The sequence below is a fragment of the Xenopus tropicalis genome, chromosome 9, assembly GCF_000004195.4.
Source record: "Xenopus tropicalis strain Nigerian chromosome 9, UCB_Xtro_10.0, whole genome shotgun sequence".
Lineage (NCBI taxonomy): Eukaryota > Metazoa > Chordata > Amphibia > Anura > Pipidae > Xenopus > Xenopus tropicalis.
The window spans coordinates 62535551-62817838 of NC_030685.2; the positions used below are offsets into that span (position 1 = coordinate 62535551).

General features: G+C 39.4%; 2 protein-coding genes across 2 annotated transcripts; one reads left to right on the forward strand and one right to left on the reverse strand.

The window, feature by feature from the left end:
- The first annotated feature begins 36180 nt into the window (after window positions 1-36180).
- Window positions 36181-96445, forward strand: cerkl (ceramide kinase like). The gene is made up of 13 exons (XM_002932015.4): window positions 36181-36685; window positions 62749-62988; window positions 76041-76172; window positions 81127-81190; window positions 86833-86975; window positions 88851-88925; window positions 90489-90666; window positions 90942-91010; window positions 91393-91421; window positions 91500-91608; window positions 93238-93334; window positions 94080-94249; window positions 96241-96445. The coding sequence occupies exons 1-13, from the start codon at window positions 36211-36213 to the stop codon at window positions 96320-96322; spliced, it is 1863 nt and encodes a 620-aa protein (XP_002932061.3). The 5' UTR covers window positions 36181-36210; the 3' UTR covers window positions 96323-96445.
- Window positions 96446-100359: 3914 nt separating this feature from the next.
- itga4 (integrin subunit alpha 4) lies at window positions 100360-166463 on the reverse strand. The gene is made up of 28 exons (XM_002932016.5): window positions 165928-166463; window positions 165442-165560; window positions 142591-142697; window positions 138630-138759; window positions 136884-136951; window positions 135925-136054; window positions 132779-132864; window positions 132088-132150; window positions 131866-132003; window positions 126930-127038; window positions 124600-124694; window positions 124004-124094; window positions 121742-121787; window positions 120376-120530; window positions 119735-119889; window positions 117675-117827; window positions 116320-116396; window positions 112904-113054; window positions 111707-111805; window positions 110299-110378; window positions 109255-109344; window positions 108492-108582; window positions 107087-107194; window positions 105510-105629; window positions 104916-105035; window positions 104561-104656; window positions 103700-103819; window positions 100360-102985 (listed from the first exon to the last, which is right to left on the reverse strand). The coding sequence occupies exons 1-28, from the start codon at window positions 166119-166121 to the stop codon at window positions 102884-102886; spliced, it is 3093 nt and encodes a 1030-aa protein (XP_002932062.3). The 5' UTR covers window positions 166122-166463; the 3' UTR covers window positions 100360-102883.
- Window positions 166464-282288: the final 115825 nt, after the last annotated feature.

Here is a 282288-nt window from a genome sequence, read left to right on the forward strand (position 1 = left end):
CCCCCTCACTTCCACACACACACACACTTAGACAGGGTGAAGGGGGAGGGGAGTACATTGCTAGTGCAGAAAGTGAAATTGTGCTCTTTGCATTCAGAGTCGAATTTCCAGTTTAAAATACAAATTTGTCTCTTAAATTGACATAGGGACGCTATTTGTCTTTCCTTGGTAAAGTGCTACCTGAGGCAATGTTCTAAGTTAACCTTCTGATAACCTTGACACCATTGTGGTTTACTATACACACACACACTGTCCCACAGTTACAACTCTACATCTCTTGGCCTGGCCATGGGGCTCACTTAATTCAGCGCTGTGTGTAAATTGTACAACTCAGCACAAACAGACATTTTTTAACCCACAATGCAGCATTTTTCCCAGAATTAAATTGTAATAGTGACTGCATGCAAGTAACATCTGCCAATACTAGTGTGTAATGCAACAATATAGACCCAAATTAGCATCTGCTTTGGCAAATCCCATGCACACATTTTTCTTACCGCAGGTATGATGTGTTAGTAATGGTATTATTACTGTTCAAATTTACTTGTTGAAAATCAGTTGTAGGTATAGACACTACGGGAGCCCTGAAAATGCAACAGGTACCATAATGACAGTAATTCCAGGGTCCCGTGTGTCCATGGATGCCAGGGGCAGACTAATCTCCCAGAGGGCTCTGGGCAAAGCCCTGCCACCTTCCCCATCTCTGTCCCTCATCCATCTATGCTTTGTCTGGAGCCTGTCTAAAGCTCCACCTCCTTCAGACTGACACAATGGTAATATATCACTGATGCACACAAGCAGACAAAATTTATCAGAGCAAGTTGGGTGGGTGCATTTGCACTCACTTCAGGTTGCTAAGACAGCTGTATGGGCACAAGTACCTATGTCAAATGGAGTTTCTTTACTAGATCAGTTTTGACACATCTGCCATTATCTTGGGCCCAGCAAAGGCCGTGGACCCAGAGTAGTCACCTCTGTTTGCACCTTGCTATCGACAGTTCTACAAATGATTCAGAAGATATAAATTCAAAGAGCCAACTGGTTTTTGTGCTGGAGCCAGTATGACACCAACCTGCAGCTTCATTAAAAAATCAAAACCAAAACTCAATGATATCAGGGTGTTCTCTTTGTACTGTTCATTTTGTACATGCTTGTTTAATATTAAAATTGGGGTTTTTTTTTTGTTAGTAGGGGGCAACAAACATGCCACCATCTTTTATTCAAAGTGGGTTAGGCACAGATGTTCCTTCTGCAGGGGAGGTTTTAATTTATGAAAATGATATTGTTTATGCATGGCTTCCTTTGCACAACACACGCTTGCCTGTGAGAGAAGAGATTCCACAGAACTGGCCCATTGTCACGTCTGCAGATTTCCTAGAGCCAACACTGTCTGTGGGCTACTGTATTTATATATATACCAGCTAACTCATAGGAAAATTAAAGGTTCATTATTATATGTAACGTACAACATTGAAGGCTTATAATTCTCTCTCATTCATGGCCTCATTTATTAAAAAGGGGAGAGGGGGGAGCTTCTTTTTGCAGCTCAATAAACCCACTGAACAGAGGGGCAGTCTTTGAGCTCCCAGAGTAAAGTACAAATACTAGTGATTCTCTGTATTCTCTACTGTCTGCATTTGACTGCATACAATGGATGCTGGAGGTGGTCAGCCCAAGGACCACCTCCAGCATCCATTCTCTTGCACAACAGAAGTTTGAAAAACAATTAGTTGCAGGGCACTAGGGAACATATACTAGGTCCCACCTTCTAATGGCACCTGTCAGTGGTTCACTTTTCTGTTGGCGCCAGATTCTTGGCAAGAAGAGCAGATCCAACTCCTGAAAGATCATGGTGCAATCATTTTGTGCACAGGGTTCTATGGGATGTCATTTTGCACAAAGAGAAATACTCCCAATAGAAATAATGGCTATTGAAAATATGGGTTGTGAACACAAATATACTATACCCATAGAGCAGTGCTGTTTAACGTATTACATGTAGCGGGCTGATTAATTCTCATACAGCATGTTTGAGGTGCAGATTACATTTAAATGATGATCATACAATGTCAATGTCATACAATAAGGTCAATGGAGACCTAGAGCAAACAGGGGGCCATAAAGATCTATTTCATTCTGTGCACCTTTGGCTGTTCCATTCACTGACTTCTCTCATTGCACCAATCTCTTCCAACGCTGCCAAAAAGGTGTCCAAATTTATCATGCATTTAGTGCCGTGTTCTTTACCTACTGTATCCCCACCCCCACCTCTTTCTCTCCTTTCAGCACTCTTTCCGGGAGCAGTTCTTTTCTCTCTTCTCCATGTGCCAGTCTACCCTTCTTTCACCTCTGCCCTAAGTAATGTCTGCACTTTTCACAAAATGATTGTGAATTTCAAACTTTTTTTGCTTAAATCTTATGTTCCTTTCTTTCTCTATTTTCCACCCCATTTTAGACATCATTTTCTTTTTACACACTGTCCCCTCAGGGCTTTCTTCAGTCTGACAGTTTTGTTCCACTGTTTGCCTTCCTTTCCTCTCTCAGACTCACTGCATGTTTTACTTTACCATCTGCTTCTAAACTCTGCATATTTCAGCCAGTCCCAGAGCAAACAGCACTGCCCAATTCAGACAGGTGCTTCAGAAGCTTATAGTTGGCTGGCATACAACTTTTTTACTGGGAGTTGGTGGAAGAGGTTTAGAAGAATGGAGGGCACTCCGGGCTAAGTCATACTTGCCCTTTAAAACTATTTAATAAATAGCATATTCATTTAGGTGCTAAGGTTTCCAAAATCCCCCCAATAGAGGATTATATATACAATATAAACCCACAACAGTTTTACATTTATAGAATGTATCCACAATATCCAGCAAAAAAAAAAAAAAAATATACCAGCAAAAAGGAATAAAGGCAGATACCCCAGGGGTATTCTCTCATCCAGAGTATCTGCCTTTATTCCTTTTTGCCTTTTTGCTGGGTGGTATGTATTGATTTGTGTGCAGGGTTTATATGTGGGTTTCAGTTGGAAGAGGCCCAGAATTTAAGTGGTCTTCCCCTTCAGTTAAAAGCCAGAAATCCTGGTGTAAATCCAATAAAACTTTTAGATAGATAGATAGATAGATAGATAGATATGTAATAATGTATGATAATGGATGATCATTCATGAAAAAACATTACTTACTTTACATCCAGTTTCAGGGTTATGTCCACTGAGTTATTTCACAGCTTTTTGTTTGACAAATATATTACACCAGGAAATAAAAGTGATCCTTAGTTATTCAAAGACTTAGGGGCTGTCATAACATTTATGCTTGTTTTTTTGGCTTTTTGGTAGGTTTTAGGTGCCCAATTATTTTTTCATTTACTTATTTTAATGATTTTCTTTAGTAAAGATGCAATAGAAAAAACACAATCTAGAAAAAAAGTGATCACAATTTTTTGCTACAAATCGCAGCAATACTTGAGCTTGAACATTGAGAAAAAAGCCCCTTTGCTTCCTGCAGCTATGGACTGGGTCTCTAGAGAGTTTGGATAGAGGCGTTTTCCATGCCTTGCTTAAGCATGCCTTGGGTGAAGATAAGAGTTTCCTATAGATAAGGTGTGTTAGATAAGTTAACTAGTCCATAAAGGGGGGGGGGGGGGGTGACCCAAAGTCCTTTAACAGAGGTTTCCAAATTTTTGGTTTAATCTTTTTCACCATTTCTTTAGTTTCTTTTAGCTCCTGCCAAGTAGAGAACATCCCCCCCATGTTATTAGAATAACATGCAGGTGTCCCCAAAGAGAACCCAGTTCTGCAGTTTGGGAGAATCTGGATAATGTTCTCTGCCTCTAACTCTAGCTGTGAAGTAAAGAACCATCAGTTATGACCCAGAACAAGGGAGTTATGGGAGTTCTGAGTAATGTAATAAAAGCCGCAACCTTTGCACCCAAAGCAAGCATGCAGTAAGTAATGTGTACCTGGTCACCTATTTGAAACCAAGCACCTGATTGGTTACTATGGGTTATATTATACTCGATGCAAATCTCTGGTTTTTATTATCCCTGTCTTTAGGTTTCTTCAAGTAGATTTTTGGGTAAGGGGGAGTGGCCACAATATCATGCTTGCCCTAAAAATTTACTTACATGCGGCCTGAACCCTGCCTATTGATACAGGCACAATTAGAATTGCCAATTTGTCTGACCAATTATCAACACCATTTTCATTCCAGATAGAAAAGTGTCAGCAATGTTTCGAAAAGATGACTAAAATGGGAAAATATAAAATCCCAACTATCTACATGTAATTTATCTGTGTAATATTGATCGTATGTAGGTTTGTTTGGTTTTTATTAATGTTACACTTTAATTGATGTGTGTAATTTCATCAATTCTAATAGAAATCACATTTAATTAAAATGTAAAGTTTAATTTTTAGCAACATCTGCTTTAGTTTATAGTCATTTAAACTAATTTGTTAAATATTCATATACCCCTGGAGGCTTATTTCCATACAACAAATTAATAAGATTCTAAATACTATACACTGAGACGATACAGGACTGGGATGTACAGTAATAAGTAATGCAATTTAACAATACTCCTCACCAAGAAGAGGTAATTATATAAGAGCTATTCACTACCCAGTATTATGTAGTATGATATTAGTAAAACAGTAGTGATAATCAAGGCCCAAGTTCAAGTGGCATATGCTATTGCACATAATGAATAAAACAAATGCTGCCATATGTAATAAAAGGAACAAAGTTTAACATTTGTAATAAGAATTCTTTTAAGCAGGTCATTAATAAATGCTACCTGCTGATTGGCTGATATAAGTGATCAGACCAGTAGCAAACTTTGTACATTTTATTACATAATCCCCCTGCTGATTAATTGAATTGGTTTGCAGTTAGTTTTGTATTAATGAAGGGAGTCACAGGTCTATGTGCTCTGTCTCTGCCTGTAGATAGTTGCACAATGCACCAAAAAATTGTCACCTTTTTGCACATTGTAAATGATCCCCATTATATTACATTTTTGTCTTAAGCCTGTGAGCGTTGTCCTAAGTCAGAATGCAGTCTTCACCACATAGAGAATACCATTATTGTGTTTTCTTATAGGGCCAACACATTTAATCGGTGCTTGCAAAGACTGTACATCATTCACTCCTGCTCTGCGGAGCTTACAATCTATCACATTCACACACACAGGTCGATTTAATCAGGAAACAGTTTACTTGTCTCTATATTTCTGGATTGTGGGGGGAAACGGTAGCACCCAGAGGAAGACATGAGGAGAACATACAAACTTCTTGCAGATAGTTCCCAAGCCAGAAGAAACTTAGGACAAGTATTGAGCCATACTGGATTGGCAAAAATCTTGAAAAATATCATGGCATCAGAAGGAGGGTTAAACTACACTGAAATTACATTACAAGGCATTTTTATATCAGCAGTACCATATACAGTAGCATATACATTGGCCTAATGTATACATCATACAAAAATTTAATTTTAAGGTGACCAACCCCTTTAAATGATTTTTTAGCAGGTTTAAGGCATGGTGATCTGAATTGCAGAAAGACCTTTTATCTGGAAAACTCCAGGTCCCAAGCATTCTGGATAACAGGTCCCATACCTGTAATAATAACTAATATTAATAATAAGTAACTTGAATCTGGTTTTCTTCTTTATCGGATACCAATTAGGACTGAAATAAATTGTAATAAGGCTTCTTGCTCGCAAGGGTTAAATACTAAAGGAAATCACTTTTCCACATTTCTAAATTCACATGCCAATTAATCATTTCTCACAGAATAATTATCACCTTTTACTCCTACTGAGTTTTTTTTTCTCTCCCATTTGTTAATTTTTCCATTACCCACACTCTCCACCTTTTGCCAGTCAAAAAAGCTTTCCAGTTTAATGCAATGTTAATCTCTGTCACCTTTGAAGCAGCTTGACTGGCAGGCCCTTTATGCCTCACAGTTAAGACGTATTCAGGAAAAGCGTTGTTAGCGCAGATCTAAAAAAAGAAACTGCAAAAATTTGAGTTCCCTTCGAGCCAATAAAATAGACCGCGACTGCGACGCTCATGTCAAAGCCGCAGCCCTGATTTATGATTGAAGTTGTGAAAAAATAGTTCAGAAAGAAAAAAGAAAAGTTCAGAGCTAATTAAAATATATTCTGAATTATGTCTGCAACAACTTTTGATTTTTAACAATACCTATTGTTTATGTTATAAAGTTTAGAAACCATTTAAAAAAATGTTGCTGTGTTTTATACAAAAAAGAGGTGATTGCAAATGTGTATTATAGGCACATTCACAATATCAGGTGTGCATTCGTAATGGTACCAAACTAAATGGGTTTCTGCTTTGACATCAGAATGGGCCATTAGAACAGCCCACCAATCAGTCAGTGGCGTAACTAGCGTGCACCGGTTCCCCCCGCGAAAAATTCATACCTGACCTCCCACCTGCTGACTCTGCGCCCCCCGCTGGCATCTTCTACCTGCCCCCCCCACCCAGCATCTTCTGCCTGAGTCTTTTCTCCCCAGCTGCTCTAATACATGCGAGTGGGGAGGGAAGACTTTACCTGGATCCCCGGTGACCATGAGGTTCTCTTTAGTTATGCCATTGCAATCAATATAATGCAATGGCCACAATACATTCTTGCTTAATGTGTCTCTGTACATACTGTATTAACCTGCTCAAGCAGAGCAAATGGTTCTGCATTTCCTTTCAATAGTAAGACACTGCATAAGGGTCATTTACTACTACTGTCATTTATTTCTGGTGCAAAGTTGCATCACTTAGTGCTCATTTACAATGGACTTGCAGCGGGGGCATTGGACCAGATTAGAGACCCATTTTCAAGGTGCAGGGCAGGGGGCAAAGTGTAAAAAATGGTGTTCTTTTGCAACCTGCCCTGCTCTCAAAAGGGGAACACAGAGATCTGTGTCAGCCCCATAAAGAGAGCTCTGTCAAATGAGGGATGGGCTGGTGGGGGAGGCATGTAGGTGTTGATAAGAAATACTGAGCATGCTACCTGAGTAATGAGCAAGGACATTTATAGGTCCCTACCTCACTATTGTTTGTAGATTCATAAGTACTTGTTAAAAATTAAAAACACATTATATACTGTAAAAGGGAGAGTAATTATAAGGTGAATAGAGACAGATTGTCGCAGGAACATTGCAGATGAAAAGGGAAACATATTTAAGCAATTAAAACAAATAATGCCTGGTCTTGTTAGGTGTGTTCACAAAATGAATTGTGCTCTATATGTTGAATATAATGGCCAAAATATGCTCAGTTGCTCAGCCAGAGCTGTTCCCCTTCTTGGTGCTTAGTGTTTAATGTCTATTTAGTGCTTAGTGTTTTGCGTCTATTTTCTCTTTAATGATTTACATTTATATGTAATACAAAGGCTTTCAATATTGGTGGCTGCTAAACATACAAAGGTCTAACCCTTGGGTGTAGATCCATTGGGCCTCACAGAAGTAAAAGGAAGGGTAAAAGAGCCAGCTAGAAATGTTATAGTCAGAGGTCATATGATGGAATAGCAAAGGTCAGGGCTTGTAACAGATGGAGGTCAAAAGCAGGCAAAGGTCAAGTCGGTAATGGACATGAAACAGACAATGAGACAGATACCTATTAATGGACAATATCTGTACAGACATAGAAATATAAGAGGCCATTTTATATGCACGGTCAGGGTACCAAGTGCAAAAAAAAGGAAGTCACCATGTTTTTCAGACTTTGCACGCTGCCCCGCTGGTGAGCGACTAAAGGAGTAGGCCTTTGTGCTTTAAAATGTTGAAGAACCTGTGCTTGCCCCATGAATACAGTGCTGCCTATGTTTAACAGGGCTGTATCCATGAGGGGCAGACTAAGGGAGGCACGTAGGTGTCCCAACACCCTTCCCCTAACTTGTGTAATGTAATGTTAGGAATTTAAATGTGGGTTAAATGTTATGTATGTTCCACACAGTGATTTATATAAGTGTATATGTGTGTCATATAAGGGGTGGGCTTATGGGCACTTCTGTTCACACCTGGCTACAATTTATTTTTTTTCTTTAGAGGACTTAATTTGTTGTTAATTTACTGCTTTAAGTCCCTTTCTTTTTTTTCCCTCTAGTTGCTTTTTATCAGAAAATGGAGAAAGACCGTTGACTGAACAATTTTGGCTTATTTCCTATTTGTCAACCCTTTTCACACACAGCACAGAGCTGTTCTGGTTTATGTTGTCCAGTGATCCAATGCAGGCAAGTAGGCTTTTATCAGACTGTGCAAGTTAGAGAGCATGCAAGTTATGGAGCGCTGGTGAGCCCAGGGTGCTCTTGTGCATACCACCTGCCCTGTGGCAGACAAGATGGGCTGCCTTGTGGCCAGCAGTGCTACAATCTGGTGCAAGGCAGAGAGCCCCGGGTCACAGGCATAAGCAGACCCCGCTGTCCTGGGGAGGCCTGGGGGGCAGGATGGGCTAGATCTCAGGGTCATCTTCCTCTATAGCATAAAAATGTCCCCTCCCCTCAAAATACAGCTCCAGCCCAACTTGATCATCAGGTGCTAACTGACTCCACTTACCTTTTCCTGTAGGTGGTTATTTATATAGGCTACATTCAAGTCTGCAGTTGATAACTATAAGCAATAAGCATGAATAGGGAGTCAGTGACTCACTAAATATACAACAGAATCCTCTTTTATTTAAGCAGAAGAACATTCACAGTGATTGACTTAACACCATCTAAACACCAGTTGCCAGAAATCCCACTCACACCCCAAAATGCTCTTAATTTTCTCAAGTCATACTCATGTCCTACTCTAAGGGGCCTATTTATTATTCTCTGTAAAATAAATTCACCAAAAATCCATTGTAAAAAGCTGTGTAAAATAAATGGTCAAATTTGCTGTTTTTTCACGCGGCGAAGACTGATGATGTGTGGCGAATTTAGTCCCCGCTTTTTACACAGCATAATAAATCTGCCCCTTCTGAAATGGAGAAAAGGCCTACCTTATTCTGTAAGACGTCACTAGGGAAGCTGATTACAGAGGACTTTCCTCTTATCCCTCACACTCTTATAATGCTTGTTAGAAATCTTCTTAGTACAGCCTCTGCCGTTAACTAATAATGTCCCAGTTTGCTGAAACCTGACCTGCTGCAAGAGAAAACTGTTATATCAGTTAAATATTCAAGGAATTAATATCAATTTTCCCAAATACTTTTTATTATATAAAATGATATAAATATAATCAGCATGTTTATAGGTAAAAATGAACACTTTTTTTTATAAAATAAAAATAATCTAATAAATTCACTACAACTTTTCAGATTATTTTCCTTAAATTTGCTGCCTTCAAGCCAAAGCCCATTGCCTCATGGCTAACTAGTGCCATAATGTCACCCAGTCTAATATAGCCAGCTCTACCCTCTGCGCTCTACACCAGATGGAGAATAAAGATGCCTGTGATACTGGATTTTTCATTCCAACAAAATCTGGCCAGATTATAGTGCCCTTGTAAAGGAAGACTATTGGTCTGTCTTTTGTTGAGCTTGCCACCTGTAAATAACCTAATTGATCCACTTATGCTTGTCAAGAAAGGCCTCAGGCAGATTACAGACCAAACAACATGGAATTCCCAGCATCAGTCCAAATGTGAGTCGTGTATAGAATTAATAGGTTTGATTCTGACCCAAGCCAGCTGTCAAGTCCAATATAGGTTGAAATAGCTTGGATCAGGATTGTACCCATGGCCTCTATTACAGCCACTTTTTAAAGTGGTAAAGTGATGAACGTATCTATCCTTTTTCTCTTTGCCACAAAATTTGTGAGTGTGGGGGGGGGGCAGGTAAGAGTATTGTGGGGGGACTAGGGGTGCAGCATCTTTAAATCCAGCCCTGTTATCACTTGCAATTTCTATACATATCAGGTAGAAACAGAGATGAGGGAAGATGCAGTTGGCTTCTTGGATATGATAAGAATATCAGTATACGGCACATTGTAAGTTCTAATGAGCAGGGCTTTCTTTACCTCCTGTATTGGTCAGTATGAGTATGTGATCTGTATGTTTGATGTATACACCCTTCTATCGCATAGCTCAGCAGAATATGTTAGCACTTTATAAATACATAAAATGATGCAGTCAGTGCTACATTTCATTTTAATACATGCCACAAATAAAGAGGTCTAAAGTGGAAAGTGAAAATGTAAACAAGCAGGAGTCTTACAGAATTTAATTCATTTAAAGTTCAGTTCCCACAATGGCAATGACAGAAGGCAAAGTAATGCAGGCTTCCCACAAAGCACAGGTCCTTCAGAGGTATACATTTCAAAACACTGACTAGACTTTAGCATCAAAGGGAGATAACGCTATTACAATCGTTTGTGTTCATTAAAGGGAAACTGAAGCATGTCAAAAAATGTTATTTTATAAAATGTTAAACCCTATTTATGAATCTACAGGTACAGCAGTCACATGACCAGAAAGGGAGCATTCATTTGCCCCTTATGTGCTGATGCCAGTGTCAGATTTGCAAGGTGCCCTAACATTTGCACTATATCAAGAACTATATAAAAAACACACACTTTTTAAGACCTTATTGGTTCAAACATTAGGCCTGGCAAGGTTGTAGATACAAAAAATATAACTGTAGCAGTTACTAAACTATTCAGATTCAGAACAACAAAATGTAAACCCCAAATCTCACCTTGAGTGGCTTTTAGGTCCTCTTCTCTTTGATATTTTGCCCCAATAATGTTTGTAGGATTCAGGAACCAACCATTGTGTTTTTCTGATTAAGTATGTATAATCCTTGAGAGTACATTAAACTGGGATTTGTAGTCCAGTAAAGTGTGGGTGAGCAATAGTATATAAAAGCACCGTGTGAATACCCATGAGTACATGGATTAGAGAATATTGCTTTGCCTTAATTTCTTCTCCCACCCAAAGCAGTGTCACATTGGAACAGTAAGTAGTTTTGTGCATAATCCATATAAAAACAGGAACCTAAATATTGTTTTTCTAAATATTAATAAATAATTAATGTCAGTTTTTGGAGATTCAAATTGTGTTTGTTTGCATATAATCATAAAAGATAAACATTCCTAACAGTAAATGAGGGACTCACCACAGTCCAGAAGATGCCAAGTGGCCTTTGGCTAGGGGAGCTGAGCCAACCGTATGGATAGAGAGCAGGCATTCAATATGAATTTATTTATGTACACACAAAGGTAGCCTGATATATATATATATATATTCCTGATCATTTTTATTAATGTGATATTTAATCGATGCAAGCTGAGCAGCCGTGGAATTGTTATTACCAGGGGTAATTGTACTGCATGTTACTCTAATGAGAATGCTCCAGAAAGCTGAGTCAATTTCCCATCCCTGGGATTTAAGGCATTAAAAGGCTACAAATAAAGGACAAAGCCATGCAGTGCCTTTGTATTAAATGTTTTACTATTATTGATATTGGACTACCCATATTTCTAGGTTAGACTTTTTGTAAGATTTATTGTGAGCGTTAATCATTGAACCTGAGTTAATTTGCAGAGTCTTCCTTGTTTTACCAGTGCTTTTAATGGTAATACATGTGATTAAATTCCAGCTTGGGGAAAATACCATCCCATGTGAATATCTTAAGGAAGCTATTATCACGCACATAATTGCCCACAGTGGTAAACAGACCTAGTTGTCATGGATTGTCGGGAAGTTCAGGGCAGCAAATACAATAATACAGATAGGGGGCTATCCACCCTTACCTTGTTGTTTGTGCGAATGTTATTGTTCTCCAGATTAACTAATTAGATGACATTAATCGAAGGTGCTAAGAACAAAGCTGGTCTTGATAGGTATGAGGGCAAAAAAGAGTTGTCATTTAACTCTAGAATGATGGAAAGCAGGAATAAGGATCAATGAAAAATTCTATTTTGAGCACATAAAATGTATTGGAGCTCCTAGATTCCCATTTCCTTAAAAATAAATAAATTAATAAGAAGTTGCACTGCTAAAAAATGATCAAACATATGCAAGTAAACTATGGCTTAACAGTGCATTTATTTGAGCCAGTCGAACTAAGGGGACTAATGCAATATAAAGTGCAATATTTTCTCCCATAGTGATTCACAACCAGTTGCTTGTAAGCAACATGTTGATTGCAACTCCTTTGATGTTGCTCCCAGTGGCCTCAAAGTAGGTGCCCATTTTTACATTTCTGGCTTGGAGGCAAGTTTTTGAATCATAGAAACAGAGATTTACTCCAAGCAGATCCTCCTGCAGGATAACAGCCCACATGGGGCTTCCACATGAACTACCAAATAGGCAAGTACAGTCCTTATTTGACATCCCCAAAGAACTTTTATCATGCTTGTGTGGCTCACCAACACATTTTACCTCTGAGTGTGGCTCACCAACACATTTTACCTCTGAGTGTGGCTCACCAACACATTTTACCTTTGAGTGTGGCTCACAAGTAAAAAAGGATGGATGCTCAGCATCAGTATGAATATTTTGGCATTGCTTTCTTTTTTCTGTGACTTTGGACTGCTTTGCAAAGTGAAACCTGAACCTCATACCCTCTGGTTTATAGTTGATAAGTTGCATTTATTTTTTGGATAGAAATTACAGGAAGCAGCTCCAGACTCCAGTGTGTGCTATATTTGAAGATAGGGTGTCATATTGTTAGCAAATATAATCATTCTGCAGGTACGCCATAAATTATATTTACTACTGTCTCCTGTACCTACCATTCCTGTTTGCCCTTGCTTCCATATCCAATTAACATAAATTCTCTGGATTTAATTATAAAAAGCACACACGCAACTTTTGCATTTGAATTGTTCTCATTATTTATATTTCCTTCAAATACAAAAAGCATATTTCTCTTTTCATGTAAAAATAAATACTATACATGTAAAAACTAAGCTATATATGTATATATAGAACATATTTATACATATTGATTTTTACCTCAACATCAAATAAATGATGCTCACTGCATCTCATTTAATTACATTTAGATCAAACTACTAATATCATCTATTGGGGTATTGTGACTCTAGCTTTGTGGTCTATAAGAGTAAAGACTGGGAGCCCCTAGAGCTATATTTACTAAGCATTAATCGGCCATGAAACACAGTTTGGAGCTTAAGGACACTTCTCCGCCTATTCAGGTTAATAGTCTCTAATGTGTCATCCAATATTAGAAGGTATCTTATGTCAGAAGACTATTTATACCATTATGTCTCTTCGTCTACAGGACAGGGGAAAAATGCAACAACTAAAGTGACCTATACTAATCCAGGGTCATCATTAAAAGCTTTGTGAACAGATGGAGAGGTTTGAGAAACATGGACATATACTCACACTGTTATTTTACATTCACAGATGGTTTCACTTTTTCAGACTAAGAGGAAAACTCAAGACAAGATCAAAGCTTTTCCTTCATCCCTAAAACCCATAATTTCATTATAATTTCTTATAAAACTACTGTTTATTATACCATGTATTTTGGGTTTTCCAAAAACATGTTGAAAATGCAATGTTACTAACTTGATTTGATTCTTTTTTTTTTTTAACAAAATCAGAAAAATCCACCCATCTTGACATATGATCACATTGTCCAGAGATTTTGGTTCTTCCAGCTCTTTTTAGTTGCCATAGAGGAAGGTAGCAGATCACAGGGGAAAAGAGAATTCAAGAAAATCGGAAAGCAGTTACAGGCATCACAGTCAGATTGTATTACTCTCCTAAATGGCTAGTTCAGTAGTACTCTGACTTGACTACTACAACACTAAGAGGCTAACTTAATTAAAAAAAAAAAGATTTGATATTTTGATTTGATATTCTGATTTTGAAGTGGATCGGATATTTTTCACAATCATTTTTTTCCTTCTTGATAAAAAAAAACTTAACACACACCTTAAACACAATTTCACTGATGCCAAAAAATTTGCTTGTGACAAAGCACATGCTGTATGTTTTCGTACATCAATATACCCAAATCCTTCTTCGTTTATTGACTTACCAACACAGGGCACCAGATTGATGAGTTATGTGACTACAATATGTGTACCCACTAAGTAAACTTAAAGACAACTTAATGATTCACTTATTAATTACTTTACCTATAACTTCCTCTGTCCCCAAAAGGCTACCTTCCTTTCCATACAGTCAACCCACTTAATTCTAATAGCTGATTGTTGTTTTATATTGCCCAGTTGGAATATTTTATCACAAAAAAATAATAAAAAATATACAGTAAAACCTTATATATAATACATAAAGTAATTCCCTGATTTTATATTTTCCTGGAATTTGCACAATTTTTTTCTGGTCCTATAAAAAAATGTAAAATAGAGGGTTTACTGTAAATAAACTGCTCTTCATCACAATGATCTCCTTTAGCCGAAATATGAGTCCCTGGCCCCATGTGGTATGTAAAGCATGGGACCTCATCAGTCAATCTACCTTCATCTACTCAGCTAACTTATTTTTTAGCAGGTTCCCATTTGCTAAGATGCTGCCACCTTATAATAAATCAAGTTGAAAATGAACTGCTTATTTATTAGCAGTAAGGGAGACATCTAATGAAGCATAGGGTGGCAAGATTAAATAAGTGTCCTGTGTATTGTTCTCTTTTATTTATCCATGGGCAGCTGGACTAGTCGCTTGATGGGACAATCAGGGTATTGGGCCTCTTTGGAGATTTAACCCCAATGGAACCTCACCATCAATTCTGCATTATCAACTGTACTGCAGTATTCAATATGATGTTAACAGCTCTATTGTCTGGTGCCATACTTCACAATATAAAAAAGGTTATAAAGGTGTTTTAGACTATGCGCATACTGGGTAAAAGACAAGTAGGTTAATAGGCTCATGAACTCATGAAGAAAAAAGCAGAGAATAGGCTAACACTCGTATACATAGAAATACAAATCAGTTTCAGGCAGGGAGGAAAGGGAGACCTAAAAGGAAGGCAGAGCAGGGATATCATTAGTTATGAGGCAGGCAGGCAGGCTTGTAATTACATACATTATTAATTGGAAATAGCCAGTGTCTAGTGTAAACCACCAGAGACAGAAGCAACTTTGAAACATAATAGCACTAAAACAAATTATTTTTAATAATAATACAAAGAAGAAGAATCTTACATTCTTAAATGATCAAGCATTAAAAACACCCCAATATGCCTGTTCTTTTGTGATGAAGAAAAATTCAGTACTTAGCAATATTTTATTTTAGTTTTTTTTTTTATTTGGGTTCACTGTTTTAGTGCCTCTGTTTTAGTCTTTGGTCCTTATTTTATAACATTTGCATCTCAAAGAACTTCAGGTACTAATCAAACAAGGTTGTCTGCCTACAGAAGGGCACCCCTGTCCTACTCCGGTTCCTAAGCCTTCTCTAAATGAGATTTTTATTCTAGTGCTTTACTAATGACCCCCCCACTTGGATAGCTGGCTTTCTTGTTTTAGGACCTCTGGCTACTGAGCCAGTTCTGCCCCTCTGCCCTATAGTCTGTAGGGACCAAGCTTTCCCTTTCCAACACCAATGACATACTACCCACCCACTACTACCCACTCTCTTCAGTTTCTATATAAGACCCCCTCCAGATCTGTCCTTATGCCTTCTGCAGCAGTACAAGAATTATTATTAACATCTATTTATAAAGCGCCAACATATTCTGCAGTGCTGTACAATATGCATATTTCACTGTATTCCAAAATCCTACTCTACAGCAGACTCACAAGCAATAACTGACCCTCCCTTACGGTCCTCTTACGGTCCTATTAAAGCCTTTGCCACTTTTCGGCATGTGTTAAGTATTGTTTGTTTTTGTTATGCATATTATAAAAGCATATTACAAATGCAAGTGTTTGCAAGACAATTTTGTTTGTGATAAAACCAGTGTATCACAATTAATGTAAAACCATTGCTGTTATGTTCCTTATAGCATATACTGATGTACGACAATTGGGTCTTGAAACATCATGTGCAATTTCGACACTGAAAGAAGCATAAAAAAATACACATTTCAAATTTGTTTTGGCTGACAGCGTTGTGCTTTTAATTAGACAGGATGTTCGAAGGAATGTATATTCTTTAATAATATAATTAAGTACACAGCTGCTATGTAAAAATTAACAATCTTGAGGGAGTAAGGAAATTAATTTTCACTGCTTCTTAATTAGCAACCAAAAGCATAAAATTAAGAACTAAACTGGGATAGAAAATATAAGATGCTTTATTAATTCTTTAACATATCTTAAGTCTACAGTGGCCTGTTCTATTGGGTTTAAGTCAACAGTCAACAACTATTCATTACTTTGTCAGAGTTCTGCAGAAAAAATCCGTTGTGCTGCTACAAAAAACAGCAGTACAACATCTGTCCTGGAGTTTGTTTGCCACTAATGCATAAATTTAAGTGTCACAAAAGATATGATTTATTTCTTCTTACATGGATTCAACATTTTTGTACTGGTTGAAAAGAAAAATGTGGTTGTCACAGCAGTGTAAATAGATGTCAATTTATGGCCCCTAAATATTGGTAAGTTGACCTATTTTATCAAGATATATTAACTAGGACCCCAATAGCACCGAAACCCTGGAATAGTAATGTTATTTACTATAGTGTGCTACTGGAGTAGAACTAGGGGTAGACAGAAGAGGCAGAAGAGGATGGTGGACTGTTGCAATGGTGATTGGGTCAGGAGTTGGAAAGTGGGAATAAGTACCTTGGGTGCAAGTACCTCTTGGCACTGGTGTGCAATTGCTCATTCACTTGAATGGGAAATGTTCAACAGTGTTGGCACTGGTGCCATCAGTCCTAAAAAATGATCTATTGAGAGTTTAAGGCCTAAAAAGCACCAGCGCCCTAGCTGTTATATGTCTACCATTCAAGAGAGTAAAATGTGGCAGGGGGGATTTTGAGTGCTTGCCAGGCAGCGAGGTTAAGTGACTTCCCTAAGACTGCAAGGAGTTCAATTACTTAACCACAAAACCATTCTATTTCAGTGTCTTTCATAAATGACCTCAAAATGTGATTGTCAAATAAATAGGCCCTCCTTCAATTTTTATTACTATCTGACACATTATCAGTATCCAATTGCTTGGAAAACAATAGCACTTGTTCACAATATGCTTTACTTAGTAATACAAGGACACTACCATGTAACAGTGTGATAGTTTTTCCAAAATCAAATACTCTACCATGATTTATGATGGGGGCTATTTTATTGCAGTGTTTTAAAGACATTGTTGTTTCCCATGGCATGGTAAGTAGCTTGGGAGCCAATGAACAGATGTGAACAATTACAAATATGCCCATAAATATGGCTCTCCAAGTCTCCATACAGAAGAAACTTTGCCAACCAGGGCCATGTAATAAGTAGACAAAGAGGGAACTTGTCCAAAGCTTGCCAGACAAGAGGGGCCCACCATCAGATGTTTCATCTGCAAAACCGTTTGCATGAAGAAGCCCCTCACCCATTCCGTTATTTGTTGGTATTTTGTTTTTTAACTTTTTTCTACTGGAACATTATTATTTTCTCCACAATAGAGACCTATTTTTCCTGAGGTTTCCCTGGGTGAAATATGTTGTAAAGCTTCCACTTATCTTCCAGCACTAAGATCTGTGAGTTGTTTTCTCTCATGTAGGAATTACAGTTCTAGGTGGCTATTTAAATATGTGGTATAATGTTGCCCCCATTTCTGACTTGGCCTTGGGCCAAGGCAATGCATGGCACAAAAGCCACTCTCTATGCAGATCAAATTACATATGTTTTTTAAAAAGGGTTTTTTGAATGTGCTACAGGTATGGGACCTGTTATCCACAACACTCAGGACTTAGGGGTTTTCTGGATAAGAAGTCTTTCTGTACTTTTGATCATCATACCTAGAAAAACTACAAAAAATCAAATAAAAATAATTTAAACATTAAACCCAATAGGATTGTTTTGCCTCCAATAAGGATCCATTATATCTTAAAGCGGTGGTTCATCTTTAAGTTAACTTTTAGTATATTATAGAATGGCCAATTCTAATTGGTCTTTATTATTTATTTGTTATATTTTTTGAATGATTTGCCTTCTTCTTCCAACTCTTTGCAGTTTTTAAATGGGGGTCACTGACCCCAGCAGCAAAAAACTATTGCTCTGTGAGGCTACAGTTTTATTGTTATTGTTACTTTTTGTAATTTTCTTTTCTATTCAGGCCCTCTCCTATTCATATACCAGTCTTTAATCCAAACCACTCTATGGCTGCTAGGGTAACTTGGACCCTAGCAACCAAATAGCTGGCAAACCCCAAACTGGAAAGTTCCTGAACTGAAAATGAAATAACTAAAAAACTACAAATAATACATCATACTAAAATTTAATTGAAAGGTGAACAATCCCTTTAATTGGCATTGAGTACAAGGTACTTTTTTTTAATTACAGAGAAAAAGGAATTTTTTAAAACAATTAATACATTAAAATGGGGTCTATGGGAGATGGCCTTCCCATAATGCAGAGCTTCCTGGATAACATGTTTTAAGATAATAGATCCCTTATCAGTATTTATTTTACTACAAACATAAGGAGGATCTGGGATGTGGTCCTTCAAGATATTTTTATATCTAGCATGTCCAGGTTCTTCATAGACATCTTTATATGACTTGTTTTATCATAATCCAGCCCCCGAAAATGTGAAATAGTTGATAATGGGTCAAAAATCCTGGACAGCACTACTCTATGTGAAATAAAAAATGGAGGACAGTTCAAATAAAGTAGAGAAAAAATGATGGCCTAGTTTTATTGGATTTGGGCATAGGGCAGCTGTGGTACTTACCACGGCCAGCAACATTTTCTCCTTTACATTAGAGACACTTACTGGACTCCTTTGAAAAGCAGGTTCCTTGCTCCCAGTTTGCCTATATGTTGCCTGCTCCCAGTTTGCCTGGATGTTGTGTATTATTCATTTAAAGCTCTAACCCCCTCCTTCCCCACTACTGCACATTCTTCACGCTTTTCTTGTTTATTCCTCTGGCTTTACCAGGCTTTTTAAAGAACCTCTCACCCTAGGGTACACCTACAGGTCTTGCATGTAATTATCTCCATCTGCTTGGCTTTATTAAGCCCGTTTATGTATTGAGCTTAGCTTGGGAATCTACCTGTTGCATATTCATACTTGATGTTGACACGGTAGAGCTAATCTCATCTAGTATTCCATGTGTCCTGTGTTGTTCTCCCCTCGCGTGGGAATATCACCTTTTCATATTGGTTCTATTTTCTTGTTTTTATATAAAGTTATAAAATCATAATTTTATATACAACATTTTTAAAAATATTATTAACATTTCTTTCATATGTATAATTCTTGAGTCCCAGATTTCTCCCAGTTTCCTGCGGCGCAGATCTTGGTTTTGGATTTTATATGCATTCCTTTGGTTAAAAATTTAGAATACAAAATATGTTGCAGTTTATAAGTGAATTAGTACTGCTAAAAAAATTATATAATTAATCTCATGACTCTTGCTTTTAAAATATAGGCCTGTTTACCTAATCTTGAAACCATGCACTTAGCACCCAACTATGATTTAAAATAATGCAAAAAGCTGTCTTATTTTCCTGGAAATATATCATCCCATATTGGCATGTTAATGTATTATTAGGATTATGGGTATAATATATGACCTTTAAAGCCTGACCTCTGAGCACTTGAGAGCTGCAGAACTGCAAATAGTATAAAGGAAAGCACTTTGTCATTCCACATTAGGAGCAGGACACTAAAGGGGAAATTTACTAATGCCTGTATTTTATTTTTTTTATAATTCATATTTTGCGTAAAAATACATTTTTCCGTGAAAAAACATGATATTTGTGCCCATTTACTATGCGACAATACAGCGGCAAATGCGAAACTAAAAATACTTCATCAAAATGCTGTTGAGGTTGAGCTGTTGTCAATTGACTAATCGTTCTTTTCTTAGAATGTTAATAAATGGGCCGCTTAAGGGGCCGCTTACTAACGTTTCTTTTTTTCACAATTTTTTTTTTTGCTTGATTTCCCCATGTAAAAAAGAAAACACAATTTTTTCACCATTTATTAAGCATTGAAACCACAAAACATGGAAGTCAACGGGAGCTGTCCTAGGCAAATTATAATGATCTTTGTCTGTCAAGGTTCTCATTTATCCAGGTAATGATATATCTGTAGTAACAAGTCAAATCAACTAAACAGCAAGTCCAGATGTAAAGATCTTTATTTAATTTGTGGTTTTAGAGGTTTTTGGTTTGTAAGTCCATGAAAACTTGTAGTAAAATGTACAAACCACAAAAATGTGTGGTTTATGCCTTCGTTTCATTTTAATTAGTTTGTGCTTTTTCAGTTCAGATCTTTTAATAAATGACGAGACATTCATGGTTTTAGTAGAATGAGTTTATTTGTGGTTTCTAAAAACTCTAAAACCACTAAAATCCGAATGTTGATAGATCTGCCTCTACAGGTGTATATGTAAAGAAATTTTAAAACATTCCAATACAGAAAACCCAAGTTTAAGGTATCAGGTTCACAGATTTGTATTAATAGTAAAGTAGCCACAGCACTTGTTTTACATGTTACCCTTGTACAAGTGGATACAAACACAGGGCATGATTTAGATCCCACTACTATGACTTCAACTTGAGGAACGTTCTTTTGTTTTACATTCATATTAGCTGAGCTCTCTTGACTTTAACATCTCTCTCTTTTGAAAGTTTTCTGAACTGGGCATTATTTGACAGAGGTGTACAGCCTGGATAAAGCTTTGTTTACTGAAGGATTATCTTGCTGGTGTACTTCATTGTGGAGGAAGGAGGGATGGCTTAGTGGTAGGTTGTGACACCAATGTTTAGTTCCAGTGTCCACTTCTGCAGCCATTGTTAGGACTCTGCTCAGGTGAATGACAGCAGCGTAACAATGGCCCCCCTGCAAATAAAACTTCAGAGGGCACAGTGTGCACCTACCCAGCCCTCCCTCCACCTGCTCTCCCACCCATGTCCCTTGCTTCCTAGCTCCGAGTTGATGGAGAGCAGCTGGGAAGTGGATTCCAGCTATAGAGGAAGCAGACCCTGATGTTCAGGCCTTCATGTCCCCCTGGCCCCCCATGACTGTGGGGTTGACTGCAGGGTCTGCTTCCTCTATAGTTACACCACTGGTTAATGAGTCTTGATTTTCCACTGGTACATAATGTAAATGGTAATTTATACTTTAATGGCACTTGGGCTCAGACTTGCTCAAACCTCTGCACACAGTATTGCTTATAAATACATAATACTGCATATAACCAGTAGCATTATACAGGAATAATCAGCGCCGGGCCATGCCACCTGTGCGGCCTATACAACTCCACCAGACATGGAGTCATGAGTCACGTTCGGCTGTGCTGAAGATGGGGGGAGGGAAGTAACAAGCAAGCTGGCGGTGGAGGACAAGGGCATGGTGCATGGACTAGGAGAAGGTGCAAGAGGTACATGCCTAGCGCCATTGCACCCTAGGTATGTGCCTCTTCTGCCTACCCCTAGTTTCAGCCCTGGGAGTAATGTAACCCCAATTGTAGAATATACAGAGAGATCTTGCAAGTTAATCCAAGTGTTGAAAAACTTAATGGAGCCCCTTGTACTTGATCCCAACTAAGATATAATTAATCCTTATTGAAGGCAACACAAGCCTATTGGGTTTATTCAATATTTAAATGATTTTAAGCAGACTTAAGTTATGGAGATCCAAATTACAAAAAGATCCCTTATCCGGAAAACCCCAGGTCCCAAGCATTCTGGATAATAGGTCCCATACCTCTAGTTTGTATGGAACTCTCTCAGATCTCACCATTATAGATAATGGTAATGATCATTGTGCTTTTTAGTTTACATATAACCAACCATCACCTAAAAACTGTGCAAAACAATTTTCCGGTTTCCTAGTGTTGTCACTTTTGTCATTTTTTTTGTTGCCATAAATCCATAAAATACAAGACAAACATGGCCGAAGGTTGTGAAAGATTGCTGGGACACCAATTAAAAAAATGCTTGCTGGGCATGTCAGTCACAGACAGAAGATATTGGTTGAAGAATAATCTATGAGGTGATCGGATTTTTCCACCATGTTTCCGAAATGTACTATGCTTAAATTTTAACATTCAGTGCAAAGTTACATGCAGTTTGCTATCACAAAGTTCTAGTCTGTCTAATTAGCTGCTTAAATCATTGGCTGAAATGGCAACATCTATGTTGGAACCAGAGGCTGAACAGTGGGTTTGATAGCTATGAAATAATGGCAGCTGACAGGGCAGAGGCAATAGGTTTGAAACAGTTAATTCAAATTTGCAGCATTTCTGAAGCAAGGGAAAATCAAGGTTCCATCATACCAAATTCTGCATCAAACTGAAAAGCAAATCTTATTTTATATATTCGTTCTAACTTCCTAATTCCGACAACATCCTTTGTTCTTAGAACATGAATTCATTATTTGAATCTAAATAAAAATTCATTAAAATACAAGAATGAGAATTTAAAGATGACGTAAATCTTCTGTTTCAGTTTTTGGGTTTTATCACAGTAACACAGGCACAATCAGGAATTCTTTGTTCCAAAGCATGACACTAAAAGAGACGCTGTTGTGCTGTTATAAAAAAAAAAGACAGAAAATAAAAATAAAACAATAATCCCCTTCAAGCAAATTTCCACTGGATTAAGCACGGTTTAGCACTGGCAATGTTCCTGCAGATTCTGGTTATGGAGGCTGGCTGTCTACCCAGACAAAAGCCGGGATTAAGTGCAGTGAGGAACCACAAATCACCAGCTGGGTCCCTGTTTAATACTAGCAGAGGAAAGCCTGCTCTTCTAATGCCTGACATTTGCAATTACACATACACATAGAATTTGTTTTCTAAACATACACAAAAAAGAACTAGGACTAAGAAGTATTTTGTGGAAGAGAGAGGGTTGTGTTTTCACAAAGTTTGTATTTAACTGCTTCTAAACAGAGCAGTAAAGGAAAACTCCCCACATGGTTTTGAGCTTAGGAGTAATGTAAAATTGTAAAGTTTGCCCCAGCGAACCATAGCAAGCTTTCAAATAGAATTTATAGATACCTGCTTTAGAATGTAAGCTCTTGCAAACATGGCCCTTCCTCTATTTTCTCCTAACAGTATCTCATTGTAACTGTGAATCATTTTTGGTTGAAAAGTTTGTCTGTATGCGTGAACTGTTTGGTCATTCATTTGCATCCCTTTACTGCAGGGTAAGATGTTTTTATATAAATTATATACTGGTTGCTCTAAGTTATTAGACCTGGCGCAAACTCTGGGGATCATTTACTAAAACCTGGGCAGTAACGCATGCCAACCAAATGGTAGCTTAGCTTAAAGCCTGCTTGAGATAAAAAGTGATTGGTTGCCACAAGTTACTGCAGATTTGCCCATTGTTCATAAATGCTCAATTGATATGTAAATAGTTACATAAAGTATATATAGGGGCAGATTTATCAAAGTCCGATTTTGGGATTGTTAAAAGTACGATTGGAAAAAATTCAGAGCAACTACAATAATTTCTGATGTGCGTTAATTGCACGAAAAATTGTATCGTGGTTGTATGAAAATTTTGTGGTTGTGAACCGAAGGCTACGAAATTTTCATATCCGAATGATAGTAAACAGTATGAAACCTTTCTGACTTTGAAACTTCAATGCATGTATTTGGAAGCCTCCCATAGAACTCAATAGCACTCTGCAGCTCCAACCTGGCCCAAGGAAAGTCTCCCATAGGGCTCAATGGCACTCTGCAGCTCCAACCTGGCCCAAGGAAAGTCTCCCATAGGGCTCAATGGCACTCTGCAGCTCCAACCCGGCCCAAGGAAAGTCTCCCATAGGGCTCAATGGCACTCTGCAGCTCCAACCTGGCCCAAGGAAAGTCTCCCATAGGGCTCAATGGCACTCTGCAGCTCCAACCTGGCCCAAGGAAAGTCTCCCATGGGGCTCAATGGCACTCTGCAGCTCCAACCTGGCCAGAAGAAAGTCACAATACCAAAGCTTGAATGAATTCGAAACTTTCGTAGTCATTGCGATAAATACGATTTTGTCGCACAAATTGTTGCAAAGCACAAAAAAGTTGAGTAATTTAACGAAAATATCGTAGAAATTACGCAAAGTTCTAAAAGTTATAAAAAATACGATTTTTTTCCATTCGTACTAATTCGTACTTTGATAAATGTGCCCCATAGTGTTACAATCAGAGAATATTACAATTAACATACCTACAACCTGGTATTAATATTACAATAGTATTGATATATATATATATCACCTGGTGTTAATAATAACACTGCTATTAAGATGTAAGCTTAATATGGCTCGATCACTAATGCTTATGATCTAAACAAAGAGACAGTAGCCCAAATAAATAAGTGCACCAAGGGGAGCATGAGAGTGCCCCTTAGTGTTCGCTTACATAGCACTTGTGCACCTGGGGCTGCTGCTTTCTGCCAGATAAAAAATCCATTGCTTAGTACATAGAGCCACATCAGGAAGCGTTACATCAGGACATGTCAACCCCAAAAACATAATTCTAAGCAACTTTCCAATATGAATTTTGTACAAAATTTTTAGTGCTTTAAAAGTTATTTGTAAATGTAATTGCTACAGAAAGCAGCATTTGCTGAACTCCTGGTTGCTACTTTTTAAACAATGTTGCAAAGGTCAGTCTCCTCCAGCAGGACAGGTCTGTCAGTTTGCTGGCTTGTGTTACATTGTTTCAAGAGTCAGAGCCACCAGGGCAGAAAATAGAAAAGGACAAACACTGCTTAAAGGGGACCTGTCACCCAGACATGAAAATCTGTATAATAAAAATCCTGTTCAAATTAAACATGAAACCCAAATTCATTTTTATATTAACACATCCATACCCATTATAAAGGCATTTAAAAATCACAGCTGTCAATCATATATTGCTTGCCCCGCCTCTATGCCTTAGGCATAGAGGCGGGGCAGACAATAACTTTAGCTTTCCATTCAGCACTTCCTAGATGTCACTGCACATCTAAGGTTTCCCCTCCCTCCTCCTCATCTGATTGTGTAGCCAGTGCATGGGCATGGGTATCAGGTCCCCCATTCTGGCACAGAAACAAGATTTTGGCATGATACAAAGCTTGCCTTAATAACAGTGACCACAAAATGGTGCCTGCCTGCTTGCTTTGATTGAGTAATTCCAAGACGGAAGGAAACAAGGTTTATATTATTTATATAGAGTAAGTAAAGTTTATTTTGCTCAATTAACAATATAGAAAATAATTTGGACTTATTTCTTAGGGTGACAGGTCCGCTGTCATACTCTGTCATACGCTGTCAACATATACTGTTATACAGTATATACAAATAACTCAAAAACCATTACAAATTTGTAATGAATGTATATTGTGAAGTTGCTTCGAATTTCGTTTTCTATATATCAGGCTGTGCCTGCTGCCACTTCCTACCTTGTTCCTCTGAATGATACCCGCCTGCCTCTTTTGGGGTGTCCCCTTACTAATACATCACTGCCTAAAACATGGAGTGCAGGTCTTTCCAAAATGGAGCACAGAGGCCTGCGGCTACCACACAGTGTGCAAAGTGCAAAACAAAAAACCCCAGCCAATTGTACACTAACTTATGGAGGAAGCAGGGAGTGCAGGTCTCTTTAAATCAGAGATCAGAGGCCTGTGGCTATTTTTTGCCCTTTGCACATTGTGTGGTGTACTGTAAATGGTTCTCTAGAAAAAGGGTGTAAGGGTACAAAAAAAAAGAATTGGGTACAGTTATGACCCTAAAATCAAAGCAAATTACAAATTTAACAACCACAAGAGCGGATGAAAATAATAGGAGCACCAAGAATTGTTGGTGCAAGTGAAATTGCTAAAAAAGAGGTAGGAATTTATATAAGAATTTTGGTAGGTCTGTACCTTCTAGATCAAATGAGTTTGAATGGGAAAGGGTTGAAGGATTTCATTAAAGGCACAGAAAACCTCAAGTTAAACTAGTAGCCAGAAGATCATTGGCCAATTAATTAAATAGTGGTTTCAGTGGAATGTAAAAGGCCATGTACTCAGGGTAATCCTGCAGAGCGAATAGTGGGAAATAAGCCAGATGGGTAATCATTAGATATTCAAGAGGATTTCAGGATGTTAGCTATTACTGTGGGTTAGAAAGGTTACAATGTAAAGAGTAGAACAGTGGGGCAAAATTATGATTTCAAAAAGGTATGTAAATACAACATAGAAATATGCAAATTAAAATAGCAACAATAAAGGGTCTGCTCTTTCCAGTAAATAGCTACATCCAGATTCTAAATGATAAAATAATAGTGGTCAATATTTTAGCGGAAATGTTAGGTTCCTTTTCCTAAAACATAATTGCAGTGCTACAAAACAAAGGAAAAACAAATGAGGCAATTGTAAAATCACTGCAATTATTTGTGAACTCCGAGGCTTTGTAGCATTTGTAGCAGCCAAATCAGAAAATGAAGCATGCATGGCAAACACAAATCCACAAATAACCATGCATGATGGGCACATGGCTAGAGGCAGGCCATCCAGCTGGAAAATGTTACTGAAACGACTGTCTGCAACAAGACAAAAATGCAAATGAATATGCAAGGCATAAAAAAACATTGCCTGATTTGCATTACAATTACTTCGACTCTTCTAAATCATATGCTTCAGAGTAAAGACAGTACGACAGTACCATTGTGTAGTTTTTGCCCCAATAAAAAACCTCAGGCTGTTTCCCTTTAAATGAATTTTTACTATGATGTATGTAGAAAATGCAATTCTGAGACAATTTACAATTGGTCCTCATGTTTTGTTATTTACAGTTTTTAAATTATTAAGCTCTTTGTTCAGTAGCTCTCCCATTTGGAATTTCAGCAGGTATCTGGCTGCTAGAGTAAAGGCCCCCATACATGGGCCGATAGATGCTGCCGATATCGGTCCCTTGGACCGATTTGGCAGCTAATCGGCCCGTGTATGGGCAGAAATGAGCGGCCTGGCCGACCGATATCTGGCCTGAAATTGGCCAGATATCGATCGGCCAGTTTAGAAAATCCAGTCGGATCGGGGACCGCATTGGCTCGTTGATGCTGTCCCCGAACCGACTGCCCCATGACCGCAAATGTAATCCGATCGTTTGGCCCCAGGGCCAAACGATCGGATTATTTTTTTTTAAAGCCACTTGCTACCCGATATCGCCCACCCTAAGGTGGGGATATCGGGTGAAGATCCGCTCGCTTGGCGACATCGCCAAACGAGCGGATCTTATAGTGTATGGGGACCTTTACCTAAAAATAGGGCACTGGGTTGAAAGAGAAAGAGAGAATAACAATAGAGGAGGGTCTAACTAGAAGAATAAGTAATACAAAGTAAAAATAACAATAAAATTGTAGCCGCTCAGAGGAGTACAAGTGCTCAAACGGGACATCAACCTCTCTAATGCTTTATTTTCCAGTAGGTCCTTCCAATGGACACAAGGGCACCCACTCTGTTTAGAAGAAGGGAGGTTCCATTTAAATATTCAGGAAGGATTTTTTACTGTGAGAGCTGTGAAGTTGTGGAATTCCCTCCCCGAATCAGTCGTGCTGGCTGATATATTATATAACTTTAACAAGGGGCTGGATGGATTCTTAGCAAGTGAGGGAATACAGGGTTATGGGAGATAGCTCTCAGTACAAGTTGATCCAGGGACTGGTCCGATTGCCATCTTGGAGTCAGGAAGGAATTTTTTTCCCCTCTGCGGCAAATTAGAGAGGCTTCAGATGGGGTTTTTTTGCCTTCCTCAACTAGAAGTTAGGCAGGTTATATATAGGCATTATGGTTGAATGTGATGGACGTACATCTTTTTTTAACCTAACTTACTACGTTACTATGAAGTAAAGTGAATAATTCAAAAACTATAAACAAATAAAAAATGAAGACCGATTAAAAACTTGCTAAGAGTAGGTTATGCTATAACAAACGAAAAGCTAAATTGGAAGGTATTCACATGTTTCATGGTATATACATAGCATTAATGTAAAACCAAAAATGAGGGGCTTTAAAGCTGGAAGCACAGACTTGTCAAGAATGTCATTGTAAGCTGCATACTTACACCCATTCATTGAATTAGTCTTTCTTTGTCCTTTTATAAAGAATTGTATTTGTACCATAAAACAATTATGTTGTACAGGCATGCCATGAAAGACCAATTAAAGTTACTGAAGCTCTGGGTGGGCTGCTTTACTTCTAAGTCAGCATGAAATTTTACTGAAATAAAAACTATAGCAGTATATAACATAACAAAAAGGCAGTGAAGGGGGGGTGAAGGGAGTAGTGCACTTGGACTTTATTGGAACAGCACATTTTGTGTCTCATGGGACCTTCTATTAAGGGTAGATCAGAGAAATGGTAGGGCCACAAAGTAGGGAGTAAGAAGGCCCCAGAACAGTTTAAATGGCTTGGTATATCCAAAATGGGGCTTACTGCATATCTCTGCAATTGGACCATCCCTGTGTGTAACCACACCGCAGGATATCTCACATGTTCCAAGGAGTTGATAAGACGAAACAAGAGCAAATGTATAATCTACCTACCATAGGTTAAACACAATAGCAAATGTATAGATTTGTCACTCATGGGAGATTGTGACAAAGTATCTGAAAATACCTTTTAATGGCTGCACAGTGGAGCAATTGTTAGCATGGCATGCCTTGCCACTGGAGTCCTGGGTTTGTATCCAGCTAGGGAACTAACTGCAAGGAATGTTTTCCCTATGCTTGTGTGGGTTTTCTAAAGTGTTGCAGAATATGTTGGCACTATATAAATAAAGGCTAATAATAATACAGAAAAATTGGGATCAGTGCAGGTAAACCACTTTACTTAAAGTGATCCATCTTAATTGTGAAACAAGACATTACACCAACCTAATTATACATTATAAAGTATTTAGAAAAACAGCATTAACCTTTGGTATAAGGATTTTTTTACACTGTTTGGTATAAAAACATTACCTAGATCCCATAAAATGTAGTTTATATAAAGAAATTCCTTCAAATTAGACTTAGTAGAGCAGAGCTTTAAACAAGTAAAGGATGCACTTTACAGATATGCCCTTTTGCAGATGTTCGCTCACATTTATAAAATGTAAAATAAACAAATAAAGCATGTAGTCTGTGTTCCAGTCTACCCCCTAGCTCAAGCTTATTAAGGTTGTGTGTGGATTTGGTGCTAAGCTGCTTTACCTGGTTTAACTGTTCAATGAAGGGAGGATTATACCCCAACAGCCCTGTGCATTGTACACTTCTGCACCAATCAGCAAGTAAATGTAATTTTTTTCTAGTTGCTGGAGATTAGCATTTTTTCCATGCAAATCAGTAAAGGATGTCAAACGCTACTCATCATAAAAGTCCAAATAGACAGACCTAGAAATAGCCAGAGGCTGCATTATTCATATGGTTATGCCTTGCAGGGTAACTATTAAGCTAAGGGCCACATTAGCTGTTAGTACATATTTAGTCTTCAAGAGAAAATATATGGGTAGTGTAGGTACAGTCCCAGGCTTGATATCAAATGTTGTTTATTTACCTGAGATATGGCTGGTGTCACTGGCATATCATAGTGAACCTCTGATTAAGCACCCTGTAAGTGAACAGTGGGTTAAGGCCATTAAGACCATTATTTGTATCACTGGTATCTGCATGTATTTGTAGCTGCGTGACCAGAAGCACTGATACTACAGGTATAGGAGCTATCATATGGAAATTCATTAGTTCAAAAACTTAAAAATATGGAAAGTCCATGTCCACAATTAGCTATTTTTAATGAGCCATTCTTTCACTGACAGTGTAGGCTCCACCATTGAGTAAGGAACCGATATAAGCTGCTGTACTGCTTCTTTACTTAGTTATTATTGCTTTTCATAATATCAAATATTGGGCCATATTCACTAGATAAGAAAAACTTACAGTATATCAATACTTATCACAAGAAAACTCAGGTCTATGGAGAAACCTGAAATTTATTTACTGTAGAAGATATGTTTTTTCTTATTGAATTGAATCTGACATATTTTGTGCTATGGCTCTGTGAGTTTCAGTGACATAAGTTTAAATCATAACTAAAGCTGTCTATAAATATAGTTTTATAGACTTACTGTATATACTCGAGTATAATCCTAGTTTTTCAGCACCCAAAATGTGCTGAAAAAGTAACCCTCGGCTTATACTCGAGTCGGGTGCCATGGGTCCCTCCAGACTAGCACCCTGTCCTTTGTGTGCAAATCAGGCCACCCGCAACCAGACCCTCCAGTGCCCTGGCCTGCTCCCAAATTCATCTACCGTTCTCACCTGTCCCATTCTGCACTAGACATTGCACTTTATATTCTATATAATCTATATATAGTTTTGAATGATTTTAACTTTGTGTTTTAGCTGGGTTGCTGATTGAGCTAAGGGGGTAGTACTCTTAAGGTATCATTATTGATACCATATTGTTTTTGTTGACCCACTTCTCCACTTACAGAGCTAATTTACTGTTTTTCTTTGAAATAAATATTTAAAAACATATACCCCACTGATGCCTCATTTAATGTAATTGTATTGGTATTTATTTTGATTATTGAAACTTAGCAATAGCTGCTGCATTTCCCACCCTATAGGCTTATACTCGAGTCAATAAGTTTTTCCAGTTTTCTTAAAATTAGGTAAAATTAGGTACCTCGGCTTATATTCGGATCAACTTATACTCGAGTATATACGGTATGTTTCCTTGCACATGTATATGTCCCACCGAGGCCAACCGATATACATGTACCATAGATACTGGTTGTTTCCAGAATCAGACAGGCTGGAAAATTTCACCTGCTGATGCACCTAGGTTTTCTTCTCGGCCTGTATTTCACTGGCGCAGCTGGTAAAATACCAGCCACAGCCAGAATTACAAATTCACCGGTAATGCATTTGCATTTGCCTACTTAATCTGACACTGGCCAACCTCTGATGAGCCCTGGTCCTGTGTCCTCACTCCCTCTTCATTCTGTACATTTCCAATTCAACCTTGTTTCCTCATAGCTTGTGTTCAGCACCCCTCTCCTTATCATCATCCACTGGTTAGGCAGGTGGCAACCCTAGATGCACCATGCAGTTCAGGTTATTGTGTGTCAGATGAGGAAGTGAATAGCCGATGCCCTTGGCACTTTTGCCACTGGATGCTGACGCAGCTTCCTGCTCTCTTGAACAGGAAGTGAAAAAATGCAGTGGAATTTTACTTCCCTCATTAACATTCCTTTTCTTTAAAACATCCAGTTCTTAAGATTTCTCTTAATTTCTCAAAATGTGTGTATTATCTGAATAATAAACATTGTAAATACATCATAATTGTTAGAGATTCTATATTTCTTGTAGTTTCCTTATAAATATGGCGGGTGCCAGGCAGGTACCAATGCACAATGTCTAACTGTAATTATAATAGGATATCCAATTCTAATTGCAGAAATAAAAAGGTTCTGCCCACAATGTATCTAGGGTTACCACTTCTTGGAACCTATAACATGGTGTGAATTGGAAGGGAATTTAGTGAGTAGGGTGGGTGTAGGTAGGGTAGAGAGGGAGCTGGAAGAAAGGATTGGCGGAGTGTCAGGAACAGAGTACTAATCAATACAAATTTACCAGCAAGTAAATTGCTGATAAATTTGTAATCCTGTCCTTGCCTGGTTTTTATCACCTAGGCTGGTAAAATACCGGCCAGGGAGCAGCCCTAAGCAAAGTTAGCAACATCTGATTACATACATTAGCTTGTGAGTTCCACTGGAGCAGGAACTGTTATGCTTTGTAAATTATGCTGGTGCTATATACGTACATGCTATATACATATACAATAGGAGGGTTAGTCATTTTTCACAGAAAAGGTGCAGACCCAAAATAATGTAATATGTATAATTAAATAAAGTAAAAGTTCAGAAAGCAGCTCTGTAAAGAACAGGTGAATAACTTGACATTCTTGGACCCCTATCTGCAAAAGATTTTAGAGCCCCCTTCCTTTACAGTGTGTTTTTGTGAGCACATGGGTCTGACAGCTTGGATACAGGAAAGAGATAGTTACATAGTTACATAGTTACATAGTTACATAGTTACATAGGGTTGAAAAAAGACCTGTGTCCATCAAGTTCAACCCATCCAAGTAAACCCAGCACACCTAACCCACACCTACCAATCTATACTCACATACATAAACTATAAATACAACCACTAGTACTAACTGTAGATATTAGTATCACAATAGCCTTGGATATTCTGATTGATCAAGAACTCATCCAGGCCCCTCTTAAAGGCATTAACAGAATCTGCCATTACCACATCACTAGGAAGGGCATTCCATAACCTCACTGCCCTCACCGTGAAAAACCACCTACGCTGCTTCAAATGGAAGCTCCGTTCCTCTAATCTAAAGGGGTGACCTCTGGTGCGTTGATTGTTTTTATGGGAAAAAAGAACATCCCCCAACTGCCTATAATCCCCTCTAATGTACTTGTACAGAGTAATCATGTCCCCTCGCAAGCGCCTCTTTTCCAGAGAAAACAACCCCAACCTCGACAGTCTAACCTCATAGTTTAAATCTTCCATCCCCTTAACCAGTTTAGTTGCACGTCTCTGCACTCTCTCCAGCTCATTAATATCCTTCTTAAGGACTGGAGCCCAAAACTGCACTGCATACTCAAGGTGAGGCCTTACCAGGGACCTATAAAGGGGCAAAATTATGTTCTCATCCCTTGAGTCAATGCCCTTTTTTATACAAGACAGCACTTTATTTGCTTTAGTAGCCACAGAATGACACTGCCTGGAATTAGACAACTTGTTATCAACAAAAACCCCTAGATCCTTCTCCATTAAGGAAACCCCCAACACACTACCATTCAGTAGATAGTTTGCGTTTATATTATTTCTACCAAAGTGCATAACTTTGCACTTATCAACATTGAACCTCATTTTCCAGTTTGCTGCCCAGTTATCTAATTTTGTCAAATCGCTCTGCAAAGCGGCAGCATCCTGCATGGAACTTATAGTTTTGCACAATTTAGTGTCATCAGCAAAAATAGAAACAATACTGTCTATGCCCACCTCCAGGTCATTAATAAACAAGTTAAACAGCAAAGGCCCAAGGACTGACCCCTGCGGTACTCCACTAACCACACTGGTCCAATTAGAAAATGTTCCATTTACAACCACTCTTTGTACTCTATCCTTCAGCCAGTTCTCTATCCAATTACAAATATTATGTTCTAGGCCAATATTCCTTAATTTGATCATTAACCTTCTGTGAGGTACTGTATCAAACGCTTTAGCAAAGTCCAAGTAGATGACATCAACTGCCATTCCAGCATCAAGGTTCCTACTCACCTCCTCATAAAAGGCAACTAAATTAGTCTGGCAAGATCTGTTACGCATAAAACCATGCTGGCACAAACTAATAGTATTGTGAACTGCAATGTATTCAAGTACCCTATCCCTTATTACCCCTTCCAAAAGTTTTCCTACTACTGATGTCAGACTAACAGGCCTATAGTTTTCAGGCTGAGAACGGGATCCCTTTTTAAATAACGGCACCACATTAGCAATCCGCCAGTCTCTTGGCACCATGCCAGACCTCAATGAATCCTGAAAAATTAAGTGAAGAGGTTTGGCAATCACAGCGCTCAGCTCATTTAATACCCTGGGATGAATCCCATCCGGCCCTGGACCTTTGTTTACCTTTACATGTTCAAGTCTCTTTTGAATTTCCTCCCGAGTGACCCATGCGTCAGTAGCTAAATTACTAGAACTGGGCATATTACAAGGGAAGCCTTCATTATCTGGCTCCTCAGATGTATAGACAGATGAAAAATAAGAGTTCAAAATTTCAGCTTTTTCCCCGTTTTCATCAACCAACGTACCCCCCCGTGATAATAAAGTTCCCACCCCTTCTTGCTTCATTTTTTTACTATTCACATAATTAAAAAATAATTTTGGATTCTTTTTACTCCTAGCAGCAATATCCCTTTCCATCTCTATTTTAGCTTGCCTGATAGCTTTTTTGCATGCTTTATTTGCTTCCTTGTACCTGATGAAAGTTTCTGCTGTCCCAGCTAACTTGAATGCCCTAAAAGCACGTTTTTTCTTACCAACCTCGACAATAACACTTTTATTCAGCCATAAAGGTTTTGCTTTGCGATGCCTCTCCTTGCTTACTAGGGGGATATACTGTTGCGTATACCTACAAAGCAATGTTTTAAAGATGTTCCATTTTCCTTCTGTGTCTAACCCCATGAAAAGCCTTTCCCAGTTGACACATTGCAGAGATGCCCTTATACTGGCAAAGTCTGCACGTCTAAAATTGAGATAGGGTGTGGATGAGCAGAGCATTACTGGCCCCTCTCCTTGCACCTAGGTCCACCTGTAGTCACAGAGACTGCTTATATAGGTAATAATATTACCCCTGTTGTAAACTAATAATGTACTAAGAAAATTGTTCACCATGGAGTTCAGCCATCATGTAAAACAAGGGATACATTATAACTTAAACACACAAGTTTCAGAGAGTGATGTGACACAAGTTACATCAAGGCAATGACACACAAGATTAGTCGCCACACAATTAATCTACTCTAGCTTTGACGACTAATCTCTTCCAATGCTTTCTTACTGGCGAGAATGTAAATCACCAGTAGAAAAACATATGTGTTGCTTTGTCTTTCTAAAATCGCCCGAAGTTTCCTTGTGATGCAACTTTGGCAATTTAGGGCAGTGGCACACAGGTTGATTAGTCACCTTCGATAACTATTGCGGGCGACTAATTTCCCCTACATACCATCCCACCGGCAACAATGTAAAGCGTCAGTGGGATGGTAAACGCATCGATTCGGTCGCCCAAGTTGTCTCGCAAGGAAACTTTGGGCAACTTTGTTAAACCGAAGCAACGAGAATGCCACCCCACCGGTGATTTACATTCTTGCTGGTGGGATGGCATGTTGGGGAAATTTGTTGTCTGCAATAGTTAAGATTTATTGCGACGACTAATCTCCTCATGTGCCACTGCGTTTTCCTACTGGTGATTGACTTTTTTGCTGGCAGGAATACATTCGAGATTAGTTGCACAGGGAGACTAATCCCCTTGTGTGTCATTGACCTTAGCCCAAATTATAACTGATGTCCTCACAAACCAACATTTGAAAGAATATGCTATAACAGCTATTCAGAGAAATTAAGTCCTGCTCTTATCAGGAGTTGATGCTTGTATTTCAGAAATGTGGAATTCTTTGGCCCCATAGCATAATCATTTTAGTAGACAGATACTAATAGAGATTAATATATATTCCTAATACATATATATGGAGACTATGGGGCTGATTTACTAAGACACGAATTTGAATCCGAATTGGAAAAATTCAGATTGGAAAACGAACATTTTGCGACTTTTTCGTATTTTTTGCGATTTTTTCGGCGCCTTTACGACTTTTCGGAAATTGTCGCAACTTTTTCGTTACCATTACGATTTGCTCGTATCTTGTCGCGACTTTTTCGTATTGAGCGCTCGTAAGCGGCGGCCGAAACTTTCAGACTTAGCATGATTTTGGAAGCCTCCCATAGGACTCAATGGCACCCTGCAGCTCCAACCTGGCCCAAGAAAAGTCACCATACTGAAGCTTGAATGAATCCGATCGCTCCGAAAAAATCGCAACATTTTGCGCAACTTTCAGAATGGCTATGAAAAAGTCGCGATAATTTTCCGGAAAATCGCCAAATACCGATCATTACGAAAAAAACGCAATCGGACGCATTCGGCCTGTTCGTGGGTAAGTAAATGTGCCCCTATATGTACATCCCCACCCCCCCCCCCAGGGAGTTTCCAGGTTCTGCTTTGCCTTTTCCATTCTAGTTGGACGCCAGGCGAACAGGTTTTATTACCCCACATGAAGTGGACAACGCACATGCAGTTTAGGCTGAGAAGAAAAATTCGACCATGATAAAAAAAAAACACTTTATTTCAAAATATACACAGCTCCATGCTTTTCTGATCAGATTATTATGGCGAGGTATTAGGATGGCACGTAGCCTGGCAATGCCAACTATTAAGAAAGCAGCTGTCCCCATGGCGTCACTGGGATGTGCGGGACACACACTGGGAATGACCCGGGACGCGACCCAGACCCCGCCCCTTGCACTGGCAGCGAGATGGCGTCGCGCTTGCCGGACGGTTACCATGGAAACCAAGGCCTCGGCACGCTTAGTGCCCAAGCCCCTAAAGTGCGGAACTCCAAGAGCGATAGCATGGGCAAGACCCTACGCCTGCCCGGTGCCTCCCGTCGGGTGAGTGCTTGGAGCGGGGATTTGGAGGAACTTGAAGAGAGGAACAGGACAAGCCCCCGGCGCCACTTATTTGGGAAGCGGACAGTCTCCGTCCCACATCAACTTAGCGAGCGCTGCGATGTGTGGAGCTCGGGTAGCGACAGGTCTGGAGTCAGGGCTCACAGCGACACAGACGATCGCTCCTTCGAAGAATCCGGGAGCGGTCGCTCTTCCCGGGATCCCGGCGGCGGGCAGCCAGCTATTCTGCTGCGGGGCATATTTCACATAGAGAAAAGAAGTTGCGACGTGTCGCTAACATGCAACCAGTTGCAGTGGAGCCCCATTCAGCCTGAGAGTCCAGGTGAGTGTGACCGTGTGAGTGTCACGCCTACTTACAATACAAATCCCGACAATCTCCATTGCGCAACTGAGTGTTGTGGGAGTTGTAGTTGCGTTTTGGTGCCACAAGCTGTAAGTACATTGCAGGCCTAACGGAGATTTAGCTCTACAGCTGCCTATGGGTGAGCAATAAGAGGGGACATTAGGGTAAATCCTACAGTAGCTATTGGTTACAGGACCCTCATTAGGAATCATGGGGCCCCATACTAAATATTTAGCAGATCCCTCACCCCCAAGGGAACTGGGTATTAGCCCAGTGTTTGCATGAACCCCCTGGGGGGGGGGGGGACTGATAACTAAGTTAAAAAAAAATGTAAATACTTATTTAAATAGCACACCTGGCCATACCCAATCTATCTCAACCATTGGGATCCTGCAGCCTCTGACTTGGCCCTTGGGTTCTGCCCTGGCCCTTGACTGGCCCTGGAACTCAGCTGCATACGCTGATCCCCCCAGATAGGGCCCCAATCTTTCTGCATCTTCTCTTCTGCAATCTCCATGTGAAAAAGCCAACGTGCCAAGTTACAGTAAGTGATACCTTAGACTTAAGCTCTTGTTACAGCTCATCTCTAACCATAATGCTTCCACTGTTACTCCATGCACAGGCCCTGAACTGCATTCCACTGGGGTTGCTAGGGAATCCTGTTCCCTCACCATCTCTCAGCTTACACACACACACAGGTACCCGATTCATGCTGGTTCATCTGCTTATGTGATTGGGCAGAATCTCTGTCTCTCAGTAAGTGTGAGGAGGACATGGAAACCACAGGAAATTTTCCGAGTTGATATTGTGATAGAAGATAGTGTGATAGGGTCTCACATAAAAGTCAGCTGATCATGGGCTGATTTCCTTTGCTGTCTGATCTACTGGCCCATGGGCCAATGGCCCCATCTGTAGGCTAACGTCACACATGGTATTTTCTCATCTGGCAGAAAAACACTGACAGGAAGATTCTACTCACACAGGTCCATATCAGAGTTTTTCCCACTTGCATTTTTTCATCAAATGAGAAAACGGCCAGTGTGATACTAGTATTAGTTGGCGTGCATGTGTCGCTAGCACATCCTAGGATTTCAATGGAAATGTGTCACTTCGCATCAACAAGGACAAGGACTGTCATTATTAGAAAACCCAGTAAAATAAGAAGAAGGAAAGTTAAAAATCACTGGGGAGTGCTAAATGTTGACTCCCCCCCCAAGTGATTGTGTATTTAGGGTGTGCCTTTATGCTACTTGACCTCTATCAGCATTTTTCCTGCTACAGCAAGTTACAGAAACAGGATCGTTATCTAGTACCTACCTACCCAGAATGGGTAAAACTTCTCATCAGCGGGAAAGTACTGGGTAGCAAATTGGGTACACACAACTGAACTCAGGGCCTATTTTGAAACAATGGCCTTACTGATCAGTGTCTCATTGGAACTCTTGCAGTTATCAAGTGGGCAGGCTGGACATCCTGTTGGATGAGGACTCCATCATTCAGTGGATGGTTTCCTTGGCAGACAGGAAACCCATATGCTGACTCTAGATGATCTGATCAGCCCATTTTATTATATTGTGCATTTGCTGGCACAAAGGATATCTTGGAAAAACAGTTCAGATAGTGGAAGTTCGGTACCCCGAGCCAGTGCTCCTCTCCAGTAAATATGCCTTGGGTACTTTTCCTCTGCCACTGTAAGATCCACTGGGTCTGTGTACACTATAAGATCCACTCGCTTGGCGAGAGCGTTATGTGCATGAGAGTGCCACAGCATGGCTGCCTGAACTAGGAGCTCCCTCCTGGTGCGGGCAGCCTAGCACTGTAGGAGAATATTTTTTTTTTTTAAAAATATTGTTTCCCCCAACAGGAGTGCGGGCTCTATTAACCCGCACCACTGCTGACGGTAGAAATTTTAGGGTAATAGGTGCCCTTTAAGTAAATTCTGCTTTCAGTAGCAGTTAGATTTACAAATAACTTTTAAAGCAATAAAAATGTTCAAAGGGGTGGTTTAACTTTGAGTTAACCTTTATTATGATGTAGAGAGTAATATTCTGAGACAATTTACAATTGGTCTTCATTTTTTATTATTTGTAGTTTTTATTTTATTACTTGTAGTTTTTCAGTTATTTCACTGTTTGCTTCAGCAGCATTGCAGCTTGGAGTTTCAGCCACTGTCTGGTTGCTAGGGTCCAAATTACCTTAGCAACCAGGGAGTGGATTGACTGAGAGGCAGGAATATGAATAGGAGAGGACCTGAATAGAAAAATGCGTTATTAAAGCAACAATAAGAATACAAATGTAGCCTCACAGCCTCAGTGACCCCCCCATTTGAAAGCTTCAAAGAGTCAGAAGAAGAAGGCAAATAATTAAAAAACAATAAAAAATAAATAATGAAGACCAGTTGAAAAGGTGCTTATAACTGGCAATTCTATAACATACTAAAAGTACCTAAGGTCAACCACCCCTTTAATAAATTCACATTGGAAAGTTGCTTATAATTATGTTTTCTTTTATTAGGCAAAAACATTTATTGGGGTTGCCATGTCCTGCGACCCTTTATACTCTATTTTATCTTGTTTCAGTTTATCCGGTAAAATTGATTTAGGCGCTGTGTTTTAATTTTAATTCTCAATTTTTTCTTAATATAACTAAAGCCTAGTCTAGTTATAATGCAAACATAATATCACTGCATCAGTTAACACTGTATGAGTTGCAACTAACGAATCCAAGCTAGTGTTATGGATTAGTGTTATGGTACAGAAATCTTTGTTAAAATTTGTATTTTAATTGAAGAAGCAAAGTGTTCTCAGTAGAAAGGCAGCTTAACTGGGTTCAATCCTAAAAACATTATGACAAAGACATAAAGATCCTAAAACATAATTAATTCTGAGTGTGTATCCATGGCTCTCTGCGAACAGATGTGATTGAAATAGATACCCTTAGTCTGTTTTGGATACCTAAAGTAAGACATCTGTCGGTGCATGAAGCAGAGCTTTGTAATGATATAGTGAAGGCCTGTAGGACTCCTTTTCTCAATAATGGGACCAGACATTGCTTTGTATCTTACCCTTGTTAACCCTTTTACTGCACTCCTGCATTTAACAATAATAAATAGATGATTCTTTGTGGGGGTAATTTCTAAACTGTTCCTTAAAGGGGACCTGTCACCCAGACATAAAAAGTTCTATAATAAAAGTCCTTTTAGAAATAAACATGACACTGAAATTAATTTTCTTATTAACACATCCATACCGATTATAAAGGCATTTAAAAATCCCAGCTGTCAATCATATATTGCCTGAGGCATAGAGGCGGAGCAGAAAATAACTTTAACTTTCCATTCAGCACTTCCTAGATGTCACTGCACTCCTCACTTTTCCACTCCCACCTCACCGTCTAATTGTGTAGCCAGTGCATGGGCATCTGGTCCTCCAATTAATCAAATAAACAAGATGATACAAAGCTTGTCATACTAACAGTGTCCACAAAAATGGCAACTACCTGCTTGCTGTCATTGAGCTATTCCAAAACTGACAGAAACATGATTTATATTATTTAAATAGTGTAAGTGAAGTTTATTGTGCTCAATTAACATGACAAATAAATCTGGAATTGTTTCTTTGGGTGACAGGTCCCCTTTAAAACTAGTTCCTTTACCATCATGTCATTGTGATACAAGACTTTCAAGTTTAGTGTTATATTAGTGTGGTTGCTGTACCTGTTTGTAGATCAGCATAATAAATCTTAAGTTACAAAACTTGAGCTACCTATTTGCCATAGGTAACAAACTGGCTTCATTGGCAGCTTTGTCCATTTGTTAGATAACATGAATTAGATGTAAAGAATGAGTAGGTTAATTGCTCAGTGCAGCTGTTCAGATTCACTTTTCTGCCAGTGGGTGCATATAAGTTCTTTCCAATGACTTTCATTGTAGAGTACATTAGTGTTGTGTGGGTTTACCAAAAGCAATACATCAGGGTTGGGTTGACAAATGACTCGTTTAGTAGGTGATTGAAGGGTGCTGGGTCTATCTGTTCCCAGGGTTCTCCCCACTGTTTAAACTTACTCAGTTGGTGTGTGCTTTTACCACCTTGTAATGAACTTTTCAGTCAGGTGCTATGCAGTCAGGGAACCCGTTGCCAAGGGTTTAAACGAACATCACAGACAAAATAATGCACCCCACTGTTTAAGTCACCCCTTGGCCCAGCCCCTCTGCGCAATTATCTTCCAGTTTTTCATCCTGTCCCAAGCCTTCTGGCAACATTTCTTCCATTTGTGTCGCTATGATTTATAAATCCATGCCCTAGCTCAAGATCACATATTGCTGGGTCCAATGCGGGTTTATAAATCATGGTAGCATGTCGGGCCAGGTTAGGGTTTGCTCTGGGTTGAGAATTTTTGTTCCGCACATCAATAGAGTGTTTGGTGCAGTGGCAACTGTGGACTCAAAGAAGGATTCACAGTTCTTCTTCAATTCTTGCATCTCTGATGTTGATGTTGGCACACAAGGAAGCTGGGCATACACGTGTATTGCCACTTGTACAGGGTCTGACCATTCAGCCAACTGCACGGAAACCTGAGCCTGTAGAGAATCATTACTTGTGATTTATATTTACATTTATAAGCCTGGAGTCTACTGTGTCATCTGCTGGGAACTCAGCTTGTTACAGGTATGGGATTCCTTATCAGGAAACCTGATATCCAGAAAGCTCTGAATTACGGGAAGGCCATCTCCTATAGAGTCCATTTTCAGCAAATAATTACAATTTTTGTAAAATGATTTGCTTTTCCTCTATAATAAAAGTAGTATTATGTCATTCTAACAAAGCTGCATAAATCCATATTGGTGGCAGAGCACTCCAATTGGATGTATTTAATGTTTACTTAAGGTATGGCAATCCAAATTACAGCAAGCCCCCATTATCTAGAAAATCCCAGGTCCCAAGCATTCTGGATAATAGATTTCATACCTGTAAAATTATTTTCTGATTGGATTCTTATTTTCTGCTTTCCTATTTTTTGTAGCATCTTTCTGATAATCTTGCTTTCTGACAACCTCATTTGCTGTGTTATTAAGTAACAGACCTTTGGTTTCGACCGCTAATCCTGGGTCTGGTATTTTGTATTGCTCCCACCTGTTACGCTGCACCCGTCTACACCTTGATCAGTTTAGACGGGTGCAGCGCTCCAGTGCCCAAAGGCTATGGGATGTATGCAACACCATATATAAGAGATAGCGTAGCAGTCTTATCTCTATACCTTTGTGCAAAATGTGCCAAAAACAGAAAAATAATTTTTGACTTTATAGTGCCAGGGTTAAGTGAAATAAATATAGTATAGTATACACCGAATTACATCCATGTGATTAAGGCAAAAAGGGAGCACTGCTCTTGTTAGATTACAACTCCCATAAAGTTATAATTCTTTGGTATAGATGGGTACTCATAGACCCTATGTAGAGGGCTCAACACATTACCGACTTGCATCAGGGTTGTTAGTAAAGGTTCTTCACTAGTTGCTGTGGAGCAGATTTTACTATAAATATAAGAAGCAGGAAGAGTGCCCGATTGTGTACAACCTTCTTTTAATATAGTATAAAAACAAATATTGCACTTAATTAAAAACTATCTTTAGCATTCATGAATCCTATGCCCAAAGTTCTAGATCTGGAATCAAAGGGAATAAGTTTGTATTCTGTTCCCCCACAAGTTTCCAGTCCAGGCTGCTAGGAAGCACAAAGTATCTTGGTCTACTTTGGGGTTATTATTTCTGTGACCCAGTCACTTGCCTCTTGTTGTGCTCTACTTCTAGGGGCACATTTACTAATCCACGAATCCGAATCACGAATGGGAAAAAAACGTATTGGAAACAAAAATTTCGTAAGATCGCAAATATCACGAAAATGCTTACGAAAAAATCATATTAGTCACGATAATATCGTATTGGCGATCCGAAAGTCACGAAATTTTCGTACCGAACAATTGTAAACAGCGGTAAAACCTTTCCGATTTTTTCGTGCAAATGTCCGAAAAAGTCGTGCGCCATACGAAAAAGTCGTGCGCCGTACGAAAAAGTCGTGCACCGTACGAAAAAGTCGTGCGGATGCCCGAAAAAATCGGTGAAAATACGCTCGGAGCGTTTGCATGAACGCTCGCGCGTTCGTGCTTTTGTAAATGTGCCCCATAGAGTCTATCCATGACACATATAAATAAAATGTATATTTTGTCTGAACTGTGCAACAAGACTTCATCTTGCTTACCTGTATTAATTGTGGGGCAAAATATATCTTCAATTTGCAGTGAAAAAAAAGATAATCACAACTCAATGACAGTGACCATAACATCTTCCAACTTCTTGTACAGAAATTCTGAATTGGAACAGATTATCTGTTTTGATAGAACTAAAACAGAATGAAATCTTTATATAGGAAAATAAACATGCCTATTAAATGCTCTATGTTTCTGTTTAATATCATATTAGAAGGAGAATAATTATGTCCCTTAGAGTCCTTTGCCCTTATTATGTCTGTTTTATATGATTATATTTCATATAAAACAGACAGATCCTAACAAATATTTCTTTTTTTCATTGGAATGGAAAATTGGAAATAAATGGCTGCTACTATATGTAAGGGATAAGGATTAAGTGGAATTTTAGTTTTGCACTTCACATTTAATTCAGATTCACACATTACATTTGAACCTTTTCCCACAAAACTGGGGCATATGTAATAAGGTATGGTGTAGGACCCGGCGCTTCCTTTGTTGTTCATTCTTCTGAAATAGACTGTGTGTATCTGATCCACTCATGGCTCCGAGGAAATGCTATGATTTACACACCGACTGATTCCATGATAGACTCAGATTTCCAGCACATATGCTTCTGTTTTTTCACAGATGACCATTGGAACATCTGTTAGTGTTGTGGCGGCATCTGAGATTTCATTAGACTTTGCTGTTTGTTCTTTCACTGGCAATTTTAAAGTGGCTTTTACTACATAGCATTCAAACACTGCTAAATATCATACAGGTATAGGATCTATTATCTAGAAATCCATTATACAGAAAGCTCAGTAATACAGCAGGGCTATTTCTCATAGACCTCTGTTTAAACATTTATTTCTAAATTATAATTTAAATTTATTTCTAAATTATTTATGTTTTCTCTGTAATAACTATGCAATATTTTGTACTTAATGATAATGACAGCTTAGATCCGTATTCTGGGGTTCATTTTTAATAATGACATATATATAATAAAAATATTTATAATATAAATATTTTTTAGTAGCTTTAAGGCATGGTGGTCTTATCTAGAAAATGTAAGGTCCCAAGCATCCAGGAGTAAAATGATATGTTAGCATAGCAGGACATTTTCATTAGGAGCTTGTTCTTCATTACTACACATAGTTTAAAGCTTTTTTTATCAGTTTACCTGGTTTGAACAGGATTGAATAACAGAGATGTACTTTAAACCTTTTGCTTCCACTTCCAAATTTGAAATGAGTAGTGACTTTTTCTTGAAGATCGGGAAGGATTTATCACCTGTAAATGTAATTTATATTGAAATCATTATCTATGTGGCTGTTTATATTCTCTGGTCTGGTGTTTCTGACTTTTGAAGGAATGTATCAGAAACCAGCAAATTAACAGGCCTATGAATAAGGTCTGCATTTGAAACCAATCAGGTTACTGCCATGGCTGTGCTTTAAAATCCAGTGGATGAGGCTCAGTCTCTAGGGTATTCCATGAAAATGAAAATTTTAGCAGGGATTCTTGGCTTCCTTTCTAAAAATCCGTCTAAGAATCATGCAAGGTTAACTTCTGCTACCCACCCTCACTGCAAAACCCTTCCCTGCTGTGTACCTTTGCCCCTTACCCCCTTATTTCCCATGACGAACTGCACCCCCTCTCCGCAGATCCCGGATCAACAGCAAGACAGAAGCAGTGGGGCCCATTAGGATTTATCCTGGTGACTAAGTCTGACCCAGATCAAGTTTTTTTACCTCAGTATATCTGATTCCCTCAGCCCCTTAGAGTCCTTTGCCCTAATTGTAAGCCTAGCCCTGTAGTTTATAAATTTGCAAGTTTTAATAGGATTCTGTAACTGGAAAGCATGTTCTTTACAAAAGGCATTGGTTAATAGTGTTCTTCTAACAGAATCCTGCACTGAAATCCATTTTTCATAAGAGCAAACTTGTTTTTTTTTCTTTAATTTTAAAATTTTATGTTGGGCTAGACATATTCTTAGTTTCCCAGGTACCCTCAGCCATGTGACTTGGTAGTTGGAGTGATATCACCCCCTCTCTCCCCCCCAAGCAGCTGATCAGCAGAAAAATGGGAAGGTAGGAAGATAGAAACTACCTGGCACCTGTATTGTTTAAAATGCTCTCATGCAGTGTACACAGTGTAATTTAGTTACAATAACTACATCATACAATCATGACACAATCACTTTCAGATATTAACCTGATACCGGCATGAAAAAAGTACTGCTCAAAATATTATAGATCATGTTGATTGTTTTTCACTGAAAGGGCTGTTTTTGTAAGTAACTGTTTTGCCAACCTGTCCCATCTCAGCCTGTCAGTTATAGCTTCTAATGCTACTGCTGCTCAAATATGGCCGCCCCCTCATAGAGGAACATGGCGGATCAGAGAGATAATGTAAAAGCATCAGGCAAATATTTTTATGGCAAAATTATAAAGCTCATGCAAAGACATTGTTGTGATATATTTAAAAATAGTTTCATTTCAGGTGTCAGTATCTCTTTAAAACGTAATGTTTATAATCACATTCTAAAACTATCAAAATAAATAAAAGTGAGTATTTTGCTCATAAACCATTTCGCTGATATTTCTGTGTTCATATTCTACATGCAAATCCTTTTTTTCTATCTGTAATTTGCTGCATAAGGTTTTGAGTTTAGCTGATTAATTCAGGCTGTAAATAGATATGTTTGCATATGCTGAGCTTTCTGTATTTTATGTACACGGTTCTCACCACACACACAGGCTTTTTGTGAGGGTAGATGGAGCAACGCACATAGGCACAAGATTCTTGGCAGGGTGATATACCCAGTGGCAGATGTCTCACTCCTCACAGTTTTATGTCTCCTAGAAACAAATCTTTACAGGCTACGAGCTGATTCTTAGAAAAACAGAATTTGGCAAATTGCATAAAATCCCCAACATCAGCATTAAATACCTGTAATTGAAAGAAGGACTTATTTTGCAGCAAACAGAGTACTTTTTTAAAGGTGCAGATGATACGGGAAAATACATTAAAACATGCTATTTTGGTTATGTACCTGTTGATTTATTGATGTTGTGTTTCATGTCATCGATATATATTTCTTTATATTCTGATCTCCTAGTTTTCTCAGTGCGCACATGAAATTTATATACATTGGGAAGTAGGTTATTTAATACATTTATGATGTATTATTTAATGCTGGTGAATAGTTCGGCCGAACCCCCAAATCCATTGTAAGGGATTCAGCTGAATACCGAACCCAACCCTAATTAGCATATGCTAATTAGGATACAGAAGGGTTAAAATTTTCCACTTACGTTTCGGATTCGGTTTATCCGGCCGAATCCAAACCTTGCCGGAAAAGGCTGAATCCTGGCCGAATACCAAATCGAATCCTGAATTCAGTGCATCCCTAATTTATAGACCCACAGAAATCTTCGGTCCCACTAAATATTAACTGTTCCACACAACTTTGAGGTAGTTGGCCATTGTCAGTAGAAACTAGAGGTAAAAGTAGACACAAGCTCCCTGTAAGCTTAAGTAAACATAAGCTCCGCATCTTTATTTACAGGGGAGCAAGTGGTGAGTTGGATGTGGGAGGAGCAACAGGGGGCAGAAGCCAAAGGTGTGGCTATCCCACAACATTAAGTTAGTTGGCCATTGACAGTAAAAATCAGAGAAAAAAGTATACAAAATTTCACAACTGTCAGGTGCTGAAATAAGAGGGGTATTTACTCATAAGCCCCCTCCCCTCCCTGCTGATTTAGGTAACTAGATTGTAGAAAACTTTACACTTTTCATTACATTACCCCCACATGATATAAAACAAATGGTTTACAAAAACTTATTTATTTTCGGTTTTATATCTGTTTGAAACCTCAAAAAACTAGGGATGCGCCAAATCCAGGACTTGGTTCGGGTCTCAGAGAAGGATTCGGATTTGGCCGGTTTTTTCCCTTTTGCCAAGTGAAAAAAAAGTTTCCTGGTGAAAATTTTCACCACCTGTGAGTTTAGGCACAAATCTGTATGAGGCGAGAAAAGAAATCACTCATCTGTAGAAATAACTAGTTTTCCAGCATCTCTTCAAACAAACCTTAACGGCAAAGTAATGTATATTTATTTATTTCCGCTTGACATTTATTTCTCTGTAAGAAAGATGCTGTTCCTTTAAAAAGCAGCTGTGAAATCCTGTAAGCCAAAAGTATACAATATCCTGTTACTGAGGTGCCATCTGCTCTAGCAGAGGACTTTGCATTTGAGATATAATGCTATTTATTTAATTATGGAAAAAATAGCCGAATCTTCATTTAGGAAGTTGTCTAATTGCAAGACATATAGATAATTCCTTAGCGTAGGTCGTGCTCTGCAGCAACAATGGGTTTATTTATTAGGGAAAAAACAACACGGCTTCCGTTTTTGCACGATCGGACACCGGCAGAACTGTTTAGAGGAGGTTTAACAAAAATAGACTGGTGTTCAGCACTTAAAAAGAAATATTACTGTAAGCCGAAATCTTGTCTAAATCAATCTTGGCACATCTGTCTGATGCAGACCGTAAACAGGATTAGAGCAGGATTTATCTGCTTGACGCTAATTGTGCTTGCAGTTTTTAAACATGCCTGTTTTTTTTCTTTAATACTGAATGAAAAATAAGGCTCCCAGATAAATCTCCAGCAGAATATTTTATGTCGAGATTTCTACAGTGCTAGGTTTTCAAGCAATGGGGGTATCCAGCACCATTTAATGGAGAATAACATATCTAATCTCCTAATAATTAAGAATATTAAATTCTGTTTGAATGTGCCACACACTGTGACAAATCGGCGGGGTATAGGCATTAATAAATTTGAATACACACATCTGAAAATAGAAATCCATTGCTTGATTGTTAAAATATGCCTAGTACTCTGAGAACAAAATCTCCCCAGAAGGTTTATTAGCGCTAATAGAATAAAAGTTTATTGTAAAAAGCACTAGGCTTTATATCAACAGGATGTTAAACAGCTATTGTATTAAAAAGATCTGCTTAATATTTTCATTTTAATGCAACGTTCATAACTTGAAGAAAAAAAACTTTTTTTTTTTTTTTTGCTAAGGGCAGGCACACATTAGAGCTTTGCAGATGTTAAAGTAATACAGGTATAGGATCCCTTATCTGGAAACCCGTTATCTAGAAAGTTCCGAATTATGGAAAGGCCATCTCCCATAGACTCCATTTTAAACAAACCATTCTAATTTTTATAAATTATTTCCTTTTTCTCTGTAAGAATAAAACAGTAACTTGTACTTGATCCCAACTAAGATATAATTAACCTTATTGGGGGCAAAACAATCCTATTGGGTTTATTTAATGTTTAAATGATTTTTTAGTGAACGTAAATCCCCAAACTATGGAAAGATCCCTTATCCGGAAGACCCCAGGTCCCAAGCATTCTGGATTTGGGGTTCATATGCTTGTATGAGTAACTGTTCATTCAGTAAATGCTACCTGCTGATTGGTTGCTATGGGTTACTACCCAGAAGCAGTAACCCATAGCAACCAATTAGCAGGTATCATTTACGGGTCACCTGTTTAAAAGCAAACATTGGTTGCTATGGTTTACTGCACATGGGCAAACTTAGTTCCTTTTAACATATAGGGGTTAGTCTCTTCTAAAAAGGCACTGCCAAATGGATTTAAAAATTGTTTGGTGCACTCAAGGGACTTAATGTAGAAAAAATGAACATATTAGTCCCGTCTTGAACACACAAACAAACGTGAAAGTTTTAGTCCACCTAGGACCTTTTTTAAGACACAGGTCTAAGAAAGGTTCCAGGTAGGACTGAAATATTGACTAAATAAACATTTTTTTTGTGTACTTTAAAGGGAAACTATAGCACTTCATCTTTAAAACTCTTTTGCATACAAATAAAGCCTTTTTATAAAAAATGCATTTTTTCTAATAAGAGTTGACTAGAATATCTTAAAATAAAACACTGCTGAATATGATCTACTGTCTAAAAAATATAAATTGAGATATTTTACATATATCTCATAAGATTTGTGATTACTGCATCCAAAGGTGATGTGCCCAGGGGGATCAGGTGACTGGGTTAACTGGGCTGTGATCTCCAAATCATGATGCAGCCAAAAAGTCATGTTTTTGAACAGGGATTATGGGAAGTGTGTAACTTTAGGCAATTAGCAGTTTATATAGGTTCAGTAGACTTGCTTGTACATGATTAAACCATGCGCTCCCTATTTAAATGAAGATACTGGGGTTCATATGACAATACCCTAAATACTGCACAAATACTGCACAGAATAGAGAAAACATTTTTGGGCAAACTGACTTTTAGTGCCAAACCAAGATATACATTATCCATAATAGAACATTATCCAAAATTTCCATTATTCCTGCACTGTCAAAAAAGATGGAGGGAGTATTATGGTATGTGAACTCATCTTAGCAGAAGTGACTAGAGAACAATTCAAGATAAAAAAGGAAATTCAGTGAAGTAAACTGTCCTTAAAAGCAGGAAATGAAAAAATTCACCTTTCAGCATCGTACCAAGCCTTAGTACAGGGTTCCCCAACCTTTCTTACTTGGGAGCCACAGTCAAATGTAAAAAGACCTCAATGCACACTATCAGCTTTCAGGGGGCTTTATTTGGAAGTAAATCTTGTTTTATTCATCCAGAACTTGCCACCAGGTCAGGAATTCAAAAGTAACCACCTGGTTTGGGGGCACTGAGAGCAACATCCAAGGGGTTGGGGAGCAACATATTGCTCACAAGCCACTGGTTGGGGATGGCTGCCTTAGAACATCATCAAAGCTACACTGGAATAGCCTTAAATACCTATCTCTCCTGAACGTGACAGAACTAGAACTATTTGGTAATTACAAATACAATTGTACAAAGGCAATAAGGATCCATATCATCCGTTAAATTACTGCATGTTTGTATCTGTTTTTTTTTATATTTTCTGAAGACACTGGTTCTAACTACAGTGACATAGTTCTGGCTCGAAACTGGGTGGCATCTGTCTTACACGGTGGGGTACCATCAGATGCACAGCTTACAGGGTAAACAGATCATTGTCATTTACCAAGGACCCACTCACATTTTCATTAGTGGAAATAAACAGACAAACTACCTTTTATACCAAACTACAAGCATAATATTTTGCACATCCAATACTAAATTTTGGATTATGTGCATGTTGTAACCACTTACATAAATATTGATCAGGCTCCCACAGCTCTTTGTATCCTTTTATTTCAGTCTTTTTTCCTCCAGTTGTCTTCAAAACAGACATTTTGTATGGTTTGCACAATAACCATACATACAATATACAATACAATATACATACAATATACGGTAACCTTTATATTACCTTCTAAAATTGCATGGTGCTAGTTTTTCACCATGGACATCTCTTCCATATTATTTGGTCTTTATTTTACAAGGATGGTTCCATATTTCACTATAAACAGCTTAACAGATGGATACACCCAACAATTTATCGGTCAATAATAAAATTATTTGGTCTTTATTTTACAAGGATGGTTCCATATTTCACTATAAACAGCTTAACAGATGGATACACCCAACAATTTATCGGTCAATAATAAAATGTTTGCCGTTTCCTTACTTAGAAAACTACTTGTGCAACAGCTAGATGTGTGTGTGTATTTTGTACATGTTTATTTTGGCACTTCAAGGAAATGAAAACCCTTGAAATAAATGAATCTTCTTTCATTGTATACATTTATTATCTTTTTCTAGTGTTTAGTACAGATATGGAATCCATTATCAGGAACCCATTATTCAGAAAGCTCTGTTATGGGATGACCATCTCCCATTGACTCCATTTTAATGAAATAATTCTAATATTAAAAAATTATTCCCTTTTTTCCGTAATAATAAAACAGTACCTTTTACTTGATTCCAGCTAAGATACAATTAATCCTTATTGGAAGTAGAACAATTCTAAAGGGTTTCATTAATGTTGCTGTTTTATTTAAGGTATGGATTTCAAAAATACGGAAAGACCCCTTAATCGGAAAACCCCAGATCCCAACCATTCTGGATAAGAGTTCTTCTGCCTGTATTAGAGGTTTTTAAATTGCTAATATAATACATTTCAAATAACAGCGCCACCCACTGTTCCTTCCAGGCTGACAAGCTTCAGTCAACAGAAAATTAAGTTACCACGGAGCATTTATAAATACTGGGCAAATTTGCACCTGGGCAGTAACCCATAGCAACCAATCTGTGAAAGCTGCTATGATTTACTGCCAGGTGCAAATTTGCGCAGGGTTTATAAATAACCCCCAGTAAGTCTTTTCCTCTGTTTAGAACTGACCAGAGAAGCATCTGATGACTCTGTTCACTAACTTTATTTATGAGCAGAACAGTATCAAAAGATCTTATCTCTATTTCTTATCTTATATTTTATTACCTCTATTTTACTTCTGTAAACATATTTTTTAAAATATTTTTTTGTACCCCTGGCCACTTTTGATGATGTCACTTCCAGTTTTATTATTATTAACATTTATTTATAAAGCGCCAACATATTCCGCAGCGCTGTACAATAAGTGGGTTTTATACATTGGACATACAGAGTAACATATAAAGCAATCAATAACCAAAACAAGAGGTGAAGAGGGTTTTCAGCTAGTAGTTTTCAGCTACAACACTTCCTGTTTAATGGCGGTCAGCGGGTTGCCGATTAGGTTTGAGGATAAAGCAGGTAGCGGGTCAGAGGGAGTAAAAATGTGGGTTGCGGACCACGGGTCCAGGTCTCAAAAATTTGTTCTGTGCAGGACTCAATCAAAAAGTATTTTCCAAGTTGAGTGGAAATACACATTCCAGAAAGGTGCAAAAAGGAAAGTATTAGCTGAATGTTTAATTTGTATATTAAAACTGCAACAAAGAAATATTGTGTTTTTTTTTAAATTTTATCCTGTGATTACTGCCTTATGTGCTTATGTGCTTGCTTGCTTGCTGTTTATTAATTATAAACACCATCAGTGTTGCAAAATGATGTTATTTAAAGTAGCACCTAATCACATGTAGTTATTGCGTTTGATGGACCGCGAGGATTTGCCTACGTTAATTTAATAGCAATGTGATATGATAAAACAGTAGCAAAGCCCAATTTAAATCACAGTGAGAAATCACAGGATTAAATAACAGTGTTCAGTCTCTTAGAAAAGTTTATTGCTTCCAGATGGGAGAGGGATCCTTTCCAGTATTTGATTAGCTGAGAGCACATTGGGGGGCAAATAGATAATGTATATTAAATGGATAGTTCTAAGAAGTGTGCAAAGATCTTAATATACACTAGTTTTTTTTTAAATTACATTCAGACATAGCAATACATGTGGATATTTAAATTGTCTTCCCTTGTTTATAATGCACAGCTTAAATGTCAGATAATACTGAGGAAAAAGAGCAGGTACCGTGTATGTTTGTATTATGTCACTACTTTGTGACCCCATGTTGGGATATGCCATGTGTTGCACAGTATGGTGCTTTGCACTGCACTCTCCACCTGTGACTTACCTCACATGTTTCCTATTCGTGGAAATGTTAACACCTTGGCTGCCAGAGGGGCTGCAAAATATGGCAAACTAGTGAATTTGATAAACATTTAACCCCTTGTCTGATTCTGCTATATTCTGATTTTGATTGCTGTATTCTGTGCATTAACAATATTGGGAAACTTTAGAATTCATTATTTATATGAACTCCTCAAACTATATAGATATAGTATTTTTTATTTTTTACTTTATATGAGTTTGTATTTTCTCCATGTGTCTGTGTGGGTTTCCTCCAGGTATTCCGGTTTCCTCCCACAAGAACATACAGGCAAGTTAATTGGCCATAGTGTGTGAATGTGATAGGGATGTTAGATTGTAAGTTCCTCTGGGTCAGGGACTGAGGTGAATGATGTATAATTTCTGAATGGTATATAATCTCTGCAGAAATGTGTGGCGCTCTATAAATAACAGGTACTAAATACATGATATATAGCATTTCTATTGTGCTATAGTTTGTTGCATTATTTAATTTAAAAACCTTTGAAAGTTTTTGTTGATCAGATCATGGTCACACAACATGATGTATGAATCAAAATCAGGCTTGCAAATGTTCAATGGCACCCACTGTTGTCCCTTGTGTTCTACCCCAGGGCCACTGCTTGTCCCTAAAGCTGGCAGACAGGCCAGGTCTCATACATTGCCTCGTAGGCCACTCGTGGGCATGGACATTGGTTGTAAACAATTTCTAGCCAGAGTTATATACTGCAATACAAAAGGATTGCACGGTGATCAGTATTTTATTTTGCACTATAGATTAATTTTGTCTAACTATTATTTATAGAAGAGACCTCCATTTTAACCCTTTAAGTGCCAGCCGAATTCGTCATTTCGGTTCCCCCCAGTGCCAGACGTTTTTTAAGCATTTTGTACTCATTCACTTTAACAATGTTTTTTGGTAGGAAAACCTCCACGAAACTAGGGAAATTATATATCGTTTTTTTCGTCACTAATTGGGCTTCGACATACATACCAAATTTTATAACTTTTCTGGAGATATGATGTGTATTTTGGGTGAAATATGTAAAAAAAAAATAAAATTATGAAAAATTTCTGTATATTTTGAGGTTTTTTTCCATAGAAAAGTTAATTTTACTCACTTTTTTTTATTGTTTGTAAAAGCCCTGATACTCCCAATTCCAACGATACCAAATATGTGGTGGTACCCCACAGTTCCTGTCCAGAAGTAACCCCCAAACTAAAGCAATACTTAGTACAATATCACACCAGAACAAAGCAGAAAAGCGCTTGTAACAGTTAATGCAGCATAACTTATATGTAAATCTAAAATATCCCCTCATGTTTGGTATCTTTAGAAACTACAGACCTTCAGGTTTCTAGGTGCAATGTAGTTTTCACTCAAAAGCCAAATACCTTTTGTCAGTGCATTGTGAAATTTGGAACTTTTTATGACATTTTTTTTTTTTTCTAAAACGTAAACTTGGACGCATGATCAAATGTGGATTTGACAAAAAAAAATCTCATAAAAATTTTCTAACAAAGGCATATTTGAAAGACAAACTTCTCCTGAATAAAATGATGCCCCATATGTATGGGTGCACATAAAGACATGGGCACCAAACACTCCAAAGCAGGGGCAATGCACAAGGGCAATTACAGCTAAAAATGTGGGGGCTGCGCTCTATGTGCACTTCCTGCAGTTTTTCAGTGTTAACCCCCCCTACCTGTGAAATAACCCCCACAAACTATATATTTCTGAAAAGTGCACACCTTCAGCTATTCAGAGACACCACTCTTCTCTTTCTACATGGAAAATTGTGGCCGCAGTCCCTTGCAGAAGTAAGCGCTTTGGTCAGAAATCAAGGAAAAACCAGATAAAAAACCTAGATTTCTCCCCAAAATCTCCATGGCAACTACCAAAAACTTACTAAACATCGATCTGCAAGTTCCCCTGAATAAAACGATACCCCATATGTATGGGTGCACATAAAGACGTGGCCACCAAATGCCCCAAAACAGGGGCAATGCATAAGGGCAATTTCTGTTGAAATTTTGGGGGCTGCGCTCTATGTGCACTACCTGCAGTTTTTCAGTGTTAACCCCCCCTACCTGTGAGATAACCCCCACAATCTATATATTTCCGAAAAGTGCACACCTTCAGCTATTCAGAGACACCACTCTTCTCTTTCTACATGGAAAATTGTGGCCGCAGTCCCTTGCAGAAGTTAGCGCTTTGGTCAGAAATCAAGGAAAAACTAGATACAAACCTAGATTTCTCCCCAAAATCTCCATGGCAACTACCAAAAACTTACTAACCATCAATCTGCAAGTTCCCCTGAATAAAACGATACCCCATATGTATGGGTGCACATAAAGACGTGGCCACCAAATGCCCCAAAACAGGGGCAATGCATAAGGGCAATTTCAGTTGAAATTTTGGAGGCTGCGCTCTATGTGCACTACCTGCAGTTTTTCAGTGATAACCCCCCCTACCTGTGAGATAACCCCCACAATCTATATATTTACGAAAAGTGCACACCTTCAGCTATTCAGAGACACCATTCTTCTCTTTCTACATGGAAAATTGTGGCCGCAGTCCCTTGCAGAAGTCAGCGCTTTGGTCAGAAATCAAGGAAAAACCAGATACAACCCTAGATTTTGGTCAGAAATCAAGGAAAAACCAGATAAAAACCTAGGATTTCTCCCCAAAATCTCCATGGCAACTACCAAAAACTTACTAAACCTCAATCTGCAAGTTCCCCTGAATAAAACGATACCCCATATGTATGGGTGCACATAAAGACGTGGCCACCAAATGCCCCAAAACAGGGGCAATGCATAAGGGCAATTTCAGTTGAAATTTTGGGGGCTGCGCTCTATGTGCACTACCTGCAGTTTTTCAGTGTTAACCCCCCCTACCTGTGAGATAACCCCCACAATCTATATATTTCCGAAAAGTGCACACCTTCAGCTATTCAGAGACACCACTCTTCTCTTTCTACATGGACAATTGTGGCCGCAGTCCCTTGCAGAAGTTAGCGCTTTGGTCAGAAATCAAGGAAAAACCAGATAAAAACCTAGATTTCTCCCCAAAATCTCCATGGTAACTACCAAAAACTTACTAAACATCAATCTGCAAGTTCCCCTGAATAAAACGATACCCCATATGTATGGGTGCACATAAAGACGTGGCCACCAAATGCCCCAAAACAGGGGCAATGCATAAGGGCAATTTCAGTTGAAATTTTGGGGGCTGCGCTCTATGTGCACTACCTGCAGTTTTTCAGTGTTAACCCCCCCTACCTGTGAGATAACCCCCACAATCTATATATTTACGAAAAGTGCACACCTTCAGCTATTCAGAGACACCACTCTTCTCTTTCTACATGGAAAATTGTGGCCGCAGTCCCTTGCAGAAGTTAGCGCTTTGGTCAGAAATCAAGGAAAAACTAGATACAAACCTAGATTTCTCCCCAAAATCTCCATGGCAACTACCAAAAACTTACTAACCATCAATCTGCAAGTTCCCCTGAATAAAACGATACCCCATATGTATGGGTGCACATAAAGACGTGGCCACCAAATGCCCCAAAACAGGGGCAATGCATAAGGGCAATTTCAGTTGAAATTTTGGAGGCTGCGCTCTATGTGCACTACCTGCAGTTTTTCAGTGATAACCCCCCCTACCTGTGAGATAACCCCCACAATCTATATATTTACGAAAAGTGCACACCTTCAGCTATTCAGAGACACCATTCTTCTCTTTCTACATGGAAAATTGTGGCCGCAGTCCCTTGCAGAAGTCAGCGCTTTGGTCAGAAATCAAGGAAAAACCAGATACAACCCTAGATTTTGGTCAGAAATCAAGGAAAAACCAGATAAAAATCTAGATTTCTCCCCAAAATCTCCATGGCAACTACCAAAAACTTACTAAACCTCAATCTGTAAGTTCCCCTGAATAAAACGATACCCCATATGTATGGGTGCACATAAAGACGTGGCCACCAAATGCCCCAAAACAGGGGCAATGCATAAGGGCAATTTCAGTTGAAATTTTGGGGGCTGCGCTCTATGTGCACTACCTGCAGTTTTTCATTGATAACCCCCCCTACCTGTGAGATAACCCCCACAATCTATATATTTCCGAAAAGTGCACACCTTCAGCTATTCAGAGACACCACTCTTCTCTTTCTACATGGACAATTGTGGCCGCAGTCCCTTGCAGAAGTCAGCGCTTTGGTCAGAAATCAAGGAAAAACCAGATAAAAACCTAGATTTCTCCCCAAAATCTCCATGGCAACTACCAAAAACTTACTAAACCTCAATCTGCAAGTTCCCCTGAATAAAACGATACCCCATATGTATGGGTACACATAAAGACGTGGCCACCAAATGCCCCCAAACAGGGGCAATGCATAAGGGGGGGCTGTGCTCTACCTGCAGTTATTTAGTCTAAACACCCCCATACCTGTGAAATAACCCCCACAAACTATATATTTCTGAAAAGTGCACACCTTCAGCTATTCAGAGACGCCACTCTCCTCTTTCTACATGGAAAATTGTGGCCGCAGTGCCTTGCAGAAGGCAGCGCTTTGGTCAGAAATCAAGGAAAAACCAGATACAACCCTAGATTTTGGTCAGAAATCAAGGAAAAACCAGATAAAAACCTAGATTTCTCCCCAAAATCTCCATGGCAACTACCAAAAACTTACTAAACCTCAATCTGCAAGTTCCCCTGAATAAAACGATACCCCATATGTATGGGTACACATAAAGACGTGGCCACCAAATGCCCCCAAACAGGGGCAATGCATAAGGGGGGGCTGTGCTCTATGTGCTCTACCTGCAGTTATTTAGTCTAAACACCCCCATACCTGTGAAATAACCCCCGCAAACTATATATTTCTGAAAAGTGCACACCTTCAGCTATTCAGAGACGCCACTCTCCTCTTTCTACATGGAAAATTGTGGCCGCAGTGCCTTGCAGAAGTCAGCGCTTTAGTCAGAAATCAAGGAAAAACCAGATACAAACCTAGATTTCTCCCCAAAATCTCCATGGCAACTACCAAAAACTTACTAAACCTCAATCTGCAAGTTCCCCTGAATAAAACGATACCCCATATGCATGGGTACACATAAAGACGTGGCCACCAAATGCCCCCAAACCGGGGCAATGCATAAGGGGGGGCTGTGCTCTATGTGCTCTACCTGCAGTTATTTAGTCTAAACACCCCCATACCTGTGAAATAACCCCCGCAAACTATATATTTCTGAAAAGTGCACACCTTCAGCTATTCAGAGACGCCACTCTCCTCTTTCTACATGAAAAATTGTGGCCGCAGTCCCTTGCAGAAGTCAGCGCTTTGGTCAGAAATCAAGGAAAAACCAGATAAAAAAACCTAGATTTCTCCCCAAAATCTCCATGGCAACTACCAAAAACTTACTAAACCTCAATTTGCAAGTTCCCCTGAATAAAACGATACCCCATATGTATGGGTGCACGTAAAGACGTGGCCACCAAATGCCCCAAAACAGGGGCAATGCATAAGGGCAATTTCAGTTGAAATTTTGGGGGCTGCGCTCTATGTGCACTACCTGCAGTTTTTCAGTGTTAACCACCCCTACCTGTGAGATAACCCCCACAATCTATATATTTACGAAAAGTGCACACCTTCAGCTATTCAGAGACACCACTCTTCTCTTTCTACATGGAAAATTGTGGCCGCAGTCCCTTGCAGAAGTCAGCGCTTTGGTCAGAAATCAAGGAAAAACCAGATACAACCCTAGATTTTGGTCAGAAATCAAGGAAAAACCAGATAAAAACCTAGATTTCTCCCCAAAATCTCCATGGCAACTACCAAAAACTTACTAAACCTCAATCTGCAAGTTCCCCTGAATAAAACGATACCCCATATGTATGGGTACACATAAAGACGTGGCCACCAAATGCCCCCAAACAGGGGCAATGCATAAGGGGGGGCTGTGCTCTATGTGCTCTACCTGCAGTTATTTAGTCTAAACACCCCCATACCTGTGAAATAACCCCCGCAAACTATATATTTCTGAAAAGTGCACACCTTCAGCTATTCAGAGACGCCACTCTCCTCTTTCTACATGGAAAATTGTGGCCGCAGTCCCTTGCAGAAGTCAGCGCTTTGGTCAGAAATCAAGGAAAAACCAGATACAACCCTAGATTTTGGTCAGAAATCAAGGAAAAACCAGATACAAACCTAGATTTCTCCCCAAAATCTCCATGGCAACTACCAAAAACTTACTAAACCTCAATCTGCAAGTTCCCCTGAATAAAACGATACCCAATATGTATGGGTACACACAAAGACGTGGCCACCAAATGCCCCCAAACCGGGGCAATGCATAAGGGGGGGCTGTGCTCTATCTGCAGTTATTTAGTCTAAACACCCCCATACCTGTGAAATAACCCCCGCAAACTATATATTTCTGAAAAGTGCACACCTTCAGCTATTCAGAGACGCCACTCTCCTCTTTCTACATGAAAAATTGTGGCCGCAGTCCCTTGCAGAAGTCAGCGCTTTGGTCAGAAATCAAGGAAAAACCAGATAAAAAACCTAGATTTCTCCCCAAAATCTCCATGGCAACTACCAAAAACTTACTAAACCTCAATTTGCAAGTTCCCCTGAATAAAACGATACCCCATATGTATGGGTGCACATAAAGACGTGGCCACCAAATGCCCCAAAACAGGGGCAATGCATAAGGGCAATTTCAGTTGAAATTTTGGGGGCTGCGCTCTATGTGCACTACCTGCAGTTTTTCAGTGTTAACCCCCCCTACCTGTGAGATAACCCCCACAATCTATATATTTACGAAAAGTGCACACCTTCAGCTATTCAGAGACACCATTCTTCTCTTTCTACATGGAAAATTGTGGCCGCAGTCCCTTGCAGAAGTCAGCGCTTTGGTCAGAAATCAAGGAAAAACCAGATAAAAAACCTAGATTTCTCCCCAAAATCTCCATGGCAACTACCAAAAACTTACTAACCATCAATCTGCAAGTTCCCCTGAATAAAACGATACCTATGTCTGGTTGCGCATAAGTACATGGCCACCAAACCTGAAAATGCATAATATTGGGGCTGCACTCTATGCACCCCTTTTTTTTTGCCTGCACCCGAATGAATGGAATACGCTCGGGTGCAGGCACATGTAGCCGATATACGCATGAAAACGCGTGAGAATGCAAAGTCTCGCGTTTTCATGCGTATATCGGCTACATGTGCCTGCACCCGAGCGTATCCCATTCATTCGGGTGCAGGCACAAGTAGCAAGCGTAGGGCTGAATTTTCGGCAATCGTTTTTCCACTTGCTGAAAAAATCAGCCCTACGCCATGTGTGGCATCAGCCTAACCCTTGGCAATAGAAACTACCAGAACAATCTTAGCACCTCTGGACCTTTCTAGAACAACTGAAATCAAATGAAGTTAAAATGGAATAAAACCACTAAAAGCAATCAAAGAACAATAGTTGCAATGAAATCGGTGGTCAGAGCCCTGGATCCACCAATGTCACTGCAAAAGCAACCTTTTAGGGGCACTAAACACACAAAGAACAATGCAAAGATAAAACACCATAAAATCAGTAAAATCCAATAAAACCACCTAAACCAACAGAAGAACAATAATTGCAATGAAATCGGTGGTCAGAGCCCTGGATCCACCAACGTCACTGCAAATTCAGCACCCAATAGCAATAAAAAAGTTACAGTGCAATAGAATAATTCAAAAACAGAAATCAATTATGAAAATGCCAAAAAAACACTAAAATGCAACCAAATAAATCAGATAATTATAGAGCAAGATCAGAAATAAAGTTTTAGTAAAAAAAAAGACTGCCAAAGAAAGCAAAGAAAGAAAGAAAAGAAAAGAAAGAAAGAAAAAAAAAAAAAAAAAAAAAAAGTGTAAGTGTAAGTGTGTGTGTAAGTGTCTGTGTGTGCTTGGGAAAGTTGTAAATAAGTGTGTATGTGTACAAAAGTGTAATAATGACAAAGATAGAAGAAAAAATTGAAAAAAAAAAAAAAAAAAAATTTTTAGACAGTTGAGATAGAAATAAGCAAAATAAACAGTGGTAGAGAGTTGTAGTTCAGCTTACCCAAGGCAGGCAGGCGATCAGAGGCGATCAGGGTCGATAAATCCAGCAGGCAGGCAGCAGGGGAGCTCCATCCGGTCCAACGTGCGCAGCAGGAGTGAGGGAGCCGACAGTAGGCGGCGCTATTTAAAGGGACAGCAGTGGACACGTCATCAATGCGTGTCCACTGCTGTCATTGGCTGGAGCGACGATCGGTGCGGCTGGGCGACCGGATCGGTGAGTATGTCCTTATTCGCTCGTTGCCTAGGGGGTTGTGAAGGCTTTACAAGCGCTGCGCTGCTTTAAAAGCGAGCGCAGCGCTTGTAAACCCGACAGTGCCATTGGACGTAGATTCTACGTCCCATGGCACTTTGGTCCCTTGGTACCTGGGACGTAGAATCTACGTCCCTTGGCACTTAAAGGGTTAAAGGTTCTGTAGGGGCTTGGCACCAAAGAGTTTAGCTTTAAGCGGAGACGTAATTCTGGTAGGTTGCATCTGAATTGGTAGACTGAAAATGGACTGGAGAGAATGGTTGCTCTATAACAGAGAAACCTGCATTGACTGCTATTTTTAGAAAACGTAGATTACGTAGATAAAAAGTAGATTGCTTTAGAACTGCCCATCAAGCATTTAAGTGGTGCTCATGAACTGCTGAACATCTTATTCCCTTAGACAGGGAGGCCCATTTATCAACATTCTGATTTAAATAGTTTTGCAAAACCACAAAAAACACATTTTCACTAAAACCACAAACCATCTTATAATATAAAAAAAGCATGAACAAAAAAAATCCAAATAAAAATACAAAAACCTTGAAATCCTTGCTTCTGTAAGAATTTTTGCGAGCTTACAAATTAAAAAAAATCATTAAAAACTCTGCAACCACAAATTAAATAAAGATTGTTACAGTTTGCCAAGGATAGCTCCCATTGACTTCTACATGACCATGCTAGCTTTTAGATGGCACAGTGTTGTATTTGTGTGTTTTTTTTGTTTTTACAGTAATTTAATTAATTATTACTTTTTATAATTTACGATTTTTGGTGCTAAAAATATAATTCATGAAAACCAAAAAAATACGAACATTAGTAAATGGGGAAATATAATATATCGCTAATGGAAATTTTAGCTTTGAGACAGATAAATACAATTTGTAAACCATTTGCATGTTTTGCAACAGTAGGTTTGCGATTGGGAATTTTTTTGCGTGCGTTAATGTGCAGTGTTTGTAATAAAAGGTAACTTATTTTTGCATTACGACTTACGTCACCTTCAAGCGGGTAAAACCCCCCCCCCCAAAAAAAACTTGGTCACAAAACAAGCCCCCCATTGCATATGCACCACCATATCGTAAAGCAGGGTCAAGGACTAATGCTATCAATCTTAATTTTATTCCAACCAAATAAAATTGTGTAACTTAAAAAAAATAAGATGAGGCCCATCGCAAAATTTTCGTTTCCAATCCGATTTTTTCCCATTCGGGATTCGGATTCATGGATTAGTAAATGTGCCCCTTAGTGTTACATCAACAGGGGCGGTTGCTGTCCATGCCTTGGTAATGGATGCTCAATGCCTCACTATCCTATGTCTCCCTATGCACTCCCCTCTTTGTTTCTCCTAGTACAAGTCTCCTTTGTGGAGGGTTACTCATGTTTGACAACCTCCATTCCCTTGCCTCCTTGAGCTCTGCCAACTCAAGTATGTTACATATATGTTGACTAGTGGCTTGACGAATTTCATGGCCTACAAGCCAGCCCTCTGGCCTTTGTCCTCAACTAAAGTGGATATAGAAGGCTGTGTCTTGTGGCAACTTCATTGGACCGGTCAAAGACGTTGTCGGAACACCTTTGGCTCATATACAGTTCCTGTGTCTAGGTGGTGCAAGTTTGACATAAGTACAGTCAGTGACCATGAAAATTCATGCTGTGAGGTGAAAATGGGAAGGACATGAGCCCTAGTAGTCAGTCATTTGCATTGTAGATTCTTTTAGATATATAATGCTCTAGATTAGACCTTGATTTTACCTATTTTATTCTGGGGGCCCAGCCAATGCTGAAAACAAATAATGAATTAATTTTTAAGACATAAATCTATTCCATGGACTTATTCTAATCCCATTTTTGATGTTTCACCTAGGGAGCACAAGTCTGACACACCAACAGAAAGAAGAGATTCTAGACTTGAGAGATATATTCTCAGTGAAACTAAAGCGGCGACGTTCTGCTGGGCAGACAAAAGGTGGCACTCTCTTGGGCATCACAATATTTCTGTGCATCAGAAAAGGACGAAAACTAAAGGATCGCTCAGTTCATCTTCACAACCAAAGTGAGGATTATTGTGATATATGGTTCAAACAGCTAAAGGAGATCTTAAATGGTAAGTGATGTATCTATTGTGGCCTTCGGTGTTTATATAGAGGCCATTCTGGTTCCTGTTGTCAAGGTGAAATACTGCACTAAATGGGGTTAGTTTTCTATTCCCAGGCTCATATCCCTTAAGACACACATAATAAGACGCAATTTGTTTTATTTTAAATGGTAATTGTTACTTCTCCTAAATGAAAAAAAATATTTTTCAGAACACACTGCCCCCTTATTTTAAAACGCTATTGCTGTTTTCATACTGGAAGGCAAAAGGATTAGGAGGCTATATACACAAGAATAACGGCCACCTACCATCTTACTGCAGTGCCCATACTTTGGGTGTCCAATAGAGACAGAGAAATCTGAGGAAACACCTAACCGCCTAGCCAAGATACTTCATGGCTAACATTAAATTCCCACATATTAAAAATACGTATGGATAAAAGTGAGTACAGGTACGGGATTTGTTATCCAAAAAAAACATTATACAGAAAGCTTCAAATTACATGAGGGTCATCTCCCATAGACTCCATTTTAATCAAATAATTAACTTTACTGCCAATAGATTTGCCACACATTGCCATACCTGAGTAAAGAGCCCTAGAAGCTTTCTCCATTTGCTTAAGACAGTAGCTGCCATTTTAAATAGCTTCCTGTTTGCAGTCTAACCATTACAGCCCAGATCACACATTCCTATTGGTGGGGGGGAGGGAGTTCTTAGCATTCTTATGGGAGGGGGGATCAGGAGAGGAGAGAACTACACAGATTGGCCAGGGGAATTAAGGATTTTTCTGAGCGAGCAAAATGATGAAAACAGCAGCACTCAAGTGCCAAAGGCAACATTTCGGGCTTCAATCCAGCCCTTTATCAAGCTTGATTAAGGGCTGGATCGAAGCCCGAAACGTTGCCTTTGGCACTTGAGTAAAGATTCACATTTTTCAAAACAACCGGAGTGCTGCTGTTTTCATCATTTTTGTATTTATTTGCCCGGGCAGTGGGTACAGCGTGCACCTGGGGCTGCAAGAAGCTATTTTCACTGTGTAAGCACATGTTAACTGATTCTATTTCTGAGCGAGAAAGTCACCGGAACAACATGTTTACAAAAAAGGAGACAAGAAATCCTGTGTTTCGTTTAATAAAGGACTCATAATAAAGGTGCAGCGTTTCTGTGAGTGCTTATGGCTGTATTTACATAGACCTTTCTGATAAAGCTTACTTAGTTTTTACCTTTACTTCTCCTTTAAGTTTACTAAAGTCTATTAAAAAAAGGGTTGTTTTGCCTCCACTAAGGATTAATTACTGTATATCTTAGTTTGGATCAAGTTCTGTTTTATAATTACAGAGAAAAAGGAAATCATTTTTAAAAATTAGAATTTGCTTATAATGGAGTCTATGGAAGATGGTCGGCCCTAATTCGGAGCTTTCTGGATAATGGGTTTCAGATAACGGATCTCATGCCTGTATATTAATTCCAAACCCTCAGTTTTCACTCCTACAAATGTAGCAGTATATTTATTAAAACCTTAACCAGAGTATGGTCCAGCTCCATCTCAAACCTCATCCTAAGGGGACATCTTATCCTAACTATCTATTCCAACTTGAAGAAGACATAACCAGACAAAATCCCAGTCCCCTTAATCTTTTCAGGGCTGTTAAGATTGGGGAGACTTTATCCACACGTGGTAGACTTTACCTGGGCACTCAGAACTGTCTTTAGAATTTCCCTTTAAATAAGCTAGCATTTGAGAAGAAAAGTTGCACGAGTTTTGTTGTGGTTATTTTTTTTCATGTCCGCATTTTTTTTTCTCAACAAACTCAAATTTTGGTAAATCTGTCCCTTAGTCTCTACTGAGTTCTAATTTGTTTGCAATTGAAGAGAGCGTAAGCATGTGTAAGAAATGCACGCCTGGGGCCCTGTTTGTTGAAGAGTTGCATTGGTTTTTTACATGTTATAAAAGTAATACAAATGTAAATAACACAAAAGAAAGCTCAACAAAAAAAGCTCAGGAGGAAGTGATTGATTGTAAACAGAATATTGCTTGGGCAGGGTCTTCCGGATTCAAATATCAGGCCTTCTGGGCAGCACAGCATTCCGTCTATGACAGACATTCAGCTGGGATGTAATGTACCAGCGAGTGGCATTCTGGCAGCTGAGTGCATAGAGATGGCTGATACTGATAGCACCTAAACTATTAGTAGCCAGTTTTGTACAAGTTATAAGGAAATATATATATTTATATATATATATATATATACAGAAACAGAAATGAGCACACCCTTCAGGCAAACAAATGCCCTCGGTGCTGGTCAAAAAAAATTCAATAGGCAAACAGAGTACCGCACACATAGGGACTTTATGAAAAAACAAAAAAGGTTTATTGAAAGAGATCCGACGTTTCGAGCAGTTTGGTGCTCGAAACGTCGGATCTCTTTCAATAAACCTTTTTTGTTTTTTCATAAAGTCCCTATGTGTGCGGTACTCTGTTTGCCTATATATACATATACACATAAATATAATTTTTTAAATAACACTAAAATTACCACGGCGAAGGAAGGAGCAGCATCCACTATGCGACGATCGATTAATCGAGCCTAGCCTGACTCCTTCCTATACAGAAGGAAGGCTAGGCTCCATCAGTCGATCGTCGCATAGTGGATGCAGCTCCTTCCTTCGCCGTATCACCATATTTCAATTGACAGGAAGCCAAGTTTTAGCAGGTATTTTCTATTAAAGCATTTAAAATACTAAGTGGTTTGCAGGATAGGGCAGTTATTGGTGCAGAGTAGAATAGCTTTTTTACTTAAAAAATGTTAGTGTTACTTTTCCTTTAATAATCAATACTTACCATAATTAGTATTCAGGGGATTCAGTTAAGAACTATGACACACAGTGGCACTTGTAGCCCTGTTTATTAAAAAAAAACAGGGCTGATCATATAGTGAGGCTCACAGTGATTAGTTGGAAGAGGACCACATCAGCAAACCCATCCTCTCCTTGTTCAATGGGATTTCAATGACTGATGCCTAGCTGATTCTAAGCCAGATATCAGTAGGGCAGGCCACTGGTGGTCCCCATACAAGGGCAAATAAGCTGTCGTTTTTTTCAAAGGGACTAAGTTAGCAACTTTTATTGGTCTGTGTTTGCCCACCTTTACAGCAGCTGAAATCTGTCAGTGACTCAAAACATCAGTGTGTTGGTTTCGGCCTAGGGGAGAAATATTAGGTTAAAGGATTTACAAATAGACATGTAAACACCTGTAAGAAAAAAATAATAAAAACTCTTTGTAAAACAGATTTATTAAACATTCTCTAAAGTGAATTTGTATGAAAGCACCAGTGCCAAAACATCTTACTAATGCTTTCCTTTCTGACTCCATAACACAGTGGTATATTAATATCCACTCACAACAGGAAAGAAAAGTTGAAATAGTATTTAAAGGAGTCGTTAAATTCAATTTTAGTAAAACATTATATTTTGGGAAGTTTGCAATTGGTGTTATGGTTTTCAGTATTCAGTCATCAGCTCTCCAATGTGGTACTTCAGCAGTTATCTGGTTGCTAGGTACTTGTTTACCCTAGCAACCAGGCAGTGGTTTAAGCAAGCAATGGGAATATGAATAGGAGAGGCCTGCATAAAAAGATAAGTAATAAAAAGTAACATAAAGATAAGTAAAAAAAGTACCAATAACAATAAATGTAGAAGAGCAAATAATAAATAATGAAGACCAATTGCAATAGGAATAGGTAATTCTACGTTAATTCAAGGCTAAACCACTCTTTAAAAAAATTCCTATAGCTTGCTTAAATGCCATGTCCAGTTCATGTAATTTTCCTTGCCCATTTTATTTAGATGGTAACTATGTGCCAATATTTGGCATGGAACCTGATGATGAGAAACGGCGTGGCGTCTTTTTATTCCACGGTTCACAGTGGTGCGGTTTTTGTAGAGGCACAAGGGGCTGTGTGAATAAGGAATTGATCCGACCCCAGATCTTGTAGCTCTATGTCAACACAACTGCAGCCATCCATCACTTAACTGAATTAAGTCCTAAACATTGGGTGGGAAATATAGACAATTAAGACTGCGCTAAGTTCCAACACCTATGATAGCCTCCCCATCTGGGCCCCTGTTCACATATTAAGGATCAAAGGTTTGTGTAAGCTGAAGAGAGCGCTCCTCTGAGTGCCACATTGTGCTCTTCAGTTTTATTCACCGTTATGTCCTGCATAAATTACACTTGCACCCAAGGGAGCTCCTTTATACAATCTTGTATCTTTTCTTAATGTTGGTATTTAAAATTGCTTTTATATTAGTATAACATTTTATTTATATTAGAGGATTTTGTTTTTCCTACATAAAAGTACCTCCTCAAATAATGTGTATTTTAATAAGTCACACGTATTGTTATATTCTTTACCATATACATTTTAGTTATTTCTCTTAATTCTATTGTAGTGCTTAGTGTTTATTTTCTGCCAGGTGATCAGATTCTATTCTTGTGTTCTGTAGAAATAAAGGGTTAACGCCTTCCCCGTCCAGAAGCTTAAACATACCAATTACCTGATTCCTTTTATTGACAGTTAGATCTGATGTTACCATACCGCTGCTTTATGGCGTTATTAATGTTATTCATTAACCACAATAGTTTTCCATTAACTTTTACAGTTTATTTGTAGTTACTTTGGCAGAGAGAGAGAGCCTTGCTTTATTCCATGAGGTCGGACAAAAATCGTTCTTTTTTCCCCTTCAAATTTGAATTTCTAATGTATATGCCTGATGGTAATATTTCAGAGAACTGTTTTTTTTTAATAGAAGAACGGATTGCCATGAAAAGAGAAGTACTTAAAAACAGCACAGATGTGAGTCTGCTCATAGCGTCTCTTCAGCTTTTGTTTTCTGAACACCCTGATTAACCCCTACTTTTCATGGTTCACTGACTCACTGATAGATCAAGTTTAAACTAGCACATATTAGTTGGTTTGTTTCTATGAGAGGAACAGTTGGCCATTCTTTATCCGACTGCAGCTCCTCCATAGTGTTTGAATGCTGAAGAGAAAGTAATAGAATATGAATTGAAAACGTACAATAGGATTTAAATATTATACTCGTATTAGCGCTCAGTCGTGCATAATGGCTATAGGAAACCTTGATTATTCTCTTACTAGATCCTTTGGTAAATATACACTATTTTCTTTCTAGGGGAAACTAGTTAATGATACAAATCATACACTATTTTTCTTGCTGGTAACAGTGTATTTTGTATTATTTTACGCTTACATGTTATAGACACAAGCAATCATTTTCATCATTTTCATCTAGTTTATAGTACAAGTGTATATAATATATAGATATACATATATATACAGGTATCGGACCCCTTATCCGGAAACCCGTTATCCAGAAAGCTCCAAATTACGGAAAGCCCGTCTCCCATAGACTCCATTTTAATCAAATAATTCAGAATTTTAAAACTGATTTCCTTTTTCTCTGTAATAATAAAACAGGACCTTGTAATTGATCCCAACTAAGATATAAATAATCCTTATTGGCTGCAAAACAATCCTATTGGGGTTAATTAATGTTTTATTGATTTTTTAGCAGACTTAAGGTATGGAGATCCAAATTACGGAAAGACCCCTTATCCGGAATACCCTTGGTCCCGTGCATTCTGGATAACGGGTCCTATACCTGTATATGATATGGGGTATTGGGTTCATTATCAGTCAATTTTAATAAAATAATTTAAATTTTGAAGAATTAGTCATTTTTCTGTTTGTAGTACTAAGTCTATTCAACCGAACTTGTGTTTTTCTTGAAGACGTTTCTGAATTGAAAAAGCCAGTCAGATGACTGCCAAAACTCCCACATACTGCAACACGCATCCATGCATGGTCCAAAAATGCACCACCGATGCTATTAGTGGGCAAATAGTCATTCAGGACAGTCTAGTGATGCGGTTCCTCAGCTTGTATAAAGCAGTTATACAGTTAACAATACAATTTATGTACTGTACCACTTGGCTAATTGAGAACTGTGGTTATTTTGTTTGAATTTGTTATATTCTGCTCCAAGTGATTCAACTTTTATGATATTTGTATATGGTGTTTACTGCTGGGACACCATGAAATACTTTGTACATTAGCAATTAAACAAAATGAAATTGAGAAAAAAAGCAAATTGCAGTAGCCTAAAAAAGGTCATGCTCAGATCGGCATTCCATATGCAAGTTCAGTTGCAACAAAATCAGTTCCATCTTCTCACATTGGCATCTAGAAATGATGCCCACTACCTTCTGTTGAATTTAGATGAAGTCTCTACCAGCGCAGCTGGAACTCCTGCACCAGAGCTAAAGCATTTAGCAACTTTGGTACACTAGTGCAAGGAGAAGCTTGACCAGTCCCATAGCTGGCTTTTGTAGTAGTACAGAGGATCCCGTACAGAGGATCTCGAAACCTTATCCAGAAAGCTCCGATAGTGTCCATTTTAATAAAATATTTCATTTTTTTTCCTTCTTCTCTGTAATAATAATAAAACATTACCTTCTACTTGATCCTATGTAAAATATAATACATTCTTTTTGAAAGGCAAAACAATCCTTTTGGGTTTAATTAATATTTAAATTATTTTTTAGTAGTCTTAAGATCCAAATTACAGAAAGATCCCTTATCCAGAAAACCACAGATCCTGAACATTTAGGATAAATGGTCCCATACATGTAGTTGTATGTCTTAACATCTGCCTTCTAGTAATGCCTTCTATAATGTTTGACCAGGGGCATATCCCTGAAATCACTCACATTGGGGTTTGCTTTATGTAAAATGTAATATAGGAGTGAAATTGGAAATCATGTGACTTGTTCTCCATTTGTCAGTTAATTAAATAGACAATTCTTAATCTTGTTTATTTCAGTCTCACAGTTTCCTTCTTTACTAACAAATCCTTTTCTCACATATTGTAAATTTACTATTGGGAATTGAGTTTTTTTTTCTGTATTACCTTGGTGACGTCTCTGTATTCCTCTCATTTATACTTCCAGCAGGTTTTCTGGAACTGACAAATGTGCCGCTAAGGGACAGCAGCCAATCTAAAAACATCATGCCATTTTTACCCTGGGGATATGCACCAATCACTGCCATATTACAAGCATTTCAGTGATTAGACACTTACAGAAAATTGCTAATATTACCATGATTTTTTTTGATAAGGATTTGGCTACTTCAGACCAAGTTGGCAGCTTATCTGCCATTGTATGGGCCCTGCCTTAAAAATCAGACAGGTTTAAAAAATTGAATTGAATTAAAATCCAAGTGCTACTATCCAGCAAGCCATTCTTTACTGGTACTCCTAGAAATGTCTACAATTAAATGAGGCATAAGCAATATTCCACATTTGGCACACCTCTACAATGAGGACTCAAAGCTGGTGTAAGGTACAGCAAAAGGGGCAGCACTTGAAACAAAATACAGATATTGTCTTCTTCCCAATGGCATTCAGGACAGAAAGATACTTCAGCGAGGGTCCAGGTGGCATGAGTGTAGAGCAGCCTTGTTGATTGCATAGACATGTTAATAATGGAACTAATTCCTTTACATTTCATCTCTGGAGATGCAGTTAAGTAAACCAGTCATTCAGATAATTTGCCCATGTTGCTATGATACATGCAGATACCTAGGTACCCTACTATAATGAGCTGAGCTAGTGTTGAGTAAGTGCTTTAGATTTATATGCCAAAATGTATATCTTATGATTGTGTTTAGGTGATTTGAACTTCCCTAGAGCTGGTGCTGAATCACTTGCAGCATTGGTGTCCTGGGTTTGATTCTAGCCGGGGAACTTTGTATGTTCTCCCTGTTTCTGTGTGTGTTTCCCTCAGGTATTCTGGTTTTCTCCCACGCTTCAAAAAACTTACATTAAGGGGCCGATTCGCTAATGTACGAATCCGAATCACGAAATCCGATCATTTCTGATGATCGCAAATGTCACAAACATTCTTTTCGTTTGAATATGAAAATTTCGTACTTACAATCCGAAAGTTCCAAAATTTTCGTATTGAAATGATCGTTTGTGAATCCGATAGTCGATCTGATAGTCACAAAATTTCCGTATCCCAACAATCGTAAACGGCGTGAAAAAGAAAGTCACGATACTGAAGCTTGAATGAATTCTGAAACTTTCGTACTTGTTACGTCAAATATGATTTTGTCGCACAAAGTACGAAAAAGTTGCGCAAAATAACAAAAATACCGTAGAAAATACGCACAGTTCTAAAACTTAGAAAGAATACAAATTTTTTGTATTCGGACTGAATCGTACATTGATGAATGTGCCCCATAGGATTGGATCAAGTAAAAGAAAAGACAGACATTTTTTACGAAATGGTATTATTTGATTAAAATGGAGTATATATGTGATGCCCTTCCCGTAATTTAGAGCTTACTGTATAGCAGGTTTCTGGATAATGGATCACATTGCTGTACTATGACACTAAACGCATTTATTTATTTGGAAAGATTACCAGTTTGATATTTTTAAATGAAATTTATAAATAAAACATCCAGAAAGTTGTTATTATTTAATAACCTGAGTATTTTGCATGCCCAGTTTCATTAATCTCTGCATCGACTGTCAGTGTTATATAAATGAAGAAGGATATTAAACCAGATCAGAAAGCTGCAATGACAGCTGTATTGCTAGAAAAGGAATGTATGTAAAGAAAAAAAAAAGCTGTGTTACCGCAATGAAGCTTATTCTAAAAACAAAGTAATAATGGACAAAACTGTAAAAATAGCCAGTAATTACAGGGTTACAGTGCAACGACTGTTTTGTTTTAATGCTAATTTCATTGAAGCCATTTTTGCAAAGGGAACTATATTAAAATTAATAGGGCAAATGACAGTGGGTTGTTAAAATTAATTATGTTGCCATTTTATCTCCTTTGGTTTATGGGGCTGGGTGGTAGTAGTGAATTTCTTGCGCACCTGCTCCTGCTGCGGCCTAAGTGATACTGGCTCTAAAAATGCACAAAATTGTAGTATCAAATCTCCTCGCCAACTGTGCAGAAGCTCTCTCATCGGATCCCTACCGAGAGGCGTTTCCTATTCAGTCCCCCGAGGGCAGGTTTCTTCTCTTCATCCCACTGGTTTCTTGCTTGAACTCTGACCCAGACCTTCCTCTTAGTTACCATCACATTATGCTATGGGTGCTGCTGTAATGCTCACCATTGCTAAGTGTACCTACTCATAGGCTCATTAACCGGCCAGAAATGTACTAGCCTCGGGCCTGTTTGGGTGTCAGTTTCAGCTCTTCTGTTCAAATCGTTTCCCATCTTTTCTTTCTTCCTCTTTTTATTTAATGCTTTTCCCTAGTTCCCATAACCAATTAAAATGTCTAGCTGAACAGTCATCATTTATATTGTATCTTAGCACTAAGGAAGCCCTCTTTCTAAACAGACAACAGTTAAAGGTAAACTTAGCCTAGCGATGTGCATTGGAATTGCTGTTTTACATTCATATTGTTATGCTTATTTGCTTTTTAATATTTTTTGTTCTGATTTAAAGGGACATTATGTTTGCTGTATGACAAGTGTTTAAATGCATCCATTGTGTGTGAGTGTGTGTGCTGATGGAGTTATTTCTGTGTGTTTCATTGCCTCTTTGCAGATTTACATTACTTGCTACTGTTTTGCAACCTGTTTCTTAAACTTGTAGTCTAACAACATCTGAGTTCATGGAGGTGCCAAATAAGGGCTAAGATTGGCTATTAGGCAGCCTCTATGCACACTATCAGCTTACAGGGGGCTTTATTTGGTAGTACATTTTGTTTTTATTCAACCAAAACTTGCTGCCAAGTCAGGAATTCAAATATAACTCCCTGGTTTGGGGGCACCAGGAGCAACATCCAAGGGGTTGGTGAGCAACATGTTGGTTGGGGTCCACTAAAACATAATTTAAACATTGATTAAACCCAGTAGGATTGTTTTGCCTCCAATAAGGATTAATTATATCCTAGTTGGGATCAAGTACAAGGTACTGTTTTATTATTATAGAGATAAAGGAAATCATTTTTAAAAATGTGAATTATTTGATCAAAATGGCCTTTCTGTGTTTTGGAGCTTTCTGGATCTCGTACCTTTAGTGTGCCATAGCATACAGTAAAAATGCATTTTTAGGGCAAGATACAGCCTGACCGCCCACCTCCACTCCATTTTGTGTCTTCACCCATGGAATCTGAAGTACAGGTTACTGGGCACATGGACCCCAACTCTGAATAGAGAAATAGAGGTGGGGAGGGTACAACATTCTATAGTATACGGTATCTGTACATTAGAATGCATGCAGCTGCCCATGATTTCTATTCCAATTGTGTAAAATATCAGGTGAGCAGTGGCTAGCTCCAGAATTAAAGGGATACCTTTATCGTCCCTAAATGTAACTTGCTTACATTTTGCTGTTGATGTTTTTTGCACTTTTTATTATTGTTGGGCAAACACCTTTTACTATTCCGTTTTGAAAAAATGATATATTTGAAAAACAAGGAGCAGTTTTTTGCTGAGTCTTATCATTATAGGTACGATAACTATCAAAATCCTGCAGTGAAGGAAAAATAAGGTATCTAATAACTGTAATCTTAATGGCCTAGTTCTGATTTGCAATCACAAGTCACAGTATTAAGCACAAGTATCAAAACACAACTTTGTTAGTTGAAAAGCAATTCAATACAAGTACTTCGTCTATACTTGTGCCAAATGCCAGTATGCTGGTGGTGCCTTTGCAGAATAGTGCAGTATGGTGCAAGGTTTCCCTACACTTTGTATCTGCCTTAAGCCCACAGTAATTCCAGGTATCCCTTTTGTGTGATGCATCACTAAGCTCCCTTGCTTGTGTTAACTGCATTGCTTCCAAATGCCATATTCTCGGGCACACCACAACTATTTCCAGATTTACCAAATGTGTGCTATATTTGCATCAGTATTAATGAATCAAGTGCAAGTTACATTACGTGCAGTTTTTTTGACAAACACAGTAATGGTGCATAAAACCGCAGGTTTAGGTGGAAAAAACAAGACCATTTGTGCCTATATTCATTATTTTGCATGAAGTACTTCTTTAGTACATAAACCCTAGCTAGAATTGCAGCCATAAAGTAAGACATAACTAAAAACTTTTCGCAAGAAAGGAGAGAGATGTGACCATTTGGTTATACTTTGCTTCCCAAGCTCAATATGTAACTTAGTTATTGCCTGCAAAAATAACAGACTATTTTTTTCAATCAACTCAAATTCTTGAGTTTTTGAAGTTTCCTGTAAAACCAGTAGAACAGGAGTGAATGCTTGTGTTAAGCTCATACAATAAACCAACAAATCATGTTTTTTATTATCACGCAATAATATCATACAGTGGTTGTACCCTTGTACAGGTATGGGATCCCTTATCCGGAAACCCGTTATCCAGAAAGCTCCGAATAACGGAATGTCCGTCTCCCATAGACTCCATTTTAATCAAATAATTCAGAATTTTAAAACTGATTTCCTTTTTCTCTGTAGAAATAAAACAGAACCTTGTAATTGATCCCAACTAAGATATAATTAATCCTTATTGGATGCAAAACAATCTTATTGGGTTTAATTAATGTTTTATTGATTTTTTAGTAGACTTAAGGTATGGAGATCCAAATTACGGAAAGACCCCTTATCCGGAATACCCTTGGTCCCGAGCATTCTGGATAACGGGTCCTATACCTGTATTTATGTGCAAAGATCCCTGCTGCTACCATGGCAGCCATAGAGACTTCTGCAGCTGACGCTGCTCTCCAAGGTGCTGAACTACCACAAGATGATTCTCCTTTAAACTGATGTATGTATTAAAGGGGTAGTTTAGCCTAGCAACCATGTAACTGCTGAAATTCAAAATTGGAGAGTTGATACATTAATATGACAAATTGCACATTTTCTCAGAATATTACTGTCTACATCAGTGATCTCCAACCAGTGGCTCAGGGGCAACACCAACCCCTTGGATGTTGCTCTCAGTGCCCCCAAACCAGGGAGTTATTTTTAAATTCCTGACTTGGGGACAAGTTTTGGTTGGACAAAAACAAGATTTACTACCAAATAAAGCCTCCTGTAAGCTGATAGTGTGCATAGAGGCTGCCTAATAGCCAATCTTAGCCCTTATTGGGCACCTTCATGCCCAACTTTTATGGTGCTTGTGTTGCTCCCCAAGTCTTTTTACATTTGACTGTGGCTCACGAGTAAGAAAGGTTGGGGACCCCTGCTCTAAAAAGTTAACTCAAAACTGAACAGCGACTTTAGTTTCAGGTCAGGCCTCATTTAACATTAAGAGAAAAAATTATTTTTTTTTATTTGATAACACTGCTGTCAGGGGCCCAAGCATTCTCACCAGACACAGGAAAGACGCAGTAACTTGTACTTGACCCTAACTAAGCTGCCTGAATCCATATTGGTGGCAAAACTATTCAATTGGGTTTATTTAATGTCCATTTGGGACACAGACTTGCAAGCTCACATCATCCCTGAAGCTTATTAAATAAGGCAGGTTAGGTTCTTTTATCCAGAAACCCATTATTCATAATAATCAAATAATTCAGATTTTATAAATGATTTCCTTTTTTCTGTAATAATAAAACAGAACCTTGTACTCTATTCCAACTAAAATATAATTAGTCCTTACAACAGATAATCCTTAATGATTTTTAGTAGACGTATTATGGAGATAATACAGAATAATTACAGAAAGATCCCTTATCCAGAAAACCTGAATTCTAGAAAGTTCTAGATAAAAGGTCCCATACCTGTAATTTAGTGAATGGATGTACATGTGCTCCCGATGGTGCCATGATCATTTTGCTGGTATTTTTGATAATATGCGCAACACTCCAATGGAAACAACATGGAAAATAAACATTCTGTTAATTGTTACAGACATCCCTTGTTAAATCAGCACTTTTATTTAGAGGCGCTGGTGTGGCTCTGCTTCAGGTGGCACATTAGTATCTTTTGGTGCAATGCATGGAGACGCTAATGCTCTTTTCTATTTACTTTTTAGGGTTTCCAAATAGACCAAAGTCTCTGAAGATAATAATTAACCCACACAGCCATAAAGGAGAAGCTTCCAAACTCTATTATGAGCACGTTGCACCACTCTTCAAGCTTGCTGACATCCAAACAGATGTTACAGGTAAGTTTGTTTTAGTAAATAAATTAACTGAATAGAGGGAAAATGGATCACTAGGCAACAAAGACAACCTGAACTTTCAGCTAATCCCCACCGGCTTCCAGTGTCAGCGTAAAGTACAGTAAATCAGGTTACATACTGAATCTGTTTAGGTTGTTAGATTTGTTTTCCTTCAGCTCCTCTTTGCAATTAAGGGGAACTCAACCCAAAAACAGATTTTTTTTCTATAATCAAAGAAAATATATTTCTAAAAAAACTTTAAAACCATCACATATTTTATTTATGTATATTGTAAAGTTAAAGATGTATTTGGTAGGGAAAGCGGTGTTTGTCTGGCTGTTTATATTCTTTGCACTGCTTGTTCTGACTCATGAAGCTGTAACAAAAGTCAGCTTATTAAAAGACCTAGAGCAGGCAGGCAATAGGAATTAAAAGGATGGTTCACCTTTAAGTTAAATTTTAGTTTATTATAGCATGGCTAATTCTTAGCAACTTTTAATTTTAATATCTTTTTTTTTAATGATTTGTGTGGTTTAAGTGGGGGCACCAAAAAAAACTTACTCAACCTACAACTTATTTGTTATTGTTACTTTTTTTTAACTTATATTTCTATTCAGACCCTCTCCTGTTCATATTCCAGTTTTTTAATTTAAACAAGATAGCTACTAAAATAGTGGGGCTTGTTGATGTTTGCCACATCAGTAGTTTCATAAATTAAAAGCAAACCCATTGCTTATATTTAGTGCTGCCCCGTGCGTGGATCTGAATAACTGCTCCAAACCAAACCATTTCAGTCCAAAGATCGAAAGAGGATTTCTGTTGGCATGGATACAGTCAGCCTGAAGTGGAAGGTAGCTTCCTTTGAGATCTAATTGTTTGGTCCAGTAGTTCAGCAACCAGATTAGTCCAGTTCGTACCCAAATTACTACAGGTATAGAGTCTCTTCAGAATGCTTGGGACCTGAGATTTTCCAGATTAGGGGTCTTTCGATAATTTGGATTCCCATACCGTTAGTCTACCAAAAATTATTTCAATTTAATTTTAAATTAAATAAACCCAATAAGTTTGTTTTGCCACCAATGTAGATTCATACAGATTAAAGATCAAGTACTAGGTGCTGTTTTATTGTTGCAGAGAAAAGGAAAATTATATTGGAATTTTTTGCTTAAAAAGGACTATATGGTAAAAAAACCTTCCCATAATTTCCATAATGGTTTTTCGGATAAGGGATACCTGTTTTATTCTTTTTGGCACTTGATTGACTTATACAGTCATACAGACACATACATTATGGCACTTGTTAAGCCTAAAATAGTGATGTTCTGGTTGACCTGGATTGGGTCAGAGTGGGGAAGTACCCTCATCCTCTGGTCCTGAAGATCCCCAGTCTTGGAACCAGAGGCGAGGGTAGAAGTAGCACACAGAGCAGGAACGCACTGGCATGGGTTGGGTCCTTAAATAGCAACATTTTGTGGGTTACGGTTAAGGTTTTGCAGATTAGGGTTGGGTTTCGGTTAAGGTTTTTGCGGTTTAGGGTTGGGTTAAGGTTTTGTGGGTTATAGTAGGTTTAGGGTTAAGGTTTTGTGGGTTAGGGTTAAGGTTTTGCAGTTTAGGGTTGGGTTAGGGTTAATATTTTACAGGTTATGGTTGGGTTAGGGTTACGGTTTTGCGGCCTGGGTTAGGGTTAAGGTTTTGCAGGTTAGGGTTAAGGTTTTGCAGGTTGCGGTTGGGTTAGGGTTATGGTTTTGCGGGTTGGGTTAGGGTTAAGGTTTGCAGGTTAGGGTTAAGGTTTTGTGGGTTTATGGTAGGGTTACGGTTTTGCGGGTTGGGTTAGGGTTAAGGTTTGCAGGTTAGGGTTAAGGTTTTGTGGGTTTATGGTAGGGTTAGGGTTACGGTTTTGCGGGTTGGGTTAGGGTTAAGGTTTGCAGGTTAGGTTCGAGTGTGGGTTGAGTTTTTCGTGACCCACATATCAATGCCTCAAACTTTTCCACAGCTAATAGACTGTTACATTAATGCCCACAATAAATATTGTGACAAAGAATGTAGATGAGTAAAACTGTACCGTCCCAGAGACTGATACATTCTGTGAGTGCTGGGCATTAAGGCCAGATGAGCTCAAATCTCCGACTGGTTCATTTGCTGACCCTGACACCTGCTGGTGAAGCTGCTAAATAAGCACAATATTCATTTTTGTGGGTTTCTGATGCTGAAAGGTGTTGAAACAAAGTTTCTTGAAGGCTCCAAGCCATAATAATAATCATCCAGATATTGACTGGGCTTCTAATTAGTGCAGCAGCAAAAGGAGAATAAAAGCACCGGGCTCCCTTTCTAAGGTTCTATCTCATTCGCAAACTATAGTCATATGAACCAATTAAGCTGCCTGTATGCTTTTGAAGTTGAGGTGCAAGCTGGTGTGTATGAATTACAGAAACCTGCTAATAATAATGTCACGTCTCCCCTGGCAGAGCTGCAGTGTAAGATTGGGAATGTGATCTTAATGCTGCACTGTGACTGTCTGCTTGGGTCTGGCATTGTAACTACACACAGATCAGAGAATAGCAAAGACAGCAATGCAGAGTGACAGATTCTTTTCCTCTAAAGCATATATGTCAAACACAAGGCCTGGGGTCCAAATCCGGCCCCCCTTGTTGTTTTATGTGGCCCTTGGTGAGTGTGTCTGACCATCCAGCCTGATCAATTTCCATTTTCCTCACATAGTAACTAAGACTAAGGGGTATATTTATCATGCTGTGTAAAAAGTGGAGTGAAGCATTACCAGTAATGTTGCCCAAGGCATCCAATCAGTAATCAGATTTCAAGAGTAGCAAAGCATCTATTGGCTGCTATGAGCAACATCACCGGTAATGTCTTACTCCACTTTTTACGCATTGTGATAAATATACCCCTTAGTATCTTACTAAGTATATTAATAAAAAATTTGGCCCGCAACTTAGCCTGTGTTTTAGATTTCGACCCCCTTATGTGATGCTCGGAACCTGCAGTTTTTCAGATAAGGGATCTTACTGTAATTTGGATTTCCATAACTTAAGTCTGCTAAAAATCATTCAAATATTGAATAAACCCAATAGTCTTGTTTTGACGCCAATAAGGATTAATTACATCTTAGTTGGGATCAAGTACAAGGTACAGGTATGGGATCCCTTATCTGGAAACCTGTTATCCAGAAAGTTCCAAATTACGGAAAGGCCATCTCCCAAGACTGACGAAGGGGCGTGCCCCCAAAACGTTACATGGTTTGCTACTATTAAAATCAGCAGGGTTTATCCCGCTAAAATAAATCCTGTTGTGCCGGTATTTTGTGCTATTTGCATCTCCCATAGACTTCATTATTAGCAAATAATTCTCGTTTTTAAAATGATTTCCTTTTTCTCTGTAATAATAAAACAGTACCTATACTTGATCCTAACTAAGATACAATTAATCCTTATTGTATGCAAAACAAGCCTGTTGGGTTTATTTGATATTTCAATGATTTTAAGCAGACTTAAGGTATGGAGATCCAAATTTATCCGGAAAACCACAGGTCCCGGGCATTCTGGATAACAGGTCCCATACCTGTACTGTTTTATTATTAAAGAGAAAAAGGAAATAATTTTAAAAAATTTGAATTATTTGCTTATAATGGAATCTGGCCTTTCCGTAATTTGGAACTTTCTGGATAATGGTTTCCGGATAAGGGATTCCTGTACTATATATGCTTTTTATTTTCACAAAATACAAATATAGGTGTATCCACTTTTTGCAGTTTTAATTTTTTAATAGTACAGGTATGAGATCCATTATCTGGAAATCCGTTATCCTGAAAGCTCCAAAGGGCCATCTCCCATAGAATCAATTTAAATCAAATAATTCTGATTTCTACAAACAACTTACTTTTCTCTGTAGTAATAAAACAGTACTTTGTACTTGATCCTTGCCCTGGGGGCAAAACAATCCTACTTGATGTATTTAATATTGAAATGCTTTTTTAGTAGAGACTTAAGGTGTAGCGATCCAAATTACAGTAAGACCCATTATTTGGAAAACTCCAGGTCCCAGGTATTCTATATAATACCCATTACTGTATATATTATTGTAGAGTGATTGGATTTAATATTAAAAGGTGATAGTGCTTCTTATGGTAGAAGCCAAAGAAGGATTTTTATTAAACATAATTTTGTGGTTCTAATGTGTCATTTATCTATTATTTAGGAGACATAAGGGTTTATGTATTCTCTAGAAGCCTCTGCCTCTCAGCTTTACAGCCACAAACCTACCAAATACCCAGCCTTTGCAGCAGTGTCATTTTCCAAGGATTTTAGCAGAATTTTCTCTGCTGATAACATTCACTGTGTGCCACCTAGTGGAATAATGCAGAATCTGTTTTATAAGGCATGGTGATAGGTATATCAGTTCATAAATGTGACTATGTTACACAGCATAAAGAAAAATAGTCAATAACAAAACTCAAAAAGGGTGTTAGACACCTTAATAACAAATGAATGAAAGTAATAAGATTTGGTGAAAATCCATTATCAGGAAGCTCTAAATTATGGGAAGGCCACCCCCCACAGACTCCAGCTTCCCAGGGATATATGGGGCACTGTTTTCATGTATTCATTTTGTATTTACAAAAATGTTTACTATTAAGCACATTATATTTCTAGACATATATTATCTATTTTACAACTTTAGCTTTGTAATAAAAATCATATTTTTAAGGAAAGCTTTTTTTTCAGGAGTAGCAGGTTAGTTTCAGTCATAAATCATAAAAATGAGAAAATATGCAATGAAAGTAACACTTTTGTGTTTTTCCCATGAAAATGCGCATGCTCCAGCATAAATGGTTCTTTTATGGCCGCGCCATATGCTCACTGTGTGCATGCAAATCAAATAAATAAGTGCAAGAAATGTGTTGGAAGATATGTGAGTATCTGTGCTTCTTCTTTCATTACAGAAACAACGTATGCCGGGCATGCCCTCGCCTTACTCAGAGAATGTGAGCTCCAGGAATATGATGGGTAGGGAGCAAATGAACTGTTTATAATTCATGCTTTATTACTGCAGTTGTAATGACAACTAATTTAAAGGAGACATATTGTTTGAAAACCAAGAATGTGCCGGTGCATTATACTTCTCTGCATATAGAGAATGTGCTTTAAAGGCTACTGTTGTAAATTTCTCCAAAATCCCACCCATCTGTTTGACTTCCTGCTGCCTCCTTACCCAGGCTGTGCAGGGGGGCCCGCAGCACTCAGCACACTGTGACCGCAGGGCTGTGATTGGCTATCTCTCTCCTACTGTGCTTCTGGCACACCCCTCACCTAATTTGAGACAGGGACAGCAGCAGATCTAAAGGCAGCTCTAAAAATGTGGCCTTTTTTAAAAGGGAAAAGGAATGCCTAAATAACTGGGGGGTGCCAAATGTTAGGCGCACCCCAGTTATTGTATTCGCTTACCTGAAACCCCCGGCCGTTGCTCCTGCACCGACCTTGGGTAAATGCAGCCGAGCGATCCTCTTCCTTAATTCTCCTTTCACATCGATTTCGGCGACCGCGAGTGTTCGGTTGAGCCAATAAGCTGACTTTTTTGTTAAAGTTGGACTTTTGACTCTACTGCTCATGCAGGAAGGAGGAAGAGGAACGCGCGCTCACATACTGGCCAGTGCAGTTTTCTCCTAACAGAAGCACCGGCCGGGGGTTTCCTTCTTCTTCAAAGGTAAAATAAATTTTTACTCAAGCACCATATGTTATTCTTTATTGCCTATAAAATTGGAGGGATTATCCTATTTGTTTCCTTTAATAGTAACTGCAGTGTAAAGTGCACCAAAAGCATTCACACAGAGTCAATTTTTCGTGTCAACTGTGGCCTCTTTGTAGGCCCGGATTTTCAATCTGGGGATTCTGACAAATGCCACAGGGGCTGCTATAAGATGGCATAGACTGGATGGCATCCTTGGATGGCATGTTGTTTAAAATTTCAATAATGAGTCAGGTTGCTGCTTCTTATTCCCTGCTTGGCGCATCCCGACTTCTGGTGCATTGTGAGGAGCAGTACAGGCATCAGATGCAGTACAAGTATAGGATGGGTTACCTGGAAACCTGTTATCCAGAAAGTTCTGAATTACAGAATTAAAGGAGAAAGAAAGGTAAAGACTAAGTAAGCTTTATCAGAAAGGTCTATGTAAATACAGCCATAAGCACTCACAGAAACGCTGAGTCCTCTATCAAAAGAAACACGATTTCTTGTCTCTGTTTTTTGTAAACATGATGTTCCAGTGTCTGACTTCCTCTCTCAGAAACATCCTTAATTCCTGTGGCCAGAGTCTGTGCAGTTCTCTCCTCTCTCCCCTCTCCTGCTCCCCCCTCCCACCAGAATGCTATGTACTCCCTCCCCCCTCCCTTAGGGATGTGTGATCTCAGCTATAACGGCAAGAGCTGCAGGCAGAAAGTTACTTAAAATGGCAGCTGCTATCTTAAGCAAAAGGAGAAAGCTTCTAAAGCTGTTTACTCAGGTATGTTAATGGTTTCTGCAAAATAAATATAATGTTCTAGGTGGAACTAATGTGGCAAATCTATTGGCAGTAAAATGCCAAAATGACTTTCCTTCTCCTTTAAGGAAATCTCCCATAAGCTTTATTTTAATCAAATCATTCACATTTTCACTAATGATTACTTTTCATCTGTAATGAAACAGAACCATGTACTTGATCCCAGTAAAGATATGAGTCTTTATTGGAGGCAAAACACTCCTGTTGGGTTTAATTAATGTTTCAATGATTTTTAGTAGACTTAAGGTATGAGATCCAGATTACAGAAAAACCCGCTAAGCCGGAAATCCCCAAGTCCCAAGCATTCTGCATAATAGGTCCTTTACCTGGACTTGCAAATTTTAATCTGATTATCTGAGCTGATGAATCAGATTCAATTTATCACAATGTTTTGGGGCGCCTGCACCTTAATGAGTGATTTCTCAGCACATATTTTTTGCTCCCTTTTGTTTTGTTGCTTCAAGAGGTTGTGTAGTTCACGAATTTACCATTTGCTGGGCCAAGATCACCGAGCAATATCAGATGCACTGTACAGCTGCCTATCCATGCTGGTACTTTATGTATTCCAGACTGGCACTGTTTGTTCTGCAAGAAACCTCACAGCATCTTTATATTTATGAAGTTATTGTTCTGAACTCTCGCAAAATGTTCCTTTGTTTATGTGTCACTTGGCATTGCCCTAAACAGAACCGCGTTTGATCCAAAATGCTGAATACCTTTATATTTTCCTGTTTATACATACATGGTCATTATAAAAATGCTTATGAAAAATCGCACTGATACAGTAAATCAGAGCCGTGCGCATATGTTTATTGTGATTTCCTGCTAATTAGTTTTCTTATTTAACAAAGGAAGCATCACACAGATTCAGTATTGTGCCGCATTTGCACAAGCTAAATTTGTCTTCTCAGCTAAAAAAATACAATTTCCATGATTTCTTCTGCATTGTGCTGACTCTGTGCCTAGGCCTAAATTTATTTATAGCTAAGCTGGATAATTATACATATATATTTATGTGCATTAGATGATAAATTACAACTTACATTTATTAGTTAAGTGAAGAAGTAGTTAATTCAAATAATATCTTTTACTGAATTATAACATACAGTAAGAAAATGGCACCTCTGCTTTTTCTGATAGGGTTTGTTCACCTTTAAATTAACTTTTAATATGATGTAGAGCTCATTTGTCGTTGGTCTTCATTTTTATTATTTGTAGTTTTAAAATTATTTAGCTTTTTGTTCAGCACTCACCTAAAGGTTTATTAGGAACACCTGTTCAATTTCTCATTAATGCAATTATCTAATCAACCAATCACATGGCAGTTGCTTCAATGCATTTAGGGGTGTGGTCCTGGTCAAGACAATCTCCTGAACTCCAAACTGAATGTCAGAATGGGAAAGAAAGGTGATTTAAGCAATTTTGAGCGTGGCATGGTTGTTGGTGCCAGACGGGCCGGTCTGAGTATTTCACAATCTGCTCAGTTACTGGGATTTTCACTCACAACCATTTCTAGGGTTTACAAAGAATGGTGTGAAAAGGGAAAAACATCCAGTATGCGGCAGTCCTGTGGGCGAAAATGCCTTGTTGATGCTAGAGGTCAGAGAAGGGTATTAGTATGGTGTTCCTAATAATCCTTTAGGTGAGTGCATATCCGCTTAGTTAGGATCAGTAACAATGAACTGTTTTATTTCTAAGAGAAAAAAATTCTGAATTATTTGATTAAAATTGAGTCTATGGGAGACGGGCTTTCCGTAATTCGGAGCTTTCTGGATAATGGTTTTCCAGATAAGGGATCACATACCTGTACTACTGACTAGTTATTGGACTAGCAAGATCATTGGGCACAGGGACATTATTGAATGGAATTTTTTATATGAACGGCTTATTATAGAGTAACTTCAGCTGGATATTACACAAAAAAAGTTTTTAGTACTGAGTGAATGTGTTCATATAAATAACTTGAACGCGGTCCCAAAGTTTCTAATAGCGACATTGCTGACACTAAGGGCCAGATTTACTAATACACAAACGCTCCGAGCGTATTTTCCACGACTTTTTCAGCGTTTGTGCGACTTTTTTGTACCTTGCGCAAATTTTCGGCCCAAGGAAAGTCTCCCATAGGGCTTAATGGCACTCTGCAGCTCCAACCCGGCCCAAGGAAAGTCTCCCATAGGGCTCAATGGCACTCTGCAGCTCCAACCCGGCCCAAGGAAAGTCTCCCATAGGGCTCAATGGCACTCTGCAGCTCCAACCCGGCCCAAGGAAAGTCTCCCATAGGGCTCAATGGCACTCTGCAGCTCCAACCTGGCCCAAGGAAAGTCTCTGATAGGGCTCAATGGCCCTCTGCAGCTCCAACCCGGCCCAAGGAAAGTCTCCCATAGGGCTCAATGGCACTCTGCAGCTCCAACCCGGCCCAAGGAAAGTCTCCCATAGGGCTCAATGGCACTCTGCAGCTCCAACCTGGCCCAAGGAAAGTCTCTGATAGGGCTCAATGGCCCTCTGCAGCTCCAACCCGGCCCAAGGAAAGTCTCCCATAGGGCTCAATGGCACTCTGCAGCTCCAACCCGGCCCAAGGAAAGTCTCCCATAGGACTCAATGGCACACTGCAGCTCCAACCCGGCCCAAGGAAAGTCTCCCATAGGGCTCAATGGTTATCTGCAGCTCCAACCTGGCCCAAGGAAAGTCACGATACCGAAGCTTGAATGAATCCGAAACTTTCATACTCAGAGCGACAAATACGATTTTGTTGCACAAATTGATGCAACGCACAAAAAAGTTGCGGAAATTAACGAAAATATCGTAGAAAATACGCACAGTTCTAAAACTTAGAAAACATACAAATTTTTAGCATTCGGACTCAATCGTACTTTAATAAATAGGCCCATATGTGTTGGGCTTCTGTACCAGCCCAAGGCAACTATAGACGTTTAGCAGTGACAATTTGTGGCTCCAGAAATGCCCCCAGTAGCCCCCCATCTTTTCTGCTGATTCACTGCACATCATTGCTGCTATTGAGATACTGACATTTTAGGCTGGTGCGGTAAGTTCTTTCTCTCTTCATGCAGGAGTTGGAGTCAGATATTGATGGACAGCAAGGTCAAATACATTGTAGTAACTTCAGTGTCCCCCTCTCAGCAATCTGTCTCTGTTTATTTTCTCTTCATGCAAGAGTTGGAGTCAGAAATTGATGGCCAGCTAGGTCAAATACATTGGTGTGTGTACTCCATTTGCCTTGACAATGTATTAGTTAAATGTATTTTAGAATGACAAAAGTTGCTTGTAAAGAGACAAACTACTGAGAGGGAAATAGGAAGAATAACTTGAATTTCAGAATTTGTACAGAATTTGTAATTCATTTGCATTGTGTTAATGGTATTACAGTTGTTTGTTAAACCCTCAGTAATTGTGGGGGTTTAAAGAGCTTTAGCACCGAATGGAATTTTACTGGCCAAGGCAGTGGGGGCATATTTACTTTGTGACATATCATTCAAAGCAGTCAATGCTTTAATAAATGTATCAATTTCCAAATCTGCCCAATGTATTGCAGCTTGTTAATCAGTACGCAACACAGTGAAAATGAGCAGTATTTCACTCAAATACCAATCATTATTGTAAATACACCGCCTTTATAAATGCCATTATTTTCTTCTAAAATGTTTTCTTAACAGTGATTTGTTCATCGAATTTGCATTTCAAATAAATAACCTCCTACTAAAATGGCAAATGAAATAAATGATATATCCAAATGCAGGTCAGTAATCACTCCCTGTGCATATTAATGGCAATTAGCAAATTCTCAGAGTATGACTTTTTATTTATTTACCATTTTTATAGCTTTTCAGCAGCCCCATAAATTACAGAAAGGTAGCAGAATCGCATGAAGGGTTATGGAATGTGTTGCAGGTAATAAATTAGGGAAATGGAAAAAAATACATTAATTAGGTCTAGATTTTGGCTGCCAATGTCATACTGTGAATATGTGAAAGATACAGAATTAAATGTGCTGCTTATGCTCTAAAATCTACACACTGATGCCAGTATGTGGGCTAACTGCTAAATAAATGTAATTATATTGCACATAAAGATATATATATGATTTGTTGTTAACAGGGTAGTTTGTGTTGGCGGCGACGGATCAGCCAATGAAGTTGCTCATGGTCTTCTTCTCCGAGCCCAGATAGATGCGGGAAAGAATACAGACACGATTTTCACGCCAGTGAGAGCACCAATTCCTTTGGGCATAATACCAGCAGGTGAGGATTCAGAACTTAGAACTATAGTATATGCAGTATATGCACTAAAGCAGTAAATAATAGGACTTTTTAAAATAATATTTTATACCCTGGAAATATGTGCTAATAAATAAGCCAAAGAGTGATGTTTACTAGAGGTAACCATACAGATGCAGTCTATGAGTTCTCAGAGGGATAAACTCACTCTTAAGGTAAGTGTCTTTGCACAACTGTCCGGCTATTGCCTCACTGGGGATGTCAGCAAACATCTACCAATGTGGTCAGAATTGCCAGAAAAAAACATTTTGGAAATACATTCAGTAATAACTAGTTTCCATAACATGGGTAGTAAGCAAACAGAGCACTTATCTGATCGTCAGGCTCCGGCCATCCCTGAGAGCATGGACCCACTACACAGAGTTAGGAAATGGCAAGTCAGGAGCAGTGAGGGCAGCGTGGCTTTCAGCCCTACTGCATGTGTCCTGCCTTCTCCTCACTCCTTTGCATTGAATTGATAGTGTTGCAACCCATATAATTAAATATATGATAATAAGCGAAGGCAATGCATGTGTATTACCACATAAAGCCGACACGCACTGACTGCTTCTTGCTTTATGGTGCCAAACTCTGCATCAGTAGTAGAAATACTTGGCAGGCCTTTGGGGTGTTTGACTTGTGATACCTACTTGATTCACTTGTATGTAGACATATCATATGTAAGCAGGTCTATATGTATGTGGTGATTACAAGGTGGTGAAGAAATCCAGACAGCTTCACACAGACATTATTCCTTTAAATGTATTTAGAGGATAATAAAATCATTTCCGCTGGATTTTTCATTTCTACGACATTAACTATAAATCAGCAAAGAGTTAGTTGGCTTTTCTTGGGAATGTTAGACACACTCGAATGGCAGCTCATTACATCACATTTATCTCTTTGGTGTGGGAGACATTAACAGCCTTATGAATATTCATGTCATCTGCTTAATTAAGCTAATTGCACCGCTGTATTGCTTTCCCTTCCAAGGACACATTTTTTTCCGTGGAGTTTTCAGTTTGGATCATCTTCAGTGTGCCTTTCCGCCTTTCTCGTTGTTCACTGCTTCGCCCTTTTAAGGTGTGAACATTAGAGAGGCTGTCACTCCGCAATTCATTGTATTTGTCATCTTGTTTTTCCACACAGGTTTAAACAGTGCTGTGTCATTCATATTCTCATGGAATTAAAAAGATTGTAGATTTGTTTGTGATACATTACATATTCAGTTAGTGGATTACTGATATTGCAATAAGCTTTAACTAACTTAAAGGACAAGGATACAGTATGGGGGAGTATCATGTAGCTCAGCCAAATGCAATTCAGGTTGTTGAATATGTTCCTACAGTTTGCTGTCTTCACCCGTCCACCCACAAGATCCTAACAAAATCCTATTAATGTATTTATAAAAACAGTTAATTTGTGATGACAAAATCCCTTCAAGCTTAAGGCGGTCAGGTTGGACTTAGATGATTTCTAGGACCAGCACATTATCCAAATCAATTGTGATCTTAGTAAATATTGGTATATATATATTTTATATATGTGAATGTATAGATAGGTTGGTGTAAGTCTATATATATGCACTGGGGTTCGCTTTGAAGGGTTGAACTTGATAGACTTTGATCTTTTTTCAATCCAAATTAACCATATAACTATGTAAATTATTTCACTGCCTGGTTGCTTGGGTAATTTGGAACCTAGCAACATTATAGCTGTTAAAATTCCAAACTGGAGAGTTGCTGAATATAAACTATTTAATAAAAAATGAAGACCAGTTGCTAATTATCACTCTCTACAGCATATGGACAGTTAATTTAAAGGTAAACAACCCATTTAATATACCTTTTATTTTATTAGGCTCCACTAATGTACTGGCATACTCACTTCATGGAACTAAGCATACAGGAACCGCTGCATTACATATTATCATGGGTAAGTACTGGATCTCTTAATTGCTTATTAGTGATTGTTTATTAATTGTGATACCTTGATACGTTGTATATTCCCAAGTTACAAGCTGGTACCATTATTAAATGATTATTAAATGCAAATACAAGAAGCCGGGCTTGTAAAATGTCGGAGCTGGAGGTTGATGCCAATGGATGCCAGTGTTTATTGCCCAATGACTGGGCAATAAACATTGGGGGCTATACTTTGTTATGGAGAGACAGGGGAAGCTACAAAAAAAGATATTACTGCAAAACAATAAAGCAACTATCCAAGTATCGCAAAACTCAACAGTAGACCTAAAAAATGCAAGGCTCCACCAAAGGGCTAATCTCTTTACTGTACGCTAATCTGCATAGCAAAGTGTTTAACAAACCCCTAGAGAAACTAAGGGGAAAATGGGAAACAGACCTGGCCATGCTAGGTGATGATGGTTGGGATGAAGTCCTGGAATCTCCCCTCACAGCATCACTTTAACTATAGAGATAGGATGATACAACTGTATTTTGTACACAGAGCGTATTACATTCCAGCTAAGCTGCATGAAATATTCCCAAATACAATGTCGGAATGTCCTAGATGCCATATAGAGAAAGCCACACTAATGCATATGATGTGGGAATGCTCTGTCCTGGGTAAATACTGGACCAAGGTTTTAAATAAGCTAGACTTGATCCTAGAGGTGAAACTCCCAAGAACCCCCCAGGTGTGTCTGCTAGGCATAGGGCTCAAAGAACTACTCACTCAAAATCTTAGTGTATTCACCAGAGAATGTTTATTTTTAGCAAAAAAAGGAAATGGAAAGACTCAACACCCCCAAATATTCACATTGGCTCTCTGAAGTCGAACACCTATATACATTGGAAAGTCTAATATATAAAACTAGAGGAGCTCCCAAGAAACAAAAAAATATGCGGAAAATGGCTAGAAAAATCCACTTAGAGAGTTATAAGCGGTATTTTCTTAAAGCATTTTAAGATAATATGTTTGTAAACTGTAATATATACCAACATCCTGAGGGAAACGTTGGAAACAGAAGGGGAAAGGAAAATGCACACAAAAGAAAAGGTTACAATGTATTTTCAAATGCAACATAACTCGCAACTTTTGTTACTGTAAAACATGTTTTATACTAGAACCTTATTGCATTGTGTAACTCTGCCTCATAATGTGATGTATATATGCTGAAACTGCTGTAAAATCTTCTCAATAAACTTGCCTGAATTAAAAAAAAAAAAAACAAAGAAAAGAGACAGGGGAAGCAAAAAAAGAAGAAGGGTTTGTTTGTTTGTTTGTTTGTTAATCAAGATTTAAAAACCAGTATAAATGGAAGAAGTGATGGAAAATGAGATGGCTGAAGCCTCATGGGTCACAGTTTGTAAAGCATCAATCATATGACGCTCACATAAAGACGCACAACTCCTGTCAACAGAAAAGGCTACAAGTTTTTGTCTTTTTGATGATAGCAAAATAAGGGAGCACTGTACTGTATATTGCTAATGCACTTCAAACATAACAGTCCCAATTCATTGCAAATTGACTTTTCAGGAAACATCCAGCCAGTTGATACTTGTACATTTAGCAGTAGCAATAAGCTTCTTCGGTTCGGTTTCTCGGCCATGTTTGGATTCGGAGGAGCGACTCTTGCTCTGGCGGAGAAACATCGCTGGATGCCTTCGTCCCAAAGAAGGGAATTTGCATTTCTAAAGACCCTTGCCAATTTAAAGTAAGCAAATTCTAAGATTTTCTTTTGTATAGCTCGGAAAGTGTTGCAATAGGCCTCTTGTGTATTTACCATAGTGATAATATACTGCCTTGAGCAGTACTGCTGGTTCAACAAATTACTATTGGTAAACACTCAGTTCTATTAGAGAGGATGAATCATTTTTCATTTTACCTCATTTTTGAGCCAGGAGTTAATAAGGCATTGAATTGAATTAAATTGAATTAATATGCAAAATTTTATGTTTTTCCGAAATAAATACCTTTCATTTCTCACAGACCAGAAAGTTGCGAACTTACCTTTCTACCTATTAAAAATGAAGAAGTGAAATACCGTGGAGCCCAAAAGTAAGTGTTGTCTTTTCTAAAGGCTTTATTTCCTATGTTTTTGCAGAGATTATTTCCAGTACGGCTGGGATAGATTCTCATTTCCAGTTTTGTGCTATAAGGAGTCTTAAAGCTTTCTAAAATATGCACTATATAGGACTTTTGGTGAAACTTCAGAAAATCCAATTCCAAATGAAGAAGCACAATGGCTTCTAAAGAACATTCAGTCATTGTGGTTAGTAGACAGCTAGCAGAGTTTTATTGTCCTTTTAATATTTATCTAACAAAGAGAAAAAATAAACAAGGAAAAAAAAAGGAGTAACCATGACAGCATATATACAGGAACAGTATTTTTTCTTTTAAATGCAATAACTAATTAAATTAAATATCTGTTTAACCTTAGAAACAAAAGAGAGAAAGCTGCTCGATCCGGTAAGTATAAAATGATATAATTAAAGTTTTTTTTAGTATTAGATAAAAAGAGGCTAAAATATGTTTTATTCCTTACAGGCAGCAAGGATCCATGGCAACACATCCAAGGTCAGTTGCTAAATGTAAGCATTATGGCTATCCCCTGCCTTTGTTCCATGGCCCCCAGAGGATTGGCACCCAATACCAGGTCAGTAGGAGCTTCCGAGTATTAAACCACACTGACTGATTTGAAATCTTTTGCAAATTTGCTTTAAATAGCTCGTAGGCTCCCATTGTACACAGAATTGCAGTCACTCGTAAAGATTAAGACCACTTATTGGATCAGTAAAAAGAGGTCAAGTTGTCTAGTTTGAAGATTTCCTGTCTAATTACACTGTATTACTCTACAAGCAGCTCATATACAGATTTTTATTCTGAAAATGCATTCCATCTAAGGTTACCAGCCTGAACCATGACCCCCTTTATGAACCAATAAATAGTTTTGAAGTGAAATCAAAGTGGTTCATCAGCCAGGGCCAGGCAGTCTCATTGCAGCCTGCCAGAAAACAGTGTCTTACAAAACTAGAAATGCAGCCACCCATTGCTGGCCAAAGCTATTATGTTTAGATATTAACCATGTTGTAGTGGGCCTCTTTTGCCTTATAGACTTTGGGGCACATTTACTAATCCACGAATCCGAATCACGAATGGGAAAAAAACGTATTGGAAACGAAAATTTCGTAAGATTGCAAATATCACGAAAATGCTTACGAAAAAATCGTATTAGTCACGATAATATTGTATTGGTGATCCGAAAGTCACGAAATTTTCGTACTGAACAATTGTAAACATCGGTAAAATCTTTCCGATTTTTTCGTGCAAACGTCCGAAAAAGTTGTGCGCCATACGAAAAAGTTGTGCGGACGCCCGAAAAAATCGGCAAAAATACGCTCGGAGCGTTCGCATGAACGCTTGAGCGTTCGTGCTTTTGTAAATGTGCCCCTTTGGGTATATCAGTATCTTATTGCTTTTATAGTATAAAAAAGAATGATGTACAGAAGGTTTATTAATTAATCTAAGCTTTAGGTGATGTTTACACTCAAGCACCATGGCATATGGGTCATGTGAATGGTAAGTACCATTTGGGTTACCCTGCACAGCCAGTCAGGCACTTATTTGCCATATAGACACCTAAGGGGCCATGTCCAGGGTGGCCCTTGGGTAACTATATGCAGGGGCATATTTATATTTAGGCACCAGAGGGCCTGCACCTGGGGCGGCAACTTTAGGGGAGTGGCTCCCAGGTGCCTATATAATTGATAAAAAAATTAAAAACCTCCCCAGCCACCACCAGATAAAGCCTATGGGAATCCGGGAGGGGAGTGAGGTGTACAGGGTGAGCAAAGATGGGAAGTGACTTCTGGTGGAAGTGACTTCACATGTAGAGGAAGTGAAGTGACGTCACCGCTCAGCATGGACGTGTAGTCACTTATGCAACTTGACGGGCCCATTTAGGTCCGGTGCCTAGGGTGTCACAAGATATAACTACAGCCTTGCCTATATGTAAACATAAAAAAGGGCTTAAAAAAATAAATTCCTCCAGCCCAATGCCTAATACTTGTGGGGGGTACCCACCTTTGCTCTGGTCAGTGCATATGCAGGACAGCCAGACCATGCACCATGCCATTCTTCTCCATGCAATTTGGCACATGCGGCTATATGTACAGTATGTAGCATTGTGACATGCTTATCTACATGTGATACAAAGGATTCCATTTAGGATTTTATTTATTAGCTCTAATAAAGATTTGCTCCTTAAATGACTTTACTTTTCTAGGCTAAGCAACGGGACTATGGCTCTTAATATTGTGAGGAACACTACGAGACAAGAATTTGTGAAGCATTTAAAAAGATTTGCCACTTTGAAAAATCCGGTAAGATTCCAGAGACCAGGCTTGGGACTCCTGTACTGTCCTGATACATCCCAGTTCTGATTGTGTGCCAACAACCACTTAGATTCAATGGGAGAATTCATAAAAGTGGAGATAGCCCTTTGTTTGGAGTAAAATTGGTGTAAAATACTTTCTCCATATTCACCAACAGAAATCCGCTTAAATTCTGACTCAACCACCACTTTTCATTTTTTTAGGAAAGAAAGACAGTTCACAGACAAATTAGGCTTCATAAAGGGTTAGAGGTCGAAAAATTTTCAACTTCCGTGTTTACGTGACAAAAGGTCACATGATTTTAAGGAATCAGATTCGGTTCAGCCAAGAGTGTGGATTCAGCTGAATCTGAATCCTAACAAAAAAAGGCCAAATCTTGCCCGATTCCCAAACCGAATCCTGGATTCGGTGCATCCCTATATATTATATTGCAGTCCATACAGCTAAGATAAGAATTGTTACAGTAAATTAAGAATGTTTCATACATGTGCTTTAAGGAGCTGATTTATCAATGTTTGAATTCAAATTTTGCCCGCACCTTGTATTTTTGTGTGCTAAAATTGGTAACTTTCCTCTCTAGAGTTCCTAAATCAGCCCTTCTGTCTTCCCTTTTATGTTCATTTAGAAAACTGTGAGACGGTGTTCCTACACTCGCACTGTGTGTTATGTCTATGGCAAGCAGTTGGAACCATTTATATGACTTATATTTCAATATTCTGATCTTTATTCTCAGTTCAGTTTCCCATTTGTTGACACGTTCCTGGTTGAAGAAGTGAAGATATCACTAAGAAACTATGGCAGAAGCTCACAGGAACAAAATGGCAACAGAAATACGGCAGAAGACATTTGTCCATGGAATATCGATGGAGATTTAGTAGAAGTTTCCTCTGATATCCACGTTAGGTAATTCTGTGGTTCTTTTTGATTTCATCTTTACAGATCCTTGAAAGTGTATGAGCTCTGTGTCATTTCTTACCAAGGAAATCATATTAAAGGGAAAAGTCATTTTTCTTATTTGACAATCATTCCGTAATACCATAATGTGAGCGATTTTCTTTCCTGATAATTTCTAGTAAAATTGTATTATGTCATATAGTATTAAACTCTAGGGGTGATGTCAAATTTAAGAAATCTTAAAGCATTTAATCATAGATCATAATAACTGCAGGGCTGGCTCTTAGGTACCTACCTGACTGTCAGCACTGTGGATTCTGTGTTTTCTTTTCTCCTTTATTCTATGCCTTATAATAGGCCTAACATTGGCTACTCTCAGCCTAGTGTTTGTGTTATTCAACCAAAATTATACAGTTTGGCACAGGTATGGGATCTATCCGGAAACCCATTATCCAGAAATCTCTGAATTACAGGAAGCCCATTTAGATTTTAAGAAATGAATCTTATTATTCTGTAATAATAAAACAGTACTTTGTACTTGATCCCAACTAAGATGTAATTAATCCTTATTGGAGGCAAAACAATCCTATTGGGTTTCGTTAACGTTTTTAACTGACTTAAGCTGTGGAGATCCAGAGTATGGAAAGATCTGTTATCTAGAAAACCCCAGGTTTCTAGGTAAACCTAAAAACGCATTCTGGTTCCATACCTGTATTACAGTATTGCAGTTCTTGTGTATGAGCCATATCTCAGCCCATATCTGAGACCTTTGTGTTGCCATTAGGAAAGAGAGAATTTGTTTGTTGCAAATAAAGGAACAGCACTCACAACAAGTTCTATTCCCTTTAACAAAGGATAAATGAGTAAAAACACACAGGAGATAAGAGTCACAATCTTTTATTAATTCAATAAAAATCCCAAAAACCATAAATATAAAATAACATTAGCAGACAATTTCAATAAATGGACAAGCGGGTTTCAAATTCTTTTAGTATGAGCCCATAAATAAAATATTGCACAAGTTAAGTATTGCACAAGTTAAAAATAGCAAAGCATTCTGCCCCACGTACAGTGTCTTTCTTGTATTAGAGACAGGCAACTTTGCCTATTAAAATGTATACAAATAATATTTTTTACCTTGGCCAGGATAAGAAGCTCGCTCAAGAGCGTATGTTGCTTGTTGCCCATTCCTGTCGCTATTTCGTATATCCAGGATGATGCCCAAAGTACAGAAGAGGGACAAACCAGGAGAAAATCGCAATCTTCACAAGAACTCCTACGGGTTGCGTGCATCTGCACTTTTTCAAGGAAAATTAAAAAATTCTCCTTAAAAAAGCTCATAGGCGCAAAACACGCTTTTTTCTCCTGGTTTGTCCTTCTACGCAAACCATACTTTTGGGTGACAGTTTTTATTTAATGATTCCAGTGGACTTGGTGTAAGAAAACACCCATTGACTTCAGTGCATTTAGTTTGTAAAAAAAAAAAAACAAGAAAAAAATTATTAATATTTATTTATAAAGCGCCAACATATTCCGCAGCGCTGTACAATAAGTGGGTTACATACATAGGACATACAGAGTAACATATAAAGCAATCAATAACCGATACATGCAGACTTATTTTGTTTTTATATTACACACAGCTGAACTGCAGCTCTTTTACTGACTTCCTTGTTGAGCATGAAACTCTTTCCCCTTTTGCCTACTGGGCATGCTCACTGCCAATGCTTCAAATCAAAATCAGTCAGGCATTCGCAGTAGGCCTCTTTGAGGTCATTAGGAGGAGTGCTCAGAAAGCAAAAGGGGGCGGGGCTTCACACAAGGAAGTCAGTTAAAGAGCTGTAGTTGAATTATAATAGAGAACCAAAATAAATCAGCATGCAAAATGTAAAAAAAAAATGAAATAATTCCCCTGTGTATGGCTATTGAGTAATACAATGGCAAATCTATATGTTTGGTCGATTAAAACCTGCTTTACCAAAATAATCTTTATTTCACAGGTTGCACCCAGAGCTCATTAATATTTATGGAACGAACGTTGAAGAGCTGGACGGGTTCAACGCAAAATGCAGCTGTTTGTAGTTTCTCTTGCTCCAAACAAAAACACGCCGGGAGAACAACATTTTTTTGTTTTTTACCTTAAGTTTTTAGAACAAAAAAAAAACTATGAAATTAAAAATGACAAAGAGCTGTTAAATCACAAAATGGAACTGAAAGCCATGAGCAGTCGAGCCAATGGGGAGAGAGTTTTGGACTAAAACAAGGAATTTAGGGAATATTTCATAGGATGATTATACTCGTCTCTTAAAGATCACACAGGTCTCTTTTCTAATCCATTTTTTTTTATCAAAACTTGTTTTTTTATTTTATTTTCAATTGCACGTTGTGACTGTATTCATGTGATGGTTGTGGGACAGTAGAAATGAACGCCCCCTAGTTTTGCTATAAAAGTTGGAGAAAAACGTTGTTATAGATGCAAGAAAATTCACCACTGAGCATTCTACTGAGCAAAAAACTCATAAGTGCAAGAGAAGTGACCAATGAGAAAGCTGATTCCCAGCACTATGTCAGGCATCTTGTTGTTATTTTACATATATTTTTTCTTCATTATATGACACTGGAATCAGTGCTGGGAAACTGCTTAATGCTTCCAACTCCAATTGCAGGAACAAAGAACAGGGAGCCAGATTTACACAGATCAGCTGGGATTCTCATTGGAGGATTTTTTGCAGTTTAATGCAGTCGCTGTCTGTGGGGATTTGGAGAAAGTTAAGGAAAAGTTTTATTGTGCAATAAGAATACAACCCTGATGTTGCTGGACTACAGCTCCCAGCATGCCTCTACCTTCATTATATGTTAAATTATTCTGGGATTTGTAGTTCAGCAACAGCCAAGTAAAGTTTGGTTGAGCAGTGCTGTGCAGCAGGGTTTAGTACCCCATTAAACTCCAGTTTGACTGCACTGGCTGATCCATTGTTTAACAGCTTCACTCACTGCCAGCTTAGCACCTCCATGTCTTTTAGTCGACTGATTGAGGGAATGTGATTATGTCTGGCATTCCTTATGGCGGGCAGTGCAAGAGGGAAGGCATTAAGGCCATGTTGTGTGGCAGTCTCCCCCCCCCTTGCAGGCGTTTATTAAAGCAGCAGCAGGAAGATACCAGGATATCATGATCTTTATTATTAATCATTGGCACCATGCCTTTGTTTTTAAAGGAGATGGTGAAATCACCGGGCAGGTGCAAATGTTAGGCGCCCCCCAATGATTATAATTATTTACCTGATACCTCGGGTCGATGCACCACAGAGCAATCATCTTCATTCTTCAGTGGCCCCAGTAAAAAAGACAGATTATTGCTTAAAGTTCAGCAACTCACTCTAACACCCAACACAGAGAAGTAAGGAGATTGCCCCATGGTGCTCGCACAGTACCCCAGGCCGGGGCAGCTTTCTGCTAACAGGAACACTGGTCAAATAAGTGATTATAATCACCAGGATGCCTAACATTTCCCCCCGCCCCCATAGTGAATTCACCTTTCTTGCTCCTTAAAGTTTAGCAAATTAATTGAAATGAAGATATGAGTAACGCCTGAAGCTTTCGTTTTCTAAAAGGTGATGATAGTTTAAAAAACCCACTGCCTACCGCAATGCTGCATTTCCTTGGATAGTGGCCTTTATAGATAATATAAATAATTAAGTTTTACTTCCGTAAATAACCATCTGAAAGTTGTTGATTTTTTCCATTCTATGGTATATTTATTTTCTTTTTATAAATCATTCATATCAGTCCCTGCTCCAGTGGAGCTTAGACTCTAACAGCGGACAAACATGTTAAGATCTGCTCTTTTGGGTCAAGGCCCAAGGAAAAGCTTAGCAATCTGTTTCACTGGGGGGTACCTAACATTTTGTCCCAACCCCCCTTCCCCAGTGAAATAGACTTATTTCAGACTAAACAATCAAATTACAATGAAGGGTATAGGATCCTTCAGAGTGAGGGCTGCATCAATGAGACAGTATGGTCCCGGATCCAACAGAGATCCAATATTATACATTTTTAGAAAGTATGATGATTCATTTTATGAGGCACTGTGGGTGATCTAATATACTGTATGCAATAATAATGAATTTGAGTGGTTTTCTTTTTGGCAGAATACTGAGCCTCTAACCCCCATAGTATAATAAAAGGCACAAAGTTTGCCTAGTAGCAGTAACCCATAGCATCCAATAAGATGTATGCTTTTAAACAAGTAACCAGTAAATGCTACCTGCTGATTGGTTGCTATGGGTTACTGCTCCTGGGCAAACATAGTGCCTTTTATTGCACAACCCCCTAAGTCTCTCTATTTACTGTACAACCAAGTAGTTTTGCCCACGGTAACACAAAAAGTTTATGTTTGGAAATTTGTAATTTTTTATTACTGTGTGCAATTTTGTCTTTAACATCAAGCAACTCATTTAACTATTTCTTGCTAAATAAGCTGTATGTTTGCAAGCCTTCCCAGTGTCACCTTTTTTCCTGTTGTCAGATCGCTTGCATTTTAGCCCAGCACAGATAGAGGAACATAAATACAGGACTCTAACTTATGTCCACAAACGCAGTGGGCAACTTGCACTTATATATGTGTATGTATGTATGTATGTATATGTATGTATGTATGTATATGTATGTATGAAGTCCCAGGGTGCCAGCACTCAATCCATAAAACATTTGAGGTGCAAGATCAAAAGACACATTTATATAAATGAGATGGAGATATTTATAAATATATATGTATTCCAACTGAGCCGCACACCATATTGTCTAAAACTCACCATTTATTCCAATCCAATAAAAAACATGAAATCCCAGCATCACATAGCAAAATAGTACTCATCTGACTAGGAACATCAGTTTCTATGACAACTTTGAAACGCAGAAGTAAATGGGTGTCCCCACTTCTGTTATTTGTGTCGGGGGACCTTGGTAACCAGTGACGTTACTTCTGGTATAAACACTTGTAAATGGATTCACGTGGACTGTTAATTATGTCATTTTTGCTGATGCTAGAACGGGCTTGAAAAAAGGACATACAGGTACAGGACCTGTTATCCAGATTGCTTGGGACCTGGGGTTTTCCAGATAAGGGATCTTTCCCTAATCTGGTAATCATTTACATATTGAATAAACCCAATAGGATTGTTTTGCCTCCAATAAGGATTAATTACCGTATATCTTAGTTGGGATCAAGTACAAGGTACTGTTTTATTATTACAGAGAAAAAGGAAATCATTTTTAAAAATCAGATTTACTTATAATGGGGTCCTTGGGAGATGTCCTTTCCGTAATTCAGAACTTTCTGGATAACGGGTTTCCGGATACGGGATCCCATACCTGTAGTAAGCCCCTGAAACATCGCAACAATGTTCCTGATCAGATGAGTACTCTGTTTGCTATGTGACACTGGATTTCATGTTTTAAGTTTCAGACGATGTGGTGTGCGGCTCAGTTGGAATACATATAATTGCATGGGCTGTCTCACTATAGGAACAGCAAACGCACCAACTCGATTTTAATCGTATGGACTGCACATCTATCTAACTATCTAAAGGTAAGTATTGTCTTGTGAGTGGTTTTACTCATGTAAAAAGAAAACATTCAAAAAAAAGATTGTGTTTGTGGCAAAAAAAAAACAATTGCGTTTTTTCTAAATGAATGTCCTGATTCCTTTACTCAAATCAGTCCCTAAATGTTCATTTAACACAGATACTTGATGTACTTCCTTGGCAAAAGTTCCTTGTTCCCATAATATGGCGTGTGTAGGCCTTGGGCTTTAGAAATACTTACTGGAGACTCCTCTAATGTGTTTTTACACTATTGCCATGTATATTGAATTACATATGACAAACCAGCTCTTACTTTACTTATATATAATACAGGCAGGGGCGTAACTGCAGAGGAAGCAGACCCTGCGGTTGCAGAGGGGCCCAGGAGTGTAGGGGACCCAGTCAGTCTCTAGTTAATAAGCAACTGCAATATCTTAGTAGAATAGGTCAACTTGGGGCCCTAAACTGAATTGCTGTGGGGCCCAGTTACATCTAATTACACCACTGAACACACAATGCTACCAACATTAACAATAATGGTTTTACATCAAAATACAGCAAGTAGATAATTGGCTTTGAAATCCATAACACTTACTGGCATTCTGACATTCTTTATTTTTTTTATTATATTCTGATAATTCCAAATCTTTCATTGATTGATGTGCAATTTGGGATGTAACATTTCTTTACATACAGTATATCAAATACATTTACCCAGCGCCCCCCAACCTGCCCTGCGGCGCTGCTGCTGCCCTTGTGCAAACAGGCACACACCTCCTGTGCCCACAATACCACATTGTTTATAATGCAATACAAAGTGAAAGCCAAAATAAAACACATTTAGTGACCTTAAGGCACATTACAGTATAGAGACAGCAAAAATATAAACCTATGGAACTTTTTATACAATCTCTTAAAATTGCCTTATTACCCCAACTAATAATAAACTCCAATTATTTTCAGTAAAAGATGTGCTTTATCTGGAAAATCCCACAGGAGCTGCTTTGTTCGTTCTTTCCGTTCCTTTTTGAGGTATTATTTTACAAAAATAAAATAAATCAGCAGTTTCAATTATGTGGGATTAAAACAGTTTTTTTTTTTGTTCTCTGAAATAAATATTTTGGAGAGATTTTCTAAATTCTAGATTTGCTTTAAAAAAACCCAGAATATTCTCTGGTTCAGTGCTGTGCAATATCTTACAGGTAGTGGACTGATGGCCATACAGCATGTTAAACTGCCGGATATATGGAAAAACCATGACACCATACAGTCTAGGGAGACCTTGAGTTTGGGGCCATAATAAATCCACCAAAGGGACACATCTGGCCTGCAGAGCCCCAGTTGGACAGCCCTGGTCTAGCTGATGTTCACAAACCCCCAAACCAAATACCTTTTGAAGATGGAGAGCCATAAGGTAGAATGGTCACGCAAGACCTACCACTGACCTCCAGTCTTTTTGTGCCTCACACTCCATAAAGATCTCATTGTAGACTTTATAAATAATACTTTTATCATCTTTTTTGTCATTCGACCATACCATGGTTTTTGCTAGGTGTAACAAAATGATTATTGGCATTCACGTACATGTTTTGAGGATTCCCATGGATATTCCAGTGACCAAACATTGAGAATAAGGGGCAGCGACTCATTAGAGGAGATCTAATAAGGGCACAGACTAATTTAATGAGGTCCTAAAATTTGTCAAAGATGTAGAGTTAGGTACAGAGCTGAGTTCTTTTAGAACTATTTTTGTACCCAAGTTTGGATTTTTGTACCCTAATCTAAAGGTATGTAATGCCAACCAGGATCTATTAATGCTGTAATAATGCATTTTCATTAGTTACTGCTGTCAAGTTACAAATGTAATGCTCTGTTTTTCATTTTCCATTTCTACACGCAACAGTACAAGATAAAACCCACAAGCTGCCTGTACAATGAGTGCACTTATAATTCCTCATAATAATGGCTTGAGATAAAAAAGTCATAGATAAACCAAAGATAAACTGGCCATTTTGCATTGCTATTGGCAGCTGAATTTTTTTTTTCATCAAAAAGCGCACACACAAAACCTTATCATTGCCCAAAAGTGTTAACGACATAAAATATCTCAGTATGATATTAATGGGCTCATTTATCAGTTTTTGAGCTTGTGAATTCGAGTTCATTTTCGTGATTTTGCCTACTCCCACTGACTTCTATAGAAAGTTGCAAGCTTTTAGATGACACCGTTTCACCTTTGAGTTTTTGGGTTTTATTAGCACAAAAAAACTCAAATCATGAAAAAAATCAAACTTCAGCATTGATAAATCACCCCATTAATTCACCCCTGCCTGATCTTCATATGGCAATCTGTAAGACCGTATCATTACATAGTAACTGCTATATTTAGTTATTACAACCATCACTGGTATAAAGAAACCCCATAATCAAGTTGTAAATTCGTTCTGTAATGTAACCTTTATGGAGCAGACCTAGTAAACTGCGGCAAAAACCTATGTGGAAGGTGGCTTAAAGGCCCAGCAGGATATGAATTTGCAAAAGTAGTGTTTTCACCCTCCAAAAATCAAGCAGTTGGAGTGTTTGGTTTGTAAAGCGTGATATCCGAGTTGCGTTCATAATGCTCAATGCATTCATAACGTTCTTCATCTTTTGATCAGATTGTGCATAGCAAAGTTGAACTCAGAAGCCTGGTGTACGTCTGTGGCCTGTGCCGGTATAAAGTCAAGAACCAAACAATGATTGGACAATCCCATTTCAATGAGGATTTGCACTGGTAGATCACTTAGGAAGTAGCTGTCTTTATGTCTCTGTGGGTTCCACAGATTTTTTAAGTATTAACTTCTTCCAAGTATTTCTAGTCATTAAATTCCTGAGATCCCTGGTTCCATGTATACACGTATTATTTTAGAGGTAACGGTGCATTTTCATTTGAAAACAGAAACACATTCTTGAGAAGCTGGCCAGTCCTTCATAAATAACCTCTGAAATGGACAGTACTCTCTCGTAAATCCTCAATAATCCTCTTGATTCATCAGTCCACATTCCCATCGATAAATAGTCCTTATTTTTCCCTTTTTTCATCTTTGTTTACATAGTTCCAACTTTCTCTTCTGCTAGTCTCTTCTGTTCCAATGGGCTGATATTTTCTGTTGAAGAACCCAACCTGTAACACAAAATCATATGTTCAGAAATTTGTGGGAAAAAAGCACAAAGCCCGGTCCAGCAATCAAAAAGCACACACGTGATAAGATTATCCTAGAAAATAAAATCCTTATAAATGGTGACTGGGATGCTATTAGCTATAATTGGTCTTTAGTGATGTCATTTTTGTCACATGACTTACTGAAACTTATGTATTATAATAAATAAAGAACCCCCTGCTGTAATATATGATCATAATAGAAGCCACCTCAGAGTTCCATTGCCTGTATAAAACCACTTGTTCCTTCTATGGCCATGCAACATTTCAGTGACTTCCAGGGTCAGACTGAGGGGTACAGGGCCCACCGGAGATGCCGCCCCAGGGTCCCCGCAACCCCCAAGGTTCCCCGCTGGGCACAACCCCTTAGCGTAATTCGGATCTCCTACCTTAAGTCTGCTAATAAAATTATTTAAACAGTAATTAAACCCAGTAGAATTGTTTTGGCTCCAATAAGGATTAATTATATCTTAGCTACAAGCTACCGTTTTATTATTAGAAAGAAAAAGGAAATCATTTTTAAAAATGTGAATTATATGAAGTCTATGAGAGATGGTCTTTCCGTAATTCAGAATTTTCTGGATAATGGGTTTCCGGATAAGGGGTCCAATTTACTGTATATAGATATATATATATATATAGAGAGAGAGAGAGAGAGAGAAGAAAAACGTCTATTACCTTCCATAAAATATATGTCAGTAAGGAAAATAAAAGAATTCCTAATAGTAAACTAATCCCGATGATCAAGTAGATGACGTGTTTCTTGGGCTTGTGATTATGTAGTGCTTCCAACACAACCTGAAATATGAAAGAAAAAATGTAAGCACAATAAATATTAGTAATAAAAATAAATAGTGGCCTGTACTTTATACTTTATTTCCACATGAGAGGACAGACTATAGCTACTTAGCTAAACATTTTAAAGGTAAAATGCAAAGAAGATTGAATGAATATTCTTTGGGGCTGATTATAAAGGTCTGAGGTCCTTTCAGCACTTGAATTATTCTTTTGAGCACAGAAAAAACTTACCCCCCCAAACTATGGCAAGTTTAAGGGAATGCAACATAGCCAGGCCAAGTAGTATTGCTGCCCAGCGTCTCATTAGCCTCATGTCTGCTTGCACCAACCCCCCTGTGACATACACCTCCCAGAGGGGTAGCTTGGCCTCTTACTACCAAACCCTACCCATCACTTTCCTCCTCCAGCTGGTTATTTGCTATCTCTCACCTTCCTTTATCATCCTCGATTGGGAGGATGATCGATCCAAAAAATTGTGCCCCCCACAAGCTGTGCCTTTGTTTATCCTTACTGCCAGCCCTGGATTTAACTCGACACATTATCATATGTTCAAACCAAAAGTGCATTGTTTGCTCTTTGTAATTAGTACTTCTGACCACTCCAATGGTTATTTCCGAACACCCCCACCCCCGTCTGTTGGTTTATGTTGTGATACAGCAGAATTATGGGGCCAGAGGCTCCCAAGGCAGGATTTGTAAGCAATTATAACATCTTTAGAGAAGGCTGTTGATTTGTTCTTACATATGCATGATGATCCTGGTTAAGGTTGATGATCTTAGGGCTATCTTCAAAGCCTGCTTGAGCTGTTGTGAAAAACTGTATTAGCGTGGCTTCATCCTACAGTAACAACAAGAAGGCAATACAAATTGTATTAGTGAAAGCAAGAACAATATCTGGGAACAGGCTTGGCAAACAGAATGAGAAGAATAGTGTTGGGCTAAAGCTATATACTGTATGTATTAATGCTGACTTTAGGGATGCACCGAATCCAGGATTCATTTTGAGATTTAAAAGAATCCCAGTTATTTCTATAGGATTCAGATGTAGGGAATGTGAGTGCCTACATACAAGGAACTTTTGGTACATATATACTTACTGTTTCTAAATATGAATGACTGATCTCAAGCTGTACTTCCACAGTGGCTTTACTTTCCCGTTCCATGTCCCCAAACAGGCACAGAATTTGAATGCAAGAAGGATCATCTTTCATGCAGTACTGGGGAAACAAGCAGACATTCTGTTACATATCTGTAATGCTTCCCATTTTAGAATAGCAAAAGAACAAAAGTTTTTGTGTTTGTGCCTTTAAGAATTAACTTTTATTTCATACGATTAATTTAATCGTATGAAATAAATGTTAATTCTTAAAGGCACAAACACAAAAACTTTTGTTCTTTTGCTATTCTAGTTACTTTTTGGGTGGAAAACACCTTGTGTATGCCGCATTTTGTATATATATGCCAATGATCTAGCACACTTCTTTTTTCTTTTTGTTTGCTTCCCATTTTAGCCTTTATTCATGCGCTTGTACAGGCCTGGGCAGCAGTCTTACAATGTTAATATGCTTGAAAACACCAGAAAGAGAAAATGAATGTAAATTACAGTAAGTTCAAATTAATTTATTTTTTGGATTTAAATCCCTTTTTAAAAAAACAGGTAAATGTTCATAGAGTTGTGCTTTAATACTCACCAGCCATCTTTTGTCCGGCCTGGAAAAAAATGCAAATAGATCACCAACTTTTGAGCGAGTGTTTTTGGGTGTTTCGCAGCCCCTTGTGTAGTTGTCAAAATAGCATTCACCAACGGTTGTCTGCAAGGAATAAGTAGAATTTTAGATGAAACTACACTGCAGTTGGCAGCTAAACTGAATTATTTTCCCTATTTGCAAGAGCATTCATTCATTTTTTTAGTAAATGTAGTAAATGGACTAAGGGCCAGGTCACAAGCGTGGATCCCTTTCTCTTGGCCCTGGGTTTTACCGTCAGGCTGAGTGACACCCATGTTTCTGCACTGAAAAATAATGAATCCGCTTCAGTGCAGCCACACGCGGCAGAAGTCAGTGGGAGTTGTTTCTGGGCAAAATTTATGTGGTTCAATTCAAGTTTTTTCAGTTTGTAAAAAAAAAAAAACATTGAAAATTATGGGTAGAATTTGATGCCTTTGATTTATTTTTATGGTTAAATTCAACTAAGTTTATTATATTTGAAATTTTTAATAAATAAGCAAACATATAAGTTTAGCAAAATTGGAAAAAAGCCTCTAAATTTAGCAAATTTGAAAATGATAAATAAGCTTTTAAAGGGGAACTCTGGCTTCCGAACCAAAACTTATTAAAGAGCCCCAAACAACACAGAAACCCCTAGTGTAATCCGTTCCTTCTAAAAGTATGAATAAATACCATTTTTCTATGCTGAAATCCTGCTGCAAAACAGTTCTTCTCTTTCTGTATCATTTGAAATCCTGGCAGGGGAGGAGGGACTAAAACACTGATGTGCATGGAATTGTGGAATTGGGAGGATGCAGGCTGAAGGCAGACTGAGGACAGTTGACTACTGTTACATTTTATTTGAGTTTCAAAGTAGTCAGCCAGATCAGCAGTAGAACATCTACAGAGATGCCAGGACACACTTTGGTATGGGGTAAGAGGTAATGAATGAAGGGGAGGGTTTTTATTTACCACTGAAACCCAAACTGCTGTGTTGGGGGATAAATAAAGTGCACAACCCACTAACAGTCCTAGGGTGGGATTAATAACATTAGAGTTTGCACCATTCAAAGGGCATAAACACTTTTATATTTGTTTGTTGTTTTTTGTAGTGGACTCACATATTGAATGGTCGCTTATTTATTAATAAGAAAAACTCATTGGCACAAAAACCTTGAATATTTTGAGTTACAAGCTTTAAAAACTCCAAAAAATTAGAGTTAATAATATCTATAGAAGCTCGCAAGCTTTTACATGGCAAATTTTTACATTCAAGTTTTCTGGGTTTTTGTACTCAGGAAATACCTGACATTCCAGTTTTCCAACCATAACTCCAATTTGAGATTTTGAAGCGGAAAATAACTCGACCCGAGAAGAAAAATCAACCTCGACTGTAGATAAATCACCCCCTAACTATCCTTCTCTTGAGAACCCTTATTAACCCTTGTGTGTTGTACTAGCATTCATTGTAACACACAATTGGTTGAGTACCCACTGACATGACTAGATAGAAGAAGACAGAGTGGGTCAAGGAAACGTACCTACACATGCGCTTAACATACCTTTACAGCCAAAATATCTAACAGTTTCACGCCATTTGGTGAGAATGTGTTAGGCAACGATATCTGAAGCTTTGCAGCCGGAACCAGACTCGATCCAGCATTAATGACCTTAGAGGAAAGAAAGCAACACAGTTACCGGTGGCAGCACCATAAGGTTTGCAATGTATATATATATGTCCATTAAGTCAGTGCATTCAAATAAATATTCTTTTTAAATTGTACCTGTGATTTCCTATTGCTGGGGTTTTTGGTCATTAATAAGCAGTACTTAAAACTCCAATGAGAATAGACTGGGTGGAGCTTTGGTTAGATAACCAATTAAAGATAGGCAAACAAACCAGAGCTGATATCAAACTGCAACAATAATAACTATATTCCCAGGACAAATATAACTGGTGTGTGTTTTGTTATTAGGCAGTGGTGTAAGGGCAGAGCCACAGAATAGATGGCCCTCAATGACTCTCCATTTCAATAGAAATGTGCAAAATGGATCAGAAGGCTTTTTATGGATGGTGTGGGACCTACTGAGATTTTGCTCTGAAGCCCCAATTGTACATAAAACCCAAGTGTCCCTGTTCCTTCTATAAATAATTTATGTTGATTTAACATTAATTGCATGAAATGTGCCTTTTTAAGCTCTGAAATGGAAGAATATTAAGTTCTTTCCAGTTTCCATAAAAATATTTTGCATATTAAAAAGTTAAGAGTTTTTCTGAAAACCTCAATTGCATAAGAAGTCTGTGACCAAAAAAACTTTCATCAGAAAAACGTAGTTAGTGTAAAGCTGGCGAGGTCGCCAAGCGAACGGATTTTCTCCCGATATGCCCAGCTATGGGCGATATCAGGCTAATTCGGACGTTTCACTATAGGGCCAAAAGATCAAATTAAAACAGCAGGCATAGGCACCCTCGGCATTGATTCGTTGATGTGATCCCCGATATGACGGAAAAATCAAACCTGCCCGATCAAGATCTGCCCAATTTCAGGCCAAATGTCAGTCAGAGAGACCCGTCGATACACTGCTAGATAAGCTACCGAACTAGAGGACCGATATAGGCAGCTAAAATCAGCCCATTGTATGGCCTTCTTTAGTGTTAAATCATATTTAAAAATGCAACTTTAATTAAAAAAACTGAATGATAGAATAGCTTGAATGTTGAGAATATTCTTCAATAGACAATTTTTATTTTATAAGTGATAACTCTCAAAAATTTGAGCCCGTAAACCTTGAATTTAAAAATTTTTTAGATTCATGATTTTATTTTCTCCTGTCGTGCCAAAACCTTTAATACATTTACCTCCTAAAAATTCGATACCACTCCATTTTTTTCAGAATGTCTTAAGCTGACCCCATAGCATGCAGTCAGGTCAAACTGTAAGTATAGCAACAACACAATGTTCTTACATTGAAAGTGAACTCTATCTTCTCCATTATACAAGCACCATCTGGTTCATCTTCATGCGGCCCAAAGACAAATGAAAATGGAGAAACCGTTCTGTGTAGAGAAATTATTGGCAGCAAAATAAAAGATCAAGCGCTGAAAAATGCTCATATAATTCTTTTTAGCATGACCACTAGGGGTGCTCTCATTTGTTATGTAAATCTAGAAGCTTTTCACTCTAATTTTTAAATTCCCCACTGTATAAGTGTAACAAATATTGAGGCGGTAAATGTATTGTTTTTTTTTTACTTGTTTTTATTTTCCCGCTACAATCTATATATCCTCCTAATATCCCACTGTCTGACCTGCCATGTAGCTTCCTTTATATGCTTCTATAGCCCACCTACTGTGATATAATTCACTAACAATAAGCCAAAAGGATTGTGATTTATCTGCACTGGGGTTCTGGGCAGCCAAGTGCAACCATTAATGGAATTTTCCATAGCAGGGGCGGGGCCATAAACCATTTCCACAGATTCTAGTTCAACACTGTCCTTATGCTTTTTTTCATGGCAATTAATTATAATAAGGATATCTGTACTGGGGGAGGCTTATTTTAAATTTCAAATTTGTGAATTTCTACAAAAATTTGAATTTGAACGTTGATAAATCAGTCTCATAAAGAACGGCACAGCGATGACTTATTTTTAAAAAAAGAAATAACCCTTTTCTTAGTAAAAGCCACAGACCTGATGTTAATTGGTTTCACTATTAGACTGAACTTACCCCAGAACATTGAGGTCGATCTCGTATCTGGTCGGTACAATGAAACTGACTTCATTATTCCATATAGTGTCTTCGGTGAATTCATTCTCACTATTTGGAGAGAAATCAAATGGCTGCATTTAGAAACTTTAAATCAAGAAAGTCAATCTGGTTTTAACGGTGCCAGAACCTTCTTTTTTAATCCTACTGATGTGCATTGGGCCATTATATGAGCAAAAAACCTACAGCTGCTGTAGTGCCTGCACAGCTATGAAATTCCTGGTACAAAGTGAGATCTGTTTCCACCACTTATAATTGCCCCTCTGCTGGGCCCTGTAAAATGCCAGGGGGTCCACTTGCCCTTCCATAAGTTGTGCTCCCTAGTGCCCTAACATGAAACTGAATCAGAGGTTTAGCAACATCTAATTAAATTGCATGAATTGCTTTGCCCAGATCCAGTTATCGCCTTACAGAAGCTAATCAGATTATCTTGCACCCTTTCTAAAGACCATGCTGACTCTGCAATCATCTTATTATCTATAATGCAACTCTAGTATAATATAAAGTTGCTGTATTCACACATGTGTTAGAGACCACAGTGTCAGCTCACATCTTCACCCTTTTTAGCAATGAAATACTTCAAATCTTTCTCACCTTAATAATGAATTGTGCATTTTTCACTTAAAAATGAAAAAGCCAATTAATTCCCTTCTATATCCTATGTATTTTATATTGGTGATACATGCTTCAGATGGTACATCAGCTCTGAACTCATTTTCTTACCCTTCCATGTCGCTCACCAGGGTCAGACTGGGCTGGCGGGACACCAGGAAAAAACCCAGTGGGCCCCCCTAACCAAGACACGATCCCGGCCTGCAGTTATTGGTGGCCCCTACTAACCTCTCTCCAATAGCAGTGAATTAAGCATAAGGTATGAATGGGGAAAGGGGGCCCCTGTTGTGTCTCTTTTCCATGTGGGAGGTGGAGTTATAGGTGATTGATGATTACAAGTTGTTCCCATGTCAGTGCTTTACTAACGACCACGTATATTGGGAATCCACTCACCAGGCCACAGTTGCATTTATGACCAGGTCCTCTTCTGCTCTGGTAAGCGCACTGGAATCCAGGAGAAATGAGAATTCTTGCTGTAGGAAAAACAAATTAACACATAATTCTGTATCCAATATCATTCTGAATCCAATATTCCAAATGAGCAGTAATGGGAAATATGACACAATATAATTTACAGCCAATTATTTTAAATTAAAAACTCTTCCATTATTTTTAGAACAGCGGAATAGTTCAGCTCAATCTTAAATGAGTGTTAATTCTTATTATTGCTTGTTTTGCCCCTATCTAATGCTTTTGCTATTTTTGCTATGCCAGCACCAGCTGAATTATTAGGCCTTTTAGAAACACAGAGGAGAAGCCTTGGTGTCAGCAGCACCCGCCTGGCAAGATGACTAAATACACTAACTCTGCTGAACTAAACAACAACTCAACATAATAAAGGGAAACTTCCTATTAATTGCAAGCGTTTCAGAGAAAACAAATTGGCGCAAGATGCTTATCTCTAAACACATTCTTTGTGCTACAGCCAACGTCAGTGCTCCATTTAATCCTTTCCGCTCCACCAACATGCAGCAATATGTGCCCTTTGCACCTATACATTGAACTGATAGGCCCAGAGCATCTTATTCACTAGAAAGAATAATTCACTGTGCTCTCAAAATGGGACTGGGCTGGAGAGGCCACTTTACCAACACCAAGCACCATTTATAAAGCACAGGTACAAGTGCAAAGTTGAAAGGAAAACATGTTTTCCTGCCCTTGTCTATAGGGACAGGTATTTGCACTGCAAAATAGAAAGCAAAGACCGGTACCTCTCCCACCCATGCACGCAGTCTTGCCTCTGTTCTCCAGCAAGTGCAAAGGCAGCCCCTTGGATGCCCCCTAGCTTTTAGGTGATTTAGATGCAGAATCTACGGAGCATCAATAGCCACAAAACTTAGGGGGGTCCCCTGTACTTATCATTTCCCTATGGCAAGTGCAGTAATGTGTTGCACCCACTGCTCTGCGCTACACTAGAATCATAATACAGCTAATTGCAATGTCTGGGACCTGGGGGTTTCCTGTAATATCTATGCCTTAAGGCTGCTAAAAAACATTTAACAAAAAATAAAATAAAGAAAAAATATATAATATTTCTGATGTCAATATGGCTTTATGCAGCTGGTTCCCCATCAAGTACAAGCTGCTGTTTTATTATTACATAGATAAAGAAAATCTGTTTTAAACAGGCAATATGGAGCATGGCACTGTTGTATATTGGAGCTTTCTGGATAATGGGTTTTTGTATAAAACATACCCATACTTTTATTTTTAGGCATGGTTGGTTGCCAGAATTCTTTTATTTAGCCAGAGGATGATACTGGGAAGTTCTACAATATTTACTGCATGTTTCTGGGCATACCTTTGAAAAAGCGTCAACGTAGAAATGGCCAACGCTGCAGTCAAGCCTTGTCTGCTCATTTTCCTCTTTATTCACTGCACAGCTGATCTCTTTCTCAAGCTGAAAATCAAACCACAATGATCCTGTTACAGAAGTGGCTGCCATAATGTAAAACATTTAGTGCTATTTACCAATAAGCAGCAGAATGAATGGATCAGAATGTTCCTTGGGCAGATCCATTGGCCAGCCAGTGGGGCAGCCCATTGCCTATACAAACTGCTGCTTATATCATAAAAAGTGGAACTGGGTAGCGGATCTGAGCTTCATAAGGGATGAGAATGCAATGGCACTCACAGCTTTTATTGAGTTATGGTCTGCAGCAAATGATGATATGCTGTATAATACTTATATAATGTATAAGGGATCTTGTGACCCTCCAAGCCTGTGCATTAATACTGCAGGCTTGCCTGGCTAGTCTGCAACAGCTGGGAGACTACTGTTTGCCTCTGCTGTAAGCCATTCCCACAGTGCTCCATGTGATGTCTTATATCAGGGGTGGTCAGCAGGTGGCGCTATGTGATATTACATTCAGTTCTGCAAGTGATTACATGTAGAACAAAGGGGCATCATTATTGCCTCTAGTATCTTGAGATATGGCTGTATTTTACATAATTATATTCACTGACCAAAGTCAGACTGGGGTGCTCGACTCAAGGGCCCACCGCCCAGCCACCGTCACTCCCTGCTTTTGCCCCAAGCTACCACGGCTCCTGCTAAGCTGCACTACTTACTTCGTTGTTAAAAAATGAAAGATGGCCATGCTAATTTGCACCAATTGTGTAATAGTAAATGCCAATTAATTGATAAGATAAGAAAGAGATCACCCCCTATATCAGTCTATCGGTACAGTTAATCATTTTGCCATTTCTGTACTAACTGGAGGTGAATGTGGCTGTGACTTGTGGTTCATACAATGGCATTAAATCAGTATGGCAGATCTCACACATATAAATAAATGAGTAAAGATAAAGAAAGATCTCTGTGCAGTCCATTGCCAACGTCCATAGCGATCATTTACTGACAAGAGGATGCAAAGCGGAAAAATAAGAACAAGCCGCATTGCATAAGAGAAGTATAAATTTACTTTGATTGCCTAGGTACATTACCTATCAGCTACTATGCCAGATTATTATTTAGTAAAACATTTTATCATCTTACCATATCAAAAACCTTGACAAAATAAAGTCCCTTTGGGAGTCTCAGCTGAAGAACAGTCTGAAATGCATCATCTCCTCCATTGAAGAGAGTAATATTTATCATTAAGCTCTTCATACCGCCCACAGCAAGGTACAGTTTGCTTTCAAATGGCCTTGGGAGAATGCAAAATAGAGAAGGTAAATGGTAATACACTAAAACACTGGGGCTCATTTAACAACACTGGGCAAATTTGCCTGTGGCAGGAACCTATAGCAACTAATCAGTGCTTTCCTAGCAACCAATCAGTGATTTGCTTTTTTCAGCCAGCTGCAGGTAGACAATGAATGCAACGATATATTACATATATTTTTACATATAAAAATCCAAGTCTCCTTTCTGTCTATATAAGCAGAAGAATGGAAAAGTTAATTATATGTGTTAAACATATTTAGGCACAACCTTATCAAGCAGCGAATATGTTAGATTTCCCAGAAACAATCCAACAATTTAATCAGTCGGGTTACATGGGTGGCAAAATCAACTGAAAAAGGAAGAACAATCAGACCTAACCCAAGGCCAGAATGGAATCACATCTGTATTTATTGTTTTTTTCCTTCTAATCCAGCTAAAAAATATCTCAGTGAAACTTGCAATGAAACAGACATTTGCAGAATGTTCTGGCCCTGGTCCAATTCATTAGTCAGCGTACACCTGAGGGACAAGAAGCTGGCATGGAGACAAGCAACAGACGCTGAAGGCACGGCGTAGCCAGCTCGCTTCCAAGACGACAGCACATTAGAGAGAAACATATTGCTAGCGCTGTAGCAATTACAATTCAATGTATTTATTTTATCCTTTTAAACACAAAAGACCCTACTAAGCATGTTAGTAAAATGCCTGTATCTCCATGTGCCGGATAGGAATATCTAATGCACATTATTCTTGCATTTTCTGTTCTTATACAATCAGAATTGGCTGCATGACCTATATATGCTAAAGGGGGGACTGTAGTCTATCTGTGCATCTTTATCTGGCTACTAGTACCTGTCAGAAGGCATTGGCCACAAGCAGCTCTGCTAGACTCCCCATCTGGCTGCCTCCCATGGTAATAAGAATTATCTATAGTGGAATACGACTGTTACTTTTCCCATTGAGCTGTAGCAAAACCTTAATAATGCCCCTATGGGGGTAGATTTTAATGAGATAAGCACTATCAGAGGGGACCGTATGTTGGCAAAGCCTGGCCACCTCAACACTTGGTTCAGTGTAGGACAGCAGCAAGAGGTCCAATCTCTTCTTCAAAGCAAAATATTGCATACAGATGGAGCAAAGTCATCTAGGGTGACATTTGGCTTATATGGCTCCATTCATATAGTTTATTAAAAACCTTGTCCACTGAAATAGAGTGGCACGTTGTAGCGTTGTAGCGAAACAGAGGTTGCTCCATTTGTGGTGTGAATATACTAAAAGACACTTAGGGGAAAATTAATTATAGTGTTTAAGGCAACATCACTGGTGATGATGCCCATAGCAGCAATTAGATTTGAACAGTCACCTACAAGTTAGAAAACAAAAACAAAGCGCTGATTGGTTGCTATGGGCAAGATCACCGGGGATGCCGGCTTACACACCATAATAAATATGTTAATTAAAGTCAGGTGTGGCAACTGGAGCTCGCAAGAGACAGCCAAGGTTGATCAACCACATGCTTGGTAAAAATTCTTGGGAAGACAGAAACCATATTGTATACTAATGAAAATCCACGCAACTTACTAATGAAACACTGAGGTAAGTCACCCCAGGCTGATTGATTTCTCACCATTTCAGTGAGCACTAACAATCAGCTTGAGTAGAGGGTTAAGCCTTTATGCTCATGGAGTAATACTGCTCATGGGGGTTATATAATATAATGTAACCAATCGGCAGGTAGAATTTACTAGTCACCTGTTTAAAAGCAAACATCTTATTAGTTGCTATGGGTTACTGCTCCTGGGCAAACTTAATGCCTTTTATTACATATGGGGGACTGTGTTCATGTGACTGGGAAGATCTTATTTTATAAGAAATGTGTGCCTGTGTGGTCACTCCAAGTCACTGCTTTGCAATCAGCAAATACTTTTATATGACCCAGTTCCTTACAATGCAGGGTGCAAATCACAACATATTTAGGGAATAACACAGGTTTCCCATGTACCTTGCCTGGCAGATGCTACTTACAAACATATTTTTTGGTCCAACATTAGAGGCTGCAAATTCCTTTTTTTAGAAAATGATTTGCGCAGAGAGATGTCCATTTGTCAGAGCCTCTAAACAACATAATTACTATAAGATTTATCATAAGAGGAAATTAGCTTTTGGGAATAATACTGCTTTGCCACAGGAAAGATACTGGTGACTATTTGATGACGCTATACCCATATATAGCCATGTATACCAATTACATATTCTTCTTTGCCAGAAATATATTCTATTACATAGTGACTAAAGAACCCCCTTATTGTAAAATATAAGAGTGTTTAAGTGTTTAAGTTTTTCACTTCAGATGAAGGTTTCTGTGAGACCAAAATGTCAAGTAATAAACCTTTCTTTATTTTGTTTTATTTCACAATTCTTTAAATCCTAGGAGTTCTGTCTTTGTTCCTGTGTAAAATATAAGGATATAAGAGTCACCTTGGAGTTCCTTCAGCCTTGTGCCTTATATGGTCATGGAACACCTCTGTGACTTCTAATATCCTTATATTTTGCAACAGGGGGTACATTATTTATTGTAATACACAAGTTTCAGTGGGTCATGTAACAAATTACATCACTAAGCACCAATTATAACTGATGACATCACTAAACACCATTTACAAGGATATCATTTACAGGATATTCGTGGCTCTTGTGTGTTATATGCCATTATACTTTACTACCACATTCTCTGGGCTACAAATTCTCTAAAAGAACCAATAAAGTTCAGCAGATTTAGCAGTTGCTAATTAAGAAATGACAACAAGTCCAAAGCAACCTGTTAAACACCTCACACATTCCAGGCTTGTTACTGCTACTTATTGCGATACGACGGCACATTTTAAAAATACTCCTATTCAGCTTAAATATAGGTTATCTGCTTTGTAGCAGTTTCAGTTAACCTAATATTCTCATTATATACCATTTCTCTCTCTATGGCTCCCAATATGCCATCAGACGGCAGCTCCCTAATGTCCAGCCAATGATTTTGTTCTCAGGGAGAGATACCCAGATACTGTGTAAAGTGATCCTATATTCAGAATCAGATCATTTCTCTGAATCTCGCAGTTCACACAGCTGACTGCATTAAACATCATTTTAAGAACAATGTGGACAATACATTTTTATCCATGCTGAGTAAATGAGCCCCTGTCTAAATGTTTTATCATAATAAGTTATAATAAATAAAGTCCTTCTGCACTTACTTGGGGAAAGAGAGTTTTCCAGTTATCTGTAAATCTGCTGAGCAGTTTAGTAAGGTGCAATGCCTTGCAAAATGAACCTGTCGAAATATATAAGAAATGTTAACAATTTACAGAATAATAGTAATTGAAATGAATGCATTTTATCCAAGTTGACTTCCAGTGCAACCCTCTGTTTTTGTCCAGACAACTAAGGACATTATTCTACATATATCATTGCTGTTACATAGCTGCGTTACAATATTAAAATCAAGATCAGCAAGTCCTGTTTTCCCTGGGACATATCAAAGCAGAACACACTGTATCTGTCCCCTATAATAATATACAGCCATCTGCTTATTAAATGTTGGGAAGATCAGACCAGTACAAACAGTGCTTGTATTGTCATTCACGGATATTCTGCCAGGCGGCTCCTCACATGATACAGTGAAATCATTAGGATTTTGAAACAGATGAATGTAATCTCTTTAGCACCAGTAGCATATAATTCCCCTCTTTATCAATATGCCTGATTTATATTGCATTAAAGGCATGGGAGGCATTGCTAATCCCATGTAATTATACTAGCTACTGACCCGACATATTCTACTGACCCTGCCCTTATTCTCTTTAAACATAAAACATTTCATTTTAATTTTACATCTATATATATCAAACACTTGCTAAAACAATATATTACCCACCATCACTGTACTATAGGGTCAAATTTAGGGTGCCCACATTGCTCCCATAGCTCTTTTGCAATGATAATAGGATTACTAATACTACAATATTCGGTAGCATTGGTGAGAGATCAAGGGCACAGACCAAATGTTGTAACACATAGGATGAGCCCGGAAAAGTCTAAATTATGCTAGTATGGGGTATCTCAGAAAGCAGCAGGGGTGGTGTGCCTACCGAGGATGTGACACTGGGGTGTGGACTAAGTAGGTGGGAGGGGGGTGAGCGAACAAAATGGGTGGGTGTAAATGAGTAGGGGCAGGTGTTTGGGTGGCAGTCAGTTTGGGCAGCAGCCTTAGACACCATACAACTTGGCCTGGTTCCTACTTTTTAACACATTCCTAACTGTCAAGAACATTTTTCTTGCCAGTCAGAAAAGTGTCAACAGATGAATGTATTTATCAGGAACGCATTTGACAGCTTTGAAAAATGAAAAACATTATTTTGCTGTCGGTATCACTAAAGAATACTGATCAGCAGCAGCACTGAGCTCTAACACTTGTTGGAATCCCTGCTCCCCGATGTGGGGCTAAGGCTCCCCCTACAAGTATAAAAGAAGAGAACCAACATATTTCTGTACTTTTTTTTAACAAGCTACAGCTGCCATATTCCATACAACTGGGCTACATCATCCTCACCTTATTTGTTATGACATTTCCTTTTCCTTCTTTCTGCTGTAGAACTGGCTGAAGAGGCTGTAAATCATCTGCACTCCTTTTGCTTACAATGTGTTTTCCCAGGTAATAGGATGATTCCATGTGTATGGGGGTAAAGATATCCCTTGTGTCTTTCTAAATGAGAAGAATACAGACAAAATAGCCACTTGTTTATGTATTTGCCAGTCTACACAATATATATTCGTCAAGTATTTGCCAGCCTATACGAGCCGGTCACCAAAGCTTTTTGAGATGAAAAGACTAGGGAATGCTTGCCAGATGAATAAACCTTCCAGATTAATAGATTGTGACTTCCCACAATCACTAGAATAATAAACTCAGTGAATGCAGTGTGAATCTATGAGGATCACCTACGTACATTAGGGTGGCCTGTGGCAGTTCATTTATGCTGGAAGGCAGGGTGCAGTGTGCTACAAAAATAGTGGATTGCCCCTGTTTTTTTGCACTTTGCACCGTGCCTTTCAGCGTCAATGCCCCCTACTGTTTATAGAAGCAACTATACTGCAGGCCTGCGCAAAACTAGCAGAAGAATGAAGATACCTCAAAGCTTAACCAAATCATGATCTTTAATTAGCAGCAATTGTCTGCTAGGGTTTCTACGCAGCTGCTGTTGTATATTACCTTCATTAAACTAATTAGCTATTAATTATTCTTGCCTCAGATTTTATGAAATGCCCACAAAATTTAGCAAGTGTTTTATGTGACAATGTTAATGCACATTAAATTATGCCTGCTTGTTCCCGAGCAGAAAATTCACTGAGCTGAACACAAAATACACGCTATGAATATTTACAGAATTACAGAGGCAATCAGGAGCCGTAACAGCTGCGCTGCCTTGTTGCTCCCTCGCAATACGCTGCACCCAACAATATAACCCCTTTTCTGTTTAACCGGAGGCAACATTAAAGGAAAACCTTTGTGCAAAGGCATGTTCTAATCCCTTCAAATATTTGAAGCACTTTAACATATATTGCTCATCATACTCATCATTATTATTTTTCTAATTATCTCCTTCTGTATCTAATGGTTCATACTAATGTTGAACTTATGTGTAACAACACACACTGCAAGAAAGACCATCCATTTAATTTTTTCTGTCATTTAATTTTGGCATTTTCTTTTAATTTAAATGGACATTTTTGCCTATTTTATGTGTAGGGATCTGATATTTTAGTTACCCTTTATGTCTGCTGGCAGTCTCCTAGAGCTTATAGACAGCTAAATTTGGATCCTATATTGCAATTGGGAGGGGACATTGTTTTCAGATCCTGCGTAAAAGTATGCTCCTTGTAGTTCCATAACCGGCCAGGAGGGGGCATTGTTCTAATGTATGAAAGGGAGAAGCTGGGTTTGGTAGGAAGGTTAGAGTATGAGTGGAGGTAAGCCAGGTAAGGAAAGTTAGTTGTAAGCTCATTCTGTGAGTGAGGAATAGGTTAAGGGTATTTAGTGAGTACCTGATGCTCCTACAATGAAAGTAGAAGGATTAAAATCCTGGGTGTACCACCCTCACAATAGGGAATCAAGTGTAAAGACTTAGGGGTAGATGTGTTCCCAGCGAAGTTCCACTTAGAGGGCATGAAGCTTGGGCGTGGACATTTTAAAGTTGATTATCTGCCAACTGCTTATTGGCCCCTGATGGGTAAACACGTCTAGAGGTTCTATTTGTGAGTATGTGCTGAACAACTGTTAGTATTTTCTGTGTTACATTTCCTGCCAATAAAGAATTTACCGTTTGTTTTTTAAGAACCCATTTTTGTTGATTTTACCTGAGAATTATAGTTCTGCCACACCCTACCTCTAATACTACACAAGGGCCCTACCTGAGATTAAGAGTTGCATGTGTTCTGCATGGAGCTGCTATAGCACAGCACTCCAGTTACCTATAGGCTTACTCAGTACCTTGCCACAGTTGTCCCCATGCAGAGTTACTGGATGTCCCTACAGGCACCTAAACAACTTGCCAATGGGACAGCTTTTATACAAATCTATCCAATCAATAAGAAAACTGTAGTTTAACTTACTCTCATAAATGCTTTGTGAGTCTTACAGTTTCCGGACTTTTGGTGAATGTTCATTGTCCCTGACATCACATCTGAGGTTCCGTTGGAAACAAAGTAAAATCGCGCAGGGGTGCCACTCTTTCTCCTTACGTCCGATGTGATATTATAGTACATAACTGAAAGGCAAAAGTACAATTAACCGGATCAACAAAAGTTGATACTTATCTCAGTGAGATATGAACACTCTCAACTTGAATTTGTTTTTCCTCAGCCCCTTAGTGCTACACGTGGGAAAGGGCCCTTTCCTTATCACCCCTGATTGCTAGTGTTATTAATACCACAAATGTTATTTGTTAATAAAGTTGTTAAGGGTTGTGAAGAGGAAAAAGGAAGAGAAGTAATGGAAAGTGTTAGTCGCGTGAGAGAGGGAAAGAAAGAGAGGAATGAAAGGTAGTTTAGAGGAGAAATAAGAGTTGTTGTGAAATTGTGCAAATGAAAAGAAAGAGCTTGCATATAAACGCAGGCTAACAATCGTCCCGTTCACTTAAAAAATCTTCTAATTGTGCCTGCACCCAGAAGCACTGAAAATTACGGTAATAATAATTGTCCCCTGTTAATGTTTACCACAAAAGGAAATGGCGCATTTAAAGAAGGAATCTTACCTATGTAACCTGGAACATCGAGTCCTTTATAGGCAAAGCAAATGGTAACATTCATGCACACAGCGGGCGCTCCGTTTTCCATGCATTCAAACCTTGTCTTATTCACAGTCATTGGCAACTTTAACGATGCATCGATAACGATCACTGGTCTGGTTCTGCCATAATAAGGAATGTATGAAATGGATCACACAAGTGTTACTGGTTATACTCAATGAATAATAACAAGAATTCATTAGTGGGACATTACCAGCCTTTATCATTGTAAAACAGCAGTTTAGTGCTCAAGGTATAAATAACAGAGATCACTATTATGCTTTGTGCCAGCTTTATAATCAAATAATCTCTCATTCAGTGGAGTAACTACACAGTACCAACCCCCCGGGCAAGAAAATCTTCAGAGGGGCTAGGAACCCCAGCGTGCAAACCATACCCGCGCTAATCAAAAAAGCGTAATTATTTGAATAATTTAAAGTAATGGTTCCTGCTAGTGATCAGCAACATTTTTCAGCAGACGTGGATTTGAGTGAGTGAGAGATTATTTGAATATGAAAGTCCACATTTAAATTACTTGATTAGCAATTGCCACATTTTTTCACTGCAAAACTGTGGCCAGATTTTACAGTGAAAAACCACAAAAAAGTGCAAGAAAAAACCCCAAAAGACACCCATTGACCTTGATTAATTTTGCTTTCAAATTGCCGATTAGTAAATGCCACCTGCTGGTTGGTTGCTATAGGTTACAAGGGTTGCAGCAAATGTTGCTGGTATTGTTAGAAAACCACTATATACATATATGTGTGTGTGTGTGTGTGTGTGTTTGTTTATGTTTATGTACATGCTATATGTTTATATGTTTATATACATGCTAATATGTGTGCAAGATGGCAAGGCAATTGGAAGGAAGAAATTAACATTGCTAATATGACTTCCCACTGATTCATCTTACCCAAAAGAGAGTAATTACATGAAATATCATTATCTTGCAGGAGATATTAACCTTTGGTTGCTAGATAGAAGCCTATAATTACAGAGATAAAGTAATAGCCAACAAAAAGTCTCTGGGCTCTAATTGCACGCAATATATTTCCATGTAAATATAATTTGTGAGCTATGCAGTGAGGTATAATAGAATAATGACATGGAATGTTTATCTTGCAGCACGCTGTGTAGCCGGAGAGCAGTGCCACCAAATGCAGGGCTCTAAGTACAGCAAATAACCGAGTGCTTGAATAAATAGCATTTAGCTCTGTGAGAGCTCACTGTGGGGTCACTGGAAAGTGTTCTATTTTAGGTTATCTGCAATTGCCTCGTATTATTGCCAATTAACTTAATCTGTCCTTGTACATGAAACTGTTCTGTTTCTCACCTGAGCAGCACAGCTGAGTCGGACAGGAAAGCACCAATGGCTACATCTGTTAAAAAGAGAGGACAAATAGACATCATTAGGCATAAGCCCCTCTGTACTGATGCCCCCTGGCACGGTGGGCAATGCTAAAGAGCTATGCACCCCCCACAAATAGCTCTGAGCTCTGGGTTTTTTTTTTAATTATTTCACATTTTGTTCAACAACTACCCAGATTGTAATTCATCAGTTACCTGGTTGCTAAGGTTTACATTATCATAACAACCAGGTAGTGGCATGAATGAGAGACTGGTATATAAATAGGAGAGGGCCTGAATAAAAACATATGTAATAAAAAGTAACAATAACAATACAATTGTAACCTTAGTTTTTTGGCCATTGGGGTTAGTGACCCCATCTGAAAGTTGGGAAGAGTCAAAAGAATAAGGCACGTAATTAAAAAACTATATAAAAAAAATATTGAAGACCAATTTAAAAGTTGCTTAGAATTGACTTTTCTATAACATAACAAAAGGCGAACCACCCCTTAAACTTCCTAACAGGCAGGAAGCTCTGTGATCAAACTATTGGGGCTCCCCATTTTGATCCCTTGTAAATCAGCCCCTAAACCTATGCCAAGCTGGGAACAAGTTGGCATGGAAAGGGTTAAAAGGGAAAAACCACCACCTTGTGATAATGTGCAATTTTTATTTTTTTTTTGCATTTATTAAGGTCATAGTTGTGCAATATGTGAATTTTCCCACAGACCCGGAATGCAAATGCTCTTGTGTACATCATTACCCTCACAGGCAGCCGCAATTCCCACATGCTACTTCCCCCTCATCTGTCACACGCGACTCGGCAGTCTGCTTGGCTGCCACTCCTGACTCCCCAACATTGCATCTGCTGGGGGGAGCAGCTTGCATTCTCATTTGTTTGGGAGAGTGGGAAAGTACAGGAATTACAGGGATAGAGTCACTAAGGGGCTGATTAATCAAAAAGGGATGCCAATTAAAAAAAAATAAATGAAAATGAACCTAAAGCCTCTCAAGGTGCTACTTAAGATAATAGAAATGGCATCGTTACTATTTAAGCAAGCTCAAAACTTTTCCCCCACCACTGCGATTTTGCGCTGGATGTGACTTATTCGCTTTTTCTTGAATATGACTGGGAGAATGCAGTTAGGGATGTTTCCCACAGCTTTACATAACTGTGATTAACCATTCTTTGTTTAACATGAAACAAATTGCAGGAAAAAAAATCACAAATCACAGAAAATGTCACAGTAGCTATTAATAATAATTACTGGAGACTACTTGGTACTCTTTCCCCCACAACAATATTTGGTAAATCTGTCCCTAAGAATCCTAAATGCCACAAAGGCAGGATCAACAGGAAAGGCTACTGCACTGACTTCTGGTAAGTCTGAAATGCCAGGTAGACACCCTTACAGCGGCATATTCAATGTGGGTCCAGGCCCCCTACAAGGGAGTTTTTCCCATCTTCCTTCATGAGGGGGGATGTGGCTTGAAACCAGGCCCGGACTGGCAATCTGAGGGGCAGGCAAATGCCAGAGGGGCTGCTGTAAGATGCCACAGACAGTAACTATTTATTGGGCTGGTGGGGGACTCTGTATATTTTAAATGGCAGTCCAGAGCGGCTTGAAAGCGCAGCCCTTCAGTACACTCCCTTACTTACTATCTGTGGTGAGTTGTGGTAGGGAGCTAGAAGCATACACCAGACTCCACCTAGCCCCCACTCCTCTGGAACCCCATGTGGTTTCAGGGTCTGCTGTATGCTACTTACTCCATTGTGCCCCGAGGCAAGCCATTCTCCTCATTATCTCTATGGACATATTTCTGCAAATTGCTTTGAAAACATTTTAAAACAAACTGGGGTAGATTATTCTGCACATACAGCTTCATTTACTGTATCTGTAAATATGTGTTTATACATGAGTAGGAGATTGCTCTCATTAGAGCAAAGCCATACAAAGACACTAAAGAAACAGTGACCTCTGGTGGGCAGTTTTTCGGGAAGTCATGTTTAGGTCCCTATAAGAAATATTGTCTGAACTGTCACCAGCTATCTGGCAGTGAGTACTGGGTGCCCACTATATGCCAACTAAGGGTATGCCTACTGGCAACTGTATATTCCCTAAGTCTAAAAAAAAAGCAGTAGGAGTAAATGAATAATCTAATACACATGTACACAGTTTTTAAATGTTATTGCTACTAAGTGATATGAATATTGTGTGAGTTATTCTAAAGGCCGCTTATACATTACCATTATATCCGTTGCCATCTATATCCAGTACATTGGAAATTGACTGCCCAAACATGCGCAAGCCATACCCAAATTTACTTCCCTGCAATCTCTGGGGGAAAAAAGAAAAAAAAATATGCTGTTTTTGGCACGTTACATTCAATTTAATCAAAAAGAGGAAAATTTCTATATTTTTCATTCAGTTTGTGGTCTGTTAAGACGCATTATATTTTTATATGTACATATGGCAGCATCAAGGCAGCACTTCATTTTCAAGGCAATGATGATACAGGTAGGGGTTATATGGAAATCCAGAAAGCTCTAAATTAAGGGAAGGCAATCTCCCATAGACTCCAATTTAATCACACAATTACATTTTTTAAATATGAATTCCTTTTTGTCTGTAATAATTAAGGATAGAAGCACGCTCAGCAGATTGGGATTTGGCCGAATCAGTGTCTGGTCAAAGCGAATCCATAACATATGTGTGGGGGGTTCTTTTAAGAAAGAAAGAGAGACAAACACAGAGACAGCGCACATTCATAAATAAAAGCCACTGCGTTGAACATGACCCCTATGCAAAGCTTTACATGTATATTCATTAAAACCACAAATACCTGGGAAAATGAAGGTGTTATTCCTTTCTCCCTTCCATTATAGATATACACTGCTCCTTCCAGGTCCCCTTCTTGCGGGGCTGCTATGGCCACATCTGTGTTTGAACACAATATAAGTTTATCCTTCAGTGAGACACACCTTTCATTTACTGTCTCTATAATATATAGCTATATCCCAGAAGGATTGAATTAAAGACAGAAATATAATTCAAGCCCTTTCTTGCAGTGGTGTTGTAACCAGAGGTATCACTAGGTGGCAGTGTTGCACATCCCAGAGTCATACGGCCATGATGTCATTCATGAAATGAACTTTCTTTTTGCTCAGTAAAGTATACTGTTTTCATTTAAAATGATTTTGTTTTAATTAAAGACTGATAGTTACAGTCCATTCAATAATACATGAGCCTTCATAAACTCTCACTGGCTGAACTCCCCAGCTCTCCTAGCAGGCAGCCTAAACATAATAATTACAGATGCAAGAGGGTGGCCCAGGGGGAATCCTGTCTGGCAGCGCTGCGTCAGTCATTTCCCTGCTATCTACAAATTGTTGCTGCTATTACATAAACATAATAAGGTGAAAATGATGTTGTTTAGGTGTTTGGTGTTAATAAAAAGATTCCCATTTGAGGATTCTCTTGCATGAAATGCCCAGTGTACCCCCTTTCACAATATTAGTGTAATGAATAAGGCTTGTGGTTCAATCATATTGGCTTATATCCATACAATTAATACTCAGATATTATTGATTTGATGATAATCCCAGCAAAGATCAAGTCATAAATATGACTCATAATTCCAAAGCTTTGTAGGTATTTTGCATTTGGACACCATGGTGGTATATTCAGGGCCCTATTTAGATCCAGATCTGCCCTCTGCTCTTGCCAGTGGATTCAGCAAGTGCCTGCTAGTGGGCAGAAATATTTTTCTATATATGCACCTGAGGGCCAATCCTTATTACTGCCACCCTAGGCATGAGCCCTGTAGCGCCTACACAGAATATAAAACCCTGGGTTGCTGAATTTTAACTGACCAGGGCATTATCTGTGTAGTATTTTCCTTTTGTTTTAGTGGGGTTTGTCAGGGTGCTCGTTTCCCCCCATATTGCAATATATTCCAGGGTTATCAGCTGCTGGTTACTACTCTACTTTTGGCAATTCAAACAAGTATTTGTTAAAACGGGGACCGATGGGAATGACAGATTCTACACTTAATTCTCATTTTTGTATTGGAAATATTTTTGGCTTACATTGAGCACTGCTGGTGCTTTCAACTCTGAGACTAACTGCACATTCCAAGGCTGATATTAACTGGAGTCTATGTCAGAAAAAGCAATTGGGATTCCTGAGCAGCTGATTCCAATCACAAAGAAAAAAAAATACCAAAAAAAAAAACCCTGTTTCATTGCGCTGGCCAAGCCAAAATGAGAGAGGGGTGTGCCAAACTGGCTATAAGAGCTTCAAATCAGCTGAGCAGGACGCACAGTAAAACCAGGCTCCAGCAAACATGCCGTTCTCCATACAAAGAAAGATATAAAGATTTATGAATCACTTACGGAAATGTGTTTTTAAGAGCCTGTTTTTGGTAAATTAAAGTGAAATTGAGCATCCCGGTTGCTACACTGGGACCCCTGTATTTATGCAGGTTTATCATAACGATTATTTTTCATTGACTCATCATTTCCTATTCTTGAAAGCTACACATCCAGCCCATTACAGGACTCTGTTGCTCCATTCTGTATAGAGTTATATTTATTGAACAGCCACCAAATGATTTCATGTTTAGTATTCTTTCCTCTCTAGGCAGCCAATGAACCAGGGGTCTGGAATTCCCTTGTAACAATAGAATCAAGTGATGTTGTGTGAGCAACCTATTGTGAAATGTTAAGATATTCATGGGTTTATGTAATAAAAGGCACAAAATTTGCCCAGGAGCAATAACCCATAGCAACGAATGAGCAGGTAGGATTTAATGGTCACCTGTTTAAAAGCAAACATCATATTGGTTGCTAGGAGTTACTGCTGCTGAGCAAATATTGTGCCTTTTATTCCATATGGGGTAATGGATTTAATAAGGAGTCAATCCTCAGCAGCACTGCCTGCTATGACAGGGGTAACAGGTAAATAGAATTGGCTGTGAGCAGAGACAACCCCACACTGCTTCTGTAGCATGGAGAGTAGATCTGCATTCAGTGATGGACAGTGATGAACATCCCTAAAACAGACCCATTATCTATCCAAATGTCAAATGCTCCTTGTGCCCCAACATTTCACTGACCGAACCATGTCTTAGGTCATAAAATTATAAAGACTAAAGAAACTTAAGCAATGTACCTTCAAAGCCATCATTATCGATGTCCCCCAGATTAGCTATGGTATCCCCAAATCTTGCTGCATATAAGTCACTGCCCGAAAGCTCAAACTGCAGTTCTTCCATTGCGCCCTTTTAAAAAAGGAATAAAACATAAATCATTAGCAATAGTGTATTCATATCATATCCCAATGCAGTTCCTTTTACAATGGGTATAAACTACCCCTAAGGTAAAATATAAGGATATTAGTAGACTCCAAAGCCCATATACATGCAGGTTGCAGGCTTTTATATACTTCATGTGACACTTAATATTCTCATAGTGTTGCTGGAGGTACATTAGACCATATTAAAGCCATGGGGCCACGGGCTGAGTAATTTTATACAAATCCTATAACCATATTTTAAAGCAGGGAGTATATATATATTTTTTTTTTTTTTTTTTTTTAATAGTGGGAGGTATATCATTTTTAAATACATTTATTACAAGGAGATGTGATATCATCAATTGCCGATTATAATTATGATAACTCTTATTACCATAAGACTGTATTTTGATATATTCATTCCTGGTTCAAGTATATTGGAAACATAATACACAAAAGGCATTGGTCACCTGTATAAAGTATACAGGTGACCAATACTCAAGGATCTAATAGGGTACAGTTGGTGGAGAATATCTTTCAAGGAGCAAGAGTCAATTAAGGGGTCATAAACACATTTCAACACAATGTACAAACAAGAAGTGTGCAGAGCAGTATTTAAATAAAGGTAATAAACTACCAAGAAAGAGGATCTCAGAGTGCTGATGTGTTACTTTTACCCAGCAAATGAAATAACCAAAGTGTTTACCAGGAACTTTTAACGACCAACAAGTCTGTCATTTCCACTTCAGTAGAAAACCCTTTGTTGCTCAATAGATAATTGCCCTTTTGGTTGTACAGAGGCAATTTCCTCCTCTGAATTCAGCCATTGTACATCATACTAGGACAGGAAGGCTGCCAGTGAAGCTGTCATTATATAAACATCTCTTTATCAGAATTATCTTTATCTGTATTTAGAAATAAATATTTGTTTTTCATTTTGGCAACGGCAGGTTGAATGCAGAACTAGTGGTGTAATGTTTTTGTGCCACAAGCTTAAATCCTGACATTTTTTACAGTAGTTCAAGAACTAAATCAGTTATTGCAAAGTCTGATCTCAAGAGGAGAACTCAATAATTAAAAGCCCTGTTTAAAAAACTGGTCAAAATGTGGGTAATATTTCCAAATGTAACTTTGTTTGATTCCCATTGGTGCAAGCACAGTATAGTCAGTGCTCTGCAGAAAGAGGTACCACTTCAGCAGGCTGGGGGTTACAAAAAGAAATGCAGACTTTTTTTTCATTTCTATATAGGTACCCCTGGGCTTCGTGTGAGCCCTCGGGTTCCTGTATAGAAAATACGGCCCAGAAAAGAGCCACAAAGGAAATATGCTGACAGCATGTGCCCACTTATGTTGTGCCTACCCTGTACAGAGAGATGAATTGACCTACTCTGGCTTCAGGACAGAACACAAGTATTAAAGGACTTCTCTTGCTGAGTAAAACATGAGTATATCTATGAAGACATGCTATCTGAAAAATATATATTATACTCTACACAAATGAATACAGTGCTATGTGTAAAAATATCCTCCCGGCACAAAATATTTTCCTTACAATGTCTTACTGAGCTTTTACAGGAAACTAAAGTGAATGTAAAATCCTACTTAAAGCTTTGACTGATTTGAGCTTGGGAGTAAAATTAGTTTTATCTTTTATAAAAATCAAAACACTACACTCTTTATGTACGTTCTCTATGTAAATACCACTGATTGCAGCTCTTCCTGGCCAACACAATGACCCAATCTTTACAATGCTATAGGGCTAAGAACTGTATCTAGGTCTAACAACTCTTATTGCCTCCTTCCTCTGTATATTCCTGGCACCAGGATATCCGTGCAGCCTGCAGCACAGTGCAGGGAAGTGACAATCACGTCAGTCATTTATTGATAACTTCCTACATAGAATATACATTATTTTTTATTAATAACTGAGTAGAACTGATGTTATATACATACATTTTAAGGGTAATTTAATATACAGTGGAGGAAATAATTATTTGACCCCTCACTGATTTTGTAAGTTTGTCCAATGACAAAGAAATGAAAAGTCTCAGAACAGTATCATTTCAATGGTAGGTTTATTTTAACAGTGGCAGATAGCACATCAAAAGGAAAATCGAAAAAATAACTTTAAATAAAAGATAGCAACTGATTTGCATTTCATTGAGTGAAATAAGTTTTTGAACCCTCTAACAAAAAAAGACTTAATACTTAGTGGAAAAACCCTTGTTTGCAAGCACAGAGGTCAAACGTTTCTTGTAATTGATGACCAAGTTTGCGCACATTTTAGGAGGAATGTTGGTCCACTCCTCTTTGCAGATCATCTCTAAATCCCTAAGGTTTCGAGGCTGTCTCTGTGCAACTCTGAGCTTGAGCTCCCTCCATAGGTTTTCTATTGGATTAAGGTCTGGAGACTGACTAGGCCACTCCATGACCTTAATGTGCTTCTTCTTGAGCCACTCCTTTGTTGCCTTTGCTGTATGTTTTGGGTCATTGTCGTGCTGGAACACCCATCCACGACCCATTTTCAGTTTCCTGGCAGAGGGAAGGAGGTTGTCGTTCAGGATTTCACGATACATGGCTCCGTCCATTTTCCCGTTAATGCAAATAAGTTGTCCTGTGCCCTTAGCAGAAAAACACCCCCAAAGCAAAATGTTTCCACCCCCATGCTTGACGGTGGGGACGGTGTTTTGGGGGTCATAGGCAGCATTTTTCTTCCTCCAAACACAGCGAGTTGAGTTAATGCCAAAGAGCTCTATTTTGGTCTCATCAGACCACAGCACCTTCTCCCAGTCACTCACAGAATCATTCAGGTGTTCATTGGCAAACTTCAGACGGGCCTGCACATGTGCCTTCTTGAGCAGGGGGACCTTGCGAGCCCTGCAGGATTTTAATCCATTGCGGTGTAATGTGTTTCCAATGGTTTTCTTGGTGACTGTGGTCCCTGCTAATTTGAGGTCATTAACTAACTCCTCCCATGTAGTTCTAGGATGCTTTTTCACCTTTCTCAGAATCATTGACACCCCACGAGGTGAGATCTTGCGTGGAGCCCCAGAGCGAGGTTGATTGATGGTCATTTTGTGCTCCTTCCATTTTCGAACAATCGCACCAACAGTTGTCACCTTCTCTCCCAGCTTCTTGCTAATGGTTTTGTAGCCCATTCCAGCCTTGTGCAGGTCTACAATTTTGTCTCTGACATCCTTGGACAGCTCTTTGGTCTTTCCCATGTTGGAGAGTTTGGAGTCTGCTTGATTGATTGATTCTGTGGACAGGTGTCTTTTATACAGGTGACTAGTTAAGACAGGTGTCCTTAATGAGGTTGACTAATTGAGTAGAAGTGTCTAACCTGTGGGAGCCAGAACTCTTAATGGTTGGTAGGGGTTCAAAAACTTATTTCACTCAATGAAATGCAAATCAGTTGCTATCTTTTATTTAAAGTTATTTTTTCAATTTTCCTTTGTGCTATCTGCCACTGTTAAAATAAACCTACCATTGAAATGATACTGTTCTGAGACTTTTCATTTCTTTGTCATTGGACAAACTTACAAAATCAGTGAGGGGTCAAATAATTATTTCCTCCACTGTATTAGTTATAATGTTTCCTAGTTAATTCTTATTTTATTTCCTATTCATATAAGGGTGTTGGCATCATACTCCAATGACAGCTTTATACTGTACCATAACTAGGGTTGCCACCCAGCCGGTATTTGACTGGCCCAGCCAGAAAGTCTATAAAATTTGTAATGCCCTATAAATCCCTGCTACCCTAACTAACCTTTCTTCATCATTCCTTACAAAGGGGTGCAAGATGGCAACTACTCCATGCATCACGTTGGATAAAAACTGCTGTCTATAAAGAAGAAGGTAGATAATGACTTAATGCATTCTCAGGTTGGCAGGTCGCAATCTTGTTGCAAACCTTGTTGCTACACAACTATGCTCTAATACAAACCCTTTGCAGCTCTGAGCTGTGAAAAAGGTAGCCAAAATAAGGGTTCTTAGCCCCATGAGGACTGCCAGCCTGCAACTATCCCTGTTTGCCAAGAACATTGTATCTCAGGACCTCCAAGTCAGGAATTTAAGAACTGAGCACCTGGAGCACCATCAATGAGGGACACAAGCAAGGTGTTGCTCACAATCCACTGTATCACCACTCTATTAGTATTATAATCTGGTTATAAGTCAGAAGAATTTACAACCTGGTATCATTGGGAAACCCCAGTCACACACACAATGATGGAAGGCATCATTCAGAAGACATATGAAGACATATTCAGACTTGAGCATCCAACATGACTGAGTTGCAACCCACTCAACCTGGTTGAGTCTGCTATAAATTAAATTAACTGGACCACCGCCTTGTAGGCCTGTAATCATGTTTATAGGGCCTTCACAGTGGAAACCTAAAGTAAAATCAACAACTTGCAGCAACTATACGAACAGAGAGGCAAGGGTAATATACAGATCAATGTCAAAGCAGCACTCCAATATATTGGCTACGTTTAGAAGAGGAGACCTCAATGGGAGGGATCAGAGGAGTGATTGCTGGGACAAGATAAGTAGGTGCTACAGAGATAAAGACTGCTCAGCTGGTTAGAGTTACATGAGGCTCAATGGCTAGGGTGATACTGGCTGAGGGTTCTGAGAAAATAAATGCTATATAGGGTGCAAAAACATATTCCCAGCAGTCATAATCAAGCATTGGCTCTGTATGCAAGGTGGCTGGGAGGGGTACTTCCAAAACTAACCCTGCTCATAGTATACACTAATTCATCCTATATAAATCACATTTCCCAGAAAAAGTAGAAATACTTACACCACCAGTATTCATGTAGACAAAAACCCTTCCTTCCTCTCGAATGGTACTTTGCATGGGTGCCCCCACCAACAGGTCTGACAGGCCATCGCCATTCAAATCCACAGCGCACACTGCAGCCCCAAAGTAGGAGCCAAGCTAAGAAAAACATAGGTAGTCGAGTGTGAATGTCAGTGACTGGGAAAAGGAGGTTTTTGTTTCAAACACAATCTAAACACACACCTTTTTACCTCCGGCTTCAAACAAAATAACAAGTTGTTTTTCCTCATAAGTGAATATATACGCCTAGGAGGGATAAGAAATATTTGTGATTAATACTATAAAAACAACATAAACAGGTAAATTCTGTCCCACTTTAGAATCTGTTGACATCTATTTTATGCACGTTTATTACATATAGAATCCTCCTTAATGGGTATTTTACAATATGGACAGGGTTCCTTCACAGGGACATTGCAGTGTTATTGAAATCGACTTCAACAGAGCCGAATCATGTGTAGGACAAAGGGAAGAAAATGGAACAAAGCTGGTATCATTTATTAAAGATGATTAATTATGGAATGCCAACTGCAACACAATGGTTGGACACTAGGGGCTGAAATCACTAAAACTGCCCAACCAGTGGATTCCAACTGCACAGCTGTCCTTTCTGATGAGGGACAAGCATTAGATAAGAGGGCCAACTATGAAGACCAATCAGGGGGATGTTTGGAGGTTAATTCTTGTTTGCAGTTTGGATATAACTGGTACTGCATAAGGGCATGGGACCAAATGCTGACCCACAACAAGGTGACGGAAACCAAAAATTCAAAAAATGTCTGCTTTATGGCTACAGGAAAATAATCTGCATTTGCTAATAAATGTGTACTGCTACCTACAAGCAGAATCGCAAAAAGGGAGATTGTGCCCTTACTTTACCAGTCTGTTCCTGTTGTGGGGCTCCTCCAATAACTTCATAGCTGTTTGGGGTCCGAAAATGGCCAGCTCCGACTGAGTATCCTAGAAATAATAAAGACTTTCTTAGGCTACATGATCTTTCAGTTTTCAGCACAAAAACAGTTCAGTGTAGTTGGTGGAAGGCTCTTTGAGTGGAATTAATTGTTCAAGAGTACAGCTCTGGGTTTTACTCTGCTTAGCTCACTCTTCCAGGAATGTCCAAAGTGAATGCACTCTACTTGTTGGCCCTTAGACCAATTGATTATTTTTGTTTGTTTGTTTAAAGGGCCACTGGACCTAAAATTTATTTAATACTCAAAAAGGCATCCTGCTTTATCTCATTATGTGCTGCAGCTATAAACCCCCTGTAGCTTATAACTACGCACATACATGGTGATGGAAGGCATTATACATCATAATATTTAGACCAAAGCAGCCAACTTGATTGAACTGCACCCTGGTCAGCCAGTCTGGTCTAAATCAAATGAACATGGAAACTCCATGTGTGGAAAGCTTTTCCCCGTTTGATAGGGTAAATTGCACCCTAGCAACCAGACTGTTAACTGTTAACCTAAATAATTACAGAACATTATAAATAAAAAATAAAGACCAACATCAAACTTCCCCATAATTTCACAGTTAACATCATACTAAAAGTAAAGGTAAAGGTGAACTACCCCACTAATTAGAAGGTTAAATTGTGTAGGTTCTGTTTAAAGTAATAAATTGTTACAAAGCAAAATGTGGTGGCCCAGAAATTTCAGTTCCAAAATGCAATGATGTACACACATTTACAGACCTCCACAGTGGAATCCTACAGTGTAATCAACAACTTGCAGGCATTTACCTACAGGAATTTAGAGGCAAGGCTGATATACAGAACAATGTCAAAGCAGGTGGTTGTTTCAGAATGTAACCACTTCCCTTAACCCACCTAATTCCTGAAAAATAATATGTTCTGTATTCTGTAAGTATTTATGCATGTAGAACACTTTCCTGTCTCACAAACACTTGATTCAAAATATAAGAAAATGCTTTGATAGTCATTTGCCCATAAAAGCCATCAATAGCTAGCCATAATATGTATATGTGCCCACATATTCCCTGTTATTGGTGCCTTTTTTGCAGTACAGTCTTATTTTTTGACATTGTAGGGCTTACTAACAAATGTTTGGCATAAGCACCCTATGCTTGGTAATGGGTGCAAAATTGTGCTCATCCATGTGCAATACACAATGCAATTCTAGTGGCCCTGGGGCGGATCAGGTATTTAGAACCACATAATTTTTAATTATACAGGTATGGGACTTGTTCAGAATGCTCAGGGGGTTTTGGGATGAGGTATCTTTATGTAATTTGTATCACCATACTTTAAATCTACTAAAAATCATTTAAACATTAAATAAACTCAATAGTATTGTTTTGCCTTACTTATATTTTAGTTGGGATCAAGTACAAGGTGCTGTTTTATTATTATATTGAAAAAAAAAACTTTTCTGGATAATGGGTTTCCAGGTAATGGATCTTATACCTGTAATATTATGGTTGTTGAAGAAATTATCCAAGCCCCTCTTAAAGGCATTAACAAAATCTGCCATCACAACACTGCCTGGCCACAACCTAACTCCCCTCACCATAAAGAACCAATTACACTGCTCCAAAGTGGTTTATATCTCCTATGCCTGCTGTGAGGCATATTTTTGTGGACCTTTACTTGTCCTTTAAAAAATGTTTTTATGACCTTTATACGGTGGTACTAATCAGTCACAAAGTTAAAGAATCAGGGGGCTCAATCTACTTATCTTGAGTAGTTGGTTTGTGGATTCATAAGATATAGCTGCTCTAAATGTACAGTATGTTTTGGCCCTAGACTTTATTAAACTATTAAACTCATGTGTCCACTAACATGAACTCCTTTACTGCCGCTTACTCTGGGCAGATTTCTAGCCATTAAACAAAATTATTTCCAGCTGAGTCAGTAGTTTGTCAATCCTTTTTTCTAATTACAGTTATTATGTAGGAATAGACACACATGAGCATACATTTGTTTTACTGAGGGGCTGTTCCACCTTTGAACTTAAGCTCAGCTTATCAACAGCCTTTTCCCCCAGGGATGTAACTTTGTACAGATATACTGCACCCTACACTAACTGTTTCCTCAACCCCACCACTCTCATGGAGATCAGACCATGGGAGTATGCCTGGCACGATGCTACAGCTGCACTAGTTTAATCCCACTGCTATCTTCACCAGTCCACTAACCAAACATGTAGGGTATTACTCTAGAATACTGGGATCAGTGTTTACAGTGTTTACATTAAAGCTTGAGTGGATGATAAATTCAATATAATTGAGTCAATTTAAACATATCATACAAGCCCACTGTCTCCTGAAACCAAAAAAGGCATACATTCTGTATAAAGCTCTGCAGCTGCACCCTACATAGGCAGAAGCACACAAAAGAACAGAAGTTCAATACATTATTGTTTCTTTCTTCAAAACAAAAGCAGTATAGACAAAATGCCAACATATTTTATGGAATGATCCCCAGGTCCAGATACCAATATTCTGAATAATAAGTCTTCATACCTTAACTAATATAACAACAGAGCTATTGAACTGAGACCATCCACCAAGAGTTACCCTGTGCCATTTGGGAGATGAGAGTTAAGCTGCCAAACAAGCACTTATATGTTCAGGGCATTCTTCCCAATTTATAAGCACATAAGAGAGTAGTTGGACTAATAGTTCAGTAATCCCATCAGACAATTAGAACTTCTTATGTAACCAAGTTCTAACCATTTGTATGAGAAATTAGCAGAATCAGGAGGGAAAGGGCAACACTAGACTTCTTCAGAATGATAAATGTCATTGGCTAAGCAAGCAGGTCAATGATAACAGACAAAATCTGACCATCGTGGGTCAGTCAGATAACCCAAAAGTTGCCCATGCATTACCTGCCTTTACAGCTCAGCAGATGAAGGTTAGATTGCCCTTACAGGCAGAAATAAATAACAGAAAAAAAGCAGAGAAAAGGCTGGGAACAACATTAGATATTGGAAAATGGAAGGAATATACTTACCTGAAAAACACAATTTACAGTTTAAAAAGAACAAAAATTACCTAAATAGCTCCCAAACTTCACAGCATTGTTCAAATCCACATAAGACTTGATTGTGTTCTCAGTAGTATTATAAACAAATATAGATCCTGTCCAGTAGAAAGATCCAGGAGCCCCCATGACAATTACATCCTAAAAAGGAAGAATAAAATCGATTCAGTATCTCAAAGAATCATGTTCCTATCAGCCCCCTGTTTGGACACATAGGGAGAATTATATAAAAACAATGAGACGTGGCAAACACTTCTTTCAAGAAAAGTAATATGACACACAGCAATGGTGCATGTTTATGTTAGGTTAGGATTTAGCAGTTTACTCTTCAATCCATCAGGTGTAAAATAAACTCCAACATCTGTTCCTCTAGATAAAGCAAAGAATACTTTGGAGACCAACCTGGTGAGGTTTGAAATATTTTCTTCCCATTGTTGCATTCGCCAAGCTACGCACATGTTTTCTATTAACAATACAAGAGTGCAAATACACTGTACTCTTTTATATTCTAAGGTTTTGGATATCTACATTCCATTTGAGGGATGTACCAAATCCCGGATTTGGTTTGGCCAAATACCAGCACTTTTTGCAAGGTTTGGATTCAGCCAAATATTTATGTGTAGATTTATTAAAATTTGATTTGAGAAAATCACTGTAAAAAAGCATAATCTTTTCCAACTTTTGTGCTCTTAACTTGAATTTTTATTTATCAATAAAAAAATCTAGAAAAAATTGAATGAAAACAACTAAATCCTGGTAAGCCTCTACAGAACCCAATAAAATATGTATTTTCAGTTCTATAATAATAATAATAACAACAGCATTTTCATATAGACCTGTTCTCTTGTTGAACATAAACCGCTTTACACATTATTGAGTCTGGTAGTGGGTAAATGGGAGATTGGCACAGTGCAGCCAACTTGTAAAGTGACTTCTTGGCAAGAGCCTTTATCAGATATGTTAAGCTTACCTCTACATAGAAGGTAGAAATTCCAGCTTGGCAAGAACCATAACTATCCCCAAACTTCCGAACATGATCTACAAAAGGAAAAACATTTACTATATGAAATTTTACATTTTTATGGTAAATAGATGTAAATCAGTTTTTCTCAAACTGTGAGGGCAAGTTTAATTGTGCGGATTGCTTTTGTATCTGCTGAGGCTAATGTATATTTGTTGCTACCTATACAAGATAGTATTAGTTCCTATTTAGTAGAGGATGCAGTTCAAAAAGGTACACATTCATAAGGTTTAGCATTCTGTCCAAGTGAAACCTGCCTTACATCTAGATCAGTGATCCCCAACTAGTGGCAACATGTTGCTCCCCAACCCCTTGGATGTTGTTCCCGGTTCCCCCAAACCAGGTAGTTATTTTTGAATTCCTGACTTAGTGGCAATATTTAGTTGAAGAAAAACAAGATTTACTACCAAATAAAGCCCCCTGTAAACTGATAGTGTGCATAGAGGCCCCTAATAGCCAATCTTAGCCCTTATTAGGCACCTCCATGAACTTTTATGGTGCTTGTGTTGCTCTCCAAGTCTTTTTACATTTGACTGTGGCTCACGAGTATGAAAGGTTGGGTGGGACCCCTGCTCTAGATGATCCAGAGGAAGGAGAAAATGCACGTTTGTTATTTGTAGGCCATTTAGTATTTTACATTGGGGTGTAATTCTTAGTTTATTAAGTCCTAAGGTTTTTGTGCCAAATGAATTTTCATCATGGCTACAAATCAATACTGTTAGTAATTTTACATTTTCAACCCACAGTGTGCTGCAAAATTTATGAGACTGTGTTTGGCATTTTGCTCCTCTTTTAGCCCAGGGAAGGGAACTTTCTCTAAATATTGCACAAACCTCCCTGACAAACAAGAGTACTAGTCCCATGGCATGGCCCTAAGTACAGAGTTAGCACATATAGGGGTCATTTATCATGCATGGGGCATGGTTCGAAGTTGAAACAACAGATAGAAGATGCCATGTTTTCCACTATGCACTCTGCACTGTAATGAGCACTTAAAGATGCATGTCTTTGGAATCCAAACTGGAGCACAAGGACCTGTGCTCCCCCCAAAATACAGCACCCCCTAAGTTTGGCAGCAGTGTATTCATGAGAAGCAGGCGGGGGGCAATTTAGGCATTCCCCCTCATGTCCCATTCTTGTCTCCTAACTTGCACATCATAAAGGTTGGATGCAGGATGCAAAGAAGCTCTGTACTTAGCGTCTGTCCTGCGGCAGCTGCCAGGCACCACCAGCACAGCTCTCTGAATTAAAAAGATGAAGCAAGATTGTTGTCTTTGTAAATGACCCCATGTATGTATTTAAATTTAGACAGAATAGGTTTGCTACCAGGGTTGGAATAAGAGGTAGGCAGAAGGGGGGGAGTTGCTAGTTATGTACCTTTTCTATCTACCCCTAGTTTGGTCCGGGACTTGAAGGAAAGGACTGTGCTTGAATGGCCTGCAGAGGATAAGAGAAAAGAGCACCCACACGAAGTTGATTAGCGAGGTGGAGGGGGTATTTTTGTCTGGCCACTCCCACTGCTTATCATCGTGGGGGGCGGGGTCTCATGCTGAAAGAATGGGGCACTGCCTTGGGCGCTACCACATCACGGCCAGGCACTGCTGCCTTTTTTAAGATTTCTTATCTCAGTCAACAACTTTGTCTGTATATAACAACTTTAAAATGTGACAGTTCATTGATAACATCTTTCTATACCTTTGTAACACGGGCAAATCCTCTTGCTCAGCTCAGTTCTGAAATTGGCAGGAATCCCATAACATACACCATAAGGAAGCTTGTGGTCACTTAACATGAAATGTATATTCTTCCACCTGTGACCACATGCCTATAGTCAAACAAAGAAGCATGTTGTTATATATAATGATGTGATGAATAAGGTTTGGCTTTTAAAATAAAAAACAATGAAAACAGCACATTCTCCACCAGATCTGTCCTCATAAGGGATTCATATAGGCACAATTGGCAGAAACTTTAGGTAGGAGGCGTGGGGTATGTATAATATATAGTCGGCCAACTCCGCCCACCTCCCCGCCCCCCCGAACGGTGAATGCGCGCCAAAGCATAGGAGGAGGTGCAGAGGGGGCGGTGCGATTAGATCGGTTATTGCCTCCGCCGCTAATGACAAGCGGCGGAGGCAATGACAAAGTAGCACTAGGGGTAGGCAGGAGAGGCTCCTGCCTGGCGTCCCTCAATCGTTGCGCTCTAGGCAGCTGCCTCTTCTGCCTACCCCTAGTTCCGGCCCTGCATATATAACCCTGGTTATATATATATATATAATAACCAGGGTCAGACTGGGGGGTGCAGGGCCCACCGGGACTGCCGACCCAGGGGCCCCTTGGCGGGGTGTGGGGTCCCTGGGTCGGCAGTCCTTGGTAGCCTGCTCAATCAATGCAGTACCAGCCCAATTCAGCCTAGTGTATCGGTGGCCAAATCAGTCAGAGATCCTCTTGTTTGGTGACCAGTAGATCTCATAGTTTATGGCCAGGTTTAGGGACTAAAAGAAAATGAGTGAGATCTGATTGATCCCTATGGGTAACCACAATGGTAAAATTAGGAACCAGCATACTAGTTTTAAAGACTAAACATGAAATCAGCCAACATAACTGTAGCAGTGACGGCCACAAAATAATTTAAAATAATTTAGAAAGTTACTTTAAAAATGAAGCTAAATGAAGTAGCAAATTGCTATTTGTTTGTGCCATTGGAAATAAAGCGTCTTTAAAGGAACAGTAACACCAAAGAATGAAAGTGTATAAAAGTAATAACAATATAATGTACTGTTGCCCTGCACTGGTACAACTGGTGTGTTTGCCTCAGAAACACTACTATAGTTTATATAAGTAAGCTGCTGTGAAGCCATGGGGGCAGCCATTCAAAGGAGAAAAGGCACAGGCACATAGCAGATAACAGATAAACCCCCATTATATGGGGCTTATCTACTAGTTATCTGCTATGTAACCTGTGCCTTTTCTCCTTTTTTCCAGCTTGAATGGCTGACCCCTTGCTACACAGCAGCTTATTTATATAGTAGCTTTTCTGTAGCAAAAACACCAGTTTTTTGCAGAGCAACAGCACGTTATATTTTAATTACTTTAAAACACTTTAATTTTTTTATGTTACTGTTCCTTTAAGAGTATAACTATTATGGGTGGCTTTAAGCCCCCTGGATAGTCCTGAGAATAAACAGTTCTCTGTACAGAGGTTAGGGGTATTTGTACAGATTAACCACATTTACACAACAATTTCTTTTGCTCTAATGAAAATAAACTTAATTTGGAAAGTCTTTGTTCATCACTGAAGCCCTCCAAGCCTTTAATCCATTCGTTCTCCAGACTATGTAAGTAAAATAATATCTTAGTAGCACATCTTGAAGGGAAAAGTAAACTGAATGTAAAGGATGTTCATTTCTGGCCATAAACACTGGACACTCAGTTAAAAGTTATACAAATAGGAACTGAGCTTTTGCAGATAAAAACCATACTCTCACTAGGGGCTAAAGTGCACCCTCCATACACACGGGGGAATAAAGGACTTTTGATTTCTAGTACTTTCTCTGCATTTTTAGATAATATGTAAATTAAAAGAAAAACAAACTGTCTTGTTCCATACCAGACCATAGCCAACCATAATTACTTTATCATAACATTGAGTCCGGATCATTACACAGTGTCCAGATGGAATGTGTTCTATGTTTCAAGGCACCAAATAGACACTGTGCTTTAATTGTAACTCAAAGTCCTGCATAGGCTGTGACAACTATTTTTTCTCATTTTTATGCCTTTTTAAAACTGACATTTGGGGTGAAAAAAATTATCTAATTTAGACACACCTATAACAAACCCAAAGCGTGTATTCCACACCGGTGAGGTGTAAAGGAATTAAGGCAGTGCTATCATACTGTGTCCACATCATTGGCCAAATATTTGCCATGACATCATTTCATGATTATGTTATTCATAAAGTCTATGGAATCATTAGAAGTATAGGAACTATAAATAGTGTATGGCCTACGGAGCATTACTGTAACCCATTACCAGTCTGTTACTGGTTATAAATCAGATCCTACTCGCACACCCACTCCGTCTTGTCCTATACTACTGTCAGTCTTCACCCGCTCCATCCCATCCTGTACTACTGTCAGTCTTCACCCGCTCCATCCCTTCCTGTACTACTGTCAACCTCTGCCCACTCCGTCCTGTCAGTCTTTGCCCGCTCCGCCTGTCCTGTAACAGCCCCTGCCTTAAGGACTCACTTTCCCATTTCCCCTCTAGTGCCCTCTACCTACTCCCTCACAGAATCCTTTCCCATTCCTTACACCCTCTTTATTAATGGTTTAACCAAAGTGCTGTTTATATGACTTATACTTTGGGAGGCTATACCATTTAGAATCCACTAGGCAGGCATATTATAAGGCAATATACTTTGTTCCTTTTAGTTTCAAAGGCTAAGCTCCTCTATGACTACTGAGCTAGACCTGTGCATCATGTAGATCCCCCCCCCCTGAAATTGGAAATACCTGTCACTTCAGAATTGGTGAATAATTTTCCTAAAGATTCAGAGCAGAGAGGAGTGAATCTGTCAGTCACTCCACCAGCACACTTCAAGAGGCTTTTGCTAGTGAAATGATAAATATGTCTCTAGAAACTGTACTGAAATAAAAAAGGGGACTATGACCTCTACTACACAATTCATATTGTAACTTCCCCTCAATTAAGCTGAGAGACTACGAGTGCTGATATTGGCACTGCAGCCTTTAATGCAAACCACCCTAACCCAACTTTAGAAACATGTACTTGTTTAAAGGCTAGAAAATCCATAACCTGAATAAAGGGAACATTCAAAATCCTTTTCAGAAACAGTACTCTTTTAGCACTTCTGTTATGGAAGTTAATGGAGCCCCAGTCATGATGTAAGTATATGTTTGAGGTCAAGAGAAGAAAAGATCCCAAATAAAGATTAAAAAAACTTCAAACTACAAACATCACCAACGTTAACAAAAAGCTTTTACATTTTCTGTATTTCAGTTGTTATTCTATTTCTTTTTGTAGCCGTAATTTCACTTCCCCTAAAAATATGTTCCACAACCTTTTCCCTCTGTATATGGGCCCCTTAGGTCAGCAGGGGAGAGAGGAAAAATGTTAACTCATATCGAATATGAAACGTCCATTGCTGAATGCTGATTCCGTATTTAACAAAGTAGCAAAAATCCCAATAAAGAGAAAGTAACAAAAAAAAAAGATTAAGAGAAATAGTATTTCATTGGATGTGTCCATTCTGTGCCTTGTGTATGCATTGTCTAGCAGTAAGTGTCCATTCTGCCTTTCCTGCAGGCTCTGGGTATGTGCACCAGGGGAATATAGCATGGGTAAAAATAAAGTAAAAACAATGAAAAGACATAAGAAATAAATAAAAAAAAGAAACAGATGGTTGATGATGGGCCCCAGTCATGGTGGTCCCTATGCAAATGCTTCTTTTCCCCATTTATTACAATGGCCCTGAACATCGCTTTTGGACCACCTCCTCATTCACATAGGTATGCCACAAAAGCTGGGATTAGAAGTGAACTTTTTTTTTTTTTTAATCAAAATGGAAAAATAAACCTTAGAGAATACAATAAGCTTATTTCATTTACTACATGGATACCAGTGTTACTCACCAATATCTGTCCATCTTTTGTTGACTGTCTGGATAAACTCACACCCAGCCACTGATTGTCTTGCTCTTCCTTACAGGTCTTACCACATTTAGCTCCATTTAAATTTCCTAGGGGGAAAAAGTAATACATAACTATATAAATATTGGAGTATATAACAGAGCTCCAATGTGTTGACAGTATTATCTTTTTAACTGTTTGTAAACATTGTGATATACAGGTATTTGATTTTTATTCAGAAATCTGTTATCCCCAAAGCTCCAGATTTCAGGAAGTTCATCTCCCATAGACTAAATTTTAATCAAATTAGTCAAAATATTAAAACATATGACCTTTTTCCTCTGTAGTAATAAAATAGTACCTTGTACTTGATCCTTATTGGAGGCAAAACAATCCTGTTGGGTCTATTTAATTATGAAATCATTTTTATTAAACTATGGAGATCCAGATTATATAAAGATGCCCAATCTGAAAAAGTCCAGCTCTCGAGCATTCTGGATAACAGGTCCCATACCTGTATTATGTTTGAGGCTTGAGCGCCACCTCAGGGGTCCAAGTTGTTACCATATCGCTAGTGCAGAATTTTGGCTCTTTAAGTTACCAGGAGCGGATTTTTGCCTCCCCTGGTAACTTGCCATGTGCTGCCACCTGTGTCAAGCTCAGGGCAGCAGCACCCCTGTGAATGCCATGTTATATTTGCCACAAAAGAATCACAAACAAGAAAAAGAAAGGACAGTGAATATGGCATGCAGATGTAAATATGCCCCCCTTTTTTAAAATGTGTGCATTACACACTACCACTAGCTGATTCCACCATACAGCAGCTTTTAATAAATCTTAAAAAGATACACATACATTGCTTGTAATGTCTTAAACTGAAACGTGGTCTTATTTTGTCTATAATCCACTCAAAAGCGAATGCATCTACAAATAGGCTTCATTTTTAATGTTGCAGTAGCCCACACTAGCAGTGGATAACAGTGAAACCAACTTGCAGCTGCAACAAATTGACTGGGGTAAATGAGGCTCTGTCGCATGTTTGACAGATGGTTGATGATTCCTATAACTGACATCAAAGATTGATGGAATTTGTGTCCTTCTTAGACTTATAGTGGTATTTACCAACATTCCTGAGAAGCCATTTATAAGTCTTTCATTTAAATAATTTGTACAAATGATCATTAGCCTTTTTTCTAATGTAAACCATATATTGTCTAAATAGACCATATACAGTTCTAGTAAAGATGACTGCTACTTCTTCAAAATAAGAGTCAGTATAGGAAGCTATTGGCTTATTTCCGCGTGTATTAAACCCTCGACTGCATGTACCACTGCAAATTCGCCTAAATAAGGTATGATTTGGTACGATCCACACAGGCCTTATATCCTGCATACACAGAAAAACCTGAAGAAAACAGGAAGCCGTAGCATATTGAATATATTTCAAGGCTGTGGTTAGAAACCTGTTGAAGAATCTTTTCCTGCACTAAACGCCGGCTAAAAATCGTAACTAACCCATAAAACTTTGTACTAAGCATTTTCCAAATGTGTTTTTTTTATTTTTTTTGAGCGACATTTGTGTTTAAGTCCCCTTTGTGGACTAGCATACGGTCATGAACCCCTTAGGAAAATCTTTACAAACTTAAGAGATACAGGAATACCTACAGACTGGTAATGCCCCTATATTTAGGGGAGCAAGTAATTCTCACCTCAAACTTCAGCTTGGGTTTACAGGAATATACAGGGCAACAAACAAGCATCTACCCCATATATCGCTCTAACTGGCCTTCAGGTTGGCCCTACTCTCTGCTGATTTGTTTTGAAACCTTTATGCATATGTTTAAAACATCCACCTTGACTTATTTATTAAACTATTAATTAGTTTGGGGCAAGACTGAACAGAAGTGTTTTACCAATTTTTTTTCTGCAAATATTACAACTCGAAAATGACAGAAAAGCTCTAAATTGTTCCAGACTAAGTTAACTGTTATGACACTGATATTATAAACACATTTCAGAAAAACCAAATTCCTTAATTTGCATCTTTTTCCAAGAACTCACTTTCAGAGAATAATTCAATTCCTATGAATTGCATTTCTCGCTATTTACAATACCAGATGTATAAAACATAGTAGACAAGGAGAAAGGCCAGGGCAGATATTTAGGAAACCACCTCTTGACCCCAGGCGTGCAGCAGGGGATTCATTATGCTGCTGAACATTTACCCTTAGTAATAGAAGTCATGTGTCAGCATTATCTGCTTCTGAATGATTTGATACCTTTTCCAGGAAACAATTTGAAATGTATGTATGTATGTATAACTTTATTTATAAAGCGCCACAAGGGTACAAAATTACACAGGGAGGACAAGTGATATAATAAATAAATACAATAAATATATATATATAAGTGCCATGTGGTATGAGACACAGTAGGAAGGCGGTCCCTGCCCCGCGAGTCTTTTTCGGCGATTTCCCGAAATCGCGCCGCCGCGTCTGCCATCCCGCCGGCGACTTACATGTTCGCCGGTGGGATGGCAGAGGGAAGGCAACTCGGGGAGATTAGTCGCCCGCGAGCAGGGAGTTTTGCCGCGGGCGACTAATCTCCCCGTGTACCAGAGCCCTTAGGGGTGCTAAGAAACAGGTAAACCATTCCTTGAACTTATTAAGCTAATTAGGACAATGGGTTTGAATTGAAGTCCTAGCATTATTCTTGGTGTTTCCTTGGTTGTGTACATGAGCAATAAACCGCTCACCACAAGTGTTTATTAAACAAATAATGATAAATTTTGGAAGACTCAAGAGCAATTAATGTGGATAGGCCACAAAATATGTTATTTTAAGCCTACAATAAGGGGTAGATTTATAAAAATGTGAGTTTAGAGCTTGATACGTAAAAATTTACCCACGTTCTATTCATTCCTATTTTGGGATTTTTAGAACTGTTTTTATCAGTGGGTTAAGTTTATTTGATTATAGTGTTAGCAATCTAAACTTATACAAGAACAGAATGATAAAACACACGGTAAGCTATAGGTCAACTGTTAAATGCAACATGATCATTCCAGCCTACTTTCTATTAATTGGTCTGTGTGCATGGTCTATGCCCTCCCAAAGAAGTGCAAATAAGGTTGTCCCACCAGCTATATATATCTGGTCCATCTCACTTTACATCAGATAACCAGTACTGCTAAAACTTGAAATCTGCATGTGTGCGAGAATATAATCTTCGTTAGAAGCTCTGTTTATTATAAATCTAAGCCACATGCTTTATTATTGTTCATAAGAAAGTCTTGGGTAAGCAACTTGAAAAAAACCACAAATTATATCTGGCTTAACATAAGAAAGAGACTTGAGTTTAGGGATCACCACAAATAACATGGTTGGATAAAATTCCTATGTTTTATTAAAACTCTATAATGCATTATCTTGGATGCAGTGGCAAAAAATATTGGGGTTTCTGAAAGCATGCCAGAAATGATTTATTATTTAGCCGGTTCTTCCTGCCAGTTAACCATTTCTAACAGCAGGCGTAGGCAAGAATACAAAGGAAAGTCATTTTTTTTCTTTTCTTTTGCAGCAGGTGTTTTAGATTTCATGTAGGAAGACATCATGAGAAAGCAGAGAGCATAATATTTAAACACATATCTTGGCAATGCAGCCATCATGGAATGGGACTGGCTCTTAACTGAGGCAGAATGATTCAGTTACAATACAAAGGTATATGGAAATGGAAGCATACTGGAGATAGAATTTTGCAGTTTTGCAATGAACTCTCCCACCAGAATGTTACCTAGATGTCAAATAAAAGAAAGCATTTAAAGGTGCAAGGCGTTTAGAGGGTCAGATAGATACCATACAAACAAGGTTTATGTTACTCTGAACTTTCAGTTTTCAGTTGAATTGGTCATTCCTCCCCCCCTTTTTGTGTTGGCCAGTCTTCCTATGTATTCTGTGGTCATTTTTTTCATTATTTATAAACACTGGGCAAATTAGCACCTGGGCAGTAACCAGATGTTTGCATCTATTGTTCGGCCTGCAGCTGGCTGAATAAATCTAATAATTGATTGTTTGCTATGGGTTACTGGTGCAAATTTGCCCAGTGTTTATAAAAGACCCTGTTCTATACACCCTTCTTTTGTACAGCCCCACGGATGTTTTATAAAAACAATAACAAAATTGGCCACCTATTTATCAGGCAGGTTAGAAAATACAACCAGTATGTATAGATCCATTGATGCAATGTGCCATTTTGAAAAATTAAAGCATTCACAAAGCAATAAAAGATTTGTATATTTTTTGTATATTTGTATATTATAAGTACCTAAGTAGCCTCACACATTTAATTGGGTGCAAAATATATCACAAAGCAGGCTTTATAAGTGTCATATGTACTATTTGCTATTAGTATTTTAGCTAATGAGGGAAATACCCCCCGCACTGGCACTCATTCAGTGGTTAGGGTTTACATGTGCTGTGCTCTATATCTGTTTATCTTATAGCCACACTTATGAAACAGAAAGCCACATGGGGTGGAAGAAGGTGCAGGGGGCAACTGGGGGAGACATTATCAGTCACATTCAGCTTTCACAGTAATTCCATTCTGCTCATGAATCATCAAATACCCAGATAACCGACAACCAGCTCTGTGGTTTCCAACCATTTCCTTTGCCAACAAAGAAACAAGCAAGTCATTTCTGCACTGTGATTTTAATATTCTGCCCTCAAGATTATGGGCCTCATTTACAAAGTGCAGGCCAGGGTGAAAAGGGTAACACTCAGGTGCAAACCACCATGTTTTTTGCCAGTTTGCAACTGCACTTTGTGCTATTCAGCAGCAATGTATTTATGAGGGCAGCCTGGGGTGGCACTTAAGCCTGAAGACATACATGCAAGTTAATTGGCTCCTGTTTCTCTAATGAGCAGCAACCTCTTTCTCTGTAAGCAGTTGCATATACTCTGTCTGTGGAAAATATGTTGACATCTGGTTAGTGATTCCCTTTTTCTGTTGATGTGAAGTTGCAAGTGACATAAAGAAAGCACTTTACTGACATGCAATGCAATAACACTGACCACATATCTTTCATCTGCTGCCCAACAGTTGACTAATAACAGCCCGGGGTTTTTAGAGTAGTCATACCTCCCAACAGTCCCAGATTCTTATTAAAAAGTCCCTAATTTCCCTTTGATCTCCTGCACTGAACGCTAAAAAAGATACAAAATTTCTTAAACTTAATAAGAAAAGTAGGCTTTTGGCAGAGAGTCCAGAATACTCAATACCTGCACTTAGATACAATTGTAAATAATAAGATAAACAGGTCTCTTGGGGGAACTGAGACAATTTCACCTTTTTTTTTGCAAAACTGTAACAATAAAACAAGACCCAAAAACCCAGAAATGTGTTCAAACTTTAAGGGCTCTGGTACACGGGGAGATTAGTCGCCCGCGGCAAAACTCCCTGCTCGCGGGCGACTAATCTCCCCGAGTTGCCTTCCCTCTGCCATCCCACCGGCGAACATGTAAGTCGCCGGCGGGATGGCAGACGCGGCGGCGCGATTTCGCGCAAATCGCCGAAAAAGACTCGCGAGGCTTTTTCGGCGATTTCATGAAATCGCCCCGCCGCGTCTGCCATCCCGCCGGCGACTTACATGTTCGCCGGTGGGATGGCAGAGGGAAGGCAACTCGGGGAGATTAGTCGCCCGCGAGCAGGGAGTTTTGCCGCGGGCGACTAATCTCCCCGTGTACCAGAGCCCTAACATGCAAGTCCGTAAGGGTGATAACAAGCCTTCTCAGTGGTTCTCAAAGTGCCAAAAGGCGTACCAGGGGCTCAACAACAACAGACTTGATCCATGGGGTCATCTCTAGGTAGAGAGCTTCTAAGCTGCATTATGTGCAGATCACAGATACCAGAATGTCACTATCCTTGCTAGATAAGGAAGCACCCTTTGAAGCTTAGCAAATCCTGCAATGCCTAGAAAAAAATATATTAAAGCATCATTAATTGACAGAAAACCACCAGAAATAAAGATTAAAATAGCTGCCTAAAAAATAAATAAATAGCATGTCACTACTAAAAGGTTATATTTATAGACTGCATTTGAATCCATTGCGCAGCTTCCTTCAGCTCTTCTTATCCTTCCTTAGTTCTCGGTGTGAGACTGTCTACAAGAATGGTTCAAACAGCAATCTCTCTCTGCCCCAGCTAGGAGCACCATTTGTTTACAGACTCTTTTAAGTTTTATCTGACTAAGGATCTGTAATTGAGACGGATGCAGAAGACACTGTCACTTCCATCCCTTTCATCAGATATCAGAGGCAGCACTCCAAACTGACACTTTATTTACCCTGTGTTTGTATTTTGATTATGTTAAATAGTTGGCTGGAAACTTTCTCTTGCTGGCAATGAGCACTAAATATAATCTGCTTTGAATCACATACAACCTTCCACTGTGTCCGACTGTATCCAATTGCCCTTTTTCTGTAAATATTTATTGTAGTTGCTGCCTGCTGATCCACAATGGCATTCCAAAGAAACATCATTACTCTTATTTTATTACAGAATTCACTATAGCTTATGTTGCACGTGGTGCTTTGTCTGCAGGCACAAATTTTGCCCCAGGCCTATGGTGTCTGTTTCCTCTTTGTGGCAGAAATCTTTGCACCCTCTGACGTAGCTGCAAAAAGTTGCACCACAGAGTGTTATCTGTTAGGGTTTCTGAGAAGAACTACCACTTGCCTATATTCTTGGCATTGAGCATAAATTTAGTTTCTAGTAAAATACCAGCCATTTAGCAACCCTAGCTGAGGAAAGCTTCATTGTGAACAAAATAATGATAATTTACATTGTTTTGGATTTTTTTTGCCATTTTCACCTTTCCCCTTTAATAGATGTGTCTATCCCCCATATGTAATAAAAAGCACTACATTTGCCCAGGAGCAGTAACCTATAGCAACCAATAAGATATTCTGGGCAAACTTAGTGCCTTTAAAGGAACCAAAAAAAATTGTATAAATGTAAAGTAATTACAATATAATGCACTGTTGCCCTGCACTGGTGCAACTGGTGTGTCTGCCTTTGAAATGTTACTATAGTTTATAAACTATATACTATATATATACTCTAACCAGCAACTTTCAGCAAATAACCATATTCCCTTTTGTGTACAGCTTGTAAATATTTTCATACTCATATTATTACATGCATCTTCAACTATATCATATATTTGGTATGATGTGCCTTTGATAGGCCTATGTATGTACTCATAGTTTGATATGCCCATTTACCTACTCATTGTTGGTTTATTTTCTAATTATTTTTTGGATAGATTGTGACTTTCTACTCTGTGAGTTTATATTACCCTTATTATGTATGTTCCTGTGTAACCTTGCAGTGATCTTCAGTTTCTAGATGTCTCCCAACAATTTATGTACTGCCACCTTGCATTCCTCCTAGCAGTTAACATACAGTCAGGTTGTATTTCTATCCCCTTCATGCATTTCTCCTTGAGTTTGTACTTTATTCCTCATATGCTCACATTCTTTTTTTCACTGTCTATGTCCTGTTTAATGCTTTATTTCCCTTATTGCCTCAACTGGCATTAAGTCACAATTGCCTTAACTGGCATTATCCCCTATTCCCTTAACTGGCACTAATTCCAGATTGCCTTTGCTGCTCTAAGTCAGGCTACCTTCAGGCTCATAAGGAGTACTATATAATTTTTATTTTTATTCTTTATTTTTGATTTTTTTGTGTATATTTTTCATTGGTTGTGCGCTTGTGGTCATTTTTCTAATGGAGCTACATATTGGGGTGTGTGAATTGGCCAACATGTAGGTGCTCTAGGTGTTATTACAGTATATAGTACTATTCATCCTATTCTTCTTTGTTAATAGACTGCTACGTCTTACCCTGCACCTGCGTCTGCTACAGTACAACGTTTGCTGCCTTTCCATTTTGAATAAACATTGTGCTTACTGCAAATGGTGTGAGTTATAGTTACCTCTTTTTGCTCCTTTTCTCCATGCTGTTTGTTTACAGTGGTTGCTATGGTTAGCAGGATCACTTTGTGGCACCATTTTTGTGAGAGGGTACTTAAATTGTGTGTTGGTATTCAGTCTGTTGGTTTGTCCCTAAAGAAGAGTATTGTTTGTACTCAAAATGTTGTCGTTTTTTCAATAAACTTTATTTCTTTGCAACAAGTCCGTGAGCGTGCAGTACTCTTTTTCAACATATATCATACCTCCCAACTGTCCTGATTTTCATGGGACAGTCCCGATTTTAACAGCTCAGTCCGTAGTCCAGGATTCGTACTGAAAAGTCCCTCATTTATCTTTGATCTCCTGCACTGAATGCTAAAAAAGATACAATGTTTCTCAAACTTAATTAGAAGAGTAGCTTTTGGCAGAAAGCCCAGAACACTTAACAGTCAACACCTGCACTGAGATACAATTGAAACTAATAAGCTAAACAGGTCTCTTGGGGGAACTGAGACTTGCAGCTTAAAGGGGAATTTCATCTTCACAAGCAAAACTGTAAACACATAAAACAAGACCCCAAAACCCCCCAAAATGTGTTCAAACCTGAAATAATCTGCCAAATTTTGTAAAAATGGTATTTAGGGGTGTGGTCGAAAAAATGGGTATGGGCTAAACACGGAATTTCTTTTTCTCTCTCTTTACATTTTTCAAATGTTGGGAGGTATGATTTACTTTAAAGCACTTTCATTTTTTGGTGTTACTGTTTCTTTAATTACATAACCCTTTATATATCTAAACACATGGGGTATTTTCAGTGTTCTCCCCAGAAAATGTCATGATATTTTAGAATATTATTGTAAGTTTCAGCAACTATCTATAGTGCAGCCAATTGTTAGACAAAAAATCTTGCATAAACTTGAGAAAAAAAAAACAAATGGGCAATTTGCCCTTTATATAAAAGACTACAGATTTACTTGTATATTCTCTGCTTACTTGTGAAAGTAAAAAGTATTTAAGTGGTAGGAGAAAACATATATTTGACATCTATGGTTACTATGCACTGTGTTACTGGCTTCCATGGTGAAATGCGCAGAGGTGGTTTGTGGCTTGGGGTTTGGTTTGAGGCGTTGGTTGCCAATGAGTTTTTTACTAACAAAACTAGGACATATTTGCTGAAAGTTCAAAGTAGAACCATTAGAAACACAACAGTTCAGCTCATGCACATGGACTAGGGAACCCTGGAATTACCACAAGCATGTACATGGCAGTTTGCATCCAATAGGAGCAGGTTTCACTATGCGCTGCCTCCTAAAATAAGCCATATTGATATTACCATGCAGTGTATTGTTTAACACTATACTCAAACTTCAAAAGGAGACATTTACAAGTCCCTAAGGCAGAAGCACAAGAGCAGTAAGGGCACAAAAGCAATTTAGTGGTCATTCAGGCCACACTTCTGCCCAGAGGAATGGCTGCACTGTGCACCTCATGCCAGATAAGCAGGAGATTCAGCATGAGGAGCAAACTGCAGCATCAGGAGGCACAGACCAGCCTGGTCCTTTTGCGACTTGCGTTCTCTGCTGCTCCATAACTTGCTCATCTGAATAGAAGCTAGGAGGTGGATATGGGGTTGGAGGGGAAAAGCCTACGTGCCACCCTCTTGAACACCAAATGTAGACATCGATCTATGCAATAGAGTGGCCTATGGTCTCTGCAATAGCAGAAGGCAGTAAGCGAAAATTAGAAGTATTTTATCTTGTCACTTAGGGGGCAATTTACTAACCATCTGATTTTTTCCCCCAGTTCCCCCAAAAAAGTCACAGAAAAAAAAGTTGTGACTCTTTCTAGATTTACTAAATGTCCAAATGGTTAAAAATCCGGATGCAGCAATTTGCCAGCTAAAACTTGCCTAGATCATATAGAAGTCAATGGCACATGTCCCTTCCCTTTCCTGAAAGACTGTTCTTTTGACTCAGAGTTTTCAGGCGACAATTCAAAAAAGTTGCAGTTTCTGGACTTTTCCCCGTGTGGACTTTTTTTTTGTAAATGTCGTTCACGGAACAAATAAAAATATGAGACATTTTGTTGTTTGTGTAAAAACATGCACCCTGATTTCAATGCAAGCCACTGGATTTAAATTCTGTCTGCAAGTAGAGGTATGCAATATCTTATCTGTAATTTTCAGAAAACTCGGAATTACGGAAGGCCTACTTACAAATCACTTGGACTCACATATAAAACACAGATGTAAGTGAGGATCATAAAGGAGTACTGCCAGAGAAAGTAGAGAATCAGATTTGGGGGCTAGAAGTACTCGGGTTACTTGGTTAGTAAAGACAAGCATGACCACTGTAACCCTTAGTGCTAATAGATGTAAAGAAGTAGTTTTATGCTGTAACATTTCCTACTGCAACAGGCAGTTAAGCTGCTTGAGTGAAACTTCACAAAGTGGCATATTTCCCTTTAAAGCCCCTCTAATGCGTAACACAAACCACAGCAGGAAATACGTTCAAAACAAAAACATTTGAGCAATCTACATCAGTCAGACACATACATTCAGCTGTAAGCTTCTTTCATAGTTTATTTTAATATGAAAATCATTCTCTCTTTAGCAGTATTTAGGGTTTTGTTCTTATTTGACAGACCTCCACATTGGTATCAGCAAGGGAAATAGTCATTCTTTCTTATGTTAAGCTATTAGTATTACACTAAACAGTACAAAAAACGCACAGTGTTTATATGCCACTGTCAAGCATTGGCTCCCCCAAGGCTTATGACTTATATGATATTTTTCCCAGAAAAAATAAGAAAAGACATAAAACAGCTATATTTTTTCTTCCCATTACAGTCATTAGGAATCAGCAGAAAAACAATGGACTGCGCCTTCTGCACTTAAGTCTTAAGTAACATCCAATATTTTATTAGTGTTGAGCATTGATGTTCTACAATTCTTTTTTAATCTTCTTCAGTTGCCACGCCTGTTATACCCTTCAAAATCAGACCTAACCAGGACCACAATAGGTGGCTTCAAAAGAAAAAAAATGCCAGTAAAGCTTCAGGAGGTCGGCATACAGGCTATAGAACTGAGTATTAGGGAATACAAATGACCTAAATGTTAAACTTGCTAGAAACATTTTCATTTTCAACAGTGAGCTGATACTCTCAGGAAGATACATAAGAACCAGATTTCTGGTGTATTGGGCTGATAATATATTGTCATTAACAATGCGTTGACATAACCTGACCTGTCAGTATAGGTTTTTTTTTACCCCTACTAGACCTGGGCAATTGGGGTTGGTTTCTCTTTCCTTTACAACTAGTGTATAGAGTAGAACCACAGCCAGTTTATGCAGGGAGAAGATTCTTACACCCCCTTCAACATGAGATAAATATATATATTCCTACATTTTATCATTAACATTTTCTATGAGGTACTGTATCAAAAGCTTTAGCAAAGTCCAAGCAAATGATATCAACTGCCATCCCTCCCATCTCTGAACAAAGGAAGGGGCCTGTGACAAGGCTTGTCAGCAACTTACAATGGCGCTTTGACATCCTTACCTCAGCGTTTTCACAACAATTTACATTTCCATGCATGTACATTGAAAGATTGACATCTGCCTCAATGAGAATCATGGTACCATTGTGAATGGATTATACATTCTCACACCTGTGAGTTTCAGCCAACACCTAACTGAACTGAAGTTTAATGGAACCATTGTGATTGTATGTCTGTGACTGTACTACCCTCAACGGTTTAAATGCCGGGGAATTCCCTACTAGGGATGTAGCGAACCTCAAAAAAAAAGTTCGCGAACCTGTTCGCGAACTTCCGCCGAAAATTGTGAATATTCGCGAACTTTGCGAACCCCATAGACTTCAATGGGAAGGCGAACTTTAAAACCTAGAAAAGCCATTTCTGGCCAGAAAACTGAGTTTAAAGTTGTTTAAAGGGTGCCACGACCTGGACAGTGGCATGCAGGAGGGGGATCAAGGGCAAAAACTTCTCTGAAAAATTGACACACGCCGTTTTTCGAAATGATCGGTAATTTTGCGACTTTTTCGTAATTTCCGGCGCTTTCGTAAAGTTATCGTAAGTTTTTTGACTTTTTCGGAGCATTCGTAACGTTATCGTAAGTTTTGCGACTTTTTCGGAGCATTCGTAACGTTATCGTAAGTTTTGCGACTTTTTCGGAGCATTCGTAACGTTATCGTAAGTTTTGCGACTTTTTCGGAGCAGTCGTACCGTTATCGTAAGTTTTGCGACTTTTTCGGAGCATTCGTAACGTTATCGTAAGTTTTGCGACTTTTTCGGAGCATTCGTAACGATATCGTAAGTTTTGCGACTTTTTCGGACAATTCGTAACGTTATCGTAAGTTTTGCGACTTTTTCGGAGCATTCGTAACGTTATCGTAAGTTTTGTGACTTTTTCGGAGCATTCGTAACGTTATCGTAAGTTTTGTGATTTTTTCGGTGCCAGCGAACCCAAATTGCGAACATCACGAAAAGTTCGCGAATTTGCGGACTTGCGAACACCCGATGTTCGCGCGAATTAGTTCGCCGGCGAACAGTTCGCTACATCTCTATTCCCTACCAGTCTGAAGAACTGAAGAAGCCACTTAGATGAGTGTTAAATCTTATTAAGAAAACTCAAAAAGTCCAGTTGCTTTAGACTTAATTCTACTAGCAATTATATAACTACTTACATTGAAAATTAGAAAGTTGTTGAATATGAAGTTAAATAATTCAAAAACAACAAATAAAAAATGAAGACCAATTTCAAATTTTTCTAATAGTACTCTCTATAACCTATGAAATGTTAATTTAAAGGTGAACAATTCTTAAAAAAATGTAAGAAATAATGTAAATGTATGCAACACATTCATTAAACTTTGACTGCAGTTTAGCCTGTAATAACATACCACCTTCATTTATTTGCTAATGGCCAGGAGCATAGCAGAAGCATGTTTATGTGTTGCTAAATAAAAGGTTATAGATTCAACCTTTGTAGTTAGAATACTTTGAAGCCTCTGGATAAGCAGATACTGAGGAGTGACCTTGTGCCACCCCTTTTGAAACCCTGCATTATAGAGCAGCAGGATGTGAGCCAGACAGAAGCCTACCAAATCTTGTCTCTACACTACATGTAATTTATAGTGCCAATTTACTGTGTCTGATGATTTAAAAAAAGGATTTCAAAGATGTTGTTTTTTACTATTAAAGAAATGTGAATAATGTAATATAGCAATATTTTAAAGATAACAGATCCTGCGAATTAATGAAATGAATAAATAATTTGCAGATTTCTGTGGACTTTCAGGTTAATAAATGTTTTTACATTAAAAAGAACAGGTATATTTATAAACTGCCAAATCTTACAATGTATTTAGTAAGTGCACATTTTCAAGGCCAACTGTACCCTTGGTACAACAAAATCAGCAAAATATAATCAAAGACAATAAAAGCAAAACTTTATAATTACTGTTTAACGTTTTGTACTCATTAAAGGGGTAGTTCACCTTTAAATTAACTTTTAGTATGAAGTAGACATTGATATTCTGAAACCATGTGCAATTGGTCTTCATTTTTTAATTTTTGTGGCTTTTCAGTTATTAAGCTTTTGTTAAGCAGTTCTCTAGTTTGGCATTTCAGCAGCTATCTGGTTGCTATTTGGTCTTATTTCCTTTAGCAACCAATTAGTTGTTTCAAATGAGAGACTGGAATGTGAATAGGTGGGGGGGGGGCAAATAAGAAGATAAGCAATAGAAATAACAATAGCTATACAGAGGCAGAAGAAGAAGGCAACTAATTCATACAATATAAAAAATAAATAATGAAGACCAATTGCTAAGTTGCTTGGAATAAGACATTCTATAACATGATAAAAGTTAACTTAAAGGTAAATCAACCCTTTAAAACGTTAAACCTCTATTTATTCCCTTGTATCTTCATGATATCCAGGTAATTGCTGCTTAGCTGAATGCTTGGGATCCAGATCATTTATATTTAGCTGGATGCTTGGGTACAAGGAAACAATAGTAAAACAGATACAGATACTCCAGTGAGGTCATGCGCTTCCTGATCCAGGGCATAAACTCTCAACCCCTCACTTTCAATTTTTCCATCTTTTCTCGTTAGTTTATTGGCATTGCACAGTGCTGCACACTTCTCTTGGATCTCATATGGCCTATCTGTCAATATATACTCACTCTTTCTTCCTTTTTTTCTAGAATGACACACATCCTAATTCTTTCTCACAATCTCATGTTTCCTCTTTCCTACTATTCCTATATTTTCCTTCTACTGTATTCATTCTTTAGTTTCCAACTCCCTCTGTTTCTGCCTCTCACTATTTCTTTCATTGTCTCACACTTCCTATCTCTAATTTTCAACATTTGCTTGTTTTCTTACTTTATCTTGGATTTTTCATATCTTTTGACATTTAATTTTTTTCACTTTTACTGTCTCTCTATGATTTTCATCACTTCATTTGATTTTATCAGTATTATTAATTATATTTTCCTCCTACTTCTTTTGTCTCATCCTGTTACCCTTAGGCTAGACCCACACTGTGCAGTTTCCCAGCCTGCACTGGGAATCCACCCTGACACTTTAAAAACCTGATAGTTGCACCTGAACCCGGAGCCATTGCTTCGGCCTGGATATAGGCACATGGGACATATTTCAGCTGGTAAATGCTCAAGTATGTAGTTTCAGATTAAAATACGCTGTATGTGGCTGCACCCAGGATAAAGCAATGCTTTCGGGGGCAGGCATAAATTTCAGATTTTCAAGTGGAGGGACAGATTCTTGGGCGGAGCCAAGAATTAGCCCTGTGTGGCAATAGCCTTACTCTGTTTCTTTTACTCTTTGTAAGACTTTCTCTTTCTATAATGTTCTCTCTATTCTTCTCACAATTTCTGCCTTCACACTCTTGTTTTATTGTTTTATTCTCTTATCTATGCTTTTCTCTCTCTCTTTTTTTTAATTCCCCCTACATGTGCAACGGTCCCCGATTAAAAATAAACGGTTTGTATGTAGAGAGTTCCTTTTTAGTATCTGAGGTTTTTGAATGATTTAGCTTTTTTGAGCAGCAGCTCTCTAGTTTTGCATTTCAGCCACTATCTGGTCGCTAGGGTACAATTTAACCTAGCAATCTGGTAGTGGTTTGAAAATGAGAAAGGAATATAAATATGAAAGGGCCTAAACAGAAAGATGAAAAATAAAAAGCAACAATAGCTATAATGCTCTGTAGTCTTACAGAGCATTAGTTTTTGGTTACTGGTGTCAATGACCCCCATTAGAAAGTTGGAAAGAGTCAGAAGAGGAAGGCAAATAATACAAAAACTATAAAAAATGAAAACCAATTAAAAGGTTGCTAAGAATAGACCATTCTATAACATACTAAAAGTTAACCTGAAGGAAAACCACCCCTTTAGGTATCCTCTCAATTTTACTTTCAGTCTCCCATATTCCACTCCCTAAATGCAATCTCCTTCCTTGTGGTAAGTGTAAAAACTCAGAATGGAGTAAGTACATACAGGGGGAAAACATGCATATAGGACAAGGTAGGTTGGAGTAGTCACACAGTGGTGCCTCGTGCTACTTGTAGTGCCAGATTTCTTGCTTTTTACAACATTTCTTACCCAGCTCAGAATGGTGGAATGTCTGCTGGCACCAGCCCTAGTGAACATGCCACATGGTATGTATTTAATTATGTTTTGGTGCTCAAGAAATGCCTTGATAGAGCACCTTAAGCACTTCCAGACAGGAAACTAATATTAGTGCAATACACCCTTATAAAATCAATTAACATATCATTAATCTTCAGCATTAAGCCAACAAAAACAAAATTGTTTCCCTCTAATGTACTCTACTTGCTAAACAAAGAAAACACTAACCTTTGTATCTGACTTGTTCTAAAAGCCAGAAGAACGTAGTAATGAAATGACATTTTTCTTCACGCTTCCTGAGCAGCCACAGAAAGGTTATCGACAGTTTGCTAACATTATGAAACTTATGTGGCTTTAACGACAGGGTAAATGTAAGTGTAACTTAACGAATATGTGAACATTATAACTGCCGGCTGACATGAACATTTGTAACAATGAAAGAGTTATTCTGTTTGGTGGCAGAGAAAGAACAATCTTCGATTATGCGTAAGGTGGAAATATACAGTTACTTGCAACATTGGAACATTTGTTGAAATCTATTCTGACATTTGTTTCCATTTCTTACAAAATGAGTAGACTCCAACCTTTTTCATATGTTTAAAGCACACTTGTACTGCAATAGAATAACCTGTTTTGTTCTCCTGAACATAAAACCAGTATATGCTGGTATAAAACCAGTATGTGTAATGTGTTTTGTCTTCTGAAATTAATCTCATTTTGTTTTTACTATTACCTAAAATTTCAAGGTGTGATTCTTTTTCTGTCTGGCAACACAGTGCTGGATACACAATTGTGCTTATTGATGACTGCTTTTTCCCCCCCCTTTTTATGGTGATAATCACAGCGCCCTGTGCTTAATTAACTTCAAACTAGCAGTGCAACCAGTTTCTATAACAGCCATTATTTTGAGCAATGAAAGTTAATTTTTTTGCATACATATATGATCATTTTACACAAATAAGTCTAAGTTGCAAGCCACTTGACCATAAATCACATGGGCCTCTTGCTGGACAACCCTATTGTAAATCATGACTCAGACATGCACAATTCTGTGTACACAATAAGCTATACACTCATGTTTTACTCTGTGTATAGATGAAAAGAAATTGATACCCAATGCTTGGCAAAAGGAACTGTAAAGCTGGGAAGTGTTCTGTGCTAATCCTCTGCAGTTTGATACAAAGAATTTTATTTCTGACTTTAAAGCTGCCTATAAATGTTTTATATGCAGAAAACGGAACAGGTGGAGCGGTTCTGGTTATGGGAAAAAAATATGTCGCCAGTCTAATCTAGTTCCTTGCATTTGATCTAGTCACCAAAAATTACATTTGGAATAAAATATCTAAAAAAAACAGCAGGTTACGAACACTGCAAAATATTTGTTTATTTAAACAAAAGGCTTGTTTAAGGATTGAAATAGCAGGGAACTGCACAAGTCAGAACAGTGATGCTTCCGTCTACTGCTAGTCATTTCTAATTGAACCAATCTCCAAAATTCTGGTTGTTACTACTTTGCAGAATTGGGTGCAAAGACTAATGGACTATGGCCCAAGGAAATTCTTTACACAAGCCTTTAGCAGATGGTAATCTCAGGGCACCCTTTCCGTGTTTCTGCCAGGTGAATTGCACATAGGCACGGTTGCAGAACTTGCACACTCAGGAACACCCACCTCAGTATCACTGCATGGTGCAAGTTGCATCTGGGAAATATATTGCAATGTGGGTAAAATGCATGTCAATTTGCACAAATATTGTGCACTTTGCACTACAATTGTAAATAAGCCCATAATTTTTTTTTTTTTTAGAATGTACCAATTTGGGACTGTTTTTATCCCCTCGGCACAATAACCTGCACCCTTTTATCCCACCATGTATGGCACTTGCATGGATCTAACACACAGAGGTCGCTGCTTATAATAAATTATGTCTCTGGCATCCAGCAGAGCCGTTTTTGCCACTTCTAAAATGCCTGAGATTCCCCACCCTGCAGGCGGATGTATAAAGCAGCCAGAGCTGTGCTATACATTCCCTGTTACAGGAAGCCTAGGTTTTCAAACTCAAATGCATGGGCATTATACATGCCCCCACCCCATTTCATTATACCTCCTTAATTTGGGAAGCCCATATGTTTTTCAGTTCAGTTAATAAAATGTACATATAAATGTTTTAGCTTCGGTATAGAAACCACCTCTATACCTTTTCTTTAGTTCACTACAACTGTAGCACAACAAAAAAACTGCCGGGAAGGATGTTATTGTGGTTAGAGGAAAGAGGAATAGCAATTCTTAGCCAGATGATAAATAGGAAGAAGGAAGTGTGTGCTGGGAAAGGATGTTGAAAGATCACTTAATCTAAAGCTGGCACAGATAACCGCCGTGCTGGTAGCTCTGTTACACATGGACATCAATCATGGCCCCTATCTTATATCAAAGGACTCTGGCTTGGCTGATTTAAATGGGGCTGCGGACTGTAAATGACTTTAAGGATCATGTGTGTTCCCTATTGACCTGAAATAAAATTACTACACGCATTTTATACCAACTTGCAGAGTACAATATTCTCAATATCCTCTTTGATAGGCACATACTGGTATATTCAGCAGACAAATGCCACCAAATTGTATTTACTTTGACAACTTTCACCCAGAACTGCATTCCTTTCTAAAAGTGACATTATTAACCCTTTTGTGTTATTTCTGCTCTGCTTCAGTGTGAAACAGAGAAAGCAACACATTGTTTTAAAGTCAGGGAACAGAAGGGGACCAGGGGCAATTAGGCAAGGGAGAGAGTAAGCACACAGGGCAGATATTACTGCTTGCTGAAAGGATGCAGTTTGTGCCATTTTCAGACCTGTATATCATTAGTCTAGGGGTCTGGACAAAAGCAGCGACAGTTACCACCAAGTTTCTCTCAGTTTTGGAAGTATCACTGCAACAGGGGACTGTGCTTAGATGCCAATGTTGCTGTGTGCCCTCACAGAGCCAAAAACTTAAATCCTTACATCACACAAACATAGTTCCAGCTTTGAACCACAAATGCAGTCAAATGTCTTAAAGGAGACATATTGGATAAATGGGGAAAAAAACGAATTATGTAGGCAATTCCGAATAATATATGGTGCTGGTTTTACTTTAGCCTAAAATTGAATACTGTCTGCAAAACTGGCCCCTTTACTGGAGCTCCCTATAGATCCTCTCAGGTCCCTGTCTGTGTTTCAAATGAGGGGTGGGTGTGTCCTAACAATCCCTGCCAGAAGCACAGTAGGAGGGGGATAGCCAATCACAGCCCTGCAGTCACACAAGCAAAGACAGGCTTCAGTTCCCTATCAGGTCAGCCTAGCTCCGCCACACATCCAGAGAATTCATCCAGATGGGCGGGACTAGTGGGGTTTTGGGGAAATTTCTCAATAAATCAGTCTGAAACACAACCTTTTTTTAAGCACAATCCTTCTATATTTAGAGGAGTATAATCCACTGGTACATTCTTAATTTTTATATGATATGTCTCCTTTAAAGGGGAATTCCACCAAAAAAAACCATTTTTTCTGCACAATGAAAAGAATTACACTTTCTTTCATAAAGCAAATCATTTTTAGGTGTATTGCCCCTTTAAAGTTGAGCACTCTGTTTTGTCCATATATGCATCTGGTGACACATTTCAAGATTCGGAGGAAACTCAGCACCATTGTAATTAGCAAGAAGCCATTTGCAGAAACAGGCAGACTTTTATTCTGTTCTACTTCCCCTGTACCTACATGCTATTGATCTGGAAGTGCTTACACATAGGCAGAACTCTGATCAGCCATTATGCTTTGTACATAGCACATGCAGACATGTTTTGGGGAGTTGCCAACAGAAGTTTTTCATGCAGCAATAGGAATCAGAATGCCTTGCTGCATTAAGGGGGGTTGTAGTCTATGCAGATTATGGGAAATACTACTGCTTCCCTGGGTATTTGAACAAGCTCCCTGCCAGGTTTGTTACCTCTCTGCCTGCCCCTCTGGGTGTAGAACTAAGCACATACAGTGCAATAAAAGGTTACCATCATGCCCCATTTTAAAGGGCTTAACCACATTTTAACTTCCCTGTCCCCATGGAAAATTGATGCCTCGGAAAGTTGTACCCTTGGCAACAAAGCCACTCCCCCCGCCAATCATTGCTATTCCAGGACAGGAGGAAGGAGTGATCTTTGGTCACCTGACCCCCTTTCCCTCTTCCTACATCCAACAAAATTCCCAGCTCCAGCTTTTTTGTTGCTGAAGGAAGGAATATGTATAAAATTATTATGAGGCTTTTCTAGGGAAATATTTTAAGATTAAAATACGTAGCTGTGATGTTAAACAGGTGCAAGGCTATGGGGGAGGCCAAAAAGTGGTGGTGGTATAAAACATTTGCACGGAGTCCCCAGATTTCACTAAATGTGCCTCAAAAGGCTGAATAAGGCTACGAATTAGGGGAAGGAGCGCTGCAGATCTATGCTATAAAAGTAACTAATAAAAGCAAAATAATTTCATGGTCCAATTTAAGTATAGAGATAAAAAAAACTTTCAAGTAACATTGTCTTTGGCCGACAAGGCGGAATTCCCTCACATGGCTCTTAGCACTGCTGACTTTGTTTACTGCATAGCAATGTGCTGCACCTCCAGTGATTTACAGGTCTCAAACTTCCTTATTTAGCAAAGTGTAACTGCACATGCCTCAGGTTTCTCGCTGCTGTCTGTCTTTGTCTATAGAGCCCATAAACTATCTTAGCACTTTGCCTCTGTGAAGAAAGGCAGATCCCAGGCACTGTGGCACAAAGTCATAGCAACACAAATTCAGAAGGGCCAATTGCAAAAAGCAAACTCTAGAATGAAATGCGCACACATATCCATTTGCCATAAGCTTGCACAGCTCATGGCTAATGTTCCTGTGGGTGCTGACTGGGAGGATACTGGTTGGTAACTGCTTTGCTCAGGAGTTTGCAGCAGGAACAGGAAGTCAGCCATTTGCTGATAACAGCACATACTCAAGGTGCTCTTGGGTTAAGGAAACCTTTACTCATATATCACATATTAGGAAGACATAGCCCTTCCATAGGAGAGTTACACCATACAAAAGTACAACTCCCAGCATTCTATCATGGGTTAAAGCATTATGGAAGCTATACTTCAATGAACACTGAGAGTCTTAATGCAACAGGGCTTAGTAACAATCTACCAATGAGAATCCTGCATGCTCTATTTAGACTTGGCGCTCGCTTCCTGGTTTCTCTTGATCAATAGCAAAGGTCTTCAACAAGTTTTTTCGCAGTCTGCCAGATATCAACTCACCTGGGTTTTTTACCCACCTCACCAGTCACCCTCAGTATAGTCACCCACTTGCTAGTAATTCAGACCCCAATTACTAAAAAAACAATAAGTGGCACCCCAAATCCTCAAAAGCAGTCAGTAGAAAGTGTGATTGAGGTGTGGCCTGGGCAAGTAGGCAAGTAAGTGACATCAATCTTAAAGTAATATTGTTCAGTAAAATGTTTTTCCAGCTCTAGAGGGTCAGCAGCCCTGTGAATGCATGATAGTCCTCTAATGAAAATCTCACTTGATCTTCTATGGAAATCTGGTTCCTTTGCTCCTGCAATTTCGCTATAACAAAACAGCTAAAGAAAATTAGGTCTATGTGGACTATTGATTTTCAAATACAGATTTATTTAGAATTTTGATTGCTTTTTAAATTATTTGTATAATAAGTATAATAGCTATTGAAAGCAGTATATGTCCCTTTCTGCACTGCTGGTTGTGGCTCATAAGACAATGTAAAGTTACATCATCTGGCTTCTGCTACACTGTTTGAAAGGTCAGAACCACCAGGACAGAGAATAGAAAGGGACAGGCAAATACTGCTTTCATTTGGTATGACATTTACAAATAACTTTAAAACCACTTAAGATTTTGCCTAATGAAAGAAAATGTTATTCTAAGCCACTTTCCAGTATACATTCATTACAAAAATAGTTGTTTTAAAGTTAGTTTGGGCTTTAAATCCACTTGAATTATTTAAATATAAGCAACAATGAGAGAATCTGCAGGAAGCAGATTTGTGTGTCTTGTAATGCTGGAGAAAATTCACATTTGTCAAGACCACCCCCCATATGTGAGTTACTTTATGTTTAAAGCTACGGCTGCCTATTCCTTGGAGCCCCCTTATGATGGTCAGGAAATGTGAGCTCACTACTGGAGACTCCATGTAGAGCTGCAGTTGTAATAACAAGGAGGGGCACCTCTGTGGGGGGCGACTGTGTGATGTAATATGACCAGCTAATAGAGACTTTAGTGGGCTGCACAGCTTGCATGTTCACATCATTACACTTTATTCATCCATGTTAAGTCACTGTTTACACTAAATTCACCCTTCCCTGTACATTAACGCCACAAAGCATGAATACCCACCCAGAAGTACAGCGCCCATTATATAATACATGTCTTTTTATATTTCTATAAATAAAAACTTAAAAATTCACATTCTTAATTCCTTGAAATGAAGGAAGTGAAACCAAATTGGTAAATATTATACGGTACGCAGCCAGGCATGCACCGCTGACATGTTTTTTAAGTGTTACCAAAAAGAATAGGGTTACACAAATAGCAAATGGGAAGGAAAATCCTTAATCTGTGCAGTGTCAGTGACAGGAACATTCCTTGTGGCTTGTGCCATGACTAAATCTGGATGTGGCACAGAAAGTTCATTGTACTTTGCTACAACGTCTGGGTCTCATGAGTGCGGATACTTTCCTCATTTGTAATCCAGTGGGCTGCAATTATTTCTTAATATTTATTTTGATTATAATCCAATGCAACATGATCTGTTACTGTGTTCCTGGGATTTTCTAACATCAGCTCTATAGAATCATATCTATTCCACCACTTGCACAAGTAGGGTTGGGGGGGTGCATATAGTGGGTGAATGCTTTGGCCCCTGTAGACAGGGCAGCAGCTGTAGGTCGGAAGAGTAAAGAGATGGCAGGTATAGAACCAGGAAGCAATGGCATCAGTAAAACTTTATATTAATGTTGTTCAACTATTATGCCTTCATTTGCTGTTTAAATGCTGAGAATCGCAATTCTACAACTGCTGATGGACCGGTCCTACTTTATATAAAAACTCTGCTGTCCCCTACTAAATGATGTACTGATCATGCACACATATACAGAACTCACTGCCCATAACTCACCCAGTTCCAAAACATCACATGACCCATTTGGGTTCTGCTCAATTCGGCATTTTAGGATAGCGCCAGGATTGGTCACATTTTTCGTAGTCCAACTAGACTGAGGGGCACCGACTACAATCCTAAAAGAGACAAAAAGTATGAATATATCAAGCATGAATCAACATAATCGTCCTTATTTGTTTGAGTTGAGGCAGCTAGGGATTTGCCCTTTAATTTATGGACAATTCCTCTGCAGAGGCAAGCAACATGGCAGCTCTATATGTGTTGCATAAATACAAAGGTTCAGGAAGGAATGTTCCATACAGTATGCTCTCACAATTCCCTGTGCAGTGAAGGCATAATAAACCAAAACATGCTTCTAAATAGTGTATATTCTCTGATCAGTTATCATTTCAATCACAGTTATCCCTTAATATAAACTCACAGCTGCAATCTCCTCTCATGACAAAGTTTTGCAGAGGAAATGAAAAAAATCTCCCTACTCACCAGTTCCCATCCCCGTTGCTATGCAAGACCACCGAGAACCCAAACAGCGACCCTTGCGACCCTTTAAAAACCACTGGGCTCGATTCATCTATATTGTAACTTCCCGCAGTCTTTATAGTCACAGTGTACAGAACTATCCCAGTCCAGATGCGATACAGCAGGGAGACTTTGCCAACTTTCCCCAACTCCCTCATTATGAAGCCCGCAGCGATCCAGTAGCGATGTAGATCCAGCTGCAAATCCAGCGGTCCCCCTTCCTTCTCAGCGGCACAGCGTGGGTAGAACCGATTGCATTGGCTCCCAGGGGCCAGGCGCCTCCTTAGATAACTTCCAGAAGTTTAAGGATTCATTCTATCTCCAGAACACACAGTCATAATGTCAGTGTTCCCTCTAACAGTCATCTGATTGGCTCGCTTCCCTAGTTCCGCCTACGCTTCGGACCACTCCCTGTGATTCCCGGAGCGGCGGCATGTCTTGTTCGCTGAGGTCTTCTCCATCCCTAGCAGTTCCAGCGGGGCCAGGAGCGCAGCGTTCCCTGCTGATGATAGGATGAATGTACAGTTAGGGCCCCAAGCTCATTTATCAAGAACTGCACATGGCCTGGAGCGCAAGGAAACAACACCCCCCCCCCATGTCAGATGCTGCCCAAACGTTTCCAGACTCCTTACAGGACCATTTAGCAACATGCACTGAGCAAGTAAATTAGCCACTATCCCTATTAGAGATGTAGCGAACTGTTCGCCGGCGAACTAATTCGCGCGAACATCGGGTGTTCGCGAACGCGCAAGTTTGCAAACTTTCCGCGTATGTCCGCAATTTGGGTTCGCCGCGTTTTTTTTTAGCTGCGTTTTTTTTCTCTGCGTTTTTTCTCAGCCTAAAAAACGCTGCACAACCACACATGGCGTTTTTCAGCCTAGTACTGGTGTAAGCAAATCCCGTTTCCATGGTGCCAATAGCGCAAAATAGCCCCTGTCCAGGTCGTGGCACCCTTTAAACAAATTTAAAATCAGTTTTCTGGCCAGAAATGGCTTTTCTAGGTTTTAAAGTTCGCCTTCCCATTGAAGTCTATGGGGTTCGCAAAGTTCGCGAATATTCACGCTTTTTTAGGTTCGCTACATCCCTAATCCCTATTCAACTTATCCACTACATCCTCATCTTGGGACAGGGAACGGTTTGCCTGCAGCGTTTCTCCCAGATCTCACAGGCTGCAAAAGTTTTTTGTACTTGTAAATTTAACGAAAAGCTTTATCTCTTAATCGCTTCCTGCACTTTTGGTCCTGACTCTTGAAGTCGTTTCTCCTCTTGCCAGTCAAGTTCTGTCAATATGCTGTCTTTTGCAATATTGTCAGTCAAAAATCAGAACCAAAAGTGCAGCGAAAATCAAGGGAGAGACAGCTACTGCTTTCAGCAGAAAATGTGTATTTACATATGCAAATGCACTGGAATATTTTAAATATATATTATTATTAAAATATTCCATAGCATTTTCATTTGTACATGTAAACACATTTACTAAGTAATGTGTCTCCAATATATACATTGGAAAGTTGTATGGCAAATGGGCAGCGGTCAGTGCATTTGTCTGGCATCCACTGCTTACACCACTTCATCATTTTAAGGCTTTAGGAAACATGAATATTTCATCTTGGTTTAGTCAGGAACAATAGAATTTTAAAGGGGAACTAAAAATTATTTAAGTGCCATAAATATATAAAACTATTTTAACATACCACCCATCAGGCCAGACCACTCCTTCTATGGGACAAGCTTCTGGGCAGAGGATATGTTGGACCTGGAACACAGTAGAGTACAACCACTCAGTTCATCATAATAATCTGAACATATCAGGTCAACTGAGAGAAGTTCAAACTCCAATATATTCTTGGAATTCACTGGTCTTTATTCATTATAGGGAAATATCAGCCAGTTTTGGGGCAAACAGATGCAAGAGTAAGGAAGTCTTTGTAATGCGTGCTGTGTGACTGGTGAGATGCTTCATTTGGGAACATTGTACCACAATACCAAAACAGAGTACAGGTATGGGATATGTTATCTGGAAACCCATTATACAGAATTTATTATTATTATTATTATTATTAACATTTATTTATAAAGCGCCAACATATTCCGCAGCGCTGTAAAATAAGTGGGTTTCATACATTGGACATACAGAGTAACATATAAAGCAATCAATAACCGATACAAGAGGTGAAGAGGGCCCTGCCCAAAAGAGCTTACAATCTACAAGGAGAAAGGGTTGAGACACAAGGTGTGGGAATGGGCATGACCAGAGTTGTGAGAGGTGTGGCACAGGGTGTTGCTAAACTAGATTAGGGTAGGCTTCTCTGAATAAATGTGTTTTTAGAGATCTCTTGAAGGCAGAGAGATTGGGAGAAAGTCTGACAGTTTGTGGGAGCGAATTCCAGAGAAGGGGGGCAGCCCTTGCAAAGTCTTGAATGCGAGCGTGTGAGGAGGGAATGAGAGAGGAGTTGGGGAGCAGGTCAGTAGAGGAGCGTAACAAGCGGGTTGGATGGTACCTAGAGATGAGTTCAGAGATGTAGGGTGGGGCAGAGTCATGAACTGCTTTGAATGTGAGAGTCAGGAGTTTGAATTTTATCCTGGATGGTAGGGGAAGCCAGTGCAGGGATTGGCAGAGTGGCATGGCAGGGGAGGAGCGGTTGGAGAGGTGTATGAGCCTGGCAGCAGTATTCATTATGGACTGGAGAGGGGACAGTCTTTGGAGGGGAAGGCCAATTAATAGGGAGTTACAGTAGTCCAGACGAGATATTATAAGAGAGTGAATCAGAATTTTGGCTCTGGATAGTGGGAAGGCTGTCTCCCATAGACTCTATTTTAATTAATTAACATTTTTAAAAATGATTTCCTGTTTCTCTGTAATAATAAAACAATACCTTATACTTGATCATTTATCCTTACCGGAGGCAAAACTGTTTGGTTTAAATTATATTTTAGTAGATTTAATGTATAGAGATCGTGATTTGAAAACCCCAGGTCCCAAGCATTCTGGATAACGGGTCCTATACCTGTATAGGGAATGTTGATATGGAAATGGTTTTTGCTTTAATGAAATTACTTTAACATATGATAATAGCAAAAAGGGGACAGTTGTTCTCACCACTATATTTGAAATGATTTGGTGGGGTGCAATGTGACTACAAAATTAATTTAAACAGAGACAAGGGTTCCTCTGCACTCACCCATTATCAATATATATAGGACATTAAGACATTCTATGCATTAGGCTACAAAAAAATACCCTGCCCTTTAAACAAAACATGGATTGTTTGTCCATATATTGCCAGTCCTACACATTTTTTTTATTGGATCCATTAAGAATTCTACTGCTTCATTATTCATTTTTTACATTGACTAAGTTTTACCTGACTTGCTTTCAAGGTTAAAACCCCCAAATAGATGCCCAACACTGACATTACCTAACTGTAGCTGGGAGTGATAGGAGCTACAACCACATTAGATATGGGGGGATACAATGATGTCCTATATTAGTGTTGTCCAACTTCTGTGGTACCAAGGGCCAGAATTTTTCTGGCCTATGTGGTGTAGGGCCGCTAATGGAAGCTAGTTTTGACCACACCCACTTCAAACCACACCCATGTTATTACAAGAGCTTTTAAGACCATAACCACATTTATATGGTAGTACAGCAGAAACCCAAATGGTTGGTGCTCACTGTAGGGATATCACCCTTCATTCATACGTGAAAAAATTATATTATGTCATATTAAATACATATGCCTCATCCTCTGTTGTGGATAGCACAGCAACCCCCAACATATAATTACACACCTTAGGGACCATTTAATATCTATTTCCAAATTCTAACAAACTCCCAGAACAAAAGCAGGCAGCATAGCGCAGGCAGAGTATGCCACACGCAGGCAGAGTATGGCACACACAGGCAGCATAGGGCAGGCAGATTATGGCACACACAGGTAGCATAGGACAGGCAGAGTATGGCACACACAGGCAGCATAGGGCAGGCAGAGTATGGCACACACAGGCAGCATAGCGCAGCCAGAGTATGGCACACACAGGCAGCATAGGGCAGGCAAAGTATGGCACACACAGGCAGCATAGGGCAGGCAGAGTATGGCGCACACAGTCAGCATAGGGCAGACAGAGTATGGCACACACAGGCAGCACAGGTCAGGCAGAGTATGGCACACAAAGGCAGGGTAGGGCAGGCAGTACATACAGTGACACAAGTCTGAGCCTGAGGTGGGAACAATGCAGGGGATGAACAATGCAGGTACTAAAAGGTGAGAACAGTACAGGGGATTACATGTTTAAACAATACAGGGGTTACAGCCTGAACTGTGAACAATGCAGGGGGCCAGTTAATCTCAGTACTAATACCATTTAAAGTTTACACCGGTATGCAGTCACAGCAGCCAGACAGCTGGGGGGCCACACAGAGAGTGGATGCAGCCCACGGGCCACCAGTTGGAAAGCACTGTCATATATGTATTGATAATGGGTAAGTGCAGAGGACTTTTCTTTTCTTATGAAAATATGATTATATTTTGATCTAATGTTGCTCTTAACACATAGCTCTCTGTGTTACCAAGCTATGATTACTTATGAACACAATGCACTATAATGTGTTTATTATATCGGGTGTGAGGTTCAGAATTGCATGACTTTGAGCGGCTTCTCACTTTTCTATCAGCTGCCGATATTCTCATTACTGGAGCCTTTCTGTATGTTCACACCTAATCGTTCCAACCACTAAAGGGGTGTAACATCGCTTCACAACCGAAAGAATTTGTTTACTGTCAAGATTTTGTCCATACACTCGACTTTGTTGTACTTATCCTTTATGAATCTTATTGTACTGAAACAGTACACAACATATAACAACTTTTCTTGAGTTTCTTTTTTTTTAACATTTTTTCTACAATGTAAGTTTTAAAATGAATTGGTTTCATTTCCCCTTAGCTCATCCTTCTCAGTAGCAGCTCTTTAAGCCTGGCTGCCCACTTGATAAGTTGCTACAATTTGGTTTATTAGTTGTTTGCATTTCCCCCCAATTAGTAACTTTACTATATACATTAATAACAAGGTTGTGATGATGTTAAAGTGCAAATTTCTGCAAAATGCATACTAGTTCTGCCCATCTGTCCCACTTCCTGCTGTCTCCTTTCCCAGGCTGTGCAGGGGGGCCGCCAGCCCTCATCATTGCACTGTAGGATAGGAACCAGCAAGGCTGACCCGATATGGAAATTAAGCATGTCTTTGCTTGTGTGACTGCAGGGCTGTGATTGGCTATCCCTCTCCTACTGTGCTTCTGGTAGGTACAGTTAGGACACACCCACCCCTCAACACAGAAAAAAAATCATATTAATTTTTAGTCCAAAGTGAAACCAGCACAATATCATTATGTCCTAAAATCGAAGGAATTTTTAGTTATCCTACATGTTTCTTTTAAAGTAATTTGTAAATGTAATTTTATTAAAATCAGTATCTGTTTGTCCTTTACTACTCTCTTCACTGTTTGCTTGACTACAGAAACAATGTAGCAGAAATCAGCTGTTCTACTTTATTTCCTACAATGACTTACATATATCTGTTAATCGCAGAACACACAAGGTTTGGAGAATTTGAAATCTCCTCTAGAGGAAAATTGGCCCTGGTTACAATAGTATAAGTAGTTGAACAAGGAGTGGAGGGTATAGAACTAGATACACAGATACGGATTTCACTACCAATTACACTTACAAATAACTAAGATTCTTAATTTTCATTGATGATAGTTCCCTTTAATTAGTGTGTATTAAAAATTAGCTTAGATTTTAATTTCCCCATTTAAGATTTACTGAGCAGCTTTCAAAAGATACATGAGTTGCTGTTGCTTTTCAGCAGCTTCAGCCCCTACTGGGCATGACCCCTTGCCCCACTAAACCGAAGCACTACTAAAGTCTGTTACAATGCAAATGTTGCATTTTAAACATTTGATGCTGACAAAGCAGAAAAAAAGCAAAATTAAAATAGATACAGGTATAGGACCCATTATCCAGAATGTTCGGGACCTGGGGTTTTCTGGATAAGGGATCTTTCCATAATTTGGATCTCCATAACTTAAGTCTGCTAAAAATCATAAATATTAATTAAACCCAATAGGATTGTTTTGCCTCCAATAAGGATTCATTATATCTTAGTTGGGATCAAGTACAAGGTACTGTTTTATTATTACAGAGAAAAAGGGAATCATTTTTAAAAATTAGAATTATTTGCTTATAATGGATAACGGGTTTCCGGATAAGGGATCCCATACCTGTTTTTGAAGACAATAGAGCTCATATACGTTAGCAAGCGCAGTGGGCAACTTGCACTTTACACCACAGTCACTTTCATTAAATTTCATTCATTCAACGACTTTTTTGCACTGTTTTTTCCCACACAAAATACATAATAGTCAATGGGTGGTTTTTCAAAGTTTTTTCACACAAAATCCATTGAAGTGCTTATCTGCATTCACTGATGGCTCAATGACAGCATTACCCCGCAAATCCGTGCCTAACAAATATTTTGTTTATCACTAAATAGGGCACACACGCCACTCATATGCCCAACACCGGAAATGACTGGATATGATGTCAGACATACTTTGAAAATATTCAGTGCAATTCTGCCTGATTTGTGACAAAGCACACACAGCTATGTACATTTTTGTGCATACCACAATTTGTTGTTGTTTCCTTAATGTTTGGGGTCTAAGAGCCAAGACAGGTCTCTAGAAAGCATATTTCCACTTGACAAATACCATTAGTTTTATTGCGCAGGGCTCTCTGATTAGGGTGATCCAGCCAGCAGGGCTGAACCGATTGTAGTTTAAAATGCAAACAGTGCTGCCCTGCAACATGTATTTATTAGACATGTCCCTTAATTTTTAAGTGATCTGTTCACTCTATCTTTGACCCACTTCATATATCTGAATGTAAAACTAATGGTATTTGTCAAGTGGAAATATGCTTTCTAGAGACCTGTCCTGGCTCTTAGACCCCAAACATAAAGGAAACAACAACAAATTGCGGTGTGCACAAAAATGTACATAGCTGTGTGTGCTTTGTCACAAATCAGGCAGAATTGCACTGAATATTTTCAAAGTATGTCTGACATCATACATTTATACTTCTTCTGAACCATGCACGCACAGTGTACATGAAATATAATGATTAGAGTCAACATTGGTTTAGACACAATTCCATGGGAAAACATTTCATCTTTTATCTCCAGGAAGTCTTTACTTATGTGTATGGGAACATTTGGAGAAAAAAAAATCCCTTTCAGTTAAATCTAGTCCATTATGTGTACATAGTTACATAGGGTTGAAAAAAGACCAGTGTCCATCAAGTTCAACCCATCCAAGTAAACCCAGCACACCTAACCCACACCTACCAATCTATACACTCACATACATAAACTATAAATACAACCACTAGTACTAACTGTAGATATTAGTAAATGCATAAAGGACATGTTTATTTCCAGATGGTACAGGTCTTTTAATAACAGGGCATAAAAGTGTTGTGGCAGAATTTGTGATCCTTGAAGCGGATGATACATGAGGGGCCCTTGTCTGAAGAAGTGGGGAAAGGGATTCTGCCATGATTTTATGGTATAATTTTTAGTTCTAAATTACACTGTTTACATAGCAAATAATTCACTCTACAATTGAAAATTGTATTCTTAAACCTACAAATGTATTTTTTTAGTTAGTAATATTGGTGTGTAGGTACCATCTCAGTACATTGTGCCTGAGTCTGAGCTTTCAGAAAGCTTTAGCCAGCGCTACACATTAGAACTGCTATTGTTACTCCTACTCCCATGTACAGTAACTGGAGGAGTCCCAAACCAGACTTGGATTTCTTACTATTGAGTGCTATTCTGATATCTACTGGGAGCTGCTATCTCGCTTCCTTCCCATTGTTCTGCTGATCGGCTGCTGGGGGGGGAGATATCACTCCAACTTGCAGCTCAGCAGTAAATTGTGACTGAAGTTTATCAGAGCACAGGTCACATTGCTGTGGCACCCTGAGAAATAAAGAATATGGCTAGTCCTATGGGACATTTCAAAATTCAATGGAGGATTCTGCTGGAGAAGCTCTTATAACTGATGTGTTTAAAAAAAACAGTATTCCTTTAATGAGATATTTTTATTTTAAGAGTCCATCCCTGGTATTACCAGACTGCAGTTCTCAACATGCTTTACCATTTCAGTGTTACTAAATTAAAGAGTAGCCCATTCCCATAGAATCTACAGCATCAACACTCCTGGTACTTTTCACTGTGCCCCACTGTCTGTCAATAAGCGTCTTTGTGCGTTAGAGACTTATGGTGGCCAAACACGTTAGGATTCGCTCATTTGGTGACCTCTTAAGAAGGGAGATATCAGGCTAATCTGGCTAAGGGTTAGGGCGTGCTTTAGGTATGGGGGCCCTCAGAGTGAGTGATGCGTCAGTAAACTGAAGTGTTGCCTCATCTGACAGGGAAAAGCAAATCTTCCCAGTTGAGACCTGCCCAATTTTTGGGCAGATATTGGTCAGGGAGGCCCGTTAGGGGTCACTATACATAAGCAGATAAACTTTTAAATCAGTTTAAAGGACTTGAATCAGCAGCCTATCTGCCCATGTATGGTGCAGACAAGGAGACAGGAGATTGCATGGCCACCATGTGACCCTAGATGGTGTGGGGGGGGTGGCACTGGAAGTTCCAATCAGCAGGCACATAGACATGTCTGCAGGGGCTAACACTCTGGTCTGGCTTTAAAAGCCAATTTAGTGTTTTCTAGGCCATAAAAGCTACCGATCATAAAATTTATGACCAGTGGAAGGCAGAACCTTTTATCGACAGTTCATATAATTAACAATCTGTGGCAGACAAATGGTTAAAATTCAATCATTCAATAGTATACTGGGATTTTTAGTGTATTGTGTGGTTAAGCAACTGTGTTTGGATTCCTTTTAAAGTAATATCATCTATAATCACATCCAACAACAAAACCCACCTTTTATTAGGAGTATACTTTATTAAAAGAGGGTTAGAGAACATTAAAAGAGAAGAAGAAACATTTTCAACAGAATAAGTAATACATAATTACATAAATATATTTAAATATATATATATATATCAAAATAATGGCTATATCAGTCACAGATGTTTTGTATTTAAGTTTAAATGAAAAATGTTAATAATTTATAATATTAAAAATACTGCTGATTTTTTAGACAATATGTATATAAGCAAGCTGTGAAACTTCCCTATTTAGACTAGAAGTGTTGCTAAAGGTGAGGATCTATAGCGGTTCTTGTAACTGTAAGGCCACTTTCACAGAAATCCCTATCATGAGTTTGCACCTTATCTTTATTTTTAAAAGCTTTACATCCGTGCCCTGCTAATATTGTGCAAACTATATCAGATTCTGTTCTTATCTGTCCTATACCTGTGATCACAATGTTTGACACCTCTGAGATACATCGTTACAAAGCCTGCCCTAATCCAGATAAGCTCTCCAAATATCTTGTAAAGGGACTTCAAAGGATAGCAAAGGAATAGGCTTTCCCTTGCAGCTCAGAAAAGGAAAGCAAACTCCTGCCTGGGGGTGTATGCAAAAGCTTCATGGCTTGTTAGAATGTTTCATTCCTTGAAATTCCATGAAATAAACTTAAAGCCAAGGCGTTATATTCCAGCCAGACTCATAGATTGCCAGACACGTAGGCTTCAGATTGCTGGGAAGGCCAAGCTTTCTAACATTTGGGTATAGTCATAACTAGAGACCACAGTGGCGACATAAGAAGGGTAATTGTTTGGCATGTTACAAGGACAAACATGACTGTCAGGCCTGGACTGGGATTCAAAATAGGCCCTGGCACTTCAAATACAGAGAGGCCAAAATAGCCACCACCAGCCCAATACATAGGGGCCGATTCACTAAAGGTCGATAATGCTTATTGCATTTTTTTTTGCTTTAAAAAGCATGCTATACTTCATTCCCGATTCATCAAAGTCATTTCACATGTGTTAAGACGCATATCGCATACGTTATTTACCTCGCATTGCGGTAATAATTCTCTCATAAAAATAATACTAACGCATGATTTACAAACACATATGAAACGTTAAACGTGCTAAATATCGCATTAGTCTGTGCGAAGATTAACACCTACTTGGGGCAGGCGGTACTTAAAGAAAATTGTGGTTCGTGAGCTTTTGGCAACACAATAAGGACTTTACAGTGGGATTTTTTCAAGTCTGTGTTGGCCCTAGAGTGATGCAGCCTCCAGTTTTCAGGGAAATGGTTATTTTCAGAACAGTAGTTTTCTGAAAGTAATGGTTACATGCGTAAAACCGTGCACTAATATAGCACGCGTCGAAATATATTGCGCGCAGTGGGAAATAACACACACGGCGGAAAATAATGCAAGAAAGTTAATAATGCAAAGAACATCACTTCTTAATTATGACAAGTGTTAGTGAATCGAGCGTTAAGTTGCAAAAAATAAGAAGCAATAAAATTTTTAACGCATGCTATAAATAGCACTCGTTTTACCGACCTTTAGTGAATCGGCCCCATAGTGACTGTCTATGGTGTCTGCAGCAGCCCCTCTGGCATTTTCCTGAATCCACAGATTGCCGGTCTGGGCATGATGGCTGTGCTTGCTGATCACAAGAAATAGTGGCTAATGTTGCATTGCTATGGATATACCATACGAGAAAAGGACACATACCTCCCAACATTTAAAAAAGAACAAAAAGAATGCTGTTGGGAGATACATCCTCAGCTTGTGCCCTATTCTATGGGTCAGTATAGACACATCTGGTAAAACATCTTGCCTTTCCATGCAATAATTAAAGGGAAACTTCCCTGAAACACAACTTTTTTAAAAACATAATTTTAAGCAACTTTGCAATCTACATCAATGAAAAATTATGCAGCCTTTTCATGCTTTTTAATATAATAATACAGTTTGGAACAGTTACCTTAGCCTGGCCCCCTGTTCTCTTGCTGATCTGGCTGACTACGTTGTAACTCAAAAAACAGTAGTAGACTACTCTCAGCCTGCCTTCAGCCTGCGTCCTCCAGATCCCACAATGCCCTGTACATGTGATGCCGATAAGGAAAGGAACTTTACAGTGCAATGCATTGTGGGTTATGTAGTTCATGCATGCAGTCTGTAAGCTGTGGAGAAGTTGTTACAATTTGTAACATCAATGTTTTAGTCCCATCTCCCCTGCCAGGATTTCAAATGAGGCAGAAAGAGAAGAACTGTTTTGCAGATGGATTTCAGCATATAAAAATGGTATTTATTCATACATTTTAAAGGAGCAGATTACAGTGATAGGTATATTAGGGGCGTTGTGTGGGGCTCTATAACAAATGTTGGTGCAGAAGCTGGAGTTCTTCTTTTAATGCAGAAGAACAATGTGCTGTCTGGTGCCCCCTCTCCTTATGCTGCCCTGAATAAATGCATAGGTTGGACACCCTAAACACCCATCGTATCGCTAACCCAGCAACCAGACAGAAAAAGGCAGAATAGAAAGGCAAATAACTGAAAAACTGAATTGAGAATTGTTATGGTAAAGTAATTCTAACAGAAAATTCCCATTTAAGTGGCAGCATAATTATATCAGCATGTAGCAGACATACCTAGTTGTATTGTTTTGTACCTAAGTGCGGTCGGCCTGGGGGCTCAGGGACTAGATGTAGTTCTATATCTCTATATCTATAAGCTTCTTTATAAAACACCATAAAATGTATATATAAGTAAGTGTTTCTACCCAGTGCACTTTGTAGGCTCGACTTGTGTAGTGTTTGGCTTGAAAGTCTTCAAGCATCGTAGCAAACACACTCTTAAGGGCACATTTACTAATCCACGAATCCGAATCACGAATGGGAAAAAATCGTATTGGAAACGAAAATTTTGTAAGATCGCAAATATCACGAAAATGCTTACGAAAAAATTGTATTAGTTACGATAATATCGTATTGGCGATCCGAAAGTCACGAAATTTTCGTATTGAACAATTGTAAACAGCGGTAAAACCTTTCCGATTTTTTCGTGCAAACGTCCGAAAAAGTTGTGTGCCGTACGAAAAAGTCGTGCGCCGTCCGAAAAAGTCGTGCGGACGCCCGAAAAAATCGGCGAAAATACGCTCGGAGCGTTGGCATGAACGCTCAAGCATTCGTGCTTTTGTAAATGTTCCCCTTACTGTAGATAATACAATGCAAGATTTTAAAAAGAAATAATAGGCTGCTTGTAAGCTAAATTTGGAACAGAAGTCCTGTTCTCAATTGTAGCATTTCCCATCCTATGTGTGACTAGTGATGCAGAAACACATAATTAGTTTTTCTTTTCCTATGAATATCACTTAAAGGAATATTGCAATGGGAAAACATGTTTTTTCAAAACGCATCAGTTAATAGAGCTTCCCCAGCAGAATCCTGCATTGTAATCCATTTTTCCAAAACACCTGTTGCTAGCCATATTCTTCCACAGCCATGTGACCTGCGCTCTGATAAACTTCAGTCACACTAAGGGCTCTGGCACAAGGGGAGATTAGTTGCCCACGACAAATCTACCTGATCGCGGGCTACTAATCTCCCCGAAATGCCATCCCACCGGCGAAAATGTAAATCGCCGGTGGGATGGCACCGCGATTTCACTGAAATTGCACCCTTAAAAGAACAGTAACACCAAAAAATGAAAGTGTATAAAAGTAACTAAAATATAATGTGCTGCTGCCCTGCACTGGTAAAAGTTGTTTGTTTACTTCAGAAAGTCTACTATAATTTATATAAATAAGCTGCTATGTAGCCATGGGGGCAGCCATTCAAAGGAGAAAAGGCACAGGCACATAGCAGATAACAGATAAAACACTATTGTATTCTACAGAATCTGTTATCTGCTATGTAACCTGTGCCTTTTCTCCTTTTTTCCAGCTTGAATGGCTGCCCCCATGGCTACACAGCAGCTTATTATATCAATTATAGTAGTGTTACTGTAGCAAACACACCAATTTTACCAGTGCAGGGCAACAGTGCATTATATTTTTATTACTTTAAAGCTCTTTTATTTTTTGGTGTTACTGTTCCTTTAACTGCTGAGCTGCAAGTTGGAGTGATATCCCCCCCGCAGCCGATCAGCAGAACAATGGGAAGGGAGCAAGATTTCAGCTCCATGTAGAGTAGATCTTAGAATAGCACTTAATAGCACATAATGCAAGTCCGGCTTGGGACTCCTCCAGTTACATGGGAGTAGGAGTAACAATAGGTTACCTGAAAGCAGTTCTAATGTGTAGCGTGGTTCCTTCTAAAAGCACAGACTCAGGATGATGGCGCCTACACACCAATATTACAACCGTAAGATACATTTGTAAAAATACATTTTATTTTAAATGATAGAGTGAATTATTTTCTATGTAAACAGTGTCATTTAGAAATAAAAATTATTAATATGACAGTATCCCTGTCATATATATAAACCATATGGTTTTATGGTATGTGCATGAGTGCCAAAGACACAGTGTGTACAAAAAGGGAACCAGCCATTTGGCTCCATAAAATCAAGTGTGTATACCTCCATTGTGGTACGGGACAAGATTGGTACCTGGTATACTAGGGTGCAGTGAAATATAATAATATACCAACCGGTGGCCCCACTTACAATATACCTTTGTTTACCCATAGAATAAGATTACGCAAATAACAAATAGTTTGAAAAATAAAGAGGCATCTAAAACACCCAATGGTCCTAACACAATGGCTTGATTATGAACCTCAACTGCATAGACTATATCACTAATACAGAGAAATATATACTCAAATATATAGCATGTTGACTTGAGGCCTTCATTTACTGTGGTAATATCCAACTGCTGTTCTGAAAAGCTGTACCCCAAGTCCGCTTCAATGCAGACCCCGTTATTTGTAGACTGACCCTCAAACTGTGCTTCCTCGCCAAGTGGACTCTCCATCATGGTGCTGTTACTCCTCTTGTTTTAGGGATGTTCCCTTGTATTTCAGGACTTGCCCCTCACTGCTGTGTGTGGAATCATGCTTGGACCCCAAAGACAGGACTGAGCTGGTCAATAAATTTACCCCTCTGTGTCCACCTCCTACTTTACCTGTTAACGGACAAGGGTCAAGGTCTAAGACATGGCTGATTTGATTATCTTGCAGATGGTGCCATTTATAGTTTGCTCCTTCTGTTATTCTGCTTTTCCTAGAATGCATATGACTGGAAGCACTTCCTTATAACACAGGAAACTGCCATACAATGTGTGTTTTTAGTTTGAAAAGAATTCAGTGAACAATGTTTACAAGGCAACCCTGCAACCCTGACATTCTCCACATCCTTTTGGAAACAATTTGCCAAGTAAATCCAGGTGATCATGAGATACTCAGGCAATATCTAGAAAAAAGTCTATTTATTACTCAAAGTATCTGTTTATGAACTTTTTTATAAGCAAATAACCAGAACATGGATATAATGTGAACATTTCAATTTGCTTACAAGTAGTGATGAGCGAATCTGTTCCGTTTCGCTTCGCCGAAAAATTCGCGAATCTTTGAAAAGATCCGCGAAACAGCGAAAACTTCGCGAAACGGCGAAAATGTCGTGCGACAAAAAAAATTGTCGCCCGCGGCTATTATTTTGTCGCGCGGCTATTGTTTCGTCTCCTGCGGCTATTGTTTTGTCGCGCGGCTATTATTTCGTCGCCCGCGGCTCTTGTTTCGTCGCGCGGCTCTTGTTTCGTCGCCCGCGGCTATTGTTTTGTCGCGCGGCTCTTGCTTCGTCGCCCGCGGCTATTATTTTGTCGCGCGTGGCTCTTGTTTCGTCGCCCGCGGCTCTTGTTTCGTCGCCCGCGGCTCTTGTTTTGTCGCGCGGCTATTATTTCGTCGCCCGCAGCTATTATTTTGTCGCACGGCTATTGTTTCGTCGTGCGCGGCTCTTGTTTCGTCGCGCGCGGCTCTTGTTTCGTCGCGCGGCTCTTGTTTCGTCGCGCGCTATTGTTTCGTCGCCCGCGACTATTCTTTTTTGACGCCGGCGACAATTTTTGGACGTGCGGCGAATTTTTCCGCGGCGAAATTTTTCCTCCGTTGCGCGAAACAATCCGCGAATCCATGCCTGGCGAAACTTTTCGCCCATCACTACTTACAAGCACAAAATCTTACATTTCTCTGGTTCTGTCTGAAAGGGTGAATTAAGTATATGTAAATACTGCAGCCAAAGGAAAGCCAATAGTATTTATTTCAACGGGGAACTCCACCCAAACACAACTTTAGCTTTTTGAAAAGTAAACATAATTTCAAGCAACTTTGCAATATACATTAATTATAAAATATGCAGCCTTTTCATGGTTTTTAATGTAATAATATGGTTTGGAACAGTTCCCTAAGCCTGGCCCCCTTCTGATCTGGCTGACTACTTTCAGACTCAACAACAATGTAACAGTAGTCGAGTGTCCTCAGTCTGACTTCAGCCTGCATCCTCCCAATCCCACAATACCCTGCACATGTGATGTCAATTGGAAAGGAACATCACAGCACAATGCATTGTGGGTTATGTATTTCCTGCATTCTGTATTTAAGCAGTGGAGGAGTTGTTTCAATATGTAACATTTAAGTTTTAGTCCCTCCTCCCCTTCCAAGATTGAGAAGAGAATAACTGTTTTGCAGCTGGATTTCAGCATATAAAATGGTATTTATTCATACTTTTTAAAGGAACAGATTACAGTGATAGGTATATTAGGGGTTTCTGTGTTGTGTGGGGCTCAGATTTTGGTTTGAAAGCTGGAGTTCCCCGTTAAGAAGCTCTCTGTTTGCATAGTGCCCTAAAGAGCAGCTCTTTGTTTTTCTAGAATGGTGCAGAAAGAGCTTCACCCTGTTCTGAATACAGGGCTACCTGTGCTTAGCAGTGATGTATTCAGAGGGGGTGGCAGAACGTGGGTGCGCCATTTGGCTTAAACTTAATTTGTATGCAGAAATTATTAGTTAGAATTATCCATTTTTAATGTTGATGATCTGAATAACTGTTTTACTGATGTGCAACTTTGTGCAACTTTTTTATTTGTTAAAACTTTAGGAGTCTGGTGTGAAAGTAAAACATTAGGCCCTATTTATCAAATAAAATTAGAGCTATAAGCCATGCCCGCGGTGTGTATTAGTATCATTATTATATCCTTTACTTAGCTACAATCCACAGTAGGCCGTTATCAAGCTCATATTACTATAATGTTATTTGGATAAGATGATTTAAAGCCTTGTGTGCCGAATATCATAGCTAATAATAATAACCCAGTATTTTACAATTTCCTTCCATCACTTCTGGACCTCCTGAGTATTCTTGGTGACATTGTAGCTTTGGCTATGGAGAATATTCAATGTTTATGATAGTATCACGTCTCCTGTGCCAAGAGTTTACTTTCTCAGATGGAAGCAGTGGATATCTGCATTTTAAAGGGACCTGTCACCCACACATAAAAAAAACTGTATAATAAAAGTCCTTTACAAATTAAACATGAAACCCAAATTAGTTTTTTTATTAAGTCATCCATATTTGTAATAAATGTATTTTAAAATCTGATCTGTCAATCATATATTGCTTGCCCCACCTCTATGCAGGATGCATAGAGGCGGAGCAGGCAATGTATGATTAACAGATTAGATTTGTAATTACAATGACTTTAATTGTCCATTCAGCACTTCCTAGATGTTGCATAGATGGTGCATACACAAGATTTTGGGGTTATAGAAAACTTTCCTCAAAATGGCTCCTGCCTGCTTGCTGTGATTGTAAATTCCAAGACTGAAGGAAACAAGATGTAAATAATTTGTATAGTGTAAGTAAAGTTTATTTTGCTTGACTAACATGATAGAAAAGGATTTGGAATTATTTCTTAGGGTGATGGGTCCCCTTTTAGGAACTGTTTTTGTTTTTTTCATGCTCTATTTCAGCCTAGTCTGGATTTCTGAGGCCCGTCTGGTTCTGAGGCAGCAGTTCATTTCGGATAACTGAACAGAAGGTTTTTATAAAGAAAAAACAAAATAGATCTCTGCTATGCTAAAGGCAGATGGTGAAGCCAAGAATGCTCGGATTTATGGCTGTATGTTAGAATGCAGAATCAGGGAATGTAGAGCTTAACCTTATTTTGAGTCACATATAAATAAGAAGTGCAGTTTTACATGGTTATCTACAGCTAAAATCTAAAGTAAGGATCGATATATATATTTTTATATTCTGTTTATATAGAGGGTCGATTGGGCCACTGGGACACCGGAAAAAAACCTGGTGGGCCCCGAAGGCCCAGACCCAGTGCTTGCAGGGCGCTCCACCGGATCGGTATTCAGAAGATCAACAGGGGATGTTGTTGATGGGGGAGCAGGAGGAATATTCAGAAGGGAAGCAGGGGGCGTGTTTGAAGGGGGAGCAGGAGGAGTATTCAGAAGGGGAGCAGGGGGCTTGTTTGAAGGGGGAGCAGGAGGAGTATTCAGAAGGGGAGCAGGGGGCGTGTTTGAAGGGGGAGCAGGAGGAGTATTCAGAAGGTGAGCAGGGGGCTTGTTTGGAGGGGGGCAGGAGCTGTGTCTAGAAGCTTGTTCAGAAGGATTGCAGGGGCGTGTTTAGAAGGGGGTCTCCCTCCCCGACACACTGCAAGTACGTGCGATTGGGGTCGGACGTGTGGTGGGGGCCCCTGGGGGTTGGGGGGGAACGCGGGTGTGTGTAGGTGGCCGGAGTCATTGGGGGATGCAGGGGCCCTTGAGGCAGTTTTCCTGGTGGGCCCTGCAAACCCCAGTTTGTCCCTCATTATAATTCAGGTATAGGAGGGACCTGGGGTTTTCCAGGTAAGGGATCTTTCTGTAATTTGGATAACCATACAAATTACAAGAAGGCCAACTCCCATAGACTCCATTTGAATCAAATAATTCACATTTTTAAAAAATATTTCCTTTTTCTCTGTAATAATAAAACAGTACCTTGTACTTAATCCCAACGTAGATATAATTAATCCTTACTTGAAGCAAAACAATCCTATTGGGTTTAGTTAATGTTTAAATTATATTTTAGTCGACTTAAGGAAATACAGTGGTGTGAAAAACTATTTGCCCCCTTCCTGATTTCTTATTCTTTTGCATGTTTGTCACACAAAATGTTTCTGATCATCAAACACATTTAACTATTAGTCAAAGATAACACAAGTAAACACAAAATGCAGTTTTTAAATGAGGGTTTTTATTATTTAGGGAGAAAAAAAATCCAAACCTACATGGCCCTGTGTGAAAAAGTAATTGCCCCCTGAACCTAATAACTGGTTGGGCCACCCTTAGCAGCAATAACTGCAATCAAGCATTTGCGATAACTTGCAACAAGTCTTTTACAGCGCTCTGGAGGAATTTTGGCCCACTCATCTTTGCAGAATTGTTGTAATTCAGCTTTATTTGAGGGTTTTCTAGCATGAACCGCCTTTTTAAGGTCATGCCACAACATCTCAATAGGATTCAGGTCAGGACTTTGACTAGGCCACTCCAAAGTCTTCATTTTGTTTTTCTTCAGCCATTCAGAGGTGGATTTGCTGGTGTGTTTTGGGTCATTGTCCTGCTGCAGCACCCAAGATCGCTTCAGCTTGAGTTGACGAACAGATGGCCGGACATTCTCCTTCAGGATTTTTTGGTAGACAGTAGAATTCATGGTTCCATCTATCACAGCAAGCCTTCCAGGTCCTGAAGCAGCAAAACAACCCCAGACCATCACACTACCACCACCATATTTTACTGTTGGTATGATGTTCTTTTTCTGAAATGCTGTGTTATTTTTATGCCAGATGTAACGGGACATGCACCTTCCAAAAAGTTCAACTTTTGTCTCGTCGGTCCACAAGGTATTTTCTCAAAAGTCTTGGCAATCATTGAGATGTTTTTTAGCAAAATTGAGATGAGCCATAATGTTCTTTTTGCTTAAAAGTGGTTTGCGCCTTTTTTGCCCAGTGTCTTTCTTATGGTGGAGTCGTGAACACTGACCTTAATTGAGGCAAGTGAGGCCTGCAGTTCTTTAGATGTTGTCCTGGGGTTTTTTGTGGCCTCTCGGATGAGTTGTCTTTGCGCTCTTGGGGGAATTTTGGTCGGCCGGCCACTCCTGGGAAGGTTCACCACTGTTCCATGTTTTTGCCATTTGTGGATAATTGCTCTCACTGTGGTTCGCTGGAGTCCCAAAGCTTTAGAAATGGCTTTATAACCTTTACCAGACTGATAGATCTCAATTACTTTTGTTCTCATTTGTTCCTGAATTTCTTTGGATCTTGGCATGATGTCTAGCTTTTGAGGTGCTTTTGGTCTACTTCTCTGTGTCAGGTAGCTCCTATTTAAGTGATTTCTCGATTGAAACAGGTGTGGCAGTAATCAGGCCTGGGGGTGACTACAGAAATTGATATTGAAATTGAAAATTGAAATTGATAAACCACAGTTAAGTTATTTTTTAACAAGGGGGGCAATCACTTTTTCACACAGGGCCATGTAGATTTGGAGTTTTTTTTCTCCCTTAATAACGTAAACCTTCATTTAAAAACTGCATTTTGTGTTCAATTATGTTATCTTTGACTAATAGTTAACGGTTTTTGATGAGCAGAAACATTTAAGTGTGACAAACATGCAAAAGAATAAGAAATCAGGAAGGGGGCAAATAGTTTTTCACACCACTGTAGATCCAAATTACAGAAAGACTCCTTAGGGTCCAACTCAGTTGGCACAAATCAGTTGCAGCTATGGATGTAAGTTATTGAGGAAACCCTCAAAATACCCTAAGACTTGGCTTGTGGTTATTGAGGGTTCCCTTGTGTCTATACATATAATTGCTCACAATTCATCAGAGCAAGTTGCTATGTATGGGCCATAGTAAATAGCATCAATTTCATGGCCATTTTAGATTGTAAATGAGCCATTTTGGGTACAAGTTCTCTGTGAAGTCTGTTATCTGATACAGAGAACCTCACAAAACTGTACACTTTTTGCAGCTGGGGGTATTTTCTTCTCTAAGGGACCCAAACAAGGCTGTTTTAATAAATCACTTGACTTTCGAGGTTTTAGAGAAAGTGAGTTTAATTGTGGTTCTAAAAACCACTAAAACCAAAAAAAAAATGAAAATGTTGATAAATGGGGCTCCCCAACTTGAGTCCCATTCCCATTAAATGTAGGCTAATGCCATAAACAGTTTCCATGTCCAATCAAATTTGCAATCTAATTCCATCCCAGCAAGGCCTTCTGTGCTTGTATTATCAGTACAATTAATTGATGGGATTTCATTGTTTTTCTTTGTAGGTAAATGTACAGCTGACCCCCACTGAGTTATATTTTGAACATACGGAAGCTTTTAAAGCTAAACATAAAAACAGAACAAAAATATGCTGAAATTCCATTCCCAAAAATTCCCCCCGTATATTTTCTAAATAAGCAGAGAGTAAGAAGAGTTATGAATCTTACACAATATGTTTATACATTTAGATTTGTACTTTAATGAACAACAGACACCCAGCATAAATCACCCTTGTTGTGGATAACATCCTTTACAAAACATTAGTGCTTTTTTAAAATATTTTTCTCAGGTTAACAAAAGTAAAGATTTTGCATAATAGCACATTGAAGACGGATGTGTTTTATTTATGTATCTTTCTATCACTAAAGAACTCTTCAAAGGGCTTCCTGTTTTTAGGTCACCTTATAAATGAAAAGAATAGACGACTCAATGGAACGACTTTGACTCAGTTGCTGAACTCATCATATCATACACTGTAATCTAAATATAGAACAGAAATGCTACTGAGCATGCAGAATGCCAGCATCTGGGTTTATAGGAAAGGCTTTCCTCTGAGTCTGAGGGGATTCCCTGTCTCACATTTGTATTTGCACTTCTACAGCTTCTCATAATCTAAGATAAACTTTCATGTTAAAACAACATGACTGGAGGCCAATAAAAACCACAGAGGCCTACCTCCAGCTTCAGGGCTGTATTTATATATAGGCACCCAAGGGCCTGTGACCAGGGCAGAAGTCCTAGGAGGGCAGACCTCGTTTGCGTATATATGCAATAAAGTATTAAAATGTAAAAAAAAAAAAACCCTCCCCAGCTGCTGCCAGACCTACCATTGGAAATCCAGCGGAGGAGCTGGGAGGGTGAAAGGTCCAGCGCAAGTGATATCATGGGTGCGAAAGTCACCAAGTTTGACATGACTTCCGCCTTCTGGTGGTGTGTACTTCCATGATTGGCTCTCTGACTTCAATTGATCAACCATTGGCTAAATCACCTACATGACATCCTTTTCTCTATCAGGGTCAGGGTTTTCATAATTTGGATCTCCATACCTTAAATCTACTAAAAAACATATAACAACCAATAATTAAACCTTCAAGGATTGTTTTGCCTCCAGTAAGGATTATTGATATCTTAGTTAGGATCACCTACAAGGTACTGTTTTGTTATTACATTGAAAAGGGAAATAGATTTGAAAAAATGTAGTTATTTGCTTAAAAAAAAGTAGCTTTTTCATAATTCGGAGCTTATTATTACTGAGAAAAAAGAAAAGTCCTGCAACTTAAAGCTTTCTGGATAATAGATTTCTACATGACATATCCTATACCTATAGTTAGCATCCAATTAGAGATCTGATACAGATTTGGGGTAAAATTTTGGTTTTAGTGGGTGGCAAAAATGTTTGCAAATCTGTGCTAAAATTTCGCTGTGGATTTTGTTTCACCAAGAAAATAAATTGAGAAAGAATGGCAACTCCAATGCATTTGGCACAAGAAAAAAGAACAAAGAACACACTGCTATTGACTCCAATGCATTTTGCGTGGAAATAAATGCCTATTTACTCCAATCCATTTGGTGCAAGAATAAAATGTGAGATAAAATGCTCATTGACTGCAATGCATTTGGCGTGAAAAAAACCATTGATGAAAAAATGTCCATTGACTTCAAGGTATTTAGTGAAATGCATTTTACAAACTTTGGGTCTGTATTGTAAGCGTGTGTATTTATTATTAAATAATTATATTTTATAAGTTTTATGTGCAACACTTATTCTTGACGAGGACATTCTGATTCTCATTCAGAGGCAAAGTCAGCCTTTGTTCAGGTAATTACGTAAAACAAGTATGAAAAGTTTAAGTTCAAGTTTAATCACAGTTTTCTATGGCAACTGAATTTAGCAAAAACACATATTTGAAAGGTGATCAGCCTCTGCGTGTCTATTCTTCTTCAACACCTTGTTTGTTAGTTTATTTTGAGTCTCCTGTTTTATATAACAGTATTTTAAAGTTCTGTAAAACTTGTTACCAGTAAGTATATAAGATGATTCCTAACCTTTTAGGATATTATCCAAATAAAATCTGGGAGTTGGAATCACTTGGGGAAAAACATTGTGCCTTTTATTGCATATGGTCATAGGTTTCTGTGTAGGTAACTAATACTTTAATGAAGAAGGAAAGGCTAATAAAGAGTTAATCTCAAGCTGCAGGCATACCTTCAGTTATGTCAATAGTGCCCTTAAGTCTCCCCATAATTCTCCCGTTCAGATGATCAGAAGCCAAACAGGAAGAAGAAACGCTGAGCTGTGCAAAGAAAGTTCCCATAATGCCACGCTCCTGCACTGAGACCCAGACCAAGTGAACATGCTCAGTTAGTAAGACTATGAGGAAGCTTCCTGCTGATTGGTTTAGATCCACATTCCTAAGGGGGGGAGTGAGTTCTTAGCATGCTTGAGGGAGGGGGGAGCAGGAGAGGGGAGAGAGGAGAGAGCTGCGTGTCTCTGGTACAGGGAAAACAAAGAGACAATAAATCCTGTTTCTTTTGACAGGGAAGTCAGTGCAGCGTTTCTGTGAGTGCTTATGGCTGTATTTACATAGACCTTTCTGATAAAGCTTACTTTTTTACCTTTCCTTCTCCTTTAACTTATATGTCACATAATAAATGTTTGCTCAGTATTGATATAAGTATTTTCCACTGGATGCTGTATTAACAACTGGCACAAGCATACCTGAATGCAGACCCAGGCTTTGGGTGACTGAGCTTCGCAACCTATTGATAGTGAAGGGAGAATAGAGTCACTGGTATTTGAACATCCACCCATGCCAGTCTGTAGTGTTTATGGAGAAGCAGGCTGGTCAGGTGATGTCTGTGTGCAGAAAGGGGGGTGCACATAGTCACAAGTGGGAAACCTTCCTTTAGTGGCCTATGGGATCATTTTTAAATCCAGGCCTGTCTGAATGTACATTACAAATATCATTTAGGCTATCGCTTTGTCCTGTGTATTTTACATAGTCCTGTGTTTTCTCCTTCTCATATAAAAGTCTCCACTGAGTGCTAGCTTAGTCTTATAGTAGTAGGTATTGATTAATTATTCCCTTATTATTAATAAGGGAATTTAGATACCCTGAATATGCCACCTTAATGGTGCATTAGGTACAGTGCACTAAATGAATAGAACAATAAAATTAAATTAAAGGGTTGTGTACATTTATTTTATAAAAAGGTGTGTGCAGGTATATGTGTGTGTTTGTTTATATATGTAGCCATTCTTTCTGTTGCATTTGTCTGTGAAGCAAATGCACTAATTCTCTTGTTTGCTAAATTTTGGTTCTACCCCTGCCCATATTTGGTTACATTCTTATGAATTACATTAGTTGCTTATACCCAGGGACGGAACTAGGGGTAGGCAGAATAGGCAAGTGCCTAGGGCACAACAGGGTAGGGGGCACAACTACACATGTACCTCCTCAGCTCTCTGCCTACCCCTAGCTCCGCCCAGCTGAAAGAGTGGCAATGCGCTCCCCACTTGTGACAATCGCGCATTGCATCACCCCCACCACTGGGCCATCCAGGGCGGGGGATGTGCTTTGGGCACACATTACATTTGGCCCGGCCCTGCTCATACCCCACACTTCAAAATAATTCTGGTAAATGTTCTATTGTTATCTTTTAAATACCTGGTTACTTAACCACGTCAGAGTGGCACAAATATGAAAAGTAATAAAGAACAGTATTTTGACTGCTTAGGAAAAAAGGCCTTTGTTGGGTAACCATATAAACTCTGTAAGATGATTAGGGGTTAATCCTTTCCTTCTGTGAAAAATCCCCTTTAAGGTTAGACATGCACTGTAGGGGGTAAGAAATTCCTAATGGCCAAGGGGAGTCCTGATATTTACTAGTGTAAAAAAAAAGGATACCGGGTTCCTTTGGCTTCAGCTTATTGGAAGTGGGTTGATGGTTCCATGGAGCCTAGCTAGAGTCAGCATTATTTCCTGCTACAGCTGGAGAGCTAGGTGTAGGGTAGCTAGAAATAACAAGTGAGGTAATAAAACATTCTACTCATTGCTTTCTTTTTCTTAAAAAAAATATATTGAGAAAAAAAAGCAAAGAATATGGTCCTACTTTATATCAGAACCACTGAAGAATCAATAGGGTATTTGTTATGTGAGGCAGTTGCACAGTCTGATCACATTTATGGTTACAGATATAAAAGAAGTAAATTAGTCATCAGCTACTACGCCTACTATTTATATAATGATGTTATATTCCTTAGGGATAACAACCCTATCATTTGTTACATTCCACTGTGCTTACTTTTGCAGTTTAAGCAACATACTTGGGATGGTGTGCAACATTACTACACAATGACGTAATATTTCATATTCATATAGATAGCCATATAGATATGGAATGATGCCCGTCCTAATTGAAAACATACATGGGCACTAACATTCAGTGGCATTGTATATGCACAAGGCAAACGTCTGTCTAGGTACATTATGGGGGTTATGTTAAAAAAGGCACTAAGTTTGCCCAGGAGCAGTAACTCATAGCAACCAATCAGCAGGTAGCATTTACTGGTCACCTGTTTAAAAGCAAGCATGTTATTGGCTGCTTTGGTTACTCCTCCTGGACGTCTTTTATTACATATGGGTTTGTGTTATAATTCTGAATTTTCTTAGAAACCTTGTTTTTTTCTGGATCAGTGTGTTTGATTTGAGACAGATATGGTGTTCGATGTACTGCATTCCAGTCATTGGACGTCTGGAACTGGGGTGATGTGGGTGCTGTACAGGACTTGAGTTTGTTGTACAGAAGCCATTTATGAAGGAAATTGTGGGTTTTATTTTTCATTCTTCAACATTAAAGTGACAAATACAAGGGGACATTGTAGGTCACTTCTAGAGATTTTTTACAATGGATGCACCAGCAAATTCAAAATATTCTAAGGGCAGACTTGTGTAGTTTTGTACAAACACACTTTACTCCATTCTGGCCAGACTGGAAAAGACGTCATGTGGCATACAGGTAACATGTAAAAAATCTCTAGAAGTGACCTACAATGTTCCCTTGTGACTACAATGATACTGAAATACTACTGGTCTTGACCTCAAACACACCACCATTGACCACAGTGTGCAGCCAATGGTCGTGAGTCTTCTTTCAGCTTTATCTCTGCACTCCAGAACAACTAAACTCGGCACTTATGTAGCTCTCATGTGGTGCTAACTACATCAGATAGTTGTGTGGGGTAGCCTCAGTTTCAAATCTTCAAAGCTGTGAGGTTAGGGCTTTGGGAAGTGAATCTTTCAAAATAGCCTTTTCTGTTATTAAGCCTCTTGAAAAAACATAGTGGTTTGACCTAAAACCAAAACCTGAAAATTATGATCAGATGTGAGTTTTTCTGAGATGGAGGAAATCTGACGCCAGTACTAAGATGGCTATAATAGTCTCAGCAGGGAAAGTAGGAACCTGTTAATGTTATCCAATCCTTGGCTGCCAATCTGGCCTCTCTTGACTGATTTGCCAGCCTAGCAGCCTATATGTCAACGCAGATCAGTCACCATGTCAAATGATACCTGCTCAGAGCTTATTCATTATGCAAAAAACCATGGATGCAGTTTGACCCTAATAGCTATAAATGTGATCCAGTAGTAGGGACTGGAGTCAAATATTTGGATCAACTAGATTTGGATAACTACCTGCATGGCCTAGTTGGAGAAAATCCATTAATTTGGCAACCTTGACAAATGCAGAATGTATCTTTCTCTAAGAAATATTTAAAAAAAAAAAGTTCCTTAAGGGATTTTGTCATGATTTTTTAAGGTGTACTTTTTATTTTTAAATGACACTGTTTACATAGCAAATAATTCACTCTACCATTTAAAATACAATGTACTTTTACAAATGTATCTTTTGGTTGTTATATTGGTGTGTAGGGTATCTTAGTGCATTGTGCCTGAGTCTGAGCTTTCAGAAGGAGCCAGCGCTGTTTTCAGATAACCTATTGTTTCTCCTACTCCCATGAAACTGGAGGAGTCCAAAGCTGGACTTGGATTTCTTACTATTGAGTGTTATTCTGATATCTACTGGGAGCTGCTATCTTGCTCCGTTCCCATTGTTCTGCTGATCGGCTGTTGGGAGGGGGTGATATCATTCCAACTTGCAGCGCAGCAGTAAAGGTCACATGGCTGTGACACCCTGGGAAATGAAGAATATGGCTAGCCCCATGTGAAATTTCAAAATTAAATATAAAAAAAACTGTTTGTGTTTTTGAAAAATGGATTTCGATGCAGGATTCTGCTGGGGAAGCTCTATTAACTGATGTGTTTTGAAAAAAAAATATATTCCTTTTAAGATTTTTAGGAGAATAACATCTCTAGACCATCGTGAAAGATAGAATTTATTTATTTAGACTTTATTAAATTATGTTCTCCTTTTACAAACCATAAACATAATTTACTAAAATCTGGCACAGTTATTAATGTATAAGTTCATCAAGGAAACCAAAACAATGAAACTACATATATATACAGTATATGTGTTTGTGTGTGTATGTTCATGTAATGAATATGTATGTATTATTTTAGTGAATAATATTTGCAATAGATGGCCAAAAATGTGATCTTTTGTAACTTCCCACTTTACAGTGTGAGATCCAAACTAATCTTTTTTGCTCACATTAGGAAGTTCCCATGACCTATGCCACGAGTGCTTACAAAATGCAAAGTGGTTAACCAGCTGGAACATATAAACAAAACTTATACATGTCACACATTTCCCAGAACACAGTGCAATGACACAAAACTATGTCCCGCCCCCCCCCCCCCCACCACTCTGTGGAACCTTTGAGTTAGTACATCTAACATTCTTATTATTATTTAACTTGTATTATAACTTGTATAAACCAGCAACATAGCTGTACAATTAATGGGGGAGTACATTAAACATACAGATTTCATACAAAAAAAACCAAATAACTGATATAAGAGGTCAAGACCTTACAAATGAGCTTAAAGAGATACTGACACGAGAAATGAAACCCCTTTTTACAACTGTCATAACATTGACTTTGGCGATAAAAGTGTTTGACCAATGATTCTACATTACACATTCTATCCTTATGTTCCTCTATGTGGGGGCTACCATTATTATGTATGTAGTCTGTTAGCATTAGAAGCTATAACTGACAGTTTGAAAAGGGACAGTCAGGTTGGCAAAACAGTCAGATTTAGGGACTTCAAGTAACAATTACTTACAAAAGCAGCCTCATCAGCCATAAATGATCAACATGACCTATAGGTAACTTTTTATGTATATTAATATTTTAAAGAGTAGTTTTTTAGTGTCAATATCACTTTAAGGATTCTAAAAGCTCTTATATACATTCAAACCAGTTATAGTAAGTCAGTAATAGGTAACCAAATAAAGAGAGAGACTTGTTGCAAGACAATGATATTAAGGTTATTTCAGTACAGGTATGGGAACCATATTATCCAGAATGCCCGGGACCTGGAGTTTTCCGGATAAGGGGTCTTTCTGTAATTCGGACCTTCTTACTTGAGTCTGCAAAAAAAATATTTAAACAGTAATTAAACCCAATAGGCTTTTTTTGCTTCCAATAAGGATTAATTATATCTTAGTTTGGATCAAGTACAAGGCACTGTTTTATTATTACAGAGAAAAGGGAAACCATTTTTAAAAATATGAATTATTTGATTAAAATTGGGTCTATGGGAGATGGCCTTTCCATAATTCAGAACTTTCTGGATAATGGGTTTCCGGATAAGGGGTCCGATACCGGTACCTAAAAAGCAGGGGCAACGTTTACTTCAGGGGGATAATTCAATCAATAAAAGACGAGTAAAATGTTTGTTTTCACCAAAAAAATCATCAAACGCTAAATTCACAGTTATCTGAACTACCTTTGTTTTGTTTGTTTTTTTCACTCTACTTTACTCCAAAATGTTTGTTTACATCAAGTAGTATATAGGCCATACACTATAAGATCCACTTGTTTGGAGACGTTGGCAAAAGAGTGGATCTTGCCCCCGATATGCCCACTTTGGGTGTTATCATTCTAATTTGATCATTTTCCCTAGGGTCAAACAATTGCATTACAATGAACGGGATAGGAGGCATCAAAGCAAGGATCACATCATCGGGCCAATGTAGTCCCTGATCCAATGGGAAAACCAAGCCTGCCCAATCAACATCTGGCTGTTTTTTGTCCTGTACACAGATAAGCTGACAAATTTGTCTGGAGGGCCCGATTCGGCAGCTTAAATCTGTCTGTGTATGGTCACTTTTAGTGTAAAGCTAATGAGTCAGTTTAACTGCTTTTCTAAACTTTACTTTACATTCCAGCAAAATGAATTTAATAACTCAAAAAAGGGTTAGTTTTCCAAATTTACTGTAGTGGCGCAGAAAAAACCCCACAGTATTCATAAAATGGATTAATGGTCTTGGCTGCCCCCCATTGCCCTTCTTGCCCCCTGCACCTCCCGTTTGGAGTTTTAGCACAAGTTGAGGGGGGGCGCAAAGTAAAAAAAAGTAAATATGCAGAATACTGTTCTGTGCTTCCAATGAGTTAAGACTTATACTTGCATTCATTGCTATCATTTTGATCATGTTCAAGGATAATAAAATGACAATTATATAAGGTTAATTCTGGAGCAAAATGAACAGTATTCACAGCAGCCATGCTAAATAAATGCCATGATAAAAAACCACGCTGTTGCTAAATTACAAGCACATGGCACACTATTCCTAGCAATCTGGCGATGTGATTTGGCACAACATTGGATAATTAGTCACATCTTACACTTTCTTTTTATTTATTTCTCAAATTTAAAATGCACGTATAATTCCTTGATGGCAGTAAAATGTATATTCTTTTGCCAGAGATGTGTTTTGTACCACGAAGCAACAAGAACTTGGCATATGTGCTTCATAATACGTCTCCCTAATTAATTGCTCTTCTAAAATGCCAACAGCAAAGTAAGAGACCGATTTCTTCCACCAGAGGAGAGAAAGGAGATGAAATGGCAAAAATGCTGTTTTCCCGAGAGCACTTTGCTACCTCCCACAGATGTGTCCCTTCAGGCACAGGCTTGGATGAAAAGTTAGTTTATTCCAAAAGCGTGGGGTAGATTCCTAATACGTGTGCTCCTTATTAAATCAGCCACTTCCCTGATAAACCCTCTGTTTTTCAGAAGGCAGTTGTAAGTCTGAATTCTTCTGGCAAATGTAAAGAGATTGCAAATCACATTAACAATATGATTACGGGTGTTTGTAATTTGGGCTTTTGGAATGCAGCTTTTGGATTGGTTCATATCCACAGGCACTGTAATCGAAAACAGACTTTGTGTTCCGGAAACTGAGAGCCCACCAGAGCTATTTTTACAGCTGATCCATGTTTATATGGTTGTTTCAGAAAGGTTACAACCTATATCCAATTTAATAGAACAAAGAGCACACTACATTGGGTTAATGGCAATGCATTTGATAGGAATTGAAGGTTTGCACATGACTAGATAATTAGCAAACAAAATCCGGAGATAGACCCTCTTTGATATTTTTTAATAGTAGTACCCCATCCCATAGAAAACAGCAACACTTAAATTACAATAGGCGTGGGTAAGACCAATGTTGCCTTGGGGAGGAAAAAATAAGTACTAAACTAGAATTTACTGGGCCCCAGAGCAATTTACTTTTCCTAAAATGTCCAGAGGTTGAACTTTTCTTATCAATATTTATTGAAAGAGTTTATTAATTAGGGCCTCATTGGGCCCCTATACCACACTGGCCCCCCTGCAGCCACAGGGTCTGCTTCCTGTAATTATGCACCTGGTGCTAAGTCTGTAGAATTGTCTCTTGTCTGTATAAATAAATATGAAGCTGGAAGAGAACAAGAAGGTGACACCAAGCCACTATTGTTAATGTAGCAGGGGAACCAGAGAAAAATGATTAAAAGTTTATTGTATTAAACAGTGAGCAGAAATACAATGTACATAAATGGTGATTTGCATCATTCTGCTCACTGTGTAATGCAGTTTTTTATCTTTTGTCTTTGGGTTTTACCATATTGTTTATTTTAACTTCTTAAATAAGGTTGTGTTTAAATAACTTTCCTCTGGTTCCCCAGATACATTCTGAATTCTTAGGATTCAAGCTTTATTCTTGTTCTCTTTTTACTTCATTACTTAAGTTTGAAACTGACCTGGTCATAAAATATTTATACAGACTTCTATTAGTGTGAGATATACCATAAAGATTCCTCAAAATATACTGTACTATCTACTGTACTTGTCTACTCTGACTGTTATATTGTGGGTCTCTGGGAGTTGGATATCTCACCATATACTTCAGTCACTACACTGTGTTCCTTTGGTCCAATCAAAAGCACATCCTTGGAGACAAAACCACTCATAATATAAATATAGATATAGATAGATAGATAGATAGATAGATAGATAGATAGATAGATAGATGATAGATAGATAGATAGATAGATAGATAGATAGATAGATAGATAGATATTTGTAGTGTCTATAGGATCCAGTTGTAGTGACTTGGAGAAATGGAGAAAGATGAAGTGCAGAGAATATGTTTTATGGGCAAGACTTTTCTGTAAAGGATATGGTTTATGGGGGCTTTAACACTGGATTCTTCCCTGGAATGACTATGCTTTACAGCCTCCCCACTCACTCATTCCAATAAACATTTTAACCTTGAACCATATACCAGCAAGTCAGTTAATAGGGATAGTATGAGCCTGACATATAAGTGTGTGTCTGCAGTTTCCAGCACATTTACCGAGCCTCACAACAACTGTGTAATTAAATCTCTTTAAATAATTCACCCTTGGCCCCATAATTAAAACACACCACAAGGCTAATTTTTTTGTCTGGGGAAAACAGGTAGATTTTTAAGGGGCCGTATCCCCCCAAGTTTAATGTGTGTGCAAACCCGTTATCCACAAAGCTCCGAATTACGGAAAGCCCGTCTCCCATAGACTCCATTTTAATCAAATAATTCAGAATTTTAAAACTGATTTGCTTTTTCTTTGTAGTAATAAAGCAGTACCTTGTAATTGATCCTATCTAAGATATACAGTAAATAATCCTTATTGGATGCAAAAGATTCCCATAGGGTTTAATTAATGTTTTATTGATTCTTTAGTAGACTTAAGGTATCCTGAGCATTCTGGATAACGGGTCATGTACCTGTAATATATCTACATCACAAGGACCAGACATGAAAAACTAACCAAACTCCTCAAAATAAATGAAAACCATGCAAGTAACAAAATGTTCCACAATGTCCAGGCAGTACAGGGTCTATAATGCTCCCTACTGGTTGTCTGATTTATATTGTTCATCAACCCTCATTTAACACCCCTCCTGAGGGCCTTCATTTAATATTCCCTACCTATTTTATTCTTTTAGCAATCGCCCAACTCACCGAAAGTTCCTTAATATTATCTGTCCGTTTCATTTTAACAACTTCCTCTGTGGATGTCATCATCAATAATAGCCAGCCGAGTGGTGCATTGCAAGGAGTTTGTCTTGGGTTTCCCTCCAGGTACTCTGGTTTCTACCCACACTCCAAAAACATACAGGTCAAAAAACAGGCATTAGTTTTAGCTAGTATCAAAGAAAGAAATTCTACTCTGGGAATGAAGTAATGACAGGGTAAGTGACAACAGAAATAAATTTCTTTTTAGGAAATTACATAAGAGAATAATACAATCTGGCCTCCTTTGCTGCGTAAGTATAGAAAGTACCTCAGACTTTATTTATGTGGCTCTGCTAGAATATTCATGGATGTATAGCATATACACATTGGGGTGTATTAACCAGTGGGCAAGTGATGGGGCCTCCCCTCTTGTATACCAAGCTGGCATGCAAAAGCATTGTGGCCTAGAGAGACAAGTGCAACTCTTGGGATTCATGATGGAGGCAGTTGTTACTGGCATTGTGGCAGTGCAACTCCCAGGAGGCTATTTTCATTGCAATACAGCAGTTTTTTGCCAACTTTTTTGCTTTTTACACCTTGTCCATCATTAAAGAATGAGTAGTTCAGAGATTAACATTGTCTTTTGCCTTTGTCCTTTCATCCAGGTTAAATTTGCATTTTTTTTTAGCAATTAATCCAGAAAATTACAATAATAGGAAATAAAAATAAATAAATGGCACACTCTAACATACTAGTTTATTCACACTTGTTTATAAGGTTTGTTAATTGGCAAAGTAAATAGGTGCAAATTGGACTGCAAACATTTGCCTGTCTTTGATTTGTTAATTAGCCCTTGTGTGGTCCTTGACAGTAGGGAACACTATATCCGTGCCTATATCTGTGTACTGGCAAGGAAGGAGTTTTGTGCCATTTGATCTTTGCCTGTTTGCGGGGAAATATTGGAATGAAACATAGTGAGTTCTCTCTGAGAAAGGTCTATGACAATGTGCCGTGCTGCATGCAGCGACTTATTGCCTCAAAAAGGTGAACACACATGGAGGCAATAATCACAAACATGTGCCCTAACCACAGTCATTTCCATAGTCTTTATTCAGAGACATGATTCTGAGATGCCTCACACAAAAGCCACAAGGCTCCTGGCAGGCAATAAAGGCACATTTATAGCTGCTCCATCATGAAATGAATGAGTAGCTCTCAGATACTAAAGGTTCAAACTAATGCGTAAAATTCATTGTATCAGTTTAGCAAGACCTAGTAAATTATGTTAAATTATTGTTCCTGACAGTCAGGAAAGTTTTCATAAATATAACACATTTCATATGCAGGAGAATTCCTCAGAATGGCCAATAACGTAGTCAATCTGGGCAACCAGTAAGGTTGAGGTAAGCTAGGAGGCTGAAAAGTCATGGCAGTAAAGGTGGCCATACACGGGCCGATTCTAGATGCCGATATAAGTCCCTTAGACCGACTCGGCAGCTTATCGGCCCGTGTATGGGCACTAACTACGGGCCTGCCCGACTGACATCTGGTCTGAAATCGGCCAGATCTCGATCGGGCAGGTTTGAATTTTAGTTGGAATTTTGCATTGGCTTGTTGATGCAGTCCCTTAAACCGACGGACGCCTATACCTGTCATTCTAAACCGAATTAGCCCAATATTGCCCACCCGTAGGTGGGAATATTAGGAGATGGTCTGCTCGCTTGGTGACCTCGCCAAGCGAAAAGATCTTAGCGTGTATGGCCACCTTTAGGCATATGCCACAAGTGGTGGATTCTCTGCCTGTGGATATATGCTACGCTTGAATCAGCGCTCTTCTGCGGCATCTGGGCCTTACCAAAATGCGTACTGACGTGTTTCAGAAGCTGAAATCTGCTCCATATGCCCAATGCAGTCTGTTGCGCATAAAGCCACTTTCTACCACCTTTACCTGCGTCAAAATGTGTTTGTTGCAGTTCCATATAATCACAGTCGACACCACACTCAGTCCTTCCTGCCTTCTATATGAGTCGAGCACTGCTGTGCCTACTGATGCAGGGGAACCATGGAGCTACCACTACCTCCTGACCACACAATAGCTCCAGGGTTTCCTTAACACCCAGCGTAAATTGGAGCAGCACACTTACACCTAAAGAATTAGGAGCACGTGTCACTTGGATGCCAAAGACCGGAAATGATGGCAGGCGTACTTTCACACAATGGTGTCTGATTTGTGGTGAAGTGTGCTTGCAGTTGCATTCATTTTTGCCAAATCGGACATAACTGGGATAGGTGCAGCCTGTCTATATATATATATAATAACAACAACCTTCATTGGTGCTCCCAATCCAGGATATATTTCAAAACAGCGTCTACTCCCTTTCATTTGTTTGAATTTCTAAAGCGTACTCTTACAAATTAGGGTCATTGGTGTTTATACATTAGTGTCTATCAATAAGACAAATGCAGTGGTAATGAGCCCTATGCAACACTTTCTAGCGGTCAATGTTGAGCAATAAAGGGAGTGGGAGGATTAACCTTTTGCTACTCTTGATTCGCATGCATCCATAAGCATGACATATATATTCCCTGGGAGCTTTAGACACTTGGGAAAGAAATATAAGGGGGGTTTATATTATGTCTAAGCTCAGGGCCCAGGGAATGCAGTCTGTGGCGGTTGGTAAGCAAATTTTAATGTAATAAAATAGAAAAAAAAGATCTTAAGATCTGAACTGACAGAATTAATTTGTTTGAATCACTGTAAAATATTATGGGTTTGTTATTTCTCACTCATGTTCCAGGCTGAGCTGTAATGTACAAACAATGCAGCATTCTATGGCACAACTCAATATGAGGGTTTGTTATTGTCAGTACACAGTTGGGCAGAGAGAATCGATTCTCCACAATTCCCCCTTCGCTCACAGCCACATAGAATAAACATCATTTAAACATTTTAACATTTTCCTTTTCTGCCATTGAACTAAAAGGTAAAAGCATCATGAGATCTCATTAGATTAGATCTAATTTTTAGTGATGAGCATTTTTTTTTTCGCCAGGCATAGATTTGATGCAAAATTCGTCATTGCCGATTTTTTTCTGCAAAACTGTTGCAACTAAAACATGCGCGAGTGGTGGGAAGACAGAAGAAGGAAGAGGATTACTTTTTCGCAGGTACCCTGGGTCAGTGCAGGTTTCTGCTAACAGTAACTCCAGCCCGGGGTATCAGGTAAGTGATTACGATCATTGGAGGGAGAATAACATTTTGGCACCCCCGTGATTATTCTTTCCTTTTCCTTTAAGCTTGCCGGGGACAAGGGATATTGGTGATTTAAGGGGGTGGGACTTTTTTAATGGAGTATGGAGAATGGATAATGGAGTATCGAGACAACAAGCAGGAAGTCTTGCAATTGCCCCCCAGGGCCACTGGCTACTACCCTGATGACATACATACATCATGGTAGTAGAGAATAAAATATTAGATGCCAAGGGGGTCTACATATACCCCTGTTCAAAGTGCAGGTGCCTATTCTTAAAGCACTTGTTGCAGGGAACGCAGCCCTGTACTTACCCCTGGGAGCAATTCATCCACTGGTGATACCTTAACTTAAGTGTCTGAATAGTGACCAAGTCAGGGGACAGGTTGGGGGCAGGAGGGGACATGCCTACATACCTCCCTCTTCCTGCCCCTCATGAATACAGCATTGCTGAACGCAGAAAACGTTGTGTTCATTGGGCAGACACAGGTCTTTGCAACCCACTTTAAAGTGCAGGGCAGGGACCAAATGTGCAAGAAACAAGTTTTTTAAATTTGCATCCTGCCCTGCACTTGGTGAATTACCCTTCATATTTATTTGTAGCACAACACGTGTGTACATTACAGGAGTTGCCTTTGTGAACCCTCACAGCATTGGCGAGACACATATATTGCTTATTGAGGGGGTTTGGTGGGGAAAATGGTTGTTTTTAATAGAGTGTGGCCCTGCAAAGCATTGGTGGTTGGCAATAAATGCAAAGGGCAGCGGGCAAGGCAGAGCAAGATGGCAGCTGTAGGCCAGTATAGTGACAGAAACCCTAATAGGCTGGCAGGCCTGCAATCCTTTAGCTATTGTTAATGTACAACAAGGTTGCCATAGGAGTGGGAAATAGAACAGCTGAGTCTTTCTCTATATAAAAAATGGGGTCCCGCAAAGTCTCTATTGCCCCTGGCCCTGCTACAACTAAATACATCCTTTGCCTGAATCCCTATGGGAAAAAGCAAGGAATTTAAATGTTTACATGACTGTGGGAAAATAAAGCCTTCACAGATGTATTCAGCAGAGTGACACGGAAATGAATCACAAACAAAAGCAAATCAAGCACAAATGTGTCACATTGGCTAGGGCGCCGCGAGCAGCAGGGATTCTGCCATTACATTCGCTCACAATCGGCATATTCCCTGTACATTCACAGAGAATAAATTGACTGTAAATTGCCCTGCTTGCAAAGACGAGCCTTTGAACAGAATAGTTACAGAGCAGCGTAGCAGCGATATGTGTATTATTATTTTCAGTGCTGTAACTAGATACAAGTGGGCCCACAATAATTTCAATCTAGGGCCCCAAAACATTGGTAAGTTGACCTATTCTACAAAGAAAAAATGAAATTACTCATTAATTAGAGCCTCACAGGGCCCTCTACATTTCTGGGCCTCCCATGCAACTTCCTCTGCTTCCTCTGTAGTTACGCCCCTGATTATTTATATAGAACCTTCTTCTCTCCCCCAGCACCTTGTAGAATAAATGGATACACACAAAAGACATAAGGGTTTGGCAGTTGATTGTTCTAAGAAAAAATTGTCATTGAGGGGCAGATTTATCAAAGAGTTAAATTAAAGCTTGGCACAGTGAAATTCTTTTACTCTCTATTCATTTCTATAGGATTTTTACAGACACAGGGGCTTATGTAATAAAAGGCACTAAGTTTGCCTTGGAGCAGTAACCCATAGCAACCAATCAGCAGGTAACATTTACTGGTCACCTGTTTAAATGCAAGCATCTTATTGGTTGCTATGGGTTACAGCTCTAAGGCAAACTTAGTGACCTTTATTACATAGATGGGGTATTTATCAATAGGTGGAAGTGAAAACTCACCCTCCAAAAACACCATAGCAAATGAACAGAGTAGTGGGGGAATTTTACTTTACTTTCTACCCCTAAGTGTATTCTGTGGGTTAAAGCTGGCCACACACATATAGATCTGCTCATTTGGCAAGGTGGCTCAAAAATTGCATCTTTGTCCAGTTTGGCCACCCATGTGCTGGGCCAAATAGGCAGCCAGACTGACAATTAACACAAATTCTATTCAACTAGGGCACTTTCTATAGTGTATAATACTGGGTTTTCACTAAAACATACTTGGGCTCATTTATAAACAGTGAGCAAAATTGCTCCTGGGCAGTAACCCATAGCAACCAATCAGTGGTTAGATTGTTCTAGCCAGTTGCAGGTTGAATCATCAGATTGGTTGCCATAAGTTACAGCCCAGGTGCAAATTGGCTCCGTGTTTATAAATGACTCCCACTGGATTGTGATGAAACAAACTATGGATGCCTGTATGAGATTATGTGGGGAATTATACTGAATGCCCAGGGGGGCAGGGATCAGGGGGCACGATTGAGAATTACTGGTAAACCTGTGTAATTAGCCTGGGATAATAATAATAATTAGTTGCTATGTAAAATAACTGAGAAATATATTTTAGTTTTTTTTCTAAAAAGTTTGGGTCTAGTATCCATTATAGCAGCCTTAATCTCCCTGTACCCCGAGACCCCCGAATAGTTTCCTGACCCACCAGATATACAGTGGATGATTGTTTTACAACATAGAAACAGAAAAGGTGTAAATCAGACTCATGATTTTATAATTCATGCTTGAAGTAATATAGTCTTAGCAAAATAACCCCTGCCTTCAGCTAAATCTGCAAAACAATTAATGGCTTGCACATTTGTGTAAAGATGTATTAACCATCCATAAACCAGGTCCATTAACAATGCTACAATTTGTAGTGCTTACTTCTCTCCGGAGCCCCCATAAAACTCACTGAAATAGATTTGTTTAACGCAGCGTAACAAGATACATGTGCTCGAAAAAGAAGTCAAGTGAGAAGGAAAGTCCATAGTTTAAAGGTGAAGTCATAGGAATGTAAGATATGTGTAATACATTTCCATATACATTTGATTATAATATGATATATTGCTACAGAAATCTGGATGTTTACAATAAATGTTGCTGTTGTACGTACACTGTCATGATCTAGATAGAAGACCGGGCTAGAAATTGGCACACAACTCCACATTTTTTTCTCCAAGATATATAGAAAATGATGTAAAATCCCCCCCCCCCTCGCCTCCCCACTACTGAAACTTATACAGATATTAGTTCTCACCATTCCGCCTTGTGCCTTTATTTGGTAATGGAACTTCACAACAATTTATAATATCCTAATAAACAGTTTGTCTTATGGGCCAATCTGTAAATTATACCTTTATAAACAGCGCTCTTCTATATCAGTAAGGGGTACATTATCTGTTATTTAATAAACATTATTTTTTTATAATACATATAATAATATTCAGTGAGTCATGTGACACAAATAACATCACTAAGTACTGATTACAAGACATATTTTATGGGATATTCATGGTGTATGAATTTCTTATATTGTGATATATATATATATCCAGTATATTGTGCATCAGTCCCTAAGCTCAGGTAAGTGACAGCAGCACAGAGCATGTGCAGGGAATCAGCAGAAAAGAAGATGGGGGGCTACTGGGGGCATTTTTGGGGGCACAGATCTTCCCTGGTGTAGCAGAATGATGCTTTCCAGACAATCAGAAAGTACAAATATACAAGGATCCCTGAGATTATGTTAGCCGAGGAATAGTGACAACAGTCTGGCCATATTTCTGAGCTGCAGGCACATTAGATGTTGATAGTGCAGTTGCCTGAGCACCATCCCAAGAAACCAGATGTTACCGCTTTATTATTGCAAAACCAGACATCTGTTCCCTGGTAAGGCCACATCTGCCCCAGGGTTCGGCCTCAGGTACTTCAGTTAACACAAGAATAAATACAGCATTTTTAGCTATATTTTGATCAGTGTAAATATATATAGTTTCTCTCACACAAACAAACACATCTGTCTTCTGGTATCTATATATAATCTATCTGTCTGTCCAGCTCTATCTTCTACTTAGCTGTCATTTAAATAAATGTATTATACCTTTATCTTCTATCTATCTATCTATCTATCTATCATCTATCTATCTATCTATCTATCTATCTATCTATCTATCATCTATCTACCTATCTACCTATCTACCTATCTATCTATCTATCTATCTATCTATCTATCTATCAATCATCTATCTATCTATCTATCTATCTATCTATCTATCTACAGTATCTATCTATCTATCTATCATCTATCTATCTATCTATCTATCTAATATATCTATCTAGCTATCTATCATCTATCTATCTATCTATCTATCTATCTATCTATATCTATCTATCTATCTATCTATCTATCTATCATCTATCTATCTATCTATCTATCTATCTATTTATCTATTTATCTATCTATCATCTATTAGTCTAACTATTTATCTATCATCTATCTCTCTATCTAATCTATCTATCTGTCATCATCATCTATCTGTATATTTTTGGGTGCAAAAAAGTAATAAAAAGGTGCAAATTTTTTTGCTGTTTCGCGAATTTTTCACAATTTCACAAACAGTTTCACAATTTTTTCAGCAAAGCAAAACAAGACAGATTTGCTTACTACTACTCATCTGAGCAGCTTCAGCTTGAATCTGACTATGAAGATTTTTATTCAACCAGGTCATGGTATATCTAGTATAAGTAAATCTAGTAATCACTGAAGATGTTTCACTACTCATTAGTGCTGAACAAATAATTTGAAGAGACATGGAGTGGCAGCAAAATTCTGCATTCCGTCATGAGAAAATTTTTCGTGGTACACCCGTAAAATTTCATAGTAGAAAATTTGTGGTCGCATAAAAAAAAAAGTTGCAGTCACATTAAAAAAAAGTTGCAGTCACATTAAAAAAAAGTCACAGTCGCATCAAAAAAGTTGTGATCGCATCAAAAAAAAAAAAAAAGACTCATCCGAGCAGCTTCTTTAGTTCAACTGACTGGTATGGAAAGTCCTCGGCATATAAACTCTTCAACTAATCCACAGTGGCACATTGTAACTCCTTCAGACTCTTCATTGTAACTATTCAGCTTGAATCTGTTTTTAGGTTACTGGGGTCAGTGACCCTGACAACAGCATTGCAGCTGCGGGCCAGAAAGAGGCAGAATAAGAAGGCCAATAATTTCAAGACCCCTATAAATATATATTTAAATTGAATTGCTTAGAATAGGTCCACAAAATAACAATTTACTTAAAAGTGAACTTCTCCTTAAAGCTGTAAACGGATGAAAGAATGTCTTTTGCATGCATTCAAAATGCATGCAAAAAGACGAACTTTAATTTATTATTATCTGCTTAGAGGTAATAAATAGATTATAAACTATCTATATATTCTCCTTGCTAAGGTATCAAAAGCAATCTCTCTGACTTTGATGTGTCTTTTATGTGCTACACAGCAGCCAGTGAAGCAGAAAGCCTCAGCTGTAATAAAGTTGGCACCAACACACCAGCATATACCTGCGCCATCCTGTGCCGTTTAATTGGCGTTCAGCACGCTGATAAATGAATTGGCTTAATGGGAAGATATAGACGACATATGCAGGATTCTCCAGAGGAATACGATTCATTTTTGTATTTCACGCACTGACATTGTGTGGATTCCGTCACTGTTCCTCTACTTCCAACAGCTGTGCCCCAGCCGCGACATCGACAGAGCCAGCGAAAGAGCTGACAACCTACAAATAGAATTCTATTAGAACAGTCTTATGTTTAACTGAATGAAAATGTAGCCCCATTTAGCCCCATTCAGTAGGATGTTGTTACACATATCAGAATGATTATTTGACTCTGCCCCAGGCAGTATATATTAGTGCATATATGTACCTTAAGCAGTTAGGGGCAGATACAATAAAAATGTTGTTACCAGGCATAGCATTTTTGGGTTTGAAACGCAGCTGAACCTCAATTTTATGTGCTCGCATTTTAAAGAGACAGTAAAAAAATCCATATTTTCCTATTTTTTGCCATTATAAATCACTAATTTATAAATTGGGCTATGTTCACTGCACTGACCTCCCTCTTCCTTTATAAACAGGGCAATTTGCTCAGAGCTCGCTATCTTGAAACAAATAAATCTCTCCCATATCTAAACAGCAGCCGTTGAGCAGCTCATTATCAGGGGCTTCTCGATGGACTGGTAATTATTTTCATAAGCTCCTTTAAATTTCTGCGGGACAGGAAGTAGCAAGTTTGGAAAGTACTAAAGTAAAACTGGCTTCATATTCTTGTTTAGTGCCAGAAAGAAAGGATACTATATATATATATATATTGTGTAATTAAACAGTAGGAAAAAAGTATATTCAGCACTAACCCTATTGTTGAAGGGAGTGTATACTGTTCCACCAGAGCCCAACTTCTGTGTTATGTTTCCCTGAATTCTATGCTGATGTTTTCATGGTGCCTTGAAAAATGTACAATTGAGATTTGACTGTATTTATTATTATTATTATTATTATTATTATTAGCAACAATTTTTTTTGTTGCCTGTGTTGACAAGTAGAATTTTTTGTTTTACAAAAATTTTATAATGGTTTTATACTATCTTAGAGCAGGTGGGAATTTTGTCAAAATCAATGGAATAGAATTTAAAAATGCATTAGTAAATAGAACAAAAATATTTTGACACAAAAAAAGTTTCAGACTTTATTTTTAGGGGAAAACCCTGATCTTTGATTGTCAACATCATCATTTTTTTTTTAAGAACCAGCAATTTGCAAAATGCATTGAAGTCAATGGGTGATTTTTGCTGGGTTTTTGTTGTGCACAAAACACATTGAAGTCAATGGGTTTTTGATTTCATGCAATAGATTGAAGACGAATGGCATTTATTTTTTCTTGCAGAGTTTTCACATGCTTTTTTTGCTGCAAACTTTTGTGGCAGATTTGTGAAAAGATTTGCTGATGACTGCAAATCCATGCTTGGAGAAAAATTTAACTTATCACTAAAAGTTATGCAGCCATTTCATTTTGATATATCTTCCCCTAATGTCGGTCTCAGAAATAGGGGTAGACAGAAGAGGCACATACCTAGGCGCAATGGGGGTTCTAAAGCCTAAACCTAGTACAGGCCCTTGTCCACTCACTAGCCACAAGTAGTTTACATTGCCTGCCCTTTGGTAATGTGCACATACGCTTGCATGTAGGAGGGACCAGGTGGCCAGCTGGACTGTCTATGGCGCTGTCTATGTCAGGTTTCCAAAGTAGGCAGAAATGCCACTAGGTGTGTTGTTGTTGTTGTTATACCAGTCTAAGGCACTGGAATCTCGCTTCAGAAAAATCAAAGCGACACATATGCCATCCCACATGCGTTTCACATTATTGCCGGTAAGGCATTTTGGGGAGATCTCCCTGTGTCCCAGTAGCCTTAAGGTGGCCATATACGTAAAGATCCGCTCGCCTGGCGAGGTCAGGGGGATATCAGGGGGATCTAGGCTAATTCGGTCGTTTGGCCCTGGGGCCAAACAATCGAATTATAACGACTGTAATGGGCACAGTCGGTTCAGGGTCCGCATCAACGAGCAGATGCGGTCCCGGATCCGACTGAATTTTTTAACCTTCCTGATCGATATCTGGCAGATTTCAGGCCAGATATTGGTCGGGGCAGGCCAGTCGTTGCTGCCCCTACACGGGCCGATAAGCTGCCGAATTGGTCCAAGGGACGGACCTTTACAGGGTTACCATACTATTGTTTATATAAAGACAAAACAACTCCTACTGGGCAGAACTGGTTTTGATCATCTTGGAGACATTTTTGCAAATTCCAGACTAGCATGGGTCCTGGAATGGTGATTAGTAGCTACAGGGGGGCTGATTAGCTGAACATCCCCTGTATAGTTATAATGTGCTGTAGTTCTCACTTCAAAGGGGCAGAGTACCTATCATGTTAGGTAAGTAGTTCAGCTAAGAATTAAATAAATGTTAGGGTTTTTCCTGTATCTCCAGTATCCCAGTGCTAATAATTGTAATAATTGTTTATGAGAGGTTGTGGAATCATTCACAAATTATTATATTAGATATTTATTAAGATTAAAAAAGTTGTCTCTGCAGTTTATGACATTCAGATGCCTGTGCCAAAAAACACACCTATCTGCCTCCTAACTTGCAGGTAAGAGCTACTGTAAAATGAAGGCGCTCATATACTTCTAAACATACAGTTCTTTAAGAATGCTTTGCATTCAGTTGTATCTGTTGGGGCAGAACAATTCCATTTGTAAATTGGGTGGGGTTTAGGGTAGATTGGCATTGTGGAGGGTATAACTAGAATTTTGCTGATTTTCCAGTTGGTAATGTTGGGGAGTAAGCATGGTCATAATTTATACCAACTACAGAGCTGTCCAACAAATAGAGAGCCTGATTTGGATGGACCAGGCATGTAGTTATGTACATTACGATAAGTACATTGCTATTAAATTTGTAATACCAGCCTGGCCTTGGATGCTATTTTACCTACTAGTCTGGTAGCAACACTAGTTAAACACCCTGTATATTTTGGGGACTCCTGTTTCCAGCAATTTGCAAGACTGATGCTATGCTAGGTATCTAGGAAGTTAACCTTTGTGGGTGAGGGTGTGTGAGACGTACACAGCATTGTAGTTCAAGTAACTAAACTTACTGGTCAGTCATATATTTCCAAAATTCTTTTTTCCCCCACGTTGTTGTTTATTAGCAATAGAAAGCACTGTTGCAAATAATAATGGACATTACTGGGATCTCCTGCCATCATTGCATTTTCTGTTCAACTACCATCATGGCATCAAAGTCATAATGATCCAGTCCTGGATTTCTTTTTAAAACCTTATTATACTTCAACCTAAATGGTAACATGAAATAAGGTCTCAAAAACGCCCAGACTGAATGATAAATAAATGTCTCTGTAACTACAGCTAAAATGCAATGTGGTTTTCCTTTCCCCGCAGGCTTGCTGGAGCACAGCTTAGACAGGGTGTAACCCCTCTGTAAGTGAAACAGCAATACACAATGCAGATAAAGCCTTGAATCCGAGTGAGAGTTCAAACAGCTATAATACACTCTGCTGATGATTTCCTGTGTCTTTAAAACTAATCAGTGTCCCCTTGATCCTGCTGAGAGGCTTCTGGGCAGTGTCACAGGTCACACCAGGTGACTGCCAAAATGTCAATCCAATTAGCCTTTATTTTCTTGTGGAGAAAACAAACCATTTTTCTTTGTTTAGCTGTTTTTGGGGATTTTTTTGCATGTGGCAAAATAAAATTGATGTGAGTTGCACATGTGCAAGTGAGGCCATTTGGGTACTGCCGAGGTGCAGGCCTTGCCCCATTCATTCTTTAGGTTTAATTTTATCATGACAAGCTGAGACTTTGATTTAGAATGGTACATTGTGTCGCGTGAACCTCAAAAGAAACTCAGATCAAAGGAATGATAGAGAATTTCTGTAATATATCAGTACTAAATATTTATATCCTACTGTAATTCAGGGCAAGTAACATGGATTTACTTTGTTTTCTTTTGTACTTGCACTTATAAATGCAATTATAGGGAACATAATCATTCCCTAAATGATTGGGTGCAACTCCAATGTGAGGTGCAAAGTGCAGCATCAGAGGGTGTAAGGCAGCCTGTCCTTAGTACCTGCCATAGGACAAGGAGTAGTACAGGGACCCAATGTAGCCTGCACCCACTGGCACTCCTCAAGTTACACATCTGATGATGGGTAGGGGGTTGAAAGTGGGATACCTACCTGCCGGCCCCTCCCCCTCATGAATACAGTGCTACTGAATGCAGGCAACAGTGTATTCATTAAGTAAACATAGGGCTCTGCGGGACCCGCAGGTTTGGACCGGCAATGCAACATCAAAAGCAGGTCTCGGGCAGGTCAAGCCCTTCTGCCTCTCTACCTAACTGAGGCCCACTTTCGGGTCTGGCAGCGTCTATTTACAGGCGCGTACCTGCTCCACCCCACCCCCACAGTAATGTCATAGGCCGGGTGGGTTTGGACGCAAAGCCACGGACCGCATTGGGTGTGGGTGGATAGTCGACCCGCACATCACTACTCTGTATTATCCGTAATTCATCTAGTGTGAAACAGCTTGCAAAGTGAAATACCCAGTGAATTTAACTTGGTTTTTTTTTGCACTTTGCACCCTGCCTTCCACATTGTAAATGACCCATATTGTCTCTCAGCAATATGTAGTTGTAACTATGTTGAAACATCTTTTCTGGCTGGACAGGCCCCATAATTGATAAATATGCCAGCAGCTTTTATATGATAATAATAATGCTATGTATGTATTTATATGTTTGACAAGTATATTGTCTTCTGGAGGATGCCAATATTGTTCATGACAATGATTGCACATTTTCTTGCTTATTAGGTACAAATGGATAGATGTCAGAGCAAATTAAGGTTCTGGCAGGTTGCTTTATTGAATTCTGATCTAAATAAAGCTTTATAACAAGCTGCTAGCGGCTCTGTGACCATAAGGTGGAGCAAACCTGTGTGCTTTTCAGTCTGTAGAGCCACCATTTGGATGCTTTGATATTTCTCTAAGCTCAGGCCACCTAAATGCCTTGGGAAAACAAAAATAACACGCATGACAGTCTAATTACTGCAACATATGGAATATTCATTGTGCTTTTCACCCCTCGCCAAATTAAATTTGTTTGAGGATTTTTTTTTGTTCAGTACTGACTCTGCAGGGGGTTCCCTATAAAGCTCTCCATATAACAGCTTCTGTATAGACTTCAAAATTGGTGGTTTCTTTACTGCATTAAAATTATCTCTAGCAGTCACCCAATGAATGAGTGTCAGTATAGACATCTGATTGTGTCTGCTGTATCTTCCCAGTGACAACAGTCATTCCCAGACGTAGGTGAAGAATGCATGGGGTTATATGCATGGTTTGGATTTGGGGGGCTTACCCTTCTGCAAAAAGCAGAGCGCCATTGTATTGTCTGCTAGTCCTGCCCATTGTATTAAGAAAGATTTTTCCTGTAAGTAGAGAAGCACTTTTTCCGCTGCTAAATAATCAGGTTTTTGGTAGGTCCATTTGTGCATAATATGCTTTTGTGCATTCATAAGGAAATTACAGAGCCCCCCTCTGCCTGTATTGCAAGCTATATAAAAGTCTATCAAAGTAACGGAAGGAGTGGAATATACAGAACTATATAACAGACACAAAGTTTACTCCAGATGTAATAAGCCATATCAACCAGTCAGGCAGTGGCGTATTCTTAGAGCCTAATAGTTAAGTCCACTTAAGCCCTTTAGGATGGTTGCTTATTAGTATAGCCATATAGCATTTATTATAGAAATGATAATATATCTCTTAGCAAAACTGATATCAGCAGCTTAAATATGAGGTATAGCTACATGAAAGTATCAAAATAAAAGAGGTAGTTAAGAAACTGATGCTGGCTTAAGGGCTCTGGCAATTTCGGTGATTTGCCGAAATTGCTTGCGTAGCGTGTGCCATCCCACCGGCGACTTACATTTTCGCCGGTGGGATGGTAATTCGGGGAGATTAGTCGCCCGTGACAAGGGAGATTTGTCGCGGGCGACTAATCTCCCAGTGTGCCAGGGCCCTTATGATTAGAACAAAGTTGAGAAATTTATATTGCTTAGGATAAAGTTTGCATAGAGACTATTTTATGTAAACATCTGACTAAGTGATTATTATCCAATAAGAATAAGATACATAAGTGCTATAGGATGAGAGATGATAAAAGTAACCCCCAATTTTTCTGTGTCATGGGTCACCTGCGGGACTCCCTATGGAAGAAGCAGACCAGGGCCCTCCACGTCCATGGGGTTTGCTTCCTCTGTAGTTATGCCACTGCAGTCGGGTGTTTGGTTTCAGTCAATATTCCAATATGCAACATGCTGATTGGTTGTTACTAATTACTAAACCTGGAGCAAACTTTGCACCTGCATATTTCTGTAGGGGGGGTGTTCTGTGCATGGTCAATAAACTTTCCTGTTTTGTTGTTTGCTAGAACCTCTGGTGCCCTCTGTCTTTATTTTCTGTATAGCAGCAAGACCCTCACCTTCCTCTTCCACTTAGTGAAGGCCCATTCTGGGTGAGAGACTCCAGCGTAACTTCATTATCCTGTCTTCATCATCCACAGGATTCAAATCATGGGTATAGAACCACAGTTTAGATTGAAATCAGTCAATACATGCACAGTCTTGGAGTGAAAAACATACACATCTACTTCAATGGTAAGTTAAAATCCCTTGGGTACTCTAAGATATTGGACATTTATTTTGTGTCCTCCTTTGAAGTCCAATATTTGTGCTGGGACCCCCTTATCTCAAAATAAGGTTACAGATATTTAAAAACAGAAAGCAAGTTTAAGGAATTGGGCAGCAAATCAATGTTTACCCCTCAGCCCAAGTGACTTTTAAGCCAGGCTTCTAGGAGTATCTAGGAAAGCAAATTATACAGTTTCCATACCAATGACTAACAGGGCTTTAAACTGAGACCCCCAGCCATTGTTAATGCAGTTTGAGAAACACTCCCCCAATAGATGAATTGCTATAACTGCCTAACCATGGGTTCATAGCCATTAAGTTTGGAATTCTCCTGAAGCAGATACTATAAATTGTTTAACCTCAGCTATTTTTTAATGACCCCTCCCCTGTTTGATGCTGTTGTAGCTTTACTTTAGGAATGGATACTTTTATCTACCAGAAGTTACTAAAATGTAATTAGAAATATTGACGAAAACTTTCCAACATTTCTGGGCCCATCAAGAATGATTTACTATTGAGGCTTGTATGGGAATACCCATTAAAGCAGAAATGCACCTTGAATGGATAATGGAATTATTTGAGGCCAGATAATGTAAGCCCATCTATATTTCTTTCATCGAGTAATTTTAGCTCAATGAATCATTACAATCTAGGATAATATAAATATATATATAACACATGTCAAAGGCATTATGCTCTTAGCATGATTTGAATTCTCCTATGTCACTGTATTAGGAGCATAGCGTTTAGCTGTGTTCGTTCCACACAACACACAGCAAATGCTAGAAGATACCATATCTAACAGGGAGCTGTTGGGTCAAAGAAAGGAAACATCAATCAAGACTCCATTTTCTCAGAGCAAATGCCTTCCAGGTTTTGTTATCTCCCCCTCTGGTCACAGAAGCAGTCGGCTAATGAATCAGAAAAAAAGCTGGTTACCAGATGTCCTGACTTATTAACACACACACACTGCTGCCTGCAACGGCATTCCCCAAGCAATCTGTGCGCTCATACACTGCATTGTCTCAGTGCAAGCCATGAAAGCTCCCTTTGTTCTTATTTCTGCACATTATTTACAGGGGCGATGGAACAGTGGGGGAAATTTCATAAAAAAACTAATAACATAAATAATAATAAATATATAGCGGGTGCCAAACAATGAGTCCTAGTGATGTAACAGCAGATGTTTGTTTCAACTGGATGCTTAGTAGTCTCAAACCAATGAACGCTCATTTGATTCCTTTGACCCCGTCAAAATAGCAATACACTCACACTCATCATGCTTTATATTGAATATTGTTACCCTTTAATGGCTGCTATTAATTGACAATAATCAGTTATAACAAGCAGTAAGCCACCTGATACACATGTGAATACTGCCCTAGACCCGCTAAATCTGATTCTCTACCATCCTTTGCAGTGTCCTCCATTGAGGATTGCCCCATAGCCAGTGAAAGAGGGTTTGTTCATTTCAAGAGAGACTTCTTTCCTTTTGTCCTGTTACAAACTAGATGCTTCAGCATAACACATGTGTATATGTAGTACACCTGTTTTTTGCCCTGTGTGTGACAAATACTGCTATTTATAAATGTGCAATGTTGAAAATAGTGGTAACAAGTTAGTCCTATCCAGGATGTATATGCAAAATTTTCTATAAAAAGAAGTAGTGTTATAAAAGGGATATTTTATTTTTTGCTTAAAATACCCTTATTGTAGACTTTCAGACAATGTTGCTCCATTAGCTGACTGGTTTTAATTAAAGCAGAAGGAAAGGTACAATCACTGGGGGGTGCCAAAATGTTAGACAACCCCCCAATGATTGTAGTCGCTTACCTTATACCCACGGCTGGTGCTCCTACCCCTGGCTGCAGGGTACCTGCAGAACAGTGATCCTCTTCCTTCTTCTGTCTTCCCAGAAGATGCTCAGTAGAGTAAAAGGCCAAACTTTAACAAAAAAGTCGGCTTTTCCACTCTACAGCGTATGCGTCGTCCCTGGGATTCAGAAGGTAGACGAGAGGATCACTTGTTTGCAGCTGGTGCGGTTTACACTGTTATTTAGCACCAACTAATGATAAGCGAATCTGTCTCGGTTCGCTGAAAAGTTTGCAATTCTTTGAATCTCTGAAAATTAGCCCACGACAATTTTTTGTCACTCGCCAAATTTTTCCATGGCAAATTTTTTTGCCCGTTTTGCGAAAAAATCCACTAATGCCGAAATGTGGAAATTCACAGCAAATCCATGTCTGGTGAAACATTTTGCTTATCACTAGCACCAACAAATTCCCCAAGGTTATTATTCTTTTTTTTATATAGCACCAACAAATTCCCCAATCTTAGGTTTCCTATCACACATATGGCCAGTTTCACTGTCTGTATGTTTGGAAAAGAAGCCTGGAGGAAAGCTATGCAGTGCGCTGGAAGGAGCTGAACCTAGGGAGCCGCAAGGCTAACCATTGTGCCACCTTATGTGGGTTCACTTTGTGTTGGCAGCACCCATGAATACATTAAAAAAGGAGGTAATAATGAAAGAAGGAATGATTTTACAAAAGGGAAAACTGATGACTTTGATGGTTAGCCAGATTCATTAATAATCTGACAGGCTATTGCCCAGGAGTCCTGGTCAAGTGCTGGAGGCATCTGTTTAAGTTCTACAATTAATATTTTACTGCTAAAAATGCTGTCAGCTAATCATAGTTTGATTTCTTTTAGTCTGGCTCCATCTCAGCTCTGGCCTAGATTGCTCTCAGCAGACACATAGCCACTGTTTTATTTATGAAATGTAGAATTAATGTGGCCAGCAAGTTTTGCCCCATGTTGATACTTGCAGCGAAGTGCAATGTACTGTCCTATGTTTCACGCCAGATTACTACTGGTCAAGTAATATTTAAAGGAAAAGTATACCCAATGGATGATTATATTTACTTTTCTTCAATATGGGTATATAGGAATGATTTATTTTTCTCTAGGAAAACAGTGCCACAATGTTAAGGTAGAGGACACAATTCTTGCTTAGGTCGGACAAACAATTATATCTGAATGCTGCATGGAAATATTCTTATTGTGCTCACCAAGAAAAGCTATCACTTTGTTTACAGCTACAGAGCCCTAGTCCTACAGCCAACAGAAACGATATAGATTTTAAAGATCCTTTTTTACAGTACAATGTACATTATGGAAGGAGTACCATGATTTGTTTCCCCTTTGTGTAATTGTTTCTTGTGAGGTCCATTTCTGCTTCTCATATGCCTATTGTTAGCAAGGCCTGGAACATGAACTTTGGCAATTACGGTAACAATTCTTAAAGTTGATGAAGCTCCCTAGGAAGAACAACAAACATATTTTTTACATGTGGATTAAATTTATCAGCAGACAGCAGACTCCATTTTTAACTGGGTAAAAGCTTTTTAACAAACAGGTTGTTAATAATAATTGCAATGGTATGTTTTAACGTGCACAGAGGTACTGTATCCCTAAACAAAGCTGACATTCTCGCATATATATAGTACAAAAGTAACAGCACCACCAATGCACACAGCAGCGCCCTAAATTACAACTGTTTTGACACATAACTTAGGAACTTGTACTGTACTGTAACCCATGTCACTACCTGTGTGTTGTGTTTGACATAGCCCCCACTGTGAAAGTGTTGGAGGCGGGGGGCCTGCTCATGAGCACTGATATAGACTGCACTAGAGCTCCTAGTGTGACTGTACATCCAGTTAGTCGTATTCATTCTTGTTGGCAGGATAGTTTCAGAAATGGGCCATTAGGTTCCAGAAACTACGCTTCCAATTAGTCCCTGCCCCAGTGCAACTTACATTTATAGGCCTACATTTAAACACATACAAAACCACTATGGCAAATTAATCTTCTTGTATCAGAATACCCAGAGGAAACCCATGCAAACACATAGACAACACACAAACTCTTTGAAGATAGTGCCCTCGCTGTAATCAAACCTAGGAGCCCAGTGATGCAAGGTAGCAATGCTAACTACTTTACATAAACATATATTTTATTGCTTTGAGAACAGCAAAATGCATAAGGGCAATGGCACCCCAGACTTCTTCAAGTGTTTTTAGCTGCCTAAAAACTTGGCAACAACACCCAAAGCAGCCTCCCATAGCCACAAATGTAAATCATCTGAAACACACTCATGTCAGCCCTTGTTAGGCAAAAGTGGTTAGAAAAAACATCTGTGTGTATGTTTCTAGGCTACTATAATCTGAAAACTCCTTGCATTTACATTACTGTCTATGGTGGTCTGCTGTGGGCACACTGCTCAAAGTGATTGAAGTGGTCCTGTGTCCCAATGCCCTAAATGATATGAAAGAAACCTTTTATTTTGTACTGCCCAAGTGCAGTACTTTATTGGTTATTGCTGATAAATTGATTTCTTACAAACCTGGCACCTAGTTACTGTATACTGGCTTGGTCTAGCTAAAGAAGGCCCTGCCCATAAGAGCTCACAATCTCAACTCTTTTCCCCAGAATGTATGATTGTGTAGATACCCCTTCCTCATGGGGAATTTCATTTTTTCAACATTTGTGGAGTTCCCCTTCACCTAGTTTAGCAGCACGTCAGTTGAACAGTGCTAACAAATTGCTATCCATATAATCCACCCAAATCCATGTGCTAATCAAATGCTTGTGTTGCAACAAATAAAAGCTTATAAGGTCATAAAGTACAAATCAGTATCAGAGAGGAACTGCGTGCCCAGTGCATGTTTCCCTCACATGGCTTACATTTCCACCCTTGGCACTTCACTTCAGTGACTGGATTACATGCATTATGTTCCTTCCTTTCCCTGTGGAAACTTCATTTTCTAATATTAAAACAAGTAGTATGCTTTGATTTCTAGTATTCACTGCATTTTCTATAAGGACTGGGTACAGTTTTGTGATTACATTGTTGCTGAGGTTCTTCCTGACTTCAAAAGGGCAATAGGACCATTCCCTAGATCTACTTTGTTCTTCTTCTTTTCAGTATCTTTGCTTTATCTCTCTTGCTAAAAAGACATGTTTTACATCAACATTTTTAACTGCTTCAGGAAGGCAATTTTACATTTCTTTCTTTAAAAAACAGTTTCTCACCATCAGATGGAACCTCAGTATTTCTACTCTCAAGGGATGCCCCTTGTGTCCCCCTGAAGAACCCACTGGTGAATAAAGCATCATAGAGTTTATTTTGTGGAATGTACATAAATAGATTTATACATAGTTATCATATCCCCCTTCAGTGTCTTCTCCAGAGAAAGCATTGTTAGCGTGGCCAGCTTTTAGTTTAGTTGCCCTTCTATGGACTGCAGTAATGTTTGAGACCAAAACTGAACTGCATATTCTTGATAGGGTCTTACCAGTTCTTGCCTCTCATGAATCTCTTCCTTCATTTAATACAGGGCAATACCCTACTGTCCCTTCCTGCTGCTGACTGGCATTGCTTACAATACTACCTACCTACCCTGGGCTGGTGTCCATATTTCCATAAATGCACTGGCCCATGTTGTTTCTGCTGGACGAGCACATGTATGTAGAAAAAGCTCAGGGTATACCTAGGAAAGCCATAAAATTTGTCAGCACTCAGTAGAAATACCCAAGGCTTGAGTGTTTTCTTTTTGTTGAATAGAAGTGTCAGCCCTGGGTAGGAAAAAAGAGACTTGGGCGTCCCTAACAACTTTTGAGCTAATTATCAAGGTTTAAAGCCTCATGTGAGTTTTAGCCCTGCAACATCAGGGATGGATTCCTAAAGGGGATATTAAGCTTCCATAGAGTATTGGTCTCCCCAAATGTTTAAAAAAATGCATCGTTCAGTGTTCTCTGGCATATAATCTAGGGATAACATCATGGTAGGAGCTGTAGTCCAGCAACCCTAGAGGTGCATATTTTAAGCAACACCTGCACAATAAATTTGTGAGGTCACTGGTCCAATTTATCCAAATGGATCACATGAGAGGTTGGCTTGATTTTGTTACTTTTTAGCAGAAAAGTGAAACAGAAATCTATCTGCCCTTCTAAATATACTTTACGGTATCGTATTTGCAAGCTAAACCTTCAAGCCTCCAAGTTATTCTGCGTATGTTAGATAACAAGCAGATGATTGATGTAACACTAGTGTGGGTATGGGTGCCACTAGTTTTCTAGCATGTTCCTTTTTCAGCTTTTTAGGTGTCACAATTTAAGCCAATGGGACAATTTGGAGCTGTTTTTGGAGAGGCTCCTTCCGTGCATAATGATGTCTATGCTGAATCCACCAGTCTAAGGGGGTGATTTATCAATGTTCAAATTTCAATTTCTTTCCAGGATTTGAATTTTTTTTCACAGAAACTCCCAAATTTGAATTATGATTTCCAAAACTTGAATGTTCGATATTTATTAAAAATGTAAAAAAAAGAAGTCAATGGGCAAAATGCATGTGCATACAACTGCATTTTTTGTTTTCCATTCGAGTTTTTATAATTTTTTTGAGAATTTGTAGATCCATTATTAATTAAGAGCAGAATATAAATGCAGTTGAGTTTTTTTATGGTTTCATTCAATTTAGTTTTTTTATATTTCAATTTTTTAATAAATAAGCAAATATTCGAGTTTGGTAAAATTTTGAGTTTATTAGAATTGAAAAAAAGAGGCTACATTTCATAAATTTAAAAACTGACAAATAAGCCTCCCCAGTAGTTATGAGCTAATTTTTTCAGCAGGCATGGATTTGCATTGACGAATTGTTTTGTGAAACTTCAGCAAAAATCCGCCGCAAAAAAAATTAATTCCGCATGAAAAAAAGTTGCGGTCGAGGCAAAAAAAAGACGCATGCGACAAAAAATTAGTACGGCAAACGCATTTTGCGAATTTTTTGGCAAAGTGAAATGGGACAGATTGAATCATCACTACTCCCCAGGTTTGGCTTTGGATCAGATAAAACCTGAAACTAATTGCATATTTACCGCAGTGTGTCAAGTAGTTGTGTTTATACCTAATAGATAGTGATGAGCGAATCTGTCACATTTCACCGAAAAATTAGCAAAATTGTGAAAAAAATGAGTGAAAAGTTTTTTTGACGCAACTACACCTTTTTTGATGCGACTGCGGCTTTTTATTACGCGGCTGTGGCTTTTTTGACACAACCACGCCTTTTTTTACACGACTGCCAATTTTTGGCAGCAACATTTTGCTGCAGTTTCACAAAGCAATTCTCTAATGGCAAAATGTGGGATTTCACTGCAAATCCGCACCTGTTGAAAAGAATTCGCTCATCACTACTAATAGACATCCACAAAGTGCGTGGGAAAACTGACAGTAGAATGCTTAGTTTATGTCACTATACATTTCCCCATACATTTCTGTTCTGTTTAAAAATATAGCTTCAAAACAATTTCTTACAAAATGAACAGAACAGAATGCCCTGAATTTATTTACCAAAAATATACAGACTTCTTGTGAACTTCCTTTTCACCCCAGTACTCTGTGTAACCTCTCACTACAGATTTCACTCACCAAGTTAACTGAATTTCAATGTGGGTATCATTCAAAATCTACAAAAGTTCAACCGCTTTACAGATTTATGACAAGTATTCCCTTTGTGCAGAGATTTGGAAGATGGACTTTTTTTTCTGAAAAATGCATACATTGGTAACTTTTCCTACTGAAGTGGTAATAATGGTTATATGATACATTCTCCTGATCCGGTTGGACTTCTGTGGAATGTTTTCCAGTTACGTTATATATATATGTTTATGCACCATATTTGCATGTATTGGTGTAGGGTGTGGGCTCAGCTTGACAATGGCTCATACAATAAAGAAATATGTTTAAAGGGACTCCCTTATCTTTGCTGTCTGTACAACAGTTACATTGCACTGAATAATGTTACTAAGATTCTATTACTATATAGGAATTCCAAAATGTGTTCAGTTGAATGTATTATTAGACTCCCTGCCACTGTGACCTGGGTGCATAAACCTATTTTTACCCACTTTCAGCTGATATTTTCTTGCACAATCCACTGCTGTATGACAATCTTGTATTGTAGCTTTACACAATCTTGTGTCATCTGCAGATGAGTACTATAGGAATCTTTATAATTAGCAACATTTTTAAAGGGGTATTTCATCTTCAAATTAACTTTTAGTATGTTATAGAATGGCCAATTCTTAGCATTATTTTGTTTTGTATAGTCTTTGATTTATTTGCCTCTTTCTAACTTTCAGCTTTCGAATGGGAGTCACTGACCTCAGAATTTTATTACTTATCTGCCTGGTTGCTAGGGTAATAAAGACACTTGCAACCAGATAGGTGCTGAAATTCCAAACTGGCAAGTTGAACAACATTAAAAAAAACAAATAATAAAAAAATTCCAAATTGTCTCAGAATATCAATCTCTACATCATACTACAGATATGGGACCTGTTATCTAGAATTCTCGGGACTTTGGATTTTTCAGATAATGGGTCTTTTTGTAATTTGGACCTCCATACTATAAATCTACTGAAAACCAATTTAAACCCTAATTAAACCCAATAGGATTGTTTTGCCTCCAATAAGAATTCATTATTTTAGTTGGGATCAAGTACAAACTACTGTTTTATTATTACAGAGAAAAAGGAAATAATTTCAAAAGAACTGAATGATTCACTTTTAATGGAGTCTCTTGGGAAAGGCCTTCCCTGTAATTCAGAACTTTCTGGACAATGGGTTTCTAGATAACGGATCCTATACCTGTAAAAGTTAATTTTAAGGTGAGTAAGGTGAAGAACTCATTTAAAGAGAGAAGTTTCCCTGGAAGAAGTTCTTGTGCACCAATAGCTTTCCAAAGCAGGTATCTCAGGTTCTTGGCCTAGCCCAGATTTATGTGGTTCTCATTAGCCATCTTAACCAGCTGGAATATCAATACGCTCGTTTGCTGGCTCTTGGGCATATATATAGTTTTTCATATATACTTATTGGTAGCCCACAGTCTGCTATGTTTACTTCATACCCCATTTAGCGCTACATTCCTGTAGGGCACTGTGTGTAACCTGCTAACAGATACCTGACTCATGCAGGGTCGGACTGGGCCGCCGGGACACCGGGAAAAATCCCGGTGGGCCCCAGCCCTAGTGGGCCCCAGCAGCCCAGTCCGACCTTTGCCGGCGCTCCCCGCTACTGACTGTTCCTCCCCGACGCGTTCAATTTATACGCACTCGGGGAGGACGTCAGGCGGGGGCCCTTCGGGGGGGTTAGGGGGGCCCTTGGGGGGGTTAGGGGACGCGGCTGGGGCACCTGCAGGGCCCCTGGGGCGGGAGCCCCGGTGGGCCCTGCACCCCCCAGTCCGACCCTGGACTCATGTCACTGGTTGCAAGTGGGACATATGGTCAGAGGTTTTGACAGCCATTTACAGTTATAACAGAAGCTAAAGAGAATCCAAGCTTAAGTAACTGAATGTGCTTATGAACAACTGTTAAAGTTATCTGCCTTAAACCATACCTCCAACATTTGGAAAATGTAAAGAGGGACAAACTATTTTTTGACCATGCCCACCTAAATACCGCCCCCATTTTATTACATTTGGCAGGTTATTTAAAGTTTAAACACGTTTCTGGGGGGTTTGGGGTCGTTTTATGTGTTATTACAGTTTTGCTAAAAAGGTGAAATTGCCCTTTAAGCTGCAAGTCTCAGTTCCCCCAAAAGACCTATTTAGCTTATTAGTTACAATCGTATCTAAGTGCAGGTATAGCTTGTTAATATTTCTGGGCAAAAAGCTACCTATTTAATTAAGTTTGAGAAACAGTGTATCTCTTTAAGCACTCAGTGCAGGAGATCAAATGGAAATGAGGGACTTTTCAGCAAAAATCCAGGGCTGCATGGTATGCTTGAACTATTGTATTTTACTTGAAAGTAAAGTTCAGAATTGCTTCTTGTTGAAAACAAGCCTGCTTGCAAGGTTGAAGTGATTATAAGCTGCGTGTTTATACTTTGCTAATGTTGGACGGTTGCTGAAAGGAAATTGATAGAAGTTCATGCCCGCTAACAGTTGTTGCATGTTACATAGCCTATGGATACGAGGGCCTCATCAACAAATCTTCAGAGACTGATATCATTACTTTACCTGCCATAAATCTGTGCATTTTCATCTATCAATAGATGTTTAAATTGTCTTGAATACCGTATTTTCCGGCGTATAAGACGACTTTTTAACCCAGACAAATCTGGGTTAAAGTCAGGGGTCGTCTTATACGCCGGGTACTTGCTTGCAGGGCCCCCCAGCGTCCTCCACCACCTCTCCCGCTCGCCTGATTCATCTGGCTTTAAAGGGAACGGCTTTATCCACCACCCCTCCTGCTTGCCTGCTGCTTCCTCCGGCTGCTTAGGTTGCGCCCGTGCGCGCTGACATGACGCGTATGCACAGGGCGCAACCAATAAAATTAACCGCTGACCACCAATGAGCCTGTAACGCTTTAAAGGGGTCAGCGGTTAATTTTATTGGTTGCGCCCTGTGCATACTCGTCATGTCAACGCGCACGGGGCGCAACCTAAGCAGCCGGAGGAAGCAGCAGGCGATCGGGAAGCGTGGTGGATGAAGCCATTACGTTTAAAGCCGGAGGAAACAGCCGGACGCAGCAGGGGTGGTGGAGGACACTTGGGGGAGCTGAAGTATGTGGGGGAGGATGTGGGGAGCTTAAGTGTTGGGGGGAGCTTAAGTGTTGGGGGGAGCTGAAGTATGTGGGGGAGAATGTTGGGTGGAGATAAAGTATGTGGGGGAGGATGTTGGGGGGAGATGAAGTATGTGGGGGAGGATGTTGGGGGGAGATGAAGTATGTGGGGGAGGATGTTGGGAGGAGCTAAAGTATGTGGGGGAGCATGTTGGGGGAGCTCGAGCATGTTGGGGAGGACGCTAGGGGGAGCTGGATGATGTTGGGGAGGATGCTAGAGGAGCTGGATGATGTTGGGGAGGACGAGCTTTAGGACGCTGCGGGGGGGAGATTGAGGATTTTTTTTACTGCAAAAGTTGGGGGTCGTCTTATACGCCCAGTCGTCTTATACGCCGGAAAATACGTAATTAAATATGTACTTAAAGCTTGGTTTAACTCTTAAATCTTAACTCTTGATTTAAGAATAACAGTTTATTTGTTCTTACTGCCTTATTACTGCCTTATAGCAGACTCACTTTGCCCGCAGTGCCACCACACCCAGCTTTCTCTGTTGCAGATTAACATAATGTCTTTACAAGAAACTGAATATTCAAATCATGCTAACATTCAGGAAATTGAATCTGCAAAAGAAATGTCTTTCATGTCAAAACATGCAACTAAGCCTTCTCAAAAGGTCACAGAAAATTCTGAGACTGAAAATGACAGTTTTGGGGAAGCCGGATGATGAACAACATTGTATGTCACTTTGTAATGCGGCTTCTGATAATTCCAGCGAGATGCATGATGTACTGAAATGTTTAAGAAACACTTTTAAAGGTTTCCAAACATTGTCAGAGAGATATCTTGCTTTTTTAAATAAATCAAATGTTGAAGGATTACAGTATCTGATGAGAAAAACAGGTTTCCTCTCATTAATGAGCAAAGATGTAAAATTGGGCTTGATGTAATTATGAAGAGTGAGCAGAGCATTGCACATTTACGAGATGTCAGATCACATAGCAGTGTATCTTCAAAACACACATTCAGGTCATCAAAATCTTTTAGATCTGCCTATTCACATTATTCCAGAGTCAGTGAAAGGCTCATTCAAGCACGTGCAGATGGAGCAGCAGCAACATCAATAACAAAGTTCCATATAAAAGACGCAGTGCTTAAAGCAGCGCAAACACAAATGCAGGCAAAACAAACACAAATGCACGCACAATCAGAACAAATGCAGGCACAACCAGAACAAATGCAGGCACAACAAGCACAAATGCAGGCACAACAAGCACAAATGCAGGCACAACAAGCACAAATGCAGGCACAACCAAAACAAATGCAGGCACAACCAGAACAAATGCAGGCACAACCAGAACAAATGCAGGCACAACAAGCACAAATGCAGGCACAACAAGCACAAATGCAGGCACAACAAGCACAAATGCAGGCACAACAAGTACAAATGCAGGCACAACCAGAACAAATGCAGGCACAATCAGAACAAATGCAGGCACAATCAGAACAAATCAGGCACAACAAGTACAAATGCAGGCACAATCAGAACAAATGCAGGCACAACAAGCACAAATGCAGACACAACCAGAACAAATGCAGGCACAAGAAGCACAAATGCAGGCACAACAAGCACAAATGCACGCACAATCAGAACACATGCAGACACAGCCAGAACAAATGCAGGCACAACAAGCACAAATGCAGGCACAATCAGAACAAATGCAGGCACAACCAGAACAAATGCAGGCACAACAAGCACAAATGCAGGCACAACAAGCACAAATGCAGACACAACCAGAACAAATGCAGACACAACCAGAACAAATGCAGGCACAACCAGAACAAATGCAAGATCAAAGAAAAGCAGAGATTGAACTTGCACTTAAACAAGCAGAAGTTCTTCAGCAGGAAAGGATAAGGCTGCAGCTTTGGCAAGGCTAAGAGTATATGAGGAGGCTGCGGAAGGGAAGGTGAGATAGAACTGACAGGTAGTGCTGCTTCACTTGCTTTAGAGTATCCACTGAAGAGACTTTATTGCAAGTCTGAGTGGTAGATAAGCAAATGCCTCAGAGGACCATGAGTCTACACATAAAGCTCAGCTCAACAGGAAGCATATATTTTGTCCAAAAAAAAAGGTAAAAATATTGTGGATTTAACTAGTAAAGCAATACTGTCATGGGAAAACATGTTTTCATGAGCTTCTCTAGCAGAATCCTGCATTGTAATCTGTTTTTCAAAAACGCAAACAGATTTTTTTATATTTAATTTTGAAATTTCACTAGACGAAGCCCTGAGTCCTCTAAATGTCTAAATGTTGCTCAAATTAGAAGAGTGCATCAATTCAACAGCAGCCCTTAATGGTGCTTGGGAAATTTTAGAGCAGACATATGGCAGCAGTGTCGGACTGGGGTGTGAAGGGCCCACCAGAAAACCTCAGGCCCACTCTCCTGACCACTTTCCTTCCCTGTTCACTCACTTTCTTTAATTTCTTAATTACTTCTTTTTACATACTATTATCTATGCTTTCCTCTATTTCTTTTCATATAGAATTGAGTAATGGCCATGGTATAGGCATACAAGGCAAGTGGTTGGGTGAGCAGGGCCCACTGACCCCTGGGCCCACTGGGAGTTTTCCTGGTATCCTGGTGGGCCAGTCCGGCACTGTATGGCAGCTCAGAAGCTCTACCAAATGACCTGTTCAAAAGATTACAGAATTTTCCCAAACTCTCCAACAAGGATAACCTTATATTTCAAGAGTTATCACTGGCTAAAGGAGACCCTTCTTTTCTAGGCCTCAGTTATCTTGATTCTTCACATGGAGTTAATCCAGTGGTTGTGTTGCTGCCTTTCAACCCTCAAGATAAGTGGACAGATTTAGGTTCAAAATCTGTCCATAGCAACCAACCAGTAGGTAGAGTTTTCTGTTTAAAAGCCAGCATATTATTGATTGCTATGGGTTACTGCTCTTGGACAAACTTAGTACCTTTTATTACATATGGGATCTGACTCTTAAGGTCCCCATACACGGGCCGATTCTAGCTGCCGATATTGGTCCCTTAGACCGATTTGGCAGCTAATCGACCCGTGTATGGGCACTACCGATGGGCCTGCCCGACCGATATCTGGCCTGAAATCGGCCAGATATCAATCGGGCAGATTAAAAAATCTAGTCGGATCGGTCCCCGAACTGACTTTGCCTTTACCCATCGGCCAAACGATCGAATTAGCCTGGATTCTACAGATATCGCCCATCCGTAGGTGGGGGATATCGGGAGAAGATCCGCTTGCTTGGCAAAATCGCCAAGCGAGCGGATCTAAAGGTGAATGGGCACCTTTACAGTCAGACCCTGGAAGTAGAAAGGGATAAACAGACTCTGCTTTCAATACCAATTTACAAATGACTTGATAATTTTACATGTATTTTTAAAGATACATTTTTCTTTCTTCATTTTCTTTCTGCAAAAAAAAAAAAAGAAAACAGTTTTTGTTTGGAAATCCCCTTTCAACCAGATATTAACATATCCTTAATGGCAACGTGACACGCTTACTTGGCTTCTTTAAATTCCAACATTTATAAATAAGACATTTTCAAGGAAAAAACATTGTAATTTTCTAATTAATTTGCACACATTATTGAATGGTCCCTAAAGTCGTTTAAATCTGACATGTATTTTATAATTTATTCAAAAACCACACCGAATCTACAAAGACATAATGAATCGGAGAGTTCATTACTTATGCAAATGTGCTGCAATTAACAAATCTGCTCAGACGATGGTATTTGCATAATAATAGATGTCATGTTTGACACATTATTTAATGAAAGGAGGAGAAGTGGATCATTCAGCTGAATTGCAGGCTGAAGCACTGATTCAACTCCCATGTCAGCGCTGCTTGACCTTAGGCAAGTTGTCTTCTTGGCATCTCTAAGGGACATTACATCCATTGTAAATACTGTTTATATAAAACAAAGTATTTAGTCAAATATATAGGAAGAGGTTACTCTGCCCCGAAAGCCCTATTTATATTAAACTATATTTAGGCAGTGGCCACAATGGTCAGTCTATTCATTTTAATGTGGAACAGTCCCGACGCTCTTATATAACCGTGGTACATATTTTATTTGGTGAGAAAAAAATGTGTTTTTTCACCCTTTATCCCCTATGCAACAAAATGCCATAAGTTTGCCCAGTAGCAGTAACTTACAGCAACCAATAATATGTTTACGTTTAAACAGGTTACCAATAAATGCTACCTGCTGATTGGTTGCTATAGGTTACTACTTGCAGGCAAGCTTAGGGGCCTATTTATTATGCTGTGTAAATTCGCGAAAATTCGTCTCCTGAAAAAATTACGCTGATTTTATGCCTTATTTTTAACAGCGAAGCCTAGCGATGTGTGGCAAATTTTGTTGCCATTTTTTAGTGTTTTTTTTATTACATAACCCCCATTGACTCCAATGCATTTATCACAAGAAAAAACACAGAGAAAGAATATTGACTGACTGAAGTTGGCACAAGAGAAACATCCACTTTAGTGCATTTTTGCACAACAGGGTATTTTGTGGATTTTGTGAAGACCTTGCTTGTTCCATATGAAGACCAATTGCGCTGGCCGAGTAGGCAATTAACCATTTGACTATGGCATTCCCATATGTGAAATGACCCCATTTGTACCCTGGCATGATTTCTGACCTTGTGCAGCAGTTTAACTGCCATTGTTATACTGATTCCTTATCTATGATTATTATTATAATCAAAATTTAATATCCATAAAATAGTGCCCACGTGGGCATATTCATCTATGGAGCAAACTTCTGTGGTTCTTTAAATGCCAGAAGTACCTTTATTCCATACCTTGGGCCTGATTCACTAAAGTCCGAAATAAGGAGTGCTATTTATAGCATGCGTTAAAAATCTTATCACTTCTTATTTTTCGCTCGATTCACTAAAAGGACACTTGTCATAATTAAGAAGCGATGTTCTTGGCGTTATTTATCTTGTGACGACATATTTTCAAGCAATATATTACACAGCACACAACATATTTCGCAGCACGTTGCTTGAAAATATGTCGTCGCAAGATAAATAACGCCAAGAACATCGCTTCTTAATTATGACAAGTGTCCTTTTAGTGAATCGAGCGAAAAATAAGAAGTGATAAGATTTTTAATGCATGCTATAAATAGCACTCCTTATTTCGGACTTTAGTGAATCGGGCCCCTTGTGTCTTATGTCCCTTCTCCTCTCACGTTGTAAACTCTATTAACAGGGACTTTTTACTTTTATTGTATTTATTTTATATATAAGACATAAGGAGTAAGGAATAAAGGTTGCAGAGCTTTACAATTAAAATATGGGCATTATTTGAGTAGTCTGGGCATTCAATCTTTCCAGGCTGTGAGTTAGTGGCATAACTAGTGAACCACAGAAGCTTACCTAATGCTAAACGAGGCAACCTTCAGTGAGCGTTCAGGTCATTCTCTTCCCCTCTTCTGGATAGTGTTCACATCAAGGCACACATGGTGCTATTCCTGAGCACACTAATTATTGTAATTAGCTAAACAGGGCTTCTCTTAGCCTCCAGGCTTGCAGTGCTGAAGTAGCATGCAATTTATTAGAGAAGTGGGTGTAATGTGACTCCTCCCAGTCCCCACAATGAATATGATTCCTAAGCTCCCTTCCACCATACGTGGTACCCTCAGTTCCCCATTCACCTATACATTATGTCACTGTCCCTACATGCTCATATTCCGGCACGCTTCCTCCCCCGCAATCCCTCACACAACTTCCCTTACTGATTGGCTGCACGGGGACTGGGTGGTGGGAGATTCAAACAGCTGTAAAAGTCTCCCATTCAGTCCCCAATGCAGATGCCAGTGGACGACATGCTGCCCTTATATCTTTGCTGCCCTAAGCCCTGGCCTATGGGGCCTGCCCACAAATCCAAGCCTGCCTATGACAACATCTCTCCATTTGCAATATAGAAGCCTGCTTTAATTTCACCAACAATAACTGTACATATTTCCATTCAATGGCTTGTAGTTGGCACCACCCAGTAGTACCCAGCACCACCCAGTAGTCAGTAAAATGGAAGATAACTGTAGTAACCTGCTTGTATAGACATTTTGGTTAATGGCATTCTTGCTGTTTTGCCATTAATTGATGATGATGATATTCCTGTTCCTGTTGTGTGCTTCCTGTTAAGCTGAGAGCAAGCCAGGAGCAGGCCAGATCTACCTGCCATGTTCTAATAAATATATCAAAAGTTCCAGTGTGTATCTGTACCTGAACTAACACAGCAGAAGTATTAACCCACTGCTAGCCAGCAGTTTATTACAGTGGCGACGAGGATTTGTGTATTTGGACTCAGAAACAGACTCAGCTGCAGAGCAAACAGGCTGCACAGGCTGCATGATTCCTTCTCTGCACACTGAGTAACTTGCTACAATGTCTGCCATTGGGAAAGTCCCAGAGTTTTCAGAATCTGCTGAAGAATTTGAGTCTTATTTGGAAAGATTTGAGAGATGGCTGTCTGCAAATGATGTTAGTCAGGAAAAGAAAGCAGATATTTTACTTGCTACACTGCCAGCAAAAACCTACAGTCTCCTTAAAACTCTTATAGCTCCTGCAAAGGCCACTGACTTGTCCTATGAGAGAATTACAGAGACCCTCTCTCAGCATTATAAACCCCAGCCTATCATCATTGCTGAACGCTTTAGATTTTATAGGAGAAATCACAAAATGGGGGAAAGCCTTGCAGACTATATTTTGGATTTAAAACGGCTATCTGCCTCCTGTGAATTTGGTACATTCCTGGATCAGGCTTTGCGAGATAAGTTTGTATGTGGCCTCCATGATGAGTTCTACCTGCATAAGCTGCTAAATGAAGCAGATCTCACTTTCAAGTCTGCTTGTAACATTGCCTTGGCCATAGAATTAACCAGAAGTGACTCTCAGCAATTCAAAGAGCAAAATAGTTCTTCATTTACAGATATCCCTAAAATAACTACAGAGTCTAAACCCATCTCACAAAATTCACCACAGCCACCTACAGTGTCAGTTACAGGTGAGCAAGCATTTCAGACACAAAGGGTCAAACCCTGCTACCGCTGTGGGGGCCTGCATCAGCAACTGAACTGCAGATATAAATCAGAAACCTGTAGAAATTGTGGAAAGTTAGGCCACATTGCTCGTGTCTGCAGAAGCAAACCAGGCAGGCCCAGGGCGCAATATGTGACTAATTGTGACAGCCAGGAAAGTGACTGCACAGACTTGAATACAGTCAATACTACGCATGGGGGAGATGATGGCATTCATATTAAGCTGGAAATTGATGGGCATCCAGTAAACATGTTACTTGACACAGGTGCATCTGTATCACTAATATCAGAGTTTGTTTACAAGAACTGTTTAGGTGGAATTGCACTGCAGAACTCACTTTTACATCTCACTTCTTATACTGGAGAGAAGATTCCTGTACTTGGAGAGATTCTAGCACCAGTCACATATGAAGGTCAGTCATTTACATTGCCTTTAGTGGTTGTGAAGGGCAACAGGCCCACCCTTTTGGGCAGAAATTGGTTGAAGCACCTAAAGCTGAATTGGGCTAAAATATTTACTATCAAACAAACTGAAGCTACCTTTCACAAAAATCTGGAACAGATCCTGAGTAAACATGACTCCCTCTTTAAGGAAGAATTTGGCAGTATTAAGGGGCTAAAGGCAACTATCACTGTAAATTCAGATGCAAAGCCAATTTTTCATAAGCCACGTCCCTTGCCATATGCTCTTAAAGAACCTGTGGAGAAAGAACTAGAAAGAATGGAACATTATGGTATTGTGTCACGTGTCAAATACAGCAGCTGGGCTGCCCCAATTGTAGTGGTCCCAAAAAAGGACAAAACTATTAGACTTTGTGGTGACTACAAGGTCACTGTCAATCGCTGTATTGAACCAGAACCCTACCCACTACCAAATGTAGAGGACTTGTTTGCTACACTTGCTGGAGGTAAATACTTTAGCAAAATTGATTTATCAAATGCCTATCAACAGCTAGAGCTGGATCCGGATTCAAAGCCATTTCTTACCATCAACACACACAAGGGGTTGTTCCAATACCAGCGCTTACCATTTGGAGTATCTACAGCTCCAGCAATTTTTCAGCATGCAATGGATCAGATTCTTCAAGGAATTGATCATGTGGTCTGTTTTCTGGATGACATTTTAATTACAGGTTCAACGGTTGAAAAGCACTTGGCACTGTTAGATAAGGTGTTATCAAAATTAAAAGCATCTGGGGTGCGAGTAAAATTGTCCAAGTGTCACTTTCTCCAGGAGTCTGTAGAATACTTAGGATACCGCATAGATGCACAAGGTCTTCACCCAACAGAAACAAAGTTAACTGCTATTGTTAATGCACCTTCACCTTCAAATGTGTCTGAACTACGCTCCTTCTTAGGACTGCTAAATTACTATGGACGGTTCCTTCCAAATCTGTCAACATTATTACAACCCTTACATGAACTTTTGCAGAAAGATACCAAGTGGGCTTGGTCAGCCAAGTGTGAAAAAGCATTTCAGGATGCAAAGCAAAGACTAATGAACAGCAAGTGGCTAGCACACTATGACCCTAGTAAGCCACTCAGATTAGCATGTGATGCCTCACCCTACGGAGTTGGAGGCACTAAGTATTATTTTTGGAGTAAAAAAATTTCATAAATATCTTTATGGAAGGAAGTTTTCACTGGTCACTGATCACAAACCACTTCTGGCCATTCTTGGGCCAAAATCAGCAATTCCAACATTGGCAGCACTTCGAATGCAACGGTGGGCACTACTCCTATTGGCATATGACTATGATATTGTATATAGACGTTCTCAGGATCATGGGAATGCAGATGCTCTATCACGGCTTCCGTGCCCATATACAACAGATGTTCATGACGAAAGTGTCATTTTTCAAGTTTCATTTGCAGAGGAACTACCTATTTCTTGCAAAGATATTGCAGCTGCAACAAGTCGTGATCCTCTTATTGCAAAAGTGTGGGACTTTACTTCCAAAGGCTGGCCAAACTACAGCTCTGACAAAATCCTTAAGCCATATTTTGAAAAGAGAGATGAGTTTTCCATAGATCAAGGTTGTTTATTGTGGGGGATACGGGTTGTCATTCCCCCAAAATATCGTCAGAGGCTCTTGCATGAACTTCACGAAGGCCATCCAGGTGTAAACAGGATGAAAGCACGAGCTCGTGGTTACCTGTGGTGGCCAGGCCTGGATCAAGATATAGAAATTTTTGTAAGTCAGTGTACTGCTTGTGCTTCTGTACAAAATCAGCCACCCACTGCACCCCTTCACCCATGGACATGGGCCACATCGCCGTGGGAAAGAATCCATATTGACTATGCCGAAATAAACCAGCAAACATTTCTTGTGGTTATAGACAGCTATTCCAAGTGGTTGGAGGTGTTACCCACTAAAACGAGTACAAGCGAGAAAACGATTACCTTGCTTCGTAATTTGTTTGCATCCTATGGTCTGCCAAAGGAATTGGTTTCAGATAATGGACCTCAGTTCACATCTCAGGAATTCCAGTACTTCTTGAAACAAAACGGTATCAGGCACAAATTAACTCCACCTTATCACCCAGCTTCAAATGGTGCTGCTGAACGGGCTGTTCAGACATTTAAAAAAGCCTGGATGAAACACTCAGTAGCCAGTGAGTCCGCTCGCACTACAGGAGAGTTGAGACTTTGCCGTTTTCTGTTTAATTATAGGAATACGCCACATTCAGTCACTGAAAGTACCCCAGCGGAACTGTTTTTAAAGAGGCACCTCCGAAGCAGGTTGGATTTGCTTAAACCCTCTTTAGCTGATACAGTGGAGAAACATCAGAAGCAACAAGTCAAAGCACATAATAGCTCCAGACAAAGAATCAGAAACTTTTACCCAGGTGATAAGGTCTTGGTTCGAGACTTCCGCCACTCAGGGCGCCTTTGGTCTCCAGGGACCATTTGTCATAGAAGGGGTCCCCTGACGTATGAGGTTCAAATTGGTAATCGTCACATTCATGTCCATGTGGAGCATCTGGTTCCAGATAAGAGTGTGTCACCTGTACCTCCTTCATTTTCTACCATTGACTTTCAAGTACCTGTAGCGCCCTCACAGGAACCAGATGCCAACAATCCATCTAATCCAACCAGTGCTACAGCCTCTGAGGGTGAACGGAGGTATCCGATACGGGCACGCAAGGCTCCTGACAGACTGGACTTATAATGCCACTATGTTATTGTTAACTTGGACATTTCTACCTTAAAATGTTTAGAACTGAGTTATAACTGTTGGTTACATATATATAATATATATATATTTTTGAGATCTACTTTTTGCTAAAAAGGGAGGAATGTAGTAACCTGCTTGTATAGACATTTTGGTTAATGGCATTCTTGCTGTTTTGCCATTAATTGATGATGATGATATTCCTGTTCCTGTTGTGTGCTTCCTGTTAAGCTGAGAGCAAGCCAGGAGCAGGCCAGATCTACCTGCCATGTTCTAATAAATATATCAAAAGTTCCAGTGTGTATCTGTACCTGAACTAACACAGCAGAAGTATTAACCCACTGCTAGCCAGCAGTTTATTACAATAACAGTTATCTATTTTTATATTTTTAAAATAAAACATGGGCCATTTATAGTAACAGGATCTGTAATACAGTTTATTAGCAAAAAAATTAAGAAATAAGTTAATTCACATCTGTCTAACTATCTTGCCGCTTCAGCCATGCAGGCATAATTTCAGCACAATCACAAGATCAGGTGCTAATGAGCAAATGTTTCAGTCGCTGGGCCAAAGGCGATGGCACTGTCTCACCTTCCAATTATCACATATGAGGTTGAATGATTTTATGGAGATGGAACACGCAAATGCAAATATAGATAAGGTTTGAGCGTAAGTGTTGAAAAGTTACTCTGGAGGTAGTGATGTATCACACAGAGGTTCAGTAGATATTTGTAGAGTTAAGAAGAAATGGCCACATATGGTGAATCTAGCCAGCAAGGGTATTGTTTCTAGCCAGTAGTCAGTTCAGTTAAATATTTAATATTAGTCTAACTGTTGTATATTTGTATATTTTAATATCAGTCTGTTATATAAGATGTTTGGATATCAACCCCTTTTTTACATGAGTTTGTAAAGCAATAAAAGAGACCTTATTTTCAGGGAGGCTAAACAGAAGGTAAAAAATATGTGTTTGTGTCAAAGGGTCAACAATAATAACGGTAGGTAGGTATAGGAAGAGTGTATAAAAGTTTAAAAGCTTCGAAAGGATCAGTACAAAATATATTAGGGCGCATTTACGACAAGCACAGTCATTGTACAGTCAGGGAGGAGTTAAATTTGTCGCAATCATAAAAAGTTTTGGAGTTTAGATGCCATCCTTTTGGGTGTCAAAATGAAATCTGTGTAGGATGCTTCAGGCACATCTGTCTATTGAAGCAACCTGATGTAGCTACTGCCACCCTTGATCTTTTAGGTCTAAACACATTAGGGTGTTAAATTAATTTTACAATAGAAAATTCTTGGCATATTTTGGAGTGCTCTGTATATAATCTGTATCTATATCAAAACAAATTTTGGGATGGATTTATTATCACTGTATATGGTGTCATGCATGTGATGAGAAGGTGCAATTTTGGTCTGCCTGTTGGGACTTTTATTATTAGCTTTATTCAATTGGCTTCAAACTCATTTGCACACCAACATATTCCTTCTGATCATTTCCTTTGGCTCTTTTGGGAACTTTGGAAAAGCAGATTGTGAATTAGATCTTCATGTTCTTTTTCTTTTAAAGAGTAACAGATGGAGTGTCCTTCAATCCCACCCTCTCCCTCACTAAACCACGGGCAGAACAAATGGGCAGGTTGGTTCTCCTTGACTGAAAGCAGCCTTATCCCAGAAGGAACACCCAATAGTGTGCATGAATTCTAGTGTCAATGCAGATGCAACATCATGGTTATCCTCTGAAATAATTCTGAATGCAATGAAGGGCACAGTGTCAGGATCAGCGGGATTCGAACACCACTTGGGGTGTTCCTGGCGGCATGCATTTGCCTCTGTAGCCACTGGAGGCATTTCGGTCTGTCTGTTTCTGCTCTTGTCTCCTACTTTCTGTCTGCTCCCTTTCCTCCGCCCACCTCATTAACCTCATGTGTTTCCCATCATCTAATCTTCTCCCTTTATAAGCCTTTCCCTGACCATTGCCCCTTGCTTGGTCATTAATTGTCTTTCGTGACCCTGCTGTCCTGTTCCTATTCCTGTTCCTGTGTCTGTGTCCTTGTTCTCGCTGGTTCCAAGCTCCAGTTCCGTGTCCTGATCCTGCCTTCTGCCTTGTTCCTGAGCCCTTCCTAGTTCTACCTTGATTTCCCGGTTTTGACCTTGGCCTGCCCTGACTACATTTGACTGCCGCTTGCCCTGACCTTTTGCCTGCTTTTGGATTCTGCCTCTGCCTGCCGTTCTACATTCAATTTGTATGTTCATTGTATGTTCGGTTACATCACTAGTTTATTAAAGTTCTTCACCTTCAACATGGCCTCTGGCACCAGTTCTGTGACTTATGGTTACACTCCGGGTTACCCAGTCTTCAGGCTCCCACCTTCCTGGTACTCCACAGCGTCTCCACAGGGAGACCGTGACAGAATGACCAAGCCATACAAAATGGAGCCTGCCGGTAACTCCTCCATGTCCTGTGATGTTGAACTACAACTCTCTACCGCTCCTTGGCTCTCTACCCTCAAGAAATACAAAGGTGAGGAAGATTCTTTTTCTGCCTTTCTGCTATCATGTAAAGCCTTAAGTTCTGCTCCATTTTTTGTACAAGCCACTAATCCTTTAAGGAGTAGACTTATAGCTCATTATCTCCTAGAGGGAGATGCTCGTGTATGGGCGGAATGGTGCATTGCTGAAAAGGCCAGTTTTTTGGAGGATCCCTGTGCTTTTTTGTCTTATCTGAAAGCTACTTTTACTGGGGATTTATTCCCAGTCACCTCTGACTCATTCTCTTCAAGTGCCACTGGGACTGCCGGTTCTGTAAAACCTTTCCCGTTTACCCCTTCAGTCCCAAGATATTCACAGCTTGTTGAGTTAAATATATTGAATATCCACCAGCCTACTGTTCCTTCCTATTATGATTTTTATGATGAGGAACTAGACTGTGAAGATGACTATACTGATTTTTCTGATTATGAAGATTGGGAAGATGTGGATACTGATGAGGATGAGATTCAAACTGCCATTAAACCCATGTCTGTTCATTTACCTTCAGTTCAGTCTGTAACTGCTCCCCTGTCAGCTTTGGCTGTTCGGCAGTCTGACATCAAACCTGTGACCATTTTCAAGTCTCTCAGACCTGAACCCCAGTTCGTGAGTCTGTCTATTAAAAACCAGTCTCTTGCTCAAGTTCCTGCAGCCAAGCTTCCAGTGTCTGCTCCAGTGCCAGCTATCTCCCTGTCTGCTCCAGTGCCAGCTATCCCCCTGTCTGTTCCGGTGCCGGCTGCCCAGCTTCCAGTGTCTGCTCCAATGCTGGCTATCTCCATGCTACCTGCTCCAGGGCCAGCTGCCCAGCCTTCAGCACCTGCGTATTTGTCAATTTTTCTGGTACCTGCTCTCAGGCAAGGTCCCTTGCCAGCTTTCCCACGGATTGGGTCCCTACCAGTCCTCGGGCAGTCCAGCTCTGAACATTCATCAGCTCCTGTGCCTGAACTGCAACCCTCAGCTCCTGTGCCTGAACTGCAACCCTCAGCTCCTGTGCCGGCTCCCCGAAAGCTGTTTGCTCCTGTGCCGGCTCCCCGAAAGCTGACTACTCCAGTGTCAGCTGACTCCCTGCCCGCTCCTGTGCCAGTCTCCGCTCCTGTGCCGGCTCCCCGAAAGCTGTCTGCTCCTGTGCCGGCTCCCCGAAAGCTGTCTGCTCCTGTGCCGGTTTCCCGAAAGCTGCTGCTGTCTGCTCTAGCACCTGCTGTTAACCTGCCGGTTCCTGCATCCGCAGTCCAGTCTCCGGTTCCTGCATCCGCAGTCCAGTCTCCGGTTCCTGCATCCGCAGTCCAGTCTCCGGTTCCTGCATCCGCAGTCCAGTCTCCGGTTCCTGCATCCGCAGTCCAGTCTCCGGTTCCTGCATCCGCAGTCCAGTCTCCGGTTCCTGCATCCGCAGTCCAGTCTCCGGTTCCTGCATCCGCAGTCCAGTCTCCGGTTCCTGCATCCGCAGTCCAGTCTCCGGTTCCTGCATCCGCAGTCCAGTCTCCGGTTCCTGCATCCGCAGTCCAGTCTCCGGTGTCTGCCATCCAGCCAGTGCCCGCTCCGGTGTCTGCCATCCAGCCAGTGCCCGCTCCGGTGTCTGCCATCCAGCCAGTGCCCGCTCCGGTGTCTGCCATCCAGCCAGTGCCCGCTCCGGTGTCTGCCATCCAGCCAGTGCCCGCTCCGGTGTCTGCCATCCAGCCAGTGCCCGCTCCGGTGTCTGCCATCCAGCCAGTGCCCGCTCCGGTGTCTGCCATCCAGCCAGTGCCCGCTCCGGTGTCTGCCATCCAGCCAGTGCCCGCTCCGGTGTCTGCTACTCAGCCTGTGCCTGCACCCCGACGGCTGCCTGCTCCTGTGCCAGCAGTTAGCTCTGTACCAGCTCCAACCTCCGTGCCGGTTCTCCAGCCATCAGCTCCTGAGCCGGTTCTCCAGCCATCAGTTTCAGCTCCTGTGCCGGTTCTCCAGCCATCAGTTTCAGCTCCTGTGCCAGTGGTCCTGCCTGTGATAGCTCCTGTGCCAGTGGTCCTGCCAGCTCCCATGCCAGCAGTTGTGGCTGCTCCAGCCTCTGTGCCAGCGGTCGTGCCTGTTTTTGCTTCAGTGCCTATGCTTCTGCCACCTGCCTCTGAGGACAAAATTGCTTCCGGGCCTACCTTCCCTGCTACTAGATCTGGTGGTTCTGTTGTCACAGGCACTGCCAGTTCTGTTGCAGTGAGTGGTGGTCTTGTTGCTTCCCTGGGCATCTCTCTTCCACCTGTAGTGGGTGTGTATGATGGTGCTTCACCTGTAATGGGTGTCTATGATGGTCCTCCACCTGTAATGGGTGTGTTTGATGGTGCTTCACCTGTAATGGGTGTTTTGTGTGGCGTCTCATCCGCTGTGGCTCCTGACCCTGGCGTCTCATCCGCTGTGGCTCCTGACCCTGGCGTCTCATCCGCTGTGGCTCCTGACCCTGGCGTCTCATCCGCTGTGGCTCTCGATTCTGGCAACTTCTCTGTTCTAAATCCTGACCTTGGTGGCCTACCTTGTGTTAATGACCCTTTGGCTTCGACTTCTGATGACCCTCTGATTCCGGCTTCTGTTCCTGACGACCCTCTGGCTTTGGCTTCTGGTCCTGGTTATTTTCAATTTTTTGCAGTTCTTTTGTTTTTGGTCTCTCTGGACTTTTGGACATTTTTTGGACTGCAAGCCTTAAGGACATTTTTGGTAGGAAAATGTTTAAAATATGTCCACCCGATCCTGGGATCGCCCAGTGGTCGATCCTCAAGGGGGGAGTAATGTCAGGATCAGCGGGATTCGAACACCACTTGGGGTGTTTCTGGCGGCATGCATTTGCCTCTGTAGCCACTGGAGGCATTTCGGTCTGTCTGTTTCTGCTCTTGTCTCCTACTTTCTGTCTGCTCCCTTTCCTCCGCCCACCTCATTAACCTCATGTGTTTCCCATCATCTAATCTTCTCCCTTTATAAGCCTTTCCCTGACCATTGCCCCTTGCTTGGTCATTAATTGTCTTTCGTGACCCTGCCGTCCTGTTCCTGTTCCTGTGTCTGTGTCCTTGTTCTCGCTGGTTCCAAGCTCCAGTTCCGTGTCCTGATCCTGCCTTCTGCCTTGTTCCTGAGCCCTTCCTAGTTCTACCTTGATTTCCCGGTTTTGACCTTGGACTGCCGCTTGCCCTGACCTTTTGCCTGCTTTTGGATTCTGCCTCTGCCTGCCGTTCTACATTCAATTTGTATGTTCATTGTATGTTCGGTTACATCACTAGTTTATTAAAGTTCTTCACCTTCAACATGGCCTCTGGCACCAGTTCTGTGACTTATGGTTACACTCCGGGTTACCCAGTCTTCAGGCTCCCACCTTCCTGGTACTCCACAGCGTCTCCACAGGGAGACCGTGACACACAGCAGGCTAATAGTGAGGGGATATAAACCTTGCTTGAATTGTTTTTGGAATAATATAATTCTTATTTCTAACTGGTATTTATTACCAATGGCCTTCAATAATCTTCATAGGTTTCCCCAGCTTCCCAGACCTTGGCAAAGATATTCTGTTTTGCACTGATATCCTAAAATTGTACTTCAGGTAAGACCCCCATGGAGCTGCCTATATGCCTGCACTTTCAGAAGCCACTGGGTCTGTTGTATTGTTACACACTTGTGAGCAAAACCACAAAGATACATTTCAAACAAACCCCATTTTCTGCCTGAGAAACTCTTATATGACTGTGCCAGGCTAGTATCGTGGGTTTAATGGATCAAAGGTTCATCTTCAGTGCAAATCCTGTGGAGTTTTAGGAAACCACATTGACCTTTTGGCAGAGAAACAAAACTGTCACAAGCAGTGCAACTGTTGCAGTACCTCAGAACTAGTTGAGCAGGAGCACTGGCACTCACCCCAAGCTGCTAGGGAACATGTTCAAATCCTTTGTGCAGGGGCAGGCCAAGCCGACTGGGCCCCTAGGCAACCCAGACGGCCAACTCCGCCCACCTCCCCGCCCCCCCCCCGAACGGCGCATGCGCGCCAAAGCACAGGAGGAGGTGCAGGGGGGGGCGGTGTGATTAGATTGGTCATTGCCTCCGCCGCTAATGACAAGCGGCGGAGGCAATGACAAAGTAGCACTAGGGGTAGGCAGGAGAGGCTCCTGTCTGGTGCCCCCCAATCGTTGCGCCCTAGGCAGCTGCCTCTTCTGCCTACCCCTAGTTCCGGCCCTGCCTTTGTGAATACTCAACTTTCCCTCCATCTGGGCACTTTGCAAATAGAACATTAGTTCTCTGAGCTTTTGTATGTTTAATTGTTTTCACCACTGCACAGTGTATGTAATAAAATGTTTTACTTAAATCTAGATCTTTTTGAGGCAAAAAAAATCCCACCACCTTTACGCAGACAATCACACAAATGTCTAATGAATATTATTACACAGTAATATGCAATTTTTTTTTATAGATTTTGTGATTTTCTTAATTCTTCTCACACTACCCTATAAATATCTGTACAGTTTCTTGTGGCGCAATGTTTAAACAGATACAAACTACTGCAATGAACACACTTCCTGGGCTGATGCTGGGCAATTAGGAAGAAAGCAGAAGCATCAAGAAGTGTTACACCTTGTGGTGACCAAACCACTGTCGCCAGCAGGAAGTGAGAAAGAAGATGTTATGGGCTGATATGGAAACCAAATAATATAACCCATAATCAACAAGCAGACTGTGATGAGACAGAGCACTTAGGTGTGATGGGAAACATCACACTTTGTTGTTCTCTTGGGGTATTTCTGCCCCGGGTGTGTAACAAACAACAAAATGTTGTCCCATTCAGTTCTTCTCAAATATCTGACTCATGGAGTTTGATATCTATAAATTAGATAGGATATGTTATTCAGCTCATGACCCAAACAACTCCACAACAAATTGCCCTTACCCAACTTTACTTGAAACTGCCCCAGTATTAATAAAACAAGTGACATAATCAGTATGGCTGCCTCTCAGAATAAAATCCAATCCAATAGAAAAAAATAACTAGCTGAGCCCAAGTCAAGACAATAGAGCCATCTTATCACTGGCCCATTATAAAACCATAAGAAATTATAGACAGTATATGGTTTATAGTCTGGAAATCATATTTTGTTAGATTATATTTTTAAGGCATCAATATTTGCCACAGCAGTTATCACTAAGGAAGAAGCAACCACTGAATTTTTCCATAAGAGCAAGCAGGGGGGCAAATAACATTCCCCGAAGGCAGATACCCCTGGAGTTAGCAGCAGTAAAGCCCATTGCCTCCAACAGGACAGAGTATATTTTATGTATCTTATTCTTTTGATTTTTTTGTTGTGATTTGCCGAGGACGTGGACAACGTATTACTATGACTTTCACTTCACTTTTCTTCTGCTTCTGCCCAATTCCACTACCTATGTAAGAGTGTCATACTTGCTTAGCAAGGCCTGGGACCAAAAAGATTTTGCATGATCATGCTGAATTCTTTATAGTAGAAAACAAAATACCCATGGTAGCCTTCATTTTTTTTGGTAACTTCTTCAACTCAGAATTAATTTATAGGTCTTTACCTGCTGCAGATTAGCTGGGTCTTCTTAATTTGCCAGCAAACCACAAACCATAGGCCTGTCCCCCTGTTGGCTTCTGGTAAAGGTATTATAACACAACAGAATATTTTTGTGAGGTGAAACAGAGAACAATGTTGGACTTGTGCAAGGACAACCTCCAGTGATAATTCATATTTCAGTTCCAGACATGCGTATTTAGGTTGCCTAGTCTGATGTAAATTGCTGGACTACTCCACTAAATCAGATAAAGATCAGGCTATGTAAATGACACAGCCCTATCTGTCTGTCTGTCTATCTATCTATCTATCTATCTATCTATCTACCTATCTGTCTGTATCTATCTATCTATCTATCTATCTATCTGTCTGTCTGTCTGTCTGTCTAGCTATCTATTTACCTATCTATCTATTATTTTGTGGGGGCAGAAGTTTAAGAGAAAGTTATACAGAAATGTTAGTCATAATTGTTGTTGTTTTTCGGGTGGCAGGTTAAGGCAAAATTTCAAGGCCTTGCATGTTTCTCCTGAGTACTCATAATCTCACAATGCATTATATTTCATATTAGTTATAGCCAAAAACATAAACTTAAAAGAGACTTTAAAGACTTTAAAGAAAGATAGCCTTCTACTGGCTCAGTGTTATAGTATCTTCATTACCATTAAAGAGTGTAGTATTGTGCTGTCATGTCATAGTATTGTGTAGTATTGTGCTGTATTGTGTCTGCTCTTCATAATGTTCCTTATGATTTTTTATATTCTGTGTTTGTTATCTAATAGGCCCTCTACCATAAGACTAGGCACATATGACCCTGTGCCACCTGTTTAGCATCATTGCCCTAAACCTTTGTTTCCCACCCATGGGGTTGACAGAGGGTGGTGGATCCAGACAGAATTGCAGGAAAGCTTTGTTCTAGATAATCTTGGAAATATAGCAGAATGACTGTCAGAACAATATTCTGCCTATACCTGTTACCTTGTTATAAGCGATGGGACATGCTGATATTATAACAATGCCCCTGACAATAGTTTAAAAACAACAGCCCTAAGCCATCATTACTCTATGTTTCTAACAAAAACAGAAAAAAACACCATATGACACATTGAAATATCAGAACAGCTAATTAAACCAAACCATTTGTCAAATCTAGACAAGTACTGAGTCACAAACCCAGATGAAATATGTATGTTCCTGAAATATGTATGTAAGATTAGATTTATTGTCCCTGTGCTAAATATACAATATTAAATGCAGACAATATTATTTCTTTATCAGCTATAAGCTTACATTTGCGTCTGAAAATCTCAAAAATGTGGCCCTATCTGTGTTTTTGTGCAGCTCTAAGTGACATAGTTCTTGAATGATTAGTGAAAGCTTCCACAATAAAATGGGTATTGCCATGGTATTTACCATTCTTACCTTCTTTAGCTCACACAGTATAATAATATACAGAATATGCAATGCAAAATTGGAGATCTGGGTCTTATTTTTAATTATACCCACAATGTTACTATGCCAGTTACACCAAAGTATTAATAACCTATATATGCAATCAGAAATTATTAAGTTATAGCTGGTGCTTAGTGTTGCATTACCCAGATCTTAAAGGAACAGTAACACCAAAAAATTCAAGTGTATAAAAGAAATTCCAATATAATGTACTGCTGCCCTGCCCTGGTACAACTGGGGTGTTTGCCTCAGAAACACTACTATGGTTTATATAAAGACTGCAGCTGTGTATCCATGGGGGCAGCCATTCAAAGCAGAAAAGGCACAGGCACTTAGCAGATAACAGATAAAACACTATTGTATTCTACAGAGCTTATCCGTTATCTGCTATGTAACCTGTGCCTTTTCTCCTTTTTTCCAGCTTGAATGGCTGCCCCCAGGGCTAGACAGCAGCTTATTTATATAAACTATAGTAGAGTTACTGTAGCAAACACACAACTTTAACCAGTGCAGGGCAACAGTACATTATATTTCATTTACTTTAAAACTCTTTAATTTTTTGGTGTTACTGTTCCTTTAAATCTTATAAAATCTAATAAATTGTAAAATTGTGAACTATAAGAAATAATTAGTGACGAGCGAATCTGTGCCGTGTCGCTTTGCCAGAAAAACTGCGAAAAATTTGCGAAACATCGAAAATGTTGCGTGTCAAAAAAATTGTAGCGCTGCAAATTTTGAGGCCCATTTCTCAAAACAATCCGCCAATGGTGCAACACGGAAATTCTCCACAAATCCATGCCTGGGGAATAATTTTGCCCATTAATGCATCCAATGTTGAAAATACAAGGATATTTATAGTTATCAGTACTATGGCAATATTAAGGGGGGTGTTCCTGCCAGCATGGCTTCTTATAATAACAATAGGAGGGCAGCTCGAGGTGATAGGAAGGCTGTAGCCAACCAGCCTTAAGGCCATGGCAGACAGGGAGATTAGTCGCCTGTGACAAATCTCCCTTGTCGCAGGCGACTAATCTCCCCGATATGCCATCCCACCGGCTTGAATGTAAATTTCCCAAAATCGCGGCATCGCATATGCCATCCCATGGCATGGCGACATCTCTCCCGTCTACCACAGCCCTTAGACGACGGCAGCTCAGGAAGACTAAAATAATAAGATGAGCAACAAAACCTACATAAAAGTCTGTCAACTTATAAAAGAGGAAATAATCCACATTCACCACATGGTTATGGTCCTGAACATCTGGCATTAGCTACAACAGAGACTAGATAAAATAAAAATACCAATTAGGGTAAGGAAAAATGAATGAATATAGTATATTTCCCTTGTAATGTTTAATCTAAAGACCACCCTACATGGCTGAACTTGGAAGTAGGCAAATGAATAGGAATAGAGGGGAAAGCATTTAATAAATACAAGTCATAGGGGACAAAAGCTGTGTTTAAAGAATATAAATACTACAACAAGTGTTGCAAAGCAGTAATCAGAAAATGCATCACATTCACAAGCAAAGGCTAATCCCAGAGTCTAAGTACAGATATAGGGCCTGCGGTTTCCCGTAATTTAGATCACCATACTTAAGTCCACTAAAAACTAATTTAAACATTAAATAAACATTGAATAATTATTAATTTAAACTTTAAAAAAAAACTAAATCCCAATAGGATTGTTTTGCAAAAAGGATTAATTATCTTAGTTGGGATGAAGTAAAAGCGAAAAAACTAAATTTGAATTATTTGATTAAAATGGAGTCTCAGGGAAATGACCTTCCCACAAATTAGGAGCTTTCTGTATAATGAGATTCCGGATATACCCGTTGATTCATTTCATGGTGGTGAGCAAGAAGTTCCCTGGAACTGATGTTTCTGTTACAAAACAAAATTTTTTGGAGTGAAACACCCCAAAGAAACTCAGCGCTTCTGGGTGATAATCCTTAGTGAAAAATCTTCAATGTGATCAAGTGCAGCTTCCTCTTGAAATAAGCTCCCCTTTAGATGAGCCTCAAACGTGTATGTAGAAAATATCGGTGGAAGCGCATAAAATAAAACAGAAACAAAATATAGTGCAGACCATATGAATGATATGTGCACCAAATCCCAAAAGTGCTCCACAAATTATTTAGAACAATGTGTAACACCCAAACGTAGTGTGATGTTTCTGTTAGTTCCTCCTTGTATCATTATATTTATTTTTGGCAAAATATTCTTTATAATTCAAAGACAATGGGATCATTTACTACCTCCAAGGCATGGTGTAAAGTACAAAAAGTAGGCAAAATCTGCCATGTTTTTTTGCCTGTTGCCGTGCAGGTAGCAGAATCTACTGAAGGCGGCTTTCACCCCTATCGCAACATGCGTGAGAACATTACTGCAGATGTCGAATAAACAGAATGACATGAGCTTTTCCACCCAACGTAGTCTGTAAAATATCCAGTTCATAACCATGAACTTCCTGATGAATTGCAGTAGTATAAATAATCCAGATAAAATCACTTATATTTTAGCTTATATTTATAACCATGACTCATAGTTTTTATCTATCAACGTTTCTTAGGGACTGAAAAAGATTATGAACTCCAGTGGCATCAGGCCAAGCCAGTAACTTCCACTCTTCTCAGGCTGGTTCTTTTTATCTTCCCTTGACAAACATTTAACGTGACCCCATAGCATAGTAAGGCTCTAATATAATGCAGTTATGTATGTGAATGCTTCTCACAGGTGCCTTACATAAAATGAACATTATGGAAAAACTACTTAGGATGTAATAAAGTGCAGAACAATTTGTGTACATTTATCATTTTTTCTTAACAACTTTCTTAACCACATAATATGTTTTTATCATTGGTTGATATTACTTTTTCTAAAGGTGGCCATATACTAGCAGATTTAAGCTGCCAATTTAGGTCCTGTAGACCGATTCGGAAGCTTAAATGCCCTTGCTTAACTGGCCAAAAATTGGCAAGGTGTCCACACCAAGTCAGCAGCTTATTGGCTTGTGTATAGGGTCCACTGACGGGCCTGTCCAACCAATATCTTGCCCAAAATCAAACAGGTTTGAAAATCACATTAGATGAGAGGAGCAATGGCACGTTGATGCAGTTCTTGTCTGACATGCCTCCATAGGCACCATGGCCAATGATAGGATTCGCCTGATATGGCCCTGGGCTTGGGTAGCAGATAGATCTGCTCTATTTTTAACCTCACCAAATTGGGTAGTATATGACCCAGTTCAATACCAAGTGATAACTCATTCTCACAGCTTCATCTGCTGCCCACCAGAGAGTAAAAACCTTGAATAGCATCAAGGGTGTTGCAGTATTAATTGAGATCTAAAGGTCCTCATACACGGGACGACTATAATCGGGCTAATCAGCCCGTGTATGGGCAGAACAGAGCTGCCTGGCCAACCGATATCTGGCCTGAAATTGGCCAGATCTCGATCGGCCAGGTTAGAAAATCCGGTCAGATTGGGGACCGCATCGGCTCATTGATGCGGTGCCCGAACCGACTGCCCCATAACCACAAATGTAATCCGATCGTTTGGCCCCAGGGCCAAACGATCGGATTATTTTTTTTTTAAGTTACTTTCTACCCGATATCGCCCACCAGTAGGTGGGGATATCGGGTGAAGATCCGCTCGCTTGGCGACATCGCCAAGCGAGCGGATCTTATAGTGTATGGGCACCTTAAGAGAGTTTTGTTGGCCAAACCAATGCAACCTCTTCCCTAGGGGTTCGAAAGAAATAGGATTTGGGGTAAATCCTTATTTCATGCTTTTAATCTTCATGTATCTTTTATTTAATGTTTTAAATGTCTGTAACGTTGTTCAGTACCAAATATTCCCCCACAAAGGGGAATTTGAACTCAATAATTCTTAAAACTACTGAACTGAAGTGTACAGCTTTATGACTGGTGTGATACCAAGAATAAGATCTCACCGGGAATGCCAGTTACCAATGCGGCCCACTTGTTAAATAAGGCAAGAAGCAAAGAAGGCTCTATACGTGCCAGTGCTAACCTTGCAGCAGAGCATTTGAGTGATACAGTGGCGGAACCAAGAAGACAACTGTAGAAAAGACACAGATATGGGTATATGTAGCTTGAATCAGCTCTCCAAAATTCCCAACAAATCTTTAAAACCATTACTTACTAAGTATTGTTTTAGAGTTAACTAATACTTTGCCCTATACCCAGCTGAGTATAACTGGCCTATGCTGCCTATCAGTAAAATCAGTTGTTGCATGTAGACTTGCATATAGGCTTTCACATCTCTTGTGAAAACACCTCCCACAGTTGCAGTATAAAGCATATTAGTACAATGGCTCTAGTCAAGGGTTTATCATGAAGAAAATCTCAGCACGTGCCTTTAATATCCAAAGTACAGTTAATTTATCAGGGCCAAATCTCAGCACGTGCCTCTGATACGTTAAACACAGTCAGTTGCTGTACTGGCCAGGCAGCATGTTTTTCTGTGTAATTACCGAAGTCCAGGAAACACCCATTTGTATGAATTTAATCGGAAATTACAATTCAAACACTTCAACGAACATTTTCCATAGGATAGTAACAAGGCTTTCTGCCTCCAGTAGCCGTAATAATTCCCAGATGCACTTTATCCCTGTATCTGGGCTTAGGGGCAGGGTTTGCTGTCACTGGCGGGGCAAAATGAAATGTAGCACAGAGAAGGCACAGACTCTAGAGAAAGTAATGATGTAATGGAAACAACAATTATTGAACTGAGGTCATCAAGGAAGGAACTCGGGATCTTTGGCTTAAAGAGACAGCACGCCAAGAGATATGTTAATCCCATTTTACAATGCTATAGCTCTCTTTTTTGTACCCTACACTAAGGGGTATATTCATTATAGTGTGTAAGCCACATCGCCAGTTATGTTGCCCATAGCAACCAAACAGGAATTAGATTTGCATGATCACCTGCAAGTTAGAAAACAAAAGCAAAGATCTGATTGGTTGCTATGGGCAACATTACTGGTGATCTTGATTTACACACTATAATAAATATGCCACTAAATGTACTAGTGCAGTCTCCATAGCAACTAACTGATCTTTCTTGTGCAGATAGAATAATGAAAGCATCCAATCATTGAATCTCAGAAATGTTTATGGTGGCATTCTATCGCCATTTGTAGCTTTATAGTTATGTATAAATGTAATGGCTATTGAAGCAGTAGCTTTTTGTTTTTTCACTTCTCTGCACTGCTGTTTTGGAACCATGTAGTCCTTGCAGTAGAAGCTAGCTGATAACTAGACTTGTCAAGAACCTTGCAAGGAATTGTGAGATAAGGAGTTTCTGAATAGGGATGTAGCGAACCTCAAAAAAAAAGTTCGCGAACCTGTTCGCGAACTTCCGCCGAAAATTGCGAATATTCGCGAACTTTGCGAACCCCATAGACTTCAATGGGAAGGCGAACTTTAAAACCTAGAAAACCCATTTCTGCCCAGAAAAGTGATTTTAAAGTTGTTTAAAGGGTGCCACGACCTGGACAGTGGCATGCAGGAGGGGGATCAAGGGCAAAAACCTCTGAAAAATTGACACACGCCGTTTTTCGAAATGATCGGTAATTTTGCGACTTTTTCGTATTTTCCGGCGCTTTCGTAAAGTTATCGTAAGTTTTGCGACTTTTTCGGAGCTTTCGTACCGTTATCGTAAGTTTTGCGACTTTTTCGGAGCATTCGTACCGTTATCGTAAGTTTTGCGACCTTTTTCGGAGCTTTCGTAACGTTATCGTAAGTTTTGCGACTTTTTCGGAGCTTTCGTAACGTTATCGTAAGTTTTGCGACTTTTTCGGAGCATTCGTACCGTTATCGTAAGTTTTGCGACTTTTTCGGAGCATTCGTACCGTTATCGTAAGTTTTGCGATTTTTTCGGTGCCGGCGAACCCAAATTGCGAACATCACGAAAAGTTCGCGAATTTGCGGACTTGCGAACACCCGATGTTCGCGCAAATTAGTTCGCCGGCGAACAGTTCGCTACATCTCTATTTCTGAATAGGGGCTGATATGAATGAACCTATTCTATTGAATGAATTGGTCCTATATTAAGAAGTAAAAGGATAAACATTATGTGGTACAAATAATAGTTCATACTGTGTCATAGACAGCACAGCCTGCATTTCCTAAATGTTCAAAATACAGACAAGCCCACCAAATAAACATAGCAAATAATTAAGAAAATGTAAGAAACATACATGCTAATCCTAATTCTAAATGAAATCATGCTTATCATTTTAAATGTAATTTTACAATATGTGCATTTAGCCTGGCATTGTGGCAATCTATAAAGTCACCTACTATATGAGTAAAAGCCAGCATTAAACACTCAAATAGGGACAGGGACCACAAGCAACAAAAAAAGAACTAGTAATTCCTTTCCATCCACAGACAAGCAGAATCCAAGATATCAGGCCAAGGGTCAAAACTAGGAAATCAGAATAAGGAGACAAGGGCAGGACGGGAACTCAGAAGGCTTGGCCCAGTAGTGTAACTAGATGTTACTGGGTCCCACAGCAAATAAGGGCCCCAAAACATTGGTAAGTTGACCTATTCTACCAAAATAAATTAAAATTGATATATTATAAGGGCCTTACAGCTTCTTCTGTAGTTATGCCCCTGGTTTGGTCACAGCAAAAGACTAATGATTCAGCACAGGTTGTTGGATAAGGCAGGAAACTGAATCACAGGTGGTGTCAGGAAATACAGAGGCAGAGGGAAAAAGTCATTGCTGTAAACTGCCAGTCCATATTGTCTCCTGTGGCTCAACCTGGCAGAGCACTGGCTAATATACTCTACTTGAGGCCCCTGGTTCTAGACTGTGCCTCTACCAAGTGGGTCTAGAGACTCTGAGTCATACTGGATTTTCTGTTCATTATTAATATGGAAAAACCAAGATCAGGCAAACAGAATGGCCATAACCCAAGCTGATGTAGGAGTGGAAATTAGTAATAAAGCTAATGATGAGTGAAGATTTTTGCCGTGTTTCACCACAAAAAATGTCCATATGTTGTGTGGTTGTGTAGTACATGCAAAAAAAAGCCCATTGACTTATATTTTGCTATTTTGTGGTAATTTTTGGCAAAGCTAAACTTGACAGAATCTTTTATCAATCAATCTGATCAGAGGGCAGAGGGAATCATTACAAAATTTTAACTTCTCTCTATAAAACAGAGCTAATACAGCAAAATATGATTTCTTGGGAGGTGTCGGTATGAAAAACATTGATATTTCAGGCAAAATGCAACATGTGCTTCTTCTCTCTTTCTTATCAGAGGGTTCCACTTCCTGCTGCAGGAAAGTAGCACAATGTCATGGCCCTAATAATGCCCCTCTGTGCAGTGAGACCGACAGTATTTGTTAGAGTTAGTGCACGGCCTGATTCTATAGAACTCTGCATATCAGTTGAAGATAGAGCTGCAACAAAAGAAGAGCCCTGCTTGTCTCCCTGCTATCTGTCAGTATATAGTCTTGTTCTTGCATCACCCATAGCCATTATGGCACAGTCTTTAAAAAGAACCTACTATAACAAAGAAACATTGTGCTTAAAATATTCTCAGTTGTTAAGAGTCTTTCATTCAGTTTAGTCTGCATTCATGGATGGTTATGCACTTATGTGTTTAACTACAACAAGACACCTCTAAATTGGAGCATTCATTACCTGTGCAGGGGCCACCAGGGCTACCGGGGCTAGAGGGGCTCCCACACCCCCAAAAGACCCCTGCCGCAGCACCCACAGCCCCCCTAGGGGCCTAGGGTACGTTGGGGGAGGGAGATCAGACAGTGGGGGAGCGCCACAGGGATTGGGTCTTGTTTGGCAGGGCCTAGTGCTCTAAGAAGTAGGAAAGTGCTCCAAGGTGATAGAAATCTGGAAGTAAAGAACAAAATAGAGAAAGGTTATGAGAAAAAATGCACATGGGTTGTACTAGAATGGTATGGTTCCTTCTAGAAAGACAATGGTGGATGTGGGTGTTGTGAAGTGGTGGTGGCTATAAGGGGCACAGAGGAGATGACCAGTAACACAGAGAGACACAAGGGAAGAGATGTAGTGACGGGCTTTGGAAATTAAGAGAAGGTCAGTTAGTAGTAGGCTAAAATAGTCTAGGATAGGACATGGGCATAGATATGTGCTTCAGCTTGTGAAGGGCACTGATCTGGACAATATTGTAAAGGAAAAAGTGTCAGGTTTTTCCAGTGGTATTAATTTGATTAGAGAGGAAAATGAAGAGTCAAACATCCCCCCCAAGGCAGCATGCAGAATCAAATGGTTCAACATTCAAGAGCATGCCACCAGCGGGTATCCATAAAAAGGTGACCAGGTTTGGGTGAAGAAATCTATACATAATCTACACATACTGTATACTATACTATACATAAAGCATAGTAAATTCTGTTTCATAAATTCAGTTTTTGTTATTTGATTTTTAAAAACAGCAATTCAACCAACTGCCCCTCTGTAGTTTTTTCAGAGTTCGTCAGTTCTTTCAATTAGGGTTCCTCTTTTCTCTGTTACTGGAAATGGAATAGATTCACATTTTCTCTTCCTTGTCAATAAAATTTCTATAGTTTTACATCCTGCTACTGCAATATAACAGCAAAGTAACTTGGACGGTTTATTTGGGGGTCATTTGGTCCCATGAATTGCAGCAGAACTGAACTCAAACAACATGGTTGCTGCTACTGGGCAAACTTAGTGCCTATTATTACATGTGGTGCTGTAAGCTCCTCTGAAGCAGGATGCAGATTTTAAGTTTTTGTTGGTAAAAACCTTTACATTTGCATTTAGTATTCTTTTCTTAATATTTCTCTCGCCTTCAGACCTCAAATTCTTGATTTGTTTTCTAATCCCCACCTTAGTAATACCTGACAATGAAAAATCACTAGAAATTATTTGTGCCATTTTTTCATGCAAGATATAATTTGAAAATATAATGAAAATATTTTTTGAATTTTGATAAATCTCCCCTTTAGTTTACATAGTTACATAGTTACATAGGGTTGAAAAAAGACCAGAGTCCATCAAGTTCAACCCATCAAAGTAAACCCAGCACACACAACGTACCTATCTATACACCCACATACGTAAACTATATATACAAACATTAATACTAAACTGTAGATATTAGTATCATAATAGCCTTGGATACTATGCTTGTTCAAGAACTCATGCAGGCCTCTCTTATAGGTATTAACAGAATCTGCCATCACAACATCACTAGGAAGGGCATTCCCCAACCTCACTGCCCTCACTGTGAAAACCCCCTACGCTGCTTCCAATGGAAGCTCCGTTCCTCTAATCTAAAGGGGGGCCTCTGGTCCTCTGATTGTTTTTATGGGAAAAAAAGAAAGTGTCTATGATTAAACTGCCTATAATCCCCTCTAATGTAGAGAGAACAACTCCAACCATGACAGTCTAACCTCATAGTTTAAACCTCCCATTCCCTTTACCAGTTTAATTGCAGTCTCTGCACTCTCTCCAGCTCATTAATATCCTTCTTAAGGACTGGAGCCCAAAACTGCACTGCATACTCACGGTGAGGCCTTACCAGGCACAAGAGACAAAATTATGTTTTTATCTGTTGAGTCAATGCCCTTTTTTTATACAAGACAGCACTTTATTTGCTTTAGTAGCCACAGAATGACACAAGCAACAGTGTCTTATGCAATAGGAAGATGAAAGTCATAGAAAATCATTGTTGTCTCATCAGTTGATCCTGAGCATAACTAGCGTTGCTGAAAAATAATACTGCTTTTGATTATTGAGCCTATGTGCAGAGATGTCTACCCCCTGTGGTGGGTTTTAAGGAGGACTTGGGCATGTCTAATACCTCTGATGTGCTGATTGAGGAATGTCGAACATGTCAATATTGATGCAGAAATGTTGAATGCAATGATCTTGAAACAATAATGGCAGTGAAACAGACCATATAGTGACATTCTAGCTCGGATTCCAGGAAAAAAATCACAAGATTGCACTGTATACCACAAAACTAAACCAGGCAAAATGTTTTATTTTCCCAAATTAATAATAGGAGAGTAACCTGGGGGTGAATATAAGAAAGGGGCTAAAGCTGGGTGACGTCTGAATAATTTGGCAGTTGACATGATTGTATATGAATGGTGCATATCCCGTCTGCAGTAAAGGTCTGCCTAAATTGTCTTCATAATTATTTTGATTACAAAATTTGGGAAGGACTGAAACAGCACTTAGTGTGGACACTGTAATTCTGCTTATACACATTAATTACTGTTTAAAAAAGGGTTTTTTGTTGTGTTTTTGATTGTGCTGATTTATACAACACTGGAGCATAAATAGCTGATTAGCATTGTCTTATGATTTGCTTTTATCACTGAAACCATTTCATATGAACAGTATTCCCAAGAATTTTCCTACAATGCTATCTGCTTGGCTGATAATGAAATGCACATCAGGGCTATCTCCTTACACATCCTGTTAGAAGTTATCTCCCCCTGTGAGCGAAGGATCAGATGAGGCCACCCTGTCTAACATGGGCTCTCATGCAACATTTAACTATTCCATTATTTTTCCTAAATAGTTTCTGTTGTTTTGTCAGCTCCCTACTGAAGGCAAATCTCTCAAGGGTCATCATATGGCAATATACTATTGTTTTTGTTTCAATTTTGGAAAAGGTATCATTTTTGGAATACAGTCTTGCAGCTATTTATGTTCTTACATTTGTGCCAAAATAGGGAAATGTGAATTTGTTCTAATTTTACTGCATACATTTGCACCAATGTGCATTCACACTTGCATCCAATGCACAATCTTTAGCTCTAAGACCTTAGGGTCATACTAGGTGTTTTCTCTCCCTAGAGTTCCCATCTGACCTCTTTATTAACAGCTACATATTGAATCTACCTCCTGCATGACTAATTAGCAATTTATTTAGATTGCAGTGACGCGTCGCTGCAATGTCCCGAAGTTGTCCAAAGTTTCCTCTCAAAACAACTTTGGGTGACTTCAGGACATTGCAGCGACGGGTATGCCATCCAACTGGCGATTTACATTCTTGCCGGTGGGATGGCATTGCGGGGAGATTAGTCGCCCGCAGTAACAAAGATTTATTGCAGGGTGACTAATTTCCCATGTGCCACTGCCCTAAACCCATTGAAGATGTTTATTCTATATTGCAAAGTTGCTTAAAATTACATTTTTTTCTGTGAATTAGTTTTTGCGTGGAGTCCTCTTTCTGTTCATCCAAGACCCACAGATAAACAACATGTGTTTCTTGGCAATAAATGTCCTTTCTTATTTAAGAAATATTTCATTTCATAGTTCTATGGAGAGTCATGAATGGCATTTGGCCCTATTTACCTTCCTGTGTGAGAACTAATGCCATTGTATTATACAGAGCTAATCTACTATCTGCTGACCTGAGCCACTTTTATAGTCTACATAAGTATATAATTTATATATACCAAAATCTAATAGCACAGTAAAGGAAAATATGGTAACTCTATACTTCATAGCGCTGACAATAAATAATGCAGACACAAAGAAATGGGATAGGAGCTATGGGAACTAATATGCTGGTACAACTATCACGTTTCATGGTGCATAATCAGATAGACTCGCCAATGTCACTACCTGAAACATATATTCCATGTCACAGATCCTCTGGCTAGGTGTAAAACTTGTAAAATGTGCTTAGAACCAATGTATTTTGTGTTTATTTATATTTTAATATCAATGATTTATTGTAATACTGTACTTACTGCACTTACATAATTATTTGTTTCACTGCATGTGCTATTCTATATTATGGGATGGAAAGGTAAGGAGGGATACAGAAGGGTTGAGAAGTTGCATGAAAGTGATAAGGACCTAGGTGTGTAATAGAAAGGGCGGAAAGAGGAGGCAGGAGCAGGACAGAGACCTGTGTAAATAGAAGGGCTTGGTAAGTAAAGAGGAGTAAACCAGAAAAGTACCCGGAGATGTAGAACAGTGTAGAAGTGATTGGGAAAAGTATGTATGTATGTATGTATATCTTTATTTATAAAGCGCTAGAGTAGTAGAATAGATTAATACAGATAATAATAGATAAATACAAAGTATAACAATAAATACAAAGAAATACAAGGTGCAGTTGCAAGTTAAAAGTTAAAAAGTCAAAGAGGATGGAGACCCCTGCCCCGTAGAGCTTACAATCTAGGTCTGACGGTAACTTACAGACACAAATAGGCAAAGTGCTGTAGGTTACAGTGGGTGACACTGCAAAAGTAGAGTGAAGGACGGTGACTGAGCAGAGACAAAATACCATAGAAACCAATATAACAAAACCAGATAACAATCACAAACACACAGACTTGGGGAGCATTAGGGTGCAAGAGCATGAACAAGCTATGAGGGATTCATGGAACAATTCCCCTTTATTTAAACACCCTCCAGATGTAGATGTTGGCAATATTCCTTTCACTCAGAACTGAATAGGTCTAATATGGGAAATATGCATCAGTTATCACATAAATAAAATATGTTTTCTACTACTGTATGTTATGTGGATAAAAATCAGATTAGTTGAGAGGGTCATTTAGAATTATTTCCCAGAAGAGACACACTCATTTTTTACTTAAATTAAAGTAAAAAAAATTCAATTAAGTCATTTTCATACAGAATAACCGAGGAGAATAACTGAATAAGATGCTCCATACTGTTCCTTCCAACCCAAGGTGATCCCATAGTTTATTCCATTACCAAAATGCATGGATCCTACCTGCCTCCAAATCACACAAATCAAGCAGAAGAATTAGTGCATGATTTGAATACAATGACCTTCATTATCTTGGGTCGTGCACAAAATTGCTAAATAAGGTACCAGATGGTGTTTTCTGTCACCTGCGCTGCCGGTAATTATTATTGTACTCTTTGCAAATATGTTACAATACTTAACAAAAAGAAAAGTTCCGCAACAGCTTCACTTTTTGAACAAATTTTGCCAAGGTCATCTACATTTCATGTAGAAAGTAAAATTGAATAAAGAGACAAATCACCCTACTTTTCAACCGCATCCTATGTTTACATTTTTTTATTTTTCTTGTTTGTGTTAGTAGCCCTTTAAAAAAAAGGTTTAGAATACCACTATTTCAGAGGATTTTGTGTATAAGTTTTGTTAAACCTATTGTTTTGGAGCCAAAAACCACTCCATGTGTGCAATCAGTTAGATGCCACTCCAGTCACTAATTAGAGACACAATTGTGCTCTCTGCGTTAGCGATGTGCCCCCACCCCCGGCAGAGTAAAGGTAAGTGCCGTGGCAGAGTGGGGCGGCATTGGGAAAGCCGCCTCATGCAGTGTTAGGTCGAGAAATGCCGCTGGACTATCTTCCATTTTATAGGGGATTATTTCTGGTCTCTTGTATGTTACATATAAGTGATTGGTGAATATGTGAATGAAACATGCAGGGTTAAACATGCCAATCACAACCAGCATGCCCTCCGATCACATTCCTGGTCCTGCTCACCCCTTCAGGAAATCTTTAACTCTTCAACCCCTTTGGGAAACCTTAAGGCATATCCCCAACAGAAACTCCATTTAGATGAACCATTAGCTTACAGATAAGGGAGAGCGGTGCAGTTTGGCCTACAATATGTGCAATATTTACTTATTAATCCTAGCACTTCAGAACAATCAAGAGACACCAGGAGATTAGGTGACCAGATTGTATAACCCTTAGGCCAATAGATACTTGTTTATGGTTTACTTATGCTACCTATGTGTTAAGTCAACTTTGTGTGTATATTAATAGAAGTAGTTTTAAGTAGTAAAATGTATCACAAACATGGCACCAGCTTTAAAGTATTAGTTACCTACACAGAAATCTATGACCATATGCAATAAAAGGCACAATGTTTTTCCCCAAGTGATTCCAACTCCCAGATTGTATTTGGATCCTATCCTAAAAGGTTAAGAATCATCTAGATAGGAGATGACTGCTCTGGCCAGTTTTACACTATGAAATGCTGAATTGCCTGTTTCTTTCTCTTTAAGAAACTTTTGTTGAAAAGGCAAAAATAGAAAAAGAAGTTTCAGCAGATTGAGTTGTGCTCTTCCGCATTGCTTTCCTAGAAGCCTGTTCTTTCTCTAATGAAGTTGGCTTGATGTCAGAATGACAGAAGGATGCACGGCAGTGGAGCCTAGATAGAAACATACAGGACTCGTGAACCACAGGAAACTCGTCAGAACAGGCAAAGTACTAGCATAACCAGACAAGTGGCAAATATAAGCATACAGGCTTCTTAAATATGCACATTAGTAAAGACAGTTTCTTATTTACTAGTCTGTCAAGGAAAAGAAGACTGATCTTTTATAGGAATGAAGATTGGGGCCATACTGAGAAGCAGGTTTTAGTGCACATGTATTAGAATATGAAAGTAATATTTAGTGTTTTCTGTCTTCTATCTGTTAATCTATCTATCTATCTATCTATCTATCTATCTCTATCATCTTCCTATCTCTGTCTATACATATACCCTCATTCTTCTAAATCTATAAATCCAAAGCGATCTAACTCTATAGCTGTCTATTGTTCATAAAGGGGCAGCATAACCTAAATAACTTTGCTCAACATGAGCACAATAAATAGTATAAGAAAAGTTCTGTTGCTATAAGCACAGGGCCTGCGCTATTTCTTGGATTTTCTTATAATCGAGACACTGCCGGTAGCAGACTTTGGGGCCAACCTCTCTGTAGGTAGAGGCAGCCAATACTCAGGGTGGATATAATGACATAGTGCTTAACTCAAATGGCAACTATGGAAGTGAAATTCAAGTCTTCAGTGGGGAACAGCAGAGCCTAGTAGCGATCTCCTATGGAATTCTGGCTTTAGAATATTGCCTTGGGTTAGACTGGCAAGGTCCTATTTATCTGATAAAATGTTTATCTGAATAAATGCTGTGGCCATTTTATCCCATCTCTGCCTCCTGGTGTTTCATAAGGTATGTAACAAGGGGTTCAGTGGGGTGGCTCAAGGCGAAGGATCAATTAAGGAGCCTTTTTGTCATGTGTAAAATGCAATATTTTTTTTAGTGACTCTGTACATAGGGTAAATTGATCAAATGGTAATAAAGAGCAGTATATTAACAAAGCCCTTGTTTTCCTAAGATGCAATGTTGATTAGACATTGAGATAAGGATTATTTAATTATACAGAGGGTTTATCTATGGGCCTGTACTTGTTTTCCTTACTTCTTTTACTCAGTGACCAGGAACATCATCCCTCATACAGTAGCTATGGGACTAGACATCAGCACTAAGAACAGGGACATATCTACTCCCTGTGGTGTCTCAGTGCTAGTCTTAGTGAGAGGAGAAGCCATTATGCCTTTATGCCAGTGATCCCCAACCAGTGGTTCGTGAGCAACATGTTGCTTAACAACCCCTAGGATGTTGCTCCCAGTGGCCTCAAAGTAGGTGCTTGTTTTTGAATTTCTGGCTTGGAGGCAATAGTTGATTGCATAAAACCTAGTGTAAAGCCAAACAGAACCTCTTATAGGCTGTAATTCCACATAGGGGCTACCAAATAGCCAATTATAGCTCTTATTGGCACCCCCAGGAACTTTTTTCATGCTTGTGTTGCTCCCCAACACATTTTCCATTTGAATGTGGCTCACGGGTATAAAAGGTTGGGGATCCCTGCCTTATGCTATGATGTACTTGTGTTGTACAGTGGGACAGAATTGTAAGCCATTCTGTGTAAATTGCCTAGCACGCTTGTAAATGAATACCCAATGGTTACCAAACAACATTTAAGCATTACATAACCCAATTGGATTGTTTTCTCCAGCAATATGGATTCACACAGCTCAGTTACCAACAAGTACAAACTACAAGTTTTATTATTACAGAGTAAAAGGAAATAAAATGAATAATTATTTGCTTTAAATCAAGATACTGGATTTCAGAATAAGAGATCCCATACCTGTACCTTTAGTGATCAGCCATAAAGCAACTACTGTAATTATCTTTGCGTATACTGTCTTCAACTGGACTGCTTTCTAGAAGGTTATTACTTGTCTATATGATTTATTCCTAGTATACTGTTAATGTAGAAAGTATGTAATGTAGTGACAAGACAAAGTTCACCATAGGGCACTGACAGTAACTGCCTGGATGGGTAACGGCTCTCTGTAAGTGAAGCATCATGAAAGGGGAAGGCTTTGATGCCACATCCTAGAACGCAGAGCATAATTTATTTCAGTATCAAGTTTCTCCCATACTCGGTTCAATTTGATCTTTAAAGACCTGATTTAGGATATGTTCTTACATTACTCACACAAATATTAAGGGAACAAACTTTTTATTGCCAAGTACTAAGTGCAAGCTTCTTACGAGACATTTTAGACTTTATAAAAGTGCTCTTTTAAATACAGGCATGGGATCTGTTATCCAGAAACCCATTATACAGAAAGCTCCAATCTCCCATGGATTCCATTTTAATCAAAAAAAATTCCTTTTTCTCTGTAATAATAAAACAGTACTTGTACTTGATCCCAACTAAAATATAATTAATCCTTATTGGAGGCAAAGCAATCCTATTGGGTTTAAATAATGTTTAAATGATTTTTCAGCAGACTTAAGGTATGGTTCTAGGCAGCTGTGATTCCCCTTGTGCTTATTTATGACTCCCTAAATTCTACACACATAACCATGCATCTTGTACAGAAATAATTGATCTAAAGCATGTGTGCACATTTCTGTAACAACATTAAAAGTCTTGTGCAATTTATACGCATTTTAATAGGAAACTAAATGAGATCAGTGCCCTTGAAGATACAGAATATAGGAATGCACTGGGTGTGCTGAAGTGGAGGCATTTATTAAACTGTATGCCATGTAGGAATGCTGATCATGCACATACTGTATTTAGTCTGATGTAGCTAGGTTGTACTGAATTCCTGCAATTTTTAAGTATATGCAGCTTGTACTGATAGCTATTGCTTTACCATTATGGGAATGGCTAGAATATCTGCCATAGTGTGATGTGTGGTTGTACTCAGGTACATACCTAGGACTCTTATCTATATGTTATGATCTAGGTATCATATAGGACTGCAGTACATTGTGATTGTTGCATTGGCTGGAACTTTATAGACTGAAACATAAAACAAAACATCTATTTATTTAGCTGATCAACCCAAAGTTACTGATGGCAAAATAGGACATTTAGGCCCCACTTGACCATGCCCTGTTACAGATACACCGGTAATTCATTTTAGACCCTGCCTACTTCCAGTTAAGTCCTGGTGATGTGGAACTGGGATGCATACAATTTTTCCATTGAACTCAAATTCTCATGGCACATAAGGAAGAGGTTGGAATTCCATGAAACAACAAACGAGCGAGGATCGGCTACATTTGCACCATTTTAATACTATGGGAATACTTTTCATACTATGTGTTTTGCTATTTTCATACTATGGGAAACTTACACACTGAAAACTTTAAACCTCTGCATTTTGAATGTAAACAACATCAAGAGGAAGTGTGAATGTATGGTGACAATTAACACGCTCACATATATAAATATAAATACATACATGACAGTTGCAATATTTTTCAGATCCCAGGCCAAAAAACTGAGTTTGATGACAGAAATAAGACACATAAAGAAGAAAGAAAGGGTGGATCAAAGCAAAGGAAGTATCATGTTTCAGAAGCTACTGTATATGCTTTATGGTTAGTGCACTGAAGCAATATTAAAGTGGTGTATATCTGTGTTAGAGTCTGACTGACATTTAACAGCTGTTAATACCTGGACTAAGCATGAGGTACAACTGACAGTGTTGAGAGGTTAGGAAAGGAGAATGAAAATAACCATAGTTAGTGAAATGACTTTATAGTCATAAAAAATGAAAAAAAAATTACAAGTTAAATTGCAGTTGTTGCAACTACCCATGCGTCTGTAACTAGATTTGAATTTTGGGAAAAACAGCATGTAAAAATGTAAAAAACATTGTGGTATATATGTACAGGTATATGAAATTGCACTTTGTATACTGAGCATGGTAAGTAAACAGCACTTCAGATATCTCCAGGGATCCTCAAGAGAGACACAAACACATTATTTGGGAACCAATTTATCATGCCAAGGCAGCGTCAAGCCCCCGCAGGAAGGATAACCACCAACTCACCCCTTCACTTACCTTATGCATATATCCATTTCTGGAACCCTTTTCCCCCAAAACACAAATAATGGTCATAGCTTTAATTACAGATTAAAATAAATGTACATTAACATCATCAATGTATTAACTTATCAACCAATATGTTTTTCAACTTTGAGAATAGAACCATATCCTGTCGGCTACTCAACTGTAACAATCCATGCCATAGGCCCCCAGGGCAAGCATTCCACCGCCCGCTGTGACAAACACACTCTCTGGACCCAAGTGGGTCCCCACAGGTAACTACCATGATCTCACCTATAGGATGGGTGGGAGGGACGCAGCTCCAGATCACCTAAAATGGCGCCACTCCTCCCTCACGCTGCCCCTCTGACATCACTTCCTGCCTCTTCCTAGCCCTGTCACTGCCCTGCTTCCTGCACTGAGGGCTGTCCGGAGTCCCTATTCTTGCAGTAAGGTTATAAGATTTTCCAAGAGGAAATTGGGGACACCTAAAAACAATTCATCACACAAATTAGGACATGCCCACTTTTTGACCACTCCCCCTGATCACATTCATTCAAGGTCACAGTCTCAAAGTAAAAAAAAATAATAGATATTAAATATGCTATCATCTGAGGGTTCTGGCAAATTCCAAAGGGGCTGCTGTAAGATGCCTTAGGCAGTCATTATTTATTGGGCTGGTGGTGGGGCTGTTTGGGCCTCTGTGTACTTAAGGGTAAGAGCACACTAACTGCAGTAAGAAAATAAGGCTGATATAGCACACTAAGAAACTAGTTATATTGCTGGAAAATAAAACCTAAACGTCAAAAAATATAATTCCGCATCCACTAAAGTCTGGTTGATTTTTTTTACAATGTGACACTTCCCCTTTAAAGTAGTGAAATATTGCCATATTTGGCAATGTTGTAATATCCCCTTCCACTTATCATCTCCTCATGTTCTAGGAACACTGCCATTATACCATGTGACTCCAAACATGAATTAATATATCCCTTGCAGAAACAGACACATCACAGGTTGAACAAACTCGCTGGTGCTTGTTATTTCAGAAGCACATTATGATTTACATGGTTTTAAGGTCGTTCATACTTGGGACATGAAATAGCATGGCTCCCAATATTCTTTTGTTTACTGTACTTTAAATAGTTCTGCTTATTGTAAAAAGGACAAGTCCAAGAATGTGATGGAGAATGCTGGGAAGCCTTAAACAGAGCATGACCTAAAATGACTTTGCGGATACAAATAGTACGTGGTCATGTTGTATGACTAGCAGTGCACCACGCCCTTGCAGCCATTCAGGTTACATTCAGTACCCAGAGTCCCAGAGTTCTGCTTGGCCCAGGCCAGATGTTTTCCCTACAGGCATTACTTACATATTTAATAGTGAAGGGTTTTGTGTTGAATCAGAAGGTACATGTTAATAGCGTCAGTCTCTTCATTTGCACCTTAAACAAACATTTCATTGCTTAGAATTGGCACTTCAATTTGACGTTTGCAGATCATTTGCTAGTTTTTTCTTGATGACAAGCTCAGGAGTTACACATTAGACACTGTCAGGCTAAGCTTTGTTTCACGTGTGATTTATTGCAATGGAAAAAAGGCTGCAGCACAAGCCCAAGTGCTGTAAAATTCATTTGAACAACAGTGTGCAAAGGCCAAGTATTCCACACTTAGCACTTAAAAAACTGCAGCAAATCTCTGTGCTCCAAAACGGATTGTAGAAAGCTGCACTCCCTCAATGAATACAGAAATGCTTGTGTTCAGCAGCACTGTATTCATAAGGAGCAGGTGGAGAAGCAGGCAGTCATTCCCCCCCTCCTGCCCCCTACTCATCCCCTAACTTGCATGCTTTTCAGAATCACATGATACCACCATGATATCAGCATTCTTTGCGTACCAAAATGAAGAACAATTAGGTACAATCAACTGAAAGTAATTGGCAGAAGCACCCTAGGCCTGCCCCCCGAAGTGAGTGCATGCATGGTAATGTTGGGCGGGGGAGCACGTGGCAACAAGTGACGATGGGGAAAGAGAGCCCAGACTAGGGGAAGGCAGAAGAAATACCTGCCTAGGGCCCCCCTACTGTTGTGCCATAGGTCTGCCAACCCCTAGTTCCTGCCCTGGTAATTTGGGTAAAAACTCAGTAAAGGGAAAAGAAAGAGCATTGAGGGGTGTTGCTTTGTTTACATACACTATATTGTTAGCAGCTTCATGGAAGAAAATGCTGATCCAAAAATGGAGTACCAATGTGGAAGGCAAGGCTAGTCTTTGTGACTGAACTCTGTTACCCTAATGTTTTGCTATTGGGTTGCACTGTATTAACATGACTGTGGTGCTATAGCAAAAGTAGTGTGCCTCCTCGCTATCCCTAGAGCAGTGGGTACCAGTACCAGTACTCCAGGACCTGGATTCGCATTGTAATCACTAAGGTTTAAAATGAGCTGTCACCATAGAAGGTAAAAAGTGTAGAAAGGCAGCAAATATACAATTTAACATGCAGATGTAAGAAATATCGGTGGATAGAGGAGGTGGTAATGATCATGGGGTTATGAAGTATGAGGATTGCCTGAATTTTAGGCCAAACTGCACCACTCTCCCCTATCTGTAAGCTAATGGTTCATCTAAATGGTATTACTGTGGGAATATGGCTTTAGATTTCCCCAAGTTGTTGGTGGTTAGGAGTTAAAGCTTTCCTGAAGGTGTGAGCAGGACTGGGGATTTGATTGGGGGCATGCTGGGTGTGATTGGGATGTTACAGGACAAGGTACATATCTGTCGAAAGCAAGTCTTTACCATTGAATTATTGACCTCTGTATTTTATGGGAAATTTCCCCAAAGCCCTTCAACTACCTGTTCCACTTACTGCTCCATTAGCTGGAAGCTCTTAGCACTTTACACTGTAGTATAAAAGCCAATCAGCAACTAGATGAACATGGCTTCAGTCTGCTCTCTCTGTGAAAGCTGAGCTGTGATTGGCACAACAGGTCTTGTTGCAAGTTGGGTTTAAGCCTGCATGTTGAATAAACACAATTAGGACACATCAACCACTCATATGTAACAGACAAGAGTCCAGAAAGAAGTCACTCCTCCTACAAGTGGGAGGAGTTGCCCTAGTAGTTAATTGATCCGCCTATGATGCAACATACCCACTGAGAACCTGGTTCAATTCCATGTGGCCCTCCTTGTGACCTGGGCAATTCACTTAACCTCCCAATGTCCCAGCATACCAATTGCGTCTATAAACAGCTAGCTTGGGTACTGTTTTTTTTTACTTTTTCAGCTATATTTACATTTCCCCATGAATTGCTAATGATTTATGATACCAGCCATCAAATTGCCCACAATAATTATGGCTGCTTGTTTCTATCATGACTAGTGTAATTGTGCTGTCTATGGGAGCTTAAAGCAACCAGAAACCAGAAAACATCAGTTTCTTATCACTAGCACGTGGATTATGGAATTACATTGTACCAGGTATCTGGACATACACAGTTAATAAAGCCTTAAATAAACTGCTATCTCTGGCCAGGGAATCGGAAAAGAGAATGAACAGAAACATCCATGACTTCCCATTTGGACTGTACTGCAATCTTTATATAGAACATTGACACTTGTAATGCTTACATGACTAATGAGCTGAACAGGACTTCAAGCTTCTCATGTTTAGTTTCAATTTGTTTTACTGGTTTTCTTTTACAAAAGAGTTACTACAAACCTTAAAAAACCTAGGGCTTCAGCCAAACACTACAGAGAATATTAACTTTTGCCATACTGATGTATGATGTAGGGTTCTAAGGACACAGAACGAGAATGGGAGCTCAAACCAAAAGTGTAAATGCTGAAAATCTGAATTGCTTGCAATCAGCAGGAAAACAAACAACGCACAGGGTTCACAGTTAGAAGCAGGAACTGACGCTCACAATTTTACATCTGCATTTCCAGGGTTTAAAAGCAAACAGGGTGACTGACCCAGAATAACAACAAACATGGAAACTGGTGCACAATATTTGTAGATACTGAAATGTAGCATAACTGACCCATTTCTGATACAAGTTATGCTGTATAACTTCATTGCCTGAGTGGTAGATAGTATATATTATAACACACTGAGTTTTTTAACCATTGGGGATCTGTATCAGGTTTACCGGAGGGATCCAGCAAGCACCTAAGAAAACACAGAGCTCACCAGAAGGTGCAACAGGGAGCTAGTGAAGCGAGGAGTAGCCATGAGTATGTAAGGGGCATTTACAAATGCAGTACAGTGTGCAAAGTGCAATATTTAGACCCAAATTGCCACAATTTTACCCAGAATGCAGCCTTTAAAACCAAAATTCCAATTATAATGGCCAATTGTGGAGTTGTGCCTGCTGTAACTCTGGTTGATGTGTCAATATAAACACAACTCTGCAAGTACAGATTCACAAATCCAGTGCAATTTGTGAGTGTAGATTGCATCCTTCCACTGTGCAACATTAAAATGCATCAATAGGCACAATTGTACATGATTTGGCAGAAGGGGCTGGATGGACAATACGCGCCGCTTGTCCAATGACAAGGTATGCCCCAAAGATGAGAATCCTCCCTGTAGGAGCAACTTAATCAGATAAAAATGAGCAACCTCTATAAATAAGAGATACGTTGAGGAAGGTTTAGCCTCCAAAATATACAGTGAAGACACCAGATATAAATAAATGATTCAAAGCATTCTTTAGGGATGGCAGAGTAGGGCACAAACAGAAATCTAACAAGATAACAGTGGCAAAGTGCAGAACTAAATCTGTGTGTAGCGCAGTTTGTCAGAAGCAGATCCTAGGCAGACGTGGGCAGCTGTACCTGGCTTTGCTAAACACGTGGTACTGGAGTTAGTGCCCAGCTGGAGGGAGGTACAGACTACCAGTATAACATTGTAACCTCTATTTTGGCCTAATAACTGCCTTCCTGGTACCAGTAGAAAATGGGTTACACTGGACTCCCTCACTCAGAATGGGCCTTTGCTAAGTGGAAGAGGAAGGTGAAGGTATTGTACAACTACACCTCTTCTATTGCTATACAGAATAATAAAGACAGAGGGCACCAGAGATTCTTGCAAACAACAAAACTCACAGCACAGTTTTTTAGAGGCAAGTGGAACAGGCAACATCACATGCAGAGCTCTTTCTGTCTCAACTCTAACTGCCGTACAGTCCTAGAATGTACCTACACCTGCCTCTATCTAATACCCCATTCACAGGGCCCTGTCCCCCAACATTAACTGGGGCATTGCCCAGGCTCCACGCAACATCCACCCTGTTCCTCATCCGGAAGCAAAAAGGAAGTGCCACGCCTTTTCCAGCACTATATCAAAGTGAGGCAGGAAGTGGTTACCTTACCTGCTAGCCAATAGCATCCATGTGTAAATTAACTTACTTGGATACATTTCCTTCTGCCCAGTAAGGGAATAGAACCAGTAGGGATTTAAAGCTATAGGGGCTATTAATCCTATGGGTTACTACATCACAAAAGGGAACTGTGTAAAACAGAGCATTATATATCAGGGCCAGTGCCCCCCAGACTCATGACCAAGCAAATGTATTAATCAGTTATATCTGTACTTAGCAGCCCATGGTACTGCTGTGAGGGCAGCTTTCCCCCAGCACACTGATATTGAGGAGGCAAACAGGAGCTTGACATTGAAACTCTTGTAGAGTCAATGTCTTCTCATGTTGAAACCTCCTCCATTATAAATGATATCTTCTCTTTCACACACATTTATCAGTGTATTCTCTAGACATATCAGCATACTCTTTCCTGATATTACATGCATTTTTCAGCTATGAGGCACACTGTCAGACGGGAATAGTCTATTGAATACATATGTTCTCATTATATTATCCTGCTCTTTCGTTTGTTTCATATGAAGAGAACTGAGTCATCGTCTAAATTCACTATGTTGCAAACGTACTGTCATTTCAGCATTCTTGGTATTGTCTAAGGGGAAAAAGGTACAGCTTCATTACTGTGAAAGAACATTCCTTTCCTGAAGATATACATTAATAGTGGTGCATAAAAGTGTCTTGTTTTAAGTCTTCTCCTTAGATTGAGTCAAACGCTATGCACTTAAATAAATATTAGCTTCTGCTCATACATATATATATACCTGTATTTTTTTTTTCACATCATGATAGGCAAGAGACTGCTGATCATTCAAACTTTTATATCATAATCTTTTGATCGTGCACCTCAAGTTGTTTATAGATTGAGTGCTGGCACCTTGGGACTTATATATATATATTCAGGGTTGGAAATGACAGCACACGCAGGTTTTTCACAAAGGAGTCTTGAAGTTTTAAAGATGTAAGGCTTTATTCAGTCCGACGTTTCAGCTCCTAGCTGGAGCTTTCATCAGGGACATATATATATATTTGTATGTTTTGGAATCTATTTTTGACCACTAATTAAACAGTGCATGTAGATGTATGAGTTATAGCTCGCCCCACTTGCCAGGTTAGTTTCCTTGTACTAGTATTAATACAAATATAAAGATAGTTGGGTGAATATGCTATTGTATTGTGACATAGGAAGCTATTAATTAGCTAGAAAGGCGCGCACTTGCAGTTCACCTTGTGCTTTAGTTGTTGGGGGTAGGGAAGAAACATTTGCATTATAATTATGGAGACTGCATAAAGAAAATGAAACAATTGCATAAAATGTAAGTAATAATGAGGCAGAAGGCGCAGATGTGTTTAAGCCCAGCACAGCACTTGCACTTGCACAGCACAATTCCACAATTTCTGATGAAACAGAACCTCTTTTGCATCTATTGTATGTATATATATACTGTATAGAGACCTTAGACTGTAACCTCATCTGGGGCAGCAATTAATGTGAATGCACAATAATCACTACAAAGTGCTGAAGAGTATGTTGATTTATAATATATATATATATATATATATATATATATATATATATATATATATATATATATATATATATATATATATATATATATATATATATATGTATGTTAATGTATAATATATACAGTTATAGGTTCTATTATTATCCAGATTGCTTGGGACCTGGGCATTTTCAGAAGGATCTTTCCACTATTTGGATCATCAGCGTCTGCTAACATATTTTTAAAAATGAAATTAACTCAGTAGGATTGTTTTGTTACCAATATGGATTCATGCAACTTAGCAGAGAATAGGGAAATTATATTTAAATATTAGAAGTACAGGTATTTGCTTAAAATGATACAGGGCTGATTGTTACATTCTGATGCAAATGGCGCTGGTTTTTGAGCTGTCTTGTAATGAGAATATAAAATAATTACTAATCAGCCTTTTATTGTAACTTTTATATTCAATATATATGTAGGGGTTTACCAAAAATGGGGCCCTTAGGACAGACACCCCTAGGATAGCCCACCGGGTGGTGCTAGTTAACAGGGACACTGGGATGACTGGGTTCTAAATAGTTAACAGGGAGTATACCTGTAGTTCGGGTTATGGCCACAGGATGGTGCATAGGCCCATATAAAGGGTTGCAGCCATGTGCTGTAGGCCAGTGCTGTCCAACTTCTGTGGTACCGAGGGCCAGAATTTTTCCGACCTACGTGGTGGAGGGCCGATAATGGAAGCCAGTTTTGACCACTGCCCTTTTTGAAACCGCGCCCACTTGAAACCACACCCATGTTATCACATGACCATACCCATATTAATAGTTGTAGTACAGCAAAAACCTGCCATTCTCTGCCTGCCCTACCCTGCCTGTGTGTGCCATACTCTGCCTTCCCTACCCTGCCTGTGTGTGCCATACTCTGCCTTCCCTACCCTGCCTGTGTGTGCCATACTCTGCCTGCCCTACCCTGCCTGAGTGCCTGTGTGTGCCATACTCTGCCTTCCCTACCCTGCCTGTGTGTGCCATACTCTGCCTTCCCTACCCTGCCTGTGTGTGCCATACTCTGCCTTCCCTACCCTGCCTGCATGTGCCATACTCTGACTGTGTGTGCCATTCTTGGCTGGTTTGTGCCATACTTGGCCTGTGTGTGCCATACTTGGCCTGTGTGTGCCATACTCTGCCTGCCCTACCCTGCCTGTGTGTGCCATACTCTGCCTGCCCTATGCTGCCTGTGTGTGCCATACTCTGCTTGCCCTGGCACACACAGGCAGCATACAGTGACAATAACTATATATTAAAAAACTTTTTTAATTGCAGTACCACCACAGTATATGTTCTTTTTGTAGTGTGCAGGGATTATTTGTGGGTTTCTACTGCTCCTACAGTCTTGTCTGAGGTGTGAACAGGGGAACAATGTGGGTGATTACAGTCTGAGCCTGAGGTGTGAACACTGCAGGGGGGAACAATGCAGAGATTAAAAGGTGTGAACAACACAGGGGATTACATATTTAAACAATACAGCCTGAATCTGAGGTGTGAGCAATGCAGGGGGCCAGTTAATCACAGTACTGATACCATTTAAAGCTTACACAAGAGTAAGCCATCAAAGCAGCCAGACAGGTGGGGGGCCACACAGAGGGGGGTCGCGGGCCGCCAGTTGGATAGCACTGCTGTAGGCCATCTTAAGCCTGGGTAGTAGAGCTACCAGGGCCCAGTTATTAGATAGCAGTTTAAAGTAATAGGACATTCTAGGAGTGTCATGTAGGACACTAAGTTAGAATGGGTGGATATTGCCCCTCCAGGAGTGGTAGTGGGGTTAAGACCCCGCAGCATTACATCTGCTGGAGTGCAGGGCACTAAGTGGCTAGGTAGGTGGATCAAGTCACCGCTAGTCCAGGAGGCCGGATCTGAGGGTGCCGTACGAGAGTACCGGTGGGTGGGTCCCTATGGTGTAACATCCTAGCGTGAGTACCGGGAGAACTCTATAAGGGAGTGTCTTGCCGAGAGTACCAGGGAGAGCACCTAGAGGGGAGCACCTCCGTGAATACCGTGAGGTAGTCCAACAGGAAAAGGTTCTCCATGAGAAGTAAGGAGATATGCCCTGCAATGTGTATGAATGATATGCCACTCCTGGAGAGGTCTCTGCCTGAATAAACCTTTGCATCTATTTCACTCATACTACCGTGTTGTGAGATCTATCAAGCCCAGAGGACCACTACCAAGCTGGTAAGGAATAACCCCAGGGTGGGGTACATTACACCAGGAGTACGTGGGTCCCAGAAGGGGCATAAAATCCTGATCATTTCCCAGGGGATGGATTACAGTTCCACAAGACCATCCCTGGGTGTAGGCACGCCATATAAGGGGAGAAATCCCTGTAAACCCCCATAGTAAGCGGGGGCTCAGGACTCCTGTAGCGCCAAACCAGAGAAATCAGCGGGTAGTGCCACAGAATCTAAAAAGTGGGCTACATATATATTGCCAGACTGGCAATCTGTGCATTCTTGCAAAGTCCAGAGGGGCTGTTGTAAGATGCCATAGACAGTCACTATTAAGTGGGCTGTTAAGTGGGGCTGTTTGGGCCTTTGTGTCCTTAAAATGGCCTATTTTAAATCAAGGTCCAGGCCTGTCCCTGGGGTCAATCAAGTGCTCATTGGCCATTTCTACAGTGAATATCCTGGCATATCTGAGGTTAATGTGTCAATTATCAATTTTCTGTAGTAATTATATAGTATATATACTAGCACGTCTGAGGTATATGCTGATTATCTATTTTCTTTAGTAGATATATGCTACTTTTCAAATTTTTGCAGTAATTATACTGATACATCTAGTGTTAATATGCCCATTATCTATTTTATTTAGTCATTATACTGGCTCATCTGGGGTTAATATACTTGTTATTTATTTTCTGTAGCAATTATATATCTGGTTATGGTATCAGGTATGATTTGGTAAAATGGTTGTTGTATTTAGGAGCTGCATGTAGGGTTATCACCTCCCCCCTTTAATACTGGCCACATATTAAATCCACATCCTGCATGGCTAATTAGCAATTAATTTAGATGCATGCTTAGAGTAGATTCACAAAATTCAAAACGGGTTATTGCTCTACACTTATATCATAAAATATATATGATATAAGTGTGGCCAGCCAGCCTACTATGGAAACTCTCTCATATAACCCATATAGGGGGCTTTTTGGTCTATTAGTTTTAGCTTGAGTGGCCACATAACTGACTGATTCTGGTCAAATGTTTTTCAAAGAGATTTTTTTGTATTATGTATAGCACAGCACATTTTCATGATTTATACTCTCTACTTAAATAGTCCCCCCTAGCTATACAGTTATGCAAGTTGTGTGCGAGTTTATGGGCTTTGCTGATAAATTGTTTTCTTATAAACTTGGCACTTAGCTATTGGATGCAGCTTGGTCTAAAAAATGGGTTGTGTGTGACTGATGACTTTGCCCCTCTGGAATATTCTCTACAGACACCCATGGTCCCAGTATCATGATGACAGGACAGGTATCTGTAAGCTAATGGTTCATATAAATGGTGTTACTGTTGGGGATATGGCTTAAGATTTTCCCAAGTTGTTGAAGGGTTAGGAGTTAAAGCTTTCCTGAAGGGGTGAGCAGGACTCGGGATGCAGAGCTGTCAACCTGACAGCTATGACACCTGGGGGGCTTCCAAAAGTGATGTCATGCGCATACACAAAATCGCCAAAAATTCTACCCCTGCATGCGCAAATGCATCAAATGACATCACCAAACACTTAATAAGGACTTCATGAGACTTTGGAAAAATCATGAATGCTGCTGGGGGGTGGGAGAATGGGGGGAGCCTTCAAAATAATGTAACTCCTGAAGAAATAGGGGGGTTGGCATCTCTGGGGATGTGATTGGGGGCTGGGATGTTACAGGGCATGGACAAGGTACATATCTCTGGGCATACTGTGTCAAGTCTTTACCATTGTATTATTCACCTCTATACTTTACTGGAAATTTCCCCAAAGCCCCTCTCAGCTGTTCCACTTCCTCAGGGCCGGATTTCTCTTCAGGGCGCCCCGAGGCCGCCCCTGTTGGTGCCCCCTCCCGTGCGCATGCGTAAACACTCGCCCCCGTGCGCATGCGCAAACGCTCGCCCCCCCCGTGCGCATGCGCGAACGCAGCTGCGAGTGCGCATGCGCTCTTTAAACTCTCATACGGAGCAGTGGGGAGAGGTCCCGACTGCTCCGTATGGGAGCCAAACTTAAAAATTTTCTTGCGGCGGGGCGGCATGCCGCCCCTAAGCTTCTGCCGCCCTAGGCCCGGGCCTTTGTGGCCTCTCCACAAATCCGGGCCTGCACTTCCTGCTCCCTCAGCTGGAAGCTCTTAGCACTTGTCACTGTAGTATAATAGCTAGCCAATCAACAACTAGATGTGAAGCTGAGCTGTGATTGGCTACCCACATCCCACAATCCTGCATGTTGAATTCAATACAGTCATATTTAACAGACAAGAGACCAGAAAGAATCAGTTTGGTTCTGCCCTAGGCACTGGTACCTAAAAACAACCCTCCTAGAGCTGGAGCCATAGGCCTCTGGGTGCCTATATAGAAATACTGCCCTGCCTTTGTAATTGTTATGTTGTAGTGTTTAAGAGCTCAATTAAAAGAGCTCCACCTAAGCCAAAATTAAACAATATTATCAGATGCTATCTAAAGGCCATGATGGGCACAGTGACTACCCTTATAGGAAAATGGAATTAGTTGGTACCAAATCATTCATGCATCTTTAGCGCCACCCAGTGGCTGCAGCCCCTTCATTACCCATCATTGTTCTATTCTGGAATGTAATACTGAGAATTAGGTGAAAGTGGGAAGTATGGATTGCTGACTATGAAGGTGTGGTTGTAAATGATCCCCTACTGTCTTGCATAAATGAGCAAAGTAAGGGTGGCACTTGGGTGGGTTGTGGGTGTGGATTTACCAACCCTTACATTGCACATTAAAGCTGTGGGTACATTACTATGAATAATGCTTGCGTGGCTTTAGTGAAAGATATGTTTTGCACAAAGCAATATGCTATGCATTCATCAGCTGCCGACCCATGGAATGGACTCTGGGTTCTGAGTGGCACCATAATGGCTGGGGCACAAGGAAGCAGATACAGTCATATAAGTACAGCACCCTTCAGATGGGAATAGTCACTTCATTCAGCAGTACTCATAGTTATTGGTCATAAACAGTAATGTTTTTCTATGAAAATATAAATGTATTAAATATTTATTGGCCCTGTTATAAGAACCTATGTATAGAGAGAGATCCAAATACAGTTCATTCCCTACAGTTATGCTGTATATAAAAAGAACTTTCCAAATGTTAAATTGCTCAAAATTTCCTTTAGGTCAAAAATATAAAAAAAAAAAAAAAAACTAAGGTTTTTATTTTATTTATGCTCTGCTGCCATCTAGTGACCTAACTGGCATTTATGTATTAATAGGATTTTGGGCCGTCAGATATTATGGAGATGTTTTAATTATAATTCAAGCTTGCATTTTTTAATTCTTTTGAGAAAATTTCACCGAAATAAAGACCAATTGAGAAAATGATAAAAACGAAAAATTAGTTGTCAGGCTCCTTATTAAGACGGTACAGATAATAAACTAATATATCATGGAAGCTGAAGACCGATACCTCCAAATCCTAGATATATTAGCCTAAAAGAATGTTACTTTTTTATATAATTAGGACCAATGCTGTGACTAGATTATGCTAGGGAGTCATCTGGGTACAATGCCATCTCTGACACATAATCACTGAAAAATAGGTACTGGCATCACTATAATGTTATACTTCAAGAGTAGTGGCATCTGACCCCAAGAACAATAGGCAATTAATGGTACATTTAAGGCACAAACATAAAAAGTGCATTATACAGTGGGTACTTTCACACCAAGCCTTTCAGATAGAGCAGTGATCCCCAACCAGTAGCTTGTGAGCAACATGTTGCTCACCAACCCCATCCAAGGGGTGGCCAACTTGTTCCCAGTGGCCTCAAAGCAGGTGCTTATTTTTTGAATACTTGGCTTGGAGGCAAGTTTTGATTGCATAAAACCCAGTGTAAAGTCAAAGAGAGCCTTCTATAGGCTGCCAGTCCACATAGGGGCTACCAAGTAGCCAATCATAGCCCTTATTTGGCACATCCAGGTACCTTTTTCATGCTTGTGTTGCTCCCCAACTCTTTTTAAATTCGAATGTTGCTCAAGAGTAAAAAAGGTTGGGGATCCCTGAGATAGAGCGAGAGGCAGCAGGAGCTGACACTCCAAGCACATTATATAAAATGAGAGGTACTGGTGTCACACTAACACATATTTTTGGCATATTCCTGTAATGGTTTTTTTTTTTCAGATAAATTTGTGATAAAGAAATTATTAATTTTACAATTTTGAAAAAAAATTTGCAGTGCAGTAAAGTAAAAATCCCATTCATCAAATTGCATCAAAATGCACTATTTTCACTTCTGTGTAGTTGTTCCACACCACTCAATCCTTCCTGCCTCCCATTCCAAATTAAGCACAGATGTGTCTATTGACGCGGGGAGCTCCCAGCACCTCTGGACCAGGAGGCAGCACCAGGGTTCCCCCAGTGCCCAGTGAATAGGCGCAGTGTACTTGCATCCAAAGAATTGGTCACACGTGCCCACATGCTGAGCACTGGACATGACACCACATATCCATATAAATATATGCCAGGTGGAGCTGGGAAAGGGGATGTGAGACAGGGGTGGAGGACTAGTTATTACAAATTTACCAGGCAGTACATTGCCTGTAAATTGTAATACCGGCTCTGGCCTTGGCTGGTATTTTAGCAGCTAGCTCGGTAATATCCCTGGCAATCCTATAAGGGTTTGTCTCTACCATCTACAGTGTCTTCTGTGGCCCCTCAGCTGACAATGCCTCCACTGACAAAATTATTTTCTTGTGAACTGAATAACGTGCCTGTGGAAAGCAATATTTTTATTGCCAGCCTGCCTGTGACACAATGGTTGCCCGGACAAGGCTAAAACTGAAGGCAGAGTAATACCATTACAGAAGCTTGGGGAAATAAAACAAAGTAAAAGTAAATATATAAATTAATTTAATATTTCTATTCTATTAGATCAATGCATTTTACAGTACAGAGTATGTTCAACATGCTGCACATTTACCACAGTGCAATAGCCCGCAGCACCAGCCGGAGCCCCCTCCCTATATACAAGCTGAATAGGCTACTGTGTAAGAAATCATTTGGATATTATCCAGCACATAAACATGTAGTAAGTGTCCCTCTGCACTGATCTTGAGCAATATGAATAATGAAAGCTAATGTCTAACTGGTCACTAAGAGTAATTGCTTTGGGGGAACCAGCACCGGGTTATTACAGTGGCAGCACAGAAGACATTTCTTACAGCAATTCAATGCTCTGGGCCTGCAGCTCTAATCATTCCCTTATGTCTTATTTAATAGGCCAGGATTTAGGATTATCATTACTTAAACATATGTGAATTGATAACAGTGACTTGCACACATGCAGCCCGCCCCGGCACTATCCCCCATAAGCTCCATCTTTATTTGCCTTTTTTTTCCTGATGGCAATAGATTTATAACCTTTGTGGTGCTGCTGGGCTCAGCGTGCATCGCTCCCCCCCCCCCCCCCTTGGCATCATTCTAATACCAGCTGCTCCTCATATAAAATACCCTTTTATAGCCCCGGTAAGGTCATAGAAGAATGCTTGAGTGTTTTTATGGATTCATAAGCAAATAAGAAGTTCTCCGTGGGTGTTTTTGGGTCTGTTTGCGGAGCATGTAACTGCTTGATAAAGCGCTATAAAACTCCTGCTTGCTTTCCCTTGTCGTTAACTTTTAATGCTTCTTTTTTTTATTTTTGTGCCGGTGTGTGAGACAGGGTTTCAGTCTAGGCACTACATTGTGTGAAATACCTTATACATGCCAGGCCTGTCTGTTTCTATTACTGAGCCTTCAATCCGCAGGCGGTTTCTGATATACAGATGTAAGAGTGACTAATGCCCGACGAGCCAGGAGGATAAGGTTTATTGGAGATAAAAATATGAGCTTCTGTCTGGTGAAAAGGGGGGATATGTGGAATGTAGAGGAGAATAGAGCAGGGAGATGTGCTAGCATAGAGATTAAACCAAAAGGTAAGAAATATATGTAGGTTTATTGACAGTGACATATACCTTCCCTATAGCTGGCTGTTTAGGACACCCTATCTCTCCTAAAGTAGGTACCCCAAGCTTAAAGGAGTGGTTTATCTTTAAGTTAACTTAAAGTATGTTATAGAATAAAGAAAAATATAATATTGTAAATATACAAAAATGAATAATATTTCATTGTGTCTAGACGTACAGTTACAAAATCAATATAGGCAATACTGAAGGGAGGAATGGGCGCAGTAAAATCATACTGAATCTGAAAGAATAAGAATATTTCTTCAGTATTTGTGTTATATTTATAACAGATTGATTTGAAATAAGAATCACTTAAATCCAAACAGCCTACGTGATCAAAATGTATCTATTAGCCATTTCAGGAAATCCCATTGGACGAGGACTGCTTTGACCCACTGATGTTATCCTCTCCTAAGGGGTCTACATAGACCTGTGTTATCATCTGATCATTGGCCCGGGGGACCAAGTATTGGATCAGTCTGATCGGAAAAGTTCTATGTCTGACATCCTTGCCAACCCCGTCCCTCCTGTTCCAATAACATTAAGGCAATAAGCTCTATAATGTAAACCTATTGTTGTGGCTTCTTTGGCTACTTTCTCTAAGGAACTCAAGGCACATATACTGGGTTTGACTCCCTCTGATCTCCCTAACCCGACTGTGCCAAAAAATATGTTTAATGTACACATGTTTGGGGGGAGGGGGTGGGGGCATCAGGGGTCCCCTGTGGCAGCCCGATGGTTCCTGCACACCCCTGACACAGTCTGACACAGATCCTGAAACTGTGGGGCCGACCCAAAAATGAGTCAAATATTGTTATAAGTGCAGGGTCAAACTGGGGTGTGTGGGGCCCAATGGGGCTGCTGCTCTAGGGACCCCGCCACCCAACCAACCAACCCCCAGTGCACACACATTGCTTATACTTATCTTCAGTGCAATCAGGGGTGGGGAACTCTGACAGGCATCAGTTCTGGGTCAGTGGGGCCCATCGTGTTTTTCTAGTGTGACCCTGAGAACCACTGTCCTGTTTAGGAGTGGAGTGTGATGCTTAGGGAGATAGCTCTTAAAATACTGTTGCAAGTCTATGATAAATTCCTCTGCCAAAAGCACTGTGGCAGCTCCCACTCATCAATTAAGGTTAATTAACAAAGAAGTAATGCTCTACTGTGACTAGAATAATGTATGTAATTAAAGGGGATGCTAAATGTGCCCTGTTTTATAAACACTGCTTGTAAATTGTAGGAATGTTACCCCCTGCCATACAGAGCACATCTCTCTATGTAACTAGGTGGCAGCAGCTGTTAGTTGCTCTCCGTGGTACTGACACATACACCTTTATAACCTGAAAATCCACAATCCCCATCTATAACTGACAAGTCAGTACTAACACTAACCAGTACTCCTGATTTCCTTCCCACACACACTCTGAAGCCAAGACTGGGGCTTAAAACAGGCCCTGGCATTCCAAGTACACAGAGGCCCAAACAGCCCCCACCAGCCCAATAAATAGTGACTGTCTATGGAATCTTACAGCAGCCCCTCTGGGATTTGCCAGAACCCACAGATTCCCCGTCTGGGCCTGCTGTTGCCCACATACCATACTCCTGCCACAGACCAGTCTGTCTGTGAGTTGGGGGGACACAGGTTTTTTGTGTATTTCAGGTTTATTGTTATTTTTGAATATTATAAATTGTATTCAATAAAGAAGTCCTGCAGATGCTACTGAGACAGCATATGGAAAGCCTTTAGCTGCCCATACCTGCCCTTTGCCACTCTCGTCCTTTGATGAACCCCCAACAATGCCCTCGGTATACAATTAGGACTTGTTCAGTTACTAATTGGGTTGAAGTTTCTGTGGTATGGATTTTTAATTGGGCTGGAAATGTGACTGCAACCAACAGGCCGGAAATACCCCCATGTAATCTGATCTTTGTCCCATGGTCCAAACAATGGTATCAGCCCACTCGGGGGACACATCAAGCACAGGTCCGATTATCTGCTAATCTCACCAATAAAATCTTTAGGTTCACTCTTTCTACTTCTACAAACAAAAATAAATTTCTACACCTTGCATAAATGCTACTCCCTTTATTTTTTGAGAGTAAGAATAACATGGGGGTCATTACGGGCAGGGTGCAAAGTGCAAAAAATGGCCACAGTCCGACATGTATTGCTCCCTGCCCTATACTTTGATGAACTGCCTGTCTTCTCCCAATGAATATATCATTTACGCGTCATTCAGATGTGCAGGCTCCCTAAAGAACTTTTGTGCCCCTTAGTTCTCTTGGGTCCTGGGTCAGAGTAAATCACTTCATAACAATGTAGTATTAAGGCAGGAATGCGTTTTATCAACATTTTCTCTTCTGAGAAGAGAGCCCCACACAACACAGAAACCCCTAATATACCAATCACTGTAATCTGTTCCTTCAAAAAGTATGAAAAATACTATTTTTATATGCTGAAATCCGGCTGCAAAACAGTTCTTCTCTTTCTGCATTATTTGATATCCTGGCAGGGGAGGAGGAACTAAAACATTGATGTTGCAAATTGTAACAACTTCTCCACAGCTTTTCCGAACCCACAATGCATTGCCCTGTGATGAATAAACCAGATTAGCAGGAGAACAGGGGTCCAGTCTTAGGGAAATGTTCCAAACCCTATTATTACATTAAAACTCATTAAAAGGCTGCATATTTTTAAAGTAACAAATGTTGCAAAGTTGCTTGAAATTATGTTTTCTTTTCAAACAGCTTAAGTTGTTTGGAGTGGAGTTTCCCTTTAAACTAAAAGTTGTATAATTCCACTTTTCTGAAAACTTTGTAAAGAATACTTTCTTTTTAATTTAATTACATTCTTTGATTTATGTTTAAGAAAATATCCATTCATATGTAAATCCAATCTTTAACTCAGCTGAAATACTTATTTTTGGGGCATATTTAGTTCTGAGCCATTTTGTGCTACAGCTGCAATTGTTCGTGCCCTGGAATTCCTCATCCATGTTCAAAGGCATTCATGTGTGAAGCAGCTTCCTCCCCAGTCACCTCCTCACACCACAGGTTAGAAGAATAACCTGCAAGAGATTTGTCATTTAAATTGCCTTTTGTTTGGGCTGCACGTTTTTCTGTCTGGAGACTTTCTAAAGAGCCTTCCCAATCGTTTCTGCCTGACTTGCTTAAGGCATGATACAGGGGGGTAAAAGGGATTCTGCCATGATTTTTATGGGGTATTTTTATTTCTAAATTATGCTGTTTACATAGCAAATAATTCACTCTACCATTTAAAATGTTATTCTTTAACCAACAAATGTATTTTTAGCTGTAATATTGGTGTGTAGGCGCCATCTCAGTGCATTGTGCCTGAGTCTGAGCTTTCAGAAGGAGCCAGCGCTACACATTAGAACTGCTTTCAGCTAATCTATTGTTTCTCCTACTCCCATGTAAGTGGAGGAGTCCCAAGCTGGACTTGGATTTCTTACTATTGAGTGTTATTCTGATATCTACTGGGGGCTACTAACTTGCTCCCTTCCCATTGTTCTGCTGATCGGCTGCTAGGAGGGGGGGGGGATATCACTCCAACTTGCAGCTCAGCAGTAAAGTGTGACTGAAGTTTATCAGAGCACAGGTCACATGACCGTGGCACCCTGGGAAATAAAGAATATGGCTAGCCCCATGTGAAATTTCAAAATTAAATATTAAAAAATCTGTTTGTGTTTTTGAAAAATAGATTTCAATTCAGGATTCTGCTGGAGAAGCTCTATTAACTGATGAGTTACATGTTACATGTTTTCCAATAAGTCTAGGAAATACATTCCTGATCTCTGTTTAGAAAGGGTATGTAAACCCATCTATAACGTTATAGCCCCTACTCTAAAATATATCTGAAAGAGGACAGAACCACTGAAATGCTACTATGCACTATAAATATATGCTTGCAGTTACACAGACATTAGAGACCTAATAAAAGGTAAGGTAGAGTTAAGGGAACTTGACCCCACATTGCATTGACTACAAGGCAGGCCTGGACTGGGATACAAAATAGGCCCTGGTATTTGAGTCAAGTACACAGAGGCCCAATCAGCACCACTTCTTACCCACTAAATAGTGACTATCTATGGCATCTTACAGCAGCCCCTCTGGCATTTGTCAGAATCCCCAGATTGCCAGTCTGAAGAAGAACCAGAAGAATATCAGTCCAGCCCTTTTTCTCTCTCCTGACAACATCCTCAACTACTTCATGTTCAGAAAGTGACCAACAGGTGGCGCTGTTGTAACAAAATGCATTCATTTTAGCAGTAATTTAACCCATAATATCTTGGAATAAAAAAATATTTCTATATGCAAATTGTAAACGTTCTTAGAATAGCACTCTCATTAATTTTACATCAGCTTATTTCATTGGAGAATATTCTTACATCTTGGATTCTTCCGTTGGAGCCAGATTCACTTTATGACCCCTTTAAATAAAAGGCCCAGTACCAGAGGAAAATGCCTTGAGTCATCCAAGAAGAGAGAGGATGTGCAGTAAGCAGTCAGGATCCTTTATAAAATGTCTTCCATTAAAGTTGTTAGGCACACTTGCAGGAAGGGGGGGCGAGGTGGCTGGACAGGTTGCCTAGGGTACCTGGCTGGCCATCTCTTTCAACCCCGGGGGTGTTCACGTTAACAAACACATGGGGGGAGGGAGGAGAGTGCAGTAACAAGTGTTGGCTGAATGGGGCAAGAGAGCCAGCACTAGGGGTAGGCAGAAGAGGTACCTATGTAGCGCCCCCACTGTTGCACCCTAGGCAGGCGCCTCTTCTGCCTACCCCCAGTTCTGGCGCTGGTTAGGAACCCCTCAGTGCCACAGTGCCTTTCCCCCGGCTGGTGCGCCCTCTCCAAAAAAACCACCAGCAATGAAACGTTATCTTCTTCCTCCTCTTTGGGTGCATGTTATGAGGGAGAAGACCCCCAATGGGGGTTACAGGTAAGCAACTATAATCACTAGGGGGTGTCTAGCCCTAACAACTTTGAACCCCTGAAATGCTGGGGGAAAGTTTAATCAAACAGTGTTGCTTTATGAATACATCCTTAAATTTGCCAGCTCCCAGAATGCTTTAATTATTAATAATATGTTGCTATATGCAGGAAATTGTCATCCAATTGAAACTCTTCATGCTGCTATGGAGGATTCTATCCCCTATATAACATACAGACATGTCTCTGTGAATCATAAATAGAAGCACTGCCACTTTTAATTTTCCCCATACAGATTCTCCATACAGAGTAACATTTTGTAATAAATCCCAAATCTGTACAAATCTCTCTCTCCCTTCAAGCTGTAAATATTACTGGTGTGAAATAATTCAGCAAGATAAGATAATCCATCCCTGTTGGAACAATAGTAATTCATCTCCTGAGGCAAAAAAAAG

Coding starts and splice junctions, on each gene's coding strand:
- cerkl (XM_002932015.4), top strand. CDS start 36,211: ATGGCGTCGCGCTTGCCGGACGGTTACCATGGAAACCAAGGCCTCGGC. Junction 36,686..62,748: donor CATTCAGCCTGAGAGTCCAG/GTGAGTGTGACC, acceptor TGTTTCACCTAG/GGAGCACAAGTCTGACACAC. Junction 76,173..81,126: donor CATCCAAACAGATGTTACAG/GTAAGTTTGTTT, acceptor CTTTCATTACAG/AAACAACGTATGCCGGGCAT.
- itga4 (XM_002932016.5), bottom strand. CDS start 166,121: ATGAGGGAGTTGGGGAAAGTTGGCAAAGTCTCCCTGCTGTATCGCATC. Junction 116,397..117,674: donor GAAATGTCATAACAAATAAG/GTGAGGATGATG, acceptor ATATTTCGACAG/GTTCATTTTGCAAGGCATTG. Junction 113,055..116,319: donor GGAAAACTCTCTTTCCCCAA/GTAAGTGCAGAA, acceptor CATTCTCCCAAG/GCCATTTGAAAGCAAACTGT.